Source organism: Echeneis naucrates, chromosome 10, assembly GCF_900963305.1.
Source record: "Echeneis naucrates chromosome 10, fEcheNa1.1, whole genome shotgun sequence".
NCBI classification, from domain to species: domain Eukaryota; kingdom Metazoa; phylum Chordata; class Actinopteri; order Carangiformes; family Echeneidae; genus Echeneis; species Echeneis naucrates.
In genome coordinates, this window is record NC_042520.1 from 3344359 (window position 1) to 3598512 (window position 254154).

The following is a 254154-nucleotide window of genomic DNA, read 5'->3' on the forward strand; positions in this document are numbered from 1 at the left end:
CCACTGTCAGGAAGTTTTTTTTTTTTTTTTTTTACAACGGAACAAAAGCAGTTGAAACCTAATGACTAATTTAAATTATTGACAGATGAGCTGATATCTGAACTGTCCTTGAGTGTAAACTGCACCCACCAAAGGGAAAAACCATTTGATGATAAACTAAACAAACTGTCAGGATGCCACCTCCTTTCCTCCATCCTTTGGTACCCTGCTCAAAGGCAGGATAGCAAAGCTGTATTAACTTGTGGCTATCTGGTTTATTCTTCATCAAACTTGAAAAAAGAAGGTCTTTGATTTCTGTTCATATGAAGGAATTATTTTATATAGAAATATTTCGGTGGCGTTATTCTTTGTTTTTATATTTTTCCATTGCAAGAAGAATAATCCATTTCAAATCAAGAATTTGGTCACTGTAAAAAACAACAACAAAAACAACACACACACACACACACACACCGCATCACTCTGATTTCAATTGGACAATGCCCCAACAGGTGCTGGATGTTTTCAAAGAGACAAAAGACACGTTCATAAAAGGGTTCAAACTCCAACTGCCTGGCTTGTCATCATAGTTGCATTTCCTCTGTATGATGTAACTGACAGGCGGGGATGGCAGGACGAGAGGAGGAGGAGAACGGAGGAGGGTGACAGCAGGGATGGTGGAAGGCTTAAAGAGAAAAAAAATAAAAACAATATTTATTCAGTGCTTTCTTTCAGTTATGGAAGTCATCACAGCCAATTTCCTCTTCGACTGAGATAAGATCAGTCACATGAAAGCTCCTCTGGAGGCCGGAGGGGGGTAATATCTCGGCTGGACTCTAACGGCAGCAGGTTTTGTTTTGTTTTTCTCTTTCTCCTTTCCCTTTACCTTGTCCTGAGGCCCAGAGTGATCCGCCGCTGAAAGGAGCACCAAGCAGCTCCATGGTAACTGAGGGAAGCCTGACATGACTAAGGACTAGCTCGGAAACACATTCATCACTTCCATGATGGGCATTTATAGGCCTGTTAGCTGAACACGCGCTGTCTTATGTCGTCTTGTGCTGATGTCTGTTCGGCACGTCTCCTCTTCTTCCATTTCTTCATTACTACGCCCAGTGACGACTGCGTTATCGATAATATTTCACTCATCGTGTTCAAATCACATCGCATAATCATCGGATTATTTATCCACACAACTTCTGAGTTCTTATAATAAAAAATAAACTGACACTGTTGGTTCATTTTGATAACTTGAATAGCAATAATTTTGTTTTTATAGCACTTCGTTTATAAACTGTTCAGTTCAAACCTTGTGGGTTCCTCCGTTAACTGATCATCTTCATCCAGAGCTTTAGTGAGAGGAAAATTCCAGATCACAGCAATCGTGCTTTTTATTACATCATTTGCAGGGAATTGGACGCGGTGCTGTCATGGCCTCACTTTTTAATGTTGTTTTGTAAAAGTCTTATGCAGCTTCAAATGTTTTGGTGACATTTCCAAAGTGCATGTTGTTTGGAAATAACTGTGCCTGCAGTTAATAAACAGGTCTCTGTAAATTAATGTGTAACATCAGGGGGTGCGGGATCTGCTGCAGGACCCCCTCCTCCCACCAAACCCCCTTTTGGAACCCCAGAGACAGAACAAAAAGCATAAACACTCACCGAAGCTCTGTGATGTTTTTCAAGTGCTTAACAGCTCAATCGCTCTTAAAATAATTACACCTGAAAGGCAGAGATCCATCACAACTGTGCTGGTTCTGGAAATTGCCCTCAGATGGGCACACACGGAGAGAAAGAGGCAACATTTGTAAGCTATTATGATTTCCCCCTCTGCTCGCCTTCCCTCCCTGCCTCTGTTGCTTCTTTGTAAACCTTTTCTATGTGGATGATGATGATGATGATGATGATACAGGATGTGGTTGGCAGACACAGGACTGACTGTGTATGTTGCAATGTATCGTGGTAGCAAAGCGGGCGCATTCGAGATAAAGATGATTCAATCGTCAGCAAACAAGCATGAACAAATATATGAGATTACATCTGAACGAGGAGAAGAAGAAGAAGAAGAAGAAGAATACCCTGCACAAAGCTTGAGCTTAGCATCATGAGGATCGATCATCCTGATGTTTTGTCCCTTCGGATGATCGATGCATTATAATGCTATAGGATTTTTAAATCGAGTTTGTTGCAGTTTTGCTTTCATCCTTCCATCCTAATTTCTTAATTCTGTTCTGCAATTCAGATTCTAATTAACCAAATCTTTCACTTAATAATATAATTTAAAACCAGTTCACCCCAGGATCCTGGATCAGCATTAGAAAAATTCAGAGCACGGCTGTTGAACCACGTTGATTTCCCCGTTTCCAACGACCAGAAGTTCAGCTTGATTCAGCTCAGATCCAGACCCCTCGAGCTGCTGTCTTTTCCGCAGCGACAACCCCCAACAAGGTTCTCGGTTGTTGTGGTTGAAAAACACTGACTTCTCAGAAATTAGGTTGGAATACTAAATAACACGCTACAACATCATTAAATAATCCAGGAGACTGCAGCGTTTCTATTTGGAGGAATAACACTGAGGTTGTCCTGAAAAGAAATGCTAATTTACAGAGGGGAAAATATTTCCAGACCCGGTTGCAGTATGGTATTTTTAGCTGTTTTTAATAGCGGGTGTCCTTTAATCCAACAACTTGTATGGAAGGTTTTCTTGGGTTTAAACTTTAATGCTTTGAAAATATCTCCTATTGGAAACAGCATTAGTTTGCTAAAATAAAGAAGACTGGTGTGCCTGACCGAGTGTAAACTGTTGGCCTGAGTTACAGTCCAAGTTGGTGTTGTTGTGAAGGCCTGTGATACAGAGCTAGTTAATGTTTACCCAGAAAATATGTAATTGCAGACTTCCCCCTAATAAACTGTTCCAGAATGCAGACCACAATCCTCCTGCTGTAACATTATTATTATCCACAGTCCTCTGACTCCATCTTTCTCCGTCACACACACACACACACACACATATTCATTCACATTTGCAATTATAGAGATGATACAACCAAACTGAAAACTTTTGAATACCAAGTGATACCACGTTTGACATTTAGACCGAAAGCAAACTGATGCAAAACCACTCCACACCTCCACAGCCTTGATAAGAAGCTAGAAACCTGATATTTTAATGCAAGAACCAAGTGTTATATCAAGAAATACGACTAAATGGCACCCAGGCCTTTTTGTACCAAAAGCATTTTTTTGCCACCACTCTGCATTCACTGCACTTTGCCTTTGTCAGTTGCCAGCGAACCAACCAACTGAAATCTAATCTTAAGCTATTGATAAATGAGTGAAGCATACAGCGCATAACGTGCCCTTTGAACTCTTGCCTGATGAAACGTTGTCGCGCTACAGCAGCCGACTATGGAGTCCCGTTGCAGGGCAGGAAAATGAAGCCAAATAATATTTATTCTTATTGCTTCCTGCTCAGGTTCCTTTATACAATACAGCGGCAGTGTAAAATACATTTCCTGCTCCGGATGTTTTTATATTGCTTTAAGGAACCATCGGTCAAAAAGGAGGAAGTCTGATTGCCAGTGGTTGCCAAAAAATGATTTATATCTACCACCACTCACTTCTCTCCGACATGTTTTCACCTTTTATAAACAGGGGAAAGTTTTTTTTGTGTTTTTTTTTTTTTTTTATCTGTATTTGCTCTCATTTGTTAAAAACAAAAAAAAAAAAAAATGCTAAGCTAACACTAAGCTAGTCTAATGGCTTCTTGGCTTCAGCTCCATACGTGAGACAGTAGCAATTAATCATCTCAGCTAAATAGTTTGCAGTTTCTCCTTGAGAGATTTTCTCGGCCAAGAATGAAATTCATACGCAGCAGCCAAGCCTCAAAAAAGGTGCGTGTGGTCTCTGGGGTCAGCGACAGACAATAAATCAGTCCTCTCAAAAGTGTTGATCATCAGCAGCAGCAAAACTTGTTACGTATTAAAACTCTTGTTGAAAAAAAACAAAACTAATCTCATGAGGTGATGGGGGGGAGGATTCAATGATAAGCATTCCTTTCTTCATTCCTGAATGAACACATTTTGCAGATATATGGGTTTTTCCGTGACAGCGGTGATTTTTCTTAAACACAGGCTTACGGTTTCCCCCAGCCACTCCGGAAGAATGTTAATATTCAGGTCAGATAAAAAAGTAACTCCCCGTTTCCGGCCACGGCTGTAATTTTTACGCCACAGAAGTAACGCTGGACGTCCCAGTTGGGGCTGAGGTTGGCTGACGTCGCTTACATTCATGATTACCGTCTGTAACATGTCTTTAAAAGACCATTTGGGAGGGAATTATTTTATGCTGGATTATTTTTACATTCTACTTTGGCTTTTTGTCATAGTGGAAGGCCTGCTGTAGCTGGCTCATTCATTTTCCTCTTCTTTTCACGAAGACTTATTGGTTTCTGCTCTGCTTTCACAGTAATAAGAGCGGGCATCCGCCTCCAAGTCTGCCCAATTTAATATATAGAGACAAATTGCATTACCTCAGTCTCGAGACCCGTTGAAATAGCCAAGATGGCCACTGTGACATTACCGGGACTTTCCTTTGTGAAGGTGGTGAACTGATGTTGGCGCGATCGTGAAAAGTCACATGTGATTGCAAAATGTGAAAGAAATAAATAAATAAGATCGCCGTCATGACTTTATTAAACGTCTCTCATCATAAGTTTTCTCTTCCAGCGATGGAAATTTGTCAGAGGAAAGATAAGCAGACCAAACCGACCAACCACAGTTCTTACAGTGACTCTTTGGTTCGCAGAATAATTTTTTTATGAACGTACACATCAGCTCTGACTTTGCCGCCAGCAGTGATGTTAAATTTGTCCAGCCATTTCGTACAACAATGTCGTACTCAGGTAGTAATTGCCTGTATCTGGAAACACGACAACGTAGCTACAACAACTTGACATGTTGCGAATGTTTCCGTACTTTTCGCAGGTGAAGGAAACGTTATTACTCTCAGAATGACAGCGAAGAAGCCGTGCTGCCGTAAAAAGGGAAGTGGGACAGGTGAGGATAACAAAGAATGACAAGAAGATCAGCCAAATGGCTTCTGAAGTCAAAGTCAAATTCAATCACTGAAGCTCAGCCGGGGGGGGGGGCGGGTTCCTCTTCTCCCCCTGTGGGAAAAGGGGGGCTGAAGACACCAAAAAGGGGCGAATAGTGAACGTGGAGGTCTTTTTTTTTTTTTTTTCTTTACCCCCCCTTACTCTAACTCCACTCTGCCTTGCTGCTCTGAGCTCTGCCCCTTCCTTGAGCAGGGAGGTGGTCGAGGTGTGTGTGTATGGAAAGTGTTGGAGGGTGACGGTGGTGGTGGGGGGGTTGCTCTTATTGATGCCAAACAGAGTGGAACCTCTCACATTGTCTCCCCTCCTCCCACCCCCCACCCTTTCGCTGCCTCACCCTTTGCCTCCCTCCTCCTTTCTCCTGGGACAAAGAATGCCCTGAATGCCTGGCGTCTCCTGCAGTGTCAAATAACCAAAAGGATAGGTGGAGTGGCGCGAGGGCCCAGGAAGAACAGGAGGAGGAAGAAGAAGACAAATCAGAGGAAGTGCTGGTCCATTTCATTAGTACTTAGCTTTTCATTTTATGCATTTATGTATATCCATCTGTCTGCCAACAGACAACTGAGCTTTTCTACTACATCTGTGTTATGTAACCAACCTTGATGTGAGGAAAGTACTGGGTCAAATTCCGGGGTCATGATTTCCATTAATCGTGTCAAAGTCGGACAGTTTTTACCTCCAACCATGAACCGTAACGTCCAACCGTATTAGTCATAATTTGTTGAACAAATCAAAGCGTCTTTTCAAGAATACCACTTTATTTAGTCAGCCAAAGTCTGATGTGACGTTATTCTTCAAATATGCTGAACTATCTTTTTTGTGCCTTCATTCTTTAACCTTAAATATCAAAAATTAAGTATTGTTGCTTTCTAAAATGATTTATATGGGTATTTTCTCATCTGTCACCAGAACAAGACAAAGACTACAGGAACTTTTCCAGGTTCATTGAAATGAAACAGCTCCTGATCTATGTCTTCTACCAACAAAACCACCTTAAACTCATATCTTAGCTTCCTTGACAGTTTCACCTGGTCGTCAGATCCAAGCAAGGAAACCTCTGGTCTCATTTGTTGCAATTGCTGCTCCTCTCGTGTTGTGTGAAGCTGACCGCACAGAACACATTCTGCTTTAGGTGGCAGCCCAGTTCAAGTGTAACGGTAACATACTGTGCAGTTTGGGTGGAGATTGTTTTCATTTTAAAGCAGACTTATAAAATGAATACATATTGGCGTGGACGGGGGCCGAAGAGAAAATCTGCCAAGCCCACGGCGGTGGAGCAAATGTCGAATGTCGCGAATACTACAGTCAGGAAGCTGTCAAAGCAAAATATGGACTAAAGTGGCAGACCTGACTATAACAGCATCGTCCGTAAGGCTCCGCCGCTACGTGGCTACGAGGACAGTCAACGCTGTGGTGATGCAACACTCAGGCTCACGTGCACATGCAGTCGATGTGGTCGTAAATTGTCAGTCGTGCTCTCACAAACGTGGGAAGTGTTCGTGTCAGACACTTTTCACGGCTGGACACAAACTTTACCTTACAACTTCCTACAGCTTTGCTACTCAACTGTATGGGCCTCACAAAGCACCAAAGCATCATTGACTGTTTCTCCTTCCCTCATTGTTTCGATGTGAAAGAGTGGCGGGGGTGATTGGGGGGTGGGGGGGTTCTTCGGTTTGATTGATGATGAGAGCACATTGTTCCATTTCTTAATTCCATGCAGCAGATTGAAATCCAATAATTCAGGTGATACTGTTTTCCTTCATGCGCAGAGCAGCTCTGAAATGTTTACTGGCAAAGTAGTCTTCTGAAACAAGTGCGGTTCGAAAATTATGTCCCGCGAGGTTTGACGCTCACATCTGCGAACACACACGAATACTCTTTTTCTCATGCGCACGTCCAGTTAGACACACTGCAGCCCCGTCATACGCCGAATGTAATGGCTGAGCGCGCTAATTGCTGCAGCACTTCAGAGAAACAAGAACCTCGCGACCACATGAAGTCATCTTATTCTGCAAGCGGTGCACGCAAAAGAGACCATCCATCAAGCTGTCACGCTGCCCTCACTCTTCCAAAAAGGTAGGAAGTGAAACGCTCTCACTGGGACTAGCATGACTTCATCCTGACAACACACCAGCCATTACGCCGCCGGTCGAGAAGATGCAAAGTTCCAAAAGTTGGAATGAAATGATAATTATTAGGTTTGTTTTTAATCCAACTGGTGTTATCACAGCTCCAAGTAAATCAGCCACAGGAGGGCACAGTGATTTGATGCTCGGTAAAGTTACTGTGTATAGACCAAACTCCCTCCATCTGGTGATGTGCATAGCTCAGAACAAAAGCAGAAAAGTACTTGGACGTACATTTTGAACCTGCTTTAGATCAAATAGCTTTTTGTTACTGTTGTTTTTTTTTTTTCCATGCCTCTAATCAGATGCATCAGAAACTTTGCGTGGGATGTTCACTGTTTGGACGGCATCTCTGAAAATAACAAATTACAGAACTCTTTCAAAAGCAAACCATCTCCGTGCAAGTTAGAGACTCTGCACCTCCACCTCGTCTGTTCAAGAAAACACAGTGAAGTGTTTCATATTTTATTTAGAAAAAAAAAAAAAAAAAGAAAGAAACCACAAAGCTAAATTGTGAGTAATGCAACTGTAAAGTGTTACACATGAAGATCAGTTTACTCATTCGGATAACTGTCAGCCGTGAGAGCGCTGCGTGAGAAAATAACCACCATTATGTCATCAGCATTATCTTAGGTTGGTTAGAAACTGCGCACGTGGAGCTGAAACAATGTGACATTTGCAAAGCAGAGACGTCCAATCAGTCATCTTTTGAGTAAGAATCATTCTCGAGGCAAAAAGAAATCTGTCATCAATTTTGACTTCTCTTTTTCTAAGTTGTCTCTTACTGAAACTGATGGATGATGGATGACGTGATGGGACTTTTGTCCCATAAGTGAAATAGTCGAGAGGATCAAACTGATCTTTTTCTTACAAGCTATATATTAGATATATATTTTAAAAGTGTATTCAGCAGCTACTTAAAGCAACACACTGACAAAAAATTATTCTGATTCTGACACCATAGTTAAAGTCGACACAGGACTGCTTCTCTGTGGAGTAAAATAAATAAATAAATAAATAAAAATCAAAAACCAGTTGAGGACCACCAGGTGGCGTCGTGCAGACTCCCCCCTGCTTTCGGTGCCATTTGGCAGGACACACCACCAACAGTGGTTCACCATCAGAGATAGGACGAACGCTGACCACTGGCAAGATATGCAACTGCTCTGAACATGTTCTGAGGAAACCTGCAGGAGTGAGGCCACAGCGTGAGGTCGACCAAATTTCTTACATCTGTCGATCAACAGGGCTGCTGATGTGAGGAGTGGAAGACATGGTTTGGCTTTTGCGGGTGAAGCCGGACGTCTGCGCAAAGGAGGAGGTGAAATTGTTGAGTGGATGCTTAAGACCGGAGAAGGCAAAGTTCATAACCACAGGAAAATGGCACGTCTCACTCTCTCTCAAAATGAACTCATGTAAAAAAAAAAAATAATAATAATAATCCAGCTGCTTGAACTAAATAAACACTGGACAAATAAGCATCACACAGAATTGTTGCCATACGAAAAACGAATTTTTTGCCAAAAAAGAAAGAACATTTCATGGAGAGAAGTAAAAAGCAGCTGCAGTCAGAGACACGGTGACATATGGATACAGCAGACACATGGTGTTTGTATTGAGAAATAATCAGCCTGCACTTTTTTTTTTTTCCCCTGCTCTCGCTGACATGAGATACGATCTGCAGCATGGAGAGGAAAAGCAGAGGGAATGGTTGAGAGCCAGAAATTAAATGTGCATGTGTGTGTGTGTGTGTGTGTACACAAAGAGACGGAGTCCTGCAGTTTACGAGGTTTTGTCTCGTTGCCCCTCAGACTGGACTCTTAAACCAAAAAGCCTAAAAATCAGGGAATATTACCTCAGGTCCTGTGCTTCCCTGCCAGCCTATCAAATACATAAAACAGTTAAATCAAATGACTGGAAAGTGCACTTTGAACTCAGCCCCTGGCAGAGATCCCATTCAAGCAGAAATGTAAAAGTTCCTGTCCTTGGTTGGGGCCCCCCCTGTTCGAGGGTGTCCCCATAAAAAGACTTATAGCTGGTTACAGCAGCTTGGAAAGAAGCCCATAGATGGCCCAACAAGCCTCAACCAGTATTATTTCCTCCCGGCCTCTTTGTTTGGTGAAGCCCTTTTTTGGCAGAGTTCCTATTGCAGCACTCGACCCCCCCACTGCCCCAAAAACTGCTCCACAACCACCACCAAGCATGGCGCTCGCAATTCAGCGCGGTGCTGCACAACCCCAGGCTTCTGGCCTTCGTGTTTTCTGGAACAAATTAGTCAGCGCTTGTTTTATTCTTGTTGTGCGTTACATGAAACCTCACATATTGATCACTGATACTTTTATTATAGCCCCCCCCCCCACCCCCACGTGCCCACCCATCTTTCTCCTTCCACTGCAGGAGTCGTCAGTGTAAATTAAGCAGCACCTCCTGGTTATTGGTTTCACTCCTTTTTATGAATGGGCCATGCAATCAAAGTTCACTATTGTTTTATTGTTGGGGTAATTTATCAGTGTTCCAAGAGTTAATGGTTTCCTTGCCTGTCTCAGCAGCTTGTAAAGGACTGGCGCTCTTACTGAAGTTTAAGCGCAATTTGTATTTAACTGATAATATAAAGTTACTCTCTGTTACCATCAAAATTACCCTAATAATGTTCTGTAAATGATTATATTCAATCAGCTTTATTCATCCCTCATGAACATTTTTGAGCGGGAACGCCTCTTGGACGTCGGACTGAGCCATTTGCACTAAATGAGCCGCAAGGTTAAAACTGGCTGGCACGGCTTGACATGTCAGTCACAGTCCACAAGCAGAGCACAGTAGCACCTTTCCATGTTGCCCCGCTGCCTGTCAGCAGCTACATTAAGCCATTACACGAGTGTGGAAACCGCCCCCGTGGCTGGCCCACACCGGCACACATCCGCTCGGGGATACATACCATAATTATCCCCCCACTTCATACTCATCTCCCCTGGCAACTGCAATCATACAGCCTAAATAGCTCGGGCTAATTCATTACTTTGGTGGAGGGAAGCTGGCTGCCTGTAATGACACCAATTGCCCTGACCTAAACGCTGTAATAGGACCTCTCGGTACACTGGCAAGGAAATGGCTGCAATTGAGGCTATTCCACTTCCTAGCAACCGAAGCTTGGATTGGGGGGGCAACAAACAGAAAAGTGGAAGCATGTGTGTCAAATGGGTTTTCTCGTGGATTCGGTGGGTGTCTAACAGCTACATCAGAGCTGACCGGAGTCTGCCTGATCGCACAATCAGGAAAGACCAGAGGGGAAACAAACACAGGGCGCCTGTTTGGTCCCTGCTGGACACAGACAGCAAGGAGGAGGACAGCGAGAGGGTGAAGGGGGGGCGGCTTCCAAAGTATCGAGTCCAATATTTAACAGTAAATTGCAGGCTTGGCGTTTCGCAAGAGTGACCCGGGTCAAATAATATTAGCAAATATTTTTTTATGATGTGTTATATACCGCTCGGGTGCCAGATGGAGAGGGTGCACCAGGATGGACAATACAAGAAGTGAGTGAAAGTTCAGACAAGCACAAGGAAGTGAGTGTTCCTGAAGCTGCCAAGATAAAACACACACTGTGAGATAAACTGCCGCCAACAGACACTCAAAACAGGCAAGACAACAATCAGCGAGGAGAGTGAAATGGTCTCGCTGCCGGTGACAAGCACTTTTACCTCATTCACAAAAAAAGAAATTAACTCTTCTCACATATATTTAATGGGATCCACATTTTAACACAATTCAATAAAAGCGAACGGAGCTCTGTTACTCTGGATTATCTATCCACATTTACAGGCTAATTGTTTCACTGCAGTTTCTTTCTAACAAACAGATAATCCACAAAAAGAGATGAGAAAATTATTTTCATTTTGGTGAAGATGCATTATTAATCCCCCCCCCCAAACCACAGAGTATCTGAGTGCAAAGCAACACAATATAAAAGGAACAACAAGGTAAACTCTCGGCTCTGCAGCTGAACAACGCTGACATTATTCATCCCCGCTCGTCATTGCTTCAACAAACACCCCAAAACGCTGGTTGGACCCAGTTTTAGCCCTGGATCACATCTTGGCGCTCCCATTGGTTGGCTCACAATAAAAGCAAGGCTCTTTTCTACCAGCTCATCTGCTGGAAAGCCTACCTGTGGGACGAGGTAAGGATCCAGGCGTCTGATTGGTCGGGATACAACGTTATCTGGCGGATCTTCAGTCGAGGCAGATGAGGCCAAGAAAGATGGAGGCCAGGAGAGCGTTCCAAACGTGGACTGGTGAGCAGATGGAGACCTTTCTGGCTGAAGTCCTGCTGATGGTCCAGGTGAACCGTCTCACCCCAACAGAACCTGCAGAGGAGACATAACCAGAACGGACAGAGACTGGATCTTATTACAATTTCTGTTGTGAAATCATTGTTTGTTTTGTCTGTCGCTTTAGTCGAGGACTTCAGGTCCCAAATTAGCCAACTTAGCAACATAAAGATTGGTAACATTTCATTTTCAATATAGAAATAAAAGAAAACAAAACACCAAGAGTGAACCACAAACATCATTCTCGTGATGAAATGAGCAGCCAGTAAAGTCAATGGCATCTCTTCAGATAATAATGAGGGTTAAAACTGTGACACACATCTAACACAATAAACTGGACTCACCATAAGAGCTGCCTGTCGGTCACGTCGCTCCAAACACTTTCCAAACAGCTTCTGAGATGTTGGAAGTTGCCGTGAAGCTGGAAAAGTCTGGAATCAATTTGTTGTCCATTTTAAAATCATCATCAGGTGTAACTGAAGCTCTCTGAAACTGAAAACACATCACTGGGAAAATGAGGCCTCCAAATCTGGCCGGGTGTTGACAGATTTTTCTTCCCTTCTTCGATTTGTAAAAAAGAAAAATCCGAAAAACACCATTTTTCAAGGGAGAGCTGGTGGACTTGCCAGGACTTAGTCACTCACAGGGGGAAGAATGTTTTTGTGGCATTTTAAATTGCAGCAGCAGGTGAGCAAAGTGCCACCACACTTCCTGGTTGTGATGTATTTCCTGTTAAGAGAGGAAGTTTGAGGGGTGTGATCAGTGTAAACCAATAGGAGAAGCCTTTTGATTTAGCAGGAAATGGAGCAAGACTTCATCAAACTCTTAAAAAAAATATGGACTCCTAATTTCATGAGACCTTTAAGGTCATTTTGACAACAAACAACTCAACTTAATACATTTCTTTTTTCTCTTTTCTCCTTTTGTTTGTACTTTTAAGTGCTTTGGTAAGGTGGGGGGCAGTTATCTGTAGTCTGTACAAGTATGTTTTATATGGATACAGTTACAATTAAAATAAATTAACATTTTTGTGATAATGTTTTGGCAAGAGTTTGGTTCAGGTTGGAGACACACCACACAGACATATCCAAGGCCTGCCATTTTCAGGTGTTTAGGTATTTAGGCTGTCATGCACAAAATAAAAAAAAATAAATTAATAAATTAAATTACAAATTTTAAAAAGTCAACATTCAGGCTGCTAGTCCGTATTTACTTGTTGACTTCGGACCAAAACTTTACAAGAAACATCCAGTGGCATGAACAATAACCAATTCTGGAGCACAAACATGCAGAATGCATGCGACCCCATGCCATGCAAAGTCGCAAACTTCAAAATGATTTAAACTTTTCATTTATAAAAAAGTTTTATATGAAGAAAGAAACAGAGATATGTAAATATTTAAATATACATTTTCTCTTGAGAGACCTGTATTATTGGACACAATCTCTATTTATCTAACACAGTGTGACCTGACCAGAGTTTGTACTGGAGGTCTTCAGCAGGAAAGATTGATCTGTTTACCTATCAAACTTATTAGCATAGTGTCAAATCATAATTCTTTAATGAACAGAGTTACATCGATGTGCTTTACATATAGAGCAGCTCTAGACCAAAGTCTTTAAACTCTTTTGTGTGGTCCACTCGCAGTCTGCAGCGCCGGGCGCCGCTCTGAGAAGAAGTGGGTCAGCGTGGCAGAGAGGAGCCCACCACCAGTCACTTTTGGCTGCTTCAAGTCACGTCACATAAACAATGGCACTTCATGGGGAGAGGCTCGTCTTCCTTCCTGCCTGGCTTCCTGTCCATCGTTCTGCCTGACTTGGCAAACTCAATGTGTTTTACCCCCCCCCCCCCCCCCCCACACACACACACACACCCTTAACCCACCACCCAACCCCTCCCTCACCCTTTACCCATTCCTCCCTCCCTCCTGAATCAGACAGCCAAGTCGGCCAGAGTCGAGGAGGGGAAAGAGGGTTGTCAACGAAGAAATGATAAACGACAACGAAGCCCCAACGGTGGAAGTGGAACATACCAAAGCAACAAGCAGGAGCCATTGACATGTAGATAGCTGTGGTGACGGGGTGTGAAGGCACTGAATGTAACATTTGGCACCTACAGTGCACTAAACTTTTAACCCCGCCCACGACCTCCAGCTCCTTTCTCATGCAGGCCCCTCCGACCAGATTGATGATAGCGGTGCACTTCCTCTGCAGGGAGCGCGACCTCGGCTTGAATAATAGCTGACCGTTGATTAGCCTGTCTCATTAACATTCAAGGCCGGTTGTCATTGCATTTCCATTCTGTACTTCCAGTCTGGGGAAATGATGAATTGCTAAATTGTTACATTTAGCTGGAGGTAAAAAAATATATATAAAAAAATAAAAAATACACATTAGGCAGGAAGAAATCAATCAAGCATGTCAACAGATTTGTCAGGTGATTTGTTGCGAACAATGAAATTATCTGAAAGTCATCAAAATGACCTGGTTTTTCCTTTTCCATCTGACTTTTACTCTCCACATACGTCGGTAGAGGTATAAAAACGTCGCCTTCAGGCGCTGAGTTTGGTGCTTAAAACTGAAGAAGCAGAGCAGCTTGTTATGTTGCAGAGCTGCAGTTTCCACACAGTCAGGACAACAGTCCAAGGGTGACATTTTATCATGACACATGACACTGTAGAAGGGTTAGGGTTATTCCAATTCAGGCACCGTAGCAAACACAATTAGCACCCCAGAAATTTGGTCTTTCAGCCCCAAGTACGGCAGAAACATAACATTGAAATGGTGCAAGTAAAACAACACTGGCTTTCCTCCTGAACTCATTCTGTTCACCTAATCACAGATCTGAAGGGCGGTGCGTGACCCCTCTGCAAGTTTGCAATTCACTTTTAGGGGCTGTAAACTCTTACAGTGTTTATGGGAAGAACTTCCTGAGGATGCGAGATACCTTTATCTGCTTTATATGCCTATTGGGCCAATTCTAGATCAGCATGTCGGGTACCGAAGTGCAGCAACCTTTAGCACACTGAGACGATTTACTGCCGTTTTAATGACATCCTGACAACTTCGCTATCTGCAGCTTGGATCGAAGATAGCCGACAGAAAGTCATAAAGTGCAAAGAATACCTGAGAGAATCAGTGCTGACATCATCAGCTCACAACTCCACGGACAAGAGGGAAACGCAGGCGGGAGGATGGGCAGTAATCCGTGTTTCTGTTTATTTGTCGAGTTCTTCATCGTCTTAACCTGCAGGTTACACTTATTCATAAGAACTAAAATGTTACCCGTCTCTGTTATAGACTCGCTCTTCCAAACTCCTTGTAGTGTTGGTGCGTTTTAGCAACACGAGGGTTAATCCTGAAGATGATGTCCAAGGACCTATAAAATCTTTGTCTTAGTATAATTGGTAGCAGAGTTTCAGAGTCGTGGTGTGACCGACGTCTGTCCGTGCTGATTTAGAATAATTCCCTCTTGGTTTCTGCTTTCATCAGCCTTTTTTTTTTTTGTACAAACCCCAACTTTTTGATTTCAGGTAGACCTCTAATGCCTGTCCAGAGCCGCTTCCTCAGTCATCATCATGACGTTCAAAACAAATATCAGAGTCATGGTGTGTTAGCATCAAAAGAACAAAGAAAAATATCTACCTTTTTTTTTGCTGACCTTAAATGATCATGAGAGAAAAGACAGCTGCTAAAAGAAGTGGGGAAAATGTTTTTTAACTGCAGACATCCAGCCCGCCTACGACGAGGGCCCTTTTAAAGTTGCACCTGTACAACATGGTGGGGGTACAGCTTGATGTGGGTGCACTGTTCTCTACCCCCTCAGGAAAGGAAAGAATTAGAGGGGGCCTTTGTTGTCTACACCAACTACACCTCATATATATTTTAAAGGCACAAATACTTAAGGGCAGCCATTTCCAGACACCTGCCCCCACCCTCCACCCCTCAACCCCCATTGCTCCCCTCCCATCAAAAAAATCAACCTTGGCCGAACATCTCCGATATTCCTGTAAAGGCAAATTGAGCGTTTGATTATTGCCAAACTTGAGCGAGGTTATGAGCATGCGCTGCTGCAGCGTCGTAAAAAACGAGGCACTTCCAGACAGCTGGTTTCACTTTTTCGTTCACTCTCTCTTCCTCTCCCGCTTTCCTTTTGTTCGACCAAAAGTGTTCCTCTTTTGATTCATCCTGAGTAATGGTGTGAGATTCGCGGGGCAGCTGAAGTTTCCTTTCAACTTCTCACATGGCCTCCGCAGCTGGCCGTCTCCTGAGCAGGACCCTGGAACAGATGCAGGCGAAAAGCTATAGGCCCCTGCGTGACAGCTATTTTTTTCCATCTGCTTTGCGAGCGCCGCTGGGCCTGTTGGAGCCGAGTCTACGAGCAGGAATTAACATTAGTGCAAATCCCAGTATTAACAGCAGTTTAAGCTAATTGGCGGAAATCCAAGGCAACTTTCACGTCATCGCTGGGTCCACTCGCAGCGTCGGGACAAGATCTGGCATCACCGCCACCCATAAAGCAACAAGTGCTACCGAGGCTTTTCTGCTGTGGTCCGGCAGACGCTCTCTACACCAAAAGTAATGGCCATCAACAGTTTTTTAGTCAGTTAAACTCCGTAAAAACACTTTTATTCTCCGGGACAAGCGACAGCTCTGTCTGCGATGTTTCAGCTCTGAAAGACAGCAAAGCTCAGAAAAACAGTGAAAATTTGCAATTCTATCCGAATGTGAACACGCAAATAAATACTCAAATTTCATCTTAATGACCGAATGCCGATTGGGCCCTTCTCCATTGGCAACAAAAGCCAGATGTTGGTGGGTTTATTGACCAGTGGAAAAGGGACTGTGGTGTCAAAAACACTCCAGAGGCCTCATATTTCACTGACCTACAACAAGAATCTAAATCTATCATCTAAAACTGTCTATCTGTGTGTAAAAAAACTAAACTGTGTACAGTGTGTACTGTGTACAAGTGATCTCGGAAATATATCTTTTACACCGAAGATAAATCATTTATTGACGAGATAATATCATTTCTAAATGTTAGTTTAATGGTTGCGCACAATCTATACTGACAAAATGTCCTGATTTCCATATTGTGTCTGGAATTAATATAAAAAAACTGCCAATAATTTGAATACTCCACATTATGATTCAAGTATGTGACTTCAATTTTCCAACAATATATTATAAATGTAATAAACTACAGCCATTTATGTCCTTTTCATACAAAGACAAGTTTCTATTGTCAACAATGTGCCAACCGGTGTAACCTTTAAGACTCATGTAAGACAGTTCATCTCTTAAATAACATCAGAAATCAGAAACAGATGTCACCCTGATAGAGACAAGATAGCTGAAGAAGTTATGGCGGTCCAAAGTGTGAGCCACAACATGGCAGAGGAACCGCAGGAAGCTTAACGTGTTGTGTGAATATTCTGGGGAAAATTGTTTGTTTTGAAAGTTAGTAGGGTCTTTTTTTTCTGGTGCCAAACTTTCCCGAGGTCCTGCGGAAAGAAACTTTTTATCTGCTGCTGATTTACTCCTCTGAAACCTGGAAAGATTAGAGCGGCCTGCACAGTAGTCTACAACAACAATTTTGGGTTGCAAGGAAAATTACTTTGGAAATTTGTGTCCGCAGAGAGAGTTTGGAAACCGGTGAAGCGTTGTATCTGTTCCACAGGATGGTGTGCAGGATTGCGTATCTGCAGAGCAGGACCCTGAGTGCATAATGGCCAAGATCTCAGCCTTGGCTTCTCTTCGCTGAAGCTTGCTTTGTGTGGCAAATAGCAACCTTCAGACCTCAACAACTTAACACATGCACACGCAACACTCTGGCACAGCAGCGATGTGGAAAAGAATTTCTCCCGGCGGTACACCAGGGTCCCTGTACGCTCCTTCACAGAGCGCACACACCATGCGAGGTGCCACTCATGCGAGCGTCAGAGCCAAAACCTTCGAGCTGTGATTGACAGGTGTGTTTCTATGAAGAGGCGTGGTCTCTGAGAGTCAAGCTGGGTTGTATTATAGAGGGATGTAGTTAATAAGATCTACAGCAGGGAAAGTGCCTGCCCTTAAGGTCCAATTTCCCCTTCGGTATAATACAGCCATTGAGGTACACAGAGATAGAATCGTACCTCTCACAGAGTTTGAAATTGAAATGTTAAAGACCAAGACGAGGGGGAATAGAAATGACTGAAATCTGCTTCATGGGAGCGACAAGTCAATCTTAGAACACCATCAGAGAAACGGAAACGACAGCGCCGGTTGTTTGTTCGTTTGGAAGCACTTCTTGAAATTTTCTCCGTCACATTTGGGTCTGTTTGTTTTTGTTTCACCACTTAACACCCACTCCTTTTTCTAGCCCCCCTCTACTCTCCCTTATCTGGTTCTACTTGTTGCTTTCACTTTTAAAGGGCCCTTCAGAACTGTACAGGAACACCCCGACTTTCAAAGACCTGGGAGAACAAACGCATAAGAAAAGAAAGACAGAAAGATGAAAAGGGGGAGATTCAATGATCCAACCCTGTAATTCCTTGACACATTTCTAGAACCCTGTGCTTCAGCGTAAGCCTAAAATCAACAACAGATAAGCCTTTTCTGTGTCCTTTTTTCTTTGATCTGAAACCCTCCCCCTCTCCCTCCAACATGGGGGGAAGAAGGAGGGGGAGGGGGAGGAGAGGAGGGGTGAGGTACTCATAAGCTTCCTGTTCAGGACACCCCCCACCGCCACCACCACCTCTTTGCTCTGGATTTGGGGCCGGAGTACCCTGAAGGGAAGTCGAGGCAGGAGAGCTGAGTCCCAGATGCCCTCAGACTTTCCACAGGCCCTGATTCTGATGAGTGACTTTGCTTTAATAGGCTGAGTGTAAACAACCAGTAACATAATTTTTAAAGCAACTTGATACACACCTGCCGTCATCTGCTGCCAACGGCATCGGCTTATATGAACTGTCGAGAAACGACTTGAACCAGCTTTGGCACGGCTGACTTTTCATCTGTGTGAGAAAAGTTATCGATTTGGGGTCAACAGCTTGAATGCGAAACTGTAAAAACTGTAAACAAAATTAGATTTTTTATTTATTTATTTATTTTTTGCAAATAGGTGGAGAGGGAGTGACGTGAGGTCAAGCTCCTTTATGGAGGTAATCAGAGTTGTCTTCCTGTCTATTCTCCCCCTATTCACACAGCCTGGCCCTCATTCCCAAAGCGAAACTAGACACCGGGGGTTTTGTTATGGGTTTACAGCTCCAGAGGACGAGGAGACAAACAAGATGGCAGGGAAAGGGGGAGAGAAATGGGGGTGTGGGGGTGGTGGGGGGGTCGACATCTCCCCTGGAGCTTCAGCACTGCAGTGAAACTGACACTCAAGTCAGGAAAATAGTTTACATAGAAAGTTAAGACTCGACTTTTTCCGAGTGTCGCTCCTTTGATAAAGCGGGTCGCTGGATGGCTGAGCCTGGTGTTTAAATTAATTAAACAAGATTGTGTGGTTGTACAATTGAAGAGCACAACCACATGTGGAAAAAGTGCCAAAGATGTGGGCAGATGTCATGTCTCCTGTTGGGAAACGACCAAATCTGTACCCGGGGTGGGGGGGGGGCGTTTGAAATGGTCTGCACACTTTACGACCGTGGCAGTGAAATATCGCTAATGTGATTTAAAGCAAAGGAAAACTTTGACACAGATTTTTTTTTTTTTTTTTTCAGATTGTAAATCTGTGAGGACTATGAAATATAGATGTCTGTTTTTTGTTTTTTTTTATGTCCTGCAAATATGAGAAGAGTTTCAACCAGACGTGAAATGCTAAGTGAATTCAGCAGCGTCTGCTCATTGACCTATTTTAGGGAACACATTTATCTGAAGGGTAGACTTGTGAAGTAGTCCTCTGTTTAACCGCCATTGTTTTCCTGTTTTCACTACACCGTCTTACCTTGAAACAACTAAGTTCAGTCCCGCGTCAAAAGAATCAGGACATTTCCCTGCAAACGTGTGAAACCACATGGACGTTTGGGGCAAAGTTGGGACTTTGCACCTTCAGGAGGACGTCCTGACGGAGCTGATCTCTGAGGGGAAGGCGAGTCGGAGAGTCTTAAACAGAGGAAGCTGTCGCAGCTTATTAGACGTGTTGCGTAATCCACTGTACTTAAAGTGAGCTGCCGTCATTTACAGGTGAATGGTAAATGATTGTTTCAGCTAGCACATGTAAAAAAAAAAAAGGGAACAAAGGGTCACAGAGGCCACCGTCACAGCAATATCTCTCTATATTCGCCAGTGCGTGAATATTTTTTAGAGGTTTCATATGGTTTTCATATTTTAAACTGAGAAAAGTGTCTCAATAGCAACGGCAAAGATGACACTTTTATTAACATAATTCAAATTAATATCTTCTTGTCTTACACATTTGGCATGTTGCAGATGGACAACAACTGACAATGTTTGTTGTTGAGACGTAATAAGTTTCTTTACATTTAATGAAGGAATCATGAATAATCTTTCCCTAACTTTAACCACCATTTCACAAAATACGCAGCCTCTGATTTATTGTCCGGCGAAATGTATTTTGTAGCTGTTTGGGTGGAGCTGTACAGTCTCACAGGTTTCACTAGTTAAGGCTGACGAATGATGTAAGAACTGAGCTTTATGGGAAAAATTCAACTGTTTCTGAGACTATTTTAGGAGAGTTTCGGACAACGAAAAGCATAAATCTAAATCTTCCAAGATGATGTGGCCTCTGGCTCTTGACCAAAAGAGATATCTCTCTAATGATCGGATTAAATACACACAGATTCAAATAATATAGACTTTTCAGCAAGTATCCTTATGTTGACCCCACGATGAACCTCCAAACCCAACGGAAAACAAAAAATACAAATAAGGGAAAGCTTTGGCCTCTGTCAGACCGGAGCTGAATATTTGGAGGGAACACAGGTCTTTAACAGGATCAAAACCAGCCGGATCCAAAGCTCCACCAAAGCCAAAATATCTCAGCAAGCCCACCTGTCGGCCGACCACACAGCATACTCAAAGGTCTGCTGATAGTGCAGGAGATTAAAGCGTATCTATCTGCGTCTGGGGAGGCTCTTAAGACTTGTGTGTGTGTGTGTGTGTGTGTGTGTTTGGGGGTTGGGGGGGGCATCAGAAAAGGAAGGAGGAGGAGACTGTGGTAGGTCGAAGGGTGAGCAAACCAGCAACTGGGAAGTTAGGCATCGTTCTGGGGGTGGGACGGAGACCTTTTGGGGAGGGAGGGTCGCAACTTCCACCCGTTGACTGGCTGACTGATGGAAAAAAATAAAATAAAGAAAGTCCCCCGTGACCCCCACCCTGTTGCCCCCCAGCCGAGAAGAGCCGGACGGGGACTAAAGCCCCCCATTGTTGTCCCCTCACACAGGATCACCAAGGCCCCGGCAGTGAGAGAGGGACGGGGGGTTGGAGAAAGGATGGGGCCGGTGTGGGAGGGGGAAGCATGGTGTTTGTCTGTGTGTGTGTGTGTGGAGGCTGGGGGGGTGGGGGGGTGGCGGGGGTCAGCCCCGCCAGCTCAAACACAATCGTGTGATAGGAGTTGGCCCTATCTAATCAAGGGCAGGAGGTCACTTCCGAACAACTGGGCAATAAAAGATTATTTCCAGCCACATAACAGAGGAGCCGTTGGAGGGAGGGAGGGGCTGGAGGGGCAAAGGAGAGGGAGGGGGGAAGGAGAGAGAGAGAGAGAGAGAGAGGATGAGAGAGAGAGGGGAGGGAATGAGAGAGAGCGGGGGTGGGGGGGGTGGCTGTCTGTGAGGAGAGGAAGTGAATTGAAAAAAGCCAGCAGACGGGAACCATCTGTCTGGATGCATAGTCTAATCTCAAAAAAAAAAAAAGAGGGAATTGGGGGGGGGGGGGGGGGGGGGGGGAGCGCGAGCTTCCTCTCCTTCCTCACAAACAAACACACACTCGACTCTCCACTCAGCTCTCAGTTTATTAGGAACACCTCACTAAAACGAACCATCTAAAAAAAAATCTGTCTTCCTCTGTGGAAAGGTTTGGAGGTTTGGTTCTGTTCGGGGTGGACAGAATAATGGAAACACCTGTCCCTAACAAACTGAATCTTCCTAAACTCAGCTAAATCAGCATTTCTTTAACACAGTTCCAACCGAATCATTATAACCTTCACAAGATGAGGATTTAATGCAGGATCACTTTTATTTAAGTGAGCCTAAATAAACTAAACCTAAAATAAAGAAGTATATCTCTCAGCCCATCTATCTATAGCTTTCTGGCTATCTTTTTCTAATGTGCATATGTGATGTTTTTTTTGTGCTTGGTTGAGAAATCAAAGGGAAGAAGAGAACAAAAGTGGTTGTAGGGGGCCTGGAATGCAGCAAACACACAAAACTGTCCCCTGGGGCCGTTAAAAGAGGAACAAGGACATGATCTTGTCAGAGTTCGGCTATGTGAGGAAAAGTTAAAGCTGGAGACACTGCTGTTTGGATCAGGAACGTTCCTAGGGACTTTTTTCTTTACCTTGAAGAGGCGGGGTTTTAAGTCAGACAGGCTCTGGCCTTCGTCATTCTGAAATATATCGCACTAATGACGATGGTCTTTTTAATATCTGTGGAAGCACTCTGAGCATATTTGCTGATCAAATCTAACGACTCTTGACAACTGGCTGTTTCCAGCAACAGTCTCCAATGAGAGCAACACTGAGACAAACGCCCCGCTGATTTAATTAGCGAGCAGAATACAAAATCACAAGCTAGCCTATTGGGGCCTGTGAGAGCTGGCAAAGGGCTTTGCACTAACTTTGCAGAAAGGAAGTGACACTTTGAATACTGATGAGTCAATCGCGCTGATGAAACAAGCGCCATTGATCAAGAGCAGATCTCTGTCCATATAACGCCCGGCCATTAATTACAAAAGAGCCCCCATCACATATTGTATTGATCCGTCGGCCGCCTCCTCCTTATCATCATCGTCGTCGTCATCCCCACCAACTGGCCTTTGTCCATAAAATGACAGACAAAGACAAGAGACAGGAAGGGGGCTTGGAGAAGAATGTGGTATCAGATAGCTGGATAGACACATAGCAGTTTAAGAGGGAAGGGGGTGAAAGTTTTACACTGTAGTTCCTGTCGGGGTGTGTGTGTACCCAGGAGCAAATGCTTAAGAGTCTCAAGCTCCAATGAAACACCTCCATCTTGAATGGCCCTCAACACCTGATAAAACACCGGGTCATCCCTGCAGGCCCTTTACGGCTCCTGAGGAGGAAAGAGGCCGCTAAACGACGGCGTCTCTCCACACGCAGCAGCCAGCGGCTTGAAAATGTCGTTTTCTCCGGAGTCAGTTACAAAAAGCAGAAGATGTCTTTGCTCTCTTGTTGTCGATGTTTCTACATCCATTTCTTTGCAATATTTGTAACATTATATTTCAAAAATTAAAAAAAACATTTTGCATGGTTTCTCTGGTTTTCTTGAGGACCGTTCTCCCTGTGAACACTGTTGGCATTGAGGTCCACAGATGATGCATCATCACTGGGACACACTTCAGTGAAAATAATACTCATTGATAAATCACATCACAAATCTTTCCCTAGCCTTGGTTTTAAATTGGAGAGATTTATGTCACGACTTTGCCAAATAAAACCAAAGCTATCTACGTGCTGTGCGGCGCTAGATGGGAATGTAAAAACGTCTTGCAACTGAACTACAGATTTGTTTGTATTTGGAGGGAATCATCTCGTCTTTCAGGACTTCCGTCCATGAGATTACCGAGATCCAAACCGGCACTCTGGTGCGGAGACAGATGGGGGGAACAAGCAGTTCGTATCGTGTTTACCTTCTTCAGTAGATGGCTACTTGGATCACTCCCTGAGAGCCTCAAAATCTGCTGGCCTCTTCTGTTGTCAAGCCAGAAGCGGTCTTTATAATATCATCTCTGTTGGGTGAAAATATCACATCACCCAGTTGTGGGGATTTTCATGTTTTAAGTTGAATTGAAGGATTACATGTTCTTCTGTGGGTTGAGAAAATTCTCCAAACCAAACTCCTTTTTAAAACCTGTTACATAAACTCTGAGTCGCTTGGTGGTCGAAGCAAACACAAGGCTGTTTTTCTTATTTGCTCAGATGTTTACATTCTAGATACACAAGGTTTTTAATCACACAACAGCAACATACTGTATTTTTCTGATATATTTTAGACAGGCGGCGACTTAGCCAGGACCTTGAGTGAAATACTTTATGGCCATTGAATAATTCTTTAATGCCATCTTTATCCTGTGGAGGGCTGTGTGGATGTTGGAGTCGTTTCTTAACACATCAGCTCTCACATGTTGCTCCAGCACACCGACATCTTCCAAATCCAAACATCTGAGGAGATAACTTCCATAAACTTTTGGTCATCACGCTCAAGTCCAAAAAAGCCTCCTTCCTCTCCAAAATCCACCACCCCCACGTTTCCACTGATTGCTAATTTCTATTTATACGCCATGAGGGGAAATAATGAAAACCAGATGAGGAGGCGGAGGAGCGCTGAAGCAGGCCTTTTGCTGATGAATGCTGTGGAGGAGGATGACTGTTTATAGAGTGTCCTGCTCCGCCGCGGCCGTGCCAGCAGCAGTGCCCTGGCTAAGAAAAGGACTTGCCCCGGTAGGATGCGTGGGCTGGAGGTTCCACCATGACTCACTTGGTAGTCATGCGTGTTTGCACTTGTATGGTCCCGAAAAACCCAAAACGCAGCAGCAAAGGGACCCGCCAAGCCTGACAACTCCAAATAGCATTATGTGGGTGTGTGGAGGAGCTAAATTTAATCTGAAACAAGTGTAAAGATGAGGAGGAGGGGGAGGTTGTGACCGTTTATGCAATTGAATCACTTAATACTGACTCGGATTTCACAGTTTTATGTTTTTTTGTGTGTTGTTTTTTTTGGGGGGTTTTTTTGGAGTGGTCGTCCCATGATGAGTAAAAAGTGACGCAGTTGAAGAGCAGCTCACGTTGTGTGTGCGTGTCTGTGTTTGGGGTGGAGGGAGGGGGCTGAAAAGTGAAAGAATGGTTTCTTTTCAGAGGCCTTAAAATGTTATTTTAGACACCTCTGCTGATTAGATCACAGATTTGAGAGACATGTTGAGGACTTCACTGAGCCAAGTCCTGAAAATGGTGGGAGTAGGATCTGTTTCCTTATTTGGCTTAGGTTGGAAAATACCGAGTAAACACTGTCTTCCTGTTCAGTTGCCTCCTGAATACAGTTTAGATCGCTTCCAACCCCCCCCCCCCCATACAGAGGAACTAAAGTGAAGCCTGAAAAAAAAAAAAAGAAGAGGCCTCCTATTGTTTGGTATCATCCAGGAGCCAGGAGCAAATGGGGCTCAAATTGCAGCTCTGAAAGGTAACAGGAAATTGACAAATCGCTAATCCACTCTTAACTATTCAGGGCAACAAAAGGTACATTCCACCAAAAAGAGTAAGAAAAGAACACGAAGTACAGAAGGCCCTTCTGGGGGGGGGGGGGTTATTTATTGCAAACTGCCAACAAACTGGTTGCGTGCTAGTCAGCTAAATGACTGGATGAATGAAGGGCAACATGGCTCCTTTGTGCTCATGTTTACCGTTAGCGTCTTTATCTGTGGGTTTTTTTTTTTTACTCCTGACTGTTGCAGCTTTTACCCCGGGGCTCTAGCTTATGGTTCATATTCTCCAAAGTCCAAAGACACACACCACCTGAAGGCAGCTTATTATAGACACGGTTGTATTGGTTTGTTTTTTTGCCAACGCTGCAGCTTTCCAAATCTAAACCCGGAGTATGTTTTTTCCTTTTGTCCCAGAGAACTTCCTGGTCTTAGTTTGTGTTTCCCCACTACTGTTGGTATTTCTGACTGACCAACCAACTTTCAAAGCAATGATCTCATCCCCCGAGGGGGGGCGGGTCAGCGGACTTCCCAAGTGATAAATTCACTGACAAAAAGAGGTGGCCAAATGACGGGGTCTGTGGGACCTGGTGGGGGCTGGATTTGCCCCCGTCGTTGCCTTTAGTGCAGGAACCACGCCATAAAAGCCCTTCATTGATAGCCCCAGTTTATTATCTTTGAACAGGTGGCCCCGGCTACTCGTAATGGTCACTCTCTTTTCTCAACGCACACACTGTTGGGCGCCGCAATATGGAGACCATTTGGGAGTTTGGGAACATCCCGATCTAGCTGCGTTAAAGCCCAGGGAATAAACTATAGTGCATAGTTGTGTGATGACTTGTTGGCTGGTGAGTGGGGATGGTGGGGGAAGGGGGTTTGATGTGTGTGCGTGTGTGTGTGTGTGTGTAGGGGGGGTTAGAAAAGCTACTTCCTGTGAGCATAACTCATGGAAATGTGGAGGCTCTGTTGATGCTAGCAGCTTTGGGGCTAATCGTGTCAATGACCTGTATTGTTTAGCTTTCAAGGTTACCGAGGAGAATCGCAGCAAAGAAGCCCTCCAAGAATGTAAACAGTTCCATTTTGAGCTACAAGCTGTTTCTACTCACTGCTGAAAATTTTTTACCAGGAATCCTACACTCAGCACAAACACACACACACACACACACACACACGTGGAAAATAGTGAATTGCTGTTCACCATGGAAGCCAAAACTTAAGACAACAAGACCTGCAGTCACGCCTCTCACTCTTCAAACCGGTACACCGTTCGACAGCAGCTCAATCAAGACACCAGGCAGAGCTATTTTTTCATTAATTAATATATTTTTCTGCATTAAAGTTAACATAGTTTCCTTTTGTGCCACCCTTTAATTTTTCAGTAAGTATTTGATATTTTGTTATATTCAGACATGAGTAAATTTAAGACTGTCTCTTGCAATAAATATCATAAAATAATAGAGCTTCACATAATAAATATTTTTTACAACAAAAAAAAAAAAAAAAAAAAGTTTTAACAGACTTTTCTTTTAAAAAATAGCCAGAATTCCTCTTATGGATTTTGAGCATACAATTTACACAAAATAAAGAAAACAAACAAACAAAAAAAAAAAACCCAACAAAACAAAACATGGGAGAATGCCACAGAATGTGTAAGAAGAGTTCAGATGGGTGGAAGGAGAGAAACAAATCTGAGCGGGAGAAAAAAATACTATGAGATGGATGTGCTTTCGTTAATGCAACGTGAGCAGAGGAACCACGTTTTGATGTGGCAACAAACCAACAGTCCAAAACATACCTGCTTGCTATGACCAGGTAACAGCTACATAACTGCCCTACAGATCGTCCTTCACAGATTTGGTGAGAGGCAGCTTCACACTGATCCAGAGGAAGCTGCCTGCCTAAAAACGGAAGTAAAACTTTTGTTTTCTCATATATATCTATATAGATATATATACAGAAATAGTGTTAATGAGAAGCTGAGGATAGACATAGAAACAGTTAAGGCAAACACTGGTCTGTAAAAACATGGTCCTGATCCAGAGAAAACAAAATGAAATCAAATAAAAAAAAATCAAAATAATTGAGTGGTTTTCAGTACTCCTTTCCTTAGCTTCTCAGGGTTCCGCAGTGAGGAGGGGAGGCGGGGTTGGGAGGTGCTTAGAGAATGTTTGATAAACATTAATTTGTGACTATCATCGTTATCATTGTCATCATAAGATCCACATCAAGAGTCTCCCGCGCACACGCAAATCACAAACACTCAAGGGCGATCAGGAAGGTTTTTCCTGGGTCTGTTGGTCCCAGCTCTCCAGTTTGCAATAGACAGTGTTGGAGTTCTTGCAGCGACAGCCGGGCCTGTTGACCCGGTCGTAGCAGCTCTGGCATGCCTTCAGACACCCCTTGACGGGCGGGTAGCATAGCAGACAGGGGAAGAGTACCGACATTAATCCCATGCACAGGAACCGAGAGCAGCAGTGGGAACGTGACAGCGAGCAGGGGTGGTCAGCGCACGAGTCCCCTTCGTCGTCGTTGGAGCAGTGGTAGAAGATGCCCTTGACCAGGCACATGCACGTGCCGTGCTCCAGCGCGCTCTCAGCTGAGCACAGACACTGGCCGTTACACGCCAGACACGAAGGCAGGCTCCGAGGAGCCGTGCAGTCACTGCACTTGCACTTCCCGCACCGCTCGCAGATGAATTGGTGCCCGGCAGCAGCCACCACCCCGCTGCCGCTGCCAGAAAAGTCTGATTTCCCTTTGCCCTGGGGCTTGAGTGGGGCCTCCAGTGGAGGCTGTTGGAAGTGAGGCCCCTGCTGGGACTGTAGAAGGGCCTTGGGCTTGGGCTGAGTCCGTACGGGCCGCTCTGCTCGGTGGTGGTGCTGCAAGTTCACGCCAGGCCTAGTGGGGGGAGAGCGTGCCAAGAGTCCCTGCTCAGAGGAGGCACTGCTGTTGCTCCCTGAGCTGGCAGCACTTCCTGTGCTCGTGGAGCGACTGAGCCCCGGTGCCCGGGACCCGCCATACTGCTGTCCCCCAGCCACAACCACCACGCCGCCCCCGACGTGATGATGGTGGCCCGATGGCCGGTGCTCATAATTGTTGTTCACATTGACGAGGATGACCTCGTGAGTCCTCTCCTGCTTGTCCTGGGGTCTGGGGGGCATGCGGGGCGCAGGGGGCCTCCGCACCACCGAGGGTCCCTCGGTGTACTCGTTGTTGGAGCGGATGGCCTTGATTTGGTCCAGGGAGAGAATGGCGGCATGCTGGAGCTCCCGCTCGTAATCCGACCTCTGCCGGCTCTCCAGGGAAGGCTGCTGGATCACCACTAATGAACCGCCGGGGCCATGTTGACTTTGGAGCTCCATCTGGGGGGATCACCACTTCCGACATTCACCGTAGACTTGGCATGCATCGGAAAACCTGCCAGAGGGGACGGAGGAGGGGGGGGCAGAGAGGGACAAAGAAGAGGCAGGCAGGGAGGGAACATCATCAGATTGAGCCAAAACATGGAATAACTGGCAAACACATACTGTCCTGTTGGAACAAGGGGAGGGGGACGCTTGACTCCCCAGTCAATTCCATTTCAAACCCAGTGAAAACCAAACAGTGTCTCACAAGCATCACTATTCCTGCATAACAACACACTGAGCCTTCTCCAGAGACAACAATACCAAGTTTCAAGGTGGATTAATATTTCAAGTGAAATAAGCCATCTAATACCTGAGGTGTGTTTAAACCTAATCCAGGCTGCCTGTTTTCATCCTGTCAACATGACAATATGTCACTTTTGATCCGGTTAAGTGAGGCAACCCGGGAAAAAGTTGACTATTAACAAGCCTTTTTGTACCTTCCTCCCCAATACGCACACATCTAAACTTCAGTGGGCCCTACAAATACTTCCCCTCCTCATTTACATTTGTATGACTAGTTAACATTTAAATGCACCGCGGCGACGAAATGAGGACACGATCCAAGGGGACTAAATGAGCTGCCTCACTTAGTATTCTATTACTACACCAAAAAGGATTTCAGGGAAATGGGGACAAAAGTAGAGAGTGAGAGGAAGGAAAGAAAAAAAAAAAAAAAAAAAAAAAAAACACCCTAAGGTCAGAGCAAGTTCCGACAAAATACAGACTTCTTGAACACCCGAAGGGCGCACAGCTCGGATCAAAACTTCACCTTCACGCTGCAGCAAGACGCAGTTATTTATTATTGATTAAAGTTTGGAGTCAGACAATCGGCCCAGTAATGGTCTGTGCTTTCTATGCCACAAACATCGTGGGGAATTTGAGTTTGAGCCTTCGGGGATGTTATGAAGCAACCTCGAGCTGCACGAAGCCAAAAAAAAAAAAAACCTCTACAAGTCTGCATAAACACAAAAAGCCCCGGAAAACAGACAGGTTAAAAAAAACAAACAAGCCCCAAAACATCACATCCGGTTTTGATGGGGGGTTTTTTGTGCATTTCAAAATAATTTTCTTACAAAAAAAAAACAAAACTGTCCGAGCGTCAAAGGGCGCACCAGAAATAGGATTATCCGCACGGAGCGCGTTGAAGAAGGATTTAGTGCGCAGCCATGAAAGCAGGATCTGTTTATATAAAAAGGAAATAAACAACAACAACAACAACAACAACACCCCCCCCCCCCCCACACACACACACACACACACAGCCGGATCACAGGACGCATCTGAACAGACAGCGAAAAACTTATGAATGAAAACAACCGCGGTGGGGGGAGGGGTGTTTGTTACAGAAGGACTCCGGCATGGACAGCCTGTCTATCAACCTCCACCGATTTCATTTCGTTTTACTGCGTTTAACATGAACACCAACAACTAAAAATCACCCCCCTCCCCCTGCAGTCTTTCCACGTGCCAAACGCGCACGAAGCGCCGCAAGTTTGTTTTTTTTTTTTTTATTTTGTTTGTTTTAAAGAAACGTTTTATTTGGCGACAGCTCGCTTTTCCGGCGTCAAACGAGCCCATTTAAAAAAAAAAAGAAAAAGAAAACAACAACAAAACAAATGTGAAGCAGTGGAGAAAGGTGTTTACCTATATGCAACCATCCATAACGTCGAATCCATCCACCAGATACTCTACCGAGAGTCCACCGGGGGAGGAAACGGGAATGTCCACACGGAGGCTGTGAGGTCTGATGCGTAACATTCACAGCCGGTTAATCCAAGTGCGAGTGTATCCCTTTGAGTAATTCCCTTTTTCTTTCTCTTGGTTGGTTTCAAGAAAAGTTCAGCCTGGGTTTAGTCGTGCATTGGTCCGGGAGGAGATGGGGAGAGGAGGTGGTGGTGGTGGTGGAGGAGGAGGAGGAGGAGGAAGGGGAAGGGGGGGGTAAAACACAGTAAATCCACGGTGGAGCTGTGATGGAAGGAAGGAGGGAGGAGAGGAGAGGAAGCCCGGAGAGCTGCTGCGCACTTGGGGAGGCCGATCTTGAGACGAGGCTTGTGGAAGTCCCGTATGGATGATTGTGGGAAAAAAAACCAAAAAAAAAAAAAACGAAACAGCACCAAAGAATAATAAAATCAAATAAAACAAACCCCAAATAAAACCAAAATTTCAGCTTATATCCAAAAGAGTTCCTCCTCTTCGCGCTTCTTCTTCTTCTTCTTGCAGAGAGCTGACTTCTGAGTTCTGGCTCTTGCTTTATTGTTGCGGGGAGGAGGGGGGGGACGAGTGAGGCGGCGGGGTTGGTGGTGGTGGGGGTGGTGGTGGTGGTGGTGGTGGGGGGGGGGGGACAAATCTGCGCTCTTGTGCAGCCTGGAGCTCCCGAAAAAAAAAAAAAAAGAAGAAGAAGCGCGTCGTCGGGTCTCAGGCGGCGGTGCGCTCTCTCCAGCCTGCTCAGCACTGAATGAATGAGAAGTCGGGGCTCAGTGTTTGCTCGACAAGCCGACTCCCATTGGCCATTCACTCCACTGAAAAAGGATACATCGCATCCGCTCCTGATTCATTGGGCAGATGTAGAAGGCCGGGCAATAGAGTTGTGTGCACTAGTTAAGGTGGAACTGGCTTTTTAATGTCGATGGCGCGATGAGGGGGCTCAGGAATAGGAGGAGGAGGAGGGGGGGGGGGGGGACTACTAGTTTCCGTTGCTGTGGGTTATGAATAATGTTTTAACATGACTAAAAGTTACCTCATGTAATAAACGCACCATTTGGGTGATTTATAATCACTTTGCTTTCTTAAAAAAAAAAAAAAACTGGTGAAGACCACACATAAAAGGAAATATTTTTCATTTTTTAACTTTTTTTTTTTTGTTGTTGCCCCATTTATGAAATTCACACCACAATGCCATATAAAATAAGATAATATGGAAAATGAATTTGTACTTGAATATAACAGCCCTCAGATTTTCTGGATCAGGACCTTCGTTAATGATCTCTGTCTTAATTTAGACTGGAGTGTAAAAACACACTCTGGAACACATTGTCTGCACAGACAACTGTGATTTCAGACAATTCAGGGAAGAAACATCAACAGGATGCTGCCGCCCCCCCCTCGACACACACACACACACACACACACACACACAACCCCTCTCCACCCGGAATGTTCCCATTACGCATGTACGCATGTCAGAAGAGGAAATCAAATGTGTGGAGATGAGTCTGCAGCTTCCATAACACTCTGATACTTTCCCATCACTTGATGAGTTTCAGAGGGGAGAATTTTTTTTTTTTTTTTTTTTTTGGGGGGGGGGGGGTTATTTGGTGGAAGTGGGTTAGGATTCGTTCCAGACCACCTTAAGAAAAAACGCAGCCCTGCAGCCAGAGGAGGGGTGTGTGTGTGTGTGTGTGTGTGTGTGTGTGTGTGGGGGGGGGGGGGGGTTTGGAGGGGGAAGACTGCCCCCCTCCCTCTCTCCCTCCCACACTCACTCCTGCCCCCCCCCTCCCTGTTCCTGACTGTCTGGTTTGATTGGTGTCGCGGATGCGCTACATCCGGATCCATGAGAAAAGAAGTTCAATACAAAGTCAATTTATCCCATTCAAATGGAAAAATCAATAGATGAATGACCCTCGGTGCCATTTCGGGTCAGCAAATACTCCAGAAAAGAAGAAGAAGTCGGCGGAGCAGTAAGGACTCCAGCCCTTTTCTTTCTTTTTCTTTTTTTTTTTTTTTTTTGTTGAGGCTGGATGTTAAAGCTCAGCCTCTCTCTCGGTGATAAAGCCAGTGCTGGTAGACCGACAGATGGCCGCCTGGATCCCGGCTCTTAGTGGTCGGAAGTGCGGACGGAAATCTCACGATTACAGCAATTAGCTGATTTTCCATGGATGGATGTGATGAATATTCCAGCCGCGGCTGTTTTTCTCCCCGTGGATACAGAGCAGTCCCCCAAACTCGGTGTTGGTGGTGGTGGTGGGGGGGGTTAAGGTCCAAGCTTAAAAAAAAAAACAACCCAATTCTAATATTTAATTCCATCGAAACATAAAATTCTGATTAAAGGGTTCACCATCAGAACTTTTTAAAGACTGTAATCTGCTCAGACGTGGTCCTGAAGTCTAATCCTTCTCTCTCAGAACATCTCACATGGAGCCAAAACTTATTGGAACTCACTGAAATCAGGCATTAAAGGTCTGATTGTGTTTGGATGTGCAGGTGAAACCAGCCGGCTTGACTTTTGCAAAAAGGTGAAAAAGCTACAAATGAGGAAAGATGGTTGTGACTAAAATGTGTCTTTGTGTAAATCAGAGATCGTCTAAATGTCTTCAGCTCAGTCATGACTTTCCTTTCCTGTGGAAAAAGGCAAAGCAAACACACACAGCAAATACATAAATAATGCATTTAATACATTATCAAAATATCATACTGTCGAACACAACACTTGAAGTTGTTTTTTCAAATCCCCCCCAAAAAATAAAAATCTAAACAGAAGAACATTTTCCTTCCGAGCCGTCGAGTATTTTGTAACTTTGAAGTTTCAATAACGGCCAAGATTTGAAGAAAGCATTTTTTGGGGAAACTTAAATTCTTCTATCTGACAGGGCAGCCTGTGGACTCCAAACCACATTTTACCACATTTGTTTTCTCACAGCTATAAAATAAAAACCTCAACAATCGTTGCACAACTTGGCACAGCAGCCACAGAAGAGAAATTCTTCCCTTTTTTTTTTAGCCAAAGTCAGCATCCCTTTAGCTGGATGTTGTGTTTCTTAGCGTGTCAGTAACCTCTCTGAGGGACTGAGGCAGTTGGAAAACCTTTACTTTTATAAAGCTGGGTCTCCAGCAGCGTGGTCAGAAGAAGCGCAGGCCGCTGCACTGCTGCTGATAGCTGATATACGACTGGATGAGAGAGTCGGGGATTCGGGGCTTCACAGCGTTCAGGGCGCTTTCAAAGTGTCTGGCCTCGACGTGTTGAGCTTTGATGTCCTCTTGTAGGGCCAGCAGGGCGGCCTCTCTGCATACTGCCGTTATCTGGGACAGGAAACAGACACAGATACTTAGCTGTCAGGCAGAGCGCCCCATCCACCGAGCACAACCGACGGGCCACGTGAGCAGCCGCGGTCAGGGGCCGATGGACGGTCGCGATAGACCACCGAGGGGCCGATGTGTTACGGCAATAGAGCGCTGCTTTGTTTATCTGAGGAAAAATACCTTTCTCTTATAAACATCCAATGACACGCAAGGCGTGGAGACAAACAGACACCAACGACACACAGAAGTAATATCTTCAACCGCTGCTATCTCTTTCAATCATCTAAATGACTGACGCGATACGTGTAAATATTCAAACGATAAAAACCATCAGGTGTATAAGTAAAGTGATTTAGAGAACAGACATGCAGTTCAGTTAGTCATACAATAAAAATGTAAAAATCTGTACCTGGCAGGTTTTAAACTGAGCTACACCCAGTGTTTGGATTTATAGTGCCGGCCTCCGCCAGCAGTCTGCTATATAACAATATGTAGGTAGAAGAAGCGTAGTTCTCTGGCTCTGCCTTGAAAGATCGGACTAATAGGATTATTTCTGCCTCCAGAGCAGCTCTTTTAATGAGAAATGTCTGTTTGACCAACATTTCTGATCCACCATGTCTGAAGTGTAAATACATGAGTACTTTACTGCAGGACTGATGGAATTACGCAGCGGCTGACATGGAGGAGTGCTGCAGGTGACCTTTTGGGAGAGATTCTGTGCACGCCACAGGAGTGACTCACTTCCGAGTCGGTGGTGATGGCTGATGAAGGCCAGGCGCCTTTCCCAGCGCTGCTGCCCTCCTCCCGTTTCGGACGAGGCGCAGCTTTGTTCTGAGCCAGGCCAGCTTACAAAACTCCCTCCAACAATAGCCTCGCAGGAAACTATTGGCCTGTACAATCACTGATAACGTCTACTGGGAGGTCAGTGGGACATGCAGTCATGTGATGCAGCAGAGCTTGTGGAATATTGCGCAGTGAAAGCACGCATGCAGAGCAATGTGGGTCCAAGGTAATTGTTCATTGGCCCGAAGCGCTGATGGTCGCCGCCCCTCCCTCTGCAGCTGCACTGGGTGGCAACGCCGTGTGACATTCAAGCTGACATTAAAATGTTCACAGCAGAACAGTTTACAACTATCAGGCATGTTAGACTATTTAAACCGGATCTGAGGTTAATCAATGAAAAAAAGGTTTCCCGGTCTCAAAGCTGTAATTATCCAACTTTTATCAGTGTTTTAATTACATCAAGGCTAATTATTTTCAGCTTTTATTAAGCCCAGAGACGCAGATCAGTGGTAGAGCTGCATGCCTTGAATGCAGAGGCACTGGGTTCAGACCGCAGCCACAACGCAAACCAGTGGTAGGCTTGTACTGGTCCCAAGGCCGGATAAAGGAGGAGGGCTGCAACAGGAAGGGCATCCGGTGTAAAAAGCTGTGGTGAAACCAATCATGAAGTCCCAGAGCTGACTTGCTATGTGAGCCGAAAAAAAATGTATTCAGAAAATGATGAACGTCTGTTGAAGAGCTGATAAAGAATCAAAACGTCTCCTAATATTGGAAAATTGGAGGAAGCATAAAATTAATCTTCTTAACGTTAGTCTGCTTGCAACTTAGCTAAGTTTTCCTACATGGTCAGACAATAGCAAAAATGTTTTTGTGATGATGTGAGAAAAATTTGGTGTTTTTAGGGAACGGGACTGTGAAGCTATTTCTGAAAAAATTTAGCTGGCAAGCAAAGGTCAATAACCAAAATGCCGTCTACCATTAGATCTGAAATAGAAAGTAGGTGTTTTGATGGATTTGGATTTCCTGTGTGTGGTGCAGGAGCAGGTAATGAGTTCTTCAACCACAACCACAACAACAACAATGGCAGGGCGAAGCAATGTCAAAGCTTTTCAGTTTCCTTACTGAGGTCAGCTGAAGGTCAGAAAAAGATAAAGAGCGACACGGAAATTAGATTATCAAAAAGATGAAGGTGGAGGTTCATCCATTTCCATGGCTGAAAGCTCAAAGTTCGTGTCTTCACGTTCACACAAAACCACGAACGACATGACATCATCGGCGCACAGACTCAGCGGCGACGGGAAAAGTTAATGCAGAAGTTGTCAACTGTTGAAGCGCACGACAGTCATGGCTCTTTTCAAGGCTGCGCAGTAAAATGAGGGGAGATAGCTGTTTTAATGTGCTCTGGCCTCGGCTAGCATGCACGGCTTGGGACAGGTGCTTTGCAGATGTCAGGATGTGAGGCCTGTGCCCCCCCCCCCATCCTTTTTTTTCTTCTTCTTCTGTTTCAAGCCAGTAAGCAACATGATTCGTGCAGGGTAAACACACGGGCCCGGGATAATTTTGTATGAGGGTTTCCCATCATTCAAGTCGTTTGGGCCTGTCAGTAATAATGATGCAAAACAATGAGGCCATGTATCCTGGTTGCCTGTTTACAAACCGAGTTCGAGGGCGAGCGAGCGAGGAGAGGAATTGGTTTAATAGAGTGAGAGGGATGCCACATGTCGAACAAAGTGATTTAGTGCCTTTTCCGAGCAACATCCGTAAACGGGAACAGACGAACGCCCCGACAATCGGCCCCACCATTTCTTATTTACGCTGAGACCCGACCTCCAGGACGCGCCTCGAATGTCGTGATTTAACGCTTAATAATTATTTGGTTGCTTACTTCCACAACAGACCTAGGGTTTATTTAAAAAAAAAAAAAAAAAAAAAATGTCCGAAGCTGCTCACACACACACACACACACACACACAGGCCCCCGTATTCATGCTGGCTGGGTTTATGGGCCGGTCTGTGAAGGCGATCAACAAGCCAGTGTTTCCCGCTGTGTGTTTGCCCGTACAGGCCTTGAAAAAAAACATAAAGCCACAAAGGCAAACAGGGCCGGGCGAAAGAGCCAGTTTGTTTGTAAACGTGAAGGCATTCCTAAACCAGAGCCAGAAGTCCAGCACAGACCCCCCCCACACCAATATACAGCAGCACCACCTAGATACCCCTCAACGCCCCCTCCCTCCAGAGGAAAAAAAGGAACCTACAACCCCTTAAAGTTGCCCCCCCCCCTCCCCCCCCGTGTTTCTGAGAAGGAAAAAGTGGAGGACGGTGAAAACTGCATTCTGTGTGTGTGTGTGTGTGGGGGGGGGGGGGGGGGGGGGTGCTGAATTGTGGCTACCCAAATAAATTATAGATCTCTCTCTCTCTCTCTCTCTCTCTCTCTCTTTTCAAATTTTATTGCAATGCAGACTTTATTTTTCATTCCCTTCATAAATTATGTCAGCAATCACTTAAATATATGGAGGGGGCCGTGCTGATGCATTGCAGTGGCTGCACTCTGGTGATGTGGGCGAGCTCAGAGTTCCTGGCGGTGGCACGTAGCCAGTCGTAAAGGCAAAGCAAACGAGAGAAGAGGAAAAGAAAAAGGCAGCAATCATCAAGAACCTTTCAGTTTAAAGACGGGCTGAAACTTGCTGACTCAAGATGACCCAAAAGTCGGGCCTGATACTGAGTCAAAGACGGAGATTTTTGATGATGCAGCAAAAGACTGTACAGTGAGCTCTTCCAGTGCAGCTGGTTCAGGTTAAACAGTAAAAGCCTGTGACAAACAGTGCAGTCACTGCATCAGGGCTTTTTTCAGATGATGATACCGACCCCAAATTGTAAACACTTGTTGGTCCACACGGTTCCCAGTATGCGAAATGAAACCTGAATCATGCTGAGTCCAACTAATATTCAGTCCACTGATGTGTTTAATATCAGAATAGATTAATCAGCTCAGATCACGTGCTGGATCGGGCTGGAAACAAACCACAGACCGTCTGATTAATGGACAGCTCACTCTACCTCCAGCCAACATAATCACCATAATGTGTTTTTATTTTTTTTTATTTAGATGAGATGAATCAAACTGACTGTGCGGTTCGTGGAAAAATTACAGATTGTTGCTTTTTTTGAGCGCCACTCATCATTTCTGGTGCATCATAAAACAAAAACAAAAAAAACAAACAAAAACCCAAAAGCCTTCACCTCACAATTTTTTTTTACTGGTAGCTACTGAAATCCTCCAACGGGGAGGCAAAAAAGTTAATAACTTGCTGAAATGCACATCAAGAATAATATTTAAAGTGGCAACGGCCACACAAAGCAAGAAACAGAGAAAGAAGCAAGGTGCATGATGACCATAAGGTTGTACTGATATGTGCATACAAAAAGAAGGAAGGTGTGAAACCGTAGAATGTGGAAAAAAGCAGCAGTGCAGGAAAAGAAGTCCAACAGCGTATGTAAAGTTTAACATTCATTACATTTCCTCACGTCTCGCTAAAAGCCTCCTCGTATACTCCACCACCACTAGCAGAATTGTTGGGAATCCCTGTGTCAGTCATTCCACCTTAATAAAATGTCAGCGGAGCCTCTTAAACCGCAAGAGCTTTTAAATGGGTCGCTGGAAAAGTGATAGGTGCTCCATCGGAGCGCCCACCACATCCTTGTTTCCACATATTCCTCTAATGACAAGTTTCCCCTGGTGGTTCTCAACCGCCCCGCCTGAAAACCAAGCATGGGCTTACAAACACATGCACGCGGATGTATGCAAGTCCTGATGAAAAAAGTTAACGTCCAGAACATCCAACTACGACGACGATGCTGCCGGCACATTCGCCTGATTTACTTCTCCAAAAAGAGCGGTGAAGACTGTTTGAGGTCAACACGGAGCACCAGAGGAGGAAGAACGCAGCCCTGAGGACACGGCAGGTGTAAACATCGACAGCAGACCTGGATCCAGGTTCAACTCAACAACCCGGAGGCAGTTTTATTCAGTTTATTCCACAGCTGTTTATTCCATTCCACAGTTTATTCCAGATTTGAAGCGTGAGTGAAAATTTATTTATCTCTAGTGCAGCCATTGGTTATTGCTGTTACTTATGCGACTTCCTCAAAGAAATCACAAATTGATTAGAAGGTGGTACCGAGCTTCCTGTTGGTATCTGATCTACTGTAACTTCACTCTGAACTCTCGTATTGTGACAGAGGAAGTCAGCGGAAGGCTTCTTAAACGGGTTCTGACACGAGGACGGGCACGTGCAGAGCTCAGGGCTGCAGTTCCTCGCTCGCCTCCTGAGGTCACAGTAATTAGGGCGCCACAACATGAAACTCTGGACACAACAGTGGCCTTTATGCTCCATCGGTCACCGCACTGCACTTCCCCTCTGCAGCCACAGCTACATATCATACCGTTTCAGTGCACACAGCTACATCGTGTAGGGTATACGGTGTCTAGAGTATTTTGGAGTGATATACTGCAGCACGTCCAACGATTTATATGAGGTACTGTTGTCCTTGTAAGATAAGACAACACGAAGCTTTAATGACCTCAGAGAAGAAATCTGGCCGTTACGGCAGTGAAATGGTAACAAGATAGAGCAAAGAATAACAGAGTGTACATAAGAACATAGCAAAGTGTGGCCTGCATAAACACACCTGACACATTTAGTACCAGAACATGGCAAGCAAAACACATGAGTGGAATAAAAAGTCACATGTATTAACATTTAGATGGAGACACAAAAATAGTGATGTTAATAAACACAAGCACCGCCGTCATGAAAGTGAATACTAGACCGAGATGTACACAGCCTGAGAATTACAGGATAAATAAGGTACAAATAGCACGTAGAGCATGAACAGACGCTGATGGACATGTCTCCTGCATGCATGCAGCTGAAAAGCTGCATTTTTAGAGTTTTGTTCCCAATCGGCATTTCGTGGGAGAAGGCGAGAAAAAGGGCGTGTGCCGTGAGACAACCTGTTCACGGCGACGAAAATAAACCCTTCTGATGAGATGGAGTGGGTGAAAAAAATAAAAATAAAATGCTGGCAGCGCATACCAACGTTCTCAGGTCAAATCTGTCTGGTGTACTTTTTGCTTCCTACTTCAACAAAGGCGCTCAGTGAGTGTATCAGACGGCCTTAATGAAGGGCTTGTTAGCTGAGCTACCGGCAGCAGATCCTCTAGACCCGGAGTGTGTGTTTACTATCAATCCGCCCTTGTGTCTACAGTGGGCTGCATCCAGTCCTCCCCCACACACAAACGGCCACATTTACAGGAGCGAGGCCAAAACCCACTCCCCCCTGTCCTTCCCTCCCACAAAACCTCTCTTCCATCAATCCACAAGCCCTGCACACACTTTACAGCACGCGCACACACACACACTGCACTTGCTCGGGCACACACGTGACAAATATACCAAAAAAGTCCACAACTAACACACACACACACAGGGACGTGGTGCACATGACAACGACATGCATGTTTGTCTGATGGAGCTACTTGTGAGTTTTCTCTGCCAACAAATGTGGTCTCCTGCTGGGAGCGGCTGATTGTCGCTCGACGGGAGATGCAGTTGTCTTCTTCATGCACGAGGTCGTGTTGCGGACTCAGCAGCGCTGCGCGTTCAGGGCAGATTTAGCATTGCAAGTGAGTCGGATCGGGCAGAAGAGAAGAGGGAACATAGACAGGAGTTGACCTTTCCTCTGCAGACAGCTCTTTGGGAGTTAAGAAATGAAATTTGATACTGAAGTCACAATGTTTCCACAAGTCTGGTATGAAAACAGCCACTGATCCTAAAGACTGCGATGTAGCAATCCATTAAAATAATTCCCTTTAACTCATAACTAAGCATCAAAAGTCACAGCTACTGCAGCATTCACTCATGCATGATGGCTTATAACAATATTAACTGGTTGTTAAAAAAAGCTGCGGAAAAGTTCGATCAATGAACCAAATAACCGAGTCAGGTTAAACTTGATAGTTACGACTGTACACAATCTCACAACACGCAGTCATTTGACATCTAATTTCTGAGAGGTGCTTTTGTACAAATGGAAGAACATTAATCCCCCCCCACCCACCCACCCACCCACCATAACTCCTCCACGGGATGAGGAAAAAGAACTGAAAAAAAGAAAACAAAGAAGAAGAATCCACGCTGCATCCAACTTTCAAAGAGGAAATTAAATAATATATAAATCAAACGACGTCGGGGGGGGACGTCTCCACCAGAAATAAAATGTTTCATCCTCCAAAAAGGCAAAGAGGAAGTGTCTGCAGTGACATGGCTGTGCCAAGAGAAACAAGGCCTGACCACAGCTCCATGTGAAACCTATTTAAGATTACAAGGCAAGAGAGAGAGAGGGAGGGAGGGAGGGACGGGGGGTTAAGTGAAGGAGGTGAGGTTAAGCATGGAGGGAGGAGAGTCACATGGGGAGAAAGGGGGAGAACGGAAATATGGCACATGATCATAAATAGAGTGGAGCGTGTGCAGAGGAATTTAGATTCCATAGAAAACTCGGATGATGAAAGTGCGATCGCGTGGGTTTCTCCTCTGCATATGCTACAGCTGAGACAACAAAGGCTCGGGGAGATTTTACACACCATCGCTCCGGCACTCTCAAGCGTTTGTGCGCGGCGACAGAAACACATTCCCAATCATCGCTGATTGACTATTTTCCTGATGAATTAATCATCTGACTAATTGTCGGTTGAGCTGTTTCGTTTGAGCAACAGTCTCGAATCCAAAGAAGTTCAATTTATCATCTAAGAAGTCAGAAAAAGCATCAAATCCTCACATTCGAGAGACTTCATTATTTTGAATTCATTTTCTGCCATGAGACGGAGGGACAAGCGTGATTTGTGAGAAGGGCGTTGCTGCTGGCACTACTTACACGATGAGATGGAGAATTTTCATATATCTGTGTAGAAGTTGTTATTCATCTTTAACCCTGATTGCGTTAAACTGTAAATAAAAATAGTTGTAGCTGAAAAGTGAGGTTGATGGGCCCTCCATGTTTAGTAAATAAGAAGTTGTGTATTCTGTAGTTGAATTTATTTCAAACTGATGTTTATGGAGGGTCGGGATTTTTTTTAGCTTTTTTTCTCGATTAGTTTTTTAGCGCAGATTACTTAAAGAGTTTTATTTTATTTTTTTACATTTTTTTTTACAAACTTTTCAAATTTTGCACAAAATCTGGTTCTTTGGCCAATTAGGTTGATGACAGATAACAGGCATGAAACGAGAAGATGTTCGTGTTCAGGAAGCACGTTCTTTTACCAACGATCTGATCCGTGACCTGTGAAGCTTGCAGGTTGCTCTGCAGAGTCAAATGTCGAGACGCTGGAGGCTCAGTGTGAGACATGTTTTCTAGCCACACAGGAAATCGTTTGTCATAAAAGTGCAGGATGCGCCAAAGTCGCAATGACTCACAGCTAGTGTGTAATCGAAGTCAAATAAGTAAAGGGTGATTGTCAGGATGGAAACCTCCCACAAAAACGACCTAATAACTTCCACGCCATGTGATTAAGCATTGCCGTCTCAGGCCCCTACCCACCACATGCTTTGGAAAGACCTGTGTGGGATAGCACCTGTGTTGGGGCTACACAGTGTTAAGATTGTCTGTGTGTGTCTGTGTGTGTGTGTGCTGGGGAGTATAGCTGGGCCTTGCCTTTAAGGGCATATTTGTTCTCGCCCCTTAATCAGACGAATGAAAGCTCCACATTCTCTCTGGACTTGGGAAGGCAGGGATGGCATATTTACCAAACACACCCACACTGAAGTGACCTGGAGACTCAGTATGCATGTGTGTGTGTGTCTCGGTGTATAAGTGATGTGTGTGTGCGTGTTTGGTAATGTCAAGGTAGGTAAAAACGCCACCTGTGTGATGTGCTCCACTGAAATGTTCCTTTCCTCCAGCTTTCATAATAAACACAGTCCCAGCGTACACGCAGCCAACGTTCACGTGTGAGACGCAAGTGCAAACAACACAAACACACAACGCAGAAGAACCTCTCTGATTCTGCGCCGTGAGAGTTCATGTTCACGCGACTCTGCTCTATTTGCAAAACTTCAAATGAGATCAAATCAAATTTATTTATACAGGACCAAGTCATAACCGAGCTACATCGAAGCACTTAGAGATACAGAGCAGGTCCAGACCAAACTGTTTATGAAGTGTTTAAAGCGACCCACCAAACTACTTATTAAAAAGTTATCTTTGTACAAACCTCCCTCTGCACGGTTTTTACTCAGACCTGATCCCAAACTGAGCACCAACTCCAGATACATCAGACGTGATCGAGCGGTACTCCTTCAAGTCGAAACACCAGAACAAAGACGACGTGCCTGCTGCAGAGAATTGTCTTCTTTTTTTAATCCAACTTTTCTGAGCATTTTCAGTCCATACAAACAAAAATGTTTGCGTTTTTTGGAGGTTTCATCTTGAGGAGGTGACTCAACCGTCTTATTCCAAAATCATTCATTCATCTACGGCTTTTTTTCCCGGATTCTTTGCGGCCCAACTTAATCCGTGGCCCGGCATCTTCGTGAGTTCCGCTTTTTTTTTTTTTTTTACATGTAAAAACTACCTAACATAACTATGGAACAGCCAAATAAGCAAACATTAGCCATCCTAACAGTCCGATCAGAACGTAGCAGCAAAACCTTCACGTTATCTTCAGCACATTTCCGTCTGAATTCAACTCGTGGGACTATAGAAATGACTGAAATCGGCTGAGTATATTTTTTGACTCCGCCATTCTCTAATGAAAAAGTATTTCTTCTCAACCCTCCTTTCTTTCCTTTCCTCTTCTCCCTTCGACCTTTCGGCCTTTCCTTTCTTGCTCCGTTCCTTTCTTTCTTGGCGTTTGCTCTCCACCTTCTGTTTTCTTGCACAGCCAAGGAAAACAGCACAGCTAGTGCGCTCAAGGACTCATATTTCCCAGGATAAATTCAATTTGTGCTCAAAATGTACTCGCACATAAACCACAGCAAAGGCCTTATATATATATATATGTATGTATAAAAGTTAAATTAGGGCAGATTGGAGCCGTCTCCCTCTCTGTGTTCGCTGGCTTTTGCGTGTCACCTCAGCTCGCTGGCTGGAGCGGCGAGGGAAATGATTTCTTTCTTAACCTTTATTTAACCCGCAGTGTCGACAAAGAACAACATATTCACAATGGCGAGAGGCAAAAGTCTCGCCGGAGAGGAAGTGAGGCGAGGTGTTTCGCAGCAACACAGTGTTGTAGAGGTGTGAAAGGCTTTTTTCCCTTGCAGCCTATGTCGAGCTGCTTGATTGTGTTTTCCATGTCGACGATGTGTTTTTCTGAGTGGCAGCTTGACCACTTCTGTGGTCAGCTGCATAGAAAATGAAACACACAAACACACAAGCCTGGGGGGTTAAATCATATTTTTGGAAATTATTTCCAACTTCAGTCCTCATCAGATAACCATTCCTCCGAAGCTGATGTGTTTTGATAACTTCTGAGCTTTCTTTTTTTATACTGTTATATGTGCGTCATACATTGTATAATGTCACTAGTATTCAAACAGTGACTTGTTGTGTTGATGCATCATTTTTTGTGTGCGTCTGTGTCCCTGGTGATAAAAATCTTTGCAACAACAAATACCGGGTCATAAATCAGACAGACGACACACAGAGCCAGAGGAGGAACAGCCACGACCACAACAGGTGTTAAGAGGAAACCATTTGTCTTCCTGTGAGGCTGGTTTTGCTCAGTGTGTGTCTGTGTGTGTGCGTACATGCCATCATACAAAGCCTTATTTGTGATCAGCTTCTTTTTATGCCTTTTAATTGCTGAAAACAAGCTTCTGCAAAAGCGGCGTGCCTGGCCAGGCTTCTATTCAGAAATATGGGGTTTAATAAAACAAACGGTATGAATCCTTACAGAACTGCGAAGATGCACCGCCTCTACACAAACACGATGACAGAGAGCTGCAGAGCTGCTCAGTAATCTAGGAAACGGGGGGGGGGGGGGTGTTAATTAAGTATCGCAGGCAGCACATTGACGTCAAGACAGATTGTTGATCTGCCTGATGTGGACGTCCTGCGTTGGAACAGTCTTGCTGCTGCCAGTGTGAAAAAAAAGAAATGTTAAGAAAACAATTGCACCAGTGAGTTTGAATGGCCGGCAGCCAAGCGTCTCAGACACCTGGGCTCGGACCAAACCACCTCCTGCCCCCCCCCCACCACATGGAGGGAAAAGACAAGACCCACCACAACGGAGGTCGCGGTCAGTCAGAGGCATCTGTGACTGAACGGAGAGACATTCGGATACAGCTAAAACGCTTTAACCCCCCCTCTCCTCCTCCATCTTTGGAGATGGATGTTATGATACTGTGAAATCTGAAGGGGGGGGCACACAGCGGGGTTGGCGCTGCCTGTCAGCAGCCGTCACCTCTGCATGTTCTGCAACTAAACAGCGTCTTCCAGCTCCGTCCGTTCTCCCTTCATGCCGTTTTTTTTCTTCTTCTTCTTCTTCTCCTTTCATTCCTCCTCTTTTTCGTCAACAACTTGTCTGGATCTGCTAAGTGCTCTTTGCTGCGGTGTGTTTTCGCTCAGCGCTTCCTGGAGGTCACCTGTCATTCAAACAGCACAGGGAGGTCCGTAACATCCACTGCCAATGGAGTTCGGTCTACTCAGTGACCGTCATTTTTTCTATTTTATTTTAGTTAGAGATTTATCAGCTGACACAAATGTTTCTCCAACTGTGTGATTAAATATCAGGAATAAATAATAAACAATATGGAAGTGAGACTCATTTTCTTCTCACTTAATTCTCCAAATCTCTCTCGAGCCATTTTATCATGAAGATGTTGATCACATTGAAACACGATTTCTGGGGCCTTGTTGACCATGATGATGGGTTTATTTATTCCTAATCCATCAGTACAGAACACAGACTGTCTATGAGCCTTAAACCTGCACTTTCTCTAATGACCATTCCTGGTCTTAGGAAGAATTCTGTGTGGATTGAAGTCTAAGTGAAAATCGTTTTTTTAGCTCAGTAAATGTTTTCTTGGTGACTTTATTGTCAAAGTCTCTAAATTCACGTCCTCCTCAATACAACACAATGTTAATTTTTTTTAAATAATGGTGCCATTAAAGGGAAATAATCCACAAATTCAGGGTGTGAATTAGAGCTAATGAGGGCAACCAGGATGAAGCAGGTCAGATTCAGACTTAAGCTCCAACATGGTTTCTACAGGTTTCAGTGTCTCACACACAAAAACACAAACCTTTCGGTGCCATGGTGGGCTGCCATTTTCAGCCATAAATGAAACTGCATTTGTCGCAGGAGTCCAAACCTTACAACAATGTCTTTGTTATTTATAGAACTAAAGAAAAGATACAGATTCCAACAGAAGACTATTCTGATCAACGCAGCTGTGAGTTAAGAAGGAAGGGCAGAAGAAATGGGGGCTTTCTGCAGGATTAATATTTTTGGACTTCCTTCCTAGAAACGCCCGTTAATATTGTGTTTAAACTTATTTGAAGACTAAAATAGTATCTGTGTGAGGTTTTGTCCTTTTTAAATATTTTTATACCAACTATGTTAAAAGACCAAGAACCCTTAGGTTGGAATGAAATCAAAAACAAACAAACAAAAAAAGGCTCCTGTATTGAAACTTGAGAGGGCTTCAGCTTTTCAGCAAGGCTACAAAAAAGACCTGGAACCAACTTGATGCTTGTGACAGGCTGCAATAAATCCTCCAGGTCTTGTCCTGTCAGGGCTTGATCACAAATAGAAAAGAGAAAAAAAAAAAGAGAGAGAGAAAGCGGAGCAGCATCGCACCTTCCTTCAGGTGCAAGTTAAGCTCACCTTCGTCTTCGTGACAACACCGCGATTACAGTATCAAGTGTTGCTTCTGTTTGGTGGAGTGATGGCAGAGATGAGGAGGGAGAGCCAGAAGCAATTTTCTGGGCTGAGTGTAAGTTAAAGGAGTGTGAGTGTGTGTGTGTGTGTGTGTGTGTGCACGGTGATGTGTTTAGTGGGAAGGTGAACGTTGGGAAACCAGATGTCACTCTGGGCAGGTAGGAAGACAGGTGATTTTAACAAGTTTCAAACTCTGAACTCACAACAACTGTGTCCTCCTGCATGACTCCTCCACCTCTTCCTCTACGACCCTGCCTCTCTCCTCCTAAACAAGTCTAAAATCCCAAGAATGTAATTAAAGTTGAAGTTTGAGGTGGTCAGAGTGCCAAGACTGAGGAGCAAAGCATGCAGAGTCTCTGGCCAAGTAATCGACTGACAAGTCAGTGCGCACCAACAGCCACAAAATGAGGCAGATGACATAATTATTACCAGCAGATAAACAAAAAAAATCACACAAACTCAAAACGAGCTGAGGAAAAGCTGCACTGGCTTCAACTGGTTCACCAAACATTTCAAAATTCCTATCAGGCCTCACTCATCATCGCACAATCCGATCAGTAAGGGGGGCAAAACAACGCTACAAGTGCAAGGCAAGGAGATATAAGCCAGCTGTTTATGAGGAGGTGAGCCTGCAACAGTCGAGTCGAGCGTCGTCGTTTAAACTTCATGGTGACGCCAGCTGGGCTTCACAGAAAATTCGTCACGCAACCGCAAAGCCTGCATACGGCCAGTCGACAGGTCGAGCAAGACGGGCATCCAGCTTCAGGAAGCATCTTGCTGTTGATTTATGTGCACCCTCCTCGGCCCGGCGCTCCGACTTTAACCAGCATGCTCCCCGGCAGCGTGAGCCTGACGCACGGCTGACCAACGTGCATCGACCGCTGCCTACTGCAGTTAGCACGCCAGGCTAAATGCAATACAATACGACTGTTATAATAAATGCATAATCTTCTTTGCCTGAAAAAGTGAAGGCGTCGCCATTAATTGGTTATGAGTCAAACACAAACACAAGAAGTTTAGTCAAACATGAACTTGTCTTCATGCTTCTGGTTTGTGAGTCAGTATTTGGGCAGAAATGTCTATAAGTGTTAAATCAAAGGAGAAAAAGTGAACAAATGTGACAGGAAAGTCTTTCGTTTATGTCTGTTTTTAAACTTTCTTTGGGTCTCAGCAGCATTCCATTTTATGACTTAAAAAAAGTTTTCATATTTTATTATTGTGTTACAGCATCAATTACTTTAAAAAGTCAATAATCCGACCTGATGAAAATCTTTGTGAAAACTTTATTTGAACAGAAACCCCTCGAGGGCTCGCAGCTGATTGTTGGACTTCTTTTCACTCTCTATCACAGGAAAAGATCTTCTCCAAGGCCAACCGGAGGATTTTGTTTACTGTAAACTGAGGTGATCGGTGTCTTCCTGCTTCAGGAAACTCAAACACTTTTTGGATTTGGTGCAGCAAAAACAGTCAGGTCAAAAAAACTAAACAACTCTCTGCTCCTTTAAAAAGAATCTCTGTTATAGCTAACCTCGAGGTCAAAACAGTAACCCTGACTGATTAAAAGAAGATGTATGCGACCAGTCGACAGTCACATGTGCTGTGTTTGGGCTTTCACATGTTTATTTTCTTGTTGATTTGTTGTATTTGTCCCCCGGCGCTCCTCTCTTGTAAACAGGATTATCTTCAGCACTGTGTTTCTCTCTTATCCGTATCCTGTTTGGCCTCAAACTTCCCTTCAGCGATTGGGGGAGATTAAAGTTTCAGCTAATCTAATTTAACCTATAGCGTTGGTATGTAAAATATAATATGTACACAGGTGAGACCCCCCCCCGGAAAACCCTGTCTTATCAGCACCATTGTGGCATGTCTTTGAATTTCTGTGGGATTTCAAAAACTCAATGGCAAGTGACTGCAAACCTCCATTCCACTGATGAGACACTACACCAGAAACCACGATGTCAAGCGCAACACCTGATAGCGGGGGGATTGGTTTCCCCCCACATACCTCCTCCAGGTGTACGCCTGCTTTAGGCAGTTTTTTTTTTTTTTTTTTTTTGGAGGGGTACCCCGTCAAGAATCAAGGAAAGAGTGTGTACTTTCAGGATATGAGTGGGCCCTATAGATAACCTCAGCCTGCCCTCAGGACGATAATAATGCCAAAAGGAAAACTGGAAACAGCTCAACACCTCGCTGCCTCGAGGAGACTTGATTTAAGAACTGATAAACTCTTTCCAGAGTTTGCTGTAAAGAGGTTGTGCTCGAAATGTTACAGCACCTGAAATCTAGTATTTCTCAATAGACTTAATTGTTTGTGAAATCAAAAAATAAAGCTGTCCGTCTGTCTTTCTCTGCATTTATTTGTACGTGCTTTATTACACACCGGTGAAAGTTTAACCATTTTATTTTCAGCTGATCGGTTTCTGGACGATGTGTCGGATCAGCTTTAACTGAACGAGACAACAGCAAAATGACCATGAGACAAAACAGGTCAGTTCTGATAACAAGATGTCACAGGATGACAGAAAGGAATTCATTTTAGCACTTCCTGTTAAATCAACAGGTTTTTGAATGGGATTTTTGTTAGAAGACTAGTTTCTAAAAAGTTGCTGAATGACACTGAGCCGTTACTAAGTCTCTCTGAGGAAACTCTTTTAGAAGAAGAGTTCAATCAGGCATGCAATGTCATTTAAGTCATCTGACTTTATTGAGGGTTTAAAATCAGCGTTGGACTTATTGCAATTGTATTTAAGTTTCAAAAAAGCTGAAAAGTTGTTGTTGTTTTTTCCATTCTAGTCCAAGGGAAAGTAAAAATCCGATCAGCTTTTTGTCGAGCGAACCAGCATGATCGAACCTATGGTGCTGTATAACCACAGAAGAAAAGGCAGCTCTTTTGTTGTGTTTCACATATAAACAGGGCAGAGTGAACCGTGAACTGCAGGAAAAATGACATGAGATGTTTTTCTCAGCTCGTGGAACGTCATGTTGCTGCCAGAGCTCATCTTATCATCCCGGTGTCTGACTAAAAACTGGACCCATGCACGTCCGGTTCAGCCGGGTCCTTCGCAAGTCTGCTTTGGATCACTAACCCACAAATCTTAACTCGCATGAGAAAAAAAATCATGGGCAGAAAGTCAAAGACATCTCTGATGTGAAAATAACCAACATTGTTCCTGTTTTATAATAACAATAATAACAGTGGTTTCATGTAATTAGCATTGCTAATAGCGGGAGACAGCTTTAAAACGTACGTTTCTGAATCGAGATCAAAACAACTGCGGCTCCTGCACTGTCTCAGGGAAACAAATGAAAGAACCAACACATGACATATTCATCCGCACGGAGCAGTTCTGACAAACATGTCACACAAAAAGCATGACTAGGGCAACAATGAAATCTGTGTTTTCATCGCCTGCCAAGGCACGTTTGTGTCTGAACTGTTTGCAAACGGCTGTTTTCTGAGCCTGTCAGGAGACCAGCATGACATTTCTATCACGACCCTCCAAGTCTAAATATACAGTGGGGATTTGCATTCGGGGGCAAAAGATATACTGTACATCTTATGGGAATGTTTCTGTGTCATGCTGAAAGTCAAAGACAAACAAGATTTCCCTGACAAAGAGTGTGGCAGAGATAGAGAGAAACAGAGTGAGTGCAGAAAAACCCCCCTGCAGTCTTCACATAATGCGGTAAATATCACTAAACCCCGAGTTTGTTTGAGCAGGATGCCAGCTTTTCCTTTCAAAACTGTGGACTCTTTCTTAAAAGCTCTTATTCTCTTGTGTTCTGGAAGATAGAATCAGTTTCTCCGCTCGAGACAACGTGGGTCACGCGGCAGACGAATGCAGGGGGGACAAATTTGTCACACAAAGAAGTGTTTGTGCGATTACTCCCAGTCCACTGCGAGATCACGAGGGCGCTCTGCTGCGACACAGCAGAGACACGATGCAGACATCCTGGAAAAGCAGAGTAACATTCCTCTGCAATGCAGAACCCGCTTTTAAATCCCCCGTCTATATATTTGCATTGGATAAAAACAAAAAAAAAAAATTAATAAAATAATAATAATAAAGAAAAAATCTCCAAGATCCAAAATCAGCTGTGAGAAAACAACACGTGTTTCCAGCAATCGGGCCGTATCTTAAAATTTGGCCCAACAAAAACAGTGAAAACACAGATTACAGTTTAAATCGTGTCAGACATGGGGCAGACTGCCGCACAAGAACTGAGCAGACGTCTTATCTTCATTTTGCGTGATGAATTTACTGGTTTAATGTTTTGTAGTGGCCCATGGTCATGCTCGTTTCAACAAATATTTAATTATACAAAATACAAAAACAGATGTTTACACTCAGTTCTAATGTGGACCTGATGAGAAAATAGGCAGAGCTCTTGGTTGTTGATTTTTGGCAGTTCCATTGAGTGACACTTGAATTTTGAATGAAGATCTTAGTTCTTTCTTTTTACGAGTTTGACTATTTCCATAATGAGGTCACGCAGTCAAACTTTCTCTCTTTAGGGAAACCAGTATCTGACTTGCATTATTTTATGGTTCTCTGACAATCACAACAAGTTTTTGGTGATATAAATTATTCAAAGTAAAAAAACATGAACAACAAAAAACAAAAATGGTGACCTACCTCTGCTCCAGAATATTTATTCGTCCGAGTCACGAGGTCATCAAGAGACACATTTTGGGCCACAGGCATGTTGCGGAATTGGAGGGAAAATATGTCCCGTCGGGTCGGAGCATCTGGAAGAGGCACGTAGACGATCCGGTCGAGGCGGCCTGGACGCATCAGAGCCTGTGGGATGGAAAGGATACAGTCAGTGTCTGATTTATTGTCATATTTCAAAAACTGTCACGCACACAAGTCTGTTGAGTTGAAGCTCAACATGTCGGAAATGCTCTCTGGCTCGCTCTGTTTAACACATGAAAAATTCAGCCTTTCAGTTTCAACTCCTCTCCAGCACATTTCTCTTTGTGCTTTGGCATCACAGGAATACTGTCAGGACTCCGTGACTCTGACCTTTAACCTGCTCACGGCTTTCTCGGTAGGGTGGAGATCAAGGAACCGACACTTACTCTGCTGCCGCACTGTCTGTATTCCCCTCTTTAGAAAGAACCGTGAACCAAACGCCTACAATTCATTTGACTTTTCCACTTTTTGCAGCCAGCACGGAGACGATGGCGACGTTATCTGATAAACCCTCCGCTTCCTCCAGATCACATCTCCACGACCCCAAAACAGGTTCTTGAGTACCAAAAGCTGCCACTGTCTCGCTTGTCAGACGTCATTAAGTGGCAGGCGCCTCTCAGAACAGACGAGCAGACGAGCAGACAAATATGCCCTGTCTCCGTTTGCTTTCCACAGCCAGGCCCGTGAGAAACCAGGGTGGGGTACGGACGCTGTTTGGTTTGGGACCATCCAGCTGCTCGAAAAAAATTGCGCTATTTTAAAAAACAACAAAATGCGTTTTGAGGCTTAAATTTCACCATCGGCAGAAGAGCAAACATCAGCTGGAACTGACAATTTCCTGGTTGTTTATCTTCCAGAGCTCAGTGAGGCTCGGTTGTAAAGACGGTGGAGACTCTGGCTTTGGGCCAGACGGGCCACAGCGTGGATAAACCCCGGACGGCCGAGACGAGGAAGGAGACACGCAGACGCAAGCCGTGCAGGAGGTCACGTCAGGAGAGATCAGTGAAGGCTGGAGGGACCCGGCCGGCCGCCTTTGAACTCTTACATAGTCATTGCACTCCAATTCCTGCTACTCTACATCTTCTCATACGCTGCACATCATCAATTTGCCGCACGTCTTCTTGTTTGCTTCATGAGCAGAACAGGAGATTCTGCAGAGGGCAGTTAAGATGAACGATGTGCTGAAATGCATCGCACATGAAAGCAATTTAATGGCATAAAACCCAAAAAACTCAAATCTGATCATCTACAATTGCATGACAATGAGCAATGATGATTTAATCAGCTAAACAGACCTTGATGGGATTATTTTGTCAACTGCTGCTTTCAAGGTCAGGATCGGGCTTTCTTTCAACAGAACTGAAATAAAATAAAATAAAATATGTGAGTTGTGTTCCACTTGTAAAGGTACTATGACAGAAACCACCAAACTGTCTTTGCCATGTTACATTTTAATCCCATCTGTTTGCAAGGTCTGCCGGATGCTGTTTTAAGAGTTTAGTTTTATGGCCATCTTTATTCTCCCTCTGGATAACCAATTCCCACTTACTGAGCCGATGGACAGCTTTCCTGCCTTTTATCTGTTGCTTTCTTGTGTTCGTGTGTATGTGTGTGGAATATGAGACGATGGAAACTGGAGACAAACATTAGTAGCTACCCTTAGGTAACCACAACAGAACCACGGCTGACAAAGGAGCAATGGATCATGAGAGGAAATGTTCTTGTTTTTCAGGCCTCTGGATTCTTCCACTCGTTTGAGAAGAAGGGGTCTGGCTCTGGGTGACGAACCGTCGGCATAACATGGACAGAGCGGAATAACGTCACTGTGATTCAAAGCACGGAAATGATGGCTGCAGGGAAGACCTGCTGGGAGACGGATGGAGCAGAGGTTTCAGGGCTGCAGCATGAAATTAAAGTCATAAGGGCTGCAGAGTCGGGGCACTTGATATGAAGCGTCTGGCAAAACAACTATAAAACCACACGTGGGAATTTGTTGTCCCAGTTCTTCCCACAGGTTAGTGGGCATTGTAGGTTTGTGTGTGTGTGTGTGTGTAGTTGGGGGTTGCAGGCTGGTCTGGTTGTTTGTCACAGCAGGTCAAGCTTGTCGCCACGCTACGTATTACACTGTGCGGAGGACGTGCCAGGGACACTTCCTGAGTTTCTCTCCTTGGAAGTATGTGGCGGCTGCATGCCAACACAAACCTGCTGACCCTCACATAAATAACTTGGACATACAGACACTCCCATGCACGTTGACAAACAAGCACATGTCGCCAAGCATGCACGTGAGCGCACACACACACAAGCGCACAAAAAATATGGAAGACGCTCTTTGGCTCAGTCCCTTTTAATTTGGGATTGATTTTTCTTGTGCAAAGGCGCCGCCTGATACTTTATCAGCTGTTAATTTTCTTTGCATGCATAACGGAGAAGTGTTCGTGGCTTCCAGGAGCTCAGGCTCTGAGGGCTCCAAGGCACTCCCTAAAAGCAGAGCCGGCCCTCTGCTTTCAGACTGCTAAACTCATCTGACTGCCCTGGAGGAAAAGAAAGGCCCCCCCCCCTTTCCTCTCAGCAAGAGCAGGGGCCCATCCATCACTTAACAAGATACACTTCCTGTTCTCAAGGATCTGGGGGTAGGTGGGGGTTGAAGGAGGGAGGAGATGAAGGGGCACCCCGAAAGACAAATACTTGGCTTGGCATGCCAGGCAAGCGTTGACGGGCTCTTTTCGTAACGGCATCATTCCACCTGAAGTCTTGGCTTCACTGGCAGAAGGCTAGAGAAGGAGAAGGAGGGAGGGAAGGAAGGAGAAAATAGAGGAAAGGAGAAAAGCTGCAGGCCAAGAGGACCCAGACAAGCTACTTGAAAGGACCGCAGGACCAAAACCCTGCAAATAAACACAGATAAGTGGCGTTGGAGACGGCACACCACTATCCACATAATGCAGTGGGATAAATTCCCTGTTGTTCCAACATGAATCTGCATGACTGATCACATCCACCTTGTTGAACCACTGACATGATAGGCATCATTACACATGAGCCATTAGTAATTAGAAAATGCCCCCAGGTAAGAAATACCAACTCGCTTCGAGCCAACATTGCAGCATTAATACATCACTAAGGCCGGGTCAATGTGCGCTGTGTTGCCAGAGAGAGAGTTAAAAAAAAACAAAAAAAAAAAACAAGTGAGGCCTACGCTGAATCAGTCAAGCTGATCAAAACACACAGAGCGAAAACTGAGAAAGAAGAGGAGAGGGGGAAAAAAAAAAAAACAACAAAAAAACAAAAACCTCATCTGCTCTCTGCGCGCCAAGTTTCACTGCCGATAACAACAGTAATCATTCCAGGCATTGCAACCCTCCTCAAGAAGTGATTACCCCCTAATGACAGACGACTTCCTATCTGTGAAGGCCGGTACCTCTCCCTAACGAGCGAGGAATGCCGGGAATCTTCTCCTCGGAGCATTTGTTGCTGAGCGCATTCTTGGCCAGCTTCGATCTGACCCAGTCTGAGCGCCGTCTACAAACTGTTTACAAACGGACGCCCCCGCAATTCAGGTGTCTTATTCTTAGACGCCAGCTCAAACACGGCCCAGCTTAAAAAAAAAAACAAAAAAAACATCAAGATCAGATCGGCTGAGCTTCCTCAAGATCAAATGAAAAATGAAAGGAAACACTGAGTTCATGATACCGAACATGATGACTAAGTTCTTCCCTGCACATGTGGTGAAGTCTCTTCAAAAACCGTTTTTTTTTTTGTGTGTGTGTGTTTTGTTTTTCTTCTTTGTGCGTTTTTTTCCAATGTGCAGGATGATCGTGGGCCTGTCTGTGTGAATAAGTGTCTCGCCTGAGGAGACGTGAGTTGACTTTGTTCCCTGCCTGAGGGTATTCTCTGCATGCGGTTTCCTAACCTGTCAATCCGCAATCCTCAGAGGCCTCGGTGAGTCATACTGACTCGGAGATGGGCCACCCCGGATTGATGCTGAACACACACTAGACAAAGAAAAAAAAAAAAAAAAAAAAAAAATGCAGAGAACATGATGGGAACCAAAAGCTCACAGAGAGGTCAGTGAGGTCTCACTCTGATGTGCAGATGAATAAAGGGTACTGACTGAACGCTAAAGAGCAACAATCCTTTAGATCTCACACTTATAGCCAATGGGCATTGATGTCTATTGTGCATCAAGCATACATGATTAACAGCATCTATACTGCCAACTATACAAACTGCACCTCGATTCCTGGTGAAAAACATTTTGCTTTACTGCGAGACATGACCGTGAGTTTTATTTTATCACAAACCAGCCTTCAAATCTCGCACATACACTGTAACATGTCAGCAGGGGGAGAATGACAGCGTTTTATATAAAATGGCCTGATTTAAGACACGACTCCTCTGCTTTCAGAGGAACACCAGACCTGCTCTGTGTCAGTCCGAGTTTCGATGTCCGAGAGGATCAGAGGAGGCGAAAGAGACAGTAAATGAGAGAGAGAGGAAAGGAGAGCCGAGGGAGAAAGAGGGGTGGGGGGGGGGGGGGGGCGCCAGAAAGCAACAGAAAGAGAGAGAGAGTGGATTTGGCAACCGGTCAGAAACATGTGAGGCTTTCACTCTGGATTCTGCCCCTGAGTCAAACTTGCATCCGGCAGGCGAGGCCACCGTGTCCAGGAACCAAAGGAGCTCTGGTGCTGTTAACCCCCCCGCTGGCCCACATACTCTGCACAGACAGGAGGCAGTTCAAAACTTAGGGATATACCATTTGAGGAGGTACTACCCTGTCATAAAATATGTATTTTTTGGCGTGGCAGAATAATCTATTTTAAAACTTTTAAGTTTCTTCAGTATTACCAGTTTTTTTTATTATTATTATTATTATTATTGTTGTATAATCAGGTTGGTAAATGCTGAGATCTGGATATCTCTAATTCTTATATCCAAAGTGTGAATGCAAAAGTTGGAGTGTGAAAATGGATGTTTTCTGAAACTTCTGCTCCTCGATTGCAGCAATTAACTCAAAAAAATCAAAAAGTATAATGTCTTTAAGACTTAATTTTTTATTAAATAATGCACACGCTCTAATAAAGCTGAATTTTCCTTGAACACATTACAGTAAATAAAACATCTTATTCTTTTAGTATGTGTGGCCCCTGCAGGAGTCAGACTCGAGCGCAGATGTGTGTGTGTGTGTGTGTGTGTGTGTGTGTGTGTGTGTCTGTGTGCGTGTGAGCATAGGGTCATTACTGAATTACATGTCACACCTCTTTTACCTTTTATGGTGTGTGTGTGTGAGGGTCAAGATCATATGGAGACCAGGTGAAGAGGCTGAGTTGAGGGGAGGGAGCAGGGGGGAGGAGGTGGCAGCAGCTGTGCCCCTCTCTTTTTGGGTCTGTGGGTGTGGGGCGCTCACAGCTGCCTCTGGGGAGGGGCGAGTGGGGGGGGGGCACAATAAAGTCCCTGAATCTGTCAAAACAATCCCTACTGGGTGGCTCTTACACCTCCATGAAAATAAAAATGGCCGCTGCCAAAATAACAGTTACTTTGATAGGAATAGGTGGGCATTGTGTGTGTGTGTGTGTGTGTGTGTGTGTGTGTGAGAAAGATCATCCAGCAGAAAAAAAAAAAAAAAAAGGTGAGGAAAAGCAGAGGAAATTAGACCGAGGCCATGTTGAAATGTCAACTCATTGGAGCCCAAAATAAAAAAGCACTAAAGTGGCTGCCATAAAATACATGTATGTTTGCTTTACAAAGAGGCGTTTCCTGTGAGCTGTCCGCAGTTCGCAGTTTAATTCAACGGAGCCTTGCGTTCGGTGTAAACTCACCAGGTCTGGTTTCTATAATCTGCCCCAGAGCCTGTGGGCACCCTCCAACTCCCCCCATCAAGTCGCCGCCTTGGACAAAATTGGCAGAAACGACGGGCGGTCTCAGCTGTCACACTCTTTACTGCACTTTATCTGAGCCGCTGCATCGACCAAGCGCAGTCCAGTGACGACAAGCAAATCTAACTAACAGGAAGTGGAAAGTGACTTTGACAGGAGATCTGGTCCGTGCTGTCGTGGAAGCTGACGTCAGAACATGAATCTGAAATACACAATCATTCACCGCATCAAATGATTCCTTTCATTCATTCATCATGCCCACATGGACCAAAGCTTTCGGGGGTCACCGGGCTGCGACTCATCAGTCAATCAATAGCTGTTATCGTTTACAGTGACGAAACCAAATAATCTGACACCAAGATCGGTAAACTCACAGGTTCTTTATCATTAACCGCTCATCCTGGTGCAAATATCAATATAGTGATCTCTTGTAAGACATCAAAACACTGATGTGCAACAAACCTATGATGATAAATATCGATGAGAAGTTCGTATGATCGACAAGCTACTGGTCATCCAGTCCAAAACAGCAAGACAGATGTTTGATTGTTACCAAAAAATCTTTAGGATTGCTTTAGGATTTAAAATGTTGCATCTGCACAGAATACATACAGCAACTGTTAATTCCTTTTTTTAGTACCATAAGTCACTGTAAATTGAAATGTGAATATATGGTATTGTCTCTTTTAGGAGCCCCCACTTCCCCCCAGAGACAGACTGCAGGTGCCAGGCCCACCTCGGGGTCCCTGCCGGGCTCTCGTTAGGCCTGGTGCCATTCAGGCGGCTGCTAACACGCAACCCTGAGTGCTTTGTGTTTCTCTGACAGCCCTTGTCTTCCTCTTCATGTAGTGGTGGAATAAAAGAAAGAAAAGAGGAGGACTTCAGGGATTATAGCGCTGAAGAATTTGACGGAGTCACAAGGCCAAGATTCAACCACACACTTGACAATTTTTGAAGGACAAACTACACCATCATAACATTACTGCTGAAAATGCACTGAGGTCTTTTATTTTTATTTATTTTTTTTTTTTTCAGTTTTCAAGATAATGAAGACAAGAAAACGGTTGGTAGTTAAGTTTTCACTTATCAGTGCCATGAAAGACATTTCCATCATCACAGTAAGATCCAGGAGGTGTTAACACAGCCGAAAATTATGAACAGTACGATTCCTCCCCCCAGCAGCGCTGCATTAACACGCCACCGTGCCCCCCTCAGGCTTCAACATTCAAAAGCCAAACGATAATGAAAAGGAACTACCCTTTCTATGGAAACACCACAGGACATCCAGAGACGAGACAAGGGAGAGAAGTGCTATTACAAAGTAAATAACTTTTTCTTTGTATACCGAGGAAGTCCAGAGACGGGAAATGAAAACGCCCCCCCCCCTAAAAAAAAAAAAAAAAGAGGAAGCTCGAAATAAAGGAGTACAGAAGACATTCAAAGACAAGAAAACATATTTGTACAAATTAGCAGTATGAACAACTTTAACTCGCTCAACTTACATACATTTTCTCCTTTTGTGCAGTGACCAGCTGCTAACTGCTAATGCTAGCCGGAAAGAAAGTGAGACCAACCATCAGATCACCTCCACTGATGACATCAGCGGACAGGTTCACGTCCTCATTCCCCAGGGAATCCAGCAGCACCCCCCCAGGCCGACTGTCCCTGTGAAGACTCCGAGTGACATGATGCGTTCACTGGCCTCGTACTCTGACCGTTAAACTGCCGTTTGAAGGCGCGACAGAAATGTGAAGACGAGTAAAAATGCCTTCACTCTACAAAAAGAAATACTTTTCTTTGGGTCGCTTCATTCTGTAGCATTTACAAGCATGGCCCAAAGGTGGCATCTGTCTTGAATATTGTTGTTTTGAGGACAGCGTCTCCATTCCGGTTCGTGTTTTGGAAGTGCCCTTCCAAAAATGTACTGATGATTGTTGGAAATCTTCGTCCGACTGTCTCTGCATCACGATCCGAAATAATGCCACAAAGGCTGACACAACTTAAACTTTTGTGTCTTGAAATGCAGATTGTGGCTCTAATCATGGCATCAAACTGAACGCCAGCTTCACCATCATCACCGGAATAGTTATCACTGGCTCCATCATCATCATCATCACAAGCCTTACTTCAATTATGGTCTTTTTAACCTGTTTGCTGCTCCCTCATGCTTGTACACAAACGCACACACACACAAACACACAGGCTTGAACGCTCACATATGCTGCCACTCATAGATACTCACCAAAGAGACAAACATAAACAGGCGCGTTGCTGAGTGACAGAGCTGACTCGGTCAGATCAGTTTCCACTTCCGCGAAATCTAAACATTAGCTTGTTTACCCTCATCCTGAGCCGAGACTGGGCCGGGTGAGAGAGAACAGTGTGTGTCTCAACATGTAGGCGTGTGTGTCCAGAGAGACAGTAAATAGGGGACATGTTAGCAGAGTCAGACAATACTCCAGTAGAGATGCAGGAGTGTTTGGCTTCCTCGTTGGCCTGATCCCTCCATCACGATGTCAGACATGATATCTGTCACAGAGCTGTCAGCAGTCCATGCTGTAGATGCTAACTGATTAGCGGATCAATAGTACATTGCCAACAATTTTATATTGTCAGTTTTATATTTGGATAGAAAGCGTCACACCTCTGACCTCAGCAACTGGGGATTTGGATTATAAAGAGAGATGTTTTGGATGAAATAATCTTGGTGTCATGTTTAGGCCGCTGCAGTCAGGATCTTTTTTAATCTGCAAATAAATAAAAGTACAAGTGGAACGGTGTTCCACAATAAAACACAAGTTGGTTTTTAGTTATGGATCCATCCATCTCTGAGCTTTATTAGAAGCCTAAACATTAAACAGCAGTTTTTTGTGTTATGAGGAAAGGCTTACATCTTTTTGCAAGTTATTATGGTATCATTTCATCCTTTGATTGGCCGAGTTGATTCAGGTTAAAGCTGAAGTCATGACATGCTAGTTATGTTTTCATCTGAGATGATACTTCCAGTGAGGTTTGGACTCAAATATCAAATATATGTTACATACATCAACATACATGAAGACATAGTGCTTGACCTTTTGTTCTTGTATATGTCTTTTTTTATTCTCTGATTTTGCCCCTCGGCAGATGATAAATGTTTTATTTTCTTGTTTTTCTACAAAGCTTTCGGCTGCCTGTGAACTTCAGGAGGCTTTCAGCGTCTGACTCCAGAAACCGTTGAGTAGAATTCAGCCGTATCTGCCTTTTCGTCCTACCGCACTGTACTGCACACAGACAATGTGAGCTGCATGCTAAATGTAATCTACGACATCAGAGCAATTAGCCACCTACTGCAGGAGATAACAAGACGGGGGTGGGTGGAGGGAGGGGGGGGAATCCCCCACCCAGCATGTGAAAACCTGTGTCAGATTTCGCCACAGACAAGGTCACCCTCTCTCGCTCTCGCCTCAGTAACCCGGCTTGGAAACCGGATCCAGCGCAGGTGACGGTGACAAACCTGTTTTTGTCGCAGCAGAGGTGCCCACTTGGTTTTCAGGCCCATTGTGTTGACAACACCTCTGCATTTTTTCTTTTTTCTAATTTTCTTTTTTTTATTTTCTTTCCCAGCAAACCTTTAATTTACCTGTGAAGGGATTCAACGGTTTGTGTGCAACTATGCGCAGCTGTCAGTGCAAAAAAAAAAAAAAAAAGAAGAAGAAGAAAAGAGAGAGAGAGAGTTGTCCCAATTCCAGAGCCAAAGCATCATCATTGGTGTTATGCTGCACAGCCAAGTTAACACTTGGTATGTTTGTAATTGTGCTGCCTATGAAACTGCACTGTAATCCCTTCCAGCTGCCTCCCTCACTCACCCATCCACCCTCCTCTTCCTCCTCCTCTCTCCCCTTTCAGAGAAACTGTAGCTGCAGCTCTGGGTATGTTTTCCATGGGCCCTGGTGGATTCATCCTGTTGACAGCGCCAAGCCTTTTATGCACTGAAAACACAGTATTCCCTTTCAGGTGGAGAGACGATGGAAGGGAGAAGGGGAGCTTGGTTGGGTGAGGTGGTAGTGGTGGTGGAAATGTGTGGGGGGGGCGCTAAGGACAGTCCCCACGACAGACTTCAAACTGACTTCTTGGTCCTCATCTTTTCTCAAAAAAAAAAAAAAAAAGCGTGAACGACAGACAGTGAGAAGGGAGGGGTTGGAGGGATCAAGGGAAGAAGAAGGTGGGGGAGGCAGCAGGAGAGGAGGGGTGAGAGAAGAGGGAGAGAGAGAGCGAGAGAGAGAGAGAAAAAAAAAAAACAACGGCACAAAAGAGTGCGTAATTAAGACAGGAAATGGGAGAAGAGAGGAGGGCTCTGGGGGCTTTCAGAAAGAGGCTGTCCGGGGTCGCTTTTCCAGAGAGCCGAGGAGCGGGGCTGATACCCGAGCCGTCTGAATGGAAATCAGATAATCTGTTAACACAAGGCATGGCCCAGATCCTGCCTGCAGACTGACATGGATAGGCCAGTTCCTGTTCCAATCCGCTGCGGTGGCACAAAGTGTTGCCAAGGCAACCAGCTGTTCCAGCCAAACTTTGCCCCTCTCTCTCTCTCTCTCTCTCTCTCGCTCTCTGAGCCTGGCGGCAAAAAGTAGGAGAAGAAGAGAGAGAAAAAAAAAAAATAAAACGACAGGTGGGGCTGCGAGGTGGGTAGAAGCAACACAAAGCTGCCTCGGCGCTGACAGGACACGGGGGTGGGAACTGAACGCCGACCGGCAGCGACCGATGAGGTGCTTTCCTGTTTTGGAACGGCTCTTACGGTGAATTAAAGGTTAACGAACACCTTCATTAGACGCGGTAAATACTGGACTCGTTCCTCCACAGCTACATGCATGTGGCCTTCCAGTTTTTCCCTCATTTGCCTTTAATATTTCAGCGTGTCCAGAAATAATGTGTACTTTGGAAATAAAGTTTCCCTCCGTCCTCATTGTGCTGCGTTTGAGGCACAAAGTCCTGCAGATTAATATTTCGAAATCTATTAAATTTGAGCAAGCAGCCTTTTCTTTTTTTTTTTTAACTAGTGATTCACTGTTGGCGCCAGTAACCAGATTTATGATGCAGACGGGGGCACCGGCCATGACGTGACTGATCCACATAAACACAATATGTGGATTATAAAAATTAATTGTTTCTGCTACCAGTTACATTTATTTGGTCACGGCGCACATCCAGCTTTGATTTTAGTGCCACAGCAGCGCTTGGCCTCGTGCTAGCTTATATAAAAATGAATTCGGTGAGTATCGCACAGTGAACATACAAAGTGTAAATGTGGAGGAAAGAGAGGGCGGTATACCTCGGGTTGAGGTTTTAAATCAGTGGGAAAAATTTGGATTGGTGATTTCCTGTCCTGACCACTCAAACCAATGGAAAACAAGTCAGCTTTCCGCCGTGCAACGTGATAAACTGCCGCCCTGATCAACGCAAGCTGCTACTGTTGCTAAATAGCTATTTTATCACATCTGGCTAAGTGATCGCATTTTCAGCACCGTCTTCTGTGATTTAACTCGCATTCTACATTTACACAGCCTGAAACACTAAAAAAAGTCTCCCTTTTCCACGCTTCCACAAATAGTAGATTTTACAACTTTATGCTCATTTACATTTTTGTGTGCTTTGTCACAGTATCGTTTGCTGCTGGTCTTAAAAAAAAAAAAAAAAAAAAAAAAAAAAACTGCCAAAACTGACTAATCTACCCAACTGTGGTGTTGGTCCCAATGAGGTGTTAGGATCAAACTCTCCCCGCAGTACCATAAAAGTGTTATTTACAATGGCCTGAACAACTTTATAGATTCCCCTGGAGGTGAACAGGAGGCCACGGCTTTAAATCACGGCTGGTTAAAGGTAGCTATTTCACCACTGTTTCAATTCAAGTTGCGTTCATATTTTAATAGCGCCGATTTAACAACAAGGAGGGAACGAATCTCTGGCAATAAAGGCTCGCCACTTGACCCCCATTGTTTTCCCGCCTTCTCTTTCTGATTATCGAATAGTTGAACTGGAGAAGATGACGGGGGGGGCAAAAAAAAAAAACACATCTCAGGACCTCCACCTCTGCTCCCACTTCAAGAGCAAGGCGGCGCAACATGCAGCGGCATACCGCAGCTCAAACTTCCCCTTCCTCTTGAGGGGAAGCCATTTTATTGTGTTCCACTGAGATAATTGCCAATCCTTTAAATGAAAGGGTTTTCTCAGTGCTCTGGTAATTACTAGATACGCAGCAAGGGTCTGGTGAGGGAGGGAGGGAGGGAGAAGGAAAAAAAAAAAAAGAAGAAAACATGACAGGCAGGTATTAAAATTCAATGGGTGGGGCAGGAAGGAAGTCGAGAGAGGGATGTGTTGAAACAGAGAGAATGAGGGAGGGGAGGAGGGAGGGAGGCACGCTGTGCTGCTGTAGCCTCCGTTTGGGGTTGAGGAAGGACATGTTTATGGTCTGAGGGTTGGGCTTTTTTTTTTTTTTTTTTTTTTTTTTTGATCTGGTACGGCGATCCTGTGCCAAGCACCAAGGACACATCTGCTCCCTGGGCAAATCCTCTGCCATGCAAAGGTGATTTATGTGGTGATCACTAACCTCTTTCCCTAAATCACTGATCTTTTTTTAGGAACTTCCCATCAGATTTGCAGCAGCTGAGCCCGAGCTGAATAATTCTTTCAGACAGCGCAAATTACACACTGCGCTTCCTACTCGGTGCGTTGAGGAATGTCTCTCGGTGATGATGGAGCGATTGAAAACCAAAGCAAACTGTAACTACACATGCAGTTATACACCTCAAAAGGTTTCTGGAGACACTGGCACAGTTTCACAGAGCAGCACAATGAATCACCTCAGGTAAACACACAGGCCAGCGGAATAATTGCGGGGTGCTGTCTTTAGGATCACACACTTATTAACTATTGCTGCTTCACATCTTGTTGGAAATAGATAAAGCCAAACTTTAGTGTCTTAGTTCACATGGCAGCGCAGATTAAAAACAAACAGTGATTAGAAATGTTGGTTGTATGGTAATAAAAAAAATAAATAAAAAGAAAATAATGAGCATCTTAAAAGATACTGGATGAGTGGCTCCATTAGCATGTTTTTTCCAGCTGAGGCCTGTTTCGAACCTGGTCAAGGCATGTTTGGAAAATTTAGTTTATGTCTACGCATCGCCATTCAATTTTCTTTTTTCTTTTTTGCCCCCTAACATTTCGAACAGCTACGCACGTTCTTTCTGAAAAGCTCAATGGAGTCAACCAGATCAATCTGCAAAACCTGGATCTGGATTCTTTCCAATGCAAAAGTTTTTTTTTTGTTTTTTTTTTTGTAAATGATTAACATCTGCACATCTGCTTGTTATAGTTATAGTGATTTTACAAGGAAACACAACAAAACAGAAACAAGTTGAGATATGCAAGAAATGATCAACAATGGACCAAAAAAAAAAAAAAAAAAAATGAAAAAACAACCCAAAACTGGATAAAGTAGGCAGCTGCTCTGGGCCCCATTCCGCCGGGCCCCGAAACAAAAGGGAACCACTGACGCACAGTTCAAGTAAAGGCTGGCGCTGCGTTACTCGCTCGTGTTGTGGATGTAACTTGTAGAAGGGCGCTCAGCTGTGCGATGTTTATCAGCCATTGTGCCGTTCCTACAGTTGTCAGGATTAACGTAACCCCAACAGCACACTGCAGTTGTCCTGTCGTGTCGACAGGTATGTGTGTCTATCAAGGCCCTATCAAAAGTTCTTTTTACAGGCCACCACGTATCATTTACTCTCCCCTGTGGTCCCTGACGCTGGAGAATGGCCCTTCAGATGCCCGAAGAGGCCCCCGGCTTGTCAAAGGATTGCCTGTTTGAGGGCCTGCTGGCCTGCTGGAAAAAGGTGTGCTTTTAGCTTGTTATGTGACACGGAAAGGAGACAGGCCAAAGGAAGGTGAGGGGAGGAGTGTGGGGTGGAGGGGGACTTTAGGGTGGGGGGGGGGGAGGGTGGGGTAGGGTAGGTCAAGGCACACAACAATGGCCCTTCTCTAGTCGGGAGGGCCCATCAGTTAAGTGTGTTTTCCTGCAATTTGAGAAAGTGGAATTTGGTCAAATTGGTGTCCTCTTGAGTTCCGATTGCATGAGTTATGTGACCGGGGGTGGGGGGGGGGTGAGATTGGGGGTGTGGTCGAGGGGGCCTGGTACTGCCTTAATTGATACTTTCAGCTCTCTGGAAAGAGGAGTGAAACCCTCAGAAGTGCTGAACAGCGGCATTCCAGGTCAGACTGACTGTCTCCATGGCGATGGTCCGGTTGGGGGGGGAGGGGGGGTGGTTGGCGTGGGGGGATATGGAGAATGGATACAGAGTGACAGGTCAGTGCCACAAGTCGCATCACACACCGCAGCCACAAGGTCACTGCGGCGTCTTCGCTCGCCATTCGCTCGTGCTCAGAGATCTGATATGGAGAGGGGGCGGGGGGGGGTTTCAGGGGTCAAGGGCCAACACAGCATCACTGCTATAAGTTATAGTTAATCAATGCGACAATGCTTGCAGTTGGCTCGAACTGTTAGTTCATTCCTCACAATAATCTGTGAGGAAAAAAAAGCATCTTTCAAGAGGTTATTCCGGCTAAAAACACGGGTCCAACTCCTTCAAAGCAGGAAAGATGAAGGTATGAAATCTGAAAGTATTTAGATGAAATAATCAATTATTATGACACTAAATCCAGATTGATCCGCAGCCAAAAAAAGTCATTTCACTATCACAGATAACATTTCTTACCGTCACAGGCTGGAAAGAAAACGTATTCCCAATCTTAAATGATATAAATATGCCACGAACTGAACTAAAACAGAACCAGAGCTGGATAGGAGCTCAACACTCTATTCTTTAAATTCCTGTGCAGCTGCTCGAGTTACGAACACATCCGAGCTAAGTGATCACAAAAAAACAAAAACAAAAAACTGTCGTCTTGGTATGAAAACCAATCAATTTAATGCTGGCTGTGTGCGTCGAGGTACATGGCCTTAAATGTGAACACAGTCTAACACAAAGGAACAAGATAACACTTGTTCGAGCCGGGAAGGACAGGAGTGTACTTTGACGACTACCAGAGGGTGTTGAGGAGGATTACAACATGATGTTTGAATGTTTTGTAGGCCTCTGTGGGGCCCGACTGACCAGCGACTGCAGACATCTCAAAGTAATAACTGCATTATCCGCAGTCCTATCTGTTCAGTCAACTCAGCAACGCCCTGTTTGCAGAGACATATATCCTTCCTTTTTACAAGGGGATATTATTTTACACTCTCTTGACCTTGGGTACATGGAGTGAAACACAACACTGCCCACCAGTCTATTTCTGTATTTGTCTTACAGTAAGCTGCCGGTAATTGAATCATGCTCTCCAGGACTGCTAGACATGAACGGTACTGCGGACATATTCAGAGTTAGTCACAGTGGTTAAGAGCAAAGCACAATCTTGTGGCTACTGTGTTTAGGTCGCGTGACTCCAATTATGTTTGTTTTTTTCTCTCCCTTTGTTTTTATGACTTGAACTTCGAGGCTTTGCGTATTGAGTTAAGCTCTCCAACACTGGAAATCGAGTGATCCGAATTAAACCTTTGCGCTCAAATGTTTTTGCACCTCAGTCATAAATAAGCTCTTGGAGTTTGGCTCTTTAAACCCATAATCCCATAAGATAAATCATATTTGGACCTTTAACAGCAGCGCAAGTAAGTTGCATCTTTAAAAAATGCCAGCAAAATAGAATTAAGGGAAATTTCTATCTATCCCGAGAACTACAACTTTAAAAAGGTGTAACATTTGACTTCATGAGACGTCCTTCATGACTGAAGTTGTCCTCGTATCGGGAGGGGGGGGGGTGATGACTAACATTTGATCCTTTGTGTAAAGATCGATCCACAGCATGGGTACATGGACGGAAAACTGTTGAAGATCATGAAAATATTTTTGGTATTTTTGTTTCACTGAGTCGGTTTCAACCTTTCACATTCCCTGACGAGGAGCAACAGGTTGGGAAGCACAGTGAGATTACGGAGAACTACTTGGAGGAATTCTCCGTATTGCACAGAGACACAAAAGCCGTTTGAGTCCTGGTTGGCTGCAGTAGCCCCGTGTGGCTGGTATGTCATGTTATTTCTAGATACAACACTTAATAAGCTTCAAAGGTCATCTTCAGCTATTCAGAACCATTTTCTTCAATTTCTTCAATATAACTCTGTGATTTTATATATTTCCTGTATTTTTCTAGGCTGCAACGAATTGCCAACGATTACCTCGGACCTTCCCTTTTTTCAATTCACCCGTGCAGTGAACAGATGTAAAACAAGTTGGTGAATAAAAAGCAAAGCTCGCCAACCTCAACCTCATGTCATGTCTGCTCGGTTAAAAAACCAACCACACCTCTGTTGTGTAACAACTCCGGATCTGGGTGATTCCCTTTGGCAAGAAAACAACAACCCTCGGTTTCTAAAGATAGATAAACTGGTCTTTTCGCATGCTGTCAACTGCTTAATCTCAAAACTAACAAAGCACAAACTGAAAGTCACTGGCTTTCCAACAACAAGCCTCTGCTCCTCTACCTAAGGTCAGGTTTAGTGCTATTAATTCACCAAGTGTGTTTTCAAAGCAATTTAACGATCAGACCAACTGTTCAAGATAATGACCTCGAAAATGAAAGCGCTCGTTCGGATTGAAGATGATAATAGGTTCATGGCAAATTGAATTATACTCTAATTTTACCCAAGGAAGATCCAATGGCTTCTGTTTGTCTGTCTGCTTGATCGTTTGGAGTTGTTTTTTTGTTTGTTTTTTTCCAGGAGCCAAGACAGACGTTCACAAATAAATGTGTTGCACAGGGCTTGGGAGGGGTTGAAGATACTGCAGGATCCAGACATGGCAGGTGCCATTTTGGACACCCCATGAGAACTTGGACAATAACATTTATTTCATGTGGCAACCACCCGGCATCACAGTTTGTCCTATGGGTGGTGAAAACGGTGCATCAATCTCACCCCGCCCCCAAACAAACCAAAAGAACTTGAGCACTTATTTGTTGGGTGCCATCTGCTTGCAATTTTGTGTTAAATCCTTTCTAAGAGCAAAAGTCTTCTGCGATAAGCATCTTCTGGGCAAAACTCTCTCAGATGAGGGTCCCCGGTCTAATTTGGGTCCATTATCTACATTTACGTCCTCTGTAGTGCCGTTAAGTAGTTTGTGAAAAACCTGTCTGGGAATAGCATTTACAGTTATACGTAAACTCTGGGCCGTCTTGACTTGGGGGGTCCTCCGGATGTGAAGGACTGAAAAGCCGGCGCTATCACTCGGTCGGTGTGCGTTCAGGTTTAGCAGGCTGTTGCAGTCCGGGCTGTGATCGGGGCTTTGATAAGGCATTGTTGATGGGCTGTGGAAAAGCGTTTTATCACTGGAGCATAATAGCGTGCATAAAAGCCATGAACCTGCGCTGAATAAATATGAGGCTCTACACACCCATTGAAAGACAAATGTGCGTGCACGCACACGCACATGCACGCACATGCACGCAGCACCTTTCCTGGAGATTATCTCTGTGAAAGAATGGCAGGATCTAGGGGCTTTTTCCTCCCCCTGCCTCTCTCTCGCTCTCTTTCTGCATATGTGTGTTGTGTCACTATGCACACTGCCCCCTCCTTCCTATCTCTTGGCATACTCCTTCCTCTGTGTGTCTCTGTTTTGCCATCCATGCCTGAGTGCAAGGTGAGGATCACAAAAGGAACACCTGGCAAACATGGATGTGGTCCTTCTTGTCTCATTGTCACACACACACACACACACACACACACTGCCTACCTCTCTCTCTCACATCTCCTCCCCCTCTTGACTCCCTTTTCAGAGAGGCACTTGCAAGAATGGCAAACAAGTCTTTCAGCAGGAGGAGGAAGGAGGAAGAAGAAGAAGAGGAGGAGGAGGAGGAGGTGCTGCCCAACTACCTCCCTCCACCACTCACTCACTGCATCCCTCCCCTTCCCTCCCTAGCTCACCTTTCACACGCCAGGAAGTGCTATTCAGACCAGGAGCTGCATGTACATGTCCCTCTCAACCAGAAAAACCTCACTTCTTTCTCCTTCTCTCTCCGTGTGAGTGAGAACACACATGTATGTGTATGCATGTGTGTGTGAATGCTTGGAGGATAAGAGAAAAATGGAGCGGAATGGGAAAGGCTGAAGCGAACAGAGGAGGAGTGACTATGGACATAAAAAGTGAAGACTGTAGCCACAACCATCCCGATTATAAAAAAAAACAAAACAACAACCACGCTGCCCGTAAGAAACTTTCCCAATGTTCAACTTTAAACTATTTTTGGAAATTTACAAGAGTACATTTCATGTCCTCTGGGGTCACAACTTGCTCAACACATGCAGAGGCAAGAAAAACTTTCCATCGAGATAAATTCAATTTTGAAACAACACAAAAGATTGAATTATGAGGCTTTCACCTCTATCTCTGTTCTGGCCTGACAGTTTAATGGCTCAACAAACAGAGGCACCTTCACCTTGAATTAACTGTATACAGCCACCGGCTGTATGTGGAGTCTCAGTCTCCACGTATCTTATTATGACTGTCACATATCTGATAAAAAGACTTGAAAACCCCACACAAGGTTCCCGAGGATGAACTTCACCTTTTACATTTTTTAAATACTGCCAGTGTTTAGACTGGGGTCCACACAACCTTGGGATTTCTCAGAGGCTGCGCAGGCTCATGAAGAATTTGTGTTGAATGAACTAATGGGAACCAGAAGATCCTTCTTTCAGCCTGATATTGTAGATTTCTCAATAGCAAAAAGCCTTCTTGGTTTCTGAAATTGCTTCAGACATCAGGTTTGGTCAGGCTTTGCCTTGTTATGGCTTTGGGCCATTACAGTGATAAAACATGAGAGGTACTTTGGCCCGTTTACAAGGTCCTCATTGTTTGATTTTAAAACAAAGTCCTAATCAAGCATACAGGCGCACTCGCAGATTTGGGCTCTTGTCCTGCTGTCGGGTCTTTTAAAACAAATGCTGTTAAATGTGTGACTTTTTGCTAAATACTGAAAGCTCAGCGACGGCTCACTAACTTGAGGTGGCATCCGCCGGCTCGCTGATGGTTTCTTATGGGAAATATTTCTGCCCGACATCAATAAAAGATGGAGACATGATTTTTTTTTTTTTTTTTTTTAGCAGGTCTAGAAACATCTCAGTTTGTACATCTTAGAAATTCACATCACGTGAAACAGACTGACGGAATGACAGAAACCATATCAGCTGACTCAAAGTTCAGGATTGAGGTTTGCTCGAGCACACAAAACTTTGCACGGCTGCGCCTAAAGAGTTAAGACTGAGGTGTGTGTAGTGTTGATGAGTGGCCCCATTCTATGGCGGGGGCCCCACACGACAAGTCGACCAAACGGTGACCCATTTTGGGGCTGTTTCCTCAGAGGCATTTGTTATTTTGCAGTCAATTGTACACGCTCTGAAACCCATAACCTTCAACAGCTCAGGCGCAATGTGGCGTGCCATTTGGCAAGCTTACACAAACATAGTGGTCAAAGTTGAACGGAGTTGAACTTGAACTGGAAAGTAGACCTGAAACCAGCCACTGTGAAAACAAATCTCCTTTAAAAGGCCTCAAACTGCTCGCTCTACCTGAAGACGCCCCACAGTCTTCCACTTCTCGCTCTTATCAGCAGGGCCAGCGCTAAGTGACTGCTAAGATCTGGCGCTATATAAATAAATGAGATTTGAACAACAGACTGCACAGACATCGGAAGCTTCCTGCGTCCCAGTGATGTTATTCACAGTGAAGACCATCTAAAAAATAAAAATTGCTCCAGTCACTCTGCCCGTCAACTAACAATAGTTATTCTGTGACATATTTTAGTCCATTTAAAAAGTCAGATTCTCATCCTAGAAACATCAAACACGGTGATAAAACCCTCATCGCCTTCTGCGCAAAACTAATAATAAAAGAAAAAACCGTGACAAAACACCTGAGACAAAAAGCTCTATTGTTCCGGGCCTTTCAAAAAGAAAGTAACCGAGACCAGAGCATCATCATCACAGTGAGCAGCACTCAAAATGATCCATCTCCTTTCACACTTGGATACAGGTACCGGTATGTTATGGGTTTTGTAGAAAAGCCCCCTCCCCACAAAAAAAAAACAAAAAAAAAAAAACTTCTTTTTGTTTGGTTCAGGATGTTGTTGTAAGTCCATCTCCGCTCTCTAACTGGAGATATTAAAGCTATCAGCTGCAGACAGCCTGCATGTGCCGAGGACGGGGCCATGCAGGCTGACTGTGTCGAACAAGGGGAGTGCGCTGCGTATTTTGATGGATAGTTCCTGGTGCATGCGTGTGGGTTCATATATCTTCTCAGCGACGTGCACACGCTTGCACCAAGCAGACACACAAGAGGTCCAACTAGTCTGTCTTCTGTAACAGTGCGCTGACTTTTATACCTGTTATATCTTGCGCTTACCCTGAAACGGGAAGAGAAGGTTCACTCCACAGTCTGACAGGTATGAAAATGATTTGGGACGGCCGTTATGGGATCTCGACTCGGCCAAACACCTATCAGTGATTTGGGGAGGGGGCCGTCCTCCGCCACGATCATCAGAACAGGATTCAGGGAGACTCTGAGCCCCTCAGGCTGTTCTGGACATTACATGCAAATGTATGTGCAAATAGTCCCGTGTGATTGTGGTTTATTGTGGAAAGATTCACTTGTGCAGTCATGTAAAGAAGGCCTGTTTTAATTTCTATATTCAAACACAGCTGTGCGCCTTCAGCTTTTGGACGCATTCAGAGTCTGGTTTGAGCTTTATTAGTATCAGACCTGAGCGGCGGTTTCTTCCGTTAACTTTGCTTATTGAGAACATTTGTGTATTTGGTCTAAAATTTGATTTAGATTTGTTCACAAACCTTTCGGAGAGTATTTAAACTGTATCTGTAGATAAATCTGCACATTCTTACCCTTTGCACAAACGTTCTGGTGCACTTTTTGTGTTTCACTCGCATTAGTACATTTTCACATGTTGGCCGCCTTGCAAAAAGGATTTGGGATTTCTATTATGCAACAGAACAGTGCAGAAGGATGGGAAATGGAGAGTGAGACCAGCCGGGAATCAAACCTGGGATTTGATTTCTCAGAGCGCTTGTGTCCACACGGTGTACACACTAACCACTCGGCTCTCAGGACGTCGTCCTCTCAATTTCTCACCCTGCATTTTTATTCTCAGAGATGTGTCCACTCTCCGACTGCGTCGTTGCACAATCTTGACCTCCCCAATGGAGGAGAAGCTGCTCCAGTGAAACCATGAACATCAGGGAAATGAAAGATTTATGAGCTATGAAGTTTTGTAGAGCTTCATGCTTTTCCAGCATTTCGTGATTTCATGATGTTACTCACAGTTGAAAAGGAAATAGTTATGAGAATAAAGCCGAAAAAATAAAATAAAATAACAATGATTATTTTAAATCCCCGTGGCGGCTCTGATGTCCTGCTCTCTCAGTGTCTTCACTCAGGGACCCGTCAACGTTTCTGCTTTACTTTTCTGCAGAGGCTGATAAAAGTCAAGAGTAGCTCAACGGCATTTAACTGCAAGTATCTGACTCCAATATAAAATTCATGTCAACGTGTGTGTGCACGCGCACACGCACACACACACACACACAGGACAAACACAGTAATGCCTACTATAAAGTGTGACACCTAGAGCGGGCCGCTGCAATCTGACTTCCTGTTTACACAGGAAGTAAACTGCTGCTTGGAAAGTAGGCAAACAGACGCGGCCACAGAGTGGGAGCCTGAGGCCGGGTTGTGTGCGTGCTTGTGTATGCTTTAGTGTTCATATGCGAATGCACACTCGCTTCAGGAAGACTGTGACAGTTTTACTGCACTGTCAAGTATTTATAACCTCCAACCTTTTCTGAGCCCCTAACCCAGGAGCAGGAACCCAGGTCTGAGGCCCTCGCCACGGCGGGCCCCCGCTGCACTGTAATTCCACAGCACTTCAGGCCCTGTAAATCTCTCAGCGAGAGGACCACGATACTCGTGCACATATATATGAGGTTCCAGCTCCTGCTATGACAACTGGCGAGCCATCACGGTCTTAAGAGCAGCTATTTCCCTGTCAGACTTAATCTGGGCTCGCTGTTTGACTGGAGGTGGCTTTTGCTGTCTGTCAAGAAAGAGAGAAAGAAAAATAAATAAATAAAAAGGGACCAGAGCGGATATTTCAGGGGTGGAAAGTGATGCATACCATAAATAGCTTGACGTTCACAGCTAGGAATCCCATTTTCAGTGGGAGGCATGATTTTTTTTTTTTTTTCCTTTTCTTTTTTCGGTTTGTGTGCGGAAATGACTATTTATGTACCAAACACTGTGATGTGTAATTTGGGAGATTTTGTTTCAAGCCATGCGTTCTTGCAATTGAGATAATATAATACTTACTGTCTTATATCCTGTGGGTTGTCTAGATTCACTGACACCCTTAAACACACCATCTCCCTCTTTTTTTTTTTTAAACCTCTCTCCTTCCTTCCCCAAAGACCACAATGTGCTGTAAGTGCCTCCAATAAGTCATCTAACAAATCACTAACGCTCATGAAAGTATTTCTGCTCTGTAGTTTCAGCGTAGAAAACATATTTCTTGTGACAGTCTGTCACCTCGAAGTGCCTGTTCGATTTTAATATCTCCATTTATACTGACTGTGCAATTTCAGCCAGTCTTGCTGTGCGTGGAGGAAACTGTATTACTCCAGCAGAATATCCTGAGTAAGAGGATTTCATTGAAATGTCTGCGATGTTGCTGTTTAAGACATTTTCTCCCGTATCTATGTAGCAGACTTGAAGTTGACATATTCCTTGTATCACCTCCGTCCACACACGGGTCCCAGAGCAAAATAACTTATTACTTTTTTTTGTCAGTCTACAGCGAAAAAGTTCTCTGTCAAAGGTGTGCGCGGTGTAAAGAGGAACCCGCAAACTGCTTTTCCAGTTATCTCCTGGATCTCGGTGCTTCTCAGAGGGACGACGCGCAGTTATTCATCCGCACTGACAGCCATATGGTATACTGCTCTGCTCCACAAACACTGTTAAAACGGAGCGCCACCGACCAGGGGAGGAGAGGAAAAAAGAAAACACATATCCTGACAGGGCCTCTTTCCTGCTATCTGAATAAGAATGCAAACACTTTCAGACATGCCGGCAACAAAACGCACATCAATATTAAATCTCTGACTGAAATATGGGCTCTCAACTGCCCCCTCTGCCAAAAAAAAAAAAAAAAAAAAAAAAAAAAAAATGAAAGCGGCTCATGCATCTATAATTTGACCATACATCTATAATTTGTACCTATCGCATAACATTTGTTTATCTAACCATCAGTTCCAACTGTGTTTGGGCATATAGGGACGGTAATTGCACCGTTGGTTAAGTGACTGTTTCAGGGAAATGGAGCGACATGTGCCGCCACTGACGGAGGCGGAATGCAGAGTACATATTTGCCAGTTGAAATAACTGTAATATGGAGAAGGGGAGGAGGGGGCAGCTGAGTCAGTCAATCAAATTACTGAGTTTAGTCAGAGGGAGAGAGGACAGACAAGAGAAGCGCGGCTTTAATTCAATTTTGGATGGCAAGACGTCTCAGCACTTTATTTTATATGGCAAATTGTACTGTATGATTCTGGTCAGCCTGTGTGGACATTTCACACAGAGGAACTATCAAGTGCATAAGATTTTAAGACCAGTAAAGGTGCCCTGTCAACAACCTATGCACATAAAAAAAAAAAAAAAAAAGGATTTTAAGCTCCGTTTGTGTAAATTCAAATAAAACTCTCCTTATTAAGTCCTTGTCTAAAAGTTCAGAAAACTTGTTTTCCTGCAAGAAATGTTAAAATGTCAAATAAAAGTCGGAAAGAAAATCTCAAATATGTTTTCAATAATAAAATATGATTTCAAAAGTGAATAATTATGTAAATGAAATCTGTGTCTTCAAAAAAGATACTTACGATGTAATTTTTAATGGAAATCGAGTCCTCAAAGCAAAATTATATTTGAATTAGTAAATTTAATCACCAGATATTCAAAAGCGTAGAATTTAGGACATTTGTTGACTTTACGGGTTTCATCTGAGTTTCATCTCGAGTTTTATTGGCCAGGGTATTGTGCACTATAAGTTAATGTGCTGCACAGGTCTGTTGGTTGTAACAATGTCACCAGGTGATTCTTGCACATTTACTTTTTTTGGGACTCTGAGTGGAGGCTCCGCCATCAGAGCGTTCGCATGCCTGGCAGATTCAGTGGTTTTTACCTCGGGGTCATGGGAGTGTCATATGTCAAACTAAGTGCTTCCTGAGGTTAGCCATGTGCACACAGCAGTTCAGTGTCACCTGTAAATCACACTTCACTAAACGGCAAAATGCATTCCACTGCAATCTGAGGGGAGGAGATGGGAACAGAGGATCCGTGCCATTATATCACCGTGTGGTAGCGTGTGCTCGTGTAACCGAGCCTCTTCAGGATCACTACGGATGTGATGGAGAAAGACAAAAAATGATTTTCTCCATCTGCATGCTGAAAATGTCATTTCCTCGAACCACGAAGATTCTTCACATTCACATTCCAGGAAACTGGCCTGTCAGAAGAAGAACTGTATGTGTAGTTTGAGTTGATCATAAAAATGTCGAATAGAGAGTGCTACTTGTAGAACAGGGCTTCCTGTCCTGAGGCTGCATCACGCCAAGCTCTAAAACTAAAAAAAAGAAAAAGAAAAAGTTAAATATCTTCTTTCATCTAGAATTTAAAGTAGTAAAAGTGCAGCAAAGGCTTAATCTTCTTGTTCTAGTGTGTGTGCTGTGCTATGTATAGTCTGCCAGTGACTTCTTGGACTCCTTACAGGATGTTAACTTGTGTAGAAATAAATACATTTGAATCATAAAAATTGCCTTGGGAGCTAAAATTGAAGCTGACATGCTGCAACACCCACCCTAAAGCTTTAAGTGGTTCCAAAGCACAAAAAAAGAAAGAAAGAAAGCATATCAAAGACTAAATTGTTTCAGGAAGCCGATGTGAAAGTATCTTTAGTGACATGTGGAATCAAGAGCTGTGATTTTAGTGGAAAGTGTAAAAGTTCAAACATATGCCTTGGACTTTTTTTTTCAGCGCCCCGTGAATATCAGCTCTCCAACAAACGACCTTGACCGCGGAAAATCCCGCCTCATTTTCTGGGAAGCATCAAATCAGGCGTGCGGCTCCTAATCGGTCCTGGCTGATCTGTTTGGGGATTCAAATTGGAGTGACTTTCACGGAGGCCAGCTGAGAGCTGTGTGCGCCGCCATTCTCATTGTTTTGGGGTATTTTAATTATTCATTTATTTGTCATTTATTGACAGAAGTTGCTGTGCAGCTGCGGGGCCCGATCCTGGAGCCCACAGAGTCCTAATTGGTGCCCCCACCCACCACCACCACGAGCACTACCCCTCCCTGAAAAAAAAAAAAAAAAAAACTCTACCCCTCCTCCCCATCTCCTCTGTGGTGTTTATCCACTAATTGGGCCACTTCCTGAGACAGAGGCCAAACAGGGAAGGGAGGAATGCATGGCAAAAGGCCACTCAGACAAGCCAGCGTCAGTGTTGGGGGTAGGGGGCTTGTTGGGGGGCAGGAGGGGTGTACAGAGATAGAAAGGGGGCACAGATAGAAAATAAAACAGAGAGACAGATGCTTTCTTTATCTGCCCCCCCCCCCCCCCCCCCCCCGTTTCGTGACATAACATTGCATAAGTCCGCATGACCAGATCGGCGCCGTTCGCTATAAACTGTAATGCACCCGAGCCTTCGCGTTTTGACCGCCACCCCTGCGCTCCCTCGACAAATTGCTGGTTTTAATGGGGAGAAAATGCTTATAAGTCACCGGACTGACAAATGGGAGGGTTCATGCTCGTTTTTATCCCGGCTGACCATCTATGCGCTCGGTTCCGTTTGATGTGCCGGCCCTTTGAAGTCAGCCTACGGGGTCTATTGGTGTTTTCCTGGGGTTAGAAGTTGAGCCCCCACAGCATTTAGGACTTTTTCAAGCCAGTTAAGGGATGCCAGATGAGTGTACCACAGTCCCATGACACCGGTGCACTTGTGTGTATGCTATATGACAGCGAGTGTGCCAGAGCCCCCACTGTGGAGAGAGCAAATACAAAGACATTAATCCACTCCGATATAAAAAATACTACCAGGGAAGATTTGAGGTGAAATTTAGTTTTAACAAGCAAAGGATTCAAATTCTCTCAAATACGTAGAGCTCATCCACACGAACTACGAGTATACTGTGGGATAAAGACCTGCTAAAAACAAACGCCTTCTTTCATACAAGCTTTAAGCCACAAAATCTCATATGAAACACACAAAATCTGACAACATTGCATGTTTTGTATAGGACAAATCCCCCCCCAAAAAAGGGATATCAGTCGTCTGTGTGAGGAAATACTGTCGTAGTCGTCAGCCGAGAATCAGCCCTCCTGATTTTGCGCAACCTGGAAAAAGGTCACATGGTGGCCATTTGGATGGGGATGACTAAAATGCAGCTGGACTGGTGAGAATGACTCTGAATAAACAGACCAGGCCAAGCGGGGGCGTGGGCGGTGGGGGGAGATTGGTCGAGACAGACACAAACCCTTTCCTGTTGTCCTAAATAGCAGCAACCAAGGGAGCGCTATCTCCAGCGAACTTCCTGCCCTATCTGCTCCTGTGGAGTCCGAGAACAGGGACAGCCAATGCTGCTGACGCATCGATTAGAGATTCGCCGAACAGCGGCGGAGGGGTTTTGATAATAAGGATCGTTGGAATGAGTTCTTTATGACTGTGTCTCTACATTCCAACAAACTCATGAAAGAATCACATGCCCTAAATATTTCTTAGCATAACGCACTAACGCGCTGTGATGCAATTTTAACAAGACACAGAATTGTTCCAAGATTTTAAATTTGGGTTGTTTTTCCACTATTTTTATTGAGTGTTTACTTTATTTAAAGAATTTGGTTGTTTGGTTGGAACAGGAAATAATAATTTGGGGATTTAAAACAAAAAAATGAATAAAAAAAAAGAGAGGCCATCACAAGCCAAACTGCGGGAGGCATGTGATGTTCAGCTGCTGTCCCGCAGTTTAATGGCAGATGTGATCTGACTGTCTGCAGGTGTCGTGCAACAGCCCGGGTCCTGGCCAATGGCACTCCAAAACAGGATGTCTGAAACTCCCCAGGCTTGGGACTTCCTCTCCCGGAGCGCCATGGCCCAGAGTTCAGCCAGCTCCCAGCCCAGAGGAACGCATTACAGATCTGGCACGTGAAACAGTCTGCTGCTCACAACTGAACACCAACCCCCACCCCCCACCCCCCAGCCCTTCCCTTTCTCTGGCCCTATCCCCTCTTTAACAATTTAAAACTGCAGAAATAATCCCCCTGGTGCTTTTCCAGAGGAAAGAGCTCTTTTTCTACTTGCTCGGTTTTGCGTCAGTGAGGGCATCAAGAGTGCACCCTCCACGCTCTTAATGAAACTGGGCCTCTGTAGCCAATGTGCCAAATTACATTCAATGTGCCTTTCCCAAAGAGCTAAAAAAAACCATCCAACCTTGACATGAACCACAAACAACCGTAAACTTCACAAAGAGGATGTGCGCATCTTTTATGACTGACCAGAACAGAGACAGCTCTCCAAGCAAATCCAAAGCCGTTTACGATTCACATTTATCTGCAATGTCTTGCCGTTCTGGGTTCACGACAAGACATTGTGCAAGATAGAGTTTTATGATCTTACCATGTGGTCACAACTTCCTGTTTGTTAAAAGATAGCCCATACCTGAATATCACTTGGCTTGTAAACTGAAAATATTTGGCATAGATTTGAAAGACGTAAATACCCCTCCCTGTTCCTACAGTTCTGATAGCATTTCTCTGAAGCGGTTTAAGACCTTGCAGCTGTGGAGACTGTGTTCACAAGCGTGAGCTGTTTTAATACCATCAGCAAACATAGATGAAAGATAAATTTGCCTTTGAAGGAGTGGATGAAGCCAGGAGGAGGGGATCCACCAATAATGGTGGCCACATTAGAGCGAAGAAGCAGTCTGCTGGGGGCTAAAGGGCAGGCTCTAGAGGGGGCGGGGGGGGGGGGTTAGCAGTATCCTCTGGCCCTTCACAGACAGGCATGGCTTCTCGAATTTATCCCCTTCTCTGTACCACCCGCCCAACAATTTGGATCACAGTGACTTCATTATGATGGCACGTCGTTTCTCCAATGTGGTTCCAATCGGGCCCAAACTGTACATAAACCCTGCAGGAAATGCAGCTGGGTGACAGACTGTCCAAAAATAAAGAGAGAGGCAGAGAAATGAGGAGTTAAGGGTGTGCATTTGGGGTGAAGGCCTGAGGAAAATAAAACACATGTGAGGCAATGCACAAGGGGCGGGAGGAGGGGGGCATGATTAACGACGCCGACACTTTGAAGACAGGAAGACACCTGGCGACCATCTTGTCTCCACGGGCCCTGGACAGACGGTAATGCTTTAGTGTGTAGGAATTAGGCCCTACGCATCTCCCGGCTTTAGCATGGAACCGCTGGCCAGATGGGGACTAAGCCACGGGGGGAGGACTCAGGGAATGAGACATGACTGCTGGCTCTACCCACTGCAGCGGACTTGGCAGCATGCTTAGAGAATGATGGATAGTACACTAGTTTGTGAGCTCGTTCACTTCCCTTATTGACTATGATTGTGTTAAATCCCTCCCATACGGCCGCGCTTGGGAAGACTAATGAAGTGACGGAGCTATGTGTATTTTCCAGAAAGGATACTGTCCACAAACAGCCATTGTTTTATAGTGCCCTGCAAACAATAAACACCAGGCGCCTTAAAAGTCTCCTGTCTGCATAACCTTAAATATACAAGTGCAAAAACCCCCGACTGGTGCATGACATGCTGACAGCTTATACAAGTTCTCGGGTAAACATCCTCAACAGCCCTATCGTTTCAGGAAAACATAAATAGGATGTTTAAGTATCATTAACGGAACCATTTCCCATCTGTGCACCGGTGCCTTCCCCTGAGCTTTTGAGTCCAAACTTTACAGGATACATACAGTGATTTCCTGCAATTTTTTTCCCCATGAAAAAGAAAAAAAGACCCCTAAAAACTATATTTGTCAAATACCCCCCTCCCCACCAATAAACACATTGTAAAATGTCAGTTTCCCAAGGCAGAGATGGCAGTAACAAAGTCTTGACAGGAAAAGTGGCGACAGAAGGCTACATTTGTAGCTGAGAATGGGCCTGGGGGCTTCAGCCAGCAGTCGAACAGGGTTTAGGTTAAAGCTATTAGACCCAACAGGGCGGTGGATGGTGGATGAAGTCTTCGGGGGGGTGGATGGGTGGGACCGGGATTGTTCCTGTGGCAGCAGCCCTGAGTGTCTCTTCCTAAGGTCGGCTTTGTAAGTAATTGGTCTGGTAGTTAGCCACAGTTAAGTATCTCTTCAGTGGACCCTGAGGCCTAAACCACTAGCAACGCTGTCATTACCAGGCTCCCTTTGAAGATGCTATAGATTGATTTTGACCATTTGCTACGCTCTTTATGCCGTTTCTGGAGAAGGTCAGGATTGCCGCTGGTGACAAACCCCTAATAAAGAATAATCTGGGAGGTTTGATGGATGGCTCGGGTGTTGGACTTTGACATGGAGCAGTTTTGGACAAAGTCTGTCTTTTTGGCATGATTACAATGACCTCATTTCACTTAGAACACATCACAGTATACAAGTTATAAAACATAGTGACTGAACAGACATCTCACTTGTCTAGAAAATGATTGTCCAGTAAAAATAAAGGAAGGTAAAAGCAAAACTCCCTCAATCAAACTGAAAACATCCAAAGTGCTGACATGCAGAGGCAATCTGAATTGAATGTTCTTAAATCTTCAGAAAATATCATCAAACATTATAGAATTATTCTTAAAGGTGCCGTATTAAGTATATGACTGCAAGGCCGCTGGGATTGATGCCCATTTGTTTCACTAACTACTAAATTGTACAGACGTCCTGCCTACCTCTACATGGAAAGTATTTAGTAAGCAGTTACAAAGGATCTCCTCTCATTGAGATCTACACAGGACTTCTGTGTAGCCCCTCTGACACATTCAATTGAAGCCAATGACACTTAAACACCCTGAAAATGAATTAAGCTACAATAAAATGTCTACACTCACCCTTACATAAACAGAGAACGTTGGCAAGTAGCTGCCTCATGCCCTTAAGAAAGAACACATAGTCCATGTACATGTGTCATGACCCGGTCTCTATAAATATACACATGGTGGGCCAATACCCACAAAACATGCCACAAGAAAGAATGGTCCTTTGCAGCGAACGCAGCAGAGAAGGCAGCAGCCCCAGAGCTCTGCTCCAAGCAGGTCTCAAATCAGCACATGGGGAGAGCAAAACATATGTTAGCTATGTTATGGTTAGAATTAGCATCCCTGGTTTTCAACGGATGTGGGTTTGATCCCTTTGGCCTCCAGGCTCAATCAAGTCAATCTAAAATTAGTGGGCTGCCTCTTTTTTCCGGAAGACAGATAATTCCCTCTTGATTGTGGAGAAGGAAAAACATTGGGAAAAGCAAACATGGTAAGGAACTCGAAGAGAGTGGAACAGCCCAAAGTATAGATGGAACGCAGCTATGGTGTCACCCAAAATAGTGACAGGTGCAATGACCAGCAGCTGCCAATAAACACATTCATGCTAAAAATACACAAAAAACGAGAATGGGGAAGCTTTGTGTCAGGTTTTAAAGCTGAAAGTATAAATAGCTATCCACATAGCTGTGGGCAGTACTGGGGAACTGAATGCTAAAAGTATATTTTAGGTCCAAGCTCTTTTGACCTTTTACACAAAGTCGAGGTATTTAAAAAATGTTGAGTTAAGTTTTTCAGAAACTTATAACCCTGTTTTAGAAACAGGGTAAGAATAACGTGTCAGCTGTGTTGGTTTAAGTTGGATAAGGCTGCGTGACAGCCGCCAAAAACTGATCTTGAACTGGGCGACTCGTCAATGGGTTACTGTGACTATGACCCACCCTGGTCTGAGAAGGCTCAGGGACCATCAGTTCAGATCGTTTCAACGTGCAAATCACATGAGACTTGGGGGGGGGGGGGTTGGCTCCTTCCACCCAACTGCAGTCCGTGGCCTTGTTTGTTTGCTTGCTTCCTGAAAAAGGTCAGTGCTCGACAATTTTCAAGAACAAATCAATAAAATAAAGCCAATGCGTAAATCCGCCAGTAAGAAAAAGACTATTTTTTCAGCGGTTAAAAAAGATTTTAGGTTTTTTTTTCAATGTACAGGTTGCATATAACTGCTATTTCAACAGCGTGTCAATGACTATATTTCGGCGTGTAGTTAGGACCTTCTTCGAACTGAAATACAGTAATTGAAGCGGGACTGAGTAAGGTTTGGATATTGCTGAACAATCACATTGTGAAGAGCTAGAATTAGATCTGAATATCACGCAGGCAAGACTAGAGAGGAAACACACACACAAAAAAAAGGAAAACACTGCAGCCTTGGCAGCTGATGTCACTGGATTCTCAAGTGCTTTTTGTTTTTTGACAAAGAAAAAGGAAAACTGACACAAGAAATATGTTTTGCTGTGCTATCCTGTTTTGTACATTTCCTGAAATCCAAGGTGTAGGATACAGGAAAAATCCAGTTTGAGAGGGAAGGTCAGACTACAGCGGTCGAGGTCTGGAAAAACCATTAGGTGGAATGGAAGGGAAGAGACAAGGTCTAAGTTATTTCCTCTCTTTTTTTCCCCTCTTCTCTCCATCATTTCTGAAAAGGGGCCACAAGGGTTGGGGTGACAGAGTGGGGCCTTTATCCTCCTTGGGGTGTCCTGTGAAGGAAGCAGTGACGAGGGTTCAGGACACATGTTTATTGGTGCAGAGCAAGACTGCTGCTCGTGCATCTGGTGACCCGGGGTCATGGGGTCACAGTAAAAAAAAAAAAAAAAAAAACAGGGTGCCTGTATCTGCCTCTTGATGTGTCTCTTGCATTAACTTCTTGCGCATCACAAAGAAAGCCGCACGTCAAACACTTCAATAAGTTTCAACCAAATGAATACGAGAGGAAATTCGATTAAAGCCCAAAATATATGCCTTCAAGTGTTTTGGTGGGGCTAACGTGAGTTCTCCTGTACAGTGGTTACAGAATGTCTGGCGGTGAGAAGTTGCCAAGAGGTGTTAGGTAATCACCTGTAAAACAATGAGCAAGAAATAGAATCAGGAAGTTGAGATTTATATAAAACAGACACGGGCCCACTTCTTTTTAAAAGTCTCTCTTGATAAGATTTCATGGCACACTGGCTTTAATATTTCCCTCCAGAACAAATACTGAACCTTTTGGGTTCTTCGTGAAGGAAACTACATCTACAGAGCTCCTTTAATCACATAGCAGCATTGCCAGGGAAATATTTGAATACTTTCACGATACTTTGGCTTGCTTTACTGCGTGTATCCTCATTTTACAATAAGTGCCCAAAGACAAGTGCTCTGGGTTACTTTGCCAAACGACCACCATCACTCTGGAAGTGTTTGGCGAAAACAGGCCTCCGGCCTTTTGTGAGCCCTCTGTTGAGAGCAACCCTGCGGCTTTCCTCAGGTGCTCAACGTTTCCCTGCAGCTTTCCAAAGCAAGCGTATTGGTTAACCACCCAAACCACTCGAGCATAATGCAATCTCCGATTCACAACACACAAAATGTATTGGCAGCAATCCACAGAACCTAATCCAGGAAGGGGAAACATTTCTGCAAACAGACTCTTGTTGAAAACGTCTAATGAATGCTTTCTCTTCTATTCTGAATGATGTGGAGTTTCCAAATTTCCCGTTTGTCCTCTTTTTTAGGGTTTTTTTTAATTTTGTTTTGTTTTCCTCATTCCAAACTACCAACAAGGGAGAGGGGCAGACAGACAGTGCAGCTTCTATGCACAGGCACTTTCTGAACACAGAAGGCAGCTGTCCTGGAATGTGCACTGGCATACGAGCAAGCTCTGAAATTATGGCCCTGGCTATTGCTAAAGAAAATAAAATTGATGCAATCTGTAGAGCATGCAGCTTTTAATTAGTGGCTTCCGTCTTCCTAATTGGTTTCTCTCCGTTTCCCTCCTGCCTTAATTCGGGATTGGACCAATTGGCCATGCTGCATTTAGTGTGCTTTGTTTGTCTTGAGAGAAACCGTACACCGTAATCAAGGCACAAAATGAACGTTTTCAAGGGCAGCGAAGGCAAATCCGAGCACGGAAGAGTCAACCTCATTCTTTTTTCAGCGATCCTCGCTATTTCTTTGTTGTTGTTGTTGTTGTTGTTGTTTTCCCCGAGGAAGTAAATGTGGGCAGGTTGTGGCACCGATTTGAGGAAAAGCCTCATGTTTTGTTGGAAACATAAATTGTTCTGACATTGTGGAAGGATGAGGATGTATTTTGTACGCTGCACTTAAATTCTTTGTGTTTTGCATTTCATTTTTCACAGAGTGAGGCAGCAGAAGAGGCACGAATTCCTTGACGTCCAACATTACTGGTGACCACAATGGAGAGGTCAAAGGTCAGACCTACTGGCGTTGGAAACACTTCGGTTTTGTAGCATTCATGTAATAACAAGCAGATACAGCCTGTTGAAAGAAAACCCTCTTACCATATCCCTAAAAATCTTTATACACATGAAGCACATTGATTTAACACCACAGAGAAAATAAATAAAGCTTCATTCATGCACAAGTCAGCTTTTTTGCCGATGCAATAAGCACTCTTCATAACGGCCTGTGGAAAGTGCATTATCTAAACGCAAATGTTTACCCATGACCTAACAACAGAGTCATGTTTATTGCATGCAACAAAAGCTAACTGTGAGTGAAAACACACGGAAGATCACAAAGCTAAAGCTTACTGTGGTATGTTTATAGCCGGGTATGTGGTCTCTTAGTGGTTTTGTGTCAGAGTGGTGACGGGTAACAACTCCTATTTAGCTTCTCATTCAAGGTGTGTGAGTGCGGTGTGGGGTGCAGGTAAGGCCGACAACGGGCACCTCTTGGCTGTCATACGCGTCGGCCGGACATCGAGGGGGAAAAAAGCAACAACGAAGCAGCTGGCGAGCAGCTCAGAACTGGTCAAAGCAGACAAGAGGGGTTGCAAAACAGGCTTGGTCTGATAACGCCAATGGGATCTTTTTCCCAAACAACTACTGCTGGACTTTGAGTACCCTGGAGAGATAAGTGTGGGAAAGGAAAAGAGAAAAAAAAAAAAAAAACAGAATCAGAAAGCAAGGACAGAGGAAGAGGAGATAAAAGTTGGGGGGGGGGTGGGCAGCAACTTGTCGGCTGCTGACGGCTCACAGCACAAGCTTTCAGGAGCAATCATTTGAGGTCAGGGACAGGTCTGGTTGCCTGGCACTCCTGGATTCCCACTCACACACACACACACACACACACACACACACACACACACACACACTCCCTGTGTCATCCTCTGTCATGTTTACTGTTTCCACCGGCCAACAAATGCATTTCCTTGTTACTGGGGCAACTTGGAGATATTCACCCCTGCACAGAAATCACATTCTCCACACAGCGGTGCAGAGGCCAGGGCCGAACTGCAAGGAGCAGTAAAACTCAGACTGATGCACCGCATCAGATCACTGAAATGACTGGAATGTGATGTATTCAGTTCGAACTTCTTGCATTATAAAGAGGAAATTTACCAAAAAAATTTAATCAAATTACTTAACCTTCTCGTCTGATAGACAAGCTATAAATTCAGAGCTCTTCTGCCCAGTATGACAACACTGAACACGACCTGGAAGATCTCTATTCTTAATTGACAGGAAGTCTGTGTTAGTTTTACTGTGTGATTGTGTGCGCAGATCTCCACCGAGCTGCAGCAGACAGCAAACATGTGACTCCATTTCTGAAGAGCAAAACAGTGCAGCAGGTCGTGTACCTGGGCTCTATTAGGTGACATAATTCCATGCAAAATTTAGCAGTGATGCGAGACACGGATTGCCCATGGTTGGAAGTCCTGCCTGAATTATACGTGGCAGAAAATAAGGGTGGATGAGAAGGAGGGAAGACTAAGGGGGTGAGGGAGGGGGGTAGGTAAGTGATAAAGATGATGGAGATATGAAAAATAGAAGAATAGGAGAAGATTAAAAGGGAGTACCAAGAAACAAAGAACATAGTTGAGCGTTCCTTCTTTCTGCTTTCTGTCTGTGACCAGTAGGTTTAATGCACAAGGATCCCTCTCTTGCTCTCTCTCTCTCTCTCTCTCTCTCTCTCTTTCTGTCTGTTTACAATTACCGTGCCGCGAATGAATCTTCCACGAATGACCGCTCAACTGGCAGCCCTGACTAGTCAGGAACAAGGGAGCTATTAGTGGAGGAACTGAGGAAGGAAGGAAGAGGGGAAAGCCAAAGGGAAGGCAGTCCAGCTCAGAGGCCCACAGAGGGAGAGGAGGGAGGGAGGAAGGGAGGAAGGCTTAAGGAGAAAGGAGGGAGGAAGGGAGGGCGGTCGGGGAGCAGTGCAGAGGGATCAGCGGAGTTATACTGCAAACAGGGTAGGGCGTTAGAGACGGAGGGCTCGGCCACATCTCCCTGAGGCAGAAAAGATCCCAGATGAGGAGGAGGAGGAAGTGGAAGAGACTGCAGCATCCCCTCATCCCAATCCGCCCATCACCCCCCCGACCCCGGCAAGAAAAGGAGATGAAAGAGATTAGTTCTGGGGTCTGGTCTGGCGGACAGTGGACCAGGCAACATCTGAAATGCTTTCATTTCTCAGGCAACAGGATTTAGGATGGGACCTCCCCGTGGCCTTTTGACACAAGAAATACATGAGAGCATTTTGTGGGTGTGACACTCTTCTCAACCGCCCCACCACTCCCCCACACCCCCATCTGACCCAAGTCAAGGTTTGTTTCTGGCATGAGATCGCTTCTGGGGACTTCCTGACAACCATAAATTACTTCAACTTCAGAGATGACAAGCTGGGAAAAAAAAAAAAAAGCAAAGATGTGCCGGTGCCCTTTATTGCAACACCTTGACACATGGAGCTGCAGTCCAAGCCTTTCAAACCATCCGCCTTTCACACGGTCATTCATCAAGCAGAGCTTGTGAAAGAGGAAATGAATTGACACTGCGCCGTCATCCTCTTTGTGCCAAATCCTTGCTGCGGGGGCCTTGAGGCCTTGAAGACCTTAGACAGGTTTCTGTGTCGATTTCATTCTGTAGCCGCTGCCTGACCCCAGGGTTCGTGCTCTACTATCAACTATCAACTAATTAATTTCAAGTTGTCAAAAGAGGAAGGCAACAACGATCATTTTAACACTTCCCTTACGCAACACAACGCAAAATTCAAACACAGAGTCGACTTCCCTTTCTGCCACAGTCTAAAGGTGCAGAGGTACTTTGTGCAGTCATGCACCCCGGTTCCATTAGCCCGTCAAGAAATCAGGAAGGAACAAGAGAAAGGAAGAAAGAGAATTTTAAAATATAATCTATGAGAATAGGAGAACAGGGCCAGGAGTTCAATATCATTTGGCTGTCTTCATATTGCTTCAAATAAGAATCACATAAACGTAAAAGTAATGCGAGATCTCCCTTGCTCAACTTCTCTTCAAGATGAGACTGATTTGTTATCTGGACCTTTTTGCATTTAGCACACTTGCCAGTTCACAAAGTTTGGGCTGCACACACGTCTGCAGAGGCGGAGGATGACTGCAATTGGCCTGACAACATAATTATCAAACAAACTAAAATAATAATAATAAAAAAAGAACTTATTGGTTGAAGAAAAAGCCTGTCGGCTTTTTGTACCATTGATAACTAATTATTTTAAGAGACTGAACTGTTTAAGGGAATCGTCTTTGGGGATATTAAGAGGGATATATATATATATTTTTTTTTTTTTTTTAACCATTCTGTGACAACTAAAAGGATTTATTGGATTGGTCAACAATCATTAGTTGCAGCCCTAAAACTAGCATAAATTATTACTTTTCAACAAATAGCTGCCGGTGTTGCATCCAAAGGAATCTAGTTAACCACACGCTTAACCAACACTGATATACTGTATACATACAGCTCCGGTACATGGAAACTCAAGTCCTGCTCTGACAGGCAAATGGCCCTCCTCACAGAGGGGGCTGGTGGGATCAGTTTCATTTCAGCTACAATGGGTAACTTAAATCTTGATGAAGACGACTAAAGCCGACAGAGGATATACATCGGGATACCGTTACTCCCTCGGCCTGACCAGTGTGCCTCTGAAACGACTGCAGCATAATAATGGCCCATTTGTTTAGCCATTCTCCAAACATAGCATTGGATCTTGTTGAGGTGAACGAAAAAAAAAAAAAAAAAAAGAGGGGCAAAAACCTGCTTTTTATCACAAGGCAGGGGGGGCACTGTAGCTCCTTTTGCGACATTAACCAAACTCCTCCTCCAACTCCCGTTTCAGCCCCCCCACCCCTCCCACCAAAACTTACACCTTATACACTTGTAAGCGGCTCTTAATGTGGTGTTGGGATCCCCAGAGCGGCGAGCCGGGCTCAGGGGGGCTACAGCAGGGGATGTTTGGAGCCTACAAAGGGAGTATTATTTGTTGCATCCCCCCCAGTTGGCCCCCTACCAGCCTCTATTCTGCATGTGGGCCTGACTGTATCCTAATGGTGGCGAATGATGACTCCTTCCTCCTCCCTGAGAGCGAGTGAAGGAGTCCAGACAGGCTGGCCAGTGTCCTGTCGTGTGGCACGTACAGTGTATTTACCTATTCAGCCTGTTAACAGATCTCTAAATTTAATACCTGTGGTAAACTTGAACTTGAAAGATTAAATCAAATTGATGTCAGCATATTCTGTAACAACATTAAGGTAATTGAGTTACTACGGCATTTATGTCTCTCAAAACTTTAGACCCAATTTCCTCAAATCCTCGTTGTCTCCACTCGCTATGTCGCCCATTTGGCCATCGAGGCCGGTTGTTTCTGGCAGTGTCGGTGAAACTGAAGGGCCGGTTTCAACGATAGATACGCAAGTTTCAAAATACTCAACAGTGATTCACAATACTCAGAGACAAATGGAAGGCCAGTAGAAATCAGTAGAAATACTAAAGATAAAGATGCAGCCTATTTCACTCGCTAACTTAGCAGCTGAACTAATGATGTGTTGCAGAAAAAGTTGTGTGTGTGTTTTGACACAGTATGGTTTTTTCTCTCCCTTTGACAACCAGAACTTAGTTTAAACCTAATTAAAAAAATATCAACCTAATTTTGCATAGTGAAAAAACAAACGCTTATATGAATGAATCGTCATCAGGTTTTCTGAATTGTGGAAATGTTAACTTGATAGCTAGCTAACCAAACAGCTAAAACACACTTAAGAGAAGCTAGCAAAATAACGTGGACACGCAGCATTGTTCCGGTAAAATGAGGAGCAGCTTTGAGATAGAAAACAGAACAGAACATTTCAGTCAGTCAGTGTGATTTGATTTTATTTGAACTAACCTAAGTTGTTTTGCGGTGACATCCAATCTGGTTGAGTTCATGTTTTTAAGTTTAGTCTCAGTACTAACATCCATATCCTGATTTATAACCCTAACCCAAGTTAGTAATTGTGTTGGACTGTGCAACTATAGTCTGTGCAGTCTTTGTTACTGTCTTTATAACCACCACTGACTGAGAGACAAATAAAGGACAAAAAAACTAAACAAAACAAAAACGACAATTAAGAAACGGTGAAGATGGACAGACAAAGACATAAAGAGAGGATAATACACCAGCTCTCCAGCACTTTTGCAGGAGGGGGGTTAGGAGCAGCATTTATGAGAATAAACGAGATTTCCTGAACTGAGAGCATTCCAAGGGCGCCGGTGGTCTCAGCTTGCCAAGAGGCAAGACGACACATGCTGGAGATGTCTGCCAGGTAGCAGAGCACAAAGAGCCCTCATTTCCTCCCTATCCCTCTCTCACTCCATCCAACACAACTCTCTCTCACACACACACAGACACACCAAACACACACACGCACACACCTCCCTCCCATCCTCATGTCTTTCTCTCGCTCGCCAAAACACAGAAGTAGCTGACGGAAGTTCAGAAATTGTCTGCTGACTTATAAATGGCAAATTTGTAAACTCCTTCTGGTCATCCAAACTAAAAAGGCTGTTTAAAAAAAAACAAACAAACAAACAAAAAAACAGCACACGCACAAAGCTTGACTGCAGAAACATTAAAAACAGATGCCGTTTCTCCTTATGACTCCCATTTCCTTTTAATTCTATTTTCTATAGTATCATTGTGGATAATATGTATTTCTAAGTATTTTAAGCTGGTTTTTGACTCTACACAGTAAATTAGATTAGGAAAGGAACTCCTGCAATGTTATGGAGAACTCCTCTTTAACGTTGCTCCTTTGGGTTAAATGTTTTCTCGGGCTCGATAACCAGAGTTAGTCTGATTCATGCAGGTTTTTTTTGCTGGTGTCTGGGCGGGTTGGAGGCTTTTTGCGGTGTATTCTTGGATGCGCACATGTGTAAGCTGATACTAATACAGCCCTTGAAGTCTGATACTTGCCTGGGGATCCTGCTCCCCCCGATGCTCGCAAACACATACACACATGCACGCAGCTTTCCAGAGCTCATCCATCCCTAGGTGGTATCTCATTACGTGCTTGCAAAGACACACAAACACACACACACACTTTTTGTTTTCTCTTGCCACCGTAGCTTCACTAAGCCACAAGCCAAAACTCTCACTCTGCCTTCTCATTAGTGCAATCTTAGAAACGCAACCGGGACAGGAAATATTTTGAATACTCTGAAAACAGGACAGCGACAGAGAATAGTGTTTAAGCCAAGAGAATAAAACCAGAACAAGCTTTTGGCTTATACTGAGGGATCAATTTAGACCAGTACAGTCTGGATGAAAAACAGTTATAAGGTTAAATTTAGCGAGAAGACTGAGAATATTTATATGGGTGGCTCAGCTCAGCGGCTTCAGCAGGACACCCTGTACTGTGGCAGCAGGACCCTATTCAGAACCGTGCAGTCGGGGAAAAACAGAGAATAAGCTCTGATCCTTTAAGACAGCACCAATAGAGATTCCATCATGCTTGGCTCGTCACGAGAGGAGGGAAAAGCTTTGGGAGATGATAACGTCGGGCCAGCAGAAAATAAAAATATGGCCTGTTTTGACTGGCGAGCTTATAGCTGCTCTTTTAGCTCAGGGTTGTTTCCTGTTGAGCGGAGGCGCAGCTCAGGAGGAGAAAGAAAGAACAAAAGGTGTTCAAGGGGCGAAACTCTGAGGATCGTCTGAAGTCCGGGTGTGAGGCCCCATGAAGCTCCCTTCACTGAAGTCATAACGTAGAATCTGTATGGAGGAGGTACTGAAGAGCAAGCAAACGCACAGATACACAGTTGAACATCTGTATGTTGGTGATGACTGAGAGAACTTTGAACGCCCTACTAGCTCAAAAGCTACGAAACAGCCGACCTTGGAAACAAGGTCAAGAATAAACTTTGAATTTTGGGATTAATGATGTAATTATAGGCTACATGAAAGAGCCATTAACTCAAGTGCGAGGACATGCAATGTTTTCTGTTTCCTGTTTTTTTGTTTGGGGTTTTTTGTCTGGAAAAAGTGATCCATTCAAAAAGGCTTAACTTCAGAGCCACTGCAGTCATTTCAGGAATTATTAAATGACCTTGAAAAGAAGTCAAACACACCTTCGACCAAATTGGGTCAAATGTGATTCGATTTTCTTGACAGTGATTCAGTAATTCTTCGACACTCTCTTGAGTCATGAGGCGGGAAGCTCTGCCATTCTGGTTCACCGGTGAGGTGATAACAAGAGCATAAATCATTCGCAAAACACCACTGATTAAGATCTGGGATACCAGCATGCAAGCATACATGAGTGGAAAGCCACATACAAACACGCACACACACGGAGGCACTAATGTGAGCTGTGAATGCAAAAGAGAGAAGAAGAAAGAGAGAAAAGAAAAAAAAAAAAAAATCAAAGGCACTCTTAGTTAATGCCTGAATATTTACCAAGCAGCCCACTAATTACGGTCTGCAGGAATCCAAGTGTGATTACAATTAGCAACGTCCAGACTGGCAGAGAAAACACTGGCAGATGTTCAGAGCTGCTCAAACTGGCCTTTTGTCAGGTATTTACTTTGAATCCCTCCTGCTAAAGCCCAGTAGGCCACAGAAGAACTTTATGAATGAATTCACCTTTCATTACCACACTCCTTCTACATGCTAGCGAGGAGGACATGTGGCCAGATGTGCTGCAGTCATGCGCTTGGCAGGGGAAGACGCAGTTTTGATCCACTCAGAAGATATAAATGGGGACTTTTGTGGGTCCACAGGGCCCGCAGTTACGAACAGTAACCGTAAAGTAATCACATGTTGCACAATAACAACTCTAGTTTGTGTTACTGGAAGTGCGTTAGGACAAGAGACCACAAGACTGTGAGGGCTCGTAAAATATATAACAAGAGGTTGCCCTTTATCCTTGAGTGTCAGTGTCGTATATCATGCTGCAGAGCTGCAGGACCAACAGATAGAACGAGTGAGACAACATGAAAATGTGGAGCTGCTTTGTTCATGTGGCGCAAAGTATCTTAGTGCAGCGGAACAAACGATTAAATATCACATCTACAGTCCCTCAAAACATAACTCAGCTTTTCAGCGTGTTTTCATGTGGTAAAAATTTATTTAGTGTGACAAGTTTCCTGCTGTTGTTAACCACAAAAATGGCCACATCAGACATTTAGCCGTTCCTTTTTTCTAAATTCCTTTTAGAAGCAAACTTGTCCTCAGTAGGACCCGAAGCCACAGCTGTTAATGTTTCTTACTTAATCTGCTATTCAAAGATAAGGTGTGCGTTTGCATTCGTTCTGACAAGTTTGTAATCTGTCAGAATTGAAAATAAGTGTCCCAAGAATTGACCCATGTCAAGTTTGGCACCATCTCCTGTTCAGACGCTACACTACAGTATAATAGGCTGATTGACAGAGGGAAGAGCCTGTAAACATGAGAGGAGGAGAAAAGGCTGATACACAACATTGTGAAGAACAACTATGACCCGATGGTTGATGAGTTAAAGACAATAATTAAAAAAAGAACCACATTATTTCTTGCGACATTTTTTCCGTCTGGAACTCGGGACCACCACGTAAAAGGAATCAGATCCATGGCCCCCATCAGCATGTTCATTTTCTGATCCAGTCATTGTTAGATGAGTAATCCGTTTTCACGGGCTGGGCCACAATCAATCTTCAACCTTGGCCACACACCTGTAAAGTTTTGTGATTGCAACCTACACAACACTGACGCTATTCTGCTGAGAAAATCTGTCAACACAGAGTCATTGAAACACCTGGCAAATTACTCCAAACCGCCTCTGTGGTGGTTCCCACTACAGTAGATTCATGCCATGACACACACACAGTGTGTGTGTGCAGATATGTTTGCCTCATTTTGCAATTTTGCAAATAATAAAAGCCAAAGCCAACCGTAGCGGTTTCTGGCAAACGGAAACACCAGGAAGGTGTTACAACCGTCCGTGCTCTGTCATTCTTCCAGCACCCGTGGAGCTGCTGGCTGATTCGAGCGGCGTTCTGGCACAACTTCACCCACAACAAGGTGAGTAAACCAGGCACATAAGTTTTGTGAGTGGGTGGGCCGCCGTGCTCAGACCTGTCAGAATACGATCTGTTGGTGCGATTTTAGTTTAACAATATTTATATTATTGAAATAATCAGAATTGAAGACGTGTTCATAAATGAATATGGGAGGACCAACCCGGTGGGTTACACTTCTTCTCGTTTAGTGGCAATTCTGAATTTCCCCCACCAGATAACATTTTCATTTCAAGTTATCAAATCCATGACAAAACAGCCGTACTTTGTGTCACTTTGGTGGACACTGGTTTAAAGATGAAATCATTAATTAAAAAAATAAATAAACAAATAAATAAATAAGCTGCCACACATCTTTTTTTGTTCGGAATCACATTTCAAATGATTTATAGCACATAAATAAACGCAGGCAGGTAAACTGCTCCTAATCCTCTCACAGACCTCCGGTCCGATCTGTCAACTCTAACTCTTCTGCTTGTGTTTTGCTTTTGGCCCTTGATCTAAAAAAAAAGCCCTGTTGGCAACTCCTGATCCCAAAACAAAGTACCCATCTGCTACCAATCTTCTCCACTGTAAGGATCCTTACATCCTGACAGCACGGAAGAAGCTCAGTGTGCATGAAGGTAAATGAGTAGATCGTTGGTGAAACACCAAACAGGCCCCGTCGTTTAAAGACCTAAAGATTCACAACGAAAAATTAAAAATGTGGTTTTAGACAAACTGCAAATGGACGTCTCATTTGAGTGAGTGTGTGTGTAAAAGTCAAGTAGATGGACAGCTGCTCGACAAACAGACCGACAGGGGGGCACTTCCTACTGAAGGCTGGATAAATATTCCTGGTGGTGCTAATCAATCACCACAGCCGGGTCGCAGCAGGTCAGAGGTGTGCCTGGGTGATTGGTGCAATACAAAGGAAAGAGGAAGTGTAAGAAGTTGTTTTAAGGTGGAGGGGCTCAGTGGGAGGTGTGAGTGCATGCTGTGGTGGTGAGGCAGCGGGGGGGGGGGGGTTGTTTGGTCACGTGTCATCATGCAGAGGAGTGGTCTAACCGACTTCTACTGGTCACTGCACCTTCAGCCTTAGTGGCATTTCAACATTCACGTTTGTCCGCAACTGTGACAAAGAAAAAATAAGTTTTATGTTAAGAGGAAGTACGTTATCCATTTATTAAGATACGATTCAGCTGCATTAGTTGCACTGTGTGTGTTAATGCATGACGGTCAGCAAGGCAACTCAAAATAAAGGGGAAGTTGCAGGACTAACTTGCGTATTTTTTACGGTTATATGAAGTTATTAATGGGAAAAAGATCCTATTGATTGGAATTTAAAATGTATTTACATAAGAATTAATTGAAAATATACATTGAATGTAATTTTTGAAGATAATCATATGAAATCACAAACTCTACCAACATAAGTGCAAAAATGATCAGATATTCAAATCTCTCAAATATGGATTGGCTAATTCAAATTCTTACATTCATACAGAAAAATTATTTACTATAAATGACATAATGTCTGAACTCAATCATGTTATTTCTACTCTTTTGCGATTCTTTTTTAGTGCTTTGAGTTTGTTAAATTTAAGTGCTTCCCCATTAAAAACGCCACTCTGACTTAGAAAAACAAAAAACTGAAATCTACACTGTCCTGCAGCAGCAGTTGAGAGATGGACAGCAGGCCTGCGCCTTTCAAGCTAAAGTAAACGCCACTTTCTCCCCACCTCTGCGTTCCTCCCACTCTGTCCATCAAACAGCTGAGGCCCCCAGAAGCCTCTTCTGCTCCATCAGGGGCTGACAATGACTTCATTGACACCCAAAGCATCCCATTAATCTTCATTTGTCTCATCATATCCTGCTATTGGTATGGAAATGGCTGCCCATCTCCAGCGTGAACTGAGTGTTGGTGGCGGCGGCAGAGGTGGTGGTGAGGTGGTGGAGGTGAGGGGGTGTGAAGGGCTATCTGTCCATTTGGTGGCTTCTGCTCCCAGTGTAGCACAGGTTCTCCATTCACATGACTTGAACCTCACTAAACACACACACACACACACACAGTGGGGGGTTTGGGGCAGGATGAAATAATCTGATTTCTCAGCTGCCCAGGAGACCACTTCCTGAAAGAGAGGCCGGGCCGTGGAAGGACGCCTGGGGTTCCCCATCTGTCCATCGAGGGGGCTTGACCCCCCGCTTACTGTTAATAGAGTTTCTTTCTCTCCCTCCGTCTCGTGATGCATCTTTCCCCCCTCAGATTCACACACATGCACACACACAAACACAAACCCACACTTGGGCTGTTTCTTAGCTGCCCGCACTGCTAATGGAGTTTGAAATGAAATGGTAACCAGTTGCAGAGGTGGTTGAAGATGCTGTCATTCCCCCCACCACAGTGATGGATCAATTCTTCACAAGTGGGTTAGAAATGGAGTGGGGGTGGAGAATTTGGGGAGGTGGGGTGGTGGTTGGGGGGTTTGTATGTGGAGGATTTCTCTGAGGGGTATCTTTAAGTGCCGATGGATTTGTGGTGAGCAGTTACCAGCTCACATAAAACAGTTATGCAGACTCTTTCCTGCTTTTTATTTAGTTGAAGAAAGAATAGAAAATGATGTTTGGATGGAGCAGCTGAGAGAGCAGCGGTCCTGCAAATGTATGGAAACGAACACATTTGGAAAATATTTAAACATCATACATCAGGGAAGAAAATCATATGTGACAAATTTTCTTAACAATTGGAAGTCATGTCAGCATCCAACCCCGTAGGTTTGTGTGCTGTTATTATTATGTTTGAACGATGAATGTCCTAACATTTCCTTACAGCATTAGGAGTAGGTATTTTTAAATTGAGTAAGGGAGGAGACCAAACAGCAGAAAAAATGGAAGAAAGACAGAGACAGACGGTGACCCGAGTAGGAGCTTAAGAAGCGCCACAACGTTCTCCTTTCCTGCGTCCTTTTTGACGAGGCACAGGCTCCGGCTTTGATCAGCACTCAGGAAATTTCATTAGAACGGAGATGGGAGGATAAGAGACCAAAGAAAGCTTTTGTGGATGGGAAGAGGAAGAGAGGGAGATAAAAGGGGTAGAAAATAGAAAATGGAGGGGCACAGAGGCATAAAAAGACAGATAGTCAGATTGCCCTGTTCTAAAGTTGACAGGGAGGCGAGGAAGAAAGGAAGAGGAGACAAATGCTTTACTTCTACCTACAATGCTTTTTAAATTGTCTGAGTCAAAAGTCAGCTTGTTCCTGTGTGGCAGTGCGCTGGTGTGGCTCGGGTCTTATTAAAGCTCAAAACCTGCAGTAAGGACCTGAAAATTAAATGAACTGCAGATCAGCTGCCAAAATGACTTCTTCTTAATCCCAAAACCGAAGCCTCTTGATGATAAAATGATGAATTTATCAATATTAATTAGCTTGTCGTGGAAATCAAAAACTAGAATTTTACTAGCGTCGCAAAACAGAAACAAAACAGCACCACTGTGAGCTGTGCTATAATGCTAATATGATGATGCTAAGCTAGATCAAAGTTATCCACTCTGGTTTAGTGTGTTATTTAAAAATAACATATGGCCTTTTGTTCACATTCAGTTTGATGCATCCCTTGAAAGTCATGCTGAGCCACACATTCAGACAGAAATGACAGGAAGTGATTGAGAAGAACTTCCAAGATCGATCAACTCACTCCAGGCTTGTTTTGTACGAATGTTACCAAAGCGACAGATCATTCCCGAGCGTCAAATGCAGCTGCACTAACACAACAGAGTGACGGCATCCAAACAGACAAGAGAGAGTCCAAGAAGACGGACCGGAGCAGGCGACCTTTAACCTTATCAATCATGTACAACAGAGGAAGGGAGGGAGAGGAGGGGGACAAGGTAGACACACTCACACAACAGCTCCCCAACCTTATCAATCATGGACCAAAGAGGAGGAAGGAGAGGTAAAGACAAACACCCAGCGTCTGTTTACCTTATCGATCATGTCGGGCCGGTTGGTGGCAGCCAGCACTGTGACGTCCCGGAGCTGCTCGATGCCGTCCATCTCTGTCAGGAGCTGAGCCAGGACCCTGTCGCCCACACCGCCGGAGCCCGAGGAGCTGAGGGGGGCGAATGAGAGCACAAGACGGATGAGAAAGACAAGGAAGCAGTGACGAGATTGATGTGTGCATTGGATGATTGGATCAGAGGATGGATGATGAAGAGGGAAAGTGATATATCGGAATTCGCCTGAAGCTGACGGAGCAGAGGAGATTATTGATGGTGTAAAGTGATTAATAAGAGATCGACGAAGAACAGATGGGAGAACGGTGGAGTATGAAGCAATCTGGACAGAGAAGAAAACAGACGGACAGATATTCACAGTAGAGATGAATATAAGATGGATGAGTGAAACAGAGTGCAACCTGCTACTCTCACAAGTCCAAGACAACACATGCCTGAAACCTCTCTCATTCATCACCAACATTTAAAGCGTTATGTAACAATGAACACTGTCCAGCTTTCAAATCCTTGTAAGGAGCTTTTACGTTGTTTCAGTGACACTCTGTTAGCATGTTCTTCAACACTGTAATTCTTCCACTTCTTGGAATTTGAAAAAAAAACAAAAAAAAAAAAAAAAAACTTTGGCAGCAAAAAAGAGCTTTCCTGCCAATGACATCCTACTGAACAGAACTCAAAACAAGCCAGCAGCAAACAGGATATCACTCTTAAATAAAGAAGTCCTTCTTTAGAGATCACCTTGTTTGGACATGCAGGCGCTATATGTAAATGTTCCTTCAATAATCTGGCAAAGTTGGTGTTTCAGATGACTCTTCCTGAGTCTCGGATGAAGGGCCTATTTGTAAGTTTTCTTTGTTGGTTAACGTGGTTTCTTGTCTCTGAGCTCTGAACTAGTGGTGGGAGATTGTCACTTTGACAAGATCTTCGGCCATTGTGGCGCTTACAAGACATGAAGATATAATCAGCCCTCCGAAGAGCTGATTGTAGGCTGCAGTGAGTCACTATTGGGAAGTGAGGAGGCAGGCTCGGGCTAGCTGGTTAGCATACTGACTTCAGTAGAAGAGAAAGAAGATTTAAGACCGCTCTTGGCACGTAAAGGAATGACGCTTGATGTTGAACTTGTGCTGTTCCATTGAGGCCGGCAAGCAGAGCAGCTCCCTTTCAACTCGCAGCAGAGATGTTCAGGTGTACTCCGGGACCTTAGGACATTAGCGCTGGGTGGGGCTGCAGGTGCGACGGAGCCGATTTCATCGGTGACCTGACCTGGCAGTGATCCCGGGTGTGGCGAGAGGTGGAATGGAATTGAAACCTTTAACCAAAGGAAGCATCGAGCCTGGTGGAACCATAATCCCAGCCTTTACAAACACCGACCAGGACTGGCATCACTCCCTCCAATTCCATTCATTTTGTAATTACTGTTACTTAGTGTGCAAAAAATAAACTTGAGCTCTCCCCATCTGCCAATTCTGTTGCTATAACAGCAGACAGGAACAACAGCACAGGAGGTTAAAATAAAACTAAACACTATAATCATATGCTTTGACTTATCGGCTCCAGCTGACATTATTCCTTATTCTTTTGTTAACTCTAATAAACAAGCGAGAAACGTACGGCCTCATTTTGAAAAGACCTTCAGCTGATGACTAGTTTAAAATTAAAATTAATACACATGAGCTGTTTCACTGTGCTGTATGAGAGACTGACTCCAATTTTCATTTCCAAGTTTGTGGTGGTGGAGGGATATTGTGTTGCACATGAATGTTTGTTTTTTTTTTTTTTTTACAGTTCCGAGGAATAAGAGACATCAGGTCTTTGCCACACCGGTGATGCTTGCAGCAGATAGGCAGAGAAATCCTATATATGGAATATCACCACGTCTGGCCTTTGAGAAACTCATCAGTGTGTTACACGCCGCACTGCTAGGTGGTTATTTTCCATAGCGCAGTGCAGACAGCCACCCTACCAGGCTCTAACACACACACAGCCTCTGTTGACAGGGCCAGCGGAAGTGCCAGACGTCATTAACAGAGACAAGGCTGCGGAGGAACACAAAGGAGCTCTGTCACTGAGATATGAACGGAGAGGAGGAGGAGGAGGAAGGCAGGGGGGATAGAGAGAGAAAGTATGGGTGAGGGGAGAGAGCGGAGAGAAACACATCGAGGGAATCGGTCGGAGCGGTGAATTGGAAAACTGGAGAGAGAGATAGAGAGCAGGAGAGTTAATATGAGGTGAAAACGAATAAAGATGGTGAGAAAAAGTGTGCATGTGGGAGGAGGGGGTGAGTAAAAGAAGGAGAGAGGAGGAAGAAAAATGAAGAAAGAAAACAAGTGGAGAGGGAGACGGTGCATTCCTATTTAGCTCTCTCCAAATTTATTAATCGCTGTTTTTTCTCTTATAACGACGATCTTTAACTTTCCACTGGTCCTCAGTCAGGACCTCAATCAGAAATCCTTCCTCTGATCACACAGCGAGTCCTTTTCACTCTTCTCATCAATCACTCCCTGCCTCTATCTCGACTCCTTTGTTTGTGTACGTCTTCCCTGCTCTCCCGCTCTTCCTGCCTTCTTCCTGTCTTCTTCACTTCATTCCACCGGTCTGGATTCATGGCAGGTAGGCTGACAGATTTACAGGTGCTTCTCATCTCCTGCCTCCAGAGGAAAAAACATGCGTACAGGACGCCACCGAGACCGTCTGGTTGTGTCAACAGTTTTACATTCTCACCGACGTGAGCGAGCCACTTCATTGATTAAACACGGCAGGAAGTGAAGACCGATAAATATCCTTTATAAATCAGCGCTAAGAGCATTTTTTATTTTTTTTAATGGCGAGTGGCCTTGAGGCTCAGGTCCAGCCCTGCGTTCATCAAATTAACCTGACTTAAAAAAAAAAAAAAAGATTTATAAAGACAAGCTGAAACGCAGCTGTATTTTGTATTTGTTGGAAATGAGTCTAAACTGAACTGAACATCAAAAGTCCAGAGTTCCTGATTTCTCCAGGAAATCGTTCTCTGAACTGCTGTCCACCGAACGGCGGTGACATATCCAGCTTGATACTTTGGAAGAGTTAAATGAATGAGACATGAAGGCAGAAAAAAACAATTGTGATTAAAAAAAAAAAGAAAAAAGCAAAATGGTGGAAAAGAGGAGCGGTGTTCTTATTTCAAAACATCCTTTCTCAAACCAAAACAAGACGCTGGAACTGAAAAGTTGGTTCTGATGGATAAATTGAAGACTCAGTGGAATTCTTAGAAGATGGGAATCATTTAAAGCTATTGATATTTTCCTGTCGCAATATGGTTTGGACAGAGTTCATAACTTCACTAGTGCCGAGTTCTCATGACATATATATGTGCGTGTACATATACCAAAAAGCATATGTTATAGATCTCCTCCAGCCAACACATTAAATTATCCCGACATCACAGGAACATACTTGATTCATGCAGGATCTACTAAAACTCCCCCTTTTTTGGCTTTTTTCACTTAAAGTCAAATGCAAATATTTCATTCCCAACTGAAATCATGAATGATTGCAACTGCAACGTGATTTTTAGTGCTTTGCATATTCAGATGGTTCTCATAGTCTTTATTTCTTGGAGGATAAATTTTATATTTTTAAATCTAATGAATGTTGGCTATTGTAGTATAAGAAGAGAACAAAGTGTTTCCAGCGTCTGAGGCAGAGATGTTTAAATATGTTATGTCTCGGACACGGTGCAGTGATTGAGGACGGGCCGCTGGCCTTTCTGTGCTCCTTCCTACAACATTGAGTTTCATCGACTGGTTTACCAGGAAGCAGGCTGCATATTTGGCCTTCCCCATCTGCCGTGGAAGGGCACAATGAAGTGTTTGTGCGCCTCCGATCTGTGTCCTCTGTCCGCCCCCCCGTCCTCTTTCCTTTAAGCCACAGATGTTCCCAGTGCCATCCCACTAAAACGCCTGCAGACAAGACTGCGTTCTGTGTTCGCCAGCAGTGAAAAGCCGCACAAGTCCAAGAGGACACGATGGGAACCGAGTGGCTGGCTTTGATAGTGCAGCCATGCAGACTTTCTGGGGTGTTTGCTCCATCCATTCATAAGTGAATCTTTGTGAGACATGCGCCCGGTAAATTAGAGCAGACCGCAGTGATGACTGTGCATTTGTCATCGCTGGACAATGAATGACCACAGCACTGAAAACAGCAAACACTGGACGGTGGAGAACAGTGAACAATCCCCCAAGGAATTATGGGGGAGGAAATGAATGTTTACCACGTGGGAAGGAACTCTGTGATTATTTTGTTGTCTCTTTCTATGACAAATAAGTTAAAGAACACAGTGTACCTTCCTCTCTCGCTGGCGAGGGCATCAATCTCATCAAAGAAGACGATGGAGGGAGCGACAGCCCTCGCCTTCCGAAACACCTGCAGGCGGCGTCAGCAACAATGGAGGAGAGGAAAACAGGACAAATCTTAAACAGGACCAATGAATCATTCTGAGCCAGAAGGGCACACAAACACACGCAGGAAATACAGCACGCATTAATGTCGTCATCCGTTTATTATGTCAACAACTAAAAATATTCAGCGGATTACATTTTTACCTCTTCATGACATAACAAGGAAACAGTTTGCATAACTGTCCATTAAAATCAACAGATTACTGCAAACCATGTGAGTGATATAATCAACCCACCTCTCGGACGGCTCTTTCAGACTCTCCAACATACTTGCTGAGTAATTCCGGTCCCTGAAAGAAAAGTTTCAATGGTATTTCAGATTTGGGCCCATAAATTAAAATAACTTTTACGTTTGACATTTTAATTGCAGAATGAAATCCCTGGAGAGGAAACCTGAGCTTGAGTTTAAAGCCTGTGATATCGAACATTGAAATCAATCTTCACCAGCTCTTGTTTATAATCTGTGTCAACTGGTATTCCTGAGTTTCCAAAGAGTTTACATAGAGAACTAACACGTGAGCGAGCACGCTGATTTAAAGGATGAACGCAATTAAAAGGTGATAACAAAGTGTGAGAATGACCAGGAAGAATGCAGGGTGAGCGTGTGAGTGGTGTAATTACACATCGATCTTAAAAGAATTGTGTCTGGTCTCTAACTAATGCAGGTGGACTGAAAGTTTGGGCAAACATTTTACTGAAATATCAAAGACGCCGTCCCATGTAAATACCCACTGCGCTTAAAAATGGACAGCATCCTGTCCGAGAACGGGTGTTTGGGAGCGGGACGGGGGGGACGACATTAAAATGGTGAATTGGTATTAAACAGATATCCTTTTTCAGGTCTGTGTATTCACATTCACCTCTGCTGTTGTGGAAAGTGTGAATTTTATGACATCTTCTGTCAAAAACATGAATTCATTATTAAAAAAAAAATAAATAAATAAATCCTACATCCCAAAGACACAGCTTGTTTTACTCCCAGAACTACCTCTGCTAACTGAAGCTTTTTTTTTTTTGGTCTTTTCTTCTTTCTCCTCTCCCTCGCTCAGAAACAGATAAACAACCACTCAACCCTCACAAGAACTTCCTCCCCAGCCATCCAGCCTTTCAACACCTCCGCGCTGACGGAGGAGACGACACTTAACTCGCAGCCCTTTTGTCTCCCGCGGTAAGTGTGGAGGTTGACTCATTAATCCCAGGTTCTTTCTCTCTGCAGCAGAGTCAGAGGATGGACATGGTGAGTCTGAAAACCGTTGACACCGTAGAGATATGAGTTCAATGTGTGTGTGTGTGTGTGTGTGTGTCCACCTACGGATGTGAGTGTGTTTCAGTGGCTGCAGTGGGAGGAAACTCGAATTGACAAGATGATAATAGGGCTTTTTCACACAGAGGAAACAGGCTGAGCTTTAAAGTATCCACATTTAAATCTGGATAACATATCTATGTCAAAGCAACCACCGCTCTGGAAAAACCTGATACTGTTATTGCAGATGCTGAGGAGCAGCTTTCAGCCGGAGGGACAGGATGTTTTTTACCCTGTTTCACTGAGCAGACACTCTTCCTGATGACTGCTGCACGAAATCCTAGCACGTCTTTTATAACAACCTTTGTATTCATCACAATACAGAATTCAATCACAATGATAATTTCACCAAGAATAACATTAAAAAGCTAAAAACGTTTCAAATTTCAGCGACTATACATTTTTAGAATATAATACGATGTAGTTGTTTCTGCGTCGTCCTGATTTCAGTTAATGCATCAAGATTGACAAAAGCGTGTTTGCAAACTGCAACATCTGAGTGCTAAAAAGAACAAACTGAGCTGAAATTAAAACAACTATTTGCTGATGGCTTAATGTCCTTGGTTGAGAGCTTCTGTCGAAGCTTCTTTTCTCACATGGCAACAGTTTTTTTTTTTCCCCCACAAATATTCACTGCTCAACAATTCAACGAGCTGATTAATCAATCTCCGTCACCCCGGCCCCGCTGAGTTTGGAGGGGGGGGGGGGTGAAGGTGACAGTGGGGGTGGTGGAGAGCATCGAGGTGATGAATGAGAGGGTACAAACACAGGGTCAAAGGGTCGGACAAAAGAAGCTCTGCGCAGGAAGTTGGGCAGTCTGACCGCCATCGGGTCATCAAGGAAACATCTTTCAACCTGGCCGAGTATCTGAGGAATCGCATTCCTCACGCACGGTTCGGATCCACAGGCGACGTTCAGAGGCAGCACAGGAAGTAGTGAGCGCTTCGTGGAGCGAGGAGAGCGAGGGGTTGAAGGTCAGGATGTCCGACTGACGTGACGCGAGTCCATTTCTTGATGGACAATTTCTACAACTTCACCTCACATCTGCTGTCGTCACATAAACATTTTACAGAGCGGGACACTGACAATGAACATTAACTGCAGTTTTTATATTCACATTCTTGGCTGAGCCACATGAAATCCTGCCTTGTGTCACTTGTGTGGATTTAAAATGCTCCTTTAGTAGCACACGAGTGAGAGATTGAATCCAACCTCAGACGCAGAGAGTCACGACTTCAACTCCTTATATGACGAAGTGTGTTCTGAATGAAAATCACTTTTTGGCTGCACGGTTCTTCGTTTAAAAAAAAAAAATGGCAGTAAAAATTGCACAACTGGAGGACTCGTCTCTAGGATGAGACTGAATCAACACATCATTAATCATCAGGCTGATGGCGTCACTTCTAAAAACATGTTGGCTATCACTAAACCTGCAATAACTTTTGAGTGAATTCTTGGAAAAGCTCCACTCTCACATTCTGGTTTCTGTTCACTGAGTCATATGCAGTGATTTCTGCCAGCTCAATCAATAGCAAATATGATGTGAAGAGCTGCACCTGTAAAACATTATTAGTTCATATTTATGCATCAAGTTTGAGGAAAAACAACAGCATGTTAAATTCCCTTTCGCCCCACTATGATTTGAACTGATGCAAAGATCCAAATTAATATTCAAAATCCTGCCTAGACAAAGAAAACAAACACCGGACAAACGCAATTAGGACTGGATGATGGAAACTCACTTTAATGGCCAGAAAGTTGAGCCCACTTTCATTAGCCAGGGCCTTGGCGATCATGGTTTTGGAGCAGCCTGGGGGCCCGTAGAGCAGGACTCCTTTAGGTGGTTGGATTCCCATGCGGGTGAAGGCTTCAGGGTGCCTGAGAGGCCACTCCACGGCCTGCTTCAGCTTCAATTTCACTTCTTCCATCCCACCTACATCCGACCAGCGGACCTGGAAGGTGAAGGCAAAGTAAACTCAAGGAAGCTCTGCTTTCTAAAGGGCTGGGAGATGTTTCATTTAAATTCATATTGAGGGCTGCAGTAAGATACACCATGCATGTAAAAATATAACATCTCCAATAAAGATGATTTATCTTTCTTTTACTGAGACAAATCATATTAAATATTTCATAAATGTAAGAGTTAAATAAATGCAACATATGGCTTTGGCAACTACTACTCCATAATTTAACCTTAAGGGCTGTTAAGGGTCAAATTCACTTCCATATGTTTGACTGAAGCTGCAGAACAAGCTGTTCATACATAAAAACAGAAAGCAGCATGTACCGACTGCGTCCCCGAGTCATTTATCGTGCTCTGACCCAGCAATTTGGCCCGCTGAGACCACAGAAACAATAATAAACAATGGTAAGTTCAATAAGTGACAAACAGATTAAATATTTAAAGAGATCAGGTGGCAGTCTTACAATCAGAGCAAGAAGACGAGCCAAAGAACAGAAGTAAAGCTTGAAAAGGAATAGTAGCAGCAGAAGAAGTAAAAGTCACGATGCAGAAGAAAAGAAGATGAGATCAGCCCAGTTCAGTGGTGTTAATGGCATACAGATATTTCTAATCTATGGAAGCAGACCAAATAACCTCTGATTGCACACACTGACGTCACTGATGTTCTGGTGTAACCCACACAGAGCGGTCTGCTCTTCCAAACAGGACAGGAGAGGAGTGAAATATAAAAGCATGTACGGAAGGAGGTGGAGGAAGTGAGGGGTTCGGGTCAAATCAGGGAGACTCTGGACGGACTGAGCAACAGCTGAGGGAGTCGGCCAACAGTTGTCTGTCTGAAGGATGGAAAGAGGGAGTGAGGAGAGAGTCCGGCAGGACAACCGGAGGAGATAAGGAGGAGAAACGCTCATCCTTCCTGTCTCATTCTTCAGTGACTGGCCTGCTCACTTTTCAGCTACCTCTATGCGTCTCCCTATCTTTGTTTCCTTTGTCTTATCTATTTTGATAAAAGATGCATGGAACAAAAAAAAAACAAAACAAGAAGACAGTTTTCATTCTAAAATGTTGCGTCTGTCTGTCTGTCTGTCTGTCTGTCTGTCTGATCTCGCTTGGGGAAACAGAAAATATACGGCAATCAATCCAGATTTTTCTTTGGCCCTATAAATTCTTAATTGAACAAAAAAGTTGTCCAGGTTCCAGATTCTAAAACTTGAGGATTTGCTGGTTTCCTGCATGATTATTAAACTGAATCCCGTCGGTTTGGTGTCCACGGCCTTGGGGAACCACTGCTCGGTGTTTCAGGGATTTTATAGATATAGATATATTATCCGAAAATGACTGCGCAGGTGAATCTGATGAGACATTTGTCACGGCTCTGTTCATGTTGCTGCAGATGACATGCACAACGAGCATGTACCTGCGATATTCATCTATCTTCATCATTGCTGTTTCTTATGTTTTATCGCCCTCTCCCTTCTCCCTTTCTCTTTGGCCCTCTCACTATCATACCATCTCTTGTCTCTCCCTTAAAAACTGATGCTTCCTCTCCTTTTGACTTCCTCCCCTCCACTCTCTCTTTCTGTCTTGCACATGCTCGCCCTCCCTTTACCCTCCCACCGCTCTCCATCCAGAGGTAACACATCCCAGGCCACCGGCGCCGTCTCCGGGGTACGAAGCACCTAATGGAAACCTGGCGTCTGGCCACATACTGTAAATACCGAACAATTTATGGACAGCGCCGAGCGAGAGAGAGATGGAGCGGGAGGGGAGGGGAAGGGAAGGAGAGAGAACGAGGAGTGCTGCAGAGATGAGGAGATAGGCCCGGAAGCAGACCAGGGAACCAGGCCGGGAGAGGGAAAAAAAAAAACAACTGTAAAACCGGCTTTTAGAAGAAGAAGGAAGAAACAGGTGAGCAAGAAAAGGTGGAAAGGACATTAATGAATGAAAACCATTGACTGAAACAGAATCAAACATTTCATGGATAGTGACATCAACACGGTTATGCTGGTTTTGGAATCATTTCGATACTCAGTTCCGGCTAAATTATCCAATTAACCACTAAATGTCCCAACTTTCATTGGCAACAACAGGAGCTTCTGGTGGACGCCAATTTATTGACATCAAAACAGACAAATGTCCCATGAAATGTTATCATCTGTCAAATATATTGAGCCCCTCAGTTCATTCTCGACCCTCTTGGCAGTTTCAGCTCAAGGCCCAATTACTCGTTTGGTCCGGAGCTTTCAATCCAACCACACCGACAGTCTTCATCAGAAGAGTGAATCAGCGTTAAAATTCCGCTTGAGCTGGTTCTTACTGGGGCATTCAACCCTCAGCCAGTTGGACACCGTTACACCAGAGGACAAACCCCGGAAAACAGGACGAGTCTTAAGAGTACAACATCAAATAACAGCAAGTTCAAAGATTTCTACAGGAAGTAAAGAATTTCTTCTCACAAAAATTTTTGTTGTTCTTGTTGTATATTTAAGCAGTTTTGAAGGCTCTATAGTTCGATTTTAAACGTTTCCATGATTTGTGACATCTTTATGTCCTTAAGTGGTAGACAACAAAGTCGACAGGTCAGTCCGTGATATATAAAATATATATATATAAAATCATACAGGCGCCGAATGTTGAGAACGGCATGGAATCGAACTCGATTTGAACCACACTTGGTGGTTTAGAAGCTTTAGAGGCCTCCAACCCTCCAAGTTTACTGACAACATCCTCCAACCTGCCAATCATCAGAATACAAATCAATCACTTCTTTCCACCAAGGGAGCAGATGTGCAACACAACCCACACACAGACACACACACTTTGTTGGATTTTTTCTGCTTAGACTTAATGGCATCATTCAAAGTAACGACAAAGCATCATTAATTGAAAGGTGCTTTTCTTTGTCAAGAATGAAGCGATTGTTGAATTAGAAGGCAATGTTTTGACTCACACTTCACCGTGCAACCCCCCCCCCCCACCCCCCGACTCCAACGCCGCCAATTCCTCCCTCCCTTCCTTTTTGTTCGAGACCCAGTTATTATCTTTTACTGTTGTTTTCTGAACTTTACAAGGGGCCTCTCAGGCTCTGGCTCTTTGATGGGGTGGAGAGGAGGGTGTGGGGGACTTCTCAGACAAAATCAAAAAAAAAAAAAAACTCAAGGGAGACAAGGACTAGGTTTAAAAGGAAGAATAAATTGGCTTGTTATACAGCTGCCAAATGATAATATTAAAGCCAGACTGCGCGGTAGGATGATTATTTTAGAAAAAGTAACGCTGGTTAAACAAGAAAGCTGTCAAAAAGAGCAAAAATGTCTTGTCACTAAACAAAGGATTAAAATTTTACTTTGAATTTATTTACATATAAACACAACATAAATCAAGAGGCAAAACTCAAATCTCCAGATACGTGATCTGAGAAGGTTTCCGAGGAACTCGAGGCGTACATTTATCCGGCACCACTGGAAGTTTCTTATATAAAATGGATTAGAAACAAATGTTTGCACTCATGTGGATATAATCAAGTCCGGGGCTCTGTGGACCTCAGCCTTTCAGCTGAGCTGTGCTCGGGGGATATAAAAAAAATAAAAAATTAAAAAGGAGGAGGAAAAAAAAAAATCCAAACTCAAACTCACTCCTCTCTCGTTTCCAGGAACCGGCTGCAAGGACTGAACGTCTCCAGGCGAGCTCAGTGCAGAGCATTTCAGAGAGAGGAGGCGGCGAGGGGATAGAAAGGACGTTTCTTCATCTTCTTCTTCTTCTTCTTCTTCTTCTTCTTCTTCTTCTCCTCCTTTTCCTCTTTTTTGAGTTGTTGGCAGGAACCGTCAGCAACCCGATCTGCTTTCAATTACCGGTGGAGGATGATGTTAGCCCACTTCCTGTCCGTTATGTCTTGCACATGCAAACTCCAAAACATCCTGGAGTCTCACCACTGTCCTCTCACCCCCTCCACCTTCCTCCGCTCCCTCTGTCTCCTGCTCCGTTTTCTGAGAGCAGGGTGATTCATCTTCGTTGCAGCGGCGGGTAAAATGGCCACAGGGTCATTTCCACTCTTCCTCGGCCCGACCCCATCCTTTAAGTGGCGGTGATTCAGTGGTCAGCGGTCCAAGGAGCAGTTAAAGGACTTTCTGAACGTGCATTAGACGAAAAAAGGGAGGGAGGCATGGCTGCTGCTGATGAGCTTTTAGTTTTGGTGATAAGTGGCGATGCTGTTTGGGTTATAAATTTGTTTTGCGCTTTAAATGAAGCAAAGTCTACGTGATGTAAACCTGCTTCTTCCCAGGGCCATCACGAGGCTGCATGCAGCCGAGACACAACTAACGCTGATTACAAACACAGGATCCCATACAGATTGTGTCATTAAAGATGATGCTATAAACTAACAGCCATCGGGGAGGGGGGCGGGTACGTACAGTCCATATGTCCTTATGGTTCTTTCCCCCCCAGCATGATTTTTTTTTTCTTAACTCTGAGCTGGAACTAATGTTCATTTTGTATTTTTTCTTTTCTTTAATATCTTTTCTGTATCTCTACAGCAGGTCAAGTCTTCAAAGTCTTACGTAACACAAACCTTGATTTGTTTACACAGTCTCCATAATAAATTTGTATGTATTATTAGTTCTCACAGCTTCATATCAACATTAGGTCTCTGAGGTCCTGTGATCAGGACTCTGCCTTTTGCTCTTAATAATTACAACTCATCTCCATTCTTGATATCTTTATTAAAATACTTTTATACCTGTATCTTATTTGTAAAAGCAGTCATGTTCTGCTTCAAGTAGTTTATACCGCCAAATGAATATGAGCTGGTCATGTTTGTCTTTCTTTTCAGACCGAGAACACAAAAATCTGTGAGGAGCCGTGTCATCACTGTGAGAGTGAGCTGCTGAGCTGCTGGTCAGAGTTGGTGTGTTTTTGTCATCCCTGAGCTCGGTGTAGCCACTGGGATTCTAGTTTAACATCACCGTGTTGGACAGGTGATACGTCCGCTTACACTTTCACCTCGGCGTTGTTTACGTTAATGCCCATAAATACCCGCATCCATGAAGGGAATAACAATGATCATGATGAATCCTAAATAATATTTTATCATGATCCTTTTAATTATGTCTTTTCTAGCAATGTGCTGATAAACTTTTCTTGCTTTGTTTACTTTCTTCTTTTGAACAGCTGTGTTGCTTCAACTCCTCTTAGCTGACTTAATATAAAACACCGACAAACTTTGGCAAGATGGAAGAACTCTATCTGTCATTTTCTGGGCTTGGAGAGCATCAATTTTCCAAATTTGTGTCTTTTCCTTTGCTCCTTGAACACTAACTGCAGACAGCCCTTCATTTACATTTACGGCCTCTTTCCACTGCAGGAACCATTTCAAGAACTCGGGAACCTTACCAGCATTTTAACCAGAGGAACCAGGACTAAACGTTGTTATTCTGACATAGTTCCTGGTGCCAAAAATGTCCCCGTCCTGGAGGAAGTACTGCACGATGGTCTTGGAACGGTTGCAGCTGAGTTTGTAGTGTGGAACACCGCTGATTGTTCAAACAAAAAAACTTGCATGCTACTGCTTGTGTACAGCTGCCACAAGGGAGCACAGAACTTCGTACGCATGAAACAAAGGAAGGGGCATTTTTCTCAAAACTAACACGCGTCGCTGACTTTCCTTCGAGTAAAAATACTTTAGAGTACCTTGGGGACATCGATGGCAACCTCCCTCATGGCGCTGGGCTTCACCATGGACATGGCCCACTGGAGATCCTGCAGAGTGACAGTCAATGCACCCATCAGCTGCTGGTCTGATGGCTGATGGGAACCTCCCAGTGCTCGCCTCAGTGCATGCAAACCTGTAGAGAAAAAGAAGGCTCGCACGTCACATCTCAAAATGCATCAAAAGGAGAAAGAAATGAAGGATAAAAAATGAACGGTCGGACTTGATACAGGATGGGAGTAAAGTTCAGATGGTTTTAAGAGATGGAAAGAATTAATCAGTCCTAACCAAGTTCATAAAAAAATAAATAAAGTTTTAGTTGTCCCATAAAAGAGATTAAAGCATAGATGCCACAACAGAAAAGGTGAATCATATAGAAAACAAAAGACAGTGAGTTGAGCCACAAATGGGATATAAAAGTGGTGTTTGTTTGCCTAAAGAAGCAGCACTAGTGTCATTGTGGCTTGAGGGTTTTCATTCCAAACCCACATGCACTCAGTCCAACTTTGTACTCAAAACATTCAGGCTTGTACACGCTGTGATGATACACGCCTAGCGAATGCAAATCTCAAAATGAACACTAATTCCCCTTTTGACGGTGAAAATAATTGGGCCGGCATTATTTTGGAGAAAGGAGAGTAGGCTGAAGGGAAGGGAAGTGTAATCGAAGCGCTTAGGGTATGAATACCTTCAGCTCCAGAGGCTCCTGCAATTGAACCAAAAGAAGACAGCAAAACAAACATTGACGTGTCAATATCAAGAATGGGCCTTTGTCGAGCCCAGAAAAAAAAAAAAAAAGCACTGCAGATTGAGCTGGGGGAGACACAGTCTGGGCACAGACAGCTCTGAAATATGCTGAGGTGATGAATGAGTGCAGACTTCTCAAGCAGAGGCCAATAAAAAAGATGTTATATATTTACAGGGAAGGTTGTCAAACATGCTCTTCCTGTATCTTACTAATAAGAGTTGGAAAAAGTGTGAAGACTGACAGCTGGAGCACTTCTGCATCTTGGATGCACGATAATCTCCGAATAAAAAAAAAAAAAAAAAAAGTATTTGGGGTTTACATAAAACACCAAACATACAAGTCCGTGTTGATTAAAATTTGGAAACTGGACTTAAAATCTAATTTTGTGAGCTTTTAAAGGCTGAGAAACTCAGATTTTTGGACACTTTTAAGCGATCCGCTCTTGCTGTGCTGTTTTCCCAGTTTCAAATTTGCTACAACTCTTCACCATACATGTTGATTTGAAGACCAGTCAGAGAAAATTACTAACCTGATCCACAGATTTGCTGGTTCACTAATAGCCAGAAGATTGATAAAAGAGGGCTTTCACACAGCAGCAATAATTTCACTTTTCCGTCTAACGAATCTGAAGCGAACGGTATAAATACACAGGTCTGTGTATGTATAAGCACAGGAATGTGCTCTTACACTTTTTTTTTCCAGCAGTGTGAAAGTCAGTCTGAGTGGTCGGCGGTCGGCAAATATTGGCCAGTGGACAAAGTCTGGCTGCCCAACAAAAGAATTTGGCCCTGCAACGAAAACCGAAGCTGCTTTTACAGTTTGCATTTAAACTCAATTGATATATAATTGTCAGGAGATCACAAATCTACACCGGCAATGTACAAAGAGAGCTTGTGAAAATCCCAACATATTAAACAATCTAATAATGGTAACAGTGGAGTTGTGCCACTGTTGGCTTTTACTCGCTGATGGATGAATTACATCCACATTCAAATGCAATCCTAAAACGAACTTAAATCAAACGATTCCTAAAAAAAATTATAAATAAATAAAGTACATACATCTTTCAGTGGTTGGAAAACGGTGTTGGCGCAGGGCTGAACCTAATTGATGACCACCGCTCTTTTCTAAGAAACAGCAGTGAAATACTTCGAGGAGATGGCCAACATGGATGTTGTTTCAGATTTGGGTTTCCATTCAGCCAAAATAGTGAAACTTGAATCAGAAAAATCTGTAAACTTTACTCTGGGCGTCCGTCGAGCGCGCAGGCAGTCTCTTTGTGTGTTTTTCTGTTTTTAATTTCCTCCACTTTACATTACCGAACACGATCCGCAGGTAGGTCTGGTTGCAATATTGCACGCAATCATCACTTAAATAGGCTGGGAGGAATGAGCAGGGAAGGGGAAAAAAATAAAAAATAAAAATGGAGCTACGACGGAGCAGAAAACGCCATGTGTACATCAGCTTGCATCCAGCTGTGCAGATTTTCAACCCCTGCAGGTGGGAAGACAGGTCCCCTCTCGGTGAATTACATGCCAAATGTGGGCAATGATTAGCAGTTACAAAACCAGCCCACAACCACGTTTCCAAGGCCGGAGTTGGGTAACAGTAGATTAGACGCACAACCGTTCCCTGACGCACATGTGCACACATCACACAAATGCACACACATAAACTATTGGCTTCCTCTTCTGAGCTAAAGGGTTGGGGGGTGGGGTGTCGGGGTGGTGAGGACTGGAGGGGAACGGACGTGGTCCAGGGCTGAGGGCCAGAGAGCAGACGAGAGGGGATTTACGATCAGACAAGACTGCATCCTGTTTATATTTTCCAGGGCCCGTCCGACCAGGCAGCAGACAGACAGAGAGATGGAGAGGGGAAAAAAAAAGAGGTGGAGAGGGAGAAACACAATTAATGCAAGCAGGTTTGGTTTTCAAAACTGAGGTCAATGTGTTCCCCAGTCCCGGCTCCACCGGTGTATGATGTCTTTCTTTTCGCTCCTTCCCTCTTTATCCCCTTCCACCCACCCACCGTCTCTCCGACTCTAGATCCCCAGAGGTCTAAACAGCCCATCGTTCCACCTGGCTGCCTGTTCAGCTCTTCATCTGCGTTAATGCTTCAGACCGGAGCTGCTTAGGCTGCACAAAAACATCTGGTCTGAGTGTAGGGGACGAGGCAAGACAGGACAGGATGTGGAAGGAAGCTGGGGTGAGGAGGGAGACGAGGAGCGCCAGCCACAACGCCATCTGCTCTAACCCCAAACCATCAGCTGCCTGCCCTGTGAAGGTGGAGGCCGCAACCTCCTTCACTGCTGAGAGTGCGATGGAAAAGGAAGGGGGGGGGGGACTGCTGCATTTAGAGCTTGTTTTAAAAGATAAAAGACACTTTGCACAGCTGAAGAAGATTCCCAGGTGGAGATTATTTGATTACACAGCGTAAAGAAAACCTCGAAGCACATGAAGCTCAACATGAAAAAGGCTTTGTGTGCATCTGCATGAAAAGGATGAGACACTGTTTTATTTTGTTTTATTACTGGATTTTAATGCGCAACCACAGTACCTGAAGCAAAATGGTGTTTATTGTAGTAAGAAAAGACACACGGCTGGTTTCAAGGGTCGGGTCGATACTAAGTTTGAAACATTTGGTGTCGGCCAGAGGGAATGAAAAGCCTGACAGGCAAACAGCCTGACCAGAGAGGAATCGGGGTTCATGAGCCGCAGAAGTCTGAGTCCAGCATGGACACCCAGAGGGCAGCGGAAACTTGATTCAACGATGTGACTCGAACATTTTGCCTCAGGGATTCTCTCTCTTTCTCCTGACTGCTCTTGGCCGACTCCAAGCACACATTTGGTTTAGTTATGAAAACATCCGATGGGACGGGGGGGGGAGGCAACACAACACAATTTAATCTGAACCTTATGTGGATTCCTTTTTTCATTCTCTATCTTATTTTTTTTTTTTTTTTTGTACTCCATTTTCTCAGAATGCTTCAAATTCACAAGAGATCCAGAGGGAATTGAGGGCCCCCTAAATGTACAAGAATGCACATTTGCGAAACATCACACTAGTGTCCAAACTAGGTATGGAAGAAGGGAGGACTTGTTTCACAGGGCTGAAACAGAGCAGAGAGAAAGGAGGAAATCAGGTGATTGTGTGCTTTTTTTTTTTCCCAGCAAAGATGGCCTTAATTATGTGCGTCCACGACACACCTCTCTTCCCAAATCAAGGCCATCTCTTCGGGTGTCATCACACCAAACTGGCTCCGTCTACTAAACAATTCAAAATCTGTAAATACAAAACATTACACCTTAAAAGGTACCTCAACTTTCAACAGTTTGAGACTTGATGCTGTAAGTCCTGGCTTCAGGGGATCTCGTTTACACGTCCTCAGCGCACTATGAGGAACATCAGTAAAGAGCTGCAGTCCAACACAGTCCTGCAACAAAAGGCTTCAGATGCACCTCATCTCTGCTGTCAATACACAGCAGCTCATCGCCCTCAGAACCCGGGATGGTGTCAGAAGACGTCCGTCGGCGTCTTCACGTTTCAGCACGGACGAATCAGGACAATTGGCACTTGGCGTTGTGCGTCTCTGTGTACAGCCACAACAAAACTCCCATGAGATGGGGCTGTCCTCAGATGAATTGTGAAATACTTCGGGCATTACACCATCACAAAACCACAGGAACGTTTTCATTAGTCGCCAGGGCTTCCGGGACACTCTCTGCACCTGTATTTACAATACCCAACATCTGTTCCCCGAGCTGAAACATCGCAATAATATGTGCTCTTAAAGCGCGCGCACACAAACACGTATAGATGACAAAGACAAATACACATGCTCGCACACTCCAAACATGCGGAAAATATGTGCAGGCATACGCACACACACACAGCTGTCACTGTGTAAAGGTAACTGCTGGGGTTAAGGAGTACAAGCAGCACATTTCCGGATTTTATAAACAGAGGCCTCAAATAAACTTCACATGCTGATCCGACTGATATTTATGTGGCCCATCCTGAAATTCCTGAAGTGTCTTTAAAAGGACAGATGAGTTCGGAAAAGCACTTTATATGGCGAGGCTGCCACTGTAAACATCAGCGAGTGTTTAGCCCCGTTTGGCCCATTTAGTCTTGTGCAGCACAATTTATGTCAAACACACAAAACACGGCTCATTTTCGCTGCCCGTTTTTTCCTCCTGGCTCCGACGCGGCGAAGTTGCCTCTAGTGCTTGTTTCCTGCGGCTCCCGGGCCAAGAAGATCAATGGTTTGGTTTAAAAACATTCAAGTACTCGGTATTTAGGTTTGGGGGATTTTCACGCAGTGTTCTGGCAAAATCACTTTGCACATCTTACCAAGTAAATCGTTTAGGTCATTTAGTGTAAGTTGGAGATGTAGATGCTGAATATTGAGCCTGATGTTTCTCAATCAGCCTGACCAAAAAGCTTTCAGCGGCAGAGAGTCGTGTGTTTATTATTCTACATAATCAATTTTACTGGCTCTTTTTGTTCCAGTGGGCTTCCCCTGTTTAGAGAGGCTTGTAAACAGTGAGCCCGGATGTGGCACAAACCAAACACGCACGTAACCGCGTACAAACTCGAACAAACACTGTGCACTCACACACACAATTTGAACTGTTTAGGCTGTGGAAATGAGTCATCTGCTCGCACCAGGATCAGTTGAACGCCAACAGGACGACAGAGAGACGCCTGGAGTCCATGAGGCTCAGCGAGACCACATGATAGCTTCCAATACCGCACAAAAACACCTAGAGGGATTCATTATGTAAAGCTGTTTTCTATAATCCGCGCTGGCCGGGAGCGGGGTCAACGCAGCGTTCAGAGAAATAAGATCAGAGGGAATTGGCGTCTGTGTGGTCATATCGGAGGAAATCGTTTCAGAGATCTTGTCCATATAAATAAATACAACACCCTCTGTTGACTGTCTTTTTATTGTTTGAATCAGCTCATCACCAACTGTGCCCACTTTTTCCTTCCTCTACGCTGATCCAGTAAACACAACAGACTCTCAGGTTCTGCAACAGTCTGCTGTGGCTTTGTTTTTCAAAGATCCAAACTGATTGTGATCTGTAAATTCCAGCATGATTTGGCCCGATGCACGTGCACTTAGTGGTAAGGCAGAAAGAAGCATTTGTGTCGCTGAGATATTAATCATCTCATAATCTTTCAGTTTCGTACGGGGACCTCCTAAAGGGCCCGGACTCCCAGGTTGAGAACCACAGGAACCGCTGATCCAAACTACTCCCCAAGTACACCTTATTTATTTATTATGAAATAAATACAAACTTCCTAACGATTTCGAAGGAATGAGCTCTGTGGGGTGTCTATAAAGGCAACAAGTCAAAATGTTGGGTCTTTACTGTCTCATTCTGCTTTTGTGTTCACAATGCCTTCCACTCAAGATAAAAGATTAAATATGATGTGGAATAATGACTTAGTGCTGTGTCATCTCACTCATATGAGCGGCCAGGCTGCTGCAGTTCTGCACCTAACAAGCAATAAAACATGGGCCTCCTCCAACGGCTCCGTTCCTGTCAGCCTGTCAGTGTTTGCGCCGACACTCGCCTCTGATGTAAAGCTCAGGCTCAATGACGTGACGAGGAGCTTCATCAGACACATCAGAAAACGGCAGCTGTCGGCTTAGCAGGCTGTATGTTTCTGTGCTGCGACTAAGACAGTCCAGTAGATCGTCCTGGCTCGTCCGTAAATCTGTCAGCCACCACCAAACGACGATGAAAGCCACGTCCACTCCAGACTCGGCGGACGGAGAGGAGTGAGTTCGATACGAGGGTCAGAACTCCTGACTGAAATGAGACCTGAAGGAGGGATGTGCTTCAGCTGCTGCGAGTTAAAATCCCGGCTCAAAAGTCTAACAAACTAACAGTTGTATCAGTTCAGTCTTTCCACCATCCACACTGACACTGACTTCACTGTTCCTCTGCTGCAATACAACATTTCCCCACCAGAGGTCAACATTTAGGCTTCCTTCTTCTCATGTTTGCAGAAGCATTAGTGCATTTCAAGACACTTCCAACTGTAGTTCAGGTGCCAAATATTAAGTCAAAACACGTTCAGATCAAAATGAAGCACATTTCTGAAGCGTCTATCATGTCTTCATTTACCAGCTCACAGTTTGATGTGCAGGTGCAGCTGAAACAATATTGTATGCAGGGCGAGCCAATTTTTTTAACGATTGCAGCAAACGGAAATCTAAAATCCAGTAATCAAATTATTAGTAACAATTTTACCTTTTTGAATTAAAACTTTAAAAGGGAATGTTGAAACTTTTTCAGACGCACCTGTAGTTCATGAAATGAGCAACGAGCAAACCACAACCAGACCAAGTTCTGCTTTAAAGCTTAGAAAACTTTGCGCTCGAGGTCAGTGTGTGTGTTTCCAAGTTAGACTGCCATCTTAAATACATTATTTTGCTATTAAGGACAATGTGACAAAGGTGAATAGGTAGAGAAGTGAACATGCATGTTCCCCCCCGTGTCACTGGGATGGGATGACGAGAACGAAAACATCGTAAAAGAACCTTCTCCGTCACCAGATATCAACCCGACGTAGTGGGAGAGTCGGAGCTTTACAGGAATGACTGAAGCAAATCAATCCGTATAAAAACGCTGACAATAGCGCAAAGTTCACAAGCACACCATCTAAAGTTAGCAGCACGTGGCCGCTAAAACCATCTAAAGAGGTGAAAGGACGCAGGGTAGGGCCACATCCCGTTCACAGCGGGTAAAGGGCCAAATTTAAGTGTGTTTAAAAAGTCAACACAGAACAGCTGAAGGAATAAAAGGCCTCACACACCCGTAAACCTTCCACACCGATTGAATTAAACTCAGTGTGCAGATGGTGCTGGGAACACGTTGCAGGGACCTAACCACATGGCTCTGACCTGCATGTGGAGGGCATTTCTTCTGGAAAAACAGTTTAGGGGATCAGATAATCTGCTCCAAGGAGCACTGAAAATTGTTCTGGAGGTGGGTGGGGGGGTAATGATGACCTAACGCCTAAACGGTGACGGTTTTTCTTTAGTTTGGCACTGATCTAATGATCTTTGAAGGAATGGAACAGCCCAGATTCAATTAACATATTGTAACGTGGCTTCAGGATATTTAGCAAGAAATCTCTTAATTCTGAGACGCATCCGCGTTTCTTCTTTCTCCAGGTTTAAAAATCCTTCCTTTCATTAAGGGATCACAGCGTTCAACCTGGAGTCCCTCGGTCAGTGCATGTGATGTAAAGCACAGATTTTCTTGATAATTTGGGGGCTCAGTGGAGGCTTAAAGGAGATTTGAGGTGACCCCAATGAAACAGACTTCAACAGATCTGGCATGAGAGCAGTTCTACATCGGGCTGCGTTTGAAACTGGCCGATTTGTGATCAACAGTAATTAAGACCCAATTACATCGGCACATCTGTCGTCAAGAAGCTGTTTCTGGGGCTCGGCGCGGCTCAGGACAGGACAAACAAAAAGCTTCCTTGATGACATCAAGATTTCCATCCATTCTTGTGAGCGTACACAAACAGGCACACAAAGAAAAGAAATGTATACACAGCAAACAGCCACTTGGCCTTGCCGTCCTTCTCCAGAGATGAAGAATTGATTTAAATAGCAGGCTGGTATTGTACAAAAGGCAGGAAGTGAAACCTCCCACCGCAGCGCGCTTCTCGTGTATGCTTTCTTCCAGTTATATGCCTGCATGCTTCTCTCTGCAGCTGTGCAAGGTGGGGGATCTTGTGCGTGACCCCGGTGCGCCACAGAAATATAGTTCCCCTTCCTCGCAGTTTCTTTCTTTTTCTTTTCAGGAAGCGGTGCAGCAAATTGTACCCTCCCACAGCAGCTCATTGTTACCTGAGCAGCAGAAGGAAACAACTGTGGTTCCGACTTAATGTGTTTTTATTCCTTTTGTTCCTTTCAATGAAAGCTAAAGAGGAAAAAACACATATCAGCTCGTGGGGACGTGTGCGTTTGTGTGGCTGCATGTTGTCTGCATGTTGTGGTGGTATTCAAGCCCTGGTGAGGGTGGATCCTTAGCCACAGTCACATACACACACACACACACAGATAGTCAGTAACACACAATCAAACTCCTACTTACATCTCTTCATCTTTGATTTACAGCTTATATCAACAAAGGATCAAATGATTATGTGTGTGTGAAACGCTGCGACTAAAGTTATAATTACCGCCCGTCTCTGCAGAGCTACAAAGCACCTCGCTGCTTTGGTTTTAATGTTGTGTTTCACTCTCACTGTTCTCATCAGTGTTGCTTTCAGGGGGGAAAAACCCCACCGTGAACTCCCTGCCCTGCACCAAACTGGTGGGCACAGTGGACAGAAAGCACACGATGCCGACTGTGTCTTCATAGAAGATTCTTTTTCATGCTTGTTTGTTTTTTTGTATGTGTGTGTTTTTTTTTTTTTAAAGACGCTCCATGAGTCAAACATGCTAATACAGATCCCGTTGTTTCCACATTAGTTTATCTTCATAGCTGGCGGCTTACTTTAATTGGGCCTATAGGTACTTTTTTCTTTTTGCAGTCATAAATCTTACACATTCAATACACAACAAACACACATATATCCATCGTCTGAGTGACTGCTGCTTTAATAAAACTGTCTCTATACTGTTTTGTTTTTTTTGCACTTCATCCAGAAGGAAGAAGCTGAGTTTCACTGTTCCAGCGAAGCGAGTCAGCTATTCGCTGCAGCTGTGTGTGCTCTGCAGGTAAAGCTGTGATTAACCAATCAGCCTCCTGGAACATTCAACTATTTCAGAGACATAATTCCTGATTTTTAAAAGACAGATTGCCGAAGAATGAGAGCAAAATAAGATCATCATGTTCTTGCCAAACTGACAAATTGGACACAGTAAATAATGATGACCCATTTTTGCACAAAATCCCACCAAGTTCAGATTTGGGTCAATAGTTATTTGTTGGGTCGTACACAGTTCGCCATGTGACAACGCGTCTTTTAAAATCAATGATTATGTGCTTTTTCTTGGACACGTCAAAATATTTTTACTTGCTCACAACTGCAACATGACTTTGCCCTCTCTTGGTAAATTAATTCATTCACATTCTTATTTATATTAAGAGAAAGCTTTTTTTTTTCAAGGATGCCTGGATGTAAAAAAAAAAAAGAAATAGAAAAGAATAAAGAAAATATAATAAACTATCATCCAGAAATGTTTATGTAAGACAGGGATGTAAGGCAATAAAATAAAATAAAATAAAAGGTATGATTCAGCTAATCGCACACATTCACACTGCCATGAGTCACTGAACAGGAATATTAAAAGATTAAAAGGACTAAAATCATCTCATTCAATCTTTTTTTTTGTGTGTGTGCATAGCCTTCCACTCGCATGAAGCGTAAAACTTAAAAGCCAGTTTCCCAATCGCTGCACTAACTTGCAGGTCTTCAGAGGCACGTAGCTTCAGGACCCACTGCAGTGTGAAGTCGAGCAATAACTAATGAGTCAAGTACCCAGGAAGTTTGCCAGTAAGAGCTTTGCCGATAAATCTGCCCGACGTCAGCTGCAAGCAATCCAGAACGTCACCGCTCGACTTCGGCAAGTCAAACAGATCATCAGCAGGTTCGCATCGCTCCCATACTCATTTCCTTTCATTGGCTCTCTCTTAAATACACAACCCAGTTCAAAGCTTTCACTGACATACAGCACTCTGTCATCGACTTGCCTGCTTAAACAGGCTTTCAGATAAACTTTGTATTTTTGCTCTTCTGCATCTTCTGCAATGCGTTTTGAACTCCAGAACTCCATTGACTGATTTTATTTATTTTTTTTATGGGTCAGTAAAGCACCTGAAAGCCTCACTATAGTGGCCCAGTTGGGCATTTATTGAAAATAAATGAAAAGTGTCACATAAATATACTTTACTTACTGATACATGCATTTGGGTCACAACAAACAAAACTCGCTCTGCAGATCTTTATCGTGACCATTTGAAATAAAGTAAAGGCACTGCACAAATATTATGATGTCTGTTTTTTTTACTAATATTACCATTTTTAGGGCAGCACCACTGACTGGGCTGATTCTGGCCTGAAGCCCCTTCCCCCTGGATGAACGATGGATGGATAGTTTGTTTGCTACATAATCTAAGACAATAATGTTGTGCCAGCTGATCTCAACTAATGATCTGATATCTAATATCTGAGTATTAATAACTGTTTACATCATCCCTGACTAACGCCTCATCATCTTGTTCAATGATAGATATGTTAGGTAGGAATTGTGGATACTTAATCACTGCGCTGAGATGAATACGTTAATGTTTAACTGTGAGACAGATTCTACGGACATTGCATGTGTATGCCAGTTCACATTCCAACTCTTTATGGCCACAGTCTGAATTCTATCTGTACTTTATTTCAGACTGATGTAAAGCCAGAACAAAGCCTTAAATGAATTCTGGATCTGCTGGTCCTCCTGTGGTGCTCTTGAAAGGGCCTATGTTTGTCTAGTTATTTGGGTTTGGAGGGTTTTTTTTTTTTTTTTGGTGGGGGAGTGAGCGGAGTCAAACGGATTTGGGGAGGTTGTTGTCTCCCTCTGGGGCGCGAGGAGGTTTCAACAGAAAAACACTGCCAGTCACGTCTGGCCCTCTGTGGACAGTAAATCATGGACTTCGCCGAACTGCTTCCGCACAGCAGCCCCGGCTCCCTCCTCAGCTGGAAATGCAATACGCCACGTACCCCAGGCACTGGGACCACCCAAGAGGCACATGGGGTCTCACACACACACAGAAAAATAAATGTGCGTGTGCTTGTACAATCACACACCCACAATCGAGCGCAAACACACATATCTGAGGCAGTGTGTTGGTCCTCGGGATGTGAGGTGGATTGGTTTGTGGCTGCAGGGGTGAGGGGGCAGAGGAATTTCACAACAAGTGGTGGTTTCAATGGTTTCTCTCACTGGGATCTGAATACCACAGAAACTCTCAACTTCCTCTTTGGCACGTATCAAAGGACGGTGGACGCTCTTTGGTCAGATGGGCTGCAGGCTGGTCAGACTCCAAGAAAACATAGAAAGGTAATTGTTAAAAAATGAAATTTGGATGAAATAAGGCCTTGCGGTTTGGCCAGAGTCCTACAGGAAGACACGGGGTCGAAGACAAAGAGGGAAAAATAACACGAGGCCAAAAATGTAATGCTCAATAACAAGCTGCTATTCCTACACCGTGCGTTGGTTGAATGCCTGAGCCTGTGAGGGAAACCAAACTAATGAATGATGGTGAGCTGCAATGTGCAACTTTATTCCCCCAAATGATCTGGTTTCGGGAAGAGCAGCAGTGATTTTTCACAAGCGGTCTGAGGAGCTGCGGATGTTTTTCTTGGTCGCAGTGGCATTTTATATGATACAGATTTCATGACTTTATCACCATCAAAATCTTTTTTTCCAGTAACAATATGCTTCACAACGATTAAGTTCATCCTTCCGCCGGTCTAACACAAGGCCAACATAGAGAGACAAACAACCAATTTCGCTCACACACATGCCCACTGGAAAATTGAAGTCATTAATCAAGCTAATCATGCACGTCTTTGTGTTGTGGGAGGACACCATTGTTAAAGCCAATATGTATCTAGGGAGCTTGTTGTTATTCCTTCGGATGGCACTTAGAAGTTTAGGATGCAATATATGATGCTCAAAATTAATCCAGCATCCAGATCTGCAGTGACTGACTTATTGAGACCTTCTGTATGTTAAGGAGCCCACAAAAAAAAATAAAAGAAATTAAATAAAATAGTTGTGTGAAAAAAAAAAACAAAAACAAAAATACACTGCTGACCAACCTCAGAAATATCAACATTTTGGATCTCATCAGGAAACATCCGTCCTTTGGGACAGGGGGACAGTGTTTACTCACCTGCCTCTTTGCAAACAGCTGCAAGGTCTGCTCCTACGTAACCATGAGCGGCGTCCGCCAGCTGCGTCACTTCCTCGCTGGTGGCGCTGCATGGCACCGAGCTCAGCTGCTTCTGCAAGATGTCTGCACGCTCCGCTGCATCAGGAACCCCCACCTGCACGAAGTGGAGACAGCAAGAAGAAACTTGTTTTATTTACACGTGGAACGACTTTGGTGGAACTCTTAAAAGGAAAAAAGAAAAACAACTTCATCTCTTGCACAGAAATGTTTCTTTTCAGTCGTGTGATCTTTTCAGTTGCTCTTGATGATCTTAAACAGACTGTCCGGTTATTCTCTAACCCCTTTTAATACGCACCTCTAACTCCTTGTCAAATCGTCCTGGTCGCCGCAGGGCGGGATCGAGTGCATGGGGCCGGTTTGTGGCCCCAAGTACCAACAGCTGACCTGAGTGACCTTCCTGGAAGGACAGTGTAGAAAGTCAAGGTCAGTTTAGTCTTAATTAGCTTCGTATTCTGGTACTTACACAGATATGCAATTAATATAGCAGATGCAATAATCACCAAAATATTTTCCTTGTTTCTGACAGCAAAAATTAAATGAGGGAAGTTTTGACATGCGAGTTTTCATTTGGTTCCAGGCAACACAATGAGCTTTCCGGTCATTGTGTTTAATAGCTGTTTGTTTTTTTTTTTAGGCATTTTTTGCCTTTATTTGGATCTCCATATAGAAAGAAAGTCCAGACTATACCATGAGCCTCCACAGTTAGTTATTTTTAATAATAACTGAGGGAGTTGAGTTTCTTTCCCAATGAAACAGCTGCTGCAGTATAGTAAAAACAGAGACGTGAAGCAGACCAGCACAGCTACCACTGTCAGATCTGCTGCTCTGCCTGATTAGAATTCATTTCACAATCATACATTTGTGATGTTATCCCCCAGAAATTTTGACCCAGGTCTGATGGTGAGCGTCAATTATTTCCTGGTGTGGACTGCCTGCAGGATCACAGTTGTTTTTTCCACTTTTCAGGCAGAAATGAAACACAAATAAATTACAGTGCACGTAAGAGCACCGTGGAGCGGGAAGGGCCGTCTGGACATTTCACAAACCAATCAGTGCCGATGACCTTCAGTCCTCTGGTCTGGAAAACGGACAAGAGCAAGGGAAGGAGGCAGGGAGTTGGCGCATCTGTGTAATATCACCGACCAGAATGAGGGCTCTTTGCCCGAGGACATGGATTTGTACTGTGCTGATAAAGTTGCAGCAAATTGGCAGGTCATGGCAACCGTAGGTGATTTCTTTCCCAGGCTGCATCTGTGAGTGTGTGTGTGTGTGCATGTGTGGGGGGTGGATGGTCTTTCTTCTCTTCAGGCCCCTCAAAGGGCCCAACGGATGAATGACACCCCTGAGGTCCAACCCACGGTGTGTGGAGGGAGTCCAGCAGGCAGAGATGGTTTCTGCATGAGGAGGTTTCATGACTGCGACGAGCAGCTCGGTCGGTGTAACACAACAATAATCAACAAACAAAACAATGTGTGCGTTTTTCAAGCTGTGAGCTGGCAGCGTCCAGTAAGGAGGAGACACGGATGTGTTAATCTTCCCCAGACTGGTGTAGACGCAGGTTTTTAAAGGAGAAGTAGGAAAACACACTGTAACATATACATGTACAACTCTTTACGTGCATTTTAGAGAGTTCAGGACTTACTGAGCCGATCCCGTCCATCAGAGTCAGGAGAGACGCAACGACTCGTTTCTCCACCTCATTCTGTGCTGCCTCTCGCTTCGGACACAAAGCATCCAGCTCGTCGATAAATATTATCGCAGGCTGCCTGTTCAACCAAGACAGAGCAGAAGACATGTTCAACACCGACACTCAGAGCTGGAAGAGTGACCAACAACATCTTTCTTTGCAGAGCAGATGGTTAAAAATAAATCAAATTTCATTAGTTCTGTTCTATCAAATGTATACAATGTTTTTATTTGTTCAGTCAAAGAGGGCTGAGCGATATCTGGACAGTTACCTCTGAGACGCTGCAGTAAATATCTGCCTCAGCCTTGCTTCAGTTTCCCCGTAGAATCTGCCAAAAGCATAAAACAAGATTTACAACAAAGTGAACCTGGAAAGTGAATATTCAATTCAACAATATATTTTCTATGATCATACTTGCTCATGATCTCTGGGCCATTGATCACAGTCATGTAAGCTCCGACCTCATTGGCGATGGCTCGTCCAATCATAGTCTTCCCGGTGCCCGGGGGCCCGTACAGAAGAACTCCCCTGGGCGGTGGGATCCCTGCATCGAGATCGGCTCACCGTTAAATTTTTGATTCTGAAATTCTAGTTTCTACTTTTTCACAGTGATACCCAACGTGGCGCCCTCTGACCTACCGTAGTTGCTGAACAGCTCGGGGTGTTTCAGAGGAAGCTCAATGGTCTCTCTGATGACATCCAGTTGTTTGCTGAGCCCACCAATCATGCTGTATGTGACCTTTGACCTTTTCGCCTCGGCATCTGGATCCTGCTGTCGGGCTCTCTCTCTGAAACTGACTTTAGTGGAGCAGGACAGGCAGTAGAAAGTGTCAGTACTCAGTACACCACCAGAGGGCGCTGTGGGGATTACCTCCATCTGCTCTGACTGGAGTGAACTCTCCAGACCCACGGCATCATCTGCTGACCCTTCAGGAGGATTCTGGGAGTCGTAGGAGGGACTGCAGGGAGAGGGGATGGAGGAGAGGGAGGGGAGCTGGATGGGTCGGCACGGAGTGCTGGCTGCAGGGCCGAGCTCTCCAGGCGTGCTCTGCGCCTTATCAGCGTCGTCGTCCACTGTGAGCATGCTGAGCTGCAGGGAGAGGTCTGCTGACGTGGTGTCCAGCACGGAGTTGATCACAGAGGACTCCTCGGTGTCGGGACCAAGTCCTGGGGGAGGAGCTGCCCTCTGCAGGGTGACACCATCCTCCCCTCTTATGGCTTCAACCCGGAGACCACACGACCGGCCAAAGTAGCTCAGGGAGAGGACATTTCCGGGCAAAACGATGTTTCCAACTGGCACAAGGAAACAAACCAGGAGAGTCAACAGTAGATAGATACTCAAATGTGCTGCAAGATGCCCTAACAGTATAAACACAGCAGCAATGTACTGTACATCAGCATTCAGCATACCGACTCACCCAAAGATCTCAAGAGGAAATTCTTGAACTCATCTGTCTCTAGTGTGTCATCTTTTGACCTGAGCAGAAGTTACAGTGAGAATAAACTACTAAAGGCTGAGCAATCAAATGAAATATTGACAAAATGGTGATATAGTAAAAGGAAAGTGCAGTATCCAAATCACAGAGACACAGAGAAGCCAACATCTCTGGCCATTGTTAAAACAGCAGCAACACACAGAACATAAAACACGGATAATATTAAATGGATAAATACAATATAGGGAATGCTCATTAAAGATTCAAACTGTAGCTGCCAAATACTGCCAGCAGATGGCAGCATTACCATATAATGCTTTAGGGTTTGTTTTTGTTTTAAGGATGCAAAATTGCTGAAAATATATTGAGTAAATTGAGATCTATTGTGTAAAGTGTGGACTGTGAAGCAGGTGATGCGTACCTGTTGGATAGAACCACCTCTGCAGCCTGAAGCACGGGGCCCGTTATCGGCTGCAGCATCACCTCGTCACCCGACTTCACTCTCAGGTTGGTCTGGACGTGTTTCTGAAGACCAACTTTTCCTCCTGGAAAAGGGGCGACGGGCCACCCCAAGCACACCTGTAGGAGAGAAATTATTGATAGGCAGTTAGAGGAGAGGGGAGGAGGAGGAGGAGAGGAGGAGGAGGAGAAGAGAAGGAGGAGAGGAGAAGAGGAGGACGAAGAGGAGAAGAGGAGGAGGAAGAGGAGCAGAGGAGGAGGAGAGGAGGAGAGAGAGGAGGAGGAGAAGAGGAGGAGGAGAGGAGGAGGAGGAGAAGAGGAGGAGAGGAAGAGAAGAGGAGGAGAGGAGGAGGAGAGGAGGAGAGGAGGAGGAGGAAGAGGAGGAGGAGAAGAGAAGGAGGAGAGGAGAAGAGGAGGACGAAGAGGAGAAGAGGAGGAGGAAGAGGAGCAGAGGAGGAGAAGAGGATGAGAGGAGGAGAGAGAGGAGGAGGAGAAGAGGAGGAAGAGAGGAGGAGGAGGAGAAGAGGAGGAGAGGAAGAGAAGAGGAGGAGAGGAGGAGGAGGAGGAGGAGAGGAGGAGAGGAAGAGAGGAAGAGAAGAGGAGGAGAGGAGAAGAGGAGAAGAAGAGCAGAGGAGGAGGAGGAGGAGGAAGAGTAGAAGAGGAGGAGGAGAGGAGAAGAAGAGCAGAGGAGGAGGAGGAGAAGAGCAGGGGAGAAGAGGAGGAGAGGAGGAGGAGGAGGAGGAGGAGGAGGAGGAGGAGGAGAGCAGGACCTCTTGTTGCCCTGCAGGACTCGTCAGTAGGACCGGTCTCCCGATACACACGATGGCTGACTTCATTGAGTTGAGGCTCATTTGTGCTAAAGTCGATCTGCAGGTTTTGGGTGTTTTGTCATCAGCTGTGAATAAATGAAAAACAAAAACATGCTGTTAAGTCAAGATGACAAGAACCTGTTTAGATCATTCAAGTGAAGGCAGTAAAAACAAAAAAAAACTTGCTGCTGTAAAATCCTCCATTGAACTGTAGCAGCACAGCTCAGATGTGCAGACTCTTTAATCGTCCACTTCCATCTCTTTTCATTCTTTGTTTTACAGATGACATTCAGACACTTTGGTCAACAAATAAAATATAAGAAAATGCTGAATATTAAACCCACTTTCATCAAACTGTCTGAGTTGTGTGTTCACATTGCAGATGACATTGAGTGACCAACATCATACTTCCATTTAAATAAGTTATCGACGCCTTGAGGGGCCAAGTGAGAATTAAAGATTAGAGAAACTAAACTTTTATTAATATTAATAAAACTCCATCATGGCATTCATGATGCAGTGAGAGCTGTGACTCTGTTTGGCATCATTAGATTGTGAACACTGATTTGTGTTTCTGCACTAAAACAAGCAAAAACAACAACAACAACAACAACAACAACAACAAAGGACAATCATTGATTTAATTCGTTTCCAGATGTGGACGAATAAGTTTAAATGGCATCCAAACAAAGAAAAGAAACTGCTGCAGACCGACTTTACCTTTTTCTGTGAAATCAGTGACAGTGAAGGAGTTTCTGTTTGAGCCTCTGCAGCTTCCGTCCTCCTGACAGACGACCGAGCTGTCAGCTGATCGTCTCGATTTGTTTTTATTTTTCTTCGACGACATTTTTAATAACTAAGATTTTCTCCACGTGAAGCAGCAAACGTGTAAACACGGAGCGCCGCTGCACGACTTCCTGGTTACGCTTTGGCCCCGCCCTGCTTTACTTTTTTTTTTACCGTAAATCCGGTATTGACTGTCGTAAAAGCTGTGTTGCTGTTGGAGTTAATTTTTAATTTTTTTTATTCGTTCTTTTTAAAACCTTAAATGATTGTTTTCATTTGATTACTTGTTTTTATTTTTGGCCGGAGATGTTTTACTCTAAAAGACTGAACTAATAAAACAAAAAAAAATAAAATAAAAATAAAAATGAAGGGAGGGAAACTCAATTGAAAAATCTTGCAATTTTAGTTTTTCTTTATTGCTGTTGCTGTATAAAGACAGAATTCACAAACACTGCACGTATAGAACGTTTAAATAATATAAAGGCTTACCTTCGGCATTCATAAAATAGACCAATCAGCGCCGTTTTTTCGATTTAAGACGAATTATTTTACTTTGTTGTGTTTTTTGTGCGTAATGTCACGACTGAAAAAGTGTCCTATTTAAAAAAAAAACTCCTTAGAAAACATGTAGGGTTGTTTTACATTCAACATCAGCCTTTAACATCCACTTTGAGGTTGGCCCGTTTTAAATATAAATTAATTAAATTGTTGGATGTTTGAATGGAGTTCGCTGCAGCATTCCTCGTGAGCTCTTTCTCTAACCATTACGGTATTTACGCAACTTCCGGGGCGGACTTTACGTAACTGTCCCGCACCGCACCGCAGCTTGATGCCGGCTCGGCTCTGACCCGTCACTCGCTCCTCTGGAGGTTTTTTTTTTTTATTTCTGGATGTGTTTATTTTTGCAGAGGAAACATGGCTGCTCGTAGCTCTGCCTCCAAGCTCTTCTCTCTGACGAGAGGACGCTTCTTCTCTCCGGCGTCCCGCACGGCGAGCGGGAGCTGCGGGGGGCTGACGGGGAAAGTGGACCGGTTCGGCGGGGTCACGGTGAACCTGGCTGAAGTCGGTCTACCTGCTGACGTCAGCGAAAGTTTGTTCAGCCGACTACTGCAAGGTTCGTTTGTTTTCTTCCTGGATGTCGCGAGACTGATACACAATAAACAAATTGTGTATTCTCGTTAACTCACGAATCACCAACCTGCTGCAGCCTCTCTACACACACTGTGTGTGTGTGTGTGTGTGTGTGTGTGTGTGTGTCTGTCTGTCTGTGTGTGTGTCTGTGTGTGTGTCTGTATGTGTGTGTGTGTGTGTGTGTGTGTGTGTGTGTGTGTGTGTCTGTATGTCTGTGTGTCTGTCTCTGTCTGTGTGTGTGTGTGTGTGTGTGTGTGTGTGTGTGTGTGTGTGTGTGTGTGTCTGTCTGTGTGTCTGTCTGTGTGTGTCTGTATGTGTGTGTGTGTGTGTGTGTGTCTGTCTGTCTGTCTGTCTGTGTGTGTGTGTGTGTGTGTGTGTCTGTGTCTGTCTGTGTGTCTGTATGTGTGTGTGTGTGTGTGTGTGTGTGTGTCTGTCTGTCTGTGTGTGTGTGTGTGTGTCTGTGTCTGTGTCTGTCTGTCTGTCTGTCTGTGTGTCTGTATGTGTGTGTGTGTGTGTGTGTGTGTCTGTATGTCTGTCTGTCTGTGTGTCTGTCTCTGTCTGTGTGTGTGTGTCTGTCTGTGTGTGTGTGTCTCTCGTTTCTGCAGCTGAATGTTCACCTGATATTATTTTTCTTTGAAAACTTCTATGAAATCATTTCTGGTTCATTCAGAGCAAAGTGGCTTTAATATTTTCACTTACAAGGACGGCTAAAGCTTTTATCAAACCATCATTAATTAGCTCCTAATTTTTCTTTCTGACTGATTTATGCTGATGGTTTTCTTTAAGTTTGTGCACTTCTAATCCTGACTTTTCAAAAGCAGTTATTTCTTCTTCTTTCTTTGCTGAAAAACTAAATTAATACCATTAAATGAACAGTTAAAAGGTTTGTAATTTGTTTTATTTCCTTCTTCATCCTTTTCGACTGTTCCAGCAGTTATTTCATCGTTGCTCCATTTGGAAAATCTGTTTCTATGACATCAAGCCAACTTCCCCCGAACTGTGCCTGTTGCTTTTCGTTCTCTCTTTATCTTTTTAAGCGTCCTGTTTTTTGCTTTGTTTAATCCAGTTAAGAGGAAATGTGATTTAGAACTATCTGTTGTTTTTCCATGTTTCTGCTGTTCGCTGTCCAACTGGAGAAACTCAATCTGGCCTCGGCTTCTCCACAGAGTCTTTGTCGCAGTGGAAAGCTGAGGGGAAGGTGGCGGTGTGGCTCCGAGTGCCCATCTCGCTGAGTCGATGCGCCGCCGCGGCCTCCACCCACGGCTTCACCTTCCACCACGCCGCACACGACCAGGCCGTCCTGGCCCTCTGGCTGGGGGACGGCGAGAGCAGGCTGCCCGGGTTCGCAACTCACCAAATCGGGGTGGCAGGTAAACATTCCTCCATTCTCCAAGTTCATTTGACTAAATAACACTGAGCACGTCTCCGAGCTTTTAGGGTTGTCAGGGCTGACAAAGAGGGTGAAATGTAGTTTTCACTTCAGATTGTTTTGTCGAACGAGTTAAAGTGTGAGAGTGGAAGCTTCTGCACCAATCTAAGTGACTGTTAATCCAGAGTTTGGCCTGTCAGCAACATTTCTGATGTGTGTTTGCTTTCTAAACACTCAAGCTATCACAGTTGATTGTTGCTGAACACACATTTTTACACAGAGAGAGTACGTAAAGTACACAATCTTTAAAGCGAGTAATCCTACACGTCCCAGATTATCATCTGGGTCTGAACCAAACGCTCTAAAGTCATTTTTTTTTTTTTTCACATCAGGATCCAAATATTGTTTCCTCATAAAACTGCCTAAAGTCTGAGAAAATGAGCGATTTCACAACGTTCAGGAAAGTGACAAAAAGCGGGTACTGGATCTGCTTGAGCTTCAACCGGATCTGGACCAAAACAAGTTCTTCTCTGGCACATCCTTCTCCCAAATTTGGTGGTTTTGTACCTTTTGTGTGATCTGGTTGACAAATAAAGAAACCACGGTGAAAACCTAACATCCCTGGAGGTCAGAACCGCAGCGCATTACGAACACGGTACAATTACATCAGAGTCAAAAATACAAAAGGTAAAAATATCAAAACATTCAACAGTCAAAAGCAACATTAATGAAACAACAATTAGATATTAGATATCTAAATATCTCTGGGTGTTAATTTCAATTAATTAAGGAAATAATCCTCCAGTTAATCAACAATGAAAATAACAGTTGATTAAATAAAGGAACTGTTCATCATCATCTTTGGTGCTCTGCTCAGAAATGCAGTATCAGATTATTTGACATGATTTAATGTGTGCGCTCTGATTCTGGCGTCTATCAGGCTTCTTTTCGCTGTAGAGCCTCCAGACTGAGCCCGGCAGAGATCCGTCTGCTCTGACTTTACCCCCGACTGACCAAAACTGCTACTGACATGGAAGCAAAGTTGACTTTGTGCCGGCATCAGGCCGCAGCAGAGCTGGATTTTATTTATTTCCTACAACAGGCCGGCCGCGGCCTGCCTGAAGTCAGTCGGCACATGTCGCAGTTTGTTTTTCTGTTGGGCTGTTGTGTGTTTTTCAACTTTTGGCCGGTTTCACTTGCGTAGATGGAAATTCAGTCATCAGGATTGTGAATGTCGAGAGAGAGGCGACAAAGGGGGGGAACTGCTGCTCTCCAGATTGTCCGCCAGGGGGCGAAGTGCTGTTTTGTTCCTTCACCACTTCACACTGAATGCATTTGAAGCATGTCAGAACATGTCCAGAGCATCTTTCAGCGAGGCAGGGGGACCACAATTTCCCCCTCATCAGCCCTCATCAGGGAGGGGGGAAACAATGATGAAACAAAGATCAGGAATCTGAAATACACAGCTGTGCAGACACTCGGTTCATCGCTGTCAAAAATGTGTCCGGTGATCTGCCTGAGATGAGAGGAAAAAGTCTGAATCTTCAGCCGAGTTCAAGTTCCTCACTTATTCTTACAGTGATTAAACATTTTATATCATCCTACGACTGACTGCCAGGCAAAGGAAACAAAAGCTGATGAGACTCTTAGACCTTAACTCAGATATGAAAAGAACTTTTTCAGGGGTCAGATTGATCCAAATCCGAAAGACTTAAGTTGTGTGGACTGTTTTTTTTTTTGTCCCCATCATGTGTTATTATGAAGCTTTGTGCACTATGATGTGTCGGCGCAGGCAGACGTTGTTCCAATAATCCAGGTTATCAATCCAACCAGATTTCTGGCCATGATGGGACCGACTCAAAGTTTTGCTCACGTTCTTTGTACGTTAATAAAATTCATGGTTTCCATTCTAGTTCATTTGTTAACACAGGACTGATCATAAAACAAAAAACAAAACAACGCAGGTCTCGGATCAGCTCTCGCAGTTGGCAGAGTTCCTGATCTGAGGGATTGGACCTGGTGTCTGGAAGAGAACGGCTGCAGCGGTGCATCAGTCATTCGATCAGTTGGAGTAATGTTCTTTCCACTCAGAATGTAAACAGCGTTTGAGGATGCTGTGGCTAAAAGATATAACAAGAGCTCTCCGTCCAGAGACACGCACCCATAGACGTCAGCCGTAGATGTCCTTTTGTGTTGAAATCTATGTGAAAATGGGCCTGATTCTCAGTTTATTACCGACCGGCTGCTTCAGGAAGAGGTCAGATCTCCGCCTGAAGGTGGAGGCCAGGTTAATATCGAGGTCAAAGGTGAAATATTCAGTCACTAAGTTTGTTTTATGATTAAACCTAAACAAGCTTATAACTATAGATAGATGTTACTCGGCCAGTCTGCAGCCGTGCTAAATTCCCTGTTCTCTAAGTAAATATCCTGCATCCACCCAAACACAGGAAATACATTTCAGATGAAGCACACACAAATGAGCATCATTGTGTTTTTATGGGTCGGCACTTCACGCTGTTAGTCATGAAACCTTTAACAATTGAGTTTTGGACTGAGTGTTACCTTGGCTCCCTCAAGTAGAGTATGAAAACTAATTCATCAGCTTCATCTTGTGCTTTAACAGTAACTTTAATGACTTTACCTGAAAAACTTTTCACTCCTGGTCAATTTATTTCCTATAAACCTTTTTTTTTTATGGCCCAGAGATAAACTGTAACCTGAAGTTGCTATCTATTTTATTAATATTATTATTTTATCTAACAAAAGCCACTTTGTTGATTGTTCTTGGACTTTTTGTCTCATAAATCCAATTCCCTTTCCCCCCTGCTCCGACTGAGCATTTTGTTTCCTGGACTGAAGGCTGCGTAATGATAGCCTCCCTCAGCAGCAGCGGCCTCCTCCTGTGAAGTGCCATATGGCACGGGGATCAGGGATGACATCAATTTCCACTTGGAAGTCCAAGTCAGGCTTTTAAGGCGACCCATCCCTATTTACACATCTGTGACACTCATTTAAGGAGGCCCGTCTCGTTTGGTCAGGCGGGGAGGCCGGAAAAGAGAGCGGCCCGTTTTTCCCTCCTCTTCGTCGTCGTCGCCGTCGTCGTCATCGTCGTCCTGAGCTGTCAGCTGCACACAACTGCTCCTCTCCGTCATTACCTGCTGAAAAAGAAAACACTCTACGAGGAGAGAAAAAGGAGGTCAACAATTTTGTCTTTTGTCTTCACCTCTGTCCTTTTTGATTTTCGACTGTTTTCAGACATGGATGCTCTTTGTTTTTGGAAATGGATGAAAGAAGAAGAAAAATCTTCCAATTCTGTAGTAGATGAAAAGAGTTTTTTGGCAGCTTTGGTAGTCAGGAACACAACATTACTATTTCGCTTTGAGTTAAAATAAAATGACTGGACATCATTTTCCCAGCATCAGACAAAAACTAACACTTCGGGACATTTAGCATTAACAGCTAAAGAGCCATGATGGTGAATAAAACAGAACCTGACAGGGAGTGAAAGAAGGACTCCAGGTGTGGAAACTGGAAAACCGTAAGCCCGCCAGTCTGCCGTACGAACTTGGAGGCGATGCCAGTGTTGTGTTGATAGCTTGATTTTGCTGCCCCCAAGTGGCCAGAACATCAGCTACCGCAGGAGCAAGGTTAAGGCTCCCAAAAGTCGAAGCATGATGTCTGAATTTACAACAACCTGAAACAGGCTGTTCTCCAGTTCAGCTGACTTTATGCATCAATAGTGTATTTTTCATCCCTCATCCAAACAGTTAAGTTACTTCATTTATCCAAACAAGTGAGACACAAAGCTTTGTGTAGAGACGATCCAACAATGGGCGGCCATGTTTATTTATTAAGTCCGCCGCGGACACTAAAGCACCAATGCGCTCTAAGCTGCTTTGAAACATGGCAAGTAGCTCTTCATTACGGTCGGCCATCCCTCCCAATAAAATGAAATCCTCACCTTCTTAAACGCAAGCATCAGGCGTAGTAATGTTGTTATCCTTTAGTTGTCGGGTTTGTCTGCGAACGTAGTTAATATTCAACATGGGGCCGAGCAGCCGTTCTGTTATCTGAGACTCAAGTCCAGGCTTTTTCCTCAACACTGTGCAAGTTTTAAGTCATCTCCGACCTAATAATTAACTCTCAGCTTCTCTGCCAGCAGGCCTCCATTTAAATTGTTCTCACGTTAACTCTTTCAGTACCAAGGTGGATCAGATTGCTGTATAAACTTGGGGAAAAGTGCTTACATCGTATTTAAAGTGGTTTTAAAATGGTTACTGTTTCTCTCTGTTTCTTATTTCCCTCCTCCTCCTCCTCCTCCAGGTGCAGTGGTTGACGAGTCCAATGGAAAAGTCCTTGTGGTCCAAGACCGAAATAAGGTACATGTCCGTCACACAGCGGACGTCACCTCCAATAAGACAACAAGATATTTTTATTTTCTTCACGTTTTACTTCAAAATGAATGCACAGTGTCGAAGTAAAGTGAGGTGAAAACAGAAACTCCACTCGACCTTTGAGAACTGTACAGAATTTTAGGGCATGATGAATGTGACCCAGAGGTCTGAGTTTTCTTTCTGGCCCTACCAAGGTCCAAAGAATTGGTGAATTGATGGCTCTAAATTGCCTGTCGGTGTGAATGTGGACATGAATGGTTGTTGTTTATATATGAGGCCTGGGATTCTCTCCAACCCCACGAGGCCCTGAAAGCAGCAGAGATGGATGTTAATCAGGATTTCACAACATGAAAATAGAAGGAATACCTTATATTTTATTGGCAGAACATGTTTTTTTTTTAATAATAATAATTTTGGCAGGTAGTCCGGCAGCCATTACTGCTTCACCCGTTGTTGAGTGTTCCATCCTCAGCAGCGATGCTGTTGCTGAAAAGGTCAGATTAGTTTTGTTTGCTTAGTTACTTGTGTGTTGCCTCTGTTGATCCAAATGTGAAGTCCTCCCCAGAACCTCAGCTTCGCTTCGCGCCCCCCCCCCCTCCCTTCCCCCTTTCACATTTAGCACCACAACAACATTAGCTGACCTCAAGCAAACACAAGTGTTTACATGAGCTGAATGCGCTCAAACATCTTTGAGTGTGTGTTTCTGTCGACCCTCACAAAGTCCCACTGTGGCGGTCAAGCTGTTATTTGGTTCACTTCCAACAGGCTCCCTTTTTTTAGAAAACCCTTCCACACAGATTTGTTTATATTCTCACTCAGCCAAAATGACATTGCAGCCACTTTGTAAGGAGGTGATTGCAAAATGATGCAGTAATTTGGAAAGCAATTATTATTTTTTTTAGGAGTACCAAATAGCTCATATTGATATTACTGAGGCAGGAAGTAAAAGTCATTTCGCTTAAAATGGTGTCAAGATAAAAAAACTGGACACAGGTTGAATTATAACAAAACCATGACCTAAAATCAGAAATTTTGACACCTTTTGTTTAAATGATCACAACAATGCTAACACACACTAGGTGATGAAAATCAGTTCAGAGTTCAGAGTTGGCTGAAAGGAGAAGAACAGACACCATCATGGTTCTGTTCGGATGTTTTCATAATAAGACCAAATCTTAAGATATCTGTAGTTTGAGTAAATCAGTCCTTTTAAACCAAAACATTCCACCACCCCCCCTCAAATGTTTTTGTTGATGTCTCAGCAGCTCTGGTAGAAGAGGACTGAGGAGGGACACGTGCAGCTCCGGCTGGATTAGATGACTAATGTAGCTCAGAGTCTAATTGATAGGATATAAGTGGACCTGTTGGTTTTCATTTCAACATACAACATCTCCCACTCAGGAACCCGGAGAGCCTATAATGCATCTTGATGGCTTTTGTCAAGAAGCAGAGGGAAGCAGTTAGAGGTCTGGAAGTGTGGGGAGTATTTTATCTCTTCCTGGCCTCCTCCTCCTCCTACCCATCGAGCTGTTTACTGGAAATGGGTTCTGTAACAGTCTGGCCCTTGGCAGCTGAACGTCTGTGGCAGACCAACTCAGTTTAGACCTCATGAAAGGTTATGAACTTCCTGAGGGGAAATCAGGACATTATCGCTTTCGCATCAATAACGAAAGACGGGTAACAGATCCCTGGTGGACTCCAGGCGATTTCATCCATCAGAGAGATGAAAGATGCCGTGGACAAAAGCGTTTAATTTTACCGTTGTCCAACAGCAGTTAGACACCATCTCCAGGTAGATTTGGTGTGAACAGCTCTCATACGGCAGGCGTGCTTCCACCAGATCTGTGGGATTATTATTTCCCCAGTGGGAATAAGACCTTTTACCCTGGAAAAACCACAGCAATTACACTGATAAGAGTAATACAAAATCTCTTTATTTCTTCTCGCCTACCAGCACAAGTTAGAAACAGCTTCCAAAAATATAGTATTTTGTTGACAATACATAAAAATAAATGCCGTAGTGCATTTGTGTTCCCCATGAGGAACACTAAAATCTAAGAGGAAATGGCGATTCTGAAAATGTAGCGCAGCGTACAAAATTAATAAGTAACTACAAAAATAGATATACACACAAACACACACACACACACACAACACTGACTTCATAATTTAACCAGCAGCATACTGTTATTAAATATCAAGGATGAGTGGTGAAACAGTTTTTGGAAGACACATAATTCACCGCATCAAAAGTCTCCAAAGTGAGGAACTGAATATAAAACGTGCTCAGATCAGAGCATTAAACATCTCTGTGTGTATAATCATTAACTCAGATACATAAGACGTAACACTTTGTACGCAAAATCTAGTACTGACGACTGCGGCCTTTAAAGTGTTTCCACTGCTTTCAACAAACAAGTGACCTAAAAATGCTTTACCGAAGAAACATTTACAGCAGTGCCACCTATCACTACGTTGATGTTAAAGTTTGATTATTTTTGTGCTCTTGAATTTCAGACAAAGAATGCTTGGAAGTTCCCCGGTGGTTTGTCTGATCCAGGAGAAAATATCGGTGAGAGTCACGTTCAACAGAGCAAAAAAAAAAAAACTAATACAGTACATCTGTTGCTAAATCCTTTCAGTTTTACTACTGTGATTAAAGGTGATACATTTACATTCATTTGAACTTAACAAAATAAGGTACATGATATATATGCAAAGAGTCTCTCCCGATTCACCTTCTTAAACATTTTAAAAGCAGCTTTAATTTTATATACATGACTCAACCCAAAAAGCAGCGTCAGAGGTTCTTTACAAAAAAATATGTTTTATTTTCCCTCCCCATATATTTTAACATCAATCTGCAGGGTGACTCTGACAAGGGAGCTGAAGTGCCCTCCTCCTTATCAGGATCTTTTGAATGCCTCTTCATGCACACACTGTGACTGATCTTTTTCTCAGGTGCCACAGCCGTTCGAGAAGTTTTGGAGGAAACTGGCGTTCGCTCTGAGTTCCGGTCCTTGCTCAGCATCCGGCAGCAGCACAACCACCCCGGGGCCTTCGGCATGTCGGACATGTACATCATCTGCCGACTCCGGCCGCTCACCTACGACATTAACTTCTGCACTCAGGAGTGCCTGCGCTGCGAGTGGCTGGGCCTCGCCGAGCTGGCCAAGACGGACAACACCACTCCCATAACGTCCCGCGTGGCCAAGCTCCTGCTTCACGGCCTGGAGCAGGGCTTCGACAAGATCGACCTCACCATGGAGGAGCTCCCTGCGGTCTACTCTGGGATGTTTTACCAGCTGTACCACAGACAGCTTCCCCCAACACCAAAATCCTAGCTGATGATGTGCTCCGGATCTGACCTGATGATGATCACACTGTGTTACGTTGACAGACGGTTTTTAGTCATATTTAGTTAATATTTGCAGTGTGTTTCATACACTAACTGTTACGATGGTGCAATGATCTGTGAATTGAAGCACATTCACTGTTTTGTTTAGTTTTTTTAAAGGGACTACACCACTGTGTTACCTGCAAGACTGCACAGTCTCGCACGGTTTATTCAGCATTTACTGGATGTCAGCAGCTGCCAGGCAACGGTGGCTGTGAGCAGCTGATTTTATATTTAAAGGTACTATCCTGAAATCTACAGGGAGTTTAGCTCATTTTAGCTTGTTATCTAGTTTAATTTATTAATGGAATAATAATATTAGCTGCTTTGCTAAAGCAGCCCACTATGTAGGTATAAAAATACAAAGCATCTTTCGTCCCCCAGGGATCCTGCTTTTCATTGATCATCATGCTTCGCTGCAGTGCAACATTAAGACATCTTGCACTAATCTCAAACGATACAGCCACCGAGGGAATTCCGATAGATAATTCTGAGAAGTGCAGGAAACCTACTACCGCCCCTTCACCACTGACACACTGGATGTGCGGCGTGTGTATTGCGGCTGATGTTGCCGATTTGCTGCAGACAAAGATGTGTACGCGTGTGTCGGCCGTATATCTCTGAGTTTACAGGTGACTTGAATGTTGGATTTCACTTCGTTTTCAATTCTCACCAAACTGTCTCCACACGCAGCTGCTAAAACTCTGAGACACTGAATCTCCTGTCCCACCACGCACACAACAACACATCCAGGGTTTCACCAGCTGAAGTGACGTAAAGATGCTGACTGTAAAACAAACTAACAAACAAAAACAAAAAGGTGCCTGCATTTTGATTTTAGTGTTTTCACTATGAAGATTTAGTTTTGTCAAACAAAATATTGTGTAATTATATAAAATTTCTATTTGTGGAGCTTTCTTGTCTTTTATAAAGTCACAATATTTCAGGGTCTGAGTGAATCCTCTTAGTCCTGTTCATCTGGGAGGTGTGAAACTCAGACATACAGTCCTTTGGTGAAGGGGAAGAGTCAGATCTGTGACCAGAAAGTTTCCCTCGGCCACAGTGGGAATATCTGTGCTGATCAAACCAACAAATAATGTTGGTAGTTTTAGTTTTGTTTTTGGGTTAGTTTTTTTTTCTTCTTTTGGAGCAGCCAGATGTGAGTGTGTGCCAAGGTTTTGGAAGTAAAGCTGAATTGGAGAAGGCATGCTCAAGAGAAAAAAAAACACAAAAAAAATGAACTGTAAAGATGAAACAGTTTGAAAGGATCACAGCTATTTCGGGCAACACTCCCGTCACATCTTCTTCTTTGTCGTTGCCGCTAAGACTTGAATATTTCTCAATCAGATCCCAGACTAGTACTTGGCAGACATTGGAAGAAAGAGAATGGCCTTCTGACCTGGTCCAGTTTTGTTTCCGGACTTGTACTGGCCTGTTCGCTTCAGCGCCACGTACATGTTTGGGTACTTCCTGGAGCGATAGGTGTTGTAGTTGTTGCTCTCGAGCCGTTCCAGGAAATAGCATTCATCTGTGGCTCGTCTCTGGAGAGGAAGACACGGAAAATAACTTTCTTTGAGGCATGCTGAATTAAATTTTTGTGCTCTGTGCTGGGAGGGTCAAATTTTTTGCTATCCTGGTACAATGTAAATAATCTGGCAAGATGAAGAAATATGCAAACAGTGTGACATGAGTCTGTAATATGAGCTATGACAATGTTACTCCTTATTGTCAGTGCTCCAGTTTATGGAAACTGACCTTAATTCATCAGGTGCATTTAAAATAAATATTTTTTGTGTTTTAATAATAATTATCTGCCTGTGTGTTCTAAACATTTAATCAAATAAGTGACTTTGTTTGGATTAAATGTTAATTGAATTACTGTAAATGTGCAGAAAATGTGTATGCAGCCATTTTATGACATCAAATTACCACATAAAATACTAATGAAACTAAATGTCACCTTTATGTTGAAGGAGACTTAACTTAGAAGAATTTTGTTAACATATATACATTTAGTTTCTTTCCTCTAAGGAAACCAGGCCTGGCTGAGAAGTTCTTTACAGCTCTGGACAGTTTTTTTCCCTTCAGTTTATCTGAATCTAAAACAAAACTCAGAGGTGAATGAAGAACGGCACGATAATCCCAAACAACAAACCAAAGAAAGCAGAAATGAATTATCAACCCGAGGACACGAAGCTCGGTTTTTAGTGACATGATCGCTCTGCTGTCGTGTCACTGACCCCATCTCAACATTATCCTTTTGTACACAACACAAAGAAAACATGAAATACACAGTGTCTGGTCAAAATCTCACTCTTCTGGGCGTTAACTGCTCTCACCCTCTCCCACAGGAGGCTTTTGTTTTAGTTTTCTGCCTTAAGTCATGCCTTAAGTCATACCTGACCATGAAGCTTAGTCATTTTCTTTTAGTTTGCAATCATCATGCATGACTACACAATCACAAAAAATCAGGAATAAAAATATGAACTGTAGGAATATGAGCAAAGTATTCATATCTATAAGATAATATATTTGGGATTTTATGGACCAAAAGTAATCTGTAATAGTTTCACATCTCTGGGTGACTGTTTTGAGTGATCTTACTTGGCTGAAGGTTTATTTTTGAATAAATGTTGAAAACAATTTGAAACTCGTGCAGAGCTTCTCACTAGAACAATAATCTAAATCAATTACATTATTTACATAAGCGAAAATAAATTGCTCCAAATCTAATCTAATCTCTCCAATCCTGGTTTATCCATATTTGGGACTCCTCCATTCATGGTGCTAAATTAGGGGAATTATTTTATTTTTTTATAAATTGTACTCTACATACAACATAATATTGTTTTCTTTTGCACATGGTAATAAGAAAAGTTTGGGTTATGTCTTGTTGGATGGCACCTCACTGCTGCAGCTTCTCATTGGAGGGAAATGCATCTTTCAAATTACATGGACTCTTGGCAAATCTTCACCACCACCGAACCACATCAGCTGCCAACACTTCATGCTGCCACTGCACCACTAAAAGCTACAACACTGGCAACACTTGGCGAATCCACTCAGATAACTTTATCATTAATATTATTTTTCCTTTCTCTGCCAAATGAGTTTTTACAAGCACATAAAGCTGCCTCTGCATTTCATCCATAGTTCATATACAGCACATCAAATGTAATTTTTCTTATGGAACATCTGAGCAGTGAACAACTGTAAACAGTTTGCCTGCCGGTCTGTCTGATAATCCTTCATTTCCTGCAGACATTCAAAGCTCTTAAAATCCTCTGCAGACGTCTTGCTGCTGGACCCAAAGCTCAGTGTATGCTACCAGTAAAACCTTCCAATAGACTGAGTGCACTTTGCAGAAAAGCAGATGCAACACAGATAACAAGGACGTTCCAATTAGGAATATCGTTTCTCTTTAATTCTCTTTGATTCATTTCAGTCTCTTCCTCCACCTATTTTCTAAATGTTATCCTTTCTGTTGATTTCAAAACATTTCTCATTCACAAATTTTACTACGTCTGGGTAAAATACATTCTTCCACCACTTAATGAACCAATCTAGAGTTGAATGCAGCTCCTAAAGTATCTTTGTTGTTCAGTTCTTGTCTCTGAAATCTGGTACGGCCCAGTTCTCTACCATCCTCATTACCACCGTAACTGTCAGGTTGCTGCAGGAGATTTGAAGAATTCACAGTGAAAGCCTCTAAATACTCCAAATCCCATCATTCACCCCCACAGCTTTTTTTGTCCCACTGGCATCTGGACTCACGGGGGAATCTTGTCATTAAATGTGTTTCTTTCCTAGCCTGAACTGCGTGTGCCCGTGGCTCACAAATCGAGGATTAGATTTAAGTCATGTAAATTACTCAGCAGTGCAAAGACCGGTATCATGATGTTGTTGGCCACAGCAGCTTGACAGCAGACAAGACAAGACTCCAGGATGGAAAGAAAGAGAAAAATGATGAGGTTTGTTGGTCCCAAATTCTGGTCAAAACAGAAGAGAACATGACTAAACGGAGCTTATCTAATGTGACAATCATTTCGTTGTTCTAAGTACTGACTATGACACACGAGCGTCACCCTAATTCTTTCCCTGCGAGGGAGGATTTCTTGTCAGGTGGCTGGTAAATGTTTAGTTTCCAAAACACAGCCGCTTGAACTTTGCTTGACAAAGCGCTGAGGCTTCTGCCAACTGGGAGACATTTAGGTAAGCAACACATTTGTAAGAGGAAGAAAAAAAATTTGCACAGTTTCAGAAAAATTATATGGTATGATTTTACAGGAATTAATTTAGATAATCCTCAGACGTCTTTGAAAAACAGAACCTGTTGGGTTTTTTGTTTTTTTTTTAATTCCAGCTCACTCACCGCTCCAAACAGTCGGCCATCTCTGTTCATCGCCAGATAACGGTTAGCACAAACTCCTTTGATCACCACCTCCCCCACTGAGGTCGCCTGGAGTTGAAGTTTAACTGAGGAAGACAGAAAAAACAAAAAAAAAAAAAAGAGTTTACTTGAAGTAAGCAAAGACACAAAACATTTGTATTTGGTTGTAAGGAAAGATAATGTCATGTCTAGTGCATAAAAAAAGGAGACAGAAACATCTGAAGTCCCTCTACTTGTATAATACATCACATTTAAATAGTTTTGTCTTTGGGGGTGACTAATCAGCGGCCTCTTATTACCGTAAATTTAGCTATGACTGACAAAACACAAGAAAACAAGTCACTCTGTGGGATGAAGCCATTAATACAGCAATTTTCAGCCATGGTTGTAACAAGTGAGGCCTTCACAGCTAAGAGTACAGAGGGGGACGCTCGCCGGGTGCACAGCCCCACTCTGTCACAGGCAAGGAAACATATAAAGCTAAAGTGGAAAATTGCCCATTTAGTCAACACATCCTGCAGATGTGCTCTGGGGCAGGGCGGTTGGCATAGAGTGGGTTCATCTGAGCTTTTTAGCCACCTGCTGTGGTGAGGTTGTTGAGAGCCGGGAAAATGAACAATCTCGTAGAAAAATAGCTAAAACAGAAATAAAAAAAATGCTGCAGGAGGCTCTACAGCTTGTGACAGCACACTTTTAAAAATGTCTGGGAGTGTGGTCCAGAAGCTTGTTTGCATTTCCTCTGTAGAGCATCAGTTTGAATTACAGTGAGGTTTGGAGGAGTCTGACGCTGCTGATTTAAACTTCCCCTCCAAAAAAAAAAAAAAAAGGGTGAAACTATTTGGGAGCACTGAAACATTCACCTTCCTGTCATTGTAAAAATTACATTATATATATTTCCCATATTCATGCCTGGAAGAATCTTAAAATACAACTTCAGACACCCCATTTTCAAACTTTAACTATTTCGGTGCCCCGACCGTCTCATTCAGCTCACAGGGGTTAACGTGTAATGATGAGCTTCATCTCCTTCAATATCATGTCACACATTTTAAATCTCTCAGTAAACCTAGTAGCAAAAACAGACTCCCATAGTGCTCCCATTAGTTACATGTAAGTATTATGTTTAAATTGTTGTAGTTTTTGTGAAAGCAGACAAAAATCAGCATTGATGCTAAGTTGGTTTATCTCTTGTGGCCTCCTCCATGTTTTGGCTGACACTCTGTCAGCAGTAATGAATGAAGCATCAAACAGCAGCATTATGGTCCGGTACCTGTCGGATGTGAGACGCTCTCCCATGTCCACACTTTCAGTTTGGCGATACTGTTTGCCACCACATGAAGCAAAACCACCAAAAAGGAAGCCGAGCCTCTCTTTAGTACCATTAAGGGGTTCTGTCACGAATTAATCCACATTAAGTCTTTGGATAGACACACATCTGTCTGCAATCAAGCTCGCTGTGTGGGTGATTCATATAACAGATCAAAGAGGTGTTCTTCCTCGAGGAAAAAAAAAACAAAAACCAACAACTTATAATTACTCTCAGTGTGCTTGGATAAGGCTTATTATATCCCCCACAGGCAAACCCCTCATTGACTGCTCGAGTCTCTGTGCCATTTGTGGCAGTGTTGATGGACAGTATGGTCCTTTGGTAAACTTTGGTATGAGACATCACAAAGAAGACAAATCCCAGCGGAGGATCTCTGGATATATTGGTTAACATTTCCAGCTCTAACTGGCAGGTATGTTGTGTTGTCTAAAAAGCTGGCAGGTCCATCAGAAGTTTAACAAAAGGTCCATTGATGAAGCAGAGTTCTGGTGACCGGAAGAAAAGAGTTAAATGATTAATGCCCATTCCGGAGTAATGACTCATTACAAATGTATTTCTTTCTGTACCCGCAACAGGCTACTACTAAAGGGAAAAGTTTTTTCTTGATTCAAACAAACTAAAACTACAACTTCATGTTCATAAGTCTGAGTGAATGTTACTCAATTAAAAGTTAACAGAATTAAATTAAACTAGCTTCTCGCTCCTTAACTTGGTTCCATATCAGACATCTGTTTCAGGCGCACCTGCTGGAAATGTCATGCTGGATCTTGAGGCAATACACTTCCAACCATGTGTTTTCCTAGGAAGAAACCCAACTTTCGTGCCCCCCCCACCCCCCCCCCCCCCCCCCCCCCCCCCCCCCCCCCCCTTCACCCCTCCCACTTACTGATGCAACTTAGGAGACATACACAAAAGTAATCAGTGATACAAACAGAAAGGTATCGCAGTTGTTCAGGCAAAAAAAGCACATTCATGCTTTCACTTTAACATCTTAAAACTTTCTCAATAAATATTGTTCAACTGATGGCAAGATAAGCAGTAACTGTATATTTATGGATAATTTAGATTAATAGTATAATGTTTCGACTTATTAGGCTTAAATTCATTGACCTCAAACACTGATAGGCACCTCTTGAGTCAGACTTTCACTCGTCCTGGTTTTTAACTCCCTGTTGTGCCTTCTCGTGTGACGTAAACCACACAGTGAGCAGTGTGAATGGCTGTGACTCAGCATGGTGAACAACATTTACTAAAAACACAACTGGCATATTCCATCAAAGTTCCCATTGATCGAGAAAATTTGAGGCATACTTGTCTGGAGTTATTACACTTTCCAGGGGTTGAGCTACACTCGTTTTCAAATGGAGACTGTCCCACAGTCAACTGGAAAATTCATCTTTCCTTTTTTTTTTTTTTTTTTTTCCCCTTCTTTTGGTTCAGTCTTACTGCCCTGTTGCATATTAAAATCATAAAGGAGCTTTGTGTGCTGTGCAGAGCAAGAAGAAGGGGACTGGCAGTACTTACTGTGGGGGTCGTTTTTCTCCCGGATTCCATCCACTCCCCCATCAGACTTTATCCTCAAAAAGAAGCCCCCGTTTTTACAATACAGCCTTTTGGGATCCTTGAAGCTCCCAGGAGGGAAGCCGCCGCTGCCGCCGTCTTCAGGTGTGGGGGGAAGTGTTGTGATTTCTCCCGTGGCCATCTCCTCCTCTTTCCCCCGCTTGCCGGCGACTGCTTCGTCTGCCTTCTTGAGCAGTGCAGGAGCCCTGCCGTGGCCTCCCACCTCCCACTAACTCTTGCCTGTTCCCTCCTCCCCTCCTCCAAAGAGCTTCACACAAACTGATTCTTCTTAACCCCAGAGGTCAGTCTGCTTGAAACCCCCACCCACCCCCCTGCAACCCCACCTCTCAGGGCAGCATGTGCTCTTTAAGTCCTGAGAAACTGAAGCAGGACCTAACAATCAAAACTCTAAATGGACCACTTGTAGCTGCTCGTCTGCTGTTTGTGGAGCTGGCAGCTGCTTTGCCAGTGTACTCTGAGCAGGCCTGTTAGGGTGGGGGTATGCATATGGATTCCCCCCTCTCATCAACTCTTCTTCCTGTGGAGTGTTTAAAGCAGGGCAGCTGGCTTAGATCTGTGTGGAAGGCTTTCCCCTTCGGGCCTCAGTTCGCATGCGCCCTTGAATCACCAACACAGACTTGCATGCTCACGCCCACCGACGCTCAGTGATTTCAGTAACCAACCCAACAGAAGCCGAGAGGAGAGAGGACGGCATGGAGGTTTGGGGAAAGATTGGGGGTTGGAGATGGCGAGCACGCAACTTCATGTAACGGAGAGCCAAGAACAGCGGCAACCACGTGAACAGAAGCAGTGTTTTCATTTATCCAGGCTGCAAGAGAATTTGTCATGATTCCCTCAGTGCTATTCATAGGTGAGCAAAAATAAATAAATAAATAAATAAAACAAAAGAACGTGCAGTCGACTCAACAGGAGGCTTAGATAAAAAGGCCTGCATCACGAATGAGTGATTTTAATTGCTATTCTCAACTTTCCGGAGAGCGATGGGGTTTATTCGTGCAGTTTCTTCTCTCCTGGTCTGACAGGGTCATGCATTTGTCAGAATAAGCGCTCGCTGGTCAAGGCTTCTGGGTAACCACATCAGAAACTCGTGCTGGATCGGTAGAAAGTCAGCTGTGCTCTCAGTTGACGTCACTCTGGTGTCCATGCCCACCCCACAACCCCCGCCCCCCCCCCCCCCAGCACCACCCTGAAACTGGCCAGTGAAACGTCTAACATCCAACCACTCCATTATGACTGACTGAACCCAGACATTTGTAAGACTTGCGGTGAAAAGAGGGAGCCAGCTGGAGGAAGGATTCAGGTTGTTTTGGGATGAATTTCCTCCGACTGCCTCAATCCAGAACTCTCCAAAAAGGCAGAACAAGGGTTGCTGCACATCGCGTGCACCAATACTAAAGGCCGATTCAAACCCAAACACTATGGTGCAAATACGGGACACTCATTATCGGAGGGATCAGAAAACATTGTTAAAACACACTCTACCTTTTCAATCCCAGGCCAGAATCCTACACTGAGAATTGACTTTCATCGTATTGTTTCTAGAGATAAACAACAGACAAGAGGATGTTAGTAAATTAGCGTTTGGCTGATAGTGACTCGTCACATTCTTCTCAAGTAGGCATGAATATTATAATATGTCAAACTGGCCTGATGGGCTTCAGTGGCCTTCAACCTGATAAACAGTAAATTCAGTCTTGATTTTGAATTATGAATTATTATTATTAATAATAATAATAATAATAATCTGAGTAAAGAGGCCACAGCTCACCTGTTCATGTGAAAGTAAAACAAATCCGGAATGAAAATAATCACCATAAACACAGACCACTGTCTTCAAATTGATTTATGGGTTCATCCTAAAAATAAACTCCTGTGACACATTCTGCTCGACCCTGGCACCTGTTTCCTCTCAGATTAATTTATTTATGCACTTGATGGAAGGTGACAGCTACCTATGAGCTCTGCAGGCAACATGCAAACTGGTTTTAGGATCAGATGCAATCGCGTATAATTGATCTAAACCCTAAAACATAAGTTGAATTACAGAATTTTGAATAAAATCAACAGTGCATGAGAGTTAAAGAGTTAAAACTAGATCAACTTTTCCCAACTTTTACTGTTTGTTGTTTTGTTCTATTGGATATATTGATGTAAAACAAAGGACACTCAGATGTGTCACCAACTTTGTGCCACTCTAACTCCCTTCTAATGTTGTGTTTGCAATCTTGGATCTTGTAATTTATATGTATTTATATATATATGAGTCAAGTTTGTTAAGGCTCCTTTGTAAAGTCTTTGTAATGTTTTTTATTTCTTTAAACTATTTTTAGAATCTCTCTCTCTCTGATCTGAGAGGAAATGGAAGATCTCATGTTGTCGTAACTGACACCTTTGTAATACAACATACAGCATTGGAAAAAGTCTAAGATAGCTAACAGCGTGTTTTACTTTCATGTGAACCATGATTGTTTTCAGATTGTATTTCATTTTTCCAAGTCGTAGACATTTCTTTTTGAGTTATGCTTACCATCTGATAGAATATTTTCACATTTGACAAATTACTGCCACGCTTTATTTCTAGGTTTAATCAACTTTATGTATTTGGTAGTAATTCATACAGGTATTTTAAGGGATTTTTTTTTTTGGGTCAAATAATTAAGAAAGGAGAGGCATGTTCAAAATATGAACCCTCTTTTCCATCAGTGCTTTTTAAAATATTCCTGTGACCTTTGAATGATCATGTAGGAGGGGAAATATTAACTTAAATATTTCCAGAGGTCAAACATCTAAAATAACTTAGAGAACATAATTAGACTAAACCAAAAACTTTTATTCTGTCTGGAGGAGTTCTGTCCCCATCAATTATTCCCATTATGACAGCAGGTCATAAAACCATCCACGGCTGGCATAGACCAGCCAGTGTTACAAATAGTGTAGGCCAATATTGTTGAGGAAATGTACCCAGACGAAAAGAAATATTGGCACAACAAAATTCCTCCCATGCTCCATAATTTAACTATGGTTTTGGACACGTAACGTTTGTGTTCCCTGGCTGAAGTGAACACGAGGTGTTTATGGGCGCACAAAGACGGTCTAGAATCAATAAAGTCAGCCTTGGTAACTAATAAAAAATTAACTGAATTTTAGGATTCCCGAGGAGAATAGTATACTAAACCCAAATGACAAAAGCCGTAGAAAGGATAAGAAATTATAGAAAATAAATGTGTGTTTTTATCATCCTATGCTCATTTGTCACTACCTTCCAATAACTATCATGTCAGAATGGAAAAGGTTGACGAGCCTATCAGATATTATGTACAATTTTGAAAACAGATAAAAGATAGAAGTTATTTTGTTCCTCTCATAGTACTTTTAATTAGTTTCATTCAATTGACATGTTTTAAAAATATAAGTCTCACCAATTTATATATTTTATCAGCAATATTAGAGTTTAGGCCAATCATCTAACACGTGTCAGACCGACAGCAATGTCATATAGTTCTTTGTCGCCCCCATGTGGTATAAAAAAGTGTCACTATACGGACAAAAAAGTACATTTTATTTTGTACCAATCATTAAAAAAAAAAATCTGGTGCAGAATGAAATTCTTCACTTGAGATGAGAGATCACAGCAGCATTAGATTTTCTTTTGCACCATCAGTTCTTTGGTCAATGCCTGTGATGATCTCTGCATCTGTCTGTAAAACCAGGAAAACCAGATCTAAGGCTTTTCTCCACGCTTCCTGCTTCACACTCACATTATCGTAGATGGTCATTGGTGGTGCTCTGACAGGTTTCACAGTGGAGATAAAAGCAGTGTCCTCTGTTCCACTGTCTAAAAAAAGTTGTGAAAACTTTGCAGCAGTGCCTACATGTCCATTAAAGTCCTGCAGTTGTTGGCTCACCAAAGTCCTGGCTTTGACTTTTGACAATCTTCCAGTGTTAAACATTACAGTGGTTATGTAATCAATTAAGCCATCTGCCATGAGGCACAACACCACTCCCCTGTATGGGTTAGCTGCTCCCTCTGTGCATTGCCCTGCTTGCTTTTGCAGGTGATGAATGCAAAGCATTTCTATCACCCCACCGCCAGGCAGGACGGATTTGTCAATCAGTGCGTGATGTAAACGATAAGCACAGGACCAAAACTGATCCTCCAGGGCCTGCAGTTTTCCATGTACACAGCTCGTGAGGATTACTGTGGCCAACCCGCTGTTCGCACCCGAGGAAATATTCACAGCTGTCGAAAACTCTGTCCCAGTGCTGCCGAGGTCCCTCCATATCAAAATCTTTGCCTGTGTTCCAACACACTGCTTGTTCAGCTGTGTAACGTAAGTAACTGGAACACCCCCTGAGTCGTCAGCGAATGCCTTCAAAACGGAAGCCTTGACTCTTTCCACCACAAGTATGCGATGACGGCAGCAGCGTTGAATCATTTTCTGGTTAGCGAGGCCACTGATGAGTATCAGGTTGACTTCAAGCTTCAGCAAAAGAGCCAAAACTGTTACCATCCACTCTTCTTCTTTGCTTGAACTTAAAGGCATTTTGCTCTTTACATGCTGCATTCCTGCTGGCCTCCTAAAGCCGAGATGGCAGAAGGAATCTGACAAATCTCCGTTAATGAGAGCAACTTTCAAGTGTTGTTCTTGCAAGTCATGTGCGACCAAGGCCTGTTCAGCAGATAGGAGAACGATGCAGCCCGGTAAAACGCATGACTGGTCCTCAGGTAAACCAGGTAGAACACAAGTCACCACTTTAATTATGTCAAATGCAGAACAGCTGATATTTCGATGATTTTTTGACTGAATCTGATTAATTTCCACAACTAATTTCATGGCACTGACACAACCATGAGTCAATCCCTCTGCAATATGTGCAACATTAAGAGGCTTGGGTTGTGATGCCGCAGAGACATTTCTTGACTTGGCCTCACAAAAATGTCTGCTGAGCTTTATTTTCCTTTGCCCCCCAGTGTTTGGAGGCTTGTGACCAGCATTTCCTGTCCCTTGTAGATGGTCCATTGCCTGTGAAACTGCCTTGATGGGTTTCTTTGATAACTGAAGTCCAAAACCATGAGACGTCTCAGTCCAGCTTTCTGACTGCACCACGCCAAGACCATCTGTGGAGATACTGTATTTTCTAAAAACATCTAGGCATATATCCATCCCTTCCGACATAGCTGATATAATGTGTGATACTGAAATCCCTCTCTGCAGGCACTCCAGCACAGCACGGCTCCACGCTCCTGCAAGAAACAGCAGGCATCCCGATCCTGTATTATAGACCTTCTGGTGGGCTTGAACCGTCTCATAAACCAGCTGACCCACGGCGCAGGTCAGCTCCAGGTTCTCCAACACACGAAAGCATGAGCACACAAGTGCTGACCCCCCACTTGTGTCATCCTGGATAAACTTCAAATTTTTATCAGGGCCTAAGTAGGAATGTGTGACTCCTGCCAACGCTGCGAGCTTCTGCAATCCAACATGTTGCTGATGGTTTATAACTGTACTCCCCAGCATTACTGGACATCCCTGAAGTGTTGCAAAACAAACAAACAGATGTAAAATGAAAAATACTTTTTACCAAGTAACTCCCAAAGTATTATGTTTGTGGTCATTTGAGCTGCAAAATTACCATAGTTTGAGGTTATTTTCACAATTAGATTTTTTATAACTAGAAAATAATATTTTTATTATTCTCTTTATCATTTGGTCTATGAAATGTCCAAAAAAATATATATAGTGACAAAAATTAACACCAACAGTTCAAAGATTAATAACAATAATAATGAATTCTCTCACTGACCCCTGAACCTCAGATATTAAAGTGTTTTTTCAACAATTTTATGGAGGGCTTAAACAAAACTCTGGTACATTAATCCTGTACCTCTAAAACATCTAACATTAACAGATCAGATGAAGCCAAATGTGTCCAAACGTCCCTCAGTAAGAACCGACATCCGTCCAAGAGACGATCAGCAAGCTAACAAGCTAAGGTCTTCAGAAAATACACGTAGTGTACGTCTAAATTCGGCCTGTCTGTAAAAGAATAAAAAAGCGAAACGAACCCAGGAGTGTTTCTAAAAGACTTCACTGCCTCTAAAGCCTTTAATATCCACAGATAAACCCGACATTACCTTGTTTCAATTCGTGTAAAACAGTTGTTGGGTCCTCTAAAGTCCAGCTGCTCCGGCTCAAACCGATTACGCAGTGCGCACGCGTTGAGCTTCTCGGTTGCTTGGAGACAAGGAAACTCAGTCAACCATTGGCGGAAGACGTTAGGGCCCGCCTTATCTGAGTTTCTATTGGCCAAAATGAACGCGTCACTCTAATATCGCAGTTTCTATTGGTTGCCGTCGATGCCATTCGGAAGTTAAAAAAAAAACGTTGGTGCTGGTTTGTTGACGTCCGACCACCAAATATAATATTGACGGGCTTCTTCGTTGAATCATCTTTATAAATGGTATGCATTAAAACAAAATTAGGTCCGGAATGTGCATTGAGTGGATTTGATGAGCTATATCCTTGATAAGTTGTTCATTTGAGCCCCTCAAACGTGTTTCTGTTCGGTCTGATAAAGCAGCGTGGAAGCTAAAGTTAAGCTAGCATGATAGCGAAGAGTTGGCTGAAAGCAGCAATGCTGGCTCCGTTTTCTTTTTCAGGCTTCAAGTTACAGAAAGCCGCCTCCCTCGGCGGCCTCCAGGAAAAAGACAAGTCCCAAAGTCGAGCTGACTGAGGAGCAAAAGCAGGAAATTAAGGAAGCTTTTGACCTGTTTGACACGGATGGCTCTGGGACAATAGACGTGAAGGAGCTCAAGGTTGGTCGCTGTTTTCAGGTTAAATGTTAAGAAGTGTGTGTGTGCAAGGGGACAAATACTGTGAAAGCAGTTTTGTATTCCTATCAGCATGACATGTGTTGTCCCCAGGTTGCCATGAGAGCTCTTGGGTTTGAGCCAAAGAAGGAAGAAATCAAGAAGATGATCGCAGACATCGATAAAGAGGGCTCCGGAACAATTGACTTCAATGACTTTCTCAGTATGATGACGCAGAAAATGGTGAGTTTGACGGGATGCTGTGTGGATGAGGACACTTTTTCAGACATTTAAAGACAACGTTAAACAAGCAATACAGTTTCAAACTCACCGCATGCTGCTCTTAAAAAAATAGGAGAAAAATGTACAATGCATTCACACTACTCCTACAAATCACAATCAGTTTTTGAAAAAGGGAAAGAAAATGCATTTGGGTTTTTACTGCAAGTGAACTTAAATGCATCTGTAACACAACTAAGAATGAACCAAACAGTTACCAGAAAAATCAAAGTAACAAACACATTAAAGATTTTCTACAGATCAAAAGAGCACATTAAAAAGGCATCTTGGCACCCATTTCCTCATCACAGTTGCATTCATGAAATTCATAACAAAGGATATTTGATTATACTTACCATTAATACCATTGTAATATATATTATAATTTTATTTTTCTCTCTGTTGGTTATCAATTCCATTTCCTGTGTCTTTATCATCAGAGTGAAAAGGACTCCAAAGAGGAAATCTTGAAGGCTTTTCGGCTGTTTGATGATGACTGCACAGGGAAAATCTCATTCAAAAATCTCAAGAGAGTTGCCAAGGAGCTGGGTGAAAACCTCACAGATGAAGAGTTACAGGTATTGCAGGCAGTGTCACATGTATTATAAATATAAAACTTTGGCTGTCCCAAAGTAAGCTACTCCCATTACATAGCGTCAAATATTAGACCTTGGGTCTACTTACAAAGTTCATTTCCAATTAAGTGAAATCAGAAAAATTTGGTGGATACTTAACACGATTCTTTTCCACAATTGAGTGGAGAAAGCAGATGAGGTGATGTCACTGTCCATTCACATAAAATGGAAATTTGTCTTTGTACTGGCATACACAAAACATACAGAATCCACAAAAATACACGAGCCAACATCAGTACAGCAGTTATGATTCATAACAGATCTGGCCAAATATGTGCTGTAGACACGTTGAACCAGTGACAGAACATTCAAATTTTATTGTTTTATAGGTTAAGCATAAAATAACATCCATTAGCATAAAAGAATAATACTTACTGGTTGCAGGTTTGGTTTTTCACCACTGTTATCAGCAAAATGCACTACAAATAAGGTTGGCGCAGCTGTTTTTTCTTACTCATCCTCTAGTTCCCCTAATAGTGTTGTGTTATGGTAATACATTTGATGTTAAAAATAAATGGCATTCAGGGTTATTTGGAAAACAACAAAACTGAGATGACCTTTTTGACACAGTCATGTCAGTCCAAGTGAGAGATTTGGATTCCTAATGTTTCTCTAATCCTTTTAGGAGATGATTGACGAAGCAGATCGAGATGGAGATGGTGAGGTCAACGAGCAGGAGTTCCTGAGGATAATGAAGAAGACCAACCTTTACTGAACTGAAGTGTCCCCATCTTGTTTTTGGGACCTTTTTAAGAATCACATTTGACTTTTATTCCAACACTTTATACAGCAGCTTTTTGGGACTTGGTTTGTAAATAAAATATTTTAACATGTATCTTTGCACAAAACTTTCTACAATGCAAGACAAATAAATATATTTCATCATAGCTGATTTGTCTCTTCGTACTTCGTACATTAACTTTACAGACTCACGTGTCAGTATTGAAGTTAAGTTCAGTGTAAATGGGCAAGTTTAATGTTTCATCGAGTCTGCTGTGCATATAAGAAATGTTTACCTTAGATTCAGTTTCTACTTTGGCTCTTAACCCGGGCAACTGATGTGAAGAAAGAGGCTACGGTTTTCAAAAGTTATTTGCAGTCGGCCTTGTTTGCTGCAGTGCATCCTGCAAGGCGCAACATGCCAATAACAGACAGTGAAAGTTACATGACTAAGTCATTGTCGACTAACCAGAATTAAGCCACTGTAAACAGAAATGACAAGTATGAATTTGAAATGAGTAACACAGTAAAAGTCACTCTCACTTCATGCTTTGAGATACCAAGACATTGTCTGGTGAAAACACACCACAACAGCATCTTACCTACATGTTCTGATCATGTTATAGGAAAGAGTCCTCCTGCTGATTAATTTTAAGACACAGCAGAAGTCTAGTTTTGGCCAAAACACCAGACCTTGTGAAAATAAACAGGATATTGTAGTGACGTGTTTTTCCGAGCCGTCAGACGGCCGCCTATTATTTTGAGGACGCTTGCCACTGATTCTGAAAGTTATGATAACTTGCTCTAGATAGGAACATCTGGTGGAAAATATGAAAAGATTAACGATCCTTTTTTTTTTTTTTTCCAAAAATATTCCACAAAGAAAATTCTGGTATTTAAAAATATATATATAATTGAGCACAATTAAAGTAAACTTCCCAAACGTTTACGTACCGTCTCCTCACGATGTTGATGGCAGTCAATCAGATTTTTCAGGACCTCTTTTTGAACCTGAGAGTACTTGCTTTTTAATTGAAGTGCATAATAAAGAGTAGCCCCAAACTTCTGAAGCCCACTGTTCCCACTGTCTTGAAATAATATAAATGAAAAGCCATAGCTGTTTGTCTTCTGCTTTATTTAAAACAATTAACTTCACTTAACACCAAATTAAAGTGCCAGAATGTGAAATTTCTATAGATTTCTTTGTGTAGATGATGAGAGATTCCAGAAGCCCCTCACCCCTCTATGACTCAAATCCTTCTACCTTTCTCAGAGTTCAAAGCACACCACACACCAGGTGAGACCCAAAATACTGAAGCTGACTGAAGCTCACTCTGAGCGGACGAATAATAAATTAGAAACTGGCATTCTGTCTCAGGTCGCTTGGTGCTATGTCAAACTCAATTTCGAATTTTCGTAAAGCATCATGCAAACGTGCACGTACTGTAAGTGTCTCCAGCTGGGGATGACACTGTTGTGTTTGGAGGCCTGGCCCATCAGCTGCTTGTGTAGCCAAAGTCTCTGGGGTCAGTCCTCTTATTTTACCGATCTCAGAGCGAGGAGGAGTGTGTTCTGAGTTGTAGTGACAGAATAAAGACAGATAAAGTTATTTACAGCATTAGAAGCTTTGGAGCAGATTTTTCACGACTTAATGCTCAAAGAAATGAGCAGAGGGGACGCTCAGATAAAAAAAAAAGAAAAATCAACTCCAGAACAACAACAAGAATTTGTGCAAGTCGCTGAGTGTTATTATCGAGAGAATAAGGGGAAAACATATGTGGGCTAAAAGGATTAAGAAGTTTAAGTTAAAAACAAAAGGTACTGACTCGACTGATCGCTTTGATGGCAACATAAGGAGACTGCTTCACTTGCACTTCACATGGAGGAGCCATTTTGGATGAGTAGGTGTTCTTCAAACTGTGGATTTCTGATTTTAGCACAAAACTTTCCAAGTGGAGCTGAATGCTTTAGCACATTTTGCACAGTTGCATGTTTTGTTATATGATACGTTCACAGCCCCCCCAGCTGAGTGTTATTCCCCTACCGATGCGGTTAAAGAGCATTTACATCACACTGTCTGTTCAATACTCCCACTGCGCCGCTGCTCGTTTTTTCTTTTCCCATAAAATGATCAATTTCCAAAACAACTTAGCGCTGTAAGTCTGGCTGTTGTTAAAAGAAGATTTTTCTTATTAACCCTTTAAAGGTCATAAATGTGTCACCGTTCGGCTGGCAGTCTATTTTTATGTGACCACTTTGAGTATGATAAGTTGAAGACAAACTAATAACTCTCATTGTGTGAAGAAGCAGCAAGAGCGAGAGTGACTGCATCAGTGGTATGTCAGCTTTTCAACTTCAGTCATAGAAGTGAAATAACATGTTTATTAGACATCTAGGGAGGCCTGTTTGACTTCTATAAACTCTGTGATAATGTTCTTTTAGTATTTATGGTCTGTGGGAGAGGTCTCATTGGTATTCTATGTTTTCGAGTGTTTCGAGGCTTCTTCAGACATATGAGATAAGTTCGGTACTTATTAACCACAAACCAGTTTGCATGCTTTGATAGCCTTTGATATCCTTTTATTTCTGATCCAATCCAAAGTAAAGCCCGAATGTGAGTGAAGGGTCAGGGTCTGCTCCGTTCCATGAGCTCTCGACGTACCTGAGCCAGTGACGTTGCTGACATGTAGCCTGTTTCCACCCTTGGAAGGTTTGACTAGATCAGGTGTGCTGAGCGAGGGGCAGGAAGAGAAAAGGCTTGTGTCACCTCCGTACCTGAAGCTGAGAACATCCTCACAGCATTTATGACGACAAGCCAAATGAAAAATGACAGATAGTTACATTCAGCTGTTTCTAAGGTTATTGGTGTAAATAACCAATGTGATTATATAATATGATGGTAACTCTAGAAAGAACTCGGTCTAGACTTGCTCAGAATGTAAAGTGCCTCAATGTTACTCTGTTATGATATGATGCTATATAAATAAATTAGATTATTATTTTTTTTAATCGGGCGCCTACTGAAAGCTAATAAAAGAACACCGCCCCCCCACCACCACCACCAAAAGAAGTGATTAAATAAATTCAGCTCTATTTTCAATAAGAAGCATTTTGGAATCAGATTTTAAGTGGCTCTTAAAAAAAAAAAACAGATTACTGAAGATGATCTGATTCTGAGTTCAAATAACTTTATTCTATTATGCAAGAGATGCTAAAGCTTCACACTTGTGTTTAAATAGAGAAGAGAAACCGTGGGTGTCATCACATGCTCAGTGAAATGAAACAGGCCTTATTTTACTGAGATGTTTTCACTGCAACACATTTTAGCGTCATTTGTTCTAAGATTTCTATCATATAATTCGGGAAACTAAAGTGATAAATACAGCAGGAGGAGAAAAAGACATTAACGAGTCAGACCTGTTGAGATCAAAACATCACCTCCTAAAATAGCAGAGGTGAGTAACCGGCTGACAGTAAAACCCACTGAACTCCACTGCGTTCGCTCATTATTATTACGTTTTACTTATTTAGGTTTAAATACAATTGATCATCACTTCAACATCAAGAGGAACTGAATTCTACGTTTTTATTTTAGAGCCGAACTAAACTGGTGAGTGTTTTGAACTCACAACCGATGACCCTGAAAAATTCATTAAATCATTCCTAAGGAGCTGTGTCATCCCTGTTGTGGTACCAGCGCAGAGGACCAAAACAGGCGATCCCCCACCCACACGCTCTTTGTACTCTTCCTGTACACTTACGGTAATATCGTGCACGCTCACTTTCCTCAGTCACTGCAAATGACCTTCATTCGCTCTTGGTAATGTCAATAAAGAACAAGTAGAATAAGACAAGGTGTGATGTTTATCTTGGCTGACTAAAATAATGCGTATTAGAAATAAGCTGCTTCCTACAGTATTCCAGTTTGTGTATCAATTGCATGCAAATGTTCAACCCTGCGCCCACTCGCCTCGCAGCCCGGAAATGCAAAACTATTCACTAAGGGGAGACCGCAGGGTAGGAAATCACACTACACAAGTGGGAGTAGTTGCACTACATTAAGATGGAGTAAATAAATGTATCTTAGTGTTATTTAATACAAATGCATAAATTAATAAATGAAGATATTGCATTCTCAGTCTTTCTCAATTAAATAAAGTGGCCAATGGCACGATTTTTTTCCCCGCATGTGTATTTTATTGCCCTTTAACGGTGCAGAGGCAGTGTAAACACGGAACGGCAAAAACAAAACAAAAATGACATCATTACAGTGTGACCAAATGATAACAAGTCAAAACAAAACAACGTTTTTGATATGGATGAGCAACAACTGGGGCTGAGTGAAAAACAAACACGTTAACTGTTACAAGACGATGCCTGAGAAAAACAAATCATTTCTTTTATTGACCCAAAGGCCACGGTGCTCTTGGATATGATATCTATATCTGATCAACATGTGTTCGTGCATTAACATGCTATGTAATACTGACCTATTGCTAAAATGCTTCACATTTTCTTCACTGTACGTTTAAACATAGCAACGTAAAGTAAATTCGTAGTTAAAAAAAAAAGAAAAGCGTAAACTTAAAAATTATTGTCAAAAAAGACAACACACAAGAAGAAAAAAGGGGGAATTAAGCTAAAACTGGTGTAACAGGGCAATAAATCCTTCTTAATGTTCTGTGATAAAGACGGGATGATTAACTGGGTCACATGACGCCTGCAGTGGGATCCCGTTGAACCACATTAACTTACTTTCACAGTTATTTCTATTATTTTGTCCATCCCATTAAAATCCAGAGGGGCCAACTTAACAAACACATCTCTGTACAATGAAATACAGTTTGACAGCAGCACAAACTACAGCGTTCAAATTAATCACACCGATGAATCAATGACTCATGTGAGGGATTAATTATTCCAAGACTGGCACATCAGACTGCTGGGTGTACCTAATAAACTGGCAAGTACTCTCCTCTCCCCTCTGTCATGACGGTTTTTACACAGAAAGGACATCATTTTTCTACAAAAACCAAACCACATCAAACTCTAGATGTGGTGGTTTATGTACAGGAACATTTCAGATCCTGTGTCGCTCTGCTTCGTCTCCGCTGTGGCTGCTCTAACTCTCAACTTCACTATTTTTTAATCCACTTTTTCTACCTCAGTGCTCCTTTTCATTCTACTTTTTTTTTTTTTTTTTTTCCCTGCTTGTTCACAGTGTTGCAGAGTTAGAGAAAAGTTACAGCGCTCTTCTACCCCTTGACCTCCATCCGCCATGTTTTCTGCCGTGTGCAGCCTCATGTGAAGTCACACTTCTTGCACTGCGTTTAACACTCTGGCTGACCACAAACAGCAACTGTCAAAGTGACGCGTCTTCAGCCCTGACCGAGAGCTTTTGTCACTGGCATAAAATTTGCAGTGGTGCAAGGTTTCACTTAATTTGAAGGAAAAAGTAGGATTAAGATCTTTCTACAAACAGCTCACTATTTCAGTTTTGAGTACAGCAATCTCGTGAGAATTTGGTGTGATGAGATAAAAATGTTCGGGCAACATTTTCTCCTGGGTTTGTAAGTTAAGAACTAATAACTTCAGTGAGGTCTTACATGAATAGGCCTGAGAAATAAAAAAAAAAGTTAAAGCAAGTGGATCAGCTGAGCAGCCCAAAGACTTATAAATGTTAGAAAATGCATTTGTAAATGATGGATGTAGATATTAGTTGGCCCCCATGAGCCCTCAGGAAAGTCTGGTTAGATAATAGCACAGGAACAGAAGCAGAATTTGGGCCGCGGCGGCTGCTCATACTTTAAATCTCCAAACCTTTAAACTTCCACTGCCAATGTCAACGCTAAGCTGCTGTGTTTGTCATTATGCAACTTCTGTTGCTTCATGTGGTGGAGAAGGGCTACATTTCTCACTCTGTATGAATTTTCATTTTGAGACACTGATCTCATTATGACACGACCGCTCAGTCAGATTTTTCTGCTGACACACAAACACTTCACTCCACAGGTGGGTTAAAAGGGGATCCTTCATGGCGACCAGTCAAGGAAAATTCGTCTACATTTTACATCCACCTCAGGACACATTTTTCCTTCCAAATGCGCAATACAAAAGAAGGGGACTCCTGATAAGGCATGAGTCCGAAGGTGATGCACCTCAGGCCCGTCGAAGCCCCCACCCACCTTTTCCCTTACGCTGACAAAGAGAGAGAAGAGACGAGAGGTTTTCTCTTTCAGTCTCACTCTCACTTCCTCCTCTCTGGTTGCACAAACCTGATGTAAAGATTGTGTGTGGAGAGAATAAACTAGCACAACAGACACACACAATGCTGACATATGATCCTGAATTTCCCAAAATGTGTGACACGAATCCAAAATGGAGTTGATGACTGTTACCGAGGAAACTAGTCAGTGATCTCAATGTGGTGTAGGAAAGTGTGCGTTTATGAACACACAAAGTTAATGACCTCTAAATTTAAGCACATATTCAGAGTCTTCTAAATCCACTCAAAACATCGTGCACACATCTGCAGCTGGATGAACAGTTGACCTATCACTGGCTGCAGGCAGAGGGCCAGAACACACAAAATCTGTTAATATCTGTATCAAAATATTAAATTAATAGCGTCAGTGGCTGATTGTCTGACTTTCAGTTTGCAAAACATCATCTGGAATACGGTCAGTGAGAAAAGCATAACGAGAATACACTATTACAATTACGATCAGTGTCCTTTTTCCGAGCGGGAGCCTGATAATGCCTGTGTGTTGATTCTTAGGATTTATATGTGATTTAGCTTTTTAGCCTTGTCTTTTCATTTTTTAAAAATCCTTTCCAGAACTTATTTGTCTTTAGCAATCTTAGACCGACCTCCAAGCTGCTGTATCTACTTGTTTATCAAACAGGTGATGAATTCTCCTTTTATATTTTGTGGGGTCCTTCACGGGTCTAGTTTTGATCCCCTCTCATTTATCTTTTTTATTATTCATATGCTTGCCCTGGGCTGTCCATATCATCCCTATCCTGATCACCTTTCACTCGTGTGCTTTGACTTTCAGAATAGATTTTTATTCTGCTGACCCCCACAACTTTTTTGTTTCTTTTCTTAAAGCTTTAAACTGTCTGACATTTATGGTCTGTTAAATCATGACATCTCTCAGCATGGGCCTGACGATGGTTTTCAGTTTCAGCGGTATTTGTCGTCATAATCTCATCATTAATTTTTTTGTGATACTTAAGGTTTTGAAGAATAATTGTAAATTTTGTGTCCTTTATGTCTTAGGCCTAAGAAAATAAATTGCAATTAAAAGCAGTTTTTCCGCTGTGGTGGATTGTGTGACGTACACTGATCACATTGCGTTGCATTATTTTACAAAGCCAAATGACACCCTGTGTGCAAAAGGGACTTATCTAATATTGTTTTTAAAAAGGTGCTCTGGTTGCTTAAAGGGAACGGCAAATAGCTGCAACCTCCCTAATTAGAATTTGTAGCATGTCCAATGAAACCATTTATTTATTTATTTATTTTTTTTTTATTCATGCAAAACATGTGACATGCACGTCACAACGAACGTGTGACTACAGTTCCGGGGCATTTCCAAGTTCGGATGAAATGTGACAGCAAAGTTTGCCCTGTCCTTGGAAATGGACAGAAAATAGTTGTTACTATGGCTGATGAAGGCAGCAGCCTGGAGGCCCAGTTAGAGTTCCTCCGGTGTCGAGGAGCGGCGGACTCCCTCCGAAACAGTGAAGTCATACTATCTCCTCACTTCTCCTTTTGGCTCAGTAATCATAGTTCAAACTGAGTTTCCTGTTGTTTGCAGCAGGATCGTTGTGTTTGTGTAGGTGGCCGTAATGCGGTGAATTTCAACATTCAGGTTGTCAATACCACACCTACGAAGGCTACCTATGACACGGTCTATCTGTGGCTCCATGATTCAAAGTGAAATGGGAAGTGCCGTTTCCTGTCGGCTGCATTCAGAGAGTTTACATTCACACAGACTATTGGGCCCCACGCACGCGCCTTGACGACACTCTCGTATCACGTAGCGGTGATTGCCAGTGGAAAAGAAAATTTCATTACTCACACCAGTTTCTATCGCTTTCCAACTCTCTACAAGTGGTTTTCCTGTGTCCTCAGGGATACATATAAAAAGGTAAGCAACACAGCACTCTACACTTCCAGCACAACTTTCAAATCGCAACTTTGGTTGATCTGCTGCCTACTTCAGACACTGAGAATATGAAGCTGATTGCTGTTTGCCTTTTTGCAGCTTGCTGCTATTCTTTGGCCAGCGCAATAATAACCAATGGGCCTGACACAACATATCAGAGGAAAAAATTAGAAGAAGTTCTTCGCCAGTTGTACGATGTGAAAGAAATCATGCAGGTGGGTTTCATCGACATTTGCTTTTTCACAGATTTGCTCATGTACGATCTCAGTCAAAGTTACTGAACACAATGTTCTTGACTTGTGTCATGCAGCACAATGAGAAGATGCTGAGTACTCCTCCAGAGAATATTGAGGTAAGCAATTTTAACGCGCATTTGAAGTAATGCTGACAGTATGGTCACCACTAAATATTGGCGGCTGCTTACTCATTATTGTACTTATTGTAGTCACTAATTGCCATGTGCTGGCTACTGTAGGAGTACATCAAATGATGTGTGAAATCACAATATGCATTTGATGTCAAATGGTGATATTTATGTAGAAAGCTGCACATGGTCCTCGCAAGGTCAACAATTTAGGAGGAAAAAAACCTCACCTCACAAGCTAAATTTTTTTTATATATTTATATATGTCGTTTTTACATTTATTGTGTAAGGAAATTTCACTAAAACACAGCACAGTAAAACTGATTCCAGACAACTCTATAGTTGGCTGCATACTGCAAAGTTGATAGTAGCAGTAGAAAGGATTAATGGCAAGCAACGCAAAGCTAACAAAACTAAATCCAAGATGCCATTTGCACTGAATACAGAAAACATAAAATCTTGAAATACTTATGTACTGGACAATTATTTATTGGATTTCATCTTTGGTTTAATGGTAAAACTACAGTTGCAAAGACCTTTTCACAAAAGTTAAACAGTATTACAGAATAAAACAACAAAAACAAAACACATTTCTAAAGATGCAAAAAGTAACCACAATGTGGTTAGATATTTAGCTTAAATGACACAAACATGCAGTCAAACCTTGTAGAAAAGCAATTATTTTGTAATGCCACTTCAAAGCAATCCAACAAATCAACGTGACTATTTGCACTTACTACAAATGAAAGCATATTGAGATCAAGTCCATTACTTGTAAACTGAGATCAGCCTTCTTTCTCGTCAGGCTCAGAATCCTAAGTGAGTCAACTCAAAAGCTCGCTCAGTGAATTTTCTCATAGCTTCCGTTGCACTCAGGTGAAATGTGATGAGTAATCAAGCAGAGAGAACACAAAACCATGACACTTCCTCACACCACCGTGCATGCTAAAGAACATCTGACTCAATCTTCAGTTCAAAAACTGCCAGACTGTCTTCATGAATCTGTAAAAGAAAGATTCATATGAATTTCACTCTTCCAACAAGGGTGAATTTATTTGTGACTGACAAGTATAGGGAAATTCTAAATACACAAAAGCGAGGAAATGATTAAGTCGACTGTTTCTCATACACTTCAATTGCTAGTAATACTAACCTATTTCTTCAAGGAGATGTGGGAACTGTGATTTGAGGTTTTTTTTTTTTTTTTTTTTTGGCTGGAGGTGGGGGAGGGGGGTGTCACCGAACCACAGTGCGAGTATCTAAACAGAAACAAACTGCTCTGCATCACTTGGAAAAAAACATCATGTCATCAACATAACAATTTCTGGAGGGGGGCAATTCAGAGTATTTTGGGAACAGAAACTAAAGTTTAAAATATTGGAAACTTGGTTGAGTTTCACTTAAGGTAAAAATGCTTTGCATTCATCTGATAGGAAAGTCTACTGCGATGATGAGGCTATGACATGGAACCAGATAACAGTTTTCTTGGAAATTGTTTGATGGGAGGATTTTTTTCCCCCTTATATTAAAATTTTTAGCAACAGAATAACGCCAATGTATGTCCCTGCGGTATGTTCACAGATATTTATCTTTTTGTTTTATTTTACAACAGGATTGCTGCTGTCTGTCAGCCCTGCAATGCTTCAAGGCTAACATGGAGGTGCATTTCAACACAACAGAGCGAAATCAAAAAAAACTTTTGAAGAGTCTTAAGAGCCATCTAACTGTAAGTAAAGCGCCGGTTTACGAAACAATCAATCCACAAATCCACCTTGACCACAAGTTCAGGTTTGTAATGCAGTGCCCTTCTAACAAACAACTTCTTTCTTTCATCCGTTTCAGATGAGAGGTCTGAACTTTTGCAATTCAGAGAGTCAGATGGTAAGAAAATGTTTTTATTCATTTATCACAGCTGATATTTCAGTCATATAAAAACTCATTGTAGATGACCATTGGCTAACTTTTCCTCTGGTTTTCCTTTAGTCCACGTGCCAAACCTGCGACTCACATCCTCAAGTAACTGTCCAGGTATTCCTTAACAGACTGGAGTCTCTTATTCAACGGGTGAGTGCTTTTGCTGTCATCATCATCATCGATACATTTCTCTAAAATGGAAATATGTTGTTAAAGCATTGACATTGTAATTAATTATACCTTTTCACTCTTTAGGGCATAACCAAGCTGAGCATGAAATAAGTGAAGAGGAATTTCTGGTTGTGACCAAGGACTGACTGAAGAGAAGACACTACGCTGAAACGATCCTAAAAATGTCATCGTCTACGTATTCATCTAGCCTTTAAAATATTTAATTTATTTAATATTTATTTACGTACTGGTGGTGAACCCACTCAAGCTATGAAGAATGTATTCTCATGAAAGCCTTTGTCGCCACCAAGTGGACTGGACTTGGCAGTTTACAAAGTTGGTGTTTTTAATTGTTTCTTCTTTTTTTTTTTTTTCACAGAAAGTGAAAGTTAATTTATATATTCTAGTTCTTAAAGAATATTAAGTATGCAGAGACATTCACTCCATGTATGATGTCCCACAGTATAGCAATTCCTATATATTATAATAATAATAATAATAATTGTGCCATTTGAAAATATTAAATTGATTGAAACTGATATGTTGTGATTGGTTTATTACATTTTTCCAAACGCTCTGTGAAAGTCTGAACACTGCAGCATGCACACACTCTGCCTCCAGAAACGCTGCAGACAGCTTTGACCTTTTCCACTGGGAGCAATGTCGCGTGATAACCATGGTGTGTATAAAAGCAGCGTAATCAGCGGTGGAGTGCCTTAAACCTGCCTTTTAGCTAATGAACATCACACCAAATTACAAACTCAGGCCTCAAAATTTAAATCAACTGGTGATGTCCCAGGATGACACGTGGCGACAATATGATCGAGGTACTTTTACCTTTCCATGAGTCCGTTACAGTTAAAACACACACCTACACAGAGTCTGCATAGTCTGAAAACTGGAATTCGTCGTGCTCACCCCAGACTCAAAAGCTTTCAGGTGTCAACATGTTTATTTTTTGTTGTTGTACTTGATTTCCCTTAAAAACAAGTACTTCTTAAAGATCTTTTCAAATGCTTAACCCCGTGGAGTGTTGAATTTGTATCAGCACAGATGCAGATTGAGGTATCCTGGTGAAACTGAGATACAATTATGCCGTCATTGTGAAAATATGATTTGAAAACCGCAACGCAATGGGAATGGTGTTATGATTTCTATCAGAACATATTAGATAGTTTTCACTGATTTCTCCAATGGCTTTTCTCCACATTGAAAAGATTTCAGAAGCGGCGTCAACTGAAGAGCCACAGCAGTGTTGTAAACAAAATGAAATATTGTTATTGTGTACACATGAAGCCCAAAGATTGACAGCACAGGATGGCAGGTCCAGATATAAAGCACTTTCCCCTTAAAAACCAGTTCTGACTTCAATTACCCAGAAGTCCCACCAGAGGGCATCATGTTTCAGACACGTTCTCACCAGTTCTCAGGGTTCCACATGTGCGCAAGTTTGGACCTCTGGAGAACACGATTTTAAAATGTGTTCTTTGCTGTGCTATGAACTATACATCTGGTTTTATTGTCTTTTCAATTCAAAAAAAAAAAAAAAACAACAGCTGATTATGAAGTTATCTGGAAGCAATGTCACGTTCAATCAGACACCAGGTGGACTTGTATTCTGTGCACACATGGTTAAACACTGTGGTAAGATAAATGACATTTTACCAAACAAGCCGATAGCCAGAGGACAGTCCAAACGCCACAAACAACTTTCATTATGACAGGTGCATGTTTTTACACACGTCCTCACAACATACACAACTCTGGACTTCCCATGTGACAGAGGGGATTTCAGCAACCATCAACAACACCACACATGAGATTTACCAAGGTGCATCTCACATGCAGATGAAAACACAGCTGACTTACATGTGGAAACCCGCGAGATAAGATTTGGTCTGTGTATTTAATTCACTGGCACTTCGGCCAAGACTCAAAATGCATGGTCAAACCTTCCCAGCAACCAAGTCTCTTTCTCGCATTCACCCTCTCCACAGCTTCACCCTTGATAGAGCGACAATGCTTTGAAGATGCAGCTGAAGAAGGTGAACTTTAATCCAACAATATGACTTAACACATCTGTGGAGCAAACATTTCATGTCTCTGAGCAGCAACTGAGGGGCAATGGATTTAGAAAAAGCCAAGGTTTCCTTTCGGCCAGTTACAGCAGCGGTCCCCAACCTTTTTTGTGCCACGGACCGGTTTAATGTCAGACAATATTTCCACGGACCAGCCTTTAAGGTGTGGCGTATAAATGCAACAAAATAAAATTATACGATCGGCATAAAAACTGCTATTTTCTAAATGTCATAATAAACGTGAATCCACTGTGCACTCGTATGCAACTTTATTAGCAGCGTCATCGTAACATCCTCTCTGGCCCCTGACCCCGAACCTAAATGCAGCTTTCTTTTTCATGGAAGTCACAGGCTCTTCTTCTGTCTCCTCACTGGGCCTTTTCCCCTTCACAAAGAAACTGTCCTTTTTTAATCATTTCGCTAGCTTGTGGGTTTAATTTTAGCGGTAACGTATCACGTGACCGAGACAAGCTCAAGAGTGAGTCATAGACGGATGTAACGGAGAGAATCCGGTCATTTTTCAAAATAAAACATAGCTCAGATTCAGATAATAAATGAAACATAAATAATGTATGTTATTTATTCTTTCCGCGCGGCCCGGTTCAAAAGACCCACGGACCGGTACTGGTCCACAGCCCGGGGGTTGGGGACCGCTGAGTTACAGGACACGTATGGATCTAGTAAGAGATTCAGAAAGAATGGTCCAGGTGACAATGTCAAATCTTTAGCACGTGTGGACTTGAATATACATGAAGTGTACGCAGTCAATATGTGAGTCCAACTATCCCAAGCTGTGTTTGACATTTGTATTCCATCCAGAGGTTCTCAGTTGCTAATTCTAATAGCCTGGTGTGACATGGACACATAGCTATGTGGTGAGAGGTGATATACACTCACCGGCCACTTTATTAGGTACACCATGCTAGTAACGGGTTGGACCCCCTTTTGCCTTCAGAACTGCCTCAATTCTTCGTGGCATAGATTCAACAAGGTGCTGGAAGCGTTCCTCATGTCCCATATTGACATGATGGCATCACACAGTTGCCGCAGATTTGTCGGCTGCACATCCATGATGCGAATCTCCCGTTCCACCACATCCCAAAGATGCTCTATTGGATTGAGATCTGGTGACTGTGGAGGCCATTTGAGTACAGTGAACTCATTGTCATGTTCAAGAAACCAGTCTGAGATGATTCCAGCTTTATGACATGGCGCATTATCCTGCTGAAAGTAGCCATCAGAAGTTGGGTACATTGTGGTCATAAAGGGATGGACATGGTCAGCAACAATACTCAGGTAGGCTGTGGCGTTGCAACGATGCTCAATTGGTACCAAGGGGCCCAAAGAGTGCCAAGAAAATATTCCCCACACCATTACACCACCACCACCAGCCTGAACCATTGATACAAGGCAGGATGGATCCATGCTTTCATGTTGTTGACGCCAAATTCTGACCCTACCATCCGAATGTCGCAGCAGAAATCGAGACTCATCAGACCAGGCAACGTTTTTCCAATCTTCTATTGTCCAATTTCGATGAGCTTGTGCAAATTGTAGCCTCAGTTTCCTGTTCTTAGCTGAAAGGAGTGGCACCCGGTGTGGTCTTCTGCTGCTGTAGCCCATCTGCCTCAAAGTTCGACGTACTGTGCGTTCAGAGATGCTCTTCTGCCTACCTTGGTTGTAACGGGTGGTTATTTGAGTCACTGTTGCCTTTCTATCAGCTCGAACCAGTCTGGCCATTCTCCTCTGACCTCTGGCATCAACAAGGCACACAGAACTGCCGCTCACTGGATATTTTTTCTTTTTCGGACCATTCTCTGTAAACCCTAGAGATGGTTGTGCGTGAAAATCCCAGTAGATCAGCAGTTTCTGAAATACTCAGACCAGCCCTTCTGGCACCAACAACCATGCCACGTTCAAAGTCACTCAAATCACCTTTCTTCCCCATATTGATGCTCGGTTTGAACTGCAGGAGATTGTCTTGACCATGTCTACATGCCTAAATGCACTGAGTTGCCGCCAGGTGATTGGCTGATTAGAAATTAAGTGTTAACGAGCAGTTGGACAGGTGTACCTAATAAAGTGGCCGGTGAGTGTAAGTGATATAAGCATTTCATCATACACTGGCTGTGTTTAAACCAATTCTGCAGCTTGAAGGTTAAACCAGCTAAACCAGCTCTCAGTTATCCATCTCAAACGTCAGACAACCAGTTAGCTCTATTCAATGTATCAGATTTTTACTGTCCCTGAATCGCTGTGGAGAATCTTACCAATATCAAGCTGACATTATAATAACAAATGGAGATGAAACAAAGCATTGTGAGGCAATTAAAAATGTATACCAAAGAATAATAACTCTGACTGGAAATGAGGGACAAAGACAGAGAGAGCGAGAGAGAGAGAGAGAGAGAGAGAGAGAGCGGGGAGTGACATGCTGCAAAGTGACACTGGCTGAAACAGAACCAATAACGCTGATGAGAACCCTTTTTTCCTCCAACGTAAGGGGCGAACACTTCCCACGACGCCGCAGATGCCCTGCACAACACTCTCTTTACAGAGTACAGGGGATTATCTGCTTTTGAGTTTACTTACTCATCTTCACTTAAATACATAACTGTCAGTTATTGGTTCAGGTAGAACAAGAGACATGGCAGCAACTCATTTTTTAAATCGTGGATGTGCAGACCAGTTTCAAATTGGAAGCGTGGCAGCATTTTTCCTTAAATTTGTCAGATAATGTATTTTGCAGCTTTTATACAGTATATTAAAATGTGTTTGTGTTGTGCATCCATTGCATAGTTTCTGTTTTGCAGAAACACATGTTGTGGTTTTTAGCTGAGAAATAATTAAAGGAATGTTTTTCCATTTATAATTTGTCTGCAAATCAGTTTTGTTTATATCCCTAAAGTAATTTACTTTAAACAATGAGTTAATATCTCATTGTGATAAAAGGGCCGTTAAGAAAGTCAGAACAAAAGAAAAACACTGACTTGCAAAACTAGTTTTTCTTTGATCGTGCTGAGGTATAACGCTCTAGCCAAAGTTGTGCACTGCAATGTAGAAAAGCCTCCTTTACAGCTGAAACGAGTGTGCAGCCCAACCAAACTGCGGTGGTGCGCAGATGAGTACACAGCTGTGTGTCAGGCAAAACATATTCATGGGCCAGCCATCAACCACACACGTTTGTGAACCTCCTGTTGTGTGTAGTAGTGTATTGTCAAGCAAAGGGTTTTTCCAGAAAATGTGTAATATGTGTGAAATGCATCAGAGAAATCAAGGTTTGAAAAAGGTCAATGAAAGTAGTCCATCCCTGCTTCAGCCTGTCATCCAAATTTGGAAATTTTGGCTCTACAAAATGTCAATTAAAGTTAACAAAATAAGTGTGACATCATAGAAATGAATGTGGGCTGATTTTGTTGGGTTTTTTTTTTTTTTTTTTTCTTGATACAGATACAGAATGTACAAGTATGTCTGAAGTCCACTGACTACAAGTTTTAATCTTAAAGTAAAACTTCTTTGACACTGGCTCGTAATCATGGTTGGATTCATGCTCACAAACGATGATATCCATTTGTGTCTTACACTCTGCTCTGCTGTCAATTCTTTACAGGCCTTTAACATGTTACACCTTCTACAGTACTCACACCTGTTTTGTATGAGACTGTGTATGAGATTTAGCCCTTAACATCGCGCCTGCAGAACAGATGTTCAAATGTAACATCACACTTTTCTATCCATCCATCGATTCTATTCCACTTATCCGTGTCCAGATTGAGGTGGTAGCTGTTTCAAAAATCTTTGTCCCCAGTAAACCTTTCCAGTTCCTGCCAAGGTTCCCCTTTGGAGGCTTTGCCTGGAAAGTCTCCAAAGGGAGGCACTCAGGAGGCCCTCCTCATCAGATGCCTAAACGATCTCAACTAGCTAGAAACCAAAGCGTTGTTCAAGATGAAAACGGTCAATCGCGCCGATCTCGAGCTCACTTCATTTCCTGAACGCCAAAATAAAGGCAGAGAGAAGCCACTACAAGGAAGAAGAGGTGAAGGCGGCTACAGTGAGGAAGATGTAAATCATCTGCTCGTATATTTGGGTCTAAGACTTCAGCAAGTCAGCGTTTCCCACAAAAATATTACATATGGTTTTTGTTGAATTTCATGTCTATCCGTCTAGATTCTTTAGGCATCCCAAACTCTTGGGATGTGTCTTTATCTGCCAAGCATTTCTTTCTATATCAATATAAAACTAGTCAGATTTTTGATTTAGTTTTAATGCCTAATCTTTCATTTAATTTCATATTTCATGTGCTGCAGCACAGAAAACAGGCTCTTGTAATAGTGAGCGTGACAACAGTGACTGTAACAAACATACTATTTCAATATGGGCATATTAGTATTGATTTTAGATGGACTCCACAAACTATCGTGGGGACTTGGTTGGAAGAAATCATTCCAACCTGTAAGCCATAAAACATTTTATCTTGTGAATATCTACACTAACTGATGAAGACTTATGGACCCTGTCCAACTTCAAAACGCACATAATCACAACTACAATCCATTCCACAACTGTAAAAAGCCCCACTGACGGAGCCAAACTATGCAGTGATTACAATCAGATTTGTTTTGTTCAAAATTTCTACAGACCATATCTGACAGTTTGGATAATGATACACAACTTTTATTTGTTTTATATTATATTATATTTTATCTGTTCATGGTAAAACACTGAATAGAAGCCAACTATGTGAAGGGCATTCTTATTTTCTGCATTTAGGTAATCACAAAAGGTTAAAGACTTGTTTTTTTTTTTTTTTTTCCAGTGTTTACACGGTTGATCGTCACAACAGCCCTGATTTTATTTTCATTAAAAAATTACAATTTATGAACGAGAGAAAATAATCTATGTAAACTTTTGAATTGGTAAAGTGCATTCTCCTTCAGTGAGGGAATCCTGTGAGTAACGTGCAGGAGAGGGGAGGGGGAAAAAAAACCAAAAACCAAAATCACTTTTTCAGGATCTATACATGCAGCACAGGCACCTCTGCAAAGCCACTACCTGACTGTTATACTATGCTGTGGTGGCCTGTGGTAACCACACCTCCAGTGTCTCCACTGACATCATTACTATCACAGAAACCAAACTTTTTATTTCCCTTTCATAAAGTGAGAGCTGTGACGTTGATTAGTCAGGATTAAGTGCATTTTCTGGTCAGTGGGTAACCAACCTTTCTGCGTGGACACCATCCACGCAGAAAGTGTTATAGGTTCGGAAACATGCGGAATCCAACAGTGCAAGGTAACCTGTCATTAACCTAGTTAAAATCAAGCTGAAATCAAAGTACGACTACAACTATTTTTATTCATCAATTGACTGATACTATATCAGTGAGTTGATATATCTTCTGCCATGGTCAAGTGAATATTGGCAGAAAATACAAATAATAATAAACCAGCTCGAACTATTGAAAACTGTGTGAAGCCCAAATACTAAATAACCAATTAATTCCTCAAAACAATGATCAGCAGTTTCCTCAAAAAATAATAACTAACATTACATATCAATTAAAAAAAGATAAAATTCTGATGTGTGAAAACCTGCAGCTTTCACTTCGAAAGTTACAGAATAAGTCATATAGAAGGAGGAAGTTCCCAAAAATGGACAGCATGATATATACGCCATGCCCTGTGGGTGTTTGCATGCTTTTGGCAAAGCTGACTCAGTCCTCTCTTAAGGCTTTTGAGTGTATGCCAAGAAAGTAATACAGGGAACAGGAAAGGGCTGCAAGTGGTTTGTGTCATCATCATCATCTCCAATGTCGCACAATTATAAAAATCTATCTGGCCTACACGCTCATATCATGTGGGGTGTTGTGCACTGATACAATGATGATTCTTAAGCTATTGGGGCAATACCTAGAGAAATCATACAAATCAGAGATAGTGGGGAGTGGAAAGTGGAAGTGGAAGTGACGTGGTGAGGATTTTGTCTCCAACTGCAACTGGCAAAAAAGATGCACAAACAGAGGTACAAAGAATGGTGAAATTGTTTTTCACAACACAGGAGCAAACAATAAAACCCTTTATGTTAGTTTCCTTCAAATTATGATCAAACATTAAAAAAAGTTTCTCACTGAAAGGCACACAAAAACAGGAAATGATAAAGCTGACTCAAATCCTTGCTTTTAAATCTTGCCCCAACAATCTTTTTTTTTTTTTTTGGCAACAATACACAGATCACAAAACACACAAACTTTGGTTCAGGACATTCTTTGCTTATCAAGAAAAAAAAAATCTAAATTTCACTTCTTAGACAGAAATCACACTTTCCTGATGAATTCCAGTTTAAAGGGGAGACACCATAATATATAAATTAGTGTGGGCAAGGACTTCATATAAACACATGGAAACAGTAGGGATGCCCCACAGCAACATATTCCATGGATAGAAATTTCCCCACCCTCTGCATTCACGTCAAAATCCAGTCACATTCATTATTACAACTGGTAACTCCTGAAGAAACCTCAAACTTGAAGCCTAACCAGAAAACCACACTAGGCAGTGCAACAGACAATGACAATGGAGAAGCTGAAAGATGTGATTAACGATCTGGTAGCGCTACCTTTTTTAAAATGGGATTCTCGTGGGGAATCCCCAATAGAGTGTGGGCTTGAAGAGAAAACCTTCATTAATTTCTGGCGAGTTTGTGAAATGACAGCTTCAGGAACTCGTGTACTGAGCTGGCCAAAACAAATTTAAAAGAAAATAAATAAATAAATAAATCCCAAGATATCTTCCCATTTTTATTGCTAATGCTGTCTTAAAAAAACATGCATTTCTTTCCAGAAAAAGAAAGAAAGAAATATTCATTTTATGTTATGTTTTTGTCTTCAAAATTGTTTTGTTTTTTTTTTTATTTGCAGTATTTATGTCCCAAATCACCTATAATGCAATTTCTTAGTGACCAATTAGTAAGCAATGTCAAAGTTTTAAATCAGATGCTGTACCAGGCTTATAAAGCATAAAGGAACAACTGCTGCTGAAGTGTGGTCATGCAAACCACTTTTCAAGTTGAACAGGAAGAAACACTAACAGCTTTCTCTGAACAGAGGAAGAGATCGAAACATCAATAAAGAGCAAAACATCAACCAAACAAATGCGCTATAGTACTGTGAGGTTTTTATCCAACTACTGATATGTGGCAATAAAAAGGGGAGTTTAAAAATGAGATATATTGAAAATGTGGACCGTCCTCTTTTTTTTTCCCCTCTCGAGTTAACCTCTGTTTCTGCCCACCTGGTCGTTGTGCATGGGTTTTTTTTTTTTTTTTTTTTTTTTTAACCAAGTTGTTTTTAAAGGGGAAAATGCAACATGATTAATAGGAAAAAATAAGTTGCCTCTACATGTTGACATACCTTGACAAACCCACTCATTTGATGGCTGCTATAAAATGCCCAGTCGCACAAGATAGCATCACTAACCACTGATAAACAGAACAACTGAGCACCTGAAAAGGAAACTCAAGCCAAGCCTTACTATGGAGCAGCTTTTCAAACTGGCCCTTTGGATGTTTTGCCTTCTAGGCTTCCTTCAAGCAATGCCTCTCAAGAATGGAACCAGTGAAGCAGAAAAATGCTACAACTTGATTGACCTGGACCTCAAGGGTCTCTCCAGGGATGTCTCATGTGTAAGTTATATCATCAGAGGAAATGTACAGCAGTCCTACTAACATTAACCGACTGGACATGTTTATATTCAAAGTAAGTCATAAAACTGAATGTCTTTTTCTCTGTTTCCTTGCAGGGACATCTGAAATTCACTGCTCCTAAAAACGTGATGGTAAGTGATTTTTGCTGATTATGCTCATTCAGGATGTTGATGCTGCTTTAACAAGAAAAAGTTCACCACTGTGTTTAAGCCCACTCAGACTGTCCTCCTGCTAAAACTGCTAAACATTACATTTGAACCACTTTCTTAAATATCTATTTTAAGAAATTTTGCCAATTTTGCCTGAATTTGATTCAACTTTTCAGTTGCTTTTTGTAATTTTTGTTGACTGTCCTAATTGGACAAAGTGTGACCATGAGGATCTTTTTTTGTCTTTTTCAGAAACAATGCTATGATGCTGCCATGACTGAGTTCGTGAAGGAGCTAAACCGATCCTCCTCTTCATGTACAGGAGACAAAGACCGACCTTTACAGTTCATAGGTGCTTTGGAATTCACCGATGAGTATCTAGAGAGCTCTCCAACTGTAAGTATTCACAATGTTATGTTTATTTATAAATTGGGCATTTTAAGTTCTTCACTCAAAATATAAGATCCAGTAGTAAACCAGCTTTCTCTCCTCATGCACAGGCTGCACCAACTGGATGCAACTGGGAGAAGACATCATTTGAAAACTTTGTGCAGTCCTTCGAAACCTTCCTTCAACAACTCAACAGCGAGAACTGCTAATCTACTCTGAACTTATAGATGTTTCTTTTACTTTATCATTATTTAAGATAACACACTGCACTAAAATGTGATGTCTCGTTGAAAAACTATTGAAAAACACTGAAACAAGTTCTCAAATTATTTATATATTTATTTATTTAATATATAATTGATGTACCAAAATCGCATTGTAAGTGAAAATTTGCTAATAAAATGTTAACTATTACAACTGTGATTCGTGTTTTTGTCTTCAAGTAAGAATGTATTTCCACTTCATGAGATGGCCCTTAGTAAGAATAAATTTGATTATCTGCATCTCGATAGCATCAGAGGGGGCAAGCTGTTTAACAAATCTTAAAGCTAGAAACAATGGTCTTGATGATCTTCAGCCCTGAACCTGTGTGACGACTTTCATTTAAGGAGACTTCATATCTTCAGAAACAAAAGATAGCTTGTGTGTTCAAGCAATTTGCAGCTCATATTTACATTCAGTAAGAACACAAAGTGGTGTGATGTCTTATGTCTGGAGTAACAGGTTGAAGGGACGCAGCCAAAGATACTGAATTTGCATGGGGCATCTGACTACAGATGCTCAACACAACATTAACTTTTCCGATTAAAAAGACAAAGTCAAAGCCTTCATATTGCTGGACCACATCAGAGGTATCACCTTTATCCATTTTCTCCTAGTCTGTATGCAGATCTACGATTTTATTTTACTTATACAGCTGAATTCCCAATTTTGCTGTTCCCTTTTATATGCACGTTTTATTGTTTCTGTTGTAAGACAAAGGAACAATTATAGAATGGCAACTGAAACGCCAATAACACTATCAGGAGTAATTCCCAGTTTATATACATATTCCTGGTTATATATACAACCTGAACATCATCTGACAAAAATTAGCAACGTTAAACGCAAGTTACCGTGCTGTTCTTTGATATGTATTTACTGATAAAATGATCAAAAAGGTAAAACCATATTCACATTAGTTACTGGGCAGCATAAAGGCGTCTCTGATGACTGATAATCGACCTCTGCGTTAGTGATGCAATTCTGGCACCTTTGATTTCAACATCCTATAAATAGACTAACGATATCAGTGACGCTGTCTGAGACAGGGGACGGCGCGGTGGAGCAGTGGTTGGTGCCATTGCTTCACCGCAAGAGGGTGGAGTTTGCATGTTCACCCTGTTAGCATGGGTTCTCTCCAGCTTCCTCCTACAGTCCAAAGTCATCCAAGACATCAATGACTACAAACTGGTTTCAGCCTCAGTTTTGTCAAAGTATGTCTCGACATGCTCAGCAGCCCTGAAGGATAAACAGTCTAGATAAGTCAAGAATGAATGGATGGCTGACACTGATATATATACAATCAATTAATTCCTCCTAAACCACAGTAAATGCATAGCTGATGTAGGACACATACTCGACCATCATTTGCACGGAAGGAACACAAGCTGTGCGAGTCATAACTCGCGTTTATCTCCGTCTGTCTGTCTGAATGAAACAACCTCTGACTATGACCAGAAAAAGAACATTTCGAATTACAAATTTGGCAACTATCCAAAAGTAGGTGTGATCTAGCTTTTTCCATAAATAAACTCTAAGTGAATCCTAATGTCATGTGCAGTGAGAACAGGATTAGTGGGACAGGCTGCGGTGGTGGAAATCCAATGATTTGAGGAACAAGAGCGTGTGGAAAGACAAGTAGTAGTAATGACTCATGGTTGCGCAGTTAAGAACTATGTTGGTAAACTTAAACAGAAACCACTGTCATTCAGCATGCAGTTGAACAAGCAATACTAACATACATACATAGAGGGTATTCTTATTCTAATATTCAGCTGGTTTCTTTTTCCTTTCCATTTATCTATTCAATCTTTTAAAATGTAACTGGCAGAAACATCCTTTTTCATCCCTTTTCATTCTTAATGCCGATGGTAATAAAGTACTTAAAGTTGAACTAGAGGGTCAAAGGGGTTTATACTTCATATAATTATTGATCAATATGACGTAATATGTCAATATTAAACAGATCTTTTTTTTTGTGGGGTGGGGGGGTCGAAATATCGAACAATCATGTTGCAAAAACAGTGTGCCTTGAAAATAAGTCTATAAAATGTGCTTACGAGGGGCAAACATCCCAGACAGGAGGAACTGGCTGACAAAGCAGTGCCAAACCTACTCACACATGCTACTAACAATGACAACATGAAGGGGATTGAGAAACAGGATTATATCAAGGGAAAAGATTGCAGAATCCAGTTCTCTGGCGTGATGAAACAGGATTTTTGTATTCTCGGCTCTGATTACGCCAAACAGGTATGGCATCACAATAAGGGGAAGTACAGTGAAAGGGGCATAGTTCCTACAGTAAAGTAAGGCAGGTAGTGATAGCTCTTACAAAGGCATGAATGAGTCAGGGACTGTACTTCACTAATGGCATCATGAAATTACAGATTCGTTCCAAATCCCGAAGAAGAGCGACCATTAGTACACTTTTTCAACGTGGCAATGCACCCCCCCCCCCCACCACTTCAGTGCAACAGCTGAAAGTGACCACACATGTCAACAGCAAGACGTCAAATCTATTGAGCACCTGTGGGGAATTTTTCATAGAAGTCAAGCAGTAACCCTGTCCCCCTCCCCCCCAAACACCATGGGAAATGTGTTACTCAAGTACTGAAGTGTATACACTAGATGCCAAGAGGGGTCAGAAGAGCATTTAAAAGTACTTAGTTCAAGCTAAGCACTAACATATTACCTCATATTACCCAGACTGAATCAATGGCATACTCATCTTTGCAACATTACATTTACAAAAACTAATTTACTAACCCTAACCCTTGTTCAGAGATGGTGTACATCTATGCTGCGTACTGTGTCTTCAGTAAAAATAAGTGAAATAATTAAGGCTGCTGTGCCAGTCTCATTGTGAATATCTCCATATTGGCGCCCAAAGAGTTCATTCCTTCATGTTAAGTGAGTTGTTTGAGACTGCTCCACTGATCATAAGTGAAATTTGATTAAATAAAAAAGACCAACATGGAGAACCGAACTGATGCAAAGAGAAAGGTTTTTCTTCGATTGAGCTCTGCTATATCTCAATGACAATCTTAGGAGGACAGTAATTATGTTGTGGCCATTTTATATATATTTATTTTTCCTTTTGCCAAGTATTCAAAAATTTATTTCATGAAAAACATTAACACACGCAGAGCTCAAACGGCAGGCAAAAGAGAAGATAAAACCTTTGCACCTAACCAGGGACAGACAACCTACTTTCACAAGAGCCAAAAGTTGAATGCTGTGCTTCTATAGGCCACTTGAGGGATTTTTTCATGGTGTAGTAGCATCACAAAAAAAAAAATTCCAGTCATCAAAAGGAAAACATTGCTGTAAGCATTAGATGATACAACAAATTCTGCCCACCCTTTCCACTTCACAGCTATATAAATTCAATGCAGCAGAGACGATAGGTAAACGAATCATACAACCCTACTTTACAACCTGCTTGACACACTGACAAGACTTCAAGCTGAGCATGGAGCAATTTTTAAGGGTTGCCTTATGGACTGCTGCTATATTTTGTTTTCTTCAAGCCTCTAAATCTCTTTCTGATAAGGACGCAAAAATCGAGTTCATGCGGGATGATGTCAAATGTGTAAGTCATTTCAAGACAAATACTTTTCCATCAGTTTGTCAAGATTCTGTTATTTTCTTATAGAGACTAATATTTCTTCTGTTAATACAGAAATCAAATTCCACCTTCTATGGTCCAAAAAATGTGAAGGTAAGAGGAGTTTTTTTTTTTTTTATTTATATATATTTTTTATTTTATTTTTGACGTTTCAGATGAACTGTTGTCTAAAATATGATACATTACCAAACACCTAAGCAACTACATATGAATGCATATGTATGATACAGTATATATATATATATACACATTATGTACCAAATATGATGACGATGACAGACTAATTTGTTTAAAACATTGTCAGAATTAAAACAGACGTGAGGGGTTCTCCTCAGCATCCAAGAAGCTCAAGCTTTAGGGTTTAGTTTTTAAAAACCACATATAGAAGCCCTCTAGTACAGGAAATGAGATTGACAGGTGTTGATACTTCGAACAGCCATGACAGCTTCCGCTGAATTATCTGCATATGGCCACAAGTCTCCCTCAGCCAGGGAGTAGAAAACTAAAACATCTTCCGTCTCTTGTACACAGAAAATTTGCATTGCTGAGGCACTGGAGTGCGTCAAAGCAGAACTTGGAGTAGTCCAATTTGAATGTGAGGGCGAGATTGCTTATGTAGACGATGCAGTTGAATTTATGGATCGCAAGATCAACAGTCTAGGAAACCGACCTGTGAGTATTTCTCCCTATTCTGTTTCTAAATCAAGAACCAATGATTAACAAAAAATGAGTATTACAACAAAAAATCTGCAAAACTGACTTACTATTTTCTTCCTAGACTCCAACAACCAAAAGTGAATGTGACTGTCATAAATGGCCTCAAGTTCCATTCCCTGAGTTTCTGGACAACATGGAAAGTTTACTTCAATTAGTGAAATCCACTACTGAATCCCAACTGAAAAGCTGAAAGTCAAGAGCGATAGCTGTATGCTGCACATAGCGAGACATCATCTGGCAAGTGAAATTTCCAGCCATTGATTCTGAGGCAGACGGATGTTTTAAGGATTTTATGTAATTGAGCAACATTGTTGCATGTTGAATGGAGTGCGTCAAGGCATATCGTTGTTCTTCTGTAAAGCTATGAGTATGAACACTGCTCTACAATACTTACATTTTATACCCATGTTACTGACAATGAGATATGGTAACGACTTAAAGTGAATGTTTTGTTTTTTATTTTTACTACAGAACAATGTAACCTTTTATTTATGCAAGTGTTTTTATGTATTCTCTATTTCTTCATTTCTTTAAGAAACTGCTGTGAAATGTATTTAAAAAGTTTCCCATCTCAAGCAATGCTGTAAGCTCTTTATAGCTCTAAATTTCTATTTATATATTTATTCTTTATTTAATATGCTGTATACCGGTGCTATAAACTTGAATGTATAACTTAATAAACGGAATCTCAAAGAGTTTATGTATTGTCATTCGAAACATCTACAGATTGAAGAAAACCTCAATCCTGTCCTCAGCAGGTTATGTGTTCTAACCCATGAAATATATCTAACAACAGAGATTTTGCCTTAGAGCAAAATTTTCCCTGTTTAGCAGTGATGTGAAATTAATGTGGGTGAAAAATAAATGTGTTACCTCTGTGGGTGGCTGCATTTCCTCCATGTTAAGGGCAAATGAACCAGTCAAGCTGTCCACAAGAAGTTTGAAGGTGGAAAATCATGTCATACGGAAGTCACTGTCAAGTCATTTTTGGAACAAATACAGATCCTGTACAGCCCCATGGTACCTCGCCGTTAGGAAGGTTCACCTTGCTATTCGCCTATGAAACGGTGCCTCAGTTAATAGTAGGACCGATGTAATATAATCATGGGTATTCAGACTTTCTAATCAACTGGAACACTTCGTGACAATGATATTTTATGAGTATTCGGCTAGATGACTCTATTACACACCAATTGCTCTTACTGCCATGAAAAAGCTGGACTGGCTTCAAATAATGATACATTTTTGAGCTGTTTTTTGATCCGGAGAACAAAAATGCAATGACGTTTACCGAAGATCAACATAATCTGCATCAGCCGTCCCCAAACCTCCAAACCCCGGGCCACACAGAAAGAATAAATAACTTACACACTTTATGACTGTTTTTGTAGTGCATCTCATTGTGATGGCATGTTTAACTGTTACCCTAGAAATCAGAGAGGATGTTACTCATGTTATGTTGGATTTCTGACTAGAATCCAACATAACAGTCCTGACTAGAACCAGGAAATACGACCATATTAGTCCAGCGCTCAGGTCTCAGCACTGCCTTCCTGTCGCTCAGAGAATAGACTTTAAAACAGCTCTCTTCATGGTCCAGCACCAAAGTACATATCTCTGACATGCTAGAGCCATGTGACACATCTCGGACACTGAGAACCTCGGGGACTGGTCTCCTGGTGGTGCCCAGAGTCAGGACTAAACATGGACTTTGAGAAGATGAGAGACAGGCCTCAACTCTCAACGTTTAAATCCAGGCTGAAAACAGTTCTATTTAGGTGTGCATATGACAACTGAAAGTATTTTAACTGCGCTTGTTAAGCGTTTAATTCATTCAATGATTTAATATGACTTCCTGTAATTTTTTCTCTGTATCACCCTTGGTATGACTTGTGCTCTAAATAAACTTGCCTCATCTTGACTTGTTGCTGCAATGTTGCGAGGACGTTGCTAATAAAGCTATATTTAGAAAATACCACAGTTTTTATGCTAGTCGTATCATTCCATTTTGTTGTATTTATCCGCCACTCCTTAAAAACTGGTTTGTGAAAATACTGTCTGACCAAAAAAAAAAAAAGAAAAAAGACATTATACCATACGAAACAGTTGATTTGCATGTTTTGAACTTGCGCCTAAAAGGTGACATTGTTTGAATTTAGTAATTTACGTTGCATCATGGTATTGTTAGCAAGATTGATCTCTAGCTGCATCCCTACTGCAGTTGTTATCGGGGCTTCCAGATACCTTCTTCTTTTTTTTTTTTTTTTTTATTTCCAAGAAATAAAATAGAAAGACTGATTTATGGTAAGGGTAGCTACAACAGCTTTTGTTTTTAATTGGTTCTTTCCATATCTGACAGGTGGTTCTTGCCCATCACCTCCATTGTGGAAGTCATTTTGCCTACTCTTCACTGTCTTATAGTCATGGGTATTCTGATGAGTTTGGTTGAACTTTTATTTAAATATTTTGTCCCTTGGATTTCACAAGCATTTCACTGCACAGCACCACAGCATAGGTGCTACAGCTTCTAAGCGCTCATGGGCTAAAATTTTTTCACTGTTTAACCACATCAAGAGAGTTGCATATCCTGTTTATCTCTAAACCTACTAGTATCACCTCAGTGACTGGGGACAAAAAAGAAAGAAAAAAACGAAAGGTTTTGATAGTTTATAGTACATTAATGTGCTCCTGTTTGGGAGACCTAAGAAAGTAATTTAAATATCCCTCAGTTTTGGATCGCTGTGAATTTCCAACGCACAGTGCTCACTCACGTATATAAAAACCTACATAGAAACTAAGATAATATGAAATTATTCTAATATTAATATTGTTAACAGCAATAATCTATGAATAGTATACACATATAGAGTAAAGAGAATGCAAAGCTGACATTTAACTACACAAATTCATTCAAAATTTGCCAGTATGACAGTTCTAAAATATTATGGGCTGGTGCCATAGAAGTCTTAGCTGGACGCCTGATGTTTGCTGCATAGGCATAGGTAACATGGTAACAGCTTAAAAATGGACAGTCAGATGGGAGCATCTGGGCCACTTATCTATCCATCTGATCTGAATTCCTTGTGTTCATTTAAAATCAACCAATAAATAAATCAATAAATAAATAAATAAATAAACTACAGGCAGCAGCAGGAAGGAGAGCTATTTACATGCAGCATCTACAAAGCTGGGATCAAGACAACATGACTTTGTTCATATGCATGCTTACAGGTTTTCCCTGTTTCACTCACACACACATATATATATAAATATATACAATAATGTAAAGAAAAGTCTGGGGAAAAGCAAGTCTGCTCAATAAAATCAACATCAGAATCAGAATAACTCTGGTGCAGAACCTCATCAATAGTCCAACAGTGTTGCAACAAATATATTGCCAACTTTAATTTTCTGGCATAAAATCATAAACAGTATAAGGAGGTATCACATTTTTGTGCATTGCATCACAATTTGAGGTAGCACTCTATGAGGCATATAGCATAAAATAGTAACGTATAAAGTATGAAACCTGGAGCTATACGTACACCTGAAAGACTTGATCCATGGACACAAGTTTCCTAAATGCACTGAAAATTCCTTCTACTGCAAACGAGTAGGAAGCAGACACACCGTCCCATTCACAAGACTGCTCTACAATTGGGAGTAAAGGAACATGCTGCAATGTCTTTACAGGAAACCAATGCATTTCCTGTACGTGTATATAATAACAGAGTGAGGGCATGTCAACAGTATGCATCAACATGGGGTCGTCTATTTGTCTGAATCAAGTGACAAGAAACTAATTCTTCACATAATAAAGTGTGCATCTCTGCAGTGGAAGTCTGTGAATAAGTAATACCCATTTTATATATTGTTAAAAGCTAGAAAATATAATGAGATTTAGACCGCCATAAGCAACAACTAGTTACAGAAAAAGATCCCAAAAAGCAAAGCAAACTTATTTATATCACGCCAGATCAGGATAGAATGACACGTACTTTACTCCAGGTTTTAATCTTGCATACATTTATTTTTTTATGCCAACTGTTCCAAGACAAGGAGTGAATCAAACTTCTGATATTGCTGATGTGGAAAACAAAGAATATCTCCTTAAGAGATAAGCACAAACAGTAACTTTAACAGGACAAAACACTGGTCTTTTATGCGAGACTCAATCCTTCAGACCACGACTTCATGACCATAGATTCATGACAATTTTCATTACAACAAAAAACAAAAAACAAAAAAAAAAACAATGTTAAACATAAATAATGTAAATAACTAAAGCAGGTTATAAACACTATTATATGCTTTAGTGTAGTAGTCTAGTAAATACAATAGTATATAGTTAGCATAACTATATGTATAAACTAAATCAGGGAGAGATATTAAACTGATATCCTGAATAAGTAGTGGCCAGGCACACAGCAGGGGATTGCATTTAGGGTTAGGGTTAAACATAAAAGATACTCATTATAACAAGTGCTTCTTGCAGGGGAAAGGGGAAAAAAAAAAAAAAAAAGAACTTTTATATCTTTAAAACTTTTAATCCCTGTGTTTCGTTTTTTTTCCAGTAATAATGCAGTTTCATTCACATAGTGAAGTTATCACTGACCGAAAGCTTGTCCAGCCAGGAACCAAAACCCTGTTGCAGCAAGTATGCTCTCAGCATGCTCTTGGCCTCCTGGTATGGCTTCGCCATCCTCTTCAGTGACAGAAAAAAAAAACAATCGTAATATAATTAACAATGAATGCTTTTGAGTGAGTTTTTAGGTAATTGTAAGACTGACTTGGCAGAATTGATTTTGAATGTGAAATGATGCAAAGACGATATGCTGCAGCTCACTTCAGATGAATTACATGCAGAGTGAGGCAGGCCACTGAGGAAGTAGGTTTGGGTACATTATCTTTGAAGACTATCAGCTAACAGCTGAAGGATGTAAGTAAACAAGCATAATGCAAAAATATTATGTAACGTTAACATCATTTTTTTAGTTTGTCAATTCATTTCTACATATAAGAACTCATTTTGATGAAGAAATAAACTTAATGTCAGTGGATCCGTGTCAAGACCTGCAAATGTCACTTTGGTAACATTATATTATACATTACATTAGACAAATGTGGAGAAGTTGTTGATGTTACCTTGGCTTCTCTGTAAGAGCTTGTAGCCAGCAGATCCTGCCTCTGGGTTTCTTTGGCCACCAACTTGAAGCGGTGTAGCATTGCTGCTTTGCATAAACGGCTTGCCAGAGCAGGGCCACTCTTAAAGGGAGATCTACAACAAGACAATCACTTTAAACATATAGCTCGCTGTAAACAGAGTAGAAAAGCACATCAGCACAGAGCAGACAGACTAGAGAACTAATGGCCAAGGCTGTGCTGCCTTGTGGCTCTATTGCAGCTTTCAGATATGCAAATATATACCCAACTGATGCTGCAGCAACTCTTAATGGTTTTAAATCTGAAAGGCAACTGTTTAACTGCTTTCATGAGACAACACACTACCAACTTTCTACATAGTCATCCATACTCGTCTATGGTCTTGCCCTTCAGGCCATCCACGACCTCTATGGAGCTATCTCCTTCACTCCAGTTGATACCACAGGTCAGCTGGCCATTGGTGCCGTCTGTGCCCCTCATAGCCACCGAAGGAACCAGGCTTATGTGAGGCCTTATCATGCAGTAGAACGTGGGCAGCTGAGAGGTAACCCCTTCCACACGCTGACTCACAGATATCTCCATGCCACGGATATTACTGGCACAAGACTCCCCTGTAGAATTCAATCAAAAGTTGGTATATTTCAACAAATATCTGTGTATTACTTTGCTTATTTCATTTTATTTTTAAAAGCTGGCTAGAATCTTGCTTTGAGAAATCAAGAGGTCATGCTTTAATTTTTGTAATGTGAACCTTTACCATCTAATAGGCAGCTCAGGCTAAAATCGTTTTGGGGAAAAAAGGATTTGCTGGAGGAAAATTCAAAAATTCAAATGTATTGCCAACAACTATTATATTTGGTCACGTGCACCATGCTCATTTACACTTTACCATTTAAAATCAAATATCTTACTGTCAGTTTAATTTGGTTTTACAAAAGGTGTTGTACATTTTTATACAAATTCAGTGCAACTAATTTTGGAGTTTCCCTCTGATTGCAAATGTGGGCCGGATAGTCATCATGATTATGAGAAAAGGACAGAATCTGATGGAAAATTAAACAACAGGCTTCTGTAAAACCTGACTTGGAAACTTGAGTAGGATATTTTCATACCTGCTCAAGCTACTTTTTTTATGATTATTTTAATGTTGGGGATTTTGTTTGCTAAAGGTGAGCCCTTTCATGCATGACAAAGTAGCTCAAAATCTCATAGCTTCATGAATTCATATCCAACATCCATTAAACCACTGTTGTAAAATGTTGTATAGCATATAACCATTGTTCGACTCACATTAACTGCTGTGTCTCATATTTGGTAAAAGGTGCCAGAGAATTTATGTCAAATGACTTCAGATACAGGACTTGCCTATGAGGATGCTTTGGACATAAATGGGCTCAATGAAGTGGCTGAGCAACGCTCCCTGGTAACCAAGCACCTGCCACTGAGTAATCTTGTCTGTGGTGGACATGCTGATTATACTGGAGGCCGATTGATCAATGCTTGATGAGAAAACTGAGAAGACCTACAAAAAAAAAATATTAGTTTTTGGTCATGCAGAGGTTTAACTAGCAGCTAGCACAAGACATATTTAAAATCCCACAAATGGGACAATTTCACATTACCTTGCCCTCCACTGACAGGTGTAGACCGATCTCGTTATTGACTTGCCATGCCGAAATTGAGAGGGGGTTCAGGCGCCTTGGAATGAAAGGTGTTTTAAAAGGGGGTATTTGGGGTTCAAATTAAGTCTTTCACTCACCACCAATTCCTAAATCATGTTGATATAACAATTAATATGTGGGAGCCATGTCTTCCAGAAGAACTTCATCTAAATTTCATCAGTAAAGTGCAGATTGAATTTGCAAAGCTGATAATCAAACACTCACAGCTTCGAAGGGATCTGAGCAGCACCCTTTGGCAGTTGATTCACATAAAGGTGAAGGGTGATGCCGTCCTTCAGGCTGAGGAGGCCACTGCTGCTGCTCTGCTGGAAGATGGACCTCTCCTTCAGATTGGCTGTTTTGCTGAAGAACATTAGTACGTGCCGATACAAAAACCTAACAACACAGTTGGAGAACGGCTCATTACGACGTTACATCTAAAATATAAGCTCATGTGCAACAACAGTATCTATGAATAATCAAGGAAAACAATTTACACCTTAGCCAAAGAGCCATCATTTGTATGCAAGCTTCTCTCAAAAGGGCAAATGTCATATTGAAGATGACTGCATGTCCTGATAGTCATATCTGCGGATGTCTAATATATTTATCTTGGTATATCTAGGTATGCATGAATACATTTCTTAGTTTTAGGAAGTGGCATTGTAACCACTGTGCTAACCTCATCAGAGATCTTCTTGCAGTTACAACGCCATGTGAATCATGAACAATCCGTCCACACAATGATGCACTCTCTTTAGTATTGAAGTTCCCAGTACCCAGAGCAACCACCTCACATCTGCTAGCTAGAAAAAGAGATTACAGTGCCAACAGTGGTAAATAAAAAAAATCAAACTTAGCTAATCTAACTATTAAAGATTTGATGTCACCTAAAGTTTATCTGCATGCATTTCTGTTTTTGTTCTTACCACACTGATTTGAGGTATGGCATTTCTGAGCTCAAGGAACAAAAATCCTACCTATACACCTACACCTACCCATCATGGCATTAGGGGTTTTCTTTCTTAGAAATGCAGTTGACACAAAAAAGCCTGATAACATTTAAGTTAGTAGAAATGTTCATCATTATGATAATACCTGAACATGAGAGGGGTTGGGGAAAGCAATATTTATTCACTAAATTACTTAATACACTGAGTCAGAGATTAGGCTGATAAAAGTAGTGGCAGATTAAATTACCTATTGTACAATGGTTCAGGGACCGGCCTTTGAAGCATCCAAGAGCTCACTTACAAGTCTGAATGATGAATGCCGCGGTGGTGGCGGCACAGGAAGAGAACTCGAGGTGGCTGTTCATCAGTTTAGTGAGGAGATCCCTGACAGCATGGGGAATCTGAAGATTGACAGAACTCATTCTTCCTGGGCAATAAAAAATAGACAAAAGATTTACCGGCTGAACGGACTGAAACCCTGAATGAAAAAGATATGTACAGATATAAAAATGCTGTATTGTGGCATGTGATTGTATGGTATTCCCTGTATAGCAATTACAGTTTCAAATAGATTTCCTGCCCTCACTTAATGCTGCAAAGAAAGAATTCTGCCATGTGCCTTTGTGTGAACTATCCAACTGTGCGAAATCAATTCACTCCTTATTTTTAATTTGATTATAGTAACTTTGAAAATCACAGAGAAATCCAGAGTTACCATGAGCTGCTCGAGAAGGATAGGTATCAGAAATGGAGGGTTCCTCCCTAGCTGGTAAGGGTGGGGGGACACCTAAGGAAAGATAAGAAATGAGAGCATGATGTTCTTAATAGTAATAATAAAATAGTTTTTGCGTCACCTTTCCAGCCACCACCTTTCAAAGCAGGTCAAAAACATCCTCTTGCTTGCCACTTAAGTAATTTTCACTCCACGTCAAAAACGTCTACATGTAGTACCATATGCTATTGAAAAACTATAAATTCAGAAACCCAAAGTTTAATGAGCTTTAGATGCAAACCTGCTACGTCAGGTCGAACAGAGTTGATATTTTCCAAAGTGGGCAACAAGTCCTGCAGGGCCAACTGTGCTGCTTTGAGCCGGGCATCCTTTTTTGTTATTCCCATGCCAGTCTTGTACTCAACCCCATCGATAACCACACAAAAGGCAAAATACAACACTGGTAAATTGCCTGTGAAAACACAAGTCAAGAAACTGACCGAATCCAAACGATCAAATATAACCTTTTATTTATATATGTATATATATATATAAATAAAATACTGATAAAATTGTTTTGCAGTAACATGTTAGAGATTAAACAAGTAGTTGTTTGATTAGGTCAACAGACCATTAATCATCAGCTAAGAAAAAATGCAAAATAATCTATTATCTTTCATATTTAGGGGTTTTGAAATATGATCTAAACGAATTATGTGCTTCAAGAATTTGTCAGATGCTTTCCGCTGTGTAATAGACTTATTGATCAATATTAAATGTAATAGAAAAATTAAACATCAAATCTGTAACAGCAATCATTACAAAAATCTGGAATTACAGGACAAATATGTGAATTTTGACACAGGGTACACCTATTTATTTATATATATATATATATATATATGTGTGTGTGTGTGTGTGTGTGTGTGTGTCCTGAGGCACTTTACCTGTGGTTACTGTCTCCTTCATTTCCAGGTGTAATTGCAGAACCTGAGCTAGCTGATGGAGCAGAGACACAGCATGCACTTCCCCACACTTGTATCTTTCAATCAGTGTTTCAGTTGAGACTTTTTGCTTGAAAGCAGGTGCTTAGTTGGGGAAAGAAGGAAAATTGAATAACAGGCAGATTCAAATTTTTCATAGTATGGTTAAAAAAATAATATGTATATATATATATATATAGGAGTATATATATATATATATATATATATATATATATCCATAGGAGTCTAATGGGATTAAAAACTCGCCAGACAAGACTTAACTTTTCCTTTGTTGGCCACGGACATCCTTTCTATCCTCATTCAAAGTTGACAGAGTAGACAAAGGCGCATATGCTTCGGTCACTTCTGACGTCACAGGCAAATTTTTCATCAACATTTGGGCAAAAGAGGCTCCTCTGGAGCCTTGAAACGATCCGCCAGCAGGAAACATCCCGAAAGTTTGAACTAGTCCTGAAAGCAGAGAACATAACTCGTTACAATTTAAATAAAAAACAAAACAAAACACAAAATTAGGGACAAATTTACAACATTGTACAAATGTAGCGCTGTTTAATTAATCACACAAGCAAACTATGACAAAAAAAAATATCAATAATATGTTTAAGCATGTTATGGATCATACTTAAATATATGATCCATGTATTTAAACATGATCAGTGGCAGGTGTTGGACCCAAACCAAAACTGATGCAATCTGACACAACAGTCCTGAGATAATTCCTACACTCATTGAGGATGTAATTCTCAGTATTTATTTATTTTATGTTTTTTTAAGAAAAAGGTGCAAACCCGACTTTACAATTAAAGCCTGTTTCTGTGGTACTTCTGAGCTGCGCGTTTGAACAGCTGTTTTAGTATCAATAAAACATTCAGGGCCAGACAGTACACAGCCAGCTGCAATAAGAGATATAATAAACATGTTAACTTATTGACAAACATATTTTAGTCGCGGTTAAAGCAGCGTTATTTTTTTACATTACCTTTACCGCTAATGCTAAAGCTAATGCTAACCGTGACCTCTCGGACGCCACAACTCCAGGAAAAAAAAAAACAAAAAAACAAAAACGTTTTTAACCCCTACAAAAAAGCAAAAGTCACACAAGCAAGTCGTCGACAAAACTTTTTTTTTTTTTTTTTTGGCGTAAATTTTTCGTGAATCCACAGTCGCAATATTAAATAAAAACATCGATTTTAAACAAAAACCACGTTATTTCTAAGACTTACCGCTGGCTTCCGGCTTCAGGGAGGGGGCGTGGCCTGAGCGTGGGGAGACGTTTGATTGACAGGCGGCTCACTTGCCATTGACCTGACTTACATTTGACCTGAAGTGACCGCCGCTTCCCTTCAACTCTTCTGAGGTTTACGAATGTGTTCATGGGGATTTTAGAGCATTCTTCCAGAGGCACGTTTGTGAGGTCGCACACTGATGCTGAACAAGAAGGCCTGGCTCTCAGCGTCTGCTCTAATTCATACCGAAGGGAAGGTGTGCTATCGGGTCAAGTTCATCCACGCCAAACTCCATGTCCTTATGGACCTTGCTCTGTTGGGAGCATGGAATTGTCCAAAATCTCTTGGTGCACCACCATAACAAGAAATTCTAGACGATAGCTTAGAGCGGAGACTGAGAGCCACGCCTTCTCGTCCAACATCAGTGTGTGACCTCACTAATGTGCCTCCAGAAGAATGGTTGAAAATTCCCATAAACGCACTCCTAAAGCGTTCCCAGAGGAGTTGAAGTGATGGGATGTTACTTATCGTATGCAAGTCCAGGCAGGTGAGCCAATACTTGTGGCACTATTGTGTATACAAGTAGGGAGTGTTTCCAAAAATATTATCCCATCGGCCGATTTGTGGACTCTGTGTTTACAGCCAACTTGCCAAGCACAGAAATCATTCATGCTAAACATCAACATAAAAAATAAATTTCATGAAATTGTTATAAATGCAAACGAAAATGAAAATGATCTCAGTCTAACAATCAGGCTGTGCTGCCAGATTGCTGCCTTGATAAATGGTTTTTCTGCAGGATGAGCAGCTCAGATTTAAATGATATCGCACACCATTTTTGCTCGAGGAAGTTGGCAGCAGATTATTGCGAAAGGGAGAGCTTTTTTGTTAATTTTCAAATATTTTATGCCACACATGCAAATATGTCAGTAATACACAAGAAAAGTGACAACAGCTATGAAAATCCAAACATATTTGGCTCATTTTACCAGAAGAAAAATGTACAGCCCTATCTGTGAAATGAAAGTAGATAAACAATAGTAAACACATTTCACACAGTGAAAGTGTATTTCCTGTGCTGTGTGTGGGAAGTTTTGTCTTTTCATCTCTGCGTAATGAAATACTAAAAACTATTAACAAAGTTATGACAATGTCAGCAGTTAGTGAATAGATAGTGCCTTTGATTGAAATTAAATCATTATTAGATCAATGCACATGCTCTGCTCAAGGTTTGTTCCAGTGAAACTCATGTATGTTGTGAAAAAAGTAAGTGTGTGGTAATTGAAATTAGGTTTCCTTTTTCACTCCCCCCCGGGTGACATGACAATGATGATGTGTCTGTATAGTCTTCCTACTCTCACTAACTGCAAACTTTCATGCATTTTGACTGTGTAAAAACAAATTGGCCCTGCATGTGTTGTTGAGGAATTCCCCTCCATCAACATCATTTTTCTAAAAACAGAAAAAAAAAGAAAAGAAAAGAAAAAAGGCTTGTGAGTTGGCTTATTTTGTGGACTCATACTGATAGTTTTTAGGGAGTTTTAGACTCTGTCATCTTGTTGTTTTTTTTTTTTTTATTTTACAGAAAGGCCATGCTCTGAGATGATGATAGATACATGGTACATGGTACTGGTGTGGAGGGCTGAGGTAAGGCAATAATTAAATCTCATTTTGTTACATTATAAATGAGATAAAATCAATCCATTAAATAATTGTCAAGCAATTGTCATGTCAAGCATCAGCTTGCTGGAGAGGTGGAGTAAAGATGTGAATGTGAACCTTTCATCCTCTTGCCCAATTCTGAGTCATCAGTTAACTTGAATGTTTTGCACAAAAACCTACAGGAACAGGTAGTTCAGATAAAAACTCCTCTCAGAGAGACCCAAGCAGGTTGAAGCTCAGACGTAAGAGTTGTAACACCTGAAAACAAGTGTTGTCCATTTATATGTTTATTAATTTGACTATAATCCTAACAGCAGTGTTTGTAACCTGAAAGTGAGGATGTGAAACCATTGCATCATTATTTCTGACCTAGTGCCCTGCTAAACCATTGAGAATACATGATGATGAATTTGTGTACTTGCAAAGTGAAAAAAATGACTTCAACTTTAAAACTATTTTTAGTTTTAGAGGGACTGTTGACATGGTGGGTAGAGTCATAAACAGCACTACTACAAGGCCTTTGTCAGTGATGCTGGTTTTGTTGTGGTCAGTGCTGTTCTCCCCCATTTACTGCCACTCCTCAAATAAAAAAAAAACTGTTTTTATTTTTAAAGCACCCCAAAGAGCAGGAAAGGTGGACATTTTAGAGATTTATCATAAGTGAAAACCAAACTTTTTTATAGTATAAGGTGTGCAAAACTTATATTGGTGAGGATGACTGGACTTCCTGGGGAATTCCTGGAACCAGAGTTGAATCTGGGAAATAAGGGGTGCTGATCAAAACTGACAGACTGACCTAGAGCACAAGGTACCTTCAGATTACAAAAGAACTGACCTTGTAATAGAGAAGGTTAAGGTTGGCCTAGATGTTATCGTAGTATGCAACAACCTCATGAAGAGTGAAGTGAAGAGCCAGAGGATGAATTTTGCAGTCAGTGGACAGAGTTGAAAACAGGATGGAAGGCAGCCATGTAGGTCGATCAGGAGGAAACTGTAGTTTCACCCAGCAAGACATAAACACAGAACGAGACAGACAATATAGACAACACAAAGGATGGATGGAATAACTGGAGAAAAACAAGGGATGGGGAATAGACCCTATTCATTTGCATTTGACTGAGCCACTTCCATGCATTCTTAAATGTGGCCTTTGGTCATATTTTCTCCATTTCCACCATTTCTCTTTCATTTTATTTCGCATCACACCCTGACAAGTGAAAAAGTGTGGGCTTTTTTCTTTCCTGTTTCTGCCTGCAGGGAGATGAGAAAGTGTTAGCTAATATAAGCAGAAACACTATTTCTGTTTGCATCGTGTCTATATATTGAAATATTAAAAGTTTCTATATTAAAAGTTAAAGATTAGAAATACGTTCGTTTTCTTGGTGAGGGTCATAAGTTCTATTTTGCTGACGTCTGTACAATAACTTGTGCTAACAGCCAGTTAGCTTAGCAGACGAGACAAAATGTGGTATTTAATGAACTTGTGAAGCTGGTGAGTTGGTTTTGTTAGAGAGACTCAGCAGTTAACCCCAGTGTCTCAGCTAACCCAATGTTAGTGAGCGCAGCGTCACGTTCACGCTGTCGTTTATGGGAGTGGTATTGATCTTCTTTCTTCATTCTCACCAAGAATGCAAATAAGCATAGTTCCTAAAATGTCAAAATGTTCCTGTACACCATTGGCTCTTGCTGGCTTCAGTAGAAATGGAGATTCAGCAGTATGTATGTTCCACCCTAACTTATGTCAACACCTCCTGGTAGCAGACAGGCAGGGGATGTGAGGAAGTGTGTTCAAGGGTCTGACATTATTTGCATTCTGACAACTTCCTCAGTTGAAACTCTTTTTCCGACGTTAATAAAAAGCTATTATGCTCTTCACCCCCCCCCCCCCCCCCCCCCAAGTACCCATAGTGGGGCCGGAGATTAGCAATTATGAGAGCTAAAAAGTAAAAATGGAACAAGCAGCCCACATGAGTCAGCAATGAAGGTCACCACAGGAACAAATATTTTTTTAAAAAACCCCGTGGACTGCATGGGCAGAATCTGAATTTGCTTTTATAATCAGTCACACTTGAAAAGGGAAAGGACAGGGTCTGAAATGAGTTTGCACACTCCCTCCTCCTGCCAATCTTCCCATAAGCAGCTAAGAGCTAAGACAACTAGGAAAAAGATGAGTCACTCAGCTGTAGGTATGAAGCCACAACCGCAGACTAGTTTTTCCCATTAATGAAGCTGGAAGAGCAGAAGTTTGTTACTGGATGGAAAGTTCTTCTGTTAGTTTGTGGTTCCCATGCTTGCAGAAACAAGTTATCTTACCATTGCCTTCAAATTATTTTTAGGAAAGGAGAGGCGTATCCTCCTATGTCTCCTCAGCAGAAAACAAGGATTGGGAAATTGAAAAAAAAAAAAAAAAATTATAACATTGTTTATGCAAAGCATTCTTTTCATGCACATGAATGGTGAAGTCATGATTGCTCAGAACAAAAGCCTTTTATCGAGGGTTCATTTGTTCAGCATGGAAAATTACAGCGGCAGAAATGAAACCCATGGAAAATATTTGCTGTTATTAATATCCCCGTGCACATGACTCATTAATGCCTCCTTTTACCTACTTAGAGTATATAAATATTTGGATGCAGTTAAATTTTTGTACTTTTATTACATTGACAAGCTACTTAGCACCACCTTATTTTTGCAACCTCTTAAGCTTTCAGACTTGGAGCAGAGTGACCAGGTCATCAAAGTCACTGCTAAAGACCCACCTCTTCTCATTTCAAGCCATTTCATTTATGCTTCTCGTTTATGTGGATCTTTAGTGTCTGTTTGTATTGGTGTTATTTGTGTACATTCGAAAGGTGGTTTTCATTTCTGTGTAAGTGGTTTCTGCAGCACTTTGGTCAACGTTGGTTGTTTTAAAATACACTTCATACAGAAATTTTACTTTGATGTCTGCAACCACTCAGCAATTTGGAAAAGTCAAACACCAACAGAAAGCCATTAAAGGCGGTGGAATTTCCCCCCAGGGAACGAGAATCCCACAGATCCGAAACCCCTGTCATTATCTTTAAAAATTAAAAAAATTTAAATGAGGACAAATATAACTATAGATTAGTATTAGTATGCAAGACATAGGAAGTCATGACATACAGGATCGTATATAATTTGGACATCATAGCACTTCCCCATGCATGATGAATAAATCCTACATGATTTGAGACTCGTTGTTTCCACCTACAACAACAATTATCGATCAGTGGACAACCAGCTAGCTTTATAAAGTTCAAACAGTTAGACAGTCTTCTTACACGTTAAAATACATCATGTCACGCCCTATACATGTTGATATTCTCAAAACAGTTGGATTCAAAAAGTTATTTAAGTGCCCTGCCACATGTGATAGTCTTCCTTTGTAACACCAGAGGGCAGTGTAAGAACAGAGAAAAAAACCTGAACACTACACACACCAACAAAAATACTTGTGGTGTTGGATATCTTAATAGGAATCAGTGACAAGACAATGACTCCTCGTGGTAGCACTGGCATCTGCTACAAAACTCCTTGTATTTTTTGTTCCTTTATTGTGAAAAATCTGGAAAACGTCCTAAAATAAATCTCGATTTCGTTTAACTTGCATAGAAGCAAATATTCTGTGATCAACAGAAAAATGTGAAACTGTTAAAGTTACTGAAATCAAAGTTGAAACCTACCATGTGTAATATATAGTAAATTATACAGTTTAATGCCACTTAATTTATATTTAATGCCACTCACAGTATTTTGTCTACATCCAGCTCTCTGGGCAGCAAACTGGGGCTGAAGTGAGCATTACAGAAATGTATGTTTATGATTTCAGAGGAGAAATTAAATATACAGCTCTTAGGCCTCAAACACCACATATCCATACGATCCAGTGACACACACACATAATAGGCTGTAGAGAGCTCCACTAAAGGGTTTACTGCCCAGAGTGCCCTCAGACCATCAGAAACCAGAGCCCAGCGCCCCATGGCTAACGCATGTTTGCTCTGACAGCCTCCACCATTGATAAATAACAGCAGCTCTTCTTAAGCCTGCTGGTGTAGTCGCTTTCAGCTGCAGCTCTCCAATGCGTCTCCACAGCCAAGATTGAATCTTCCCCATTCATTAGACTAAGTGGATGAGGCCCTCTAATAGGGGCTCTCTTCCCCTCAATAATTGCCGTTGATTGGCGTAAATTAGACCCTAGTTGCCAGACGAGTGATTCTCAACGACGATAATCCGATTCCCAACTCAAACTAATAGGATTTTAACTCTGGCTTTGGCCTAATGTCCGTCTGCAAACCCTGGCTGTGGCCCTATGCCCCATCTAGCCGACGTCCTCTGGATCATATCTGGGCCAGGCCAAGCTGAAGCCGCAGTGGTGTATGGATCCGGCAGGGTGAGGGGGTCGGGTCATCGCTATCCTTCAACCCATGCTCTCAGTGACTCATCCTGTGCACGACATTCTTGGCATCAATTGGTCATTCATGCGTGTCACTTACATCATCAAGGGAACATGCGTGTGAATGAGACTAGCGTCTGGTGGAGAACAGAGCAGATGTAAAATGTCTTCAGTTGACGTGTAGCTGCAGTTTTGGCCCTGATGCTGAATGATAAGACCTTTGAGAGTTCTGATTTTTGAGAGACAGCCTGGACATAAATCAAACTTGGCAAACAGACATCTCAATCCCAGAAGCACATGTTATGTTCCAGAGGCAGCGATCTCCAGTGGCTGGATGCACAGTCGACATCAATGATGGAGAATACTTTGGCTCAACTCTGCGTCAGCATAATAAAAAGCTGCCTTATGTTACATTACCAGTAATAATGTTACTAAATGTTTGGGAAACAAGCTATTAAATATGTATATTTGCAAACCATTTTCATTTTTCCTACTTAGAGGCATACAGTGTGTGAACAGATTTATGAATTGCACCAGCCCAGTTATTGCTTCAATGAGAAATGGGAAATGTAAAATGTAGCACAACTTGCATATGACATTAAATACTGCATATTCAAGTCTTTTACCATTTAAGTGCAGACAAATGGAGCACCTGTTGTCCCTTTTTCAGTGCTTTGTGGTTTAATGTGATATGGGAATGAAAAGAATCACAAACACACCCCCCAGTCTCAGTATCCATCCTCAGTTACCAATCTGCCACCTTTCTATGGCGCCTTCCCAACAACGTGAAGAAGAGTGCACTGAATGTTCTTTTGTCATTCAGTTGATAAGGGGACGGTGCTACTACTAAGGCCCGAGGACTAATGAATCTCCACTCCATTACTGCTGAATCGGACAGATTGCTCTCCAGGAGAAATGAATTGAGTTTTTTGTATTTGTGAGATCATTCTCCCTCCATTAACTGCTCTTTATCCCGTCTCTTCATCACAGGCAAATCAGGTTAGGCAGCCATGATTAGCTGGGGTGGCCTCCCTTTTTAAAAGGTAATTGGGTTTGGCGGCTCAGCTGATAGTGCCATTAGGACCAATAAAGGCTGGGCTTGGCTCATCGAGTGAAACAGATTCTTCAGCAGCAGATGGCAGACGGAGGGAGAGGGCTCTGATGCATTGAGGCTGAAAACAAAGTTTGTGTAACCAAAGTAGTTTGGGGGGCATCCTCTCTATATCCTAGACCCCCCCAGCCCTCCCCATCCCCGCCGCCCAACCAAGCTTAATATTTTTGTCTTTTTGTGATGGCGACATTTTCAAACAGAGGCAGTAATGGTTTTTAATATGCCGAGCACTGATTAAAAACTGATATGGCCATTATTATGTGGTATTTTTATTTGGATAATTAATCATTCACACAGAAATGTCTTAATGGTGTACTCAGGGCCATGATGTCACCAAGCGCTGATGAAAGGTCGGGCTGATGCTCTCTGGGAAATCAGTGTTCCCTTCTCACCGATGTAGTGTAATGCCTTGTTGTTGCAAATAGGACTACGACAGAATTTTACATCTTCAAATCATCATCTTTCAAATCGAGGGTCAAGTGCGAACCTGTCGGATTGTAAAAAGATTTGCCCGTGGTCGACAAAGATCGAAAACGTTGAATGAGGATGCAGATTGCAACCAACAATTGATCCCCACCAACTGTATCACCTCCTGTCATCTGGAGTAAAGGAAAGGTGAACTTGCCAATTCCGAGAAGTCCTGCAAAGCCCCAGATAACCTTACCGCATCTGGGGCTTTGTCCTATAGGAAAAGGTGCATTAGTGGTGACAGGAGGGCCGGTGGGGAATGGTGCTGATGGGAGAATTAGACGGCTGGAGGTGAGCTTGTGGATTATGTAGCTGGCCATTGCTGTGACTGTCTCCATCTTATCTCCTCCACTGAGGGGGTCCGGTCCCCACCGCTCCTCTTATCTGCCGGCGAGACTTACTTTCTCCCCCTTTCCCTTCCCGGAATTGTCCCAGCGTGGTGAATTGTGGCAATGGCAGTGGGAAAGGTGACTCAGTAGCCTTTTTTTTTTGTGTGTGTTTTTTCCTTTTTCATGAACTCCAAAGTTCATGTAAAGAAGCTATCTTTTTGTTATCATCTTTAAATCATTTGTGGGATTTGATTTCAAGACATGGTACATTCATAATACAATCAAGTGGCTTTCTGCTGACCTTATCAACCTTGAGGATGGTTGTAATTTGCTGCAAAATGAAACAAACCCGGTCATCGAAAGGCCACTGCCTTTTTTGCTGTGGTGAATGTTTTGTCAGTAAGGTATTTTGACATGGGAGAAGAAGAAATTGGGTAAATATAAATAATATTGATGATCTCTTTTGCTTCCATAGGTCTTTTTCTGTTCGAGCACACACAGACGATTGGATCCCTTAAGCATAACCAGAGGGTTGCGGTAGATTTTCACCTGAGAGCTGCACATTTCCAGCCCTCCTAAATAAAACATTGTGTCGTCAGGCGCCGGTAAGTGTCCCTCAAAGAGCAGAGGGAGGAAGGGCGAGGGTAAAAAGCGTCCAGGTTAAGTTGTTTGAAAGGCCCCGGGTATTAAGAGGCATTTTACACTTAAGAAGTTGGTTTCGCTGGGTTTTCTGTTTCCCCTCTTATTGATTGATGCTCAACTATCAATGCATAATAGAAAAGCACTCAGAGCAAATGCAGGGTTATGGCCTTGGGAGGGAGTCAGCAGACGAGACTGCAGCACCCCCCCACTCCAATGCCATTATTGGCCCATAAAGGATCCCTCGGGAAGGCCACGGTGTTCAGATCAGCACACACCAAATACCCAATTAAAAAAGGCTTTAAATTCCCTCCTCTTTCCTGGACAAAAATCAATCTGAATTCAATCTATTCGGCTAGGATTCCGACAGAGCAGGTAATTGCCCATAATCGGTCAGCTAGGTGACAACAGCTTAAAGGGGAGACACTAATACAATCAGGTATTTGCTTTCAACGCCTGTCCTGGACCCGGGCCTTGGCTGTCGAAAAACAGGTAGAGTGCAGTTTATGTAGCCATCAGACAAAGGCGTATATAAAGTTACACAAGTCTTCTATTGTGGGGCGCTCGACAGCTGATAAAGAGATTCTGTAAAGTACTGGAGGGATGATACTTCCTAAATGACTCATCATAAAGCCGCAATAAATGTATTCAGCAATCATCTTCGAAAAAGGCCTGTCAAGGAACAGGAAATAAAATAGCGCTCATAAGAGGTTCACATTGTCAACACGCATTATTAGCATAACCTGCGCACAACAGTCACTGTCTTGTCAGGATTATTTCAAGGAAATTCTACGCTCCTGCATACTTAATGGTAGCATTAGATAAGTAGTATTTAATGGGGCTGTATTACTGTACATAAACCCACCCCACCCCACCTGGCTGGATGCTTTTCCATTGCCTAATGCATGTGCTCACATGCTGCCTTAATGTTTTTGCTCTCTAGCAGTTCTCTGGAAAAGGATTAGTCTTCTCCCAGACAAATGCTACCTTTTGTTTGTTAATTAAAACAGACAAGATCACAAGATCACAAGATCAAAGCCGCCGCTGCTGAACAGAAAATGAACCAAATTAGTTATTAAAAGTTTGTAGACATTTTCCTGACATATTGGATATGAAAGCAATTTTTCTTCAACCATTCATCTTCTATCGCTTATCCGTTTCCGGGGATGCTGGAGCCAATCTCAAAATGGGCGAGGGCGGGGTACACCCCGGACAGGTCGCCAGTCCATCGCAGGGCCAACACGCAGAGACAGACAGAGACCAACAACCACTCACACTCACACTCAGACCTACGGACGATTTAGAGTTGGCAGCTAACCTAAACGTGATGTCTATGGACGGTGGAAATGGGGAGAACATGCAAACTCTGGACAGAAAGGCCACAGACCCGGGAACTGCACCTGCAACCTTCTTATTGTGAAGGTCAAAGGTCGCAGTAACCACTATGCTGCCATGCTGAACGATATATATATATACTGTATATATGTATATATATATATATATAGCAACAACTCATTCCAGGCAATGAAACAAGATTTTTCTGCTTTAACTTTTCTTATTTGAGTGTCTTGGTGTGATATATTACACACAAAAAAAAAAGATCACAACATAGTTTATCTTTAATAACTTAAATACCCCGATGGCCATATTTATATTTAATGAAGTATGATCTAGGTGTACATATTCCATGCTATACGGATAAAAACAAAAGCTGGGAGAACTCGGAACAAATCTGCCCTGCTGGCTACAAGTCCAGTTTGCCTGGTTGGTAACATGATGTCCAGGGTCAGCAGGGGTCAAAGGGTCAGCGGCAGAAGGCTACGATTAATGGATCTCTCAATAAAACGGGAGCTAATATTACCAACTCCCTTCTCCCTCGGCCTGACTTCGAAAAAGTGGGGAGGGAATTCCTCACACACACAGCGCAGGGCAAACAGCTTGGCTCTTGAAATTATTTGCTGTAATGGGTCTAGGCCTTGAAAGTGGAAGCACACTTTTAATTGACCAATCAAAAGGAAACAAAGCAGCCCATCTTCAGACACGAAGCACAAAGCCAATCGAATTTCTTTCATTTCCTGCTGGATCCATGGGCATTTAAGATGGTTACACAGTACATCAGCGCAGTTGATTATGAATATATATCAAATAGCCAGCTGCATTGAGAGCTTTTGACTTGGTTGCATTAATAAGTGTACTGGAAATCAATTTCTTCTCTTTTATAGTATAGAATTATACCTTTGTTAAAGAATGAAAAATGTGGAACTGAATTATTTAAACCTAATTTAGTGATACCTCTGGAGATGTATTTCATTGAGAGTTTCTTTCTGAAAAGAAAATCATCTACCAGCATTTGCACCTCCACTGTCCAGATATTCACTGATAAGGTATGCAGGCCTATTTACTACATTTCATTCATGCGTGAAATTTATCGAGACCGTTGCAACCATTACTATTAATGCATCCACTGAGTGAACGTGGATAAAATGGAAGAAGAAGCAGCAAAAAGCCTCATACTGTGAGGAAGGGGGGGGGGGGGGGGGGGGGGGGGGGAGAAGCCCCATTCATTCTGAAGCAGTCACTGGTTACCATCAGTCATCATGATCCCGCACAGCTGCTCACAGTGAACTGAGTGACTGAGAGTGGCATCACTGAACATGCTCAGCGTCGTCTGTCCATAAGGTGGCGTATCACACTTTCAGTTGCTGAGCAGCCACATTGACGTTATTATTACTAACAGATATTTCAGCTGAGAGGACGCCAGTCAGCATGAATGGCATCTACTTCATTTTGTGTCAGAAAAAAAAAAAAAAAACACCATTGGGTGGACAGACTTTTGCAAAAAGGCCACTAGTGGAAGAGGTGTTTGGATTATTTGAGTGAAAACGATGACAACAATCTGATAATTCTTTCAAATAATCCATTATTGCTATTATTTACTTTCAGTGAAATTATAAAATTATATATTACAGAGCAAATATTCTTCGATAATTTAACTTGAAACAATACATGACGATATGGGTGCAGATTTATGTTTTTATATCTTATTTAAGATATTATCATGCCACCGCATGGACTCATGGACTCAAAAATACAGTTGTAGCTGAAGGGTAAAACACCTTCTCATGAGTAATACTACAATGTAAATAAATTACTTAATTTCCAAACAAAAGGTTCTGCAAAGAAAAGTTCCTTTACTTTATCACAAAGCCTGTTTAATCATAAAGAATCATGTATGACAGAATAAATAATAATTACTCTAACGTATTTGACATTTAAAATCGTCCAAATAACCTCAAGTAAAAAGTCTTCTCTCTTCAGGGAGACTAAATGGCTGAAGAAAAAGGCAGAAGCATGATAAACACCAAATGTCCCTTAATCAGAAGAACATAATAATAAGGGTTAGGGTTAGGAGTTAGTTAATTTAATTAATTACAGGCATAATTAAATGCAACTAAGCTTGATAAATTCTGGACTTGAGCAGTTATTTGTGCCATACATTTTTTGTCAGGGAGAATCAGTACCAGCTGTATTAATAATGCTGGTGAATTAGTTGGGCCTTTTTTAGTTTGATTTGTCCAAAACTTGATTCTACTCACAGACAAAATCCACCTGAGTGAATTGACCAACACATTGCTGGTGTGTAAACGCTGAAAACAAACCGGTGAGTCATTTCTGCCGCTTGGAGTGACTTTGAAGCTGCGAGTGACTCGATCTGTTGCTTTCTCAAAGCTTCGGCGCTGCGAGCAGCTTGTATTTGATTTCACAGAGAGGTGGTAAACATGCCGGTCTTTTCCACATCTCTGGTGTTCTGACACGCTCAGCTGAGACAGAGCAGCTCTAAAGTGTCAGCTTGAGGATGTGGGCACTGCAGGTCAGCTTTCACGCACACAAACTTGCGCCTCTCACGTTTCAGCCCACAATATGGGTGGATGTTACTGCGAGTGTCTAAGACGAACTTGGATCTCAACAAAAGGGTAAAATAATGTGATTACAGAATGTCACTTAGTACATATTTAAATCAAAGTCTAGATTGTAGTTTTTTCTTCATTGTTTTGAGCCATTCTGTTATAAATTCCCCCATTTCACATAAATTTGGGACCATGTCCGCAGCAACAAAACACATTTCTTACATTTTTCTGTCTTATGACCTGATCTCGAGTTGATCGTAACTTTCTGTGGTATCAGTGATGATAGCACAGTACTACAGGCACTCTCCGAGGGCTTATCATTCAAAAAGATGTTTCCTTTGTCTGGTGAAATTATATAGGGCTATCAGAGTTGATGAATCCCCGGAGATGGCTTTTATTAAGTTCATCTCATGTTGATAGGTGTGATGGCACCAGCGTTTTTCGAGCAGGACGTTGCGTTGGCTGAGGCCCCGGGGGCTTTTATGTTTCCACACTGGGAGCCATACCCAAGGCCCCGAGGATGTGAATAGGACAGGCCCACCTTACCCCCGTCCTCACCCCACTCTCTGTCAGGCCTGAAGGCCACCCCGTTGTCACAAAGTAAATCAATGTTCCCACCCCGGTCTGACGTCCCGTCACCGCTTGCCCATCAAGTGAAGTTGTCCACACATTGATATTCCCCCTCCTCGTCCTTTTATTATTTTAACTAATCAGGATTGCCGCACCTGTCCGTCAAGTCTGCCGGTCGCCATTCAATTCAAAAGGAAAAGTAATTAAAGTGGCCGGCAAAGCATGCTGGGGTTTTGGTTTGGGGCAGAGAAGCCGGTGCAGCATTGACAAGATGAATCGGATACAGAGCTTTCATTAAATCCACTCCTCCCTTCGATCTCTCTCTTTCTCAACACCTCCAGCCCTCTTTGTGCTCACTCGTCAGCGGCCAGGTAAGGAGGGAGTTAATGAAGTAGCGGCTGTGTTGTTTCTAATTGTGTGGACGAATAAATGATTGCTTGAGGACAGTGCGAATACTCATGTGATGGAGACCCAGATTATTTTATCTACAACAATATCTGATATCTTGCAGATGTCTAAAGCCGTCCCGAAACATTTAGAAGTCTGGAGATGAAGCTGTACTTTTAGGTAGTGCCATACATTTCAATGTTACAACCACTTTCAGTTCATATATCACATTACAGCCACATTTAAAAAAGGTCACGTACAAACAGTCTGGGCTTTGGACAAAGTCAAAAAAGCAGTCAAAGCTACTTTTCTTTTCTGAGAAATGTGGATGGATGAGAACTGAAAAACTGAACTTCATTTGTGTGTTTACCAGTTGGATGAATTTTGGTTCACTGCAACTTCAAGACTGAGAGAATTTGAAGTCCCAGTTTAATGAAACGCTACAACAAATGTTCAAAAGTGAAGATTAATATTTTTCAAAGATATTGAAGGAATTTTCTGGGATAAATTGGGGTTGAATTGGAAAAGACGTTTTGCAGAAACATTCCTCTGTCTGTGCAGGAGCTTTTCTTCTTCATCAAACTAAATGTAACTTTTAAAGGATCAAATTACACATTGACTGAGTGTCGAAAAATAATGTTAACCTGATCAGAGCTCTGAATTGAATGATCACTGTTTGGCATTTTAACAATTCTTGAACTGACTGATTTCATCATTAATCATTTTGAAAAATGTGATGCTGCCTTCAAATTGAAAATGGAAATTCATGGAGTATGTTCAGTGTAGAAATAGTTATAACTGCTGGCTCATCTTACCACATCAATGAGGCATTCAAAATAAAAAAACAAACATAAGTCCTAAAGGGGGGGTAAAAAAAAAAAAAAAAAAAAAAATCAGGTGTCCGTGACAGACTTAGCTGAAGACTGAGAAAAGTCCAGCGCTGTGCTGCTGCTTCAGTCGCCGTACCCCGACTGTCTGCATCAGCCTCATAAGGCCTTTGCCTCCCTCCCTGCCTCACAGCCCCTTGTTCTCGTTTTGAAATCATTGCCTATGACTTGATTGCACTCATGCATCGGTCACCTGGTGCAATCACATCTTAAGTCATATCTCTGTTAGCTTTATGGCTCCGTGTTTCAATAACCTCCGGCTTTTAAGCACCTTCAGGTTGACACAGAGGAAAAGAAACGTCTTTGTCGTGTGTATTAACACCGCCTTGTGGGGCCAACTTAGTGTCAATAAACCCTGCTGCTGGCAAGGCGACGGCGGGCAGGAATGGACAATCAGAGCGTCTGCCGGGGATCTGCAGGGATACATAACACGGCGGGGGCTCTGGGAGGCTTCTCATCTAAGTGGGGACTTGGGGTCTTCCACAGCATTCTGGGTAATGATCTGCATTATGAAGCATGAGAGCACTTTATGAGGGTCCCTGAGAGGGTGATGTTGGTGGGGGCTGTACGCCAGATCAGTCAAGAACGAGACGTGACGCCACGTAACCTGCAGACCGGGGCCCTCAGCTAAAGCTTTCCATTTGGAACCTCCAACCAAAGCTTCCCCTCCACCCATTCAGCCACCCCTGCCTCCCCTCCCTCACCCAGAGTCAGTGTCATCTTCACTGAAACGGGAGCAAAGTGCTTTAAAAGGGGAGATGGGAATAGACCAGGGGGAGGGTTCGGGGGAAATGTGATTATCATCAGAAAAATGCAATGAGACCAAGAGTGTTTAATGCACAAATGCACAAAAAGTGATATTTTATTACAGCTTGAAGGCTTTCAAAAATTACTGGAAAAGGCAGGAAAATGTGTCTGAGATGGAGACTCTGAAATGCCTGTTTAACAGGACGTAATCGGTTTAACCCTGATGTGTCCTGTCCTTTTCACACAAAGATATGTTTCTCTGACCCTTGATTTGGTTAAGTAAAACTTCATTTTGGGGGGAAAAACCACTTTGTTGCTATTACTGGTGCATTTTCAAGATGGATGAATAAAAAAAAAATAAATTAAAAAAACAGGCTGCACAAGACATCATTTTTTTATGTCGCTCTTTTTTGACTGACGGTCTATACAATATGAGTGTGTGTGTGCGTGTGTGTGTGCGTGTGTGTGTATGCCTCATTTTAAAGGAGTCTCATGTTCCCATAACACATAATGCTGCCAAATGAGATAAAAGTGTTTTGGATAACCATGAATTACATTGACCACAACTGAGGAACATTTCCTGATTTAATTTTACCCTTAAATGTAAAAGTTAACAACATCCGTTTTAAAAATAGGCTTGAAGTAAAATCCTCATATTCCATCTACCTTTCATAATCATTAAACTAAATTCCTCCTTGTAATATTTTTCTTATTTGATTGCACTTTATTCAATTGTTATGGATTTTTTTTTTTTGGGGGGGGGGGGGTGAATACATATTTCTGGCTTCGTTTTCGTATTTTTTTGGTGTCAATTTGGTGGCAATTGATTTGAAAAAAATAAAAATATAACCCGGCACCAATTCTAAAAACATAGAATGAAAAATGTATTGAAAGGAGACAGTGTTAAGCCAAGAGTTACATGCCAAACATAACAAAGCAATGCCAAGAATAAGAACGTGCCAAAGTAAAAGGAAAGGATGTTGAATACTGGCCAATTTGAGTCTTCGATGATCTTTGCAGATGCAGAGCTGCATATTTAATGGAGCAAAGATTAAATGGATTAACTAAAAGAGGGCTCAAATGGCTTTAGATAATTTTGTGAATTCAACATTTAACTTCACTTTAACTTTTTTTTTTATTTGCAAAAAGATGTACAAATGATTTTGGTTTGGGCAGGTTTGGCACATGCTTGTACAATTTGTTGGCACTGGGATGGTGATAGTGATAAATAGTGTCTTTCTCGTTTTAGGTTTGTTTCACTTCTAAGGATTTGTGAATGGTAACAATAGACTGACTGTCTAAGTAAGCTGGAACAGGATAAAACAAGCCCAGAGCAAATGCCCGTAAAAGTCATAAATGGCTCCATCTCAGGAAATGTTTTTGGCTTTTCAATAATCAAACCAAAGCTGGACAGAAGCATCCACCACTTAAAATCATGACAAATGTAGCTCTGCATACAGAAGCACAGAGTGCTGCTTTCAGACCGAATCCCTCCGTGGAATATCTGGACCAAGTTAGTCGTAAAGATAATCGCCTTTGCTCTTCACAAAACAACATCTCAGTGGATGTAATCAAATTGTAATTTGAAAAGCTCCTTGAACCTCACCGAGCAACACTTTGACTCCAAAATGGATCCACGTCATTTCGCCATGAAACCCCCTTCACACTCTGATCCATCTGACAAATCTCCATCTCCCCTTTCCCTTTTGTAGCCCTAATAGGTAACATTATCCCATATTAATGGTGCCGGCGGCTGTACGCTGCAGCTAGCCAAGCGAACGGGTGACTACAGATCAGCGGGGTGAGGCGAGCAGATCATTAACCATAATTACCTCCAGCTAATCCACTTCCAAGCGGTACAAAATAAACAGCCAGGCCCATTAGAGGAGCTGACTGTCAGCCTGCAAGTGGCCTGTGGCTCCTATGGCAATGATCTGAACCCACAGGGGGATAAGAGAAGGAGGAGGGGGGGGGGGGGGGTGATGCATGAGTGATGGCGAGGCCTTCCACTGCTCTTCCACCTGATTGTGTGTGTGTGTTTGTGTGGTGTGGGGGTGTCATAACCTGCAGGGTGGCAGTGTTGTGGCGTTGCTGGCTACATTCTGGCAGCGCTGGTGCTTTTGTTTTGTCGTCGTCCCCCCCACCACCCCCCCAACTCCCACCTCCCTTTCATGTACCCAGATGGTGTTCATTTTGACCTGCTCTGTGTTTGCCCCCCCCCTCCCCTTCTCTCCTCCCCATTTCCACATCCCATTCATTCTGTGCCTGCAGGGCATTTACCTCTCTTCACTCTCTCGCTCTGTCACACACACACTCACTGTGTTCACCCATATAATTCTGTCATGGCACACAATTGAGCTCATTTCAGTTCTTTCACTTTTGTGTGCAGATGATTTATTTGCACAACCATTATTATCTTTTCTGAATGTCAAAAGTGCACTTCACATGTTCTTGTGGAGATAATTTAATGAGCTATTCAACAGTTGCTCAGGCCTCATATAGTCTCTTACACACAATCCAAATATTGAAATTAATGCAGCCTTATGTGCAGTCTTTGTACAGAGCTGCACAAAGCCTAAAAAATTCATTATTTTTCATTTGTCTTGCTATGAATCCTCAATTTAAACCCTGACATCTGTGAGAGCTCTATTAAAAAGCCACTTTGCAAAAATAATATAAAGTAAGACGGCCAAAACTTACATGAAATGTTTACATCAAGTAAATGACATTATCTGAATACTGAAGGAGTTTACTGCTGGAAGTGAAGTCTGAAGTAAATCATAACACAGAGCAGGATTAAGGATGAGCAAGAATCAACCAGGCATGTTCTGTTTGCTTTTCTTTGTTTTTTAAAAACTGCATATTGTCTGATTGACAGGACAACATGGTTGAGTAGGTTATTTAAGTTCAAATCCAAAGTCCTTTATTGGCCCGATTCAACAAAGCAACAAAGCAAAGATATTAAATATGGCAGAAATGTGGTGCTGGTAAAGTTGAAGGAAAGGAAAGAATACTTATTCTTATTCGGTGCTATATTTTTAAGATTTTGCTGTAGCTACATAGCTAGCATTAGCATAAAGATTATTTTTTTTTAACCTGTTCAAGAGGAACTTCACAGTTCCTTTACTTGTCAAGGGAAACCAATATTGCCTCTGCCGCCATCACAGAAGCTGCAAAGGAAACATACATTTAGTTGCAAGGTCGCACCCAGTTTTTGTTTTAACATGACACCATAGCAAGGTATGTAAAATCATGTAAAATCATGTAAATCCCTGCAGATGAACAGAGTCGCTAACTATTCGCGCACAATTTATAACTTTGGATTCCTCGAGTGTATTGTTGCTATTTCCACTTCACTTGCCATCAGTAATGATTGTTTACGCCTTGTTTTCACTTCGCTGTGGAGTTTACACTTACATGCTGAGATATCTGGAGACTTGAGTTGTTTGTCTCAGAACACCAACACAGGAAATGACACCCTGAATGCTTTTTCGGCCTTTCTTCCCCTTTTTTTTTTTTTTTTGTGTGCAGTGTCTGCTGTTGTTTTCTGTTACGGTCTACACGCTGAAGCAGTATCATGCAGGTATTGCTTGGTTAGCAGGCTCTGCATTAACACGTCACACATATGTTTCCACATTTGCGAAGAGATTATCTTTTGTTCAGTCGCCTCGAGTGGCTTTAGTGCGGGTATCGCTGAAAAACGGCGGGACAGTTGTGCTGGAAAAGCTCCAAGTCCGTTGGACTTAAGCCTTGGCTCTCTTTCAGGTGCTTATTGCAGTTTCCCTTCATGCTGTTGATGTCTGAGTATCTGATGAAATGGGGGCACTCATCCAAGGAGCGGCTTTTCAGGCAGGGAGATGAGGGAAGACTCATCCTTGTGTGTCTTTGAAGTTGGTGGACCTGCAGCAGTTTTCATCATCCGCCGAGTGACGGGTCACCAGCTGAAGAATGACACATTCGTCTTGTGTTTGATACGAGCTGATTGCATTATTGCTGTTGTGGTTTTGGTTAACATGAGATGATTGGCTTTTAAAATGATCCGAAGCATCAAACTGAAACAAGCCGCACCACATCATCGGCGGCAGCCAACTAACTCAGAAAGCAATGGAAATTTAATTTCCTCACAATTAGAACCTCTCCCTCATAATGAAATCTGAAAGGGGATTCTTTGGGCGTTGTTCATTATTTTCTTTGAAATCGCAGGCTTTTGACACAGGAAATTCAATTCATCAGGCGCTGGGTAGACTTCATTTTGAATCAACGGGAAGTGAGAACAGCCCTGCCAAAGGCTTTTTAATTCACTGGGAGCTGACACACTCAGGGAGGCGGGGGGGGGGGGGGGGGGGGGGGGGGGCACAGAGATGGAAAAATTCTGATGCTAAGCAATTCTATGGAACTAACAGCCAGTAGCCTAAATGAAAGAAATTAAAGTCTTATTGTTCAGACACAGAAAAAAAAATATCCATTACTCTCTCCCTGCTGCTGTAGAAGAAGCCTTGAAACCATTTCTGAACTCAGTAAACACCAACATGAAGACTTTTGCCAAGTCAAAGTTAGAACCAGATAAGACTGTAAAGTCTCTGTCACTGCATGTTGTGTTCTGACTCATATTGTTGGACAGTGAAGGGCTTCCTGCAAAATCTGATTTATACTCGTGTTATAAAACACACGAGATTACTTCCATGTTCGCTTGCTGTTCAGTGCTTTTAATTTAAAAAGTCACAAAGTATTTGCAGCGTGTTTTTTAAACTGATGAAGACGTGCTTTGTCGATCTGCTTGTGCTTTCTTAACGCCCAGTGTGTTGAGCTCTCATCACATACAAAGCTATTTAATAAATCTTTTTATGTAACTTTCTAAAACTAAACTTTCTGTTTAATGCTGTAACTTTGTATTTGTTGCCTTCAGCCACCACAGTGACTTTTAAGTTACATGAGAACTCAAACACAACTATGTAATTATCTTAAAGGTATTTTTCCTTTTCAATGTTTGAAGTGAAGAAAGTGATTTGTTTATTTCAAGTGAAGTTTCACTCGTCAATCGGCTTTTTTTGGATGATATACTTCTGCTTTTGCCGCCAATCCCATGTGATTGAATTTGATAAAACTGATGAGGTATGGGTGAAATTGGTATGGATGAAATTCCCCGTAGAGGAAGTAGCCAGACTAAAAGTTTAATAAATCAAAGTTTAATAAAATTGTTGTAAACGTATTGCTTCCAGCTGGACTTGAATTTCTAAGGATCAAAACAAACTCTATAATCTGATGTTGAATAAAATCTTCCTGCCCTGCAGTTTATGGGGCAGCTTGAGAAAGTCAAGGGTGTCTAGCCAAAGTTAGCAAATCACCCATCAACCCCCCGCAAATAAATCACCTGACCGGAGGAGGGAACAGCGATCAAGTTCGCCCGACTTGAAACGCTGCAAACTTACTGGGTTTCAACAACAGGTGCATTTGACTCTGATTTCCAAAGTGTTTCCTTTTATTTTGAACAACACCTGCTCTTACGCATTTATTTTTTTTTTTTCCTCCAGATCGAGTGACCCTGTTTCCAGCAGCAACCCAGAGCAACACTAAAAGCCACCCAACCCAAGAACAACCGGGAAACATTAACCGGCCGCTCCGCTACCCACTAATGGATCGGACCCATTTCATCAGCAATCTGACATCTAATGAATATATATTTTATCTTCCCATGCCAGTTATCGGAATGTCCTCCCCGTTCCGAGAAATGGCCGCCCTGGGACTCTTTTGAACGGACCTTTTTTCCTTCGACTGGCACCTGTACGCCAATCACACTCGCTGCAACCAGCCCACAATCCTCCCTTGTTTTTTCCTCCTCTCTCTTTCTGTCTTCAATATGGTACATGTATTAATAATTCATGGCCAGTTATTAGGGCCAGTTCAATAGGAGATCTGCTGATGGAGGGTCGGTGCTCGCCTAGCGTGCCCGGAGGGATGCTGCGTGTTGTTGTGTCAGCCCCCATCTGCCAGAATGCAATAAGGCAAACAATGGAGGCCTTGATTTCCACCAGCAGGCCCATAATCTTTAAATGGCTATTAGCTGAAGAGTGCAACCAGTCAATAACCGACAAAATCCTTTTAAAAGCTTCTCTCTCTCTCTCTCGCTCTCTCTCTCTCTCTCTCTCGCTCTCTCCAATCCTCTTCATCTCTCTCTTTCTTTCTGCCTCTCAGTCTCTTTCTCCTTTCTCATTTCTGGTCAAATTGGGACACGGACACTGCGATAAAACTCTTGTCGTGGCAGGAGGAGCCATTATCAGCGGCGGTGGCCAAATTGAGAACTGCTGAGGTCAACATCCATTTTCTTATCATCTCAGGATTCACCGCACTCCATCAGAGCGCATGTTGATGGGAGGTGACCTCACACGACTTACCTGAGCTCGAGCCTTTGACCTTCCGGATTCCCTGACACAATATAAATCTTCACATTTCATATTCATGTTGCCATTACAGAATTTACTGTAATATTTTTCTCGGTGCCAGAGCAGGAGGAAAACGCTCATCTCTCCAACGCTGTCACACGTAGCCTCCAGCAGAAAGGTGTGCTGTCTTGAAATAAGACGGTTGTCTCCAGGTGACATCATATGGATGATATACCTCTGCTTTTGCCATCAATCACATGTGATGCATCTTGAAAGAGATTAAATTACTGTCTACAAGGATGAGATTAAATTGTTTTTAATATACAATGTTATGAAAGCAATAACCTTTTTGATGGCCGCAATCATATCCTAATAAAACTGATATTCATTAGTGTCAGGGAAAATTCCCCGCTTCCAATCTCTGCGTGCTAATACGCTACCTGAATCATTGCGACTGGTACACAAACAAATCCTGTTGTCTTTTAGCAGCTGACAAGGTAAACAGCACGTAACCCCGATAAACGACAGATCCCCCGTCTCACCGTCGGGAAGGGGAACTTCTGTGTTTTGATCTGAAACAAACCAGCGGCGATTGAAGTGTCAGATTTCTAATCACCACACACGAGAAACTCGGTATCGTTGGAGGGGTTGATGTGATTATTGATCAGGAACATAGTGAATATTTGTTGATTTCTCTTTTAACTCAGTTTGATGTACCATTACAACCGCAGATCACGTCTTCAGTGGGTTTCTGCTGTCAGAAGGCTGATTGCTCGTTTCATCGTGTTAGACTCTGACACGTGTTATAGATGGATGCCATGCTGAAAAGAGAACATCACAACATCCCTGCAAATTCACAAGTGCAGCGTAATCCTCCTCCCACTTTCCACCTGCACCCTCAAAAGTCACAGCTTTTCTTACACTGTCTGAAATATGAAGGAAGAGGCTGAACAGATGTGCTCAAAACTCTCCATATGTCCCAACGCTCACATTTCTGCCAATATACGCATCATTAATGGCGGTTGTTACTGAATCAGTCATTGTTTTTCTACGCTGTCAAATGCTGCATAAAAATGGACTAATGCAGAAAACAATAAACAGACAAAAAAGGCCAGCTGACAGTCTCATAAATCACATAACAAAATTATGCATCATAAATGCTTGAGACCGCTCCGAACATGTTGTGCGGTTGCATTATGCATCGCTGTGTTTCCCATCACCGCAGAGGGAAACACCCGCAATGAACACTCGTCTCCTTCTTGCTGAAAACAGAGAAGGTCGTAGAAGGAGCGAGCGAAAACATCCACTCAAACAGATTGACACGTAGGTTACCACGTTGTCACACATCAGAGCTGTTGTTTTGACAAGCCGGCGTGACCTCTATGTCGCACAATCACATGATCACAACTGCTCGGTTCAGAGGTCATCGCTAATGGATGGTGGAGCAAGGGAAGCAGCTTAATGTCAGAGCGTGTGTTTGTGTTTGGCCGTGTTCTCAGAAGGACTGAGGGAGTTTCCTGCCGGGTGGCAGTCAGTTTGAGATAAAGCATCGAATAAGAAACGGCGCTGTCGACTTTGGAAGATGTAGTTTGAAAATTTCCTGACTCAGGTACACAACAATAATAATGGACATTAATCATAATGGTTTTCAGGGCAGCTCTTTCTTCAGCTAGAAAAAAAAAAATCAATAAAAAGTAACAAACTATGAAAATCATGTTTGCTATCGTTCCAATCTGCGAATGAATGCTTTAGTTAAAAGTCCAAAAATACAACTAACTCTACTTTACTTCTCCACATGTGAGAATCTGCCATGTTGTTTTCTATTTTTGAGTTTATCACATCAAAAATGTGTTTAATTTCACGTGACAGACGAACACTGTCACTGAAATTAAACTAAATGAAACAATAGAGATGTAAAAATGTATATTTATTATCGCTTAACGGAACAAAAACAACAACAACAAAAAAAAAAGAGCTGCTGATAGTTGATGTGTTTCGGTGCCCTGCGTATAGAGAGACTATCAAAATAAAAGTTCTCCATGCTTTGGTTCTGGTCCAAGGCCAACGCGCCTACACAGGAAGCACAGCATATTAAAGGCTCGGCCTACATAGGAAGCGTCTCCATATGTGCCCCAACCTCCACCATGTTTTTTACCTCCTGTCTCTCCACTTGTGTCTCTCCTTCCCTCTCCCATTAGCTTTTCCCCTTGTGCTCCACTCTGTTTTTTATCTCTTCCGTTTTCGTTGCTTCGTCCCCCTTTTCCTTTCTCCTCATCTCGCCCTCCCTCGCTCCCCCGTCGCTGCCTCTCCTCCTCTGCATCCCTCCGTATCCACCCAACAGAGAGCCATCCATCTTCATTGGGGAGACACATGTGTTGTTTTGACAGTGAGGGCTCTGACGGAGCGAGAGGAAGGAAAGCAGCAAACCCACGACAGCCAAGACACATTATCGGTGGGAAAACACATCCGACCATCAATTACTGAAGCTCATCCAACTCCACCAACACGTTGGGTATCAGCTATTGTCGCTGCTGCCCGGCTCAGTGACCTGCCATCGCTCGAGACGTGTTAAATCAATCTGCCCAGTTAATCTTCTGCTCGTCGATGCTGTGTTTGATGTAGACTTTGAACCGCCGATGCTATTGTTGCTTCTCTTTCGCTTTCTCAATTTATTCCAAATCAACTGCTAACGCTGCTGCAGGAAGCGTAAAATCCATCACTTTCTGTGTGGTGGAAGAATTTTTGAAACAAAAAAGAAAAACTGTCAGTAGCTGTCAAGATTAAAATCATTCATCATCATTTATCCGTCCGAAAATCTTGTGAATTATGACTTCACCATCTGAGCATTCGTCACGTTAACACCTTTTTGCAAACGACAGTTTGATTGATAAAAGATAATCAATCTGATATGGGCGACGTGAGCAGTGTAAGGGATGTGGAGCTGTATTCGTCTGTAATTGCTGTCAGAGGTGATCTTAGTCAGTATTACTTTGACCTAAAGATGACAGTTAAATTAAATATAGTGTCTTCGGGCTGAGACGATGTGACAGGCACGTCCAGGACAGCCGCCACAAGGACATAAATGACACTGCTGCCAGTCAAACTGTTGCTGGTCTCTCTTCTGTTGCCTTTTGTTGTCATGGAGTTGAATCTTTGAATGGAGCCAATTAATCAATCAATAAGTCACAGTTCTGGTTGTGGCGGATGATCGAAATGGTTTCCTTCCCCTTTTTTTCCTAAAGACTTCATACAAACAGAGCACATAGTCAGTTAGCGGACTGTGTTTTGAGTTCATGTTTTTTATTCAAGGCTGTGTAGTCTCCATGAGGGAAGGCACCGTTATATCACAGACCAGGATCCAGATCCACGTTCCTGCACTCAGGAAAAGGCTTGGGAAAGATTGGGGTTTCTGGTTAAAGCGCTACACAAGTTACATGTCTTATCATTATTGTTAGAAACAAAATGGGTCTGCAGTCGATGTGAAATATTTGTGTCTTTAAAACACTCAACGTAACTGTTAATCAGCTGAATTTGCATTTGCATCGAACAATGTAGATCCAATTTAACCCGCCGCTCCGATGGCCGTGTTTTTAAAAGCCTGGTGTGTTTTTGCACTTCATCCAATCATCAATCGGTTTCCATTCATCCCTGTTTAGCATGAAAGTCCTTTAAGAGACCATTAAGGCTCGCTGGAGTCGTACAATCCATCACAGTGAACATCACGTCAGGCTCGATTTTTGTCAAAGTTACATTATCAGCATGAGGTGATGCAGTGCAAATGTTTCAAATCAAATCAATCTGCTCTTAAACCTGATTACCATACAATGATAATGTAACACTGACAAAATGAATGCAGACTTCATGTTCACTATGATAGATGATAAAACTCACACAAGTTTAAAGAGTCTACTGATGCTCTGTTTGTAGGGAAACAAATGGAGGCCAAAGGCTGCTTGAGCAGGCAGGAAAATACAAAGACATAAACTTGCATGAATGCACTCCGAGTGGAAATCATAGGATTTGTTCTCCGTCCATCCATCATCTGTATGGCTGCATACTGCAGAGTCAACATATGGAGACTTACAGACACACTCATGCCTACGGGCAGTTTAGAGCATCCAATTTTTTTTCGAAGAGCGCGAAGATGGAAGACGCCCTGCGGTTTTTCAAAGAATTGAAATTATTTTAGTAAGAATTAATTCTAAAAATAGCTGTTTGTTGGCAGGTGGAACGAAAGTCAAACAGCAATTAGCAGTAAGTCTCGGGGGTAGTTTCCATCCAGCCATCTTCTGTTTCCGGGTCACGGGGGCTGCTGGGGCCAATCCCAGCTCACACTGGATGAGGGCCATCACAGGGCCAACAGAGACCAACAACCACGCACACTCACACTCAGACATACGCACAGTTTGGAGTCACCAATGATCCCAAACATGATGTCTCTGGACGGAGGAAACATGGAGACTCCACACAGAAAGACCCCAGGCCGGGAACCAAACCCACAACCTTCTTATTGTGGGGCGACAGCACTAACCGCTACGTGGCTGTGCTGCCCCCCTTCGTTTATTTTGTGCAAATTATTCTGCAAGTTCATAAAGAGAGAGAAATTTATTCAAAATCTTCTAAACTTACTGTAACGGAAACAGTTACTCTGTGATCTTCCCTATTTTAAATGAAAAAAATCAGTATTTTTCTCTCATTTCTTTTTGTTTCATATAAAATCCAAAGTGCTTTAAGTAAAAAGCTGCACTTTATAATCAGTAACAGGCAGAAAAAAAGCATCATTGATACAAGAATGGGGTAAAATCCAAATACACAACAGCACAGAATAAAATCAGTGGTAGTAATCATCCAAATGTTCTTGGTGGACACAATATTAACAATATTAACAGACTGATACCAAATAAAGAATTGAAGGCTGCAGCTGAGAGCTACAAACTTTTTAAACCACCTGAACTGCTCTTCATTCAACATCGTCCCCGTCATGGTGTTGCAGACGCTGATGGAGTTTTCTGTTCTGATAGTGAATTTACTCCATCGTCATCAACATGCAGCCTCACGCGCTGAGCGCATGTCGCAGAACACTTCCTGGCCACGCTGACATCACGGGGATCACAGTAATCCGTCTTCAGTTTACTACCAAAATGATCCTCTGTGATTTTATTTGTGCCTAATGTTGTTTTTAAAGTTGTCACATAAATCAAACAGAATCATGAGGAGGAAGAGGTGATTGTCTCTTCCTCCCTTGTGCATTAGCTCATCCTCCTCCTGCAGACACTGCTCCCCGCCCGGCGCTCACGTCCTCGTCTGTGGGCGCTCATGCCGGGACGCAATTCGCCCAGCGCTTCCTCTTGACGACCCTCTGAGGTACGTTTGATGTCAGACTGAACAGCTTGTTTTCCTCTTCTCCCTCTCTCGCTCGCCCTCCCTTTGCATGCTTCTTATTTCTTCTTAGGACTGAAGCGCCGTCGCGTTATTGGATGCAGGCTTGAGAGGCCGCGGTACCAGATTGATGGCCACCGGGGAGCACGTCTGTGACATGCCGGCCTGAGAAGAACCACGGAAGGAGCTCCTCTCCACCCCCATCCATCATTCCTGAGCCCTAATCACCCAGTGATGGAGAACGCACAGGATGGAAGAGGAGAGAGTTCTGGATGACAGACGTGTGTGTGCTGCACAACAGAAACAATCGTGTTGACTGTGAGCCGCTTTCTTCTCCAGCTTTATTTAACCAGGGGGACGTTTGTCGAGCAGAGACGATCTGTCTCAGCGTCCAGGACCAAACTCTCATCTCACAGGAATACCTTCTCAGGATGCGGCTCCATAAGTGGTGTTTGTAGAGGTCATCGGTCTTATCTCAGAGGGGATTTGTCGCACCTTTCTGGATTCACAAACGTTGTGTAACGACTGTTCTTTTGGCCTGACAGGTTAAAGACCTTTGACCTGCAGGCCTGCAGAAGCCTGGCAGGAGGTCCGAACACCTCTGATAAGTCCACACAGAAAAAACTGCAGTTCTTTTGATGGCCACTTGAGAGTTGCTTCAGAATTGAGTCAATTCGCGCAAACGGCTGTTTTAAAATGTAAAAATTTACAGCCAGGTTAAATAACTGTATCAGTCTCCGTAGTTAGGTTCCTCTGTTTTAGAAAGTCTTGATTAATTTTCTAGTTTTGCTGAAAATTCATTAAAGGTATCAAATTTCAGTAAGCTTTGAGCGATGAGTGTTTGAATGTGCTGAGTGTGTTTAGCCTCTAAAACCAGTCCGTCCCTGAACGCGACAGGGCCGCCAAAATAAGTGCATTTCTCCAGCTTCAACTCTTTGGCTGAAATGTTGCTGATGACTTAGAATAAACAACAAGAGTGAAATGAGGATCGGAAACGTTGGCTGATATCCTGATGTTATCTCACACATGAGCTCCTGGTTTACAGTATGTTACCATTTTCTCTTGGCTCACCTGGTTTATCTTCCACGTACATAAAATATTTTTCACCCCATAAATGGTGCTTGGAATATCTGAAAGTGTCAAACATAAATCCTAAACCTTCTCACCTCCACATCAGCAGTTACACCCGAAACAAATTGGAAATTTATTGGAAAAATTCTGGAGCTGATTGACACCAGTGTCGTAAAAAACTGAGCTCCCGGAAACCTCAAAAAAACCTAATCGCTGTCCAAATAGCAATTTAATATGCCAGGGGAGACCCAGCAAAGAGCTTCCTAAGAGAGACCCGAGGACCCCGTGTTCCACACAAAACCACAAGGATATCATTCTTTAAGTTTTAATAATGGGCTTTGATTTTATTAGAGCGATTACACTGTCAAAGCGCATTGCACGTATTTCATGTGCTTGATTTGCAGACGGGAGACGACACACGTGCATGCACGCATACATGCTTAGAAAATGCCTACCAGCAATTAGAAAACAGAAAACCTTTCCTGCAGACCATCCATCAAACCCAAGCGTCTTCCCACGTCCCGCCTTTATTTTGTTATTTGCCACCAAAATGATTAATAGTCACTTAGCGTATTTGCTGCACGGCATGCTGCTGCAGCTTTGCGGTTACACAATACTCAGCTTCTCAGCTATCAGTGATCCGTGCAGGGCCGAGGATACAGCAGATTCAGGTGGGAAAGGAACACAGGCTGTCACTTACAGCTCATCATTTTCTGACAAAGTGTCTGTTTGAGTTAATCTGTGGCAGTTTTGAATCGATCACTGATAACAAATACTAAAACCTTTAACACAAACATGCACGCTAACACTGGAAAAGATAAACTCTAACTGTTATTGATGAAGTCTGTGAAAATGTCAGCTGTCAGAAGAGAAATGAATCCCCCCTCCTCAAGCATCCATCACAGGTTTGAATATTTAAATATATTGACCCCAGCAGCAGATTTATGATGTCAAATCAACGTTATACAGATGAAACGCGAGGACCAAAATCTGATCTGCTGTCGCTTCTTAAATATTTCGCATGTCCGAGAAAAAAAACTAAAGCCCTGCTGCCGAGTGCTGTATGGGAATAATAATGAGAAAAAAAAGAGGAGAAAGAGAAGCATGACCTCATTCATTTCACCCATTATCATCGCAGAGATGCATACGATGTTATTCCAGGTAGGCCTGGGCCCCATTTGTCAATGTCAGATGAAAGTTTTTGCAGGACAAAGACCCATTAAGAGCTCAGACTAAGTGTTTCTTCTTTCAGAATATTATATGATAGCCATTTATTTTCACTGCCTCATGTAGTAAAGATGTGATTGACTCTCATCTCGGGAGGTAAAAGGTTTATTTGCGAGCCTGGAATGAACTGCCAGCATCAGTTGTTAACATAATGACCCATGAAGGCACGCCAATCGCTTCATCAGGACCCCAAACACACAACAATCTGGTATTATTAAAAGGTTTTTTATTTTATAGAAGTAAATGTTTTTCACACTTTCACAGGACTCGTAATTTTCTACACTAAAATGTAATATTAATACAGCAGCGTGGCCGTCTGTAGAGCCACACTGCCCTCCAGATGTAAACACAATGAAGCTGATTTCATTGTTTGGTTTCTTATCTTATGAGTCACCTCTGGAAGAAATCCCCTTCACAACTTCAAACAAGTCAAATGTCAAACCCTCGGCTGATTTATCGAACTGCAGCATTGTGTTTTAGATTTGTATCAGCTGAGAATGTCATTGGAGACACAACTCCAACCTTCTGATTGTGTTTGAATTTGCGACATTTGTGGTTCCTGGTGTGGTTTGAATGTGACGCCTAATCCTCCCCAGATGTTAAATGTTTACCGTGCAGCCAGACCTGGCCGCACCGTCTGAAAGCGGTTTCCACGGAACAGCAGAGCGCCGTGCAGCCGGTGTTTCATACGTAAATGTCAGCTGATCCTCACACTGATTAGAGCTCCTTTTAATACAGCAGATTTTCCAAGTAATTTTTTTTTTAATCTCTGGTTGACAACGAAAAAGTGACAGGAGAGTTTTAGTTAGTTCGTGGAAATACCAGGTGAGAGTTCAAAAAGCTTGCACTGGGATTTCAGATAACAAAGAAACTTAATTTTGTCTTTGTAGATGAGAACAAAGCTGAATGCCGTACTTTCCTTTGTGTCATGCATGAATTCTTCGATAACGGACTAAATGATAATGCAGTACACCAAGGAGCGTTCTCAGCAGACTGGATGGGACGAAAAACTCAACGCACCGATCAGAGACGTGAGGCTTGACTTAAATATTCAAAGAATCAGCTTCACATTGAGGCCCCAAAAATGTTCAGTCTGCGTTCTGAAACCTACTCGTCAACTACAAACATACGGTCATAAGTTGAGATAAAAGTCTGCATCATTTTCATTAATGCTGTGAGGAGAATCCTTTGACTGAATGACTGACTCATGCGTTAACAATGGAAACAATCACATAGTTGGAGAATAAGATAATGAAAATAAATAGCCAGTTTACTGTCGGAAATACATATCTGCTCTTGTGAATACTTCTTGGACATGCAGACGCTGTAATCTTCAGCATCACATCCTTTTTTTCAGGCTTTCAAAGGTTGACTTGTTTGATCTTCTTTTTTTATGATTGATGATTCCTCTTATTTTTTCCCTTCCCAATAGAGGATGTTTATTTTTTCGACCTGTCAGAAGATCTTTATCAGACAGAAAAAGAAAAATAATCACATGAATTTCAACGTGCGCCAACAAATGGGCGCAGGCCTCAACTGAGAAAACGGATTCAAGTCTCCGGTTTGTGTTGGCTTCCAGAACTGAGAGAACAACATGGAAATCCCCTCTTTAAGATTTCATGTTCCTCCTTCTTTCCGCCCTCTCTGCTGGCGTCGCCCATTAAAGCACTCATGCTGTTCACTTTATCATTCTTATGACCCCCATCTTCGGCACTGGTACTGAGGCTTTCCTCCCCCTCCGTCTCTAATTCATCATCCTTTATAGAGACTAATAGGCTCGAGGTGACACCAGGGAGAGCTGCCGATGACTCCTGGCTGCTCGGATCCACTCAGAGTGAAAAGCTTTCATTTGCCTCCAAGACACGGTGGTATTCATTTGTTGCAATGGCACCCAATTTTCTCCTGGCTCGCAGCACAAAAACCCTAAACTGAGACGTACAGCCTGAGTTTAGAAGAGCTGCATGATGGTATTTGCCTCCTGGTGGCATCTTACTGTTAATATTACTTCTTTCATATTAAATGGCATGTATTCAGTTTTGGAACTGCAGGATATAAAAGCAAAGATGAAGTGGCGGCTTGTCTTCATGCAAACTGTAAAAGGCTTCAAAGTGGCTCATCTCATACTGTGGAGAATATTCTCACCAGAAAAAGGTCCAGTCATCGACATCTACGATCATCGTGAGACGTGAAAGGGTGATTATGACTGCGTTTGCTGTCGTTTTTGGAAATACGCCTTTGATTTTTTTTTTCTTTTTAAATCCGCAGCAGCTTTATATTATTCTAAAACTTTATATTATTTGTAAAGCAGCAGTTTTCTGATAGACAGACAGAGACCAAAAACCACTCAGACAATTTAGAGTCACCAATGAACCCAAACATGATGTCTCTGGACGGTGGGAGGATCATGGAGACTCTGCTCAGAAAGGCCCCAGGCCGGGAACCGAACCCACAACCTTCTTGTTGTGGGGTGACAGTGCTAACTGCTGTGCTGCTGTGCTGCCCTACATGGATATATATATACACACACATATAAATCTAGCTCTCTTCAACCAAAAACATCCCCTCAGTGCAATCTTTCAATATGACACATAAATTACAGTGTCTGCAGCAGGCCTGTCTGCTGGACACTGAAAGTATTTTTTACTCTGTCACAGTTTCAGTAGCGGAGAAAAGTTCGATATATTTCCAGTCAGGGTGAACAAAAAAGGAAGACATGATTTCCCTTCGGCCCCAAACTTTCTAACTAAACACTAACTTTCCTCCGGGTCATACTGGAGGCAAAGGTTATTTTAATGACAGGCTAACTTCCACTTGACAGTAGTTTCAGTCATAGATTTATGATTTTAATAGCCAATCGCAACAAAAACAACCTGACTTGTTGTTGCAGTCTCACCTGAACTCTCAGCCACTCCCACCTCATCAGGACTGTTTCCCTCAGATGGTCCTGGTCAGTTTCTCCTGCTCACTCACTCCCGTTACCGACTGGACTCGTCTCCGCCCCGGAAAACTGACCAGCCTGTTCTCCTTTCCCCACCAGCCCCTCCCAGAGGCCCTGTCAGGCCTGAATTCGCCATCAGAAACAGGTTCATGAAGTAGTGACTGAGAAGTAAGAGAGTCCATACTGTAGACCTGCTGGGAACCAGGAGCAGCAGTAAATTAGCTGTAAGTCTATCCAGACAATGTCAAAGTGAATTTTAAGAGTATTATTAATCACACTTCTTGAGGTGACGTGGAGGTTGAAACCAAGACACACGGTATGGAAACCGCCTGGTTGATTGTGTTGCGCAAGCGAACACATGTAGCTGCAACTACAGTTAGTCTGTTTGTTCAGTGATATGAGCTGATGGGCAGATCTTCAAATAAATCACCATCTACCAACCACTCACCAAACGGCTGCCGCTTCAAAAACAAAAGGCTCTCGTGCTGTCCTTTAGGACGACGGCCTGCTCGTTGTTCTCTGGATATTAACAGAGCAAACTTCTGTCACGAACCTCACAAATGGTGCCAGTTTTTTTTAATATATGGTTTCTTATGTAATGCTTGACAGAAATACTAAACCGAAGTCAAATTCCTCGGATGTGCACACGTACTTGATTCCTCGGTATGTGGACTATATTAAACATAGTATAGTTTATTTTATTTGTGTGGTATTTTCATCCAGGTCTCTCTGCAATGGTGGGAACTTTGTGTGTTTAAGCGTTCTTTGATAACTCTGGCTGGTTCTTTATTTAACTTGGTACACAGATGTTAATGGAAATTTAGGGCATTGCAGACATCAGAAAATAAATATCAAGATACGAAGTGTTTATAAGGACTTTATACTGATCATTCAAAGACACTCAGCAACGCCCAGGTGCAAAAGTGCAAATCCAACGCTGCTTCAGGAAAAGATGGCGGTTTGGTCTCCCAATAACGATGACTTCTGGGACAAGATTATGATCCAACCAAAGTGAAAGTTCGAAACGCTACAACCATCCATGTTAAATTTCTGTTATTTAAAAAGAGCACCATCACACTTAAAATGCAGAGTAGTTATATGGCAGTTAGTTGGCAGGAGACGAGGTTTAACGACACATTCAGGCCTCTTCCCACGTTTATGCAAGCTCCCCTCCTCTACCGTCCACGAATTTGCATCTGATATTGAGTTTTCGTTGTCGTATCAAAAGTTCGGCTGCGCAGTTGTATTGAAGTGTAACTGAAAACAAACTGAATCAATGGAGTCAGTGTAAGTGCAGCTGTAGGACGGGCGAGCCGGCCCCCCGTTAGTTTGGTGAAGCTGGAAACGCATAAATCTTGAGCAACACGGGGAGGGGAACTCACTGCAAAACAGCCAAAAGCACCCAATTCATATTTAAATTTTCCCATTTGAATTTCATCAACTTATCGTCTCCAAGTTGATGAAGGTAGAGAAAAAAAAGGGAAATATCGGAGGCTGATTAACAAAACTAAAAAACAAAAGGCTTGTGGGGTATTGTAGTAAACAAATTGTGCTAATTTGTTTAATCCACAGGTAGACAATTAGCTGAGTGAGCTGAGTTATAGATCTCATCATCTAAATAAATGAGAAATTATTAGGTGAATTAACAAGGCGATGATAACATCATTTACCCTTCCCAATTTTAGACAACGTGGGAAGAAGATGCTATATTACTCCACTCAGAAACCACTCATCTGTTAATAGTATTTCCAATAAAGGGTAATAGCGTTTGATTAACCAGGACATGCCTCCCTTCGGGGGGAAAAATATTCGGTTGAGAAATGCGTTTCTTCTTAAACTGAATAACGAGGGATATTTATCCAGCCTGAGAGAGAGAAGAGAGGAAGGGAAAAAAACAAAAACAAAAACCTACCAGCTTCTCTTCCGAGTACCGGGCCATTGCTTGTAAATAGAAGCATTAATACAGTGAAAGTATATGCCGCCTGGACTAAAACGTGATGCTTTAAATGCCCAGCATTTGAATTATAAATGTGCCATAAAGCGGAGTTAAAAATAACCCGTGTAACTGTATGTAGTGTGTTTCAAATGATGTGTAACATTTAACTGCAGTCTTTGGAGCCTGGCATTAATACTTATGAGCTTCCATTTGTTCTCTTTGTCTTTCTCAGCTAAAGTCTGCATAGACATGTCTGTGAAACGTTGGCTCAAAGTGGGCTTGTGGCACATGGAGTTTTGTCTGGAGTAAATTATTTTACAGTGTGACGCGACACAAAACGGCAGAATTATTCTCCTTAGTGAAGTCAGTTTGACAGTCTGTGGCAGAATGTGACTTGATTATTTGCGTAATCTCTGAGTGATCCATCCAAGACAGACAGACAGGCAGACAGACAGACAGACAGACAGACGTTTGTTTGGTGACTCCCACTCCTGGTCGCTAAGTGAAGCGGCTGATTTGCTCTGTTAATTGCAGATTTTGCTCTGATGCAACACTTTGTTATCTTCCAATTCTGCAGCGTCTGCACATGGGATCTGTTGGAGGGTTGAGGTTCGGGAAACACTGCGATAGCTGCAGATGGAGGTTTGATGACGCCACTAATACAGTTTGAGACGATGTGCAGAGAGTCAGTTAAACGAATGCCTCAAACTCCACACCCTTATTTCACCTCAGTCAAAAGACACACCACACCCTGCATTGGCCCCGAGGACAGTTGGACAGTTATGAGCATACGTAGATAGTTTCTTTTCTTTGTGCCATTAAAACACAACAAAACTTTGTGGGCAGCAGTTTACTTCAAGCAGTTAAAGATTAAAAAAAAAAAAAAACAAGAAACAATTACGTGCACCGCCACCTGAATACAACATTTGGCTGAGCTGTGAGGTTGCGCGACGCTTCTCTTGCATGTTTTGAAAAACTGAGGCCAGTTCCCGCCATTGGATTGTCTCAGTTCAGTGAAATCTCTGAACATAACAGCTCCGACATGAAAACATCCAGAAAATTGTGGCCCCCCCCATGAAAGGGGGGTCGCAGCTCAAATCTCACGTGGATGATCTCAAAGTTAAACTTCCCATCTGCCGTGCTGCTCCTCTACTCCCAAGAGAGCGCTTAAACAGACTGTCCTGAAATTGGGAGTGCAACCAGAACTTGCTCAACGGAGAGAAGATGATGGCATGACGAGAGGGAGTGATGAACAAACACAGTCTGCTCGCACCGTGCCGAAGGACTCTTATTTAAAGACTGTACTCTCTAAAAATGTTGACATCAGTCCAAAGTGGAACGAATTTCGCCCCAATAAAGAGAAAATTTGAAGACGGTTAGCATGTGTGGAAGATAAAATCCCACTTTGGAGGTTAAATGAAGGAAACCGCTTGGGAATTATTTCCATACTGAATGATTAATGTCCACTAAATCATGGATGGTGGATGGACATGCAGTGGATGCAAATTTCATTCTGGGAAACCCCTTCAACGAAACCTTCACAGTTTCGTTCTTTAAAATTAAACGGACACTTAAACGCACACGTCTATCCGTTCTGTACTTTAACTGCACTCATTTATTTCTGCACGGATAACCATCATTTCAAACTGCCAAACTGCTCCGTGTTCCCTTTGCATAGAACAAAATTTACAAACAAAACAAAAAAACACTTGTTTACTGAAAAAAGTCTTTTTGGAGAAATCTCCATTTTTGTCTGGGAATTTGGAAAAATTAGTCGTACAACTGAAGTCCAACAACAGCTCTGTTGACATGAAAGCTTGGCATGTTAGCCACCGTCATGTTGTCCACTCAATCAGCAGTCGTCCATACTGTCGCCTTATCAGCCCCCTTATACGTGTCCCCTGATCCCTATGACACCGTATTTCCTGTAACTGACACCTCATCCTAATCGCTGCCACTCCCATTTTCAAAGTTGAGCTCATTGATCAGTAACTTTGACGCCTAGACTCTCGCCCCTGAACAAAAAATGATAACTGTCCATGTGGGACGATGGCGCTAAGTGCTAAATCAATGGGCCGGCCTCTCTGATGTGGATATAGTGTTACTGAGAAGGCCAGCGGCCCGAGGTGGGGAGGATGTTTCCCTGGGGAGGACTTTTGGAGACGCACCACCACCGGCAGCCTAAAGTCCAGTCCAGGGGTTCATCGGTTTACTTTACTTATTTTGGGGGAGTCACGGTTTGTCACAGCGCCATCTTTGCTTCGGTTGCGGATGTCTCCGCCGTGCACCAAAACGTGGATCTGAAGGAGCTCTGGCTCAGGTTGCGCCGTCAGAGGATGTTGGTTTCGCCTGCGACAAAGAGTCAGACAAAGAGACTGAGAGAGGAAGTCAAGCAGAGCCCGGTGAATCCGCTTCAACGCTGCTCCACAGCTGCAAGGTGTCTTATTAACAATCAGGACGTCCACACGTTTCCTGTCAGGGCTGACATGTAACCACAGGGAAAGGTCATTTTTCCAGCTTCGGTTTCACATTAATCCTCGCTTTTGTAGCCGTGCCTGCTTTTGCGACTGGACCACAGCTTGATTGTGATGAGGGCCGACTTTGGCGGCTCGGCGATCATTAGGGCCGTACGGCGTTGTTCTCGGTAAATTAGCCTCACCCGTCCCAAATGGACATTACGCATGCACACAACGCCAAACTGCGCTGTCGGGGAGGAGTCTGGGCGATGTAGCTGCCACATTAAGTTGTTTCCATCATTAGCCTCGCTTTTGCTTATTTCCCTTGTGACTCATGTGTTTTTTGTTTTGAGGGCTGTGTCTGTCAAGGTTGGATGTGAGGCTCAACTGTACAGTTACTGGCTATGTGTCAATGATTATGTGTCCCACTTTATATATATATCTAATTTTCTTTTTTGTTATCTTTTGTCTCTTTCAATTAAAAAACAAATCCCCTGAAGCGCATCGATGAAAATTAGGATTTAGTTTACAGACAACATAAGCATTTGCCAAATGAGCAATTTCTCAAATAGCACCACGGTATCTGTAATCATCCCCGCTGCCAGGGTCTGAGTCTCTTACTGTGATAATGGTAGATGATATGATGGGTTCAAATTAGCCATAGCATCTTTTCTTCCCATTGTTTTGATTGCAATGGTGGTTGAAGCAGGGTGTCAGGGCAGGACACAAGGCGGGGCTTAGTCTGGAGCACTCAAAACATCGAGCAAAATAAGTTCCCTTTATCTTAATTCATCTCTTTTCTGAATTTCTGATCTTAGCAGGAACGACACAAAAGAAGGGAGAAACTTGACAAACGTTTCCTGAGACTTGCCAACAAATGAGGAATCCAGAAGCATCCAACTGTGAGACGTCCAGACTGTGAATGATGTGGTGTAATGCAGCATGGGGCTATTTCTGAATCAATGTCACAGCCTTTATTCTCTGAAGGATTAGAGTTAACCTGCTACCCCAGGAGCCCCCTCCAGCCAGCAGCTCTGGGAACATTAGAGGGCTCTAAAGATGGGGTATCTAGCAGGCAGACTGAGCAGTTGTGCCTGGAAACCCGATCGAGCGCCCCTCACCCAAAACCTAAAATACCAGCAGAGATCAATAGCAGCAGCATGTCATCTGTTGTCCAGCAGAGAGTATTGTAGCTCGCTGAGCTTCAGCCAGATAAACACCAAACTCATCTCTCTCAGCGGTCTGATGGAGACAGATTTCATCATGATTTTCATTTCAGAGGAAGCCAAAAAAAATATTTTTCCCAAAAACACTCCAATGGGAAAATTCGTGGACAAAAATAAGCTTCGGGTTTTCTTTTTTCTTTTTCTTTTTCCTTTGTGGCTTGGCAAAAAAATGACTTGAGTGAATTGAATCGTGCTAAAGGGATTTGGATTTTACCAGAGGCAGGAAAACTGGGAAGTGCTGAAGGATCACAGTCTTTAGGGCTCATCCTCTGGGAACCATGAACATCTGTAGTAAATGTAATGGCGGTCCATTTTTTTACAGTGTTGGCTGTGACTGAATGATGAAGTGACTCTTTTACTCTCTTCTCCTCATCTCTAAACAAGTGATTGTGATTGTGAGGCTAAATAATCTCACAAGTTTCTAACGACAAAGACAAAACACAAAATGTCAGACTTCATTATTCCTGCAAAGGCATTTCATTAGATTTGGTTTCCTCTATTTGCAAATGTTTGTTCGAACTTTATTCAAACGTCATGGGGGCAAATGCAATAAACTGATTTTGCATGTATTTGTATTTTAACCCTCATTGTTTCATGAACACAAGTAATAAAAAGAAATTTATATTAATGTTTAAATAAAAACCGCTGCCCCACGGATCCCTCAGAGGAGAGAAAAATGCAAATATTTCTACATTTAATGAGTATCATTGTCAGAGACGGCTTTTCGGAAACAATATTGAAGATGCAATGAATTATATTCCTGTTTTTAAATGGAGAAAAAGAAAACATTTCCCTGTATAATTAAAAGCAGGTCTGCAGCCCCTGGGCATCTCAGACATCGGCTCAAACTGTGAGAAAAGATGAAAAACAGATCCTGCATAATCAGCAGTGCCTTCTGTGAGTCAGTGAAAGTGCACCTTACTCAGACGCCTGTGTGGAATGCATTCTGGGTAACATGCTGTCTAGTCATGTCCGTCATCTTAAATAGCAGCAAAGACAGATCACTTGTGGAGCTCTCAGGCAGATTTATGGGCTGTTAATGTCTTCCCTCCTTTCGGCCCCGCCGTGTTTTCTGTTGCTTTTGTTTTGGCGGTGCTCAACGCAGGTTAGGACTCTCCAGGCTGACTCACGTCCAGGCTTGCGTTTTTCTGGATCGTCCGGCGATCGGGATCTGGCAGCAGAGGTCAGCCAACCCCTCGGGGCGGCGGGGTCAAGTTTAGGGAGACTTTTTAACAGATGGTGTTCAGAGTTCAGTCTGTCACTCAGGAAGAACAGAGAAAGAGGAGAAAAGACACTTTATGGCATTAATTGACTTGTGTGTCTCTCAATATTGACCCGGCTTCCCCCCTGAACGATCTGCTCATCTCCAAAACGAAACACTTAAGGTCAAAACGTCAGCAAAACAGTCTTTAAATGCTACTTATTCACCGCTCACTTAAATATTGATGATTATCTCGGTGGCTCGCAATCGACTCAGAATCAATTCTTTTGCCTTCTTTTGCACAACAACTGAGACGCCTGCTACTCATTCATTATTGTAAGCCAGAGCGAATTTTGATAGTTTGACTTACTTACTGTGGAGTTGTGTGAGGTAAAGTCAGAAACAGCTGCCATTTTGAGTTAAACGTTAAACAAACAAACAAACAAACAAAAAAAGTGAAATTCTGACAAACCCACATTCACAGTTCTCATTTTAGTGAATTGAGGTATGGATTGTTTTTCTTTGGCTTTTTTTTTTACACAAATAATGTATTACAATTCGTGCATACATTTGAATGGAAAGTTGACTGTTAAGCTAAAGCTTGCTAAACAACTTCTACTGTTTGTTGGCAAGAATCAACAATTGCTTTTTTTCTTTTTTTAAATTAGTGCAACTACTGAAGAGGTGACAGCTGTGAAGACCAAACTTTCAATATTTCTGAAGCGAAGGTAACATTTAAGTCATCCAACGCCAACTCCTGTTTTATAAGTTCTGTACCGAAGCAGAACTGCACTCACGCACTTCAAGGCATTTGAGGAGCGCCTGCCGTGTCGGGCCCCGAGGAGCCGGGTCAAACCCGGAGGCAGGCTGCTGGAAATCCATCATCACGTTTCAGTGGAAAGATATGGTGAGCGGAGAAAACGCAGATTTATTCACGTACCGTGTGTCAGTGGAAACACGGCTCATTCGCAAATATGTTTTGCCAACTTTATTTAAACATCGCTGCTATTTCACATAAACCTGGGCCTTTGAGTGACATTTCAGACTCGGTAAGATTTAAAAAAAAAACAAAAAACAACAAAACAACTATGTGAGACCTGACAAGAGCAGAAAAGAACAACACCAGGCAGGTGGAGTGTAGCACATTCATTACACTTGCACTGTGTTGCTTCACACTGCAGGAATCCGGCGTCTGCTCTGCTCTCTTTAGCACCGCAGACATTTTTCTTCCATCTCAATCAATCACCTGTTTTGTTGGTGGGGTAACCATCTTTGTAGCTTGATGTTAATCAAATAAACTGTGCATGTTTTACACTCGTTTACCATCCCACATTCACCGCTGCGTGCTTGTATTATAATGGCGTAATTATTCTAATGCTGATCAAGCCACCGGGGTAATTAGCATCTTTAATTGTGATTGCACGGCAGGTGAGTTTAAGTGAGGGGAAAATAAAAGAACCGACAGAACAAACCACCAAGAATATGCTGCAAAAGCTTATAACAACCCATATATATATATTTTTTTTTTTTTTTTATTTTATTATTATTATTCTTAGTAACTTTGTGCAGAGTCGTAAAATTTCACTCTTCAGCAAAATATTTGAAGTTAAGTTTAATATCTCTACCAGAAGAGCAGGATTAAACCGTTCAACCGAGGGAAGCCGAAGTCTTTAAACGAGCGGGATCAGATTCCTGCAGCGAGATAGCTCGGTGAACTGAGCCGTGACTTAAGGCACCCCTCTTAGTGTACCTTTTTTCTGCTTTGGGAAAACATGTCTGTTGAAACAGTCAACAGAGTGCAGCAACACACGGTGGCCTTACTCCGCGTTTACTCGGATTACCCCATATGGACGCCTCGCCACATGGTCCCCTCGGCCCTCCAGCACCAACCACAGCTCCCTGCCCTTGAGACGGACAGAGGATATGTTGAAAAGGCCTTATATGTGTGTGTGTTTCATGTATGTATGTTGGTTTAGATTTGCGTTTAGTTTCTCAGGTTATGGTGAAATGAAAGCAGTTTGAATGAAAGCTGCCAACACAACAGTAACACAATATCTGATTACAGCATTGATGTGTTAATTAGTTATAAAGTTATTCTATTTCCACATCTGGCAGCTACAGAGCAATTATTGTGACCAATTAATTTGCATCACGTTTCTGTGACGTTCTTTTAGCTCTGATTTGGTCCGCGCCGGCCCCTGAGGGAAACGTTTGGCTTTTCAGCCGATCAATAATTTTGTCCCTCCGTTTTTTTGTGCCGGGCGGTACTGGCGCAAACAGCTGGCGGCAGCTCTCGTGATTGTCACCGTGCAGATGCTCTGATTGGTCCAAACAGTTCGTATCGGGCATTTAGGAGGAAGGTCTGTTGACATTTGGGCTCCGGAGCTGTTCAGATTTCATCCTTGGCGTTAATTCCTGACCTTGAGTGAGCCCAATTCGAGGTCTTCTTACCAGCTTTTTCTGGATTTAGTTTGAAGACTTGTCACGGATGTTATTATGTTTCAAGAGTAGTTTCCTCTTTGTTTCGGCGCAGTCTTAGTGTGGAAATGTTGTGAGCATGTGGCTGTTTTGAAGTTTAGTTTGTGTTTTGAAACTCGGAGAAGCTGTAGTTGGGGAGCTGAGGAGGAGTGAGGGGCGGATCTGACCTGCTGTGTGCTGACTGGGCGGTACAATCTGTCAATCACACTCAGCCACGCCCTCATGCATACCCTGCTTTATGGTCAGTTTTCCTCTAAATCGGGTCATCATTTTAAAAATGAACAGTATGATTAGTTGAACGAAGACTGGAAACCAAATTTGAGACCGTGATCTCACAAGCGCTGCCGGAAAATATTTGCAGAGGTAATAAATCAAGGGAGAAGTAAGGTCATTTTCCCACAGATTTCAATACAAACAGCCGTATCTTTGCAACCGGGGGAGAGCATTGTGGTAAAAGACTCTTCAGAGTCTGAGTCCACGTTTAGAAACGGTCTGTGGTTGTTGTTGAAACCAATCTCCTTCCCTTCTATATTTCTAATGAAAATAAAAAAAAATCCTCGAATCCTGAACGAAAAAAAAACAACAACAAAAAAAAAAACTGCCTGAAATAAAATTATAATTGTGTGTTTCGACATCGCACACGCTGAGGTTTCTAAACATTTCAAACCCTTGCAAGGATCGATGCGTGATCCCCCCCAGAAAAGGAACAAGAAAGCGGTTTAAAATTGCAGCTACACGGATACTCGGGGAAAGGAGGAGGCATATTTGAAGGGTGCTGGATGCTGGGGGGTTGGTGCAGAAGGTGGTGGGGGTATGATGAGCTGCAGTGCTCATCCATCAAGACCACTTACACGCCATAGGATCTGCTCTATAGCTGAGGGGGGAAATTAAGTTATAGACCCACATCTGCTGATACCCGCTGGTTCATTAGAGGATGCGCCTGCTTAGGCAGCAAGTGTATGGCATCAAACACACTGCAAAAAATCATGCGTGTGCCACGAAGACGCAATTGTGAAAATCGTAGCGGCGCCGTCCAACAAGATATAAACTAGTTACACTGCGATTGAATAATCTAAAATCAAGGTGCCATTTTTTTTTTTTTTTTTTTTATATCACCACATAATAAGAAAATGGTTTATATTGCCAGGAAATAAATGCTCCAATGATCGTCCTCGTTCTAAAAATGTGTACTTTTTTTTTTGTTTTTAGGAAGGAACGGCTTGCTGAGAGACATTTCTTGCAGCACATCTCATCTCTTGAGTGGCAGAGCTGTTCAGTTTAGGAAGGATGAGAGTGGAGCAGCAAAAGATCATACTTCATTTCAGATGAGAGGCCACTATCCGGATGAGTCCGCCACCACAACCCAGCGTGAATTAAATTGGATGCAATTGTTTTGCTGCTCATGTTGCTGACATTGACAAAAAAGTTAGTTGGCCGTTGTTTCAATTAGTGGAAGTGGGGTGCTGAGCGAAGGGAGCGCAGACTCAACCAAGAGAGGGAGACGGCAGCTTTTACTTATCTTGTTATGAGAATTTGGTTGTATTGAAGATAATCATGTATCATACAGGCCTGAGTGAACCTTACTTACTGGTGCTGCTGGGAAAATAATAGGAAATTAATCCGTGTTTTTTCCAGAGGGACTCGTGTCTTGTTCTTTTTAACACGGCTTCATTTCCGTGGTTCATAAACAATTTAAGCCAGCGATGTTAACATAACATATCAGTGCCTGCATGTTTGTGTAGTCAGTCCGAGCTGTTTAGTGGCTGCCACATTTACATGACACCTAAAAAAAAGGAATTATTGCATTAGTCTGACCAAAACTGCACTTTTAAAGTACACGGAAACATATCAGGTCAATTTAAGTTGAGTTTATAATTGTTGGACTAACACGTCCAGGTAATGCGATTGAAAGTTGATCTACTGCAGCAGGTATCCGGACAGCTGGACTGGAGCTGGAGGAGGAGATCAGCGCATGTGCTAAAGTTTCGCGCTAAGCTGTGACCTGGAATTTGAACGCTTTTAAAACGTAGGAGGTCAGATGGAAGAAGCCGGCTAGCTGCTAACGCGCCGAATACGGCAAAGTCCGCAGCAAAAGCTCATTTTTGGACGGATACAGAGGGTCTTTTTTTCTTCCCACCTCTGTTGTCGATAGTGGCCCGTTACCCAAAGAGTGCATATCACCACCTGTCGTAGCGGAGTTCATGCAATTTCAACAAATAAATCGATTTCACTCCCATACTGAATGTCTCCTGTGGATCGGAGAAGAATTTAGTCTTCCAAGAACCAGAAACGTAACACAGTCTCTGCACAGCTCAATACTCGTCTATGCTTTTCATGACATCGAACAAAAGGGAAGGATTTGTTTTGGATGAATGAAGCAGCACTTTCACTGAGGGCTGGATGGCGAGCATATACCGAGGGGAGCAGGGTTCACATCCGTAGTCCACAAAACCATTTTGGTTAAAGTTGGGAAAAGTAGAGGTTTGCCTGAATGTGAATGATTGACAGCAACTTCAGATGTTTCACGTCGTATCTGAAGTTGCTGTCAACAGACCTCCACATTTCTCGAACCTCAGCCAAGCACAACAATGCGTTAATATACAACAAGTTCTTATTTTTAAATTGCATCATAGTCAGTTGTCTGACTGTCTGACTGTCACCATTTTTATCCTTGCACATAAATTAGTGTTCTTGTAGATGGACTGATGAGAGACCAACTATCACAGCAGTGGAGGATTCTTCTAATCAGACACTAAGATAGAGTGCATGATTGTTCAGACACATAAACCAGAATAAGAGTAAACAAAACCATAATTAGGTTTTCTGTCCATTTGTACGTTTGTTAACTAAAAACGCACAAATGTTTGTCACGATAATATCCAATATTGAAATATGGGAACATAAGACCATATTTATTCTTTACTTTATACACTCACGTAGACTGGAGACGCATCACTTTGTTCTGCACTACAATAAAGCGTTGAAGCGAAATGAACGGAGTTGTATTTGAAATGGTCGCTTCCAGGTCGTCGCCGTTTTCATTGACATAATCGACACTCGTTAACTTGAGGAACCCCGTGGATCCGTCCTCACGTTGCTCCGGACTGTGGAGCATTTTTTCAATTAAGCATTTCATTTCTGACAGTTGAAGCAAAGCCACTGAGGCCTGAAAAGTATGAATGATGGCACTTAGTGAGAAACTACCGTCCACACACCATTAACCGCCATCATTCAGGCAGCAGATTGCCGGATTAGGGCCAGCCATAAGTCAAATGTGCAATTCAACATGCCTTTCTCTGGCCCCCATCTCCTCTCAGGTCTTAGATCTGCAGCGGCTGGAGTTGTGAGAGCCAGAGGATGCTGGCTGCTTGGCCTGATCGTCCCATAAGGGTACTTCCTTCCTAAGTATACCTTCTCTCCTTATCTAGATCCTTCAGATTAGCCAAAATGGAGAGTAAACAACAGTTAAGAGGGGAGGCCATTAATCACAGCAGACTAAACTAACACGTGAGTTTACTCAAACGACAGATTAGTTTACAGTTCAACATTAGTTGGTAAAGGCCAAAAATGGGATAATATACATGAACTCTTTTATAGACAATATTATTGTTGATTTTCTTAAAAGAAAAAAAAACAAAAACAAAACAAGATCATCATCTCATAAAAACAAATCTGGAGCCGGCATCTTCTAACCCAAACTGTAATATTAACTCAGGCAGCCAAAGAAACTGTGATGTGAGCAACAGAGGAAGTGAGTCGACGGCATTAAGAGGAGGGCTCAACACAACACAAAGCTTTTAACTATTTAACCTGATTCAACCCATCAAAGCTTCACGTCACGTCACATCATGGTCATAACCTTTTGTTAGTTTCGGTGGTCATGGGCGGTGCTCTGGATCTAAACTCTGTGGCAAAACATCTCGGGGTGTGGTCGTCCCATTTAGAGTGAGAATGTTAAGACACTTTGGTTCACGTCACGGTCGGTTAAATCTTTGACTTTTTGGCTAGCTTCATGAGTATTTTCTGGAAATCCGTTGTTGATAGGCACGATGACTCACCGAGGTAACATTACAGGAAGTGAGTTTTACAATATGCAAATATTTTAACGCTAAAGTTACACTGACGAAATTTTCCAACCCGCGTAAGTTAAATGTCTGCTGGTGATGAAACACACTCGGTGTCTTCGCGTTTATCAGCCCTCAAACATGCTGATTTAAAAAAAATAAATAAATAAATAAATAATAATAATAATAAAAAGAAGCAAAGTTTGGCCTCAAATTTTCACCAAAGCTTTTCAATGTTAGCTAACCTTTCCCACTGCTGAGCACGTTAGCTGCCTTTTCATGGGACGTCCATCACAGAGGCCGGCTGTTAAATTATCAGTGACAAGAGAAGATGGAGCAACCGCCCTTTGGCTTATCAGGACAGATCAAAGGCTTCATCAGCGTCACCGTATTTACTGTTAATGGCCATTAACCTGATCTCAGCCTCCGCCAAGCTGAGGGTGAAGCAACTCAAGCAGAAGATCAGAGATAGGCTGATGAATGAATGAATCTGAACCGGCTGGCCTCATTGAAAGTGGAGCCATGGTGGTAGTATTTGTGTTTCCAAACACTCTCAGCTTTGTGCTGTGATTATTATGGGGCCGACATCAATGGTTTGAACTCCATACATCACCTGTTCAGCGATGGTGGCTGAGGGCGTTCTCACATGCTGTGAAGGAGACATCCTGAGGCAAAAAAAAAAAAAAAAACACCCGAGGAGATCCACATCAGGGCTCTTTATGAAAGTAACAACACGGCAACGGGTCAAACTTATTTCCCTGTTGATCGAGGCGAATGCTAATGACTACAAATCCTGTCCCGGTCATGATGTGTCGAATGTACTTATGAGATTCTTGGGTTTATGTTTGACCCCCGTAGGTTTACATGCTGTGTGATGATCTTAAACGGATTTGTTTTTTTGTAGTTGTAATTGTTCTTCTTTTATATGTTATGTTTTCACTGAGGAACCATGGCAAAGACAATTTGCTGTCACCTGCAGAGAGAAAGGCATTAAAATTTTGCTTATTCTATTTCTAATTATTCCTACATGGAACATTTGGAATAAGACTGCCATGTAATGCAGTTTCTTCATTACTAAAGTTTTGCACCAAGGTAAATTTCGCCGTTATAGTGCTTTAAGTAGGCAATATTTTTTCCTGTAAAATTACACCCAGCTGGGTGTCCTGCTTGGTTGGCCTTATCACGCAATCGCACGACAGCACTGCGTTCATGTCAGCCCGGATCACGAAATGGGGCTACAGCAGAGAAACGCTCCCCTTTCTTACTAATTGAAATACTGTAGACCCTTTTGCCCAAATGTAATTATAGCATCGAGGATGGGCACTTGAGAAAACAGCAAGAAACAAATTGAAATTTAAGAGTGAAATACAAACTGTCTCCAGCAGTGCATGAGTGCTCATCGTGCCCTCAAGACCTGGACTGGAAAAATCTGGTGTCTGCTCGGAAAAAAATAAACAAACTAACAAACAGACAGAAAAAAAAGCACGGGCTTTTATATATTTCATGTTATTTATCTCTATTCAAAATAAATAAGATTTGTACATTTTCTCTTTGTTGTTTCTCAGAGAGACAGACACATTGTTCACGTGTTATCTGCCTGGTCTTTATGGGTTACTTTCATTTTAGGTGTCAGAGGACGTGCTCGGCACTTTATGGTAATTTAAACATTCAAAGAAAGGCGAAGGAATTCTCATCTGTGACAGTCTGTGTGCAGTTTCTCAAAAAAAAAAAAAAAAAAAAAAGCATCCCATAGCAAGTCAAATGTGGACATTCATAGTGATTATGGAGGAATTGTAGTTTATTGTTGGTTTGTATTAATGGATTGTCAAAGATAAATTTAATCATTTTAATGTTCTGTGTTGACCTTATTCTGTGAAGCACCTAGAGATGATATATGTTATGATTTGGAAATATACAAATAAAATTGAAGTGAATTGATTATTTGCATCCAAGTCCAAATCATCCAAACACTCTTTTTGTTGGTTTTGTTTTGTTTTAAGTTGGTCATATATTATATATGTAACATTTTCACCTCTGGAATTAAAATTGAATGTAGATTATGAGAATAACTGAAAAACAAGTAAAAGTAAAAAAAAGTCTGACCAAACTTTACTGAACTCTACTGAAGGAACAAACCGTCCTTTTTGTTGTAATACATACATATTTTAAGGCTGACGTTCCAACAAAATGACTTTAATGAAATGCATCAGCTAGAAAAGACTTGTTGTATTGTTGTGTATTATTATTCCTGATAATTTCTTCTGGGGCTGAAGTTTCAGCCAACATTGATATTCTGCTGAAGAGGCCATGCCCTGCTGTAACCCCCCCCCCCGCCTCTCCCTCCCCAGAAAGATGAGTTTTAATTGTATAAAAATAACGAGCCCTCCATCAGCGGAGGAACACAATGACAGCTAAATACAACATGTTGGCCGTATCAATACCCTTCTCCCCCGACGCTGGTGTTGTTGTGACTCCCCTCACGTTCGGGAGCTGTCAGCGGGTCGGCCGCAGGGAGCTCGGAGTGCAGATGACAGGTGGAAGAGCAAAGCGTCTGCACTGGAATGAAAATGGCGTGGCCCGGACAGCATGGCGACAAAACGTTTCAAGAGGCTGGACGGGCTCAGAGGATCCAGGCGGGAGAGACGCTATCCAGACGCCACAGTCCTGCCTGAGCTGAAGTGCTCATTCCATGAGTCACCGTGTCGATCACTGTTGTTGTTGTTGTGGGGGGATGTTGGGTTTGCCGTTTCTCTTAAGAAGCTGTGATCTCCAGGCTTCTGCTCGGAGAAGACAATGGCAGATGGGAATGCATTGATATTAGCTGAGGCCCTCTGCGTGCTTGGACACGACCCGCAGAGTTCAACGGTGTCACGCTCCGTCTCTGACTCTGCTGCTGTGTCATGTTTTGTGTACGTTTTCCTTCTCTGAAACCTCTCAAGTTGCTCTTCTGAGGACTAGTGTCTACATGTTTCTGTATTTGTGTGTTGTTGTTTTTTTGTTCCCCAAAAAATATTCCCAATGCTTGCTCCAATGAAACATAATTGCTTCGACTGACATTAACTTTATAATCTGTGGAAATGTAAACATTTTGCCTCAGAGTCAGGTGTCGTTCTGCGTTTGAAGCTCCACGCCACCTGCTTCATTATCAACATTAGAAGCAGCAGCAGGCCTTTTTTTGTTGGTTAAAGCTCCGACATAAACTAACACCCGTCCCTCTTAATAAAAGCAGCATATCTGGTTTCCGGACGACGACGACTTGTTGGGACTAATGTGTTTTCCTCCTGCTGGAAGGCCGTGCTGTCGAAAATGGCAGCCGCTTCATTCATTCTTAATTCAGATATTTCAATCTTGACACTTTTATGGGTGGACAGTCAGAGGGGAGGACAAGTTGCACCTCCATGGAACAAAACAATACCCTTAGTTACAGTAACGAAGAATTTGGCTCCGGTCGAGTGACACAGATGTGCAAGATCGCATTTCAGATGAGCGTTAATGCATCGATAGCCCCAACAAGTCTATGCAACAGCTCTGCTCTCAGGTATGTGCCACACTTTCCACGGGCGATCGAGTTTTTGAAAAAAAAAAAGGTATCTTTAACTTGGGAGACGCGGCAGAACAGCTGAAATCTCAAAATAGCTGCTGCTGGCTGCGTGTTTTTTCACCTATATGGCGCCCTCGCTGCCAAAATCAAGTCACCGCAAGTGGATTGACCTCGCTTTGTAACAGGAGATGTAGTTCTTCTTTGGAATTCACAAACTTTCATCTCGGCAGTCAAAACCTTTCATCGCAAGCGGTTCAGCGTCTTGATCGGCCGTCAGTTATCTGCCAGGAGAAGTCAGTGCCAAACAAAAGGCCCCACACTTGAAGAAATATGGGCTAACAAGGACACTGAGAAACATTTTAATTATTGGGACGCTTGTTGACGCTTAAAGTGGACAAGAAGACCTCAGCTATGATCCTCCAGACAACGATGGAAGAAGTTTTTCGTTGTTTAGTTTAACAACCAGCACTAAGTGATACTACTGTAACACAGTGCAGCTCTATCTAGGACGTAAAATTCAAAATTGCATCTAACGTAGAGAAATGTCGTAATGTGACAAAAGATCGGAAAAAAGTTCACTGAAGAGAAACATTTAGTTGATATCTTTAAATCACAGTCTGTCTGTAATCATTAACCAGATGACTCATTGTTTTGTTTTGTTGTTTCATCACAATTTGAAACAGTCACGTGATGAAAATATGACTCCAGTCACGGTGAGCGTTTGTAAATATATATGGATTATGTAAAAACAAGCTTTTCGTGGAGATCACTGTGAGGCCTCTCCACCTCCACCACAAACGCCGGCTCATCAGTTGATTCACAGGACCTTCACTGAGGCAAAGTCACGTGCGCGGGCATGTGCACGTGCACATGTTCGCACCCTCATTTGTTTTCAGCTTATTTCAGCCAACCTCGCTTGGACAGCTGCACACGAGCAGCTCGCTGCCTTAAGATTCCTTCTCTTCCCTCTCCCAGTAAAAGAGCAATCATTTCTTCATTAGCCTTTTATTTGTTTCTAACTGTTCCACTTCAGGGGTAACACACACAGTTTATTTGGGTACTCTTAATTACAAAAGGGAGATTGTGTGCCCTCCTCACTAAAATGAATGTCTCTCTCAGCCTCCCAGAGGGCAACAGCAGCTTAGAGTTGCACTGTATCTGATTGCATTTTCCAGGATTGATGAAGTTATCGAAATACTGACCAGACGGACTTGGACCTTATCCTGCTCGTATGCGGCTGTGAAGTCTTTAACCTGTGTCTTCCACCCCTCGAGGTGAGGAGGATTAAGAGGAGAAATGCCTTTATTTCCTATTTGTTCGTTTTTGAGATTTTTTCTCTTCAGAAAGAGAGGCCCTGGGGCTGTGAGCTCAGTCACGATAAATTACATTGCAATGCTTTCTCTCTCCAGATAGCCGTTCAGGAGGTATAGCTACCTTCAGGATCTTTTCATTTTTCGGGCTGTTATTAAACACGGTGATAGAATTGGCTTCCCCTAGTTGATTCAGAAATGTCAGAGCTGACAACGGAGGAAGAAATATGGTTTGCTGTCTGTACTTTGCTGTCGCCCGTAACATCAGGCGTGTGAAGGAAACGCTTCTGCAGGCGCGAGTCAGCAGCAGCACGTGCGGGCAGACGGAAATCCAACGTCCGCCAAACGAAATCAAGGAGATCTGGGAGATGGATGCAACTGGACTACTACAGCAACTGTTGCAGCACTCACATCCACCTTTCCTCTTCCCGAAAAGAAACACTGCCGTTCACTTTCTTTCTTTGAGTTCACAAGGCTGCCCCCCTTGTATCCGGGGACCCCAGCTGCTAGCTGTAGCTTTACTAGCATTGCTAGGAACATTTTCGATATGCTCCCTCTGTAAACATCCTTTCACATTTCTTTAGTTGATATGTCACTTAAAAGAAGGCGCCTGGAGAGCTTGGTCTTTCACTGCAAATTGAGTTTGCCCGATGCAAAACTTTGTGTAGGGGAGAACAGATGCATGCGCTGTGCATATAAACACTTACAGTGATTTCCTGGATGGCATCGTTCTTGATATCCATCCAAAGTCGTAGAGGGTGAGGCTAAAAGGCCTTAAATCTCATCCACAATTGATTATGGGCATCGAACTCAGTGTACATTAATTCAGTTTACGGCCATTAAAAGAAGAAGAATGCTTGGGCTTGCAAATGGCAAACTACGACTGTCAACGGCATGATGTATGGTAGCTTATTATATTCCCCTCATTATGATTAATAACATAGGAAGGGATCCTCCATTCTTGTTGAGATGGAAAATGTAATTAGCCGCCTTGGCTGGCGTTGCAGCCAGGCCTCCTCTTGGCTGCTCACTTCCCCAAGATAAAACACCCGGTTTACAGCGGGAGCTTCGGCATCGACTGTGTGAAAACCTGCAGCACAGGCATCCCTTTCTTTCCATTTTCTCTTTTTATATTATTATTATTATTATTATTATTATGATTATCAGCTGATTGGATTTACTCACCGTTCGTTTCTGTTTCAAGTTCTTCTAAAAAGCATGAAATAACAATTGTCTGTCGTCGTGTTCCACCATTTTTATTACCAACTGAACAGAGGTGTGGGTGGAGGATAACAGGGGATGGTGGTGTTGGTGGATGCGAGGGTGAAAAGTGTGTTGGGGGGGGGGGGGGGGGGGGGGGGGGCTTCTCATCAATTCTGCAGCAGCACCTGCGATCAGCACCTTTGAGACTGATCGAACTAAACATCAATTAATGCTGCAATATCCTCTCAGAGACCCAACTGGCTCTCACCTGGACTCTCTGCAGCAGCTTCCTGATTACAGTAATGACCGTGATGGACCGAAAAGACGCTGATGGAGGGCAGCGTTTCAGAGCTGTGCTTTAATCTCCCTGCATTTAGCTTTTCTCTTTGGATCGTCACACAATCTTAGTCATAGCAGCTTTAATTTCCTTCATATCTTGATGCAAATTTGCATCATGAGGCTGGAAGGAAGTCTCTTCTCTAGTCTGTCATGCATATTTGTTATTTATTAAAACTGACAGAAAGCGGGAAGTAAACAAGACAAGTTGGGTTTTATTTATGGCTTTTCCAATTATTTTTGAGGACGGATGATATAAGTGAGATTTAATTGCAATTTTATGAAATGAAGGATCACACAGACAACATATGAATCTGACCAGGAGACAAACAATCAGGATCTTCAAAATAAAAAGACACAGGCAAACATAATTTCACTGAATTTATTATCAAGCAAAGATGTTTGTCTGATTTCACATCAAAGAAAACATCAACTTCACTGTTGAAAAGGAGATTATGGGAAAATGAAAGGTTTTGAACTTGCAGTTTCTAAAATAGATCATTTTGGAAAGAACCAACGATAACAGCGGTCACATTACTTAATTCACTTACTGAATCAGCTGCACTCTTAACCAGTCCTGACAATGAAGCAGTCCGATGGAAAATGAGCATAATCAGATTACGTATTTGAGCCGTGAATCCAAATGGTTTAAGTGGATGATTACAGTTTGAAGCAGGTATTCATTACAAGATCATATACTGACAGTAACAGCGCGGATCCTTCTCATCAGCTGTAAGAGGAGAGACCTGAGAGAAAGGTGGAGTGTCTTTGGTCGATCGTTCCAATGCTGAAAAACACCAATTCCCTGTTGAATTAATGAGTATAATGACCGTCTGCTCTTCGGAGTCGCTCCAACACAGAAAAACCTTCACAGGGTGACACAAAGGCCGCTGTTGTTCTCGTCCCGTCTTTCTCTTCACACCCGTGACCGACTACTCTCGCTTTCCGACGGTCAGCCAAAACCCCAGCCTTAGCGGCGATAATTTATTTTTCCTAATGGACATGTCATCCCACCGGCCTCGGCGCCAGGAAAAGTTCCTTTGGGTTGTTTTAGAAGCAACTGAATCTCCCCGACCAGACAGTAAGTTTAGCTGCCAACGCTTTCTGGAATTCTTTCTTTCCAAGATTTTTATACTAATTAGGGTGAATTTCTGTGTGATTTCTGAAAGAGGTTGTGGCTCATACTACGGATTAATTAAGCAATTAAACACACAGACTGTAGTTTTGGGGAAGACCAAAGAGCTGAATTCTTGTCGAACGCTAACGTGCTACGTCCCCATCCGCTGACTTTGACCTCCACCTAGTTAAATTGGCTCACGGTGTGAATGGAGGTAAATGATACGAAACCATCGTGATGATGATGTTGTTTAGGTCGAATGAAGTTTGATCAGTGTCATGAATAAGGATATCGCGTTGTCTCAACTCCACCAGTCAAGGCCGCTCTGAGTCTTTTCCTCACTTCTGTCGCCAAGTTCTAGTCGTTGGTGGGAATTTTTGGACTTCTGTAAATAATACAGAAGGACGGTTTAGACCTGCTGTCTTTAGAAAGTGCCTAAGATAGCTCCACCACGACAAAAAATAAGATGGACTTGACTTGTTTTTTTTTGTGGATGCTCCTCGAGTGAATGTTAACAGCAGCTTCTTAGAGTCATTCCTACGCTTTAGATACAACACAGAGTTTGGTAACATTTGCAAATAAGCACATGCAGCTTGTGATTACACTCTTCATCTCCTCAAATCTCTCGCCAGAAACATTCGTCTGAACTTTTTTGCATCATCTCAGCTGAGCCAGTCTGGACGGCGAGAAAGTCCAACAGCTTTGGATTTATAGTAATTGCAGTTTAGTCACACTGGATCAAATGTCCAGTACAACTGCAAGGCGTTTGAAGCGATGTGACGACTGGACTTGCTCTAACTCTGCTCATGGGTGTTGTTTTTGCTATTGTTGTCAGCTCAAGCCGGATTTGGAGACAGATCGCACCCTGAAATAGATGTGATCTGCGGACACAGCGAAATAAAAATAAAATCTGGCACAAGCAGCAATAAAGAAAGAAAAAAAAAAAAAAAAAAAAGGGCGAACAAGCATTCCTGCAGTGTGAACATCACCGCCGTTAACACCTTACTGGCTCTGCAATCACATCTGCCCTTATTGGCCCGGGTTCAGCTCCCATCAGCCCCCTCTGCAATGTCTCCCCCCTACATCCTCAATAAAGACAATATAAGGTGTGTGTGTGTGTGTGTGTGTGTGTGGACTGACCAACTTCTATTAGAGAAAGGGAAGAAAAACACCAACAGCAATTGACTAACAGCAACTTGAGATGGCGGGCCCTCATCCATCACTCTGCATGTTCACGGACGCCATATGAAAACACAAACAAGCAATCAATTGTTTTGCGCACAGCTTGGGGCCTCCTAATAGAGCACATTTATCTGACGCCACGGTGGTAGCCCCAGCAATACTTTAATTTGTGAGACATTATGTTGAGTTAATGCCTACCAGGTTGCCGTTCAACCGGGGGGACTTGGCACATTTGGCGGCGTAGTAAAAGCTGACTTCGTGCTGTATTGTACTGGGACGCGGTGATGTAAATGATCTCACCCGCTGAATCTTTAATGGATTGTGAAATGAATTTATGTGGGAATATTTGCAGAGGAATATTGCATTGTATCATGGCGTAATGAGAGAGAGCAGGAAACGACGCACCCCCCCAACCACCACCACCACCAACAACCTCCAGCCCCTCCTGTAAGGAGGCTGCTCAACGATGGCGGTGGCCGGCGTTTTGTTCTGTTTGTCCTTCCACGGCTCCTGTGATTGGATGGAGAGAGGCTGGTAGAGACAGAGAGAAAGAGGAAGGCGGAGGGGGGGGTCCAGACTCTCTAATAATGATGCACCCTCAGGCCTAATGTGCCATCTCTCTTTCTCTCTCTGCTGCTCTAGTAAACACACACACACACACACACACACACACACACACACACACACACACACACACACACGCACACACAGGGCGAAGCACATGTTTCATTCTTTCTCAGATGTCTGTGATGCCAATAAAGAGTTCATTTACAAAAGCCTGCTTTCTTTTCCTTCCCTCTTCATGTTGGAGATAAATTCAACCACAAACTCGATTTCTGCAACATAAACAAGGATCAGTTCCACAAAAGGGGTTTTTAATTTATTTATTTCCTTTTTCAGCTAAAGGATTCGCCTCAAATGCGGCAGCATTTTTACTACAATGCTGAGCAGAGTCGTTTGTGATTTCTGTCGTTATCGGATAAAATGAATTCAAGAGGCAGAAATTTGTGCCTTTCTGAAGGAAGCATCTTGTGATGTAGGTCACAGTGACGTCACTGAAGAAGCCGCCTAGCCCTGTTGGCTAAACTTAGCATGTTGTGTTATTGTTTTCACTTGTCTTTGTCTCACAGCATCAGCAGATCCCTGCTCCTTCTCAGTTTTCTCACTGATTGTTTCTTTCATGAGGTATGGATGAAAAGTGCGGGTTTGTGATCATTTAAAAACAGAAACGTTTAACCCTGAAGGTCTGCGTTTTATGCATCATTTTTGAGTTCAGATTTGTTTTTTTTTTTTAAATCTCAGTATCGCCATTAAAGGAAGGGGCCCACATGATAATCTAAATAAACAGAAATCATCTGAACTATTTCAGAGAATTGTTTATTTTTTTTCTCGTCCCCTCTCAAATAAAATTATTTTTTTGACAGATTTCAAGAAAATACACACACACACACACAAAAACAAAAAACAAAACAATCTAAACAACTTCAAATAAGGAACAGACAAACTATGAAGTAAAGATGTTAATATAAATAAATACAAAGCACTGTGGCTGGATTTCTTCTAATGTGAAAAGTAAAATATAACAACAACAATAATAATAATAATAATAATAATAATAATAATAAAAACAAAACCTTTCCTGTGAATGAGTGAATGAATGATTTGCCTTCTTGGCTACTATTACTGTAATAAATACTCATAAATTATACATTTATGTCAGCTAAGCCACCGGGACAGGAGAAGCTCTGGCCTCCTCTACATCCCACTATATCATTCACATACACTTTTATCTGGAGGCAGATGTCCCCCCCCCCCCCCCCCAATCCTTCCCCTCTCTCTCCAGAATCGCCCCGGGCCTCTCTCCTGCCCGCTGCCCGGGGTTGGGGAGGCTGAGCTCGGCCTGACAGGCGGCTGGTGGCTCTTCAATGCGGCGGAGGAAATTAAATTACCGCTCCTGTTGCCCGCTTTGTAAACAAGACAAAAGCCAATGATACGGCCAATTACACTTGAATACGACGCATGTGTACAACAGGCTCAGAGAGCAGCACCGGCTTCAGACTGCAGCCAGGGATGGAGGGGAAGGATGCTTTCATTCATTAGTGTCTGCAGATATTTGCCAGTTTGACGGCCATTTTTTTTTTTTTTTAATGTATTTTGTTTATTTGCTTTAAGCAGAATTTCCAGTGATTTTTTTTATTACATGTATTACCTATAATCTCGGTTTGGCCTCTCAATTGTGAATAAGCAATATCAAACTATATGTGCAGTACATTAATAAATGTATATGCATTACATAAACTCCGAGTTATTTATTCAACCTGGTGGGACTGAAAAAAAAAAAACTCTTTATAAAAAGGACATTGAAGATTAACCACAAAAATAATGAAAAAATAAATAAATTCTGGTGCATCCTGCAGCAGGTGTGCAGCTCTGGACAATCTGCTGCTGTTGGTGGCTCCTGCAGACAAAAGAATGGATATGAATGAATGGATATTAAAACCTATGACGCCTTGTTTGCAAATGTTATTGACGTCTGCTAAAGAGTATCGATTGGGCAAGTATGAACGTCTCTATAGCAGATATAATTGACTTAGCATCTGTTGCAAAATGATAGCAAGAACGCTAAAGGCCTAAAGTCATTTGATTGATCAATGAAATAAATACACCCTTTTTTTGCATAAAAATGTACAGCTCATGTTTTTAGTTGTCGGGTTTAATTTGCCAAAGAAGTTAAATGCATGATCCCAGTATCCCCTTCTCCACTCTCCACCGCCCCCCCCCCCCCCAACAAAGAAAGAAAGATCTTCCACAACCTGGACTCAGAGTCTCACAATAAACCCCCGATGAAAATGGCGATCAGAGTAAATAAAATAAATGGTCTTTATCAAAGTAAATTTGATTCACCTAAATAGTTCACCGGAGGGGCAGAGCAGTTCCTGTAATTCACTTTAAGGTTCACCAACTTACTCAATAAAGCCCTGGCTCGGAATCTAACTGATGTCTAATCGATAGGTTTATCTGAGGCCAACAGCTGGGAAGAGCAAAATGAATCGGTTTGCATTTAAACGGAAAAAGAGCAAAAGTTAAAGTCGAGGAGTCTCACGGCGGGTAATGAAATGATGGGTTTTATTTTACCTTTCTGTCGATTTTCTTTTATCTCTCTCTTTTATTTATTTATTAATACACTAAACTTAGAAAAAAAAAGAAAGTTATTGATGTAGAAAAATATTCTCAGAACACATAAATAATAAGGATGATAATTATTAGAATAATAATTATAATAATATTACCTGTTTTTCTTGTGAGGCCTGTGAGACTGACCAATATGCCTTCCCTCCCATCCTTCCAGTCACAAGCCAGCATTTCGGCGATTTCTCTTCTCTTTTTCCAATGTTTTCACCCCCTTCCTCCTCCTCCTCCTCTTCCTCCTCCCCTCCTACCTCCTCCTCCTCCCCTCCCAGTCCAGTGTCGAGTCGTCTGATCCGGGCAGGAGGCGCCAGGTTTTCCCCTGAGGCAGGCGAAGAGTCAAGGACTGAACCCTCCAAATGCAGAATAATGTAATTCCACACTCAGTAAAAAAGGGCTTCCCGGGGCAGGATGGTGCTTTCAGGGGGGTTTTAGTGTGGAGCTTCTGCAGTGGAGGCTCCACACACTCTGAAGAAAAAAGGTTCAGCATCCGCACAGTCCGGATAAAAAGATCATCACTACTAAAGGAAAGGCACATTTTCTTTCAAATCAGTCATCAGATGATTTGGAAATAAGTAGTAATAATAACAACAATAGACAGCTGAGGAGAGAGAAAGTGGAAGTTCAAATATCAGTGTAGATCTGCAATGGCTATGAAATCTTTATAAAAGGGAGTTTTCAAAAAAACAAAATATATTTTAAAAAATTATGTTTTTGATTCAATTATTTCACCAACTATACGCTTATTTCTTTTCTTTTTTTTTTTTTTTTTTAAACACACATAACCTCAAAGCTTCATTTTACACACAACCACATTGTTTTTATTTTATTTCTCTCATTTTCTGTAAATTTCCAGTTCAGCAAGCGTTCAGCAAGCGTGTAGAGGCAGTTCAGGTCAACTTCCCTCTTCTTCCTTTCATCAGTTTTTCTCTAGCCCTCATCAGGGTTGATCAAACTACTCAGGAAAAAACATACGGGGAGAGTTGCACAACATATTTCATTATTTCTGTTTACAGAATCAGTTTTTTTTTTTTAAAGGTTAAAATTGGTCCAATATACTCATAAAATACACAAATTAAAGTTGCACCACAGAAAACCGAGGTGATTCAACACTTTTTTAGGGGACATGACTCTCCAAGCATCTTGGGATGTAAATATTTTTTAACCCCGTGTTGCGTATTTGGTTTAATCACAGAAACACAATGTTCTCTCAGGTGTAATCAGACAAAATATGTGGTTATGAAATATTATTTTGCGTTTATAGTCCAGGATATCATATAAAATGAATTTCACCAAATCTGTTCTTTGGGATACAATAATGGTTTGTTAAAGATTCAAGGTTGCACTGAGGTCAGGTCATAACTGGGTTCAATTCTGGACTATATTTCTTAACCTAGTCCACCTAGTCCTTAGGTGTTTTTTTTTTTTATTATTATTATTTCATGTCAACAAAGCAAAAGAATTTTGAAAGGGGGGAAGAAATGAGATGCCAGGAAAATATATAGATTATATTGCTGTTAAGTAAAATAAAAAACAAACAAACAAAAAAACAACAGTGGGGGTGGTGGGGGGGACCTGAAGCCCAAGTATTTCTGAAATCCCAGCTACGGCCCTGGAATTAATTCAACAGTAATGATTGATAAATAAATGTGTATATATCAGCACCATAATGACTTTTTTATGTATTTCTTTCTGCACTTTTAATCACAGAGAGGATTCCTTCGGTATTCTAACACAACACCTCACACCTGAAACGCTGGAGCTCGCTGTGATTTTGTTTTTGTTTAGTTTTTTGTTTGTGTTCTCGGTGGATCGTGTGAAATTCAACCTAACAGCAGCAGAGTGCCACACGGGGCCGAGGAGGGATGACAGCCTCCGTCAAAGTAATCTTCAACATCCTCGATTTCAGAGGCAGTTTTCTTTCTGGGATCGTTTCAGCTGTCAATTTTAAACGCGTCCGTTATCGGACAACTTAGCGGCCAGACGTCCATTATCGGACGGCCTCTGCTGCCTGATGCGCCTTTTGCCAAATATTTCAGGGAAAATGTGGCCGGGACTCCACATGCACACGGACTGACAGCATCTGGAGGAGTTGGACACACAAGTCAGTGTTTTTTTTGTTTGTTTGTTTTTTTAAGGTGAATGACAGCTCTTTTTCCTGCTGGTGTTTTTGTGTGTCAGAGTTTGTGAGATTGTCATATCAGAGAATATAAAGTCTGTTCATCTGTGGTAGAGTTTCCATCGATGAAACGTAGAAACTCACATGCTTCACACCAACTAATGACAAAAAAAACAACAAAATCTGACAACATCAGCATCAGCAATAACAGCCAATAACACTGTGAGGCTTCTTGGCGTTTAATGTTTTCCATTTGATGCCCATTTATTCCTTCACAACACAACGTTTGACTATATTATTCTTTTGTTTCCATCAAGAGGAAAAAGAAGACCATATAAATAATCTCTGAAGAGATGAAGAATGTCTATACATCAGCACCATCTCTGCTAGCCACAACACCGAAGCAGAGCTCACACTGTTGCATCAAAAATAATCATACAACTGGGAAGGTTTTGCATTATGAGTGCTGATATCCCAAGTTCATCATACAAGCTGCGTTTGAGTAAAATGTTAAATGATTGGTTTGAAATGAGGCAAATGTAAAGGTGAGCCACTGCAGGAAATTATAGAGAAATGCTGCGCGTGAGAAATGTCTAATATGAGCTCCTTTTTTTATAGCCAACATATTTTACCAACCAGAATGAAGTAACTAAAACATAACATAAATAATCTAAGTAAATACGATTCCATCTAACTGATATCCATGCTAAAATGTTTCTTTACAGCCGTTTTAATGTTGGAGTGCTCCACGGTTCTGATTGGCTGAGACGCGTGTGGAAGAATTACGCACCTGCGTAAAAGTGTGCGTCAAAGCAGACTCAGTTTCAGGCCTCTAAGTGCATTAAAATGAAAGCCTGGCATTAAATGACAGGGCACCTGCAGGGAAGCAAGAAGTGTATGATGTTAGTAGTAGTGTAGTGGCAGGGTGGTACACTTGTAGTCCCAGGAGGAGATCCACATCCTCCTCTTCCAAACCTTTACGCGTCTTATTCTTTATTTTTATTTTTTTCTCTCTCTTTTTCATTTTAATCTGGTTTTCAGCTCCCCCTCAACCAAATGAAAGCTAAACCGACCGGCAGGTCACTAATATAACGGGGAGGCAACTGTGACAAATTCCTTTTGTCTCCGCTTTGCTGGTACTTTATTACCCACACGAGCAGCATGGCCTGGAGATAACGATTCATCACGCACAGCCGGCAACCATAGACAACGCCTTTGGGCAAAGTCAGCAAGGGGCTTTCATATTGAGAGAGGGTGTGCGTGTGTGTGGGTGCTTGTGTGTAAGGGGGTGGGGGTGGGGGGTATACTTTAATTGGCAATGTGCTTTTATTGCATTAGTAAAATTGCTGATCGCAATCCCGCACAGCATCAAGTCAAGCTTGCATTTAAAACCTATAGGAAGAGCTGCTAGCGACTAGTTCTATAATGGCAGCCCGCAGTAAGCCGGGAATCTGTATTTAAGAATAATAATAATTCCAATCCCCTTATGCTTTTCCATAGATAGGTAGATACATACTTTATTAATCCCGGAGGAAATTTGCAGCTATAAGCTTATTAGATAAAAACGTAACGATCCTGGTGGGAGAGCTGCGTCTTTTCAGCAGCAGATTGAGAGATGTTTAAGATGAGAAGGCAAAAAAACAGCTAACGAAGGTAGTTCAAACATTTAGAGTGAGAGGACGTGGAGCAAAAAAGGAGAAGTCTCAACAGTTTTTCTATTTTCAGAATAATACACCAGAGATTGTAACTTGATTATGATTTTCATCTCTATCTGGTGGTCAGCAGGAAAAAAAAAGGCTAATTTAAAAAAAACAAAAGACAAAAAAAAAAAAGGAACAGACTGCAGGTTTTAGGTTAGATTGGATTAAAGAAATTAATATTGTTCTGCTCCAAAATGGGAAGGGAAAGACGGCCCAAATTATCATGATGATGAATTTTACCAAAACTGCACATTAGAAATCAAAATATAATTTAAATTCGCTGTTGCTTCATTAAACTCATGGGAGCTAATCACTGTGAGCAGCTTGCACTGTTAGAAAATAATGAAACAAGACACTTGATGTCTTGTTGGGCAATCTCAGGGTGTCAGTCTCAATAACTCTGATGTGGCTCTTGATCATTAGAGGTTTACAGTTTTGTTGAGCACAATGGCAATGTGGGGCTGTGCCTGCCTCACATGGACAGGACACATCACGGAAAGGTTTTGGACTGGAATTTCCTGCTTCACAATGTGAATGATAAAGTTTATTTTTAGTTTCTCCCAGATTGTCACTATTGGATCCTTAAAGACAACTCTGGTGTTGGTGGAGAGAAAAAAAAATCTGAACTGAACATATTTCTGAGGCTGTTAATGTGTTTAAAATAACAGTAGACTGTGTGTGTCTTTTTTTTTTTTTTTTTTTTTGGGGGGGGGGGCTTCAAACCGACACGTCTATGTTTGCTCTCTCACATAAATTTCAAAATATCAATAATCAAATGTAGTTAGTGGTTGTGTAATAGATGAGGTACTGCTTTCACATTCAGAAATGAGTCCCACAAAGCAACACAATCTTCTTTCAGCAGTTATCAGATGAAGGAGAACGGGCGAGCGGGTTTAGGTGAATGTATGGGAATAACTCAAAGCAAAGCAGCTGCAAACTAACACCGACAAGAGGCTCCTCACCAGGACTTTGATTAGAGGCTGTTTATTATCTATGAACGGTGTAATTTCACATTTAGGGGATTTGCCACCTCATTGTTCTGAGTACCAGCCTTACACAACCTGAGTGGATGGGGAACAACGAAGGGAATACAAAGTAATGAAAGAAGAGTTGAAAAATAACGGGAAAGCATTGACCACAAGTTATAAACGAATAATATTTCAACATCAAAAGATCCATTTTTAAAAACACTTGATATGAAACTTATAGGGTGACTTGGCTGTCTCTTGGGTGTTTGGGAAGCCCCCACGTATTGGCGTAAAAACACACAACCTGGTTTGTGCCACGTGCGGGATGTGATGAGCAATCAGAGCTGCTGACATCACCAACAGGAAGAGGAGTGTTTGGGCCACCCCAAAGAGGCTCTCAAACATTATTTTCCGCCCTCCTGTCCCATAGATCTTCTCGGTTTTGCATAAACGGCCAATTACCTTGTCAGTAAGCTGATCTGAGGCTCGGCGCATCCTCTCGTCCCTATTCATTTGACCGTAACGCGCAAATATAAACAGGCCTAATGGCAGCTCCACTCGCGCTGCTCTCGTCCCCGGTACCGTTATTGATATGGCCTCGAATTCACACAATTGATTTTTATGCTTCCCTCTAGCCACCTTGTGCAGTTGAGAGATATCTTTATTCGCACAGAAAGTGAAATAAGTGCGTAATAAAACGGTGATATATTAAATTCGTTTTTCCCCGTGTCGCGCTTTTATTATGAGCCATTTTTCATCTTTATTGAATCGGGACCCAGGCGATCCGCGACGACGCTTCGGGCGGAGAGAGGTTAAATAATTTGTGCAAATCAGTAACACTGCGTCTCACATCTGGCCTCATGATGTGACTCCAGCTGCTATTTATATGTTTAATTATCTATCTATCTATCCATCTGATGGGTTTACATTACAGGACTTTGTGCTAGCGCAGGTTGGACTGGGCCTATCAGTGGCTTTAAATCAGGCCTTTACTCTGCGCACTTCCCGTCAATGACAGCGGATTTATTGCTTCATTGTGCGTAACAGTGCAGCAACAGC

The 254154-nt window shown here is 42.6% G+C and overlaps 7 protein-coding genes and 1 long non-coding RNA gene across 9 annotated transcripts; 3 read left to right on the top strand and 5 right to left on the bottom strand.

The window, feature by feature from the left end:
• Nucleotides 1–26232: 26232 nt before the first annotated feature.
• On the bottom strand, nucleotides 26233–30661 carry spry1 (sprouty homolog 1, antagonist of FGF signaling (Drosophila)). Its single transcript, XM_029512460.1, has 2 exons — nucleotides 29970–30661; nucleotides 26233–28335 (listed from the first exon to the last, which is right to left on the bottom strand). The coding sequence occupies exon 2, from the start codon at nucleotides 28278–28280 to the stop codon at nucleotides 27192–27194; it is 1089 nt and encodes a 362-aa protein (XP_029368320.1). The 5' UTR covers nucleotides 28281–28335; nucleotides 29970–30661; the 3' UTR covers nucleotides 26233–27191.
• A 2369-nt stretch (nucleotides 30662–33030) lies between these two features.
• afg2a (AAA ATPase AFG2A) lies at nucleotides 33031–128746 on the bottom strand. Its single transcript, XM_029512296.1, has 17 exons — nucleotides 128584–128746; nucleotides 127825–127949; nucleotides 127017–127174; nucleotides 126578–126636; nucleotides 125799–126452; nucleotides 125574–125703; nucleotides 125431–125487; nucleotides 125115–125238; nucleotides 123768–123869; nucleotides 123413–123566; nucleotides 110722–110876; nucleotides 104819–105028; nucleotides 102010–102063; nucleotides 101659–101738; nucleotides 97309–97435; nucleotides 50700–50864; nucleotides 33031–33341 (listed from the first exon to the last, which is right to left on the bottom strand). Exons 1-17 carry the CDS (start codon nucleotides 128708–128710, stop codon nucleotides 33162–33164), a joined length of 2661 nt encoding a protein of 886 aa, XP_029368156.1. The 5' UTR covers nucleotides 128711–128746; the 3' UTR covers nucleotides 33031–33161.
• Nucleotides 128747–129564: 818 nt separating this feature from the next.
• On the top strand, nucleotides 129565–140858 carry nudt6 (nudix (nucleoside diphosphate linked moiety X)-type motif 6). The gene is made up of 5 exons (XM_029513221.1): nucleotides 129565–129763; nucleotides 130947–131150; nucleotides 135473–135528; nucleotides 138061–138115; nucleotides 138505–140858. The coding sequence occupies exons 1-5, from the start codon at nucleotides 129565–129567 to the stop codon at nucleotides 138885–138887; spliced, it is 897 nt and encodes a 298-aa protein (XP_029369081.1). The 3' UTR covers nucleotides 138888–140858.
• On the bottom strand, nucleotides 137462–146461 carry fgf2 (fibroblast growth factor 2). Its single transcript, XM_029512306.1, has 3 exons — nucleotides 146182–146461; nucleotides 143313–143416; nucleotides 137462–140481 (listed from the first exon to the last, which is right to left on the bottom strand). The coding sequence occupies exons 1-3, from the start codon at nucleotides 146357–146359 to the stop codon at nucleotides 140296–140298; spliced, it is 468 nt and encodes a 155-aa protein (XP_029368166.1). The 5' UTR covers nucleotides 146360–146461; the 3' UTR covers nucleotides 137462–140295.
• Nucleotides 146462–148729: 2268 nt separating this feature from the next.
• Nucleotides 148730–183867, bottom strand: bbs12 (Bardet-Biedl syndrome 12). Of its 2 annotated transcripts, none has more exons than XM_029512304.1 (2): nucleotides 183779–183867; nucleotides 148730–151769 (listed from the first exon to the last, which is right to left on the bottom strand). In XM_029512304.1, the coding sequence occupies exon 2, from the start codon at nucleotides 151755–151757 to the stop codon at nucleotides 149865–149867; it is 1893 nt and encodes a 630-aa protein (XP_029368164.1). In that variant the 5' UTR covers nucleotides 151758–151769; nucleotides 183779–183867; the 3' UTR covers nucleotides 148730–149864. The 2 variants fall into 2 exon arrangements, with proteins under 2 accessions (XP_029368164.1, XP_029368163.1); XM_029512303.1 differs by lacking the exon at nucleotides 183779–183867 and adding an exon at nucleotides 152375–152429.
• On the top strand, nucleotides 152613–154849 carry cetn4 (centrin 4). Its single transcript, XM_029512305.1, has 5 exons — nucleotides 152613–152700; nucleotides 152900–153055; nucleotides 153164–153292; nucleotides 153769–153906; nucleotides 154589–154849. Exons 1-5 carry the CDS (start codon nucleotides 152698–152700, stop codon nucleotides 154676–154678), a joined length of 516 nt encoding a protein of 171 aa, XP_029368165.1. The 5' UTR covers nucleotides 152613–152697; the 3' UTR covers nucleotides 154679–154849.
• Nucleotides 179313–181005, top strand: LOC115049788 (uncharacterized). Its single transcript, XR_003841145.1, has 4 exons — nucleotides 179313–179480; nucleotides 179571–179609; nucleotides 180048–180188; nucleotides 180295–181005. It is a non-coding gene; the product is annotated as an uncharacterized LOC115049788 (long non-coding RNA).
• A 957-nt stretch (nucleotides 183868–184824) lies between the features above and the next one.
• On the bottom strand, nucleotides 184825–191247 carry adad1 (adenosine deaminase domain containing 1 (testis-specific)). Its single transcript, XM_029513222.1, has 12 exons — nucleotides 191199–191247; nucleotides 189670–189810; nucleotides 189024–189194; nucleotides 188726–188797; nucleotides 188312–188437; nucleotides 187740–187863; nucleotides 187283–187453; nucleotides 187019–187094; nucleotides 186762–186918; nucleotides 185767–186007; nucleotides 185379–185511; nucleotides 184825–184938 (listed from the first exon to the last, which is right to left on the bottom strand). Exons 1-12 carry the CDS (start codon nucleotides 191245–191247, stop codon nucleotides 184825–184827), a joined length of 1575 nt encoding a protein of 524 aa, XP_029369082.1.
• Between the last annotated feature and the right edge of the window lie 62907 nt (nucleotides 191248–254154).

Bases quoted from the DNA above. Each gene is read 5' to 3' on its own strand.
- spry1 (XM_029512460.1), bottom strand. From the start codon at position 28,280: ATGGAGCTCCAAAGTCAACATGGCCCCGGCGGTTCATTAGTGGTGATC.
- afg2a (XM_029512296.1), bottom strand. From the start codon at position 128,710: ATGTCGTCGAAGAAAAATAAAAACAAATCGAGACGATCAGCTGACAGC. The intron at 123,870-125,114 runs GTAAGTCCTGAA...CTGTCCTTCCAG, and splicing joins TGATGGACGGGATCGGCTCA to GAAGGTCACTCAGGTCAGCT. The intron at 110,877-123,412 runs GTGAGTAAACAC...TTTTCTCTACAG, and splicing joins AGCTGTTTGCAAAGAGGCAG to GTTTGCATGCACTGAGGCGA.
- nudt6 (XM_029513221.1), top strand. From the start codon at position 129,565: ATGGCTGCTCGTAGCTCTGCCTCCAAGCTCTTCTCTCTGACGAGAGGA. The intron at 135,529-138,060 runs GTACATGTCCGT...CTTGAATTTCAG, and splicing joins TGGTCCAAGACCGAAATAAG to ACAAAGAATGCTTGGAAGTT. The intron at 138,116-138,504 runs GTGAGAGTCACG...TCTTTTTCTCAG, and splicing joins TGATCCAGGAGAAAATATCG to GTGCCACAGCCGTTCGAGAA.
- fgf2 (XM_029512306.1), bottom strand. From the start codon at position 146,359: ATGGCCACGGGAGAAATCACAACACTTCCCCCCACACCTGAAGACGGC. The intron at 143,417-146,181 runs GTAAGTACTGCC...TGTCTTCCTCAG, and splicing joins GGAGAAAAACGACCCCCACA to TTAAACTTCAACTCCAGGCG. The intron at 140,482-143,312 runs GTGAGTGAGCTG...CTTCCTCTCCAG, and splicing joins ATGGCCGACTGTTTGGAGCG to AGACGAGCCACAGATGAATG.
- bbs12 (XM_029512304.1), bottom strand. From the start codon at position 151,757: ATGCTGGGGAGTACAGTTATAAACCATCAGCAACATGTTGGATTGCAG.
- cetn4 (XM_029512305.1), top strand. The intron at 153,293-153,768 runs GTGAGTTTGACG...CTTTATCATCAG, and splicing joins GTATGATGACGCAGAAAATG to AGTGAAAAGGACTCCAAAGA. The intron at 153,907-154,588 runs GTATTGCAGGCA...TAATCCTTTTAG, and splicing joins TCACAGATGAAGAGTTACAG to GAGATGATTGACGAAGCAGA.
- adad1 (XM_029513222.1), bottom strand. From the start codon at position 191,247: ATGGAGTTTGGCGTGGATGAACTTGACCCGATAGCACACCTTCCCTTC. The intron at 189,811-191,198 runs GTATGAATTAGA...TCCCCAACTAAG, and splicing joins GATAGCACACCTTCCCTTCG to CACCTGCTTTCAAGCAAAAA. The intron at 187,454-187,739 runs GTTAGCACAGTG...CTGTGTTGTTAG, and splicing joins GCAAGAAGATCTCTGATGAG to GTTTTTGTATCGGCACGTAC.